Here is a 272,943-nt window from a genome sequence, read left to right on the forward strand (position 1 = left end):
CCCGTATTCTCTGCTTCTCTAACATACCTTATTTGCATGAATTTGGATTGTTAGCGTCAGACGAGAACGATAATTAAGTAGCCTCCGTGTCCTGCAATGACTGGATCAAATGAGTGACCACTAGAAGACAAGCCAAGGCGACCAGCTAAATCTTGAGGTTTGCAGCTGACATCGAAAGCCCAACCACCATACTGACATGGGAGACCGGAGGTGTACACTTCATGCCACCCACCATAACCCCAAGACCCATGATAAATATCATCACTACGCCATCAATGACGTACCTAATAATTATTGTATCCGTCGATAAAACAAGGATCATCGTGAGATATATAGTCATCTCATATCGAGATCTTTTAACTTGTACACGCAATAAGAAACGTCAAGTATGCTAAAAGCGACTTGCTAGCTCGCAAAGACGAAGTCAATGGCAGTCGCACAGCCGACGAGCTCAAACTTCCCAGATCTCCGAGTATCACAGTAGAAGATATCAGTTCGAGAAGTCTTACACGGATGGTACCACATGAGCAGGCAGGACGGGAGGGGTTGACTCGGTGACCTGGCCAGAATCTAATCCAACCTGTCCCCCAGGACATGTATGGTTGGGTTTTCTCCTACCCCCACATGCAGACTTCCAAGGTGGCGCAGAATTGATCGTCCCTCCTCTCTCGCCTCTGCTCCCGACAAAGGCGAAGTCGGAAAGTCCATGCACGGGAGGGTTTCGGTTTTCCACAAGTTATTTTTTCCACGGCTACCGCGGAAGAACCACCATTGGCAATCGTCTTTTGCTACCTTCAATCCCGATCCCAGCTTCGTTTCCAGTTTCCACAAATCACACGGCAAGTGGACTCTGATCTGAAGACTAGTAAGAGGACCAGTCCAGTCTATTTCGTGTCCTTTGGTGTTCTCTTCTCCACACATAGATATTAAACCGTCTCCCTATATATGAAAGAGGGGTGGGTGGCCGCAATCAACATTAGCTGTTGGGGGCTGTGCAATACCAGTAGAATTCTTCCCCTTCTGCTGCTGCAGAGCAGTTGCTTTCCATCCGTGATCTGTCGCGTACGGTGACCAAAACTTGTTCCCTTCTCTTTTTTAATTCTGCCTCTTCTTTCGCTGCATGCTTTCTTCTCGAAATTATATCTGATGAATTCTTTTCTTTTTCTTTTCCTCTCGTTTCTTCTGGCTTCTGCGCGGAACATGCTGCTTTGATTCAATTAGGACCTATTGTTGTTGCGATTTTGGTGAAGTTAGATGCTGGTTTTGCGACCGATCATTGAAGTATTGCATGTGAAGCTGTGGATTTTGCATGGTTGATCCCTGAATAATTTGGTTCGGATTTAACATAAAATTCCTACAGAGAGGGCTCTGTTTTGCCCCCCCAAAAAAATCCGTGATTTATCATATGGAAAGCATGAGTTTCGGAGCAAACCATTTGTTTTTGGGTGCTCTTTGTGTTCTAGACTACCTCTAAACTCTTTCATGAAGGTTGTCAGAGCTAAACCTGCGTGTGATGCTCACTGTTGAAAATTTAAAAGTATAATTGTTCTATAGGCGAGATTTGGAGCGATAGTATGAACTTATTGTTTTCCTTGGTTTTATAGAACCATGGTTTGTCTGACACGAGAAACACAATCCTTTTCGTTTTCTGGCAGAGGCAAAAATCATCATCCCGAAATCGCTCGACATCACAAGGAATAATTCCTGAGCGTGATGGTATCTGGTGTGCCCGGTGGTGCAGTCATGGAGAGGTCATTAAGCTTCAAGAACTGGGAACCTGGCGTCACTGAGCTCGATCGATCTTTCTCCGAACAAGCCACAGATTATGTGGCAGCGCAGCCATCTAGTCTCAAGGTCCCGGTGAACTTCGTGCTGCCTCATGTGAAGCTTCCGGAGCAGCTCCCTGCGTTTTCCTCACCGAGGCCTTTGAGAGAGCTCGACGCTGCGGCAATTACGTTGCAAAAGGTCTACAAGAGCTATCGAACCAGAAGAAATCTTGCAGATTGTGCAGTAGTAGTCGAGGAACTCTGGTGGGCCTCTGACTTCAGCTTGTCACTTCCAGGATTTGTGCTGCTCCTTTACCTCACTCTAAATCCTTCTCCTCCTCCTCTGACTGTAGGTGGAAGGCACTGGATTTTGCATCTCTTAAGAGTAGCTCTGTCTCGTTCTTCCGCGTCGAGAAGCCAGAAACAGCGGTTTCTAAATGGACAAGGGCGAAAAAAAGATTAGCCAAGGTAATTGGGTTGTTTGCTTCTATCTACACAATTCAATCAAATTGATGTACGTGTCCATCTTTCTCAGGTTGGTAAGGGTCTGTCCAAAGACGAAAAAGCTCAGAAACTAGCACTAAGGCACTGGCTCGAAGCTGTAAGCATGGTCTTACGGAACCTAATTAGAACTTTACATGAGTGGTTCAACGGACAATGATTCCTTCCGTGTTGTGCTCTGCAGATTGATCCACGGCATCGCTATGGGCACAATTTGCATTTATATTATGATGTCTGGTTCGCCAGTGAGAGCACCCAACCATTCTTCTACTGGTAAAACCAAGAACCATGCATGCTCATCCCGTTCATTTGGAGATTCATGGTTGTATGATGTGGAGCCTTGGTTTGCTCATCCCGTTTGATGAATATCAAGGTTGGATGTCGGAGATGGAAGAGGAGTAAATATCGACGAGTGCCCAAGAAGCAAGCTTCAAAAGCAGCTCATCACTTATCTTGGTCCGGTAAGCTCCTTTCTCTAGCTCAAGGACACTTGAATTGTCTGGAGTTATCATTCTGTGGCAGCTACGCCAAATTGATTGATTCCAGATGTGTATGCTCTGGAAGCATACCTGATCGCATACTATGTTCATCTCCTCGCAGAAAGAGAGAGAAGCTTATGAGGTCTCCGTCCGGAACGGGAAGCTTGTCTATAAGCAAAGTGAGAGGCTTTTGAACACTCCGCAAGGATCCAAGTGGATATTCGTGCTCAGCACATCAAGATCATTATATGTGGGAAAGGTGAAAAAGATCATGCATATTTTGGCAGAGTAACACGTTTAGACATGGTTTGGACGCGGATATCCAATTAGATGAAACTTCATGACGTATTTATCTTGTGTGGTTCGCTGCCTGTTGAGCTTACCAAGTCCTTTTGGTGTTTTTCTCCATGGCAGAAGAAGAGGGGCACATTCCAACACTCGAGCTTCCTAGCTGGGGGAGCTACAACAGCTGCCGGAAGGCTCGTTGCCGAAGAGGGCGTCCTGGAGGTACGATCACATAGCTGCACACAACCTGAGTAGTCCAGGAAAGCAGCAGCAAAACAGCTTAAACTTTACAGACCTTGATGTTGATTGTGATCCTTGATATATCCTGTTTAAGTTCTTACGAGTTGCTAATTACCTCAGGCTGTATGGCCGTACAGCGGCCACTACCTCCCGACCGAGTATCATTTTGGGGAGTTCATTAGTTTCCTCAGGGACAACCATGTAGATCTGACCAATGTCCAGGTAAATCTGCAGTCTTCCTTTGTGGTGTTCGTTTCGACGAACATTGTAATAGGTAGTCCGGAGAAGAGGTCATCCAATTGGAAGATTTATCACTAAATTAGACAGATGTTTGGCAAGCAAACAAAGATTGCATGATCGACGGCATAGTGTAGTCCGCTTGCATGCATGACCAAAACACACAATTTTTTGCATTTCAGAGACGCTCCGTCGACGATGATAAGATACCTGCCTACAGCAACGATAATAGTGAGGCAGCAGTTGAAGCAGAAGCAGAGGCGGCTGCGGTGGAAGAGATTGCTGAGAGTGAAACTAAAGTTGATAGCAAAGAGGCTGCAAGGGAAGAGAGCGTGGAGAAGGAAGTGGAGTTTGCACTGGGGAGGCGCCTGTCGTGCAAATGGACTACCGGCGCCGGTGCTCGCATCGGGTGCGTCCGGGACTACCCGACCGATCTGCAGTTCAAGGCACTGGAGCAAGTCAACCTCTCACCCAGGCTCATTCCTTCGCCCATTGGGAACAAGACCCCCATCCCTTCACCACGACCCAGCCGCGAGCACAAGCTGTCCCCCAGGCTTCAGTTCATGGGCCATCCTACCCCCGTTTTCTCCCCTACTCTTCCCAAGCCCAACAAGTGACGTGAGAGGCTCGCAGAAGACGCCGGAGAAGTACCCGCGCCGAACAGACCTACAAGACTTGTTTGTTCGTCAACGCTTCGTTGGTAAAGCTGAAGCGGCTTTTGCTTTCTCTGCTCCTTTCTGGAGCGCTCTGATGTTTGTTCAGTTTAAATGTAACGGAGAAAGTTGCTATATTTTGTAGATTAAATACGACCGGCAATGTGGAAATCCCTAACAAAACAACTCAAACATATGAATTCAGCGAGGCAATCGTAAGACCCTGAATCTTTCGATGAACATCTCTAGAACCGACATCAACATCAAACAAAACTCCGTAGGAATCGAACTGCAGTTATCTGTGTTTAGCTGACTACATCTTGGAACAAGAGATTAAAAGAAGGACAAGTGCGTCGCGAAATCAGAAGCTTGAGCCAGCCGAAGAAACGCCACCAAATGCAACGACGACAAGCGTCTAGAAGCGAAACACGATAAGCGCATCACAAAGGAAAATAAGCGAAATAATGATGAAATAGAATCCAAATTACATCGACGTACTACGCGTCTATAAAATCACACCCCATACTCTCCTATGCATCCATTATTTATCAACGAAACCCTCCTGCACATCGAACAATGCAGCACAAATAGCCAACGTAGTGTCGCACGATCACCAGATCGCAAGGAAAGGATCGACTGCGCTCAGCGGCGGAGGGGCCCGAGGAGGAGAGCGGCGGCGGAGGAGGCGAGGAGCGTGACGCCGAGCAGGGGAGAGAGGGTTCCGGCTGCGGATGTGGGGCTAACGGCGGGAGCGTCGGCAGCGGAGGCGACGCCAGCGAGAAGAGCGACGGAGACCACCGAAGCGATGCGGATCGCCACGGCTCTGGCACCGAAGGCCGCCATGGCGTCGACTGCCGTTTCTGCGAGCGACGGTGGGTGGGCGGAGCGAGGGGTGGGCGTTTATAGAGCGGGAGAGGGGGAAGGAGTCGGGCAGCGGGCAGCTGTCCGAGACAGCTGGTGAAGAAAACCGACAGCTCGCGAGCGGTCCCACGTGGGACGCCGCCTCCGCTGATTTAGAGTTCGTTCTTCCCAGGATTCCCTCCCGTGACGAAGACTTCCCATTCTCGGAACTCGATTCTCTCTTAAGCCACGACGTCCGTCGTGGGGAATGACAGGTAATTCGGAGTAAACGTGGCGTCCAACTCACCGCAAATAATTAATATTATTTGGAATGAATAATCGCATCGATAAATTGGTAAAAATTCGGAAGGGAAGGGTATTATAATGATCTATTTACGTGCAGTAGTTGACTATAGGTTCATCATTCGTCTTAATTATTATTTTAGGAAGCGGATGCCAAAAATATAGCTTGCGTGGGACACTCAATCAAAAGATCTTTTGGGATGGAGTAGATCCGATCTGTTTATTTATGTCTGAAAGCCGCACCGAGGAGTTCAAATCAATAAAGATGTGCGTCATCTCATTAGATAATACAGGAGAGAGAGAGAGAGAGAGAGTCCCACCAACTGCACAAATCGATCTCAGGCTTTGAAGAAGGGAAGGAATTCTCAAGCAAGTAATCGTAGCGGCATCTGGCAGCTTCATCACCCGTATGGTCGAATTAGGTATCCCAAGAGCCCTGCACATTGATTGCGGTCGATCGAATGGTCGTCGAGCGTAACACATACCCAGTTTTGTTTCCGCACATTACCTGTGATGAAGGCACACTCAAGCGTGACTTCACCTGTGGCTTTCACTAATTATGACCGGCCGCTTTCTTTTGCTCCGAGAAATATTCATTACAAAAACTGAAACTGGGTAGTCCGAAACCTTTCGCAGGGAAGAAAGGCTCCCGCAGCCAGCATCGAGAAATCCTCTCCTACCTATTTCTTCGCTCGTACCTTCCGTCGGGACATATAACTTGGCTACCATCAACGTAATTTTGTGCACCGTCGTTGAATGAATAAATAGTTATTTAAAGGAATAGATACTTGTCAGATATGCATGAATATATATACTTGTCAGGTAAGTCCTTTTCGGTCAAGAGTTATGATTTCCATGGCATTTGATCTTAAATTAAATAGTGACGATAAGAGAACACGCGTCGCATGTTCCGCCTACCCCACGTCTGATGGAGAAGTCGGCTTCGAGGAGGTTGGTGGAGAGGTAAACGGGTGGCACGCGACCGGAGAATGTGACCGGGCACCCACCTTCATTCTTTTGCATACGATGGCATGAGTAGGTCGGAGGTCCCATCAGTTCCGCCTGCTTCCGAAAGCATACAATGACATGGATGATCGATCCGGTAGCATCCTCACCGCTTGCTTGCCTCTTGATTTGGTCATAGTTTAGTTTTCCCCGTAGCTGCTGCTGCTGCAACCGGCCGGCATGAGTGCACATCTCGAGACACCGAGGGAAGCATGAAGTGCCAAAGATTTACTAGGGTTGTTTGCAAGTGCGAGAAACCACAGCCCAACAACACGATCCATCTCGAATCTCGATGCACCAGTGGTCCTCCGCTAGTATCGAGGAGACCAGATATCACATATTTCTCAAGTAGCTGCATCGGGGACTCACTGGTCACTAGATGATAAAGGGGATCAATCGTCCTGCGAGTTCTCATGACCGTGACATGCTTTACGTATCCGTGACGTTACCCATCACCATCATTATGCACCAATTAGAAAGCCAGCCCACATGAGAGCACCCACAGCACCTACAGTCCCTCCGGCAGGAGATCGACTCTGCATAAACAACTTGGAAAACTATTTGCAGAATGGTATGGTAACGGGGTAACACAACTCTTCTCATACACCAAACAACTTAAAGTCCACATAAATGGGTTCCCTAGTAAGCAATTACATTAAACAAGCAATTCTATGAATAAATAATTATTAAATCTCTAATTTTGATGATGAAATCAATTGATAATGTTATGATGTAATCTGTGTTTTGAATGATATAGGATTAGCTTCGATCAGATGAGAAAATTTGATTAAAGTATGAAGAATAAGAAGTTGGACCGGAATTGAATATATCAGAAGATTTGATATCAGGCCGAATGAATGATCGATGTGTTGGCAGAAAGCTTCATGTCGTGGGTTCGGACATCGGGCCGAAGGATCGAAAATTGCATCAAAGATATTAAAAGTTATGGGAGTCAACATACCGATTGGGTAATACACCGAAAGAGAGGACGATACGTCGAAGGATCGAACGAAAAATCGGAAAAACCAATGATATACTGGACAACAGATGATACATACTTTATAATAATTTATCTAGATCGGGTTAGTTTAGGTCATAATTGAGTTGGTTTCGGGTATAACCATTCCAACTCAATTATGAGCTGATTGTGCCTGAGTTAAAACTATTTTGGACCAAGTAGAAGGCTCATTCGGTCACCCAAGATTAGGTGGAACCATCCATGAGTTGAAAAAGTCAAGAGCACACTTTTCTATACTGTCAGGCAGTGGTACTATCCAGTGCAGGTGATGGTACTGCCCGTATATCGAAAACTCGATGATTTAAATTTTGACTCCAAGTTTTGAAATCATTTGTGATATATAAATACTCCACAAATTTCTGCTTGGAAGACACACAAAAAGAGAGCAAAAACTCCGTGATTCCAATGTTATAAAACTATTTTAAGTATAGAGTCTCTTCTCCAAGATCTTAATGATAGTCCCACGGGAGGTATGTAAGGGAACACTTGTAAAAGAGGGGTGTAAATGTTCCATCCTGGACCTGTGTAAAGGAGAAAGAGTGTAAGGGTAGTTGATTTTCGTCCATTGAAAAGAAGATAGATAGTAGAAGCCGATGGTTTCTGATGACCTCGAGTGAAGAGAAATCTTGAGTTGACATAGGTCACGACAATTGAACCATTATAAATCAGTTTACATTTCTATTTTACTATTTATTTTTATTATAAATTACTTTACTTCCTCGTTACTTTAGCTGCACATTCTTACGAATGTTTTCAAAGTTAAACACTATGAAGATTTTTTACTCGACGTAATTTTTACGTACGCACTAATTCATCCCCTCTTAGTGTATCTTGATCTTAACAACAACAACAACAACAACAACAACAACAATAAACTTGAGCTGATCACCGAACTGCAACATCGATGAGAATCAGCAATTATATATTTGTAATTAACAACAGCAACACGATTCAGAACTACATAACACAATGAGTCGTGAAGAAAAACATATACTGATGAAGCCTGTTTCGAGGTTTCGACATAAATATAATATGTTTAATATTTGAGGAGACAAGGACCAGAAGCTTCGTTAATTGATGTACTGCACAAGCAACCTACTAACGAAATCGTAATGCTATCTATATTTACCTACGAATAATATTACCGGTTGTCGTCTGAGACTTGCCGTGTGTTCCTTTTTTTATAGTTGTTCTGCAGACATCAAGACCGACGGTGACACAAGTCAAGCTTGCGTTATTTTCTTTGGTTGGTCTAAAGTGGTCAGGTGAGAAGAAAAACATAGGGCAAGTTGTCGGGAAAAAAGTTCTCATAGTGGAGAAGCCATGTTACGCACGATGTCTGGTTAGAGTAAAAAATTCTGTCACTGTGCTGAAGAATTTTGAGAGAAGGTACGTATGGACTTTGGTATTGATGGATATGTTTTTGGGTGAATTCTCATATTAGGGTTTTTTAATTTGAGTCACATAATATCTTAAGTTTAAAAAATTTCTATAGTACGTCTTTGATCGTATGAAAAGATCATTTTTACACTTATATCTCTGAAATATTTTTATTACGATCTCAATCTTGATCATATTTTCATTTGCACTTGATCTATCGATCATTCGTGTTGAGGCACCGATAATCAAATATGAGCAGAAGTATGATTAAAAGTAATAATCGATAAAAATAAAATGATCATTTCTAAGAAAAGGTAATGCTCCGTAATAATTTTCAAGCTTGAGACGTTGTACAGAAAAATCTAAAATAGAGAGATTCCGTTTAATATGATTACTAAAGTTTATCTATCGCATATATGCTTCAAAATAAAGGAATCAAAATTCTTTCGAAATCGAAAGTATCAAAGTAATCAAAGCTAGCGGAGAGAGAGGGATTCTAACCCTGAGAAAAGTTTTGTTTAATTCACCCAAAAACATATTCTTTCTTCTTTCTAATGAATCTTAGTTAGGATCAAATAAAAAGGGTCGGAACCGAAAACATAATGCTCGTATTAACAAAATCGTGAAATGATTTGCACGCATGAAGTTTTAAGGTGATCGATACAATAAAAGCTATCACCCAAAGCGTGAAGCTTTTAAAGCCACCTACCTGCCTTACACGGGGACGGGTCTGCTTTCTTAAGCAAAAACTCGCTGGCTTCTCTTTCCCAGAGAACCCACTCATGCTTTGAACACCGGAGAATTCCGACGACGAAAACCATTTCATCTTCTACGTGATGGTCGTGAACGAGAGCAACTTTTTCTTGTTCTAGCGTTCAAAGTTAATCCTCATTTTATCTGTGGCCATGAGCTGATCGAGGGACCGGATTTTCCCAATCTAAAATGTTGGATATCTATCTCTTGAATTAAGAAGGCCACACCGTACGTAATCAAGCAGGCAATACATTCAAGAAGTCAGATAAATTGCAAGGGTCGAGAAGAAGATGAAATAACCACCCACCATTAGATGAGTTGATTGCCAACGCTACTTATCGATCAGCGGGGGGCATGCGGGCGCCGTCATGAGTCAGAGCGGTGATTAGCTTCTCCTTGGTGAGCTGCTCCGTGCCCGGCGACTTCACCACGAACGTGTGCAGCACACTGTCATTACTTGCGGCGACCGTTGAGTCCACCACGTTCACCTGCGATTCCCGGAAAGCTTGGATGACCTTGGAGATAGGGTGCGTCTCCGATGGGCAGCTCACACGAACGATGACCTCGTCCTGTGCTGCCTGGACGTCGATCTCAGGGCAATGCGATTTCGGCTTGCAATCCAACAAGGATGATGAGTCACCACACATCTCCCTCTCCGCCTCCATCTCCTTAAGCCTCTGCTGGAGCTCTGTGATGTAGGATATGGCATCGCCGAGCAGGGAGGCCTTGTCCATCTTCGAGATGTTGGGCACCACGGCCCTCAGGGCGTAGAACCTCTGGTTGAGCTTCTCCCTCCTCTGGCGCTCGGCTTCCACGTGGTTGAGCGGCTCCTCCCTGCCGTTGGCCGGCTTTCGGCCCCTCTTTCGCGGCCTCCGCTCTTCCGTCGCGCACGGTTTCTCTTCTTTGCACGGGACCTCCAAGTCCGAGAGCTCCGAATCCAACCCACCCAAATGACCAACCAAGACGCCAGCGGAAGCAGGATTCGGCCCATCTGTGCTGAAATCAATTTGCCCAGACGGCGGCAGCGATTTCAGCTGCTGGCGCTGCGGCGGCTGCTCCTGAGGCCGGAACCTATTTGCCGGCCTAGGAGGATTTTCCCCGACGACCCCTCTCGCATGTCCAACGTATGCTGCACCGTTAGCAAATTTCTTCTGGTGAGCATTTACGATGTGATTCTGGTTCCATTGAAGCGTCGTCCCACCATCCGCCGGCGGATTCTTCTGGTGGTGATCCCCACGCTTCGCGTTCATCTCCAACCGCTTCTTCTCCGCTTTCACGATGGACGCTGCTCCACCGTTCAGTTGAGCGTGCCCAAGATTCAAATCGCTCCCAAAGATCCTAGGATACTCCGCGATGTAGGCGCCGGCCCCGAAGCGCGAAGCCAAAACGGGGTCATTGTTCTCACCTATCTTATCGACTGCTGCTGCCGCCGCCGCCTTCTTATCGAGACCTCGACCAAAGATGGCCCTAATCCTCTGCACCGCCTCGAAGCTCTCCGGCACGGGATCCACTGAACCCAGTTCGAGCACGCCCGCATCGAACGGCAAGAAGACGATCGTCCGAAAGCCAGCCGACCTCGCAAGGAACGCCCGGACGCAGTAATTGCCACACGCCGGTGATGTCAGCCCCACCTCCGATATCCATATGTGCTTCCCCGAAGCGAGAGCCATCCCCGGGGGGTTCTCCCCTTTAGGGAACGAGAAGTACATGGACGCCAGGAAGTACATCTCCACGTCGGTGATGCGGTCAAGCCGCAGCGCGTAATTCTCGTCGTCAGAGCCGCCGGAGAGCGCGTGGAGCCTCTCGAGCACCCGCTTCCGCATCTTCTGGTGGGCGGCGTCGATCGGGTGGCTCCGGGCGCCGCCGCCGCCTTCCTCCTCCCAGTCCCCGAGATCGCGGCAGTAGCCGTCGCCCCAGCCGAGGACGAAGTCCCCGGACTCGGACCGCGAGATCTGCCAGAATATGGCGTAGGCCCAGGTGGACGTCTGGCCCTCGACGACGTCCTGGAGGTTGTTCTGGAGGTCAGCGTCGCTGCCGCCGACGGCGGTTAGGTGTCCATCGGAGGAGGATTCCTGGTGGGCGTTGAGGTAATCGAAGCCCTGGCGGCCAAGCACCGCCACCGCCATCTGCCGATCCTCATCGGACCAAAACGAAGCCCAACCCATCCCGCTGCAACTCAGGCAGCCCCTGGCTTTGACGGATTCAGAGATCTCGCGAGTCCACTTGCACCATTCCCTCCCGAGATCTCGCCTTCAAGATGAAATTGGAGACCAGAAAGGGACACCGACGCCGAAGAGTTTCACTCCGCAAGTCGATGTTCCCAAATTACCAGAAAGGAAACGAGAGAGAGGGGCAAGGAATTGAATATGGAGCGTAGAGTTTGGAAAAGATGGGGGAGGGAGGGAGGGACGGAAGGAGGTGAAACGCGCAGCGAAGGGACCTCTTGTTGCGAGGGGATAAGAGAGGGCAGGGGCAGAGTCGTTATATTACACGTTCGAAAGCACGGACCCTATTGTAAAACGTGGGGGAGACAGCCGAGCCGAGCCGAGCCGAGCCGAGCTCAAGGCTCAAGGTCGACGGGGAGAGAGTGGTACGCTAATGAATGGGACGACGTGGTTTTCAACGTGGTCGGGGACGTTACGAAATCATTAGCTGTGCGTCGTCCCAAAGGACAAGACACGTGATGTACGGCCCTGGGCGGATCTTCTGCGATCAAACTTGTAATCGGAATCAACCATCACCGGACACCGCATCCGAGCCATCCATTGGCACTGGCTCCCACCGCTTAGGCGACGACAACGAACGACTAGATCGAGATTGGAGGGGTTTGGTGGGGCTTAATCAAGTCAGGTAGGTGCTACGACTCGGCTGGAAGGACCAGACGTACGACCCAAGCATCCTATCAATCATTCTCGGTGGATCCGAATGTAATCGACGACATGATTCCCCCTCTGCGGTCCCTCGCAGAATTCTACTACTATTTGGGTTAATGTGATGGTAAATTAAAAGTCCTTGTTAGTGCTTAGCCTCCGGTTCATTTCCAATCCGAGCCTGTAAAAGAGGAACCGGTCCTACCACCCGGTAGTGGAAAGTCTGGCCATGAGGTACGAATACCATACAGGGAGTTGCAGTTTGAAACGACGAGGCAGTGGTAACCAGTTCGAGCGTCAAAGAAAGGTGAGGTCCGGTGGAGCCAATCTGGAGTGGGGTCGAGCTTTGAATCACCTTCCGAATGGCGTTGACAGGTTGTCCTGTGGTAGCGTGGTGACAGCGTCGACCAACCCAAACGAGAATAAAAACATATCTTCAAGCATCGGTGGGAAGGATGCATATCCGGTCCACCGCCATTTAACAGGTCGGAAGCAGCGAAGACAGACGCGAGGTGGTAGCGTCTCACATCTTCGAACATGAGTCCAACGGCGTCGTTTTTAATGCGTCTTACCTGGTCAAGCTCCGATGCTGCTGCTCATGCATCCTTGGCGTAATCGATTCTTTTAAGATGTTTGTGATAAATGGCGTGGAGGAGGAGATGTCAATGTGCAGAACGCGTGCAAGTTGCGTCTACTCGGTCGTTGCCATTGATTTCCACGAGAACGAAACCAGAACGCAGTCGTTTATTACCGGTCCCCACGCGCTTCGTGGGGCCCGTGGAAGTAGGCCTGTGGGTTTGCGACCGAGTCCGTCTCCGGCTTGCCGTTTGATCCGTTACGCGAATCTGGAGAGCCGACTTGGGGGTTCGGCTGCGCTATTCTGTCACGTGACATCTGCACGCCCGCATTTCTTTTGCTCCTCCTCGCTCCATCTTCCAGCCGAGCCGAAACAACACAGGACACGGAAACAGAAGACAGGAGGAGGGTATGAATCTCCACCGTCCAATTGCTGAGCCTCCACGATGGCATCGACTCAGTGGTGATTGTAGTTGGGGTCAGCTGAGACACGTGAGGAGCGTGAAACACACGTGACGACATCGGAACTGAAGTAATAAAAAAACGTGAGCCGCAATGAAGTGGCGTGCGGCAGATGGCAGGTCACGGACGCCACCCGTCTCTGTATGTCTTGTATTGCTCATCTGGTTTGCTTCGAGAGGGGGGAAGGAAATCCCAGCGCAGGTTCCCACCGTCTCTCACGGGTCCAATCAGCCTGTTCGAGATAGGCAAGGGAATTCCTCTTTCTTTTCTCTCATCCTCCCCCACCCCACAAAAACAAACCGTCCTTTGTTATATGCTCAGAATTTAATTAAAAATTATTTTAGCATTATTGTTCCGACACTTTTATGATTGAAATATAGTATTGAATGTGTTGTCATTCGGAAACAACTAAAATATGCATTTTGGGGGAGGGGGGAGGAGCGTGGAACAGCCATCATCCTCGACGTTCTAGGACTAATGCTAATTAATGCAGATTAAGTACCTGTGATATATCCATCAACACCAACGATTCCTAATCCTAGACGACAACTCTGCCATTTCCTTTGACGACGTGTTGGTTAAAAGATGCGGCCTGGATGCTTTTGGCTTGACCACCAAGGTTTCACCATGGCGACCAGCGAGAAGAGGGGTTGAGAGAGAAGGTCATCAACTATCGGGGAACGAGAAAACCGATCGAGGAGGGATACATATATATAGTTCCACGTCCATCGCCTTTGTGTCCAAATGATGCTTCATGCTTGCCTTCTAAATCCGTGTCAATCTCGAGGTTCTCTACACAATTCCCTTCAACCCATGCATTGTTTCGTCGGCGAGAAGCGAGAAACATAATCGTTCTTCTTCTGTACATATGATTCTTCCACCATCAACAATTACATTGATGCATGCGCGATATGGAGACACACACACACACTTTTATTTTTCCTTTATAGGCAAAGCTGAGGCTTAATGTCGCCAAGATGCGCTTTTTGCATGCACATCAAGATGATGGAGGGTGGAGAAGCACCGACAAGATTTAGTGTCTTCAGCTGCACGTCTTGCTGGAATCATCAATTTAGGGCACCGTCAAGTACTATCTCAGGGGGGCAACATGCATCAAGCCTTTGGAGGTAGCATCTGTCTATGCATGTCTTAATGGTCTGCTAAAGGAGTTTATATCATTTTGGTCGAACATGAGACGATACACCGACGGAAGAACTCGCAACAGCCTCTGCTATACAATATGCACATATATCCAAACGATGGTTTAGCTTTAGCCAGCAGGAATTTGGATGTTAGTATGTCGATTAATTATTATTATATATACAAATAATTCATAAAATCAACACCATGTGGGACCCGATTAGGCTTCGTCCGTTCAGATGGACGACGCGGTTGGTCATTTAGACTCTCGTACCGGGACACGCATTTCACACGTTGTTTGCTAACTCCGCGCATTCACCTCCCGAACGGACAAGACGTCGAAGTCGTCGTCACATAAAACAGAAGAGAGACAAAAAGATGGAGGAGGAGAAACGGCGAGTGGAAAAGGAAGCGTTGCGGAGCATGCAATAGCTGGCTGGCGCGTCAGTTGTCCGAACGAAAGGAGAGAAACGATCGATGGGTCCCGTCGAAGCAGGCAGGCGTTCGAGTCGAGGCGACAGAGTCATCCTTAACGCATGAAGAAGAACAAGAGGACCACTGTGCTTTCGGATGTCAGGCAGCAATGTCACGACGGTGGTCCGTCTAGCTGTTTGTTTCTGGTCGGCTGCTTCTGATCTCGCGTGGTGCGACCCACCCCGGCCATTCAAGTTTGAGGATCAGTTTCACGCATAAGTCGCGAGTAGGTTCAAAAGAGGGAGGAGCAGTGGTTGCCTTTCTTGGTCATCGGTCGCTGATTTGTGCTTCCGTTAAGATGATCGGTATCATCTTCGGATATCATAAGCTTCCCTGCAATCTGAATCTACAGACGGTGCGCGCTATTTGTTTGTTTGCCTCTCGTTTTCTTTTCTTTATTATTGTTGTTATTTACATCGGCGGGAACTTGATCGATCAGGTGACTTGGGGTGGAAGTAAGGGTTGCCCCGATCCATCACCCTGGGATGATAGATAACCTATACGGAGTCACCAACATGGCGGAGTCTCATCGTGTATGTTAATCGTAGAGGTAAAGCAGTAAATCAAAAAGGAAACGCGAAACTATAATTATATTTTGAAAAAGAAAAACTGAGAAATAAGGGGGGAAAAGAAAAGAAGAATGGATCGTTGCTGTTGATGGAATTTAGGCCGGTGAATGATGCGAATGGGCCGTCCCTTCCGAACATTTCGCGTGTGGGCTTTCCAAAACGACGTTCGAACAATCGGTACGAGGTGGCTGGTTGTCTCTGTGTATGTTCGTCTCACACTCTTCTGCTTTATTGTGGCATTAGCTACTGTCAGAATCTCGAAGAACCAACCTCCAGTTCTTGTGGTTTCTCCCTCGAGTTCGACTCGCGAAGCTGTTGAATCTGACAAGTAGATGGAGCCAGCGAATACAGAGAGAGAGCGAGAGAGAGAGAGAGAGAGTGTTGAATCTCAGCTTGAGGCGGATTTGCTTTAGCCTGTGGGGTCCTGCCCCCGAAAACCAATAGGACGCAGAGTCTCGTGGCTTGGCGGCGACCCCATCGGGCCGCCCACTAGATTTCTAGTGGCGGGATGTGGTGTTCATGAAAGATGGACTCGGTTTGAGAGGTAATGGTGCATCGTAAGCATATCAATCATAACGTGGGGGTGAGGCCCCACTTGGAGCGTCGCGTGACCACCGAACCCCTCTCGTGACATGGATGGTTAACTACTTCCCAATCCCTTAATGTTCTTCCATGTATGCGCGAGTGAGTGCTGACACGAGAGAACAAATTCTTCCCCGATTCCTCTCATCCCCTTCAAAGAAGATTCCTCCGCCATGGTCGATCGGAGATCACCTGTCGCGGTCCTGTCAGCCAACACGAACTCACAGAGACCGACCGAATTCCAACCCGTCTAGCGTCCCACCGTGGACCTCCTGGACGTCTCGATGACGGGGCGGGGGGGAGGAAATGGTGTTTCCTGTCTCGTCTGGGTCAGGCGACCTCGACCACAAAAGCCGATGGCAAGAGCCGGTCCCCACAACCCCCGCCCGGGCCCACCGCCGATATGCTATTCGGCTACGCAAACGAGTCACGATTCCACCAACCGTCGTGCTCATGCTCATGCTCATGCATTGGTGAAGCCATCAAACACGGAAAGGAGGTCCTCCCACTGGTCACTAACCACGGACCCCACAAGTCCAAAGGGTCAGGTTTAAAAGGACAAGGACCGAGTTGCCCGTGACAGGTCGTCTTGTTGCTGGGACGACAAGGGGCCCACGTAATCTGACCTGTTATTCCGTCTCCGTTTCCCAGGCCGAAATCGTGTCACCTCAATATGACGTGTCTGCCGGCCGACCCAAACGGTGAGTATCTGAAACGTGGGACACCGCAAACACCTGATTCCATGGCAAATGGTGAGGACTGACAACCCCTTCACATAAACCACCGTTTCCGCCTATGCAATTTCCCGACTCCAAAACCCCATAATTAATCTGCATCGAAAAGAAGAAGAAGAAGGTTTTTCCTCTTTATATTTCTATTTCAATTGTTTTTAAACTTATAATTTAAAATTCTAACTTTTTTCTAACTCAAAAAAACGATCGATCCCTTTTTTTTTTGTTTTCTATAATGTTGGTTGGGTCCCACCAATAAGTAAAATGTAAAGTTGATAAAACAGAAATATTTCGTAATAAAAAGAAATGATGGTCGAAGAAGTTTGGTCGGCGTGGTTTTTACTTGGTGAACTCCTCCGCCCCCACCTCCTTTCCTCCTCCCCCAAGTCTTGATCGGAATTCTCGGTTGTGTTTATGACCGATGCATAGTCCTCCTCCGGTGCCGTGCTGTGGTGTCTGCTTCCTTTGTGGTCTTTGTTTCTGCTGGACTCCGTAGATCCATGTCTCTTATCCCTCGCGAGTTCTTTTTCCTCGCTCCGCTCCTTTTCTCCTTCCCGTTGCCTCTACCCACGAGTAAGAGGTGGTTTGCAGTTTGCTTTCTCGTGGCATTTCTTCTCGGCTTTTGAATCAAACTTCACCCATAAAATTTTGGGGGGTTAAAAGGTTGCGGCGTCGGCTTTCTTTAATCCGCTTTGTCTCTTTCTTTTTGCTTGATTTTCTGCGAGAGGGGCTGATTCTTTTCTTTCTTTTATTTTTTGTTCACTTTATATTATGGAAAAGGATTCAGCCCCAAAGTTCAGATTCGCTGTGAAAGCTGGTTTGGTGTTTAAAAATCCACCTTTGTTTCCGGAACTAAAGGAAAGGTACGCATTCTTTGCCCTTCACAATGGGGACTATAAGTAGCGTCGCCAGGGGAGGTGGAGAGGAAGGGCAGGGAGGGAGCTGTCATTCTCAGGGAGAGGCAGAGGATTTGATGGGGCAGGGCCCTCCCCGGAGTCCCAGTGGCGCGGCCCGCTTACCTCTGCTCTTCACTCCTCAGGTTCGCTTCTTCCCTTTCCAGCGCAATACACATATCACGAAACCAAATGGGCTGATTCAATAGAAATCCTTTTACTTTCCTTGCAAAAAATAATGAGGTGTGGAAGTATCAATCCTTCTCTCAAGTTGCATACATGGGTTTACTTTTTATTTTAACTCAATTATGAGCATGAATTCATGTGTTGGCTTGGTTGGTGCTTCATTAATGTTTCAGACAGGTTCATTTGCACCGATTTGTCGGATATTTGTGTTGTGTGACTGTGCGCAGCAGTGCTACTCATCTAAATTTCGAAACTATCTTCGATTAGTGGGTTCCTCTTTTCTCATTGTTAAGTTCACTAAGCATTGAAGAGGATGATACACAGGTTTATTTAAATTTCTGACTCATTATGAAGCAATAATTGACTAGGTCTTCACTCATGATAGATATTGTTATATTTATTGAAATTGAACATGTGTTACCAATTAGTTTCTCCTGGAATGGTGCTTCCTTGTGAGATCAGAGATGCTGTAATTACGTTTTTTTTTTCTCTTTTTTTGCCTGTGCTGGTTACTGCCACTAAAGTGACAGTTTCCTTGGACTATCAATTAGGTTTTCCACCAGTAGGTGCTATTGATACATGAAGCTAGGGCTTCCTTCTAAGTTGCAATTCCTGGACAGTTATCTCAAAGGGCCTTTGAGGTAGGAATTTTTCTGTTTTTTTTTGGGGGGGGGGTAAACCCCTAGGTTGTGCCTTGAAAAAGCTTGCTAATTTCACATCTGATATGTGCACTTGTCTTCGATAAAATCGTTCAGTTTGTAGGATTTCGCCACCTCTATCCTCAAGGAAATTAGGTTTTTCATAATTAGATGTCAGTCTCATTGCTTGGTGATCATCAGAGTTCTGATATATGTACAAATAATGTTCATCACACAAAACCAAAGTTAGCTATGTGAATAGCTACAAATGCAAGTATTTTTCGCTTGGTAGACTTGCCATTGATAAAACGCAGAATGCATTCTCCTGAGATCAACTATGTTCCTCTATGATTTTAACAGATTTTGTGGTGTAATTCTCACTCTAATCATATGATTAGCGCAATTCTATGTCCTGCAGGTTCTGCTAAACGTTATCTTGTATTTCTTTTCCAGATTCCCGTGCCCCCGTTGCAGGGACGAGAGGAGATGCATTCACCAAGTGACTCACGGATGCCAAACTCCATTACGTATGAGGATGTCCTCGATGACCAAGGGATTCCAACGATGATCACCTGGATCCATGGTGGCATGGAAGTCTTCGTGGAAGGATCCTGGGATAACTGGAAGACAAAGTACTGGCAATTAGATCTTGTATGCCAAAATATATTTTTGTTGATAGTATGTGGTGGTTCAATGAGGCTATGCTTTGTTTGTGTTGTTGCAGGAAATCCTTGCAAAGATCAGGCAAGGATTTTACAGTCATGATGGTGCTTCCTTCAGGTTTCTACCGATACAGATTCATAGTTGATGGAGAATGGCGATATGCCTCTGATGTCCCATGGATGAATGATGATATGGGGAATGGCCACAACATTTTGGACTTGAAGGTATCTATTTTACTTGTTTTTCTTTTAAACCTCCATAAGACTCCGGGAGTCTTTTTTTATGCATAATTCTCAAGCTGGCTAATAAAATGGAGCATATTATTTGTAAGAATAAAATTTACATTGTCATATATGATCTCATGATACCGCCACACTGTGGTCAGTATTTATCATCTAGATTCACAAGGCAGAAACAGGCATGCGTTTAATTCTCATTGTCGTTCCTGCATCTTTTCCAAGAAATTTTTTTGTAGCTCTTTTGATAAATACTACAGAAGTGGCACACAGAGTGACAGGTTCAATATGAGATGTATTTTCATATCCATGAGTTTTATGCCTTCTTAGTGCTTATAGAATTTATTATAAATCCACTCGTATTTTGTTGTCATTATTAAGTAGTTGTCAGATGAGATATAGTCGGTTCCTTATCATTTATATGGACTGTCATGCTCTTGAGGCTTTTATGCGCTGACTTAGGGTCTTGATGAAGAATTGATCGGATGAGAAGAAAGAATTATCTTCTCCGGTTCTTAAGTAGCTCTGCATGAATCCTCTCATTTGCTCAACCATTGTTAGCTAATCTGGTTCGTCCACTGCCACCATCCATATATTTTCTTGTTGGCCTCGTTAGGGATTTCCTGATCAAATGAAATAGTCTTTTTTCTTGTTGGCCTTGTTAAGGATTTCCTTATCAAATGAAATAGTCTTCTTGGCAACGCATCTATTTGTTCTTTGTCATAATTACTTTTAACGGACAACAAATCTTGGCATAGAACACAAAAAAGCTTCTCGAATTGACTTTTCTTGATGCAAGCATCATGATAAGAACTTTACTGTATCATTAGGCCACTTAAAAGAGTATCTCCTTTAGCTGAAAGAATAAAGAAAAGCATGTTGCTCACATGAAACCAAACAAGGATTTGGGTGATGATCGCGGTACCGAAGAAACACTTGCTGAAGCAAAGTAGATGCAACAATTGCTTTGGAATTTGCTGTGCTTATGCCTTCCGTTTTATTTGTCGTCTGTCGTTCTTTTCGCCTTCTGCCTATTCGAAATTAACAGTGAACAGAAAAGTATGTCTTGTTTTCTCTTCAATTTTTTGGTTAACATCTAATGGTTACACATGAATTGGAATTGGTATGGCAAAAACCCAGATCCAGAACTCCCCAAGGTTAAAGAGAACACGTTCTTGTGGTGCAGGCATTTGTTCCCGAGGATTTGAGAGGTGTTGCTGGGTTGGAAATGCCTCGATCCCCGGAGTCGAGCTACAACAACTGGCCGCTTGGTTCAGAGGACTACAGCAAAGAACCACCACTCGTACCTCCACAGTTACACCTCACCCTCCTTAATTCACCGGCCACCGTGGACTGCACCGCCTCTCTCACGAAGCCTCCCCACGTGGCACTAAATCATCTCTACATTCAGAAAGAAAAGAGTGGTCAGCCTGTCGTGGCACTCGGGAAAACTCATAGGTTTAATTCCAAGTTTGTCACCGTGATTCTCTACAGGTCCTTGGCAAGGTAAAATGTACAGAACGTACCTGCTGGTACAGTGTGTGACGGTCAAAACCATGTGCTTGGAGTCGAGGTAACTCGATCTATGATCAGTGAAACTGTGATGTTATGTTGAGGACCTCCAAAACCGATGAAGGGCGTCGTCATCTTCAAGGTCCTGTAATCAAGAAGCGAGCACTTGCTACTTGCTGTAGTGCTTTGTGCTAGAAGAAGGAACAAAAAAAGAGCCGAGGTCTCTTTCCCGTTCTTTTGACAGGTTGACGGCACTCGCTTTTTGGAGGAATAATTACATGGGAGTTTGAGATCTGCTTGGGTTGATAAGAGAGTTTTCAATTCTTGTACTGTTGCATGAAATAAATCTGCTATGCGATCTCTAAACTTCCATGGATTTCGAGAGACCATCTTCTTGTAATCAGAAGATAATTAAGATGGCTGAAGTCGACCTGACCTGTCACACTCGATCGCACCCATGCGTACAACTGCTCTCTTTTACTTGCATAAACTAAAGACGAGACGAATTTTTTACAATTTACTTGCATTATTATGGTTCCTTGTTATTGACATGCACGCATGCATAATCTTATCAGCAGCTATATATAAAGATAGATACGGCCGCACGCACGCACGCATGCATTTCCGCGTTGGTGCGGTGCGGTGCAGCGAGCGAGTCAGCAGCAGGCGACGGAGGATACGGACAGAGGATAGCGGTAGGTATTGGCGTACTGGAAGGAGAGGCTCTCACCGGAGGCGAGGGCTGCGCCATCGTTGACGAGACAGTCGTCGAAGCGGAGGCGGCGGAAGAGGAGGGGGTTTATGAGGCGGGCGGAGCTGAACCAGCCGCACCTCACGTGGATGTCCGCCACCGAGCACCTCGTTGGGCACGCGTTCAGGATCTGCACCGTGTACGTCGGGATCCCATTTGGCAGCGGCGCCGTCGCCCCCTGGTACAGCAGGATGTCGTCCTTGGAGCATTCCTCCTCCCCCATCCTCTCCGCCCTCGTTCCCTCCTCCGATCCCCCTCCTATATGTACAGACACACACATACACACACACACTCACTCAAATCAGACAAACAAGTATAAAATAACACGAGTACGTATGCATATGGAGCCATCACGGCCGTTGGATCTCACCAATTCCGAGAAGCTTCCGCGGTTCGGCCATCCGATAGCTGCCGGGAAAGTGGACGGCTCCTCCTACACGGCAGCGGGCCCCTGCGCACAGCACCGAGCACGTCAGTAAACAGCACCCCCTCGTCGTTGCGCAGTTCATAGGATCGCAGCCTGATCTGATCTGGATTGCGTTTCGGTTTCGATCTGGACCGTCGACTCAGAGACGGATTATCTAGTGCCGATAAAAGGACTTTTGCTCTTGATGAAATGCTACTGTGAGCTAGATGGCGGCTAAGCTTCGGTGAGACGAAGTGGACGAGGTGGGGAAGCGGGAAAGGTGCTTACCGTAATGGAGAAAGGAGGAGAGGGAGAGGGAGAGGGAGACGACGCTTAACAACGCCGCGGTCAACCACCAGGGTACCCGCCGCTTGAACCAGCCCATGGTCGAGCTCAGTCGTCGGATCCGCGATCACCAGCTGCTGTTGGACGCCTCCTGCAGTTGCAAGTGTGGATTCCGGGAAAAGGGAGCAGGAGAGAACTGTGGGAAGTCGACCTCCGTGCTTTCCCGAAATGGCCGGGGGTGGGTGGGAGCGGTTCCTCTCAAAGAGACGGATCCTACTCCCGTTATATAAGGGAGGTCCATTTCTCCCCGCTGCCGGGAAGAATTCGTAATAATCTACGTTTCTGCCGCCGGGTCTCTTCCGTTTGTTGGGGCCCGCGTTCTCGTGAGTGGGCATTTATGGGACGTTGGGTCCTTCCAAACCATTTACCTCTCGATCGGAGACGTGAGATCGTGATCGGAAGGTTGAGGCCAGGCCATGATGGCCCGGACCTGTTTTAAATGAGGGCGTCTTATCGGATGGCGTCCCCGAGGGATGAGGAAAGAATACGCCGCGAGAGCACTCCGACCGTCCATTCCCTGGACCCCGCCGTGGTTCGTCTATTTTGGCATCCGGGCGTAGAGGAGTAGATGCCCCTCGGTTTTCGAGACCAAAGATATCGGGAGTTATGCTGTATCTTTGACCGAGGGTCTCGCTACCGTATGATTTTGATTGGACGCCCCGTGAAGACAGCTAAAAAGATTTGTGGCATGGGATGCAGCGCGTACTGCACTGCACTGCCCAACGAGCCTCAGTTAAGGTGAGCTCGAGTGCTGTGATTAATGGGCTTTACGTGAGCCTCATAAATCGACAGCCAGCTCATCTGAAAATGAATAAAGAGTTTATGTGGGAAATGCATTCTTGTTCCTACAAAACGTATGTATTGATTCCGATGCTGATGTATATCGACTGAAGATAATGCGTGTAATGCCTGCTTGTGGAACGTGGCAGGCCAACCCGTAGGTGGAAGAAACGGAGGCGGAAGCTGAAGCGGTGCCAGACTAATGGAAGAGACATATAACGAGTGAAAGCATATAATATATATAGCCAGAAGCAGAGAAGGGCGGAAACACGAGGAACGAGATAGCCGGAAGCAGCAAGAAGAGGGTACCAGCGGACAAGATGGTGGAAGTAAATGAGGAGGTGGTGGTGGGAGTTAATGAGGGGGGAGCCTTGAGGTGAAAACTGGAGGCACGTTGGAACGTAAGCCGCCATATTGCCAGGGAATAATAGCAAGAATGAGGTCGGAACGGGTCCGAGAATAATGGCAGGTGCTGGTGCAGGTGCAGGTGCTGCCTGCGCTTTGTGTTCTCCCCGTTTGCTCTGCATCGATGGCTGCTACCGGCGTAGGGGGCCGTCCTAGTCGATGATACGGACGAGTAGACACCACGTTTCACAAACATGTTCGCCAAAGGACACTCGTCGTGACTCTTCATGTGCCCGAATGGGAAAACCTTTGTACTCCAACCATTTGTTTCTTTCGTTGATTCCTAGTGATGAAATGTGCACAGAGACGAGGACTGCAAGATTGAATTTTAAGCAAGATGACAAATCTCCGCACCAGGAATTCTGCAATCAATGGGTGGATGGAATCATCATCCTCTGTTTGCTAACACCTCGAGGAACCCAATGCGAAGGATCGACAGGGCTGCACGCTCCTGTTGTTGTGTGAGGGTCCCTCTACACGCATGACTTTGAAGTCGTAAGCCTCTTCAACTAGTTGGTACCCGCAAAACCTAATATTCCTCGGATCTGCCAATAATTTAGGGTCAATATATTTTTATCCATTTATTCAACAGTGACGAAGTTTTATTTTCCGAAGAGACATTGGATTTGCATTATTGTCCGCAAGTCGATAAAGAGATTCGAGAAAAAAAATACATGATTCGTTCAAGGTCAGAATCACGCCTCAAGACGAGTTGTCTTGGGTATTTGCCACATCGTCACAATCAATGTCACACCACGTCATCGTCAAATCAGCAAGAGAAGCATTTTCATGCGTCGAGTCAGAACCGTACCAAGACGTTTTTTGAACATCCCATCTCATAAAACTTGGGACGATGTCGTATGATACCGTTCTCCGCGTCATGAGATGACGACCGTACAAAAATACCATCTCGCTCATTGATGATCGATTATCATGCCAAACTGCGTACGATCGACCCTCGTACAGTAGTATAAAAACCTCTGACCAGATGGGGAGACAAAAATAAACAAAACCAACCAAACACCGACTTACTCGTTGAGGGGCCAAAGTCGGTAATCACCCAGACCTTCTGTGCGAGAGAACGATCACCCCCTAAGCCACGACCATCCCGATTGAGAGCCGCCAATCAACATTTCGACCGAGAGACATCAATCAACATTTCGATACCAACACCTCATCCTGAGGGCATGATCGACCTCGATAATTAACTCAATCGATTGAAGATTCCCAACATCGATACATGGATCAGGCCGTGTTGACTCGTCAACAACGGCGCATCAATTCATCAACACAAGTGGGAATGAGCATTTGTTTCAGCGTCTTAAATGCCCATCTCTATCTCTCCAAATAAATATCTAGCCATCTATTCCCCAAGGACGCCACCCTGGTCGTTCCTATCTATTTATTGCGTTGGACAGAGTTGGATCACGCGGTTGGACTAGCCACGCTCCGTCCACACCACACGGCAAAGCCCAACCAGAATACGTTATGGAAAGAATGATGGGCTAATCTCATATCAATTTGGGTACTGCTGCTGCTCTTCCTTCGGTATCCACTGCCATGAACACGCCTGTTCGCGTTCGGTCATCCTTCACTTTCCCATTGTAGAACTACACGAAGGGCTTCCATGTATGGATCCTCAGCAGTCCCTCCTACGGATCATCGCCTTGGACAAAGTCAAACCCTCCGACGTCTTTCTCCATTTGGGCTTCCAGCAGGCCCACATTTAGCTACGCACGCAGTAAGTCACCCACCCATCTCATGGAGAGGGTTCGGATTTGCAATTGTCACGGATCTTGTGAATAACATGGTCCGAACCCGCAATCGACGACTCGACGGGGAAGACTAGGTCAAATTCGTCGGCTCCTCCTGGTGATAGACTTACTGAACTCACACTCTCGTCAATCCTGAAAGCACAAGTCTCCTCCACATAGTTCCTCTCTTCAGCCGACCCATCCATATCGTACTACCACCTATCATCTCTTCTCCTTTGCAGTACACATACACACCCACCCTCCAACTGGTCGTACTACCGCTGCCAAGAAAAACGAATCACGGATTCACCCCTCGGCCCCACCTCTTTTAGCTCCTTCCATAAGCTAACAAAACATATAATTACCCCAACGGCCCATCTCCTCTGTCCTTGGAACGCCTCCGCTGTCGCCATGGCCAAATCCCCATTCCCCTTCGTCCTCATCCTGCTCCTCCTATCCCTCGCCGTCGCCGTCTCCGCCCACGGTGGCAGTGGCGGCGGCGACGACGATGCGGACGCCGACTCCGATGGCAACAAGCCGGATCTCCGATCTAAGTCGCTGATCCTCACCAAGGTCTGGTGCCTCATCGTGATCTTCTTTGCGACCTTCCTCCCCGGCGTATCCCCCTACTTCTTGAAGTGGAACGAGGCGTTCCTCGCCCTCGGCACCCAGTTCGCCGGCGGCGTCTTCCTGGGGACGGCCATGATGCACTTCCTCAGCGACTCTGACGAGACCTTCGAGGATCTCACCGACAAGGACTACCCCTTCGCCTTCATGCTGGCTTGCGCTGGCTTCGCCATCACCTTGCTCGCCGACTGCATCATATCAGTCGTGGTGGCAAGGGGGCGGAGCGTCCGAGACGTGGAAAACGGGCAAGGTTGTCTTCTTCTTCTTTATATTATATTTACTTCTCTGCTTGATTTATGTTCAGAACCGTAATGTGATGGAACAATCCTTTTCTTTGTCATGATTTTTCCCCGTTTAGAATATTCCGTTTCGTAGATTAATCTATTTTATGTTCTTCCAATCATTTTGATGTTTTCTTATCAACATCATAATCCTCGCTTGCTGAATTTGATCTCTCTTTTCTTTCGTGTAAGTTTTGACGGGACAATTTTTTGAATCATGGCAGAAAGTTCGCATCAGAGTAAACAGGTCACGACAGGCGGAGTCTCCCAATCCCAACAAGAGGTGAGATGGCTTCCTGCTGGTTTTATAAATTAGAATTTACTGCTTTCAAATTTACAAAATGCAATCATGCGATCAACAACCAGTAGCAGTATCTGAAGCCAAAACGTCACTCCTCCGATGATAATCTAATGATTCACAAATTGTACGATCGCGTTAAGTCGATCGTTATCCTATTATAAAAGCCCCGAATGTAACAAATTGGTTCAAGTCACTTGAGCTAAACCTTTGTACGACGCACGCAAAGGTTGTGCGTTTGCTTCTAAGCCTGTTAACTATTTTGATAATATGAATGAACTTTTCGTCCTACATGCTTCTTGCAGGTCGGACAGTGCACCGGTGATCATTCTGTGGCATCTCTACTTCGTGATGCTAATTCACTTGGAGATAGCATATTGTTGATTTTTGCCTTGTGCTTCCACTCGGTTTTCGAAGGAATAGCGATTGGCGTCGCAGGTATATATATTGTGTTTCTGATGCACTATCTGTTTTCCTGTCATGTTTTAGATCTGTGTTTCTTGTAGCGTTAAAAGAGATTGAAATTTACTTAGAAGCGAACAGAATTAAGATTAACATAGAAGCGAAATGCATCTATCGACTTTTTTTTTCTACAAAGATACAAGTGTTCCCACTGAAAAAATAAGAATTGGAGAATGTGATGAGTATATATAGAGGTCATTTTGGAAAAATTGAAATAACATGATGAAGAAAGAAAGGGAGTCATCATTGAAAGAGAAGTTGCCATTAATTATTATTTGGGACCTCTTGGAGAGAAAGCCAACTTGTTTGAAGGAATCTAATGCCCCCCAGTTGATTTTGTCAAAACAGTTTTTGGCCATCACTGCCTGGTAGAAAAGTCTTATGGTGATCGATAAGTCACTCTATTACTAGGTCAGGAAAAGTACGCTGGAATAGGAGACTTTTATTTTCATCATGGCTACAACTCCATTAGATGTCTATTCTTTCTGATAAATACCCCAGCGGAATGGAAATGTAGAAGAAACTTCAACCTTTGGAACCTTGCTATGCTTTCTTCCTCATTATTATGACCTCATAAACATAAAGGTCCCAATATGACAAAGGAATACTGCGTCCTTGTACTTACTTTCCAAGTTGGTTTTTTTAATTTTTAGCAGACTTCGCTTGAACATTTTTATATGTTCTCGTTAGATGTCCTAATTTGTGGCTGCTGAGTACCATCACAGCCATATATCATCATCTAAGTTTGTTTCAAATAAAGATTAAAGGCTGCTTCAGTTCAGCTGAATTTACATCGAGGCGATGCTGATGTATTGTCTTGCTTGCAACGATGCACTTTTCGAAACTAAAATAGCCCGTTCGCTTTGATCTCTTGCTGTTGCCGTTCGCCATCTTCCTGTTTCATTTATTTCTTCCTTTTTCTTCTTTTTGATGTGATGGTTGATGTGCAGATACCAAAGCTGATGCATGGAAAGCTTTGTGGACTATCAGCCTGCACAAGGTGTTTGCAGCCATCGCCATGGGCATAGCTCTTCTGAGGATGATGCCAAACCGTCCGCTTCTCTCCTGCGCCGCCTACTCGTTCGCTTTTGCAATCTCCAGCCCCATCGGGGTGGCGATTGGCATCATAATAGATGCAACCACGCAAGGCCGCGTGGCAGACTGGATTTACGCCATCTCCATGGGACTCGCAACTGGGGTCTTCATATACGTATCCATAAACCACCTGCTCGCTAAAGGCTATAAGCCACAGAAACCGGTTGCTGCAGACACGCCTTTTATAAGATGGTTTGCTGTAGTGTTAGGAATTGGGGTGATAGCTGTTGTGATGATATGGGATACATGAGGCGCTACGATAGGAAGAAAAGTAGGAGGAGGATGTCTACTCTCTCTCTCTCTCTCTCTATCTTATCAGTGGTAGGAGAAAGACGGATTCATTACAGTTGCAGAACAGACGATGGACGGACACTAGGATGAAACGTGGATCTCAAGGCTGCAGCCAGTGTGAAAATTGAAGTGTCATTTGTAACTTGGTAGCTATTACTGTCAAGATCTGGATTAGAACGCCTTGTGCTCAACCGAGTCTTGTCGTAGTCTTCTTATATTATGTGGACTTGAACTAGTTTTGTCTGTTTATCTCTGAATCATACGCGAATACTGCTAATGTGCAAAGAACAAATCGATGGCTCTACTGGATTGCAAGTAGCGGCATGTGGAAGGAGGAGATGGGTTGGTTGGTGGCAAAGCTGAAGCAGGAGCAGGCGGCGGTCTCCAAGCTAAAGGGCGTGTAGATTGGCACTGCCTCGGTTCCCTCCCTGCCAACAAGTAAAACACCCAACGATCAGAATACTGTAACTCCCTTCCTCGTCACACAAAATCAATCTGATTCTAGTACCACACGAAAAATAAAGTCACGATTGAAGGGAACTGGGGGGGAAGAAGCAATGGCGGACCACCACCATCACCAAGAAATCTCATGAATGGTATACTACTTTGCAATAAATAAACATCAAGGCAAATGCATCATGCACAATATAAATCCAGCCAAAACAACTAACCTCACAGGCTTTCTTTCACGCCAAGCCCATACTCATCAACCCGCTCATTATCTGGGCCCAAGCATTTTTGAAAATGATAAGCCCATACCATTTGTTTATGGTTTGGCGTGCAATTAAAATGATAAGAAAATGGTTCTATTTTGATGACAGCTTGATCACCTCGGAATCTGTAATGCTTCTATTAGAATGAATACATGTAATGGCTTTTCGAAAGCAAAAAAAGTCTGCCATGGTGAGTCATAAGGTAAGCATCGTAATGGTTCTGATGCTGCAACTTCTGAAAATTCTTGTGCTTCAGATGCATCGACAAAAACGGTAACCTGAGAAAAATATTTTTTTAAAAAAAAGAATAATAAAATTCACGAATATAAAAGAACCAATGGAGCAGCATTGCCCAAAAGTAGCTACTTTGCCATTTCCAGTAGCTGTTCTTGGATGATGGTGTTTGTGCAGTCGTACTAAGGCCATCATAGATGTGTTTCACTGTATCTATATTGACAATATTCTGTTTCCGCTACGGTCAGCTCCACAGGTGCGGACGACCGAGAAAACATAAATACTAACTGATACGCAAAATGCAACATTAAACGTTATATTAGTAGTAAACAGCAGCAGTCTAGTAACCTTGAAGAGTTTTCCAAAGCTCGCAAACTCAGGAGTAGAAAAAAAAAAGTAATTTTTCATATGCATCGAGGGCTGAGGTGGGAGCACTGGGAAGAGTCCCTAAACCAGTAGGCTTTTTACCAGGAGCCTTTTTCTCAGCAAGAGTTTGTGACTTCACATCCTTTGGAACAGAAGATATATCGAAGGGTATGTCTGAAGCTTCCTGATTAAACATCGGCACGCAGAAAAACGACACATGCATTCGCTAAGCAAATGATGATAGTCTTTAGAAGGACGTGGAGTTATTACCTCATCATCAACATCAGGCAGGCAACGTCTCAACAGAACAAATATACGAGGCTGCAGGAAATGGCCAAATTCCAAGAGCAGTTAGTGTTGGATTATCAGTTTAAGAGACATTGCTTTTAGAAAAACAATATACATTCTCGTACCTTTAATGAGTCAACTATCGCACCAAAGTTTGCTAAGGTACTTACGGCGCAAGCTCGGACAGTAGCATTTTCAAGTCTTACCCGATTGTAAATATGACGAATATATTTACTAGGGTCTAAGGTCTTTGGGCCTTCAATTTCCAAGAAAGTGAAGTATCTAGCAGCAATAGTAAAAAAGCTATTGGTTCTCATTCATCTAAACGAACATGAACAAAGACCCCCGTGACTACAGGTGAAGACACAAGCAAGCATCACACGACTATCGAATCAACAATTGCTTTCTTACAGCCAAAACCCCCTTCTTCTCCGAGAAACGTTGCTTAAGAAATTTACAAGTAAAATATGAAACTTACAAACATGGAACTTATAAGTGACGTTAGCAAATTTACATACAGTGAACGGTATTTGAGAGGGAACTTCACTTCAAGCACAAAGATATTATTGTTTCCACAACAACAATCCTGAACTCATCTGCAACATCAGACATAAAGTTGGTAATTTGTTTCATCAAGCGATGTGCACTTGTTTCATTGCCTGTTTCACAAGTAGTGTGGTTATAGCAAGAGTGGCAATGCTCCTGTTCTGGTCTGAGATTAAGCTTTCCATTTCGATGTTACAACTTGTAACTGCCAAAGGATGTGATCGACGACGATGAGATGGTGAAGCCGATGTTCAAACCAGAGGATCTTTATTTATTATTATTCAGCGAAGCACGTGCTTCGCTTACTGACCCAATTACACACATCTAGTACAAACTGATCGCCACACAAGTTTCAAGTTTGAAGCGTCCGTACGTGACTGCTGCATGCATGCACTAGTTCTTCTTGTCATCACCCCCCGCGGCGACCGGCGCGCGCACGCACAGACACACAGAGATAGAGAGCCAGCAGGGAGTGACAACTTTATTTACGGTAGGCAGGCAGGCAGGGAGCCATAGGATCTTCAGAGCTGGTGGCCATTACTGGATGACTTGCAGTTCCATCCAGGTGTCTCGTACCACTCTCCATCCTCAGACAGTACCATTCCTTTGTTCTTCTCCACCCACCATGCCTCCGGTTTCTGCAACTCATCCTTCAAGTAGGCGCTGATGGGGATAAAAAGAGGAATAACCTTTGTACAGGAACAAATACTAGAAGATCAAAATACGCAGCGGAATAAAATGGAAACACAATCAAACAGAACACCAAGATATACGTGGAAAACCCCTTCAATGTGAAGGGTAAAAACCACGGGGCAAACTAGAGATAATCCACTATGAGAATAATGAATATACAAATCTCAATCTCTTGCCCAAAACCCTAGCAACAACCACAAGAGAATAACTGGGATACAAGGATCACGTCACTGCCCACAATATCTAAAACCTCCCCAAGTAATCACAGCAAGAGTCTACTGTAGATTTGATCTAACCTGAGATGAGAACACTGCTAGATGATTGTGAACAGTCTCTCTGCGTTGTCCTTGTCTTCTTCCCTTTCTTTCTCTTCCTTTTCTGCCTTGATCTCCTTCTTCTCTTTGGAATCCCGTGGCCTCCAAAGATCTGCCTCGTTGCTGCCTTTTTATAGCTTTAATCTGTCTCTAAAACGCAGCCACCACACCCCCCTAATCTTAATTAGGGTTAGTTTAAGAGAGGGTGTGGGCTGTGGGCTGATAAAGCCCACATGGGCTGAATATGGGCCATCAGCCCAACAACCTCCCCCTTCAGCCCATAAGGGAGGCTGTCCCATGACTCCTCAATGTGAAGCCATGCCGACCAACTGTCGACATATCTCCTGTCTTTCTTTTGGTAAGGTCTTCGTCAACATGTCTGCTCCGTTGTCATCTGTATGAATTTTCTGAAGCTGCAACTGCTTCTCTTCAAATACATTTCGAATCCAGTGGTATCTGACATCTATATGCTTTGACTTGGAATGAAACATTGGGTTCTTACACAAATGGATGGCACTCTGGCTGTCACAATGCACCACATAATTTTCCTGTTTCAGCCCCAATTCTTGTAAGAATTCTTTCATCCATAACATTTCTTTGCATACCTCTGTAGCAGCAATATATTCTGCTTCTGTGGTGGAGAGAGCAATACACCTTTGTAACCTGGATTGTCATGACACAGCTCCCCCTGCAAAAGTAAGTACATAACCTGAAGTAGACTTCCTCGTATCTATATCTCTGGCCATATCTGCATCTGTGTAACCTGTCAACACAGGTGGTCCACCTCCAAAGCTTAAACAAACCTTAGAGCTCCCTCTGAGATATCTAAAAATCCACTTCACCGCTGCCCAGTGCTCTTTGCCTGGATTTGCAAGAAATCTGCTAGTAACACCCACTGCATATGCGATGTCTGGCCTCGTACATACCATTGCATACATTAAACTTCCAACTGCTGAAGCATAAGGAACCTTTTGCATTTTCTCCTTCTCCTCATCACTTGACGGACTCTGTTCTGAGCACAACTTGAAGTGACCTGCAAGAGGAGAACCAACTGGCTTAGCATTGCTCATACTGAATCTTTCCAATACCTTCTCGATGTATTTCTCCTGTGACAACCAAATCTTCTTGTTTTTCCTGTCACGAGAAATCTGCATGCCTAGTATTTGCTTTGCTGGCCCCATGTCCTTCATTGCAAAAGACTCACTCATTTCCTTCTTCAACCTGTCAATTTTAGACATATCTTTCCCAAGAATAAGCATGTCATCAACATAAAGTAAGAGAATAATAAAATCCTCACCAAACCATTTGATGTACACACAATGATCTGAAGCCGTTCTTTTGTATCCATTTTCTGTCATAAATGAATCAAACTTTCTGTACCACTGTCTTGGAGCTTGCTTTAGCCCATACAAGCTCTTCTTCAACTTGCAGACAAAATTATCTTTACCTTTGACTTTGAAGCCTTCTGGTTGCTCCATATAAATTTCCTCCTCCAAATCACCATGAAGGAAAGCTGTCTTCACATCTAACTGCTCAACCTCCAAGTCCTGGCTAGCAGCAATACCAAGAGCAACACGAATAGAAGACATTTTAACAACAGGAGAAAATATCTCTTCAAAGTCAATACCTTTCTTTTGACCAAAGCCTTTCACAACCAATCTAGCTTTGTACTTTGGTTGAGAACAATATTCTTGAGTCTTCAACCTAAAAACCCACTTGTTCTTCAAGGCCTTCATTCCATTTGGTAGCAGCACCAAATCATAAGTGTGGTTCTTCTGAAGAGCATCCATCTCTTCCTGCATAGCAGCTAACCACTTCTCTTTCTGCTCACTCTCAACTGCTTCCTGGTAACTCTCTGGTTCACCTGCATCAGTAAGCATCACATACTCATCTGTAGAGTATCTTCTGGAAGGTTGACGTTGTCTAGAAGATCTTCTCAACTGAGGTTCTGCGGGAACTTGCTCTCCTACTTCTTATTGCTCAACATGTCCTACAGGTAGATCAATATCAGGTTCTACACCATCTTCCTGCATATCTCCCCCATCACCCTGATATACTGGAGGAGTAACTGGGTCACAATCTGCTAATCCTTCTGCAGAAGTCTTGGCTAGTGCCTTCTTCTTCAAATCCTCAAAGGTTTGATCCTCAAAGAAGATCACATCTCTGCTCCTGAACACCTTCTGCTTTTCTGGATCCCAAAGCCTGTAACCAAACTGATCATGTGAGTAACCAAGAAAAATACATTCTTTAGACTTACCATCCAGCTTGGACCTCTCATTATCTGGAACATGTGCAAATGCACGACAACCAAACACTTTCAAATGCCTGTAGGAAACATCTTTCCCTGACCATACATGCTCTGCAACATCACCATCTAGGGCTGTACATGGTGATAAGTTGATCACATCAACTGCAGTCCTCAAAGCCTCATCCCAAAACCTTTTGGGTAGCTTGGCCTGTGAAAGCATACATCTGATCTTTTCCATGATGGTGCGGTTCATCCTCTCTGCAATTGCATTATGCTGAGGTGTACCAGGAACTGTCATCTCATGTTGGATTCCATGTGACCTGCAATAGTCATTAAACAATCCTGTATACTCACCACCATTATCTGATCTTATGCATTTCAATTTCCTTTCTGTCTCCCTTTCAACCCTGGCATGAAACTCTTTAAAGACATTAATAACCTGATCTTTGGTCTTCAAAGCATAGGCCCAAACTTTCCTAGAAAAATCATCTATAAAAGTGACAAAATAAAGTGCACCACTTATACCAAGAACATCAACAGATCCACCAGGAGTTTTTGTCCTCAAAGGACCACATACATCTGTATAAACACGGTCTAAGGCATGCATTTTTCTAGACAAAGCAGCACTAGCAAATGAAACTCTATGTTGTTTACCAACTAAACAATCAATACAAGGGTTCAGATGTATACCTCTGAGATCTGGTAATACCTCTCTCTTGGAAAGAGTTTGCAGCCCCTTCTCGCTCATGTGTCCCAATCGCCTATGCCACAACTCCATACTGAAGTCTTTCTCTGTAGCATTTAACTGCTCACCATAAGCTTTAGCCTGCAACCTGTACAAAGTATGACATTTCTTTCCATTAGCTATAACAAGAGAACTCTTACTGAGTTTCCATTGCCCTCTGTGAAATCTGCTTTCATAGTCTTCATCATCTAGTCTTCCAACTGAAATTAAATTCAGCCTCAAGTCAACCACATGTCTCACATCCTTAAGTACCAACTTGCAGCCAAGGTTGGTCTTTAAATGGATATCACCCATGCCAATGATGTCTGCTGTGCCATAGTTGCCCATCTTGACAACAGCAAAGTTTCCAGACCTGTATGTAGCAAAAAACTCCCTCCGAGGTGTAGCATGATAAGAAGCACCTGTGTCAATCACCCACTCAAGATCCTGACACACACAAGAAAAAATATCATCAGAAGGAGACAAAATCAAATAATCACCACCCTGCACTGTAGCTGTAGTATTATCCTTTGATTCTGTAGACTCCACTTCTTTTCCCTTTTTCTTGTTCTTCTTAGGTTGCTTACATTGGTTATTGTAATGTCCTTTCTCACCACAGTTATAGCAAACAATATCTTTTCTTGATCTTGACTTGCTCCTACCCATACGTGAACTGCTTCTGAACTTTGACCTTCCTCTGTTCTCTGAGATAAGTGACTGTGAATCATTCTGAGATGTTGCTGAACTCTTTCTTCTCAACTCCTCATTCAACAAACTGCTTGTTACTTGACTCATAGTGACAATACCATCTAGCGCAGAATTACTGAGGGAAACCACCAGTGTCTCCTAACTTTCTGGTAATGAACTGAGAAGTAACAATGCCTGCAACTCATCATCAAGAGACATTTTCATAGAGGATAACTGGTTAGTAATACTCTGCATTTCATTCAAATTCTCAGCAATAGAAGCACCCTCTCTATATTTTAGGTTCACAAGTTTTCTGATCAAAAAAGCTTTGTTGCCAGCTGTTTTTCTCTCATAGAGACTTTCCAATTTTTTCCAAAGAGAATATGCAGAAATTTCAGTAGAAACATGGTGAAAGACACTATCATCAAGCCACTGTTTAATAAACCCAATTGTCTTTCGATCTAACCTCTTCCACTCATCATTTGTCATAGTTGTAGGTTTTGCACTATCCCCCTGCAAAGGTCCATACAAATCTTTGCAATACAAGAGATCTTCCATTCTTGGTTTCCATATCATCTAATTATTTCCATTTAAACTAATCATGCGAGAAATATTACTGGCCTCCATGTTCAAATACAAAAATTAAATCACCAAAACCCCGCTCTGATACCAGTTGATGGGGATAAAAAGAGGAATAACCTTTGTACAGGAACAAATACTAGAAGACCAAAATACGCAGCGGAATAAAATGGAAACACAATCAAACAGAACACCAAGATATACGTGGAAAACCCCTTCAATGTGAAGGGTAAAAACCACGGGGCAAACTAGAGATAATCCACTATGAGAATAATGAATATACAAATCTCAATCTCTTGCCCAAAATCCTAGCAACAATCACAAGAGAATAACTGGGATACAAGGATCACGTCACTGCCCACAATATCTAAAACCTCCCCAAGTAATCACAGCAAGAGTCTACTGTAGATTTGATCTAACCTGAGATGAGAACACTGCTAGATGATTGTGAACAGTCTCTCTGCATTGTCCTTGTCTTCTTCCCTTTCTTTCTCTTCCTTTTCTGCCTTGATCTCCTTCTTCTCTTTGGAATCCCGTGGCCTCCAAAGATCTGCCTCGTTGCTGCCTTTTTATAGCTTTAATCTGCCTCTAAAACGCAGCCACCACACCCCCCTAATCTTAATTAGGGTTAGGTTAAGAGAGAGTGTGGGCTGTGGGCTGATAAAACCCACATGGGCTGAATATGGGCCATCAGCCCAACAGACGCCCCCCTTGTTCACCAGCGCCAGGCTCCTCTTCACCTCCAAGTCGAACTCGCCGCCCATCCAGGGCCACCAGGCCACCGTGTGGAGGACCACTTGCAGGTCGTGGTAATTCACAGGGATTTTCAAGTAGGGCGACATCAGGGCCACTATGTCCAGAACTGAGCCGGTGTCAACGAAGTCGATTGAAAATGGCCAATATGGAACGATGTCCAAAGAATTCCGGACACGTAGAGCTCGAAGGTTGGGCAGCTTCTCAAACCTATCATTGAAGGCCTTGTTCCCAACTTTGGGGTTCTCAAACACCACGGCACATACTGGGAAGTACTCCTCCTCCTTGCCTTCTATCTTGGACAGTCCTTTGTTCACTATATCGAAAGAACTCAAGATGGCGAGGGCGCCTCCCAAGCTGTGGCCAACGCACACTATGCTAAGGCTCTCGTTCTTGTATAGCTCCACTAGCTCGCTTAACTTACTCAGTAACTGCTCCCTTGCACTGGTTGCGTTGCATGGAAATTGCGAATCGCAGTCTTTCAACGTGTAGATGTCGTTCCAGCCTTGCATGACCTTCACATCTTGGTTGTCGGGGTCCAATGGCACGAGACCGGTCGTGATGTCCTCGAGCCACTCCGACAGCCGTCCTGAGCCGCGCCATACGACGTAGATCTCGCGGCGCCTGGTAAGTTTCGTGTACGAGTCCTTGGAGACGGCGATGTAGCCCATCCAATTGGACTCCTTGGTCTGGAATAACGGAATTTGCGACATGGCGTAGAGGTACTCCTTGACGTCGTAGTTGGCCGCGTAGGGGAAGAACACTTGGTCGAGGAGGGTGCTGGGGCGGTAGCGGCACATGCCACGGTACTTGGAGTGGTCGTCGCCGATGAAGGAATCGGCGGTGACCTGACACATGTCACCGCATTGGAGGAGGAAGACGCGAAGGGATTGGTCGAGAGGGTCGAGAAGGCCGGACCAGTGCTCGGATCCGAGGAGCTCAGGCCAGGATCGTGTATCCGCGCCAATCTTTTGCGCCATTGGAAGAGGAGGAGGAGGAGGATAGGAGTGACTGATACTTTGTGTGGAATACGGTGAGGTGGCCAGTGACATATATATACAAGGAGATGGTAGCACGAACATGAAGGCCTATACAGGGATTCCCAGTAATTGAAGCTGCTTGCCGATGAATGCGGAGCTCACCACGTGTTTAATGGAATCAATGCCTCAGGCAACTTGTTTCTTCGTTTTCTTATTCACGGCCCCACAGTATTAATATGTGATTTCGACCGTCGGAAACATTTTGGAAGTCTGTCCTTTAATGTAACCAAATCAATCTATTATTAATCATCCTATTATGCAATATATCATTCCATGTTTATCTCTATCATAATCTTTTATTAATATTATCTCAATAACTCTATACTTAAACAAATCAATATTAACAAAAAAAGTTATACGAAAGACATGAAAAATACTCTTGTTAGAGGGGTGTTTTTTTTTTTGCAATGAGAAAAAAAAGGTGTGATGTGATTTCAACGGCCCCCATAGTATTAATTAAGCACGGTGTGATTTCTTATTCACGGCCCCTAAAGTATTAATTAAGCATGATGTGATTTCGATGTTGGAAACGTTTTGGAAGTCTAACTTTTTTATTTAATCATATAATTGAAAATAAAACAAAAATTACATAGAAGAATTGAAGAATATGTTGTGAAAGGTATTGATTTCATTCATCGAGATAATATATATTTATATAAGTTTTGAGGGAGAGATTTCTCTTAATCATGCACATAAATTACCCAATCAGATCAATCGCTTATATATATGATTGATCCTCCTATGATAGATTGATTGAGAATGTATGTAACATATCATTCCATATTTATCTCTATCATGATCTTCTATTAATATTATCTCAATAACTCTGTACTTAAACAAATCAAAATTAACAAAAGAAGTTATGTGAAAGATTTGAAAAAAGACTCTTGTTATCAGGGTGTTTTTTTTTTAATGAAAAAAGGTACGATCCCCACAATATTATGCATGATGTGATTTTGACGTTAGAAACATTTTGGAAGTCTATATTTTTCATGTAACCATATAAATGAAAATAAAACATAAATTACACAGAAGAATTGAAGAATATGTTGTGAAAAGTATTGATTTCATTCATCAAGATAATATATATTTATATAAGTTTTGATGGAGAGATTTCTCTCATGCACTTAAATAACCTAATCATATCAATCGCTTAAATATATGATTGATCATCCTATTACAGATTGATTGAGGATGTATGTAATGTTTATCTCTATCATAATTTTCTCTCAATATTTTCTCAATAACTCTGTACTTAAACAAATCAACATTAACAAAAGAAGTTATGCGAAGGACATGAAAAATACTCTTGTTAAAAGAGTGTTTTTCTTACAATGAAAAAAAAGAAAGTGTGATGTGATTTCGATGGGCCCCCACAGTATTAATTAAGCATGGTGTGATTTCTTATTCAGGGCCCCCACAGTATTAATTAAGCATGTGATTTTTTATTCACGACCCCCACAATATTAATTAAGCATAATGTGATTTCCATGTTGAAAACGTTTTGGAAGTATGCCTTTTTCATGTAACCATACAATTGAAAATAAAATAAAAATTACACTGAAGAATTGAAGAATATGTTGTGAAAGGTATTAAATTCATTCGTCGAGATAATATATATTTATATAAGTTTTGAGGGAGAGATTTCTCTCAATCATGCACTTAAATTACCTAATCAGATCAATCCCTTAAATATATGATTGATCCTCCTATTATAGATTAATTGAAAATGTATGCAACATATCGTTTATCTTTGTCATGATCTTTTATTAATATTATCTCAATAACTCTATACTTAAATAAATCAATATTAACAAAAGAAGTTACGCAAAAGACCTAAAAAAAGACTCTTGTTAGAAGGGTGTTTTTTTTTTTTACAATGAAAAAAAGGTGTGATGTGATTTCGACGAGCCCCCATAGTATTAATTAAGGATGATGTGATTTCTTATTCACGCCCCGGACAGTATTAATTAAACATGGTGTGATTTCTTATCCAGGGCCCCCATAGTATTAATTAAGCATGTGATTTTTTATTCACGACCCCTACAATATTAATTAAGCATAATGTGATTTCCATGTTGAAAACGTTTTGGAAGTATGCCTTTTTCATGTAACCATACAATTGAAAATAAAATAAAAATTACACTGAAGAATTGAAGAATATGTTGTGAAAGGTATTAAATTCATTCGTCGAGATAATATATATTTATATAAGTTTTGAGGGAGAGATTTCTCTCGCACTTAAATTACCTAATCAGATCAATCCCTTAAATATATGATTGATCCTCCTATTATAGATTAATTGAAAATGTATGCAACATATCGTTTATCTTTGTCATAATCTTTTATCAATATTATCTCAATAACTCTGTACTTAAACAAATCAATATTAACAAAAGAAGTTACGCAAAAGACCTAAAAAAAACTCTTGTTAGAAGGGTGTTTTTTTTTTTTACAATGAAAAAAAGGTGTGATGTGATTTCGATGGGCCCCCACAGTATTAATTAAGGATAATGTGATTTCTTATTCACGCCCCCGACAGTATTAATTAAACATGATGTGATTTCTTATTCAGGGCCCCCACAGTATTAATTAAGCATTATGTGATTTTTTATTCACGACTCCCACAGTATTAATTAAGCATGATGTGATTTCCACATTGAAAACGTTTTGGAAGTATGCCTTTTTCATGTAACCATACAATTGAAAATAAAATAAAAATTACACAGAAGAATTGAAGAATATGTTGTGAAAGGTATTAAATTCATTCATCGAGATAATATATATTTATATAAGTTTTGAGGGAGAGATTTCTCTCAATCATGCACTTAAATTACCTAATCAGATCAATCCCTTAAATATATGATTGATCCTCCTATTATAGATTGATTGAAAATGCATGCAACATATCGTTTATCTTTGTCATGATCTTTTATTAATATTATCTCAATAACTCTATACTTAAATAAAGCAATATTAACAAAAGAAGTTACGTAAAAGACCTAAAAAAAGACTCTTGTTAGAAGGGTGATTTTTTTTTTTACAATGAAAAAAAGGTGTGATGTGATTTCGACGGGCCCCCATAGTATTAATTAAGGATGATGTGATTTCTTATTCACGCCCCCGACAGTATTAATTAAGCATGATATGATTTTGACGTTGGAAACGTTTTGGAAGTCTATCTTTTTCATGTAACCATACAATTTAAAATAAAACACAAATTACACAGAAGAATTGAAGAATATATTGTAAAAGGTATTGATTTCATTTATCGAGATAATATATATTTATATAAATTTTGAGGGAGAGATTTCTCTCAATCATACACTTAAATTACCTGATCAGATCAATCGCTTAAATATATGATTGATCCTCCTATTATAGATTGATTAAGGATGTATGTAACATTTCATTCCATGTTTATCTCTATCATGATCTTCTATCAATATTGTCTCAATAACTCTGTACTTAAACAAATCAACATTAACAAAAGAAGTTACGTGAAAGACAACCTCGATAGTTATCATCTCCGTAAACGTCAATTTGCTTTGGTTAATTATTTATCGCTCATGGTTGCGGTAAGTCTGTCACTCCTGTAAAATATAGATCTGCAGCTGTTGAATCACTTCCTATCGTTTGATTATTTTGTTGAGTTTATTTGGTTCATTACGTTATATGATCACAGACTGATTGCAATCAGTTTCTAGTCTATGTTCTCGCTCGATTATCTAAAGAGGATTTTGGCGTGCTGAGTAGCTGATCTCCGTTATTATGTTATTCTAGGAAATGCTTCTAGACATTTTTATCATGGCCAAACACTTGTTGGTCAATGCTGCTTCCTACGAAAATTCAGTGTCTTTTTTTTAAGTATTTCATAATTGTTGGTGAACAGATATGTCGAGGCTGATGAGTCAGCATAGTCTGGTTCACGTGTCGATGTCGGGAGTCTTCGACCGATGAGCTAGTTGCTAAAGTCGATCACGCTCTCGGGTCGGGGCGTTGGAAGCCGTGCACTGGAGTCTCTCGGTCGGGATGATGATGGTAGCCCGGTGCCCTCCGTTTTCCTACACAGAAGACCCTCGTTGGTTGGTTACCGACGTTGGCCCCTCCGACGATCAAGTAAGTGCTTGGTGGAGGGTGTTTGTGTTTTTGGTCCCCCTTGGCCAGATGTCGGCCAAGGGTTTTTATTACCACTGCATGAGGGTCGGTAGTACACAAGCTTAGCATGCCAGTCGATCCTCGAGGGGCGAATTGATAACTTTGTGCGACGACAGCTTCGTGACGCGCGAGATGGCATCATGCGACTGTCGTAGGCAAGTGTGGCGTGCCAATCGATTCTCGAGGGGCGTCTTCAGAAACACCTCCGTACGGTCTGACTTGACATGTGAGAAGGGTATGCGTCGATAGTGATGTGGCTGATGATATGACTGGGACCTAAAATATACCTTATCAATAATGATTCAAAGCACTAAGATTGTTTGGTCTTGGAAGTTTTCGGTCATATATTGATTGGGTCACAATGGTACTCTGGTCGGTGCTGTTTTCGTTTGTGGATTTTGACCTTGTTACTATGGTGCATACCATGTTGCTGTATCGTGCTTGTTTCAATCTGCTGCCAAGTTTGTCTTCGCCTTCTGTAAATTTCATGTCAAGACTATTGGATTTGGGTCTGACTGTTTGGTGGCATCTATTTCATCATTTCTTCTATTAAATGATTTGCCTTTTATCAACAATTGAGATCAACTTAATTTGGACTTACATCATGTAGATGCTTGTGGCCTTTTCTATATTTCTTTAAATGTACCATGACTTCGGTTTCTGCTTTCCTTCTCCTGTGATTTGAACCACGGAGATCAACTCTAAGTGTCATTCCATGTCAGTTTGCGTGAAAGTTCGGCTAGTACAATACTACAATTGCTTGTAAATGATAAGCTAGTGGCCCATCATCTGTCAACATATTTCAAATTTGATCACTGCACAGTAGAGAAGAAACAATGTGTTTACTTTTTTCATATCTTGTTTTGGGCTAATGTGTCTTTGCATGAATCGGCCATGCTAGTTAGTTAGCAAAAGTCAACTAAAAAATGTGTTGAACTAACTAATTTAGTTAGCAAAAGTCAACTAAAAATGATATGAATCATCGAATCGAATTTACATTTCTCAAATATGGAACCATTGGCAAGGCGCCTTCTAAATGAAATTTGTGCATGTTAATTGATGTAAATAAAGATAAAACATTAAATTTATTTATGGTTCAAAGTAAATACTCGGTTCTAAGGAATTACAAAGTTCACACATATCATATCTTATTGATACGAAAGCAAAAAATAAACAAATAAAATCAAATTCCATATTATATTTTTCATTTACACGTGGATTTTATTAAAGATAGATTCCACATAAAAAAAAAAGTTATTAAATAATGAATTTCCGGGGGAAAAGCCTCTCACGTACCTAACCAATTCGTTTTTTCGGAGTTGGCACTCCATTTGTAATTTGTTAATGTTAAATTGATCTTCAAATGTAACTAGAAAACTAAGTTCTCAAGAAAAAATATTCATGTACATGTGCATTTGTTTTAGGTAGATTCATGTGCAAAGCAAATATGCATATCATTCGTGAATAGTAGTTTAGTCGGTCATTTTCTAGCAAGTAAATTAAGATAAAACAAAAAACAAAAACTACTGGTTCAGATTGTATAACCCCAAGCAAATCTCAGCAATCGTATATCGGACTAGTGCCGCACACAGATATAAAATAGATTTTGAAAAACGATAAAATAAAAAAAAACAAGACAAAACAAAACTGATGCGTGCAGCATGAACAAATGGCATTACCTACAAACAATGTGTAACAAACGCTCGTGTTTAATTTCATATCCAAAGAAAAACCTATGACCCACAGACCAACATATAGAATGTTAAATAGAACAAATATATTGAGAAATTCAGTAGCAAATGTATATAGAATAATTCTGAAAAGAACATAATAAAAATCAAATGGCGTTGCTCCTTGACCATCGCTTCAAGAACGTAATTACCCTAAACAGCAAAACTGGTACGGCAAATTGGAACCATCAATTGAAAACATACAAGTCCACGCATGCGAAAATGACGACCGAAACAATCAACCTTTAATCTAATTTGTGAGAGCTGACAAACTACACCTCAGTGATATGATATGGTGGAGAAAACTGGACCGCTGGATTATTATGGATAGATCGAGTTCTATATACATCTACACTCGAGATGAAGCGATAGAGAGAATCAGAACACCCGGGAAGTAAATCGACTATCTCGCCCCTCCCCACAAAGCACACAAAGAATGAATGGACTGCCATGCGAACGCACTCAACATAAATAGCAAAAGTATTATTTGTCTCAAGATCCTCCAGTTTAGTTCCCGTGTCGCAACAAATACCCCGTTCCGTATCTTACTAATTTCCCCCAACGAAGAACTTGACCTAAGCTATCCATTGACGACCATGTACTTCTCATGTTGTCACTACTCTTCATGTTCTTGGACCAAGATCACCAATCCAAATTCCACGGATTTAGGGCAACACGAATGAGACAGAAATACTATCTCATTCGTGACTGTTTGGCGCCTTGGATAGAACCTTTGCACCGAAACCTAGCGTAGCAACCCATAAAAAAGATCTACCAGAGATAATTAGTACAAGGCAAGAAATGCTGATCCACTTGCGAATCCACCAAGAAATGCGAGTCCCCGACTCACTGCACTGAATTCGTGAAAAGAAGCAGAACTAACGAATTTCCGCTTGGATAGTGGAAAGTGAACTACAAGAATTCCATCACGAATGTGCAAACTGCTATAACAGATCGGTCCATGAGTAGAGACCAAGCCACCCAAGAGAAAAATAATAAAGAGACGAATCCACCAACAAATCGGCAAAAACTCACCGTGATTCTCACCGAAAAGAGAGGAAAAGGAAAATCAGATCCGGAAATCGGAGTAACAACAATACAATGTTATAAAGATCCAAGAAATGAACGGGAAAAGGAGCCAAGAAAGGGAAAACCTAACCAAGTAGCCAGGAACATCTTGGAATTGAAATCTACCTCAGACAAGTCCGCCGAAATCAGATCGACGAGGAAAACAAGCCTTTCCATGGCAAAACCAAAGAACGACAAACCCCGCGAGCCCCGCCCGAAGAGAGAGAGAGAGAGACGAAACGGCCGTGAGTTCGGTACTTAGTGACTTTGGGGGTGAAGACCAACGGCTGGCTGAAGCGGTGCCACTCGAACGGACGTGATGCTTCCACGCGTGGTTATCCGATTGGTTAGACTAGCGGAGGCGGTTACTAGTTGAGTTGGGCTCATGGGCGCGCCGCACCGACTTCCTGCGACTAATTCTTCTCGTACCGGCCTGGCTAGCAGTTAGAAGGTTACGCGCGTGCGGATCGGAGATGCCAGGAAGCATCGGTGCTCGATGGTCTCTCGATGAAGCTAACATTTTTGGAGATTCATTTGTTTTATTTTAGGTGATCAAAATAAATTACTTTGCACATTTGGTTTTCTATCTTGATGCCTAAAAACATTGTCACTGTCAAAGACTACGAATAAACAAAATGACTTGGAGCGCCAACAACGATTATAGTGATATAATTTCTATTTAAAAAACAAAAAAAACGACATTTAGTGACATGGGGACGAACCGGATGCATTGCCCGGCCCTTTTCGGGTCCAAATCCATCGTGTATTGGGCTTGATTTGATTGGGCCTCGCCAACTGGATCATAACCAGATTAGTCCTTTCGGCGTTCTTACACCTGAAGTGCTTTCCCATACCCGGCGCTTCTCCCTGTCATAGAGAATCCTGTCAGCCGTCGCGAGTGCCTTGCAAACTACTTGGTCTCTTCCGCATTTGTTCTCGAGTTTCATCTTTTAGATTTATTTGTTGGAAATCTCGTCTCTCCTTCGATGACAAGCATGTCACATTGGTTGGGTTCTAAACTTTTCGATGGATTTCTCGTTAGTGAATTACATTTCTTCCTCAACGTATATGTTCGCCAGAAGGCGGGGGATAGGCTAATGATGGACCCCGTAGATAGGCTTCTTGTGAGCATGCAAAACCAAGGGAGTTCATCGTGCCCTTGCGGCTGTGAGTGTTCGTCCAAGGAGGAAGAAGCTTTGTTGGTATCTCATATTCCTGTCATTGATTCTGAGTTCCGTTCATGGCGAGGCCTCGTATGGAAGCTGCGTTTTCGTGCGAATCAAGAGAAGTGGAAGCCGGGGAAATTGGTCATTCATTGCAAAGACAACCATGCATCCTACTACGGTGGAAAGCAAGAACAAGATATTTATGAGAACAAAACAGGAAAAACGAAAGGTTGCATGTTCTAAGGAACCCAGAGCCACCCATCTTGGATCATTCCACTTGTGGTCCGAAGTCAAACGATGAATGAGACCTTGCGGGCCTTGATAGGAAGGCCTTTGGCGAACTCAGGAAAGGCGTAGGCAAGAGGCTCATCGGGCTCCGCTATCTCCCAGTCGTAATTGAGGACGAGGTGATGAAGGAAGACAGCGATCTCCATCTTGGCGAGCTCCAACCCTGCGCAGTTGCGCAGGCCTTGCCCAAATGGCATGTAATTGTCGATCCTCGCAGTGCTACTGGAGATTGTCTGAAATCTCAACAACAACCGAGTTAGATCTCTTTTTTGGCTACCGTAAACGTTCCTTTATGGATACTGCTAGTTAGTGCGAAGTTGAAAGGCAGCAGCATACAAGCTCATGTTTCATTTCAATTTCCAAGGAAACCGAGTGATGTTCTTGGGAAACAGAAAGGGATTGCTTGTGTAGAAAGAATCTGGAAACGGACCTGCCACCTCCAAGGATCAAACTTCCGGGGGTTCTCGTAGACGTCAGGATCCAAATGTGCAGCGGCAAATATGGGAATGATGCTCCATCCACGAGGGATGTCATACCCTGAAGAGTCCAGCAAGTTGAGACTTTGGCGGAAGCAAGTGTCATGCACCAAGAGAATCTACTTCTTCGATCAACCTACTTCTATAGACGAGATAGGAAAAGCTACTTAGCTAATTTCTACCTTTGAACTGGACGTTAGTGTTGGCCTTCCTGTGAACGAATTTGATGATGTTGCCAAGCCGCAGCGTCTCGCTTATGACCTTCAACGAGCAATGTGATGGCATCAGAGGACGGTCGACGTGTACAAGCGACAGCAGGAGAAGACATCTATCTATCTATCTATCTATCAAGAAATGGATGCATGGCTGAGGAACTCACGCATTGGGTAAACTCCATGTGCTTGTAATCCTCCCAGGTCAGGGCCGGAGGTCCTCCTCTTTGTTTCTTGGCTCTAACTATCTCAAGGTGCTCTTCCTGAAACAATGGTTCGCTTCCACATTGAGAACTAACACTAGCAGTGGTGTACCATCTACTAACAAGAAGGCCAGCCGGGTACTCGAGACAAGATAAGGCATACCCTGAGCTGCTCGACTGCTTTTGGACAGTCATGGAGGAAATAGAGAACCAACGTGATGGCCGTGGAAGAGGTCTCGTGGCCGCCAAAGAGCAATCCCAGCAAGAGGTCACCGAATTGCTCGGCATCGAGGTTCGATTGCTCCAGAATGAACCCGAGAAGATCCGCTTCACCGATACTGTCTGTTCCCTCTTTCTTCTTATGAATCCTTTCCTCCATCAATCTCTCGATCACCTTCAAGATTGTGGCTCGCGACTACATCGCACCAAAGAGAAAACGTATTATTCAAACCCCACGGAGACTGGAGGACTAGTGGCTCTCCATCTCCATATTTCTAGAGTAAAGACGTGAAGCAGATCTGGGTAACAGAGGAACAGAGAGTGGGTATGTGTGACCTTAACAGCCTTTCTGTAAGCAGTTCCGGGGATGTTGAGAGGAAGTGCGATCACCCCCTTCATGAATGACATGTACAGCTTCCGAAGCCGCTCCGTCTCCTCCTCACCGGGGTTCATGCTCAGTATGTTCTTCACCATAAGGTTGAAGGTAATCTGTATGAATGGCCGCCGCACCAGCAATGAATCACGATCAAAATCGAAAAAGGAATCAGAACAAAAACACATGCACGACGGAAGCGACGGATGGAAATGGTCCAACCACAGGAGTAGTTTTTCGTGTTAACCTTGCAAGCCTCCTCTTTGGCCGGGAAAGGCGTGTTCTCCGGCCAGGACTCGAGGTTCTGCACGACGTACAGCTCGGAGTCGACGAGGAAGTTGGCTCGGAGCCTCGCGATGCCCATGAAGTTGACGGCGAGCGACTTCATGTAGCGGTGCATCTCCCCCGTGAGCACAAGCATCGACGTCTTGCCGAGGATATCCGCCACGCTCTTGGGGAAGCTTGGCACGAACAGCCTGTCGTCATTCATCAGCACGAACCGGTTGAGCTCGGCGTCGGCCGACACGATGGTGGGCGCGCCGAACAGGTTGGACTTGTATATCCTCCCATATCTGGGGATCACACCAGAAAAAAAGAAGCAGAAGCGATAGATCAAATAGGAGTGAGGGCATTAATCAATTACTTTGCACGATCCAACTCGTGGTGATGGTATATCAGGAGAGTAGTACACCGTTGGCTAGATACTACTCGATGATTACTTGTTAATGCGATCTTCCATGTACTCCCCCAGGGAGTTGCAAGGATGTTGCCTCCGAAAAGCGATGGTCTCGCCAAGAAGAGGCCATCCCATGCTCCCAGGTGGGAGGTTGAGGCCCTTGGTCTTCCGGCTCTCGCTGTTCCTTAGGCCAAGGGTGGCGGCCAGGAGGACTAGGAGGGTGGGGAACAGGAAGAAGAGAATGATCACAGGAGCCATGGCTTCTTCTCTCCCTGGCTCTCACTAGTGCCACCCTCCCTATCCGGTCCCTTTGGCAGCGCAGACGGATGTAATGCTGGTGTTATAATCAGCCAAGCGGCGCGGTACTGATCAAGCGGCGGAGTAAAAAAAGAAGAAGAAAATGTAGAACGAATACTGCAGTGTTGAGTGTGCCGAGCTGAACTCTCCCCCCACGTGAAACTGTTCCTCTGACACGCAAACCTACTCGCTACTGCTTTTTGGAGGATGGTAGAGTCGACGGACGCGATTTGCCCGACCGCTCGGATCTGCAGATATCTGATGGAGCGCCAACCCGACTCAGATCCACAGGAAGCGATCCTGCATTAGATCTGGAAAATTTTAAGGTGTCAACATAGTAGTAATTCTGAGTCCCACCATTTCTTCTCTTCGCTGCTGAAGAATTATTTTCTATATATAATAGTAAAACTACATATTAGTAGTGTAAATTTAATGAGCATCACGTGCTGAGTAATTTAAGTCACATGCCGACGACGCTGAGATAATCATCAAATATTAAATAGAAGAAGATATATCAAATGGAGATGGACATGTTGTGTGTCTAAAGAGGATATGATTTCCAAGATCACAACGTTAGGAAAAGTTTCATCGATATGTGTGTCCCTTTAATCTAATCCTCGGAGCGCAAAGCAAGACGCGCTGTCGATTCACTTTTGGATTTTAACGCTTAAAAGAGAAAACAAGAAATTAGTTTATTATATATACATATATGGAAAAAATCATGACTTCGTGGACATATATAACCTTTTTTATCCGAACTAAGTATTAAATGTAGACTTTTATTGCTGTGAAAAATAATGTTGAGATTCTTTTTTTCATATGAACTGATCTTAACTTTTAACTTGCTGGAAATTTGCGGCGATTAGTTGCACCATTTAGCATATAACCAAGCGAACACCCTTTCGATTCACAGAATCTGCATAGGCAGTGCAGTTTTGTTTGAATTTGAGTAGACGATTGATCCCACGACAATTCATTTTTTGCAGTAGTTCTGAACTTTAAAGATTTTTTGTAGTCCCGTAATTGCATAATCGCGATTCTCTCTAATTATTTTAGAACAGTTAACAAAGCGCGACTGCATGTTTGCAATCGATGATGTTCCCTGCCGCCGGCTCGCTTTCCCTGCGGCTGCTGCACCAGAAAACCACGTCTTTCGCAGCTGCATAGCTCAACTCCGATTGATATGAACATTGCATTACAAAAGATAGAAAGATGGTGGGAGAAACTCGTCGAGCTCATCCCTCCACGAACTAACCACACCCCAACTCAACCGTTCCTCTCCCTCACCCGCACCGGCAGTCCCCCCTTCAACCTCAAGATCATGATGTATTCCAGCTGCCTCTCTCTCTCCTTATCTACCACCTCGATCTCGAACTTCTCCATCACGCTCGCCGCCACCGCCTTCATCTGGATGTAGGCCATGTCCTTCCCCAAGCACATCCTCGGCCCCGCGTGGAACACCGGGAACCGAAACGGATTCATCGGTCGGAACTCCACGTCCTTGTGTAGCCACCGCTCCGGCCTGAACTCCCCACAGTCTGCTCCCCATATCGCCTCCATCCGCCCCATCGCGTACGAGCTGTACATCACCGTCCTCCCCTTGGCCACCCGCGTGCCGTCTGGCCATTCGTCGTCCGCCGCGCACTCCCGCACCTGCAAGGGCACCGGCGGGTACAGCCGCAGAGTTTCCGACAGCGCCGCCTGCAGATAGTCCATCTCCCTCAGTTCATCTAGCGTGAACGCTCCCCCCTCCTCTGGGTTCGGGCGCCCCGAGCGGACCCGTCGGATCTCGCCCATGATCCGCTCCTGCACCGCCGGTCGGGTCGAGATGAGCCAGAAGAACCAGGTCAGCGTCGCCGACGTGGTGTCGCGCCCGGCCAAGACGAAGCTGATGACGATGTCTCGGAGGAACTCGTCCGAGTAGTCCGCCTCCGCGATGAACCGGGACAGGAGGTCGTCGCCCAGAGCCGCCGCGCCGGCCTCCTTCCTCGATCGGACCACCCGCATGGCGAACCGATGGACGGCGGCGATGTTCTTCTTGAGGATTCCCTCCGAGCCGATGCCGAGGAGTCGCTTCAGCTTCCAGGACAAGAGGAACGGGTGGCTGTATCGCTCCACCACGAGGTTGATGGCGTCATCGAAGGCGTGGGCGAATTCGCGGACTTCGTCGTCTTCGTCACCGATGAGGCTGGCGGGGTCCACGTCGAAGGCTACCTTGCAGACGTTGTCGAAGGCGAGGCGGTCAAGGAGCTCCTGGAGGTCGAGTACCTCGCGAGCGGCGGCGGCGCGGGAGAGGCGACGGAGGAGGCGGCCGGCGACGGCGAGGCGGACATTGCTGAGGATGAAGGTGCGGATGGTCTTGGTGTTGAACTCGAGGCTGGCGGTCTTCCGTTGAATGCGCCAGTGGTCGCCGTCGGAGTTGAAGATGCCGCGGCCGAGGAAGTCGGCGAGTATGGTGGTGGAGCGGAGACCCTTGGGATAATTGTCGAAGCGGGTCTTGAGGATGTGCTCGACGTTGGAAGGATTGGCGGTGACGATGCCCATGAATGTGGTGACGGTGTGGATGGGGCTGGCGGCCAGGAGCTCCGTGGTCCAGTCCAGGATCCGGTGGCTGTTCCTGAGAAGCTCCGAGAGGGAGGTGCCGGACCCGGACTTGGGTTTCGCCTTGGACTGCTTGGAGGGACAATAGATGCAGTAAAGCATCACAGGAAAGGCGAGAAGAGGGAGGAGGACGGCGAAGAAGAAGAGCTTCATTCTTGGCTACTGCTGGTGCGTGTGTGCGCCGATGCCTGACTGTTTCTTGGACGCCGGAGACAACTTTAAGCCCATATGATCCTGTCCATGTCGGCACATACTGATCCCCGTCGTACAACCAGGTAAAACTATATTCAGGGTGTTTAAATTATATTTAAATTAAAATATTTAAATTGAAAATATTTAAATTGAAAATATTTAAACTGATCTAAACTACGAATCAAAATATTTAAATTAAAATTATATTTAAATTAAAATTATTTTAATAAATTTATCAGGTCCATATAAATCAATCATAGTCATTCTTCAGTGAAACTAAATGTAATGTTACACTATACTCTCTCTCTTCATATAATGCCCAAAATACTTTGCAAATAGAGCAAATTAGATCAGCTTCGATCAATCGACGTGTGACACCCAAATGAAGTGTTACAGCACCAACCAAGAAAGACAGAAATCGAAGACCACGAATCGACCGATCTGTTATTACTGTCTGACGTGACTAACTAAATCGAACCCCTTCACAAGTGTGACACCCAAACGTTATGGTTTCATGACACGTCACAGTCGTATCAATATTAAAAGCATTCTCTGAGGAGTTAATCGAGCAATCTTTTCCGGCGACCGAACCACAGAGTAGATCGGAGAGACGACGGCTTCCACTGATTTTTGGGTGAGATAGCAGATTATGTCGACTCATCCCTGTTATGTGGGCGTGCTTGCTAATCGAGAGGACGGTACAAATATTCGGACATTATGACTCTTTTAGTCAGTCATTAGGACTACGTGGTCACAACATAAGATGCGAAGCTCAATGCCCAATTGCCGTCCAGTGGAAATCACTCGTTAACTTTCAGTGGATATGGCTTTGCACCGACGGCTTCCGGTCGCATGGAAACGTGATCCGATGAAGCGAAGCCCTTTCTTTAGTTACTCGGGATCTTAATCTTAGATGCTTGACGTTATGCACGGGTTAGATTAGTCCAAAGGGCAGTGTGTAGCAGAATCTGAGCAGGGCAATCTTTAGAGGCCCAGTGTTGTGTTCAGAGCCCAAAACGAAATGAGGCCCGGTCGAGCAATCCTTTAAAGCAGGGCATAACTTTTAATTTTTATTTTTTGGGTCACTGTGATAATGTGGGCGTCTGATGTCAATTAAATTACAAAGAGAGCAGCAATAGGGACATGTATGATAGATGTGACGTTCTGGTGGCTCAAGGCATCGCTTGATGCGACATTACAATGCAAGCACTCAAGAAAGTGCAAGCCTGCCTTCTTATAGTACATGATAACCCAGTCCTAGTCGACGTGAGATTTTGCATGGTGATGATATAAAAAGGGATGGATATCCAGCACACGAAAACCAAAATATTGTAGGACGTGCAGTTAGAACCACATTGGCTTTGTGCATCGACAGATCATCAGGACTCATAAAGATGGTGGGTTAAAGGACGTCGATGGACCCGCCCGCTGGCTGTCCCAATAATACACAAGAGGCCACGAGAGACAGAGAGAGAGAGAGGGTCGGACGTCCAGTTAGAAGGAAAAAACAAGCAGTAGGACTCAGAAATAAAGATGGGAGGATGTGAATGCAGTTAAAACCACATTGGTTTTGTGCATCTACCAGTCAGCAGGATTCAGAAAGATGGTGGGCTAAAGGACATCGATGAACCCGTCCGCTGGCTGTCTCGATAATACACGAGAGGTCACGAGAGAGAGAGAGAGAGGGGGGGGGGGTAGGTACCATGAATGGTCGGGATGCAAGATGGCCAAGGCGAGAGACCACGAGGATTCCATTCCTCGGCACAAATCCATGGGTATCAGCCAGCGTCGCAATCCTCTCTCAGCGTCAAGCGGGCCATGCGAGAGGATTCCATTGTCTCCATCTTCATGCGTCGACTGATGCATGGAGTTAAATATATCGGCACCCACATTCGAAATTGAGTTCATTTCAGGTCATTCGTTCGGCACTGTAGAAACAGTCCAATAATAGGAGGCAATAAGATGTAACTACATACATGATAATTAAGCAAATACAAGGTCAACCAAGACATACCATGTGTTCATCATCGATGATCCCATAAAGGTTATATCATTGTGTGTATATGTATGTGCATGCGGTCCATCCATCCATCCACCCACGAGTCGGAAGTAGGTCGAGTAGGCTTTGGAAACCGTGCCACCCGGTTTGGAATTCGATGAATGAATAGTCTTGGTACATAAAACGTGGACGATCGTGGACGTTCATCCTACCTACCCGCGCTTCCTGCACGGTCGAGATTTGGTGATGGCAACCGACAAAAAACACTCAATTACAACCTTCCCCCTCCCCCTACCAACCACCAGCCACTCCCATCGAGACAGAAGGATTCCAGTCCACGTGGCCGGTTGTACCTGATAGCTGCTCGCCGTCGACGAACACATCGGGGCCCATTAAGATAGCATATTCCGGAGCGAAGTCTATGAGTCCGACACATTTGTGACTACTCCCTGTTGCATTGTCGTGCGTATTATCTACCGCGAATGCGCAGATCCAAAGCAAATAATGACAGTAATAAAAAGGTTACCGATTAAATAAAATGCACCGACGGAAGAGAGAATCTTCTTGTCTTGGAGCACGCACATCATCTGCTGCCACGTTCTCGGTTCACGATGCGACGGCTCGCCACTCGGGTCACACGTGACTCCCAGACGTGCTTCGCGTTTCGCACGGTTCCGCCTCCCCAACACGGAAGGAGGACGAGATACCTTGTATCAAATCCTACTTGGAGGACACCTGGAACACCATGTGACGAGCTGGGCCACCGCTGGGGCACGCAGCAGGCACGGACCCACCTCATGCGCACGTCCGTCATGTGCAAGCCTGCAACATCGGTTTCCGCGCACCCGCGCACACACTGCAACGACCGGATGCTGCCGAAAATAAAAATGGGAGGGATGGATCACATGGTTTCGGCAGGGCAGCTCATTGATTGCCATGTCAATACTTAATGTGGGCCGACAAGCAGGCCACCATCCATGTGGCTGGGCTGCTGCTGTGCAAACACAAACACAAAGGATACGAGAATGGATCCTTCCTGTTTACTTCATGTGTGCGCGCGTAAACCAATCTGACCTTTGCTCTCGTTCCTCGTGAGGTTACTCGCTCGCATCTGAACGATCAAAACTATTAGTAAATTTATATTTATTAGATAGAAAACATGAGATGGGTCGACATTTTTGTTGGAGATTCAACACCAACGTCCTTCGGTTACCCTTGAATCGATGTGATTTCTCGCCAGTATATGGGTTTTGTTCGACTGGAGTGGCCATCGGCATCTCCATATGGGCCAACACGCTGCGGCCCAGAACGAATGACCAGCATTGATGATCCGAGCATGCATACTCTTTCGTGATCTGTTCCACTCCCCCCCGGATGGTGCCGATGCTAAACTCATGCTCTTTCTTCGCTGGATACGGTTTGTGTTGCAATTATGTGTTGTTAATTGGCATAAGCATGTATGTCCAAATGGTAATCCGTCGTTGCATCATTGCGCCTAAATTATCCTTCTGAAGGGCTCGCCAAATCCCGTCCGATCGATCGTTCATAATTTTGTTTATGGTATACAATTCACAGAGCTAAAAACAGAGCCACCGATTTTTATCAGGTCACTCCTAAGCGTCGGAAAAAGAAAATGTTTTAATCAGCTTCGACTTCCAACCTGAATATTTTAGATCGCAACAATGTCCGACTACATTAATTAATTGGGTTCGTTTTTGGTAACTGACTACTTGTTCTCTTTTTGGGAAAGTAATAATAATAATAATAATAATAATAATAATAATAATTTAGTATTAAGAGTAAAAACAAGCGAATATGATCATCTGCACACTATAGAAGGCATAACATGAAATAGGATAATCCGCGCGTTGTTCACGCGGTAAAAAAAGAAAAATAAATAAATAAAGTTGGTGCGAGTGGAAATGTGTTCTCATCACCTTTTACGTGGTATAAAAAAAACGGAGGACGTTATATCCTGCATCGACCGAGGCGGCCGTCTGCGGCATAGAGGAGGGGAGAAGGGAGAGAGAGAGAGAGAGAGAAGAGGGAAGAGAGAATGGCACTCGAGCTCCTCCTCCTGATCTCCACGGCCGTAATAGCCGTCATAATCTTCTTCGCCTTTAGGAGCAACGGGAATGGAGACGGCAAGGCGTACAAACTGCCACCGGGCAAGATGGGTCTGCCTCTCATCGGCCAGACTATTGCTTTCATGCAGCCTCACTCCTCCGCCTCCTTGGGAGACTTCGTGGACCGAAGCATGGACAAGTTTGTTACGTGATTCTACAGATTCGATACAAGCCATGGCCACCATACTCGGTTATTTATGGATTGCCACTTTGGTATTCTTGGTTGCAGGTACGGGAAGATCTTTAGGATGAACTTGCTGGGGAAGCCGACGATCGTGTCGACCGACCCGGACTTCAATCGGCTCATCCTGCAGAGCGAGGGGAAGATGTTCGAGAACAGCTGCCCCACCAGCATTGCCGAGATCATGGGAAGGTGGTCGATGCTGGCGCTGGTGGGGGACATCCACCGGGAGTTGAGATCCATCGCCGTCAACTTCATGAGCAACGTGAAGCTCCGGACATACTTCCTGGGAGACATCGAGCGTCAGGCCGTGAAGATTCTCGACTCGTGGACGGAGAACGCCACCTTCTCCGCCCAAGAGGCGGCGAAGAAGGTTTGGATCCAGATTTAATTTGTTTAGACAGAGTCGAGCGGGTTTTCGTTTTGGTTCTGGCTGCATTTGACACCGATGCGGGGGCGGCGCCTGCAGTTTGCCTTCGGCCTGATGGTGAAGCATCTGATGAGCATGGACGAGAGCATGCCGGAGACGGAGCAGCTGAGGAGAGAGTATCACACCTTCATGAAGGGAATGGCTTCCATCCCTCTCAACTTACCGGGCACCGCCTACAGAAAAGCCTTGCAGGTCTGCTTACATTTTACTTCTTCGTTTCGCCTCTATGTACATTTTCTACTGGCCTTCCAAGGTTGCCTCTCTCGTCTTGGTGTTTATAGAACCAGACAGTACGGCCGTCCCTATACATGGAGTAGTCGCGGGAGGTTTTTATAGTAGGAAAGAAAAGGGAGGTCGAGCAAGCAAATGCCTGAAGGAGGCATCTTTGTTAAAGCATGCCTCTCTTTGGTGGTCGAGTCATTAGCTGTATGCCTCTCAAACTATGCTTTGGCCATCTGTAGGTCCCCATTTTGCATTCGTGTAGGAGTGAAAACCGGAAAGCTCATGTGTTAGCTTCTGTTGGTAGAACCGTTCTACCGTTCTCTTCCCGCAGCTCATCCCACTCTCCCTTGTTAGGTTCTTTTGATATCAATGACTGGTTTCTTTCTTTAAAAAACAAAAGGTGGCCTTGTCCGAAGCAAGAGAAATTTCATCTCATTTAACAGAGGCTTTTCATATTACATGCACATTTCTTCTTTCTAAATGTAAAACCCAAGCGAGCTGTACATTTTGTCCCTCGATGTCCTCAGCATCCATCGATGCAGGGCCTGTGCTTGTGTGTGGTTTCTGAATCGTGGTTTGACCCTCTCTTTTCTTCTCGATAGTCAAGGGCCATCATCCTCACGATCATGGGGCAGAAGCTGGACGAAAGGATCACTAAGATCCGCGAGAAATGTGAGGGGCTTGAAGAGGATGACCTCCTGGCATCGGTGTCGACGCATCCAACTCTCACCAGAGAACAGATCCTTGACCTGATACTCAGCATGCTCTTCGCCGGCCACGAAACATCCTCCGGTGCCATCTCTCTTGCCATTTATTTCCTGCAGGCCTGTCCTAAAGCGGTTCGACAACTGCGGGTGAGCCCAGCGAGACTCTTCTTCTATAATAGCGTATATGTTTCATCTGTTTTCTGCTCCAGTAACAACGACAAGCTTCTCAGGAGGAGCACGCTGAGATCGCGAGGCTGAAGAAGGAACGAGGGGAGACCGCACTGACCTGGGATGACTACAAGAAGATGGAGTTCACGCATGCTGTAAGTTCTCTTTTGTGCCACTACTCCGAGCCGGTAACAAAGTAACAAAGGGAAAAACACGTCTCCCTCAGGTCATCAATGAGACGCTAAGGCTAGGCAACATCGTCCACTTCCTGCACCGGAAAGCCATCAAAGATGTCCAGTACAAAGGTAAGATCCAAATAATTACTGTGATTGTTATCACAGTAAATGAGACAAAGTTGCGCATGAGGAGCTCATTATGTGTGTCACTTTTCACTTGGCAACGATGCAGGTTACGATATTCCATGTGGGTGGGAAGTGGTTCCTATAATCTCAGCAGCACATCTGGATCCGTCGATCTACGATGAACCACAGTGTTACAACCCATGGAGATGGAAGGTCAGCAATTCGATAGATATATATGCGTATGCACACACAGCAGGAACATAGTTTGTCGTGGCAATGCACCAGATAGCTTGATTTCCAACCAGCGTTCAGGGCTTGTGTATTTGTCTCGCATGCAGGCTATCCTTGCGACCGTGACGAAGAACAGCAACGTGATGTCGTTCAGCGGCGGCCCGCGACTCTGCCCTGGAGCAGAGCTTGCAAAGCTAGAGATGGCCGTCTTCCTCCACCACCTTGTCCTCAAGTACGACTGGGAGCTGGCCGAGCGTGACTTCCCCGTCTCCTTTCCTTTCCTCGGCTTCCCCAAGGGCTTGCCCATTAAGGTTAGGCGCTTCGGTGGTAACCAAGTGGCTTAAGATCATTACGGAGACAGATGCGGATCATAGCATTTGTGAATCGATAACGTTTCCAATTGCTGCGCTGGTAATCGGAAGCATGCGTATCTTAATGGTTCTGCTGTGATAAGCCAAAGACTTGCTCCACCGGAAATCTACAATGTATCCTTTAGTTATGAGCATCTCTATGTTTCTTCGGACCAGCTTCTTTTTGATTTTTGTTTGTGGCATCAAAAACGGGATCGACCACTAAAACACAATCTCCGGAAGGGTTCGCACGTCAGGCTTTGATAAAATATTAATGAGATCAAAGGGTTCGCATTGCAGGTCAGGCTTGCTCCTCATGTGAGTGGGTTGGCATGCAGGGCAGGTCATGGATCTGATACCGTCGTTGAAAGGACCTGACACGAGATACACGCGATAGGGTAGGAGCGCGACACTGGCATCGACGACCGAGTCCGGTGAACCTTTTCGCACGTCCCATCCCCTTCGCTCCGGGCACGTATATAGTTAATTGGATTCATCTTTGCTTGCGTAGTAGGTATCTCTATCTTCCCCGTCGGGTCGGAACCTTCCAAGAAATGTGCACATGATTCGAAAGAAGAAGGAAAAAGAAAGAAGATGATCTCTGGTCCAAGATCAGAGTTTTTTTCTTTTCTGTTTGGATTAATTAGAACTGAAGTGTCGATCAAATATGGCATTCAGCCCAAGATTTTGGTTTCCCAGTGGAAGAGCACATAGAAAGTTTATCATAGCGTCGGACAATTATATGAGAAGTCCAAATGGTGATGTTTCTGCGCGCGGTGTAGACGTCTTTTAGAGGGTTTAGTTGTTCATCCATTAATGCGCCTCTCCCTCTCTCACGCAGCGAATGGAGAATAAAGCTTCGGATTGTGTCGGTTGCTTTAGGTGCTCGAGCGAAGAAAAAGATCGGTGTTCCCATGTCCGTGTGTGTGTGTGTCAAAAGGATGATGCACTCGGAGAGAGCATGCGTTTCGTCTGGAACTCCGCTACGGACGAGATCAGTGTGACCAACCAAGTTGCAAAAGAGGCCCAAGGGGGCATCTTCTCTCTCTCTCTCTCTCTTTCTTTCTTTCTTTCTTCCTTTCTTTTCGTACTTCTCCGCCCCTCTGGTTCTCCGCGCGTACCAAGCTTGGAAGGGGAGAAGATAGCAAGTGCGGTCTAGTCCACCTGCCAACCTTCTCCCCGGAGGCCAAAGAACACACTTGTGACCGTCCCGCAGAAGGCTCTCTCTCTCTCTCTCTCGCTCGCTCGCTCGGAGGTATGGATCTCTTCTGTTTATTTTTATGCCTCGTATGGTTGTTACTGGGTAAAGCTGGAGTCAGTCGGACAAATCTCTCTTCTTTGGGGTTCATCTGAAATGGTGGTTCTTTATTGATTGCTCCGCCGTGTTGATCTCGCTCGCCGTTCGTAATCTTGGTTTTACTGCGGGCTGCACTTTGGGGACAAATCTGGGTTCTTGATTTTGTTTGCACTCGTATGATTTCTAGTTAAAAAGAAAAAAAAAAGACGTTTTTGGTATTCATCTTCGATCGAGATTATACCGTATCGGGAATCAGACGGAGTGATTTAATTTGATTTGGACCAAAGAAGAAAGAACAAAAGAGGGAAACTCAGAACCGTTGCTCATCTGCTTCCATCTGGGGATTTCTGGGTGATTAATTCTCTGTGTTTTCCCTTACCACTTTCGATGCTCATAAATCGGTCATCAATCTCTTCCTAAAAGGAATTCTTGATTTGAACCTTTTTTTTTTTTTACAGTTTACCCATCCTCGACCATAGGATTCAAAATGTCTTTGTCGACCCATCTGATTCCAATGAGTTTGTCTTTCAAGATGAGAGCGAGAGTGCCTCCGGTCAGCCCCTTCTGTGGAATCCTTCTGATCGGTGGACCTCTGATTGACTCGTCCAACATATGGTTGACTTTTTGGAGACTTATGAGACGATGGATGATCTGCTAGCATATCGAATCATATGGTTCGAAGCATGTGAAATGCGCGAAATGCTAGCTAGGTATATGGTTCGAAGCATGTGAAATGCGCGAAATGCTAGCTAGGTCTGCTCGTGGCATGGAAGATGTTGATCTTGATAGAGTTATCAAACAGAGAAAGAGTAGGACAAACTTTAATCTTCCTCCATATTTCTCTCAAGAAGAATTCTTTACAGTTTCAGAAACTCTATATTTTTCATGACCCAAGGGGTTTATATAGTCCCCAAAGATACATTACAATAATTGTATTCAAGATGAATCATTCTCTTTCAAGAACCAATAACCAATTTGACTTATCATTCCATAAAATTTTAATCTATTTTTTCTTCTTGATGTAATGAGTCTCCTTCTCGATGCAATGAATCTGTTTTTGATGAAATGAATCTCTTTATGACACTTGAACAAGTTTAATTTCAACATTCTTCCCCCTTAAACTTGTTTCATCTAATATGTCAAGTTTCTTTCGAAATTGTTGAATATATACCTTTTCTTCAAGAACTCCATTAGGAAATACTGATTTGACATTAATTTGTAAAATTTTCATTTTATTTGAGCTGCTAGAGAGATAAGTAATATTATTGTCTCTAGTCGAGCAATTGGTGCAAATACTTCTTCATAGTCAATCTCATATTGTTGTTTGTATCAGGGTCTGCCGTACCGATCCGACAGGTTTTCGGTACGCGGACCGACTGTTACCGTTCCGAGGTACTGTAGCAGTTTACTGTACCGAGTCCAGGTACTCGGTACACCTTGGTTTGTATTCCTGGGTGTACCGCTCGGTATACCGTACCATACCGGTACCGAGTCCAGGTCGAAATACTGGTACGGTACGATATTGCGAACCTTGGTTTGTATTCCTTTGTAACCAATCGGGTCTTGTATTTCTCCATCTCTCATTTTATATTTTTTTTGTTTTGAAGATCCACTTAATACCGATAGCTTGGTGGTCTTCTGCAAGTGTAGTAAGCTACAATGTATTATTTTTGTTGTAAGATTAAATGTTTAAGAATAAATAGGGGTGGTGAATATATATCAAATGAATTTGAAATTTTTTTGTAGAAATAATAAAATTCTGCATCAATTCATCATGTCATACACACCTCAACAAAATGATGTCTCAGAAAGAAAAAATAGGACTATCCTTAATATGGTCCGATGCATGTTAAAGGAAAGAAAAATTCCTAAAGAATTTTGGGAAGATGCTGTTGCTTGTGCAGTTTATTTGTTTAACAGGTTTCCGACAAAACGAATTGGTAATATTACACCAGAAGAAGCATAGAGCTTCTAAAAACCAAGGGTTGACCATTTGAGAATTTTTGGAAGTGTTGCATTTGCCAAGACACAAGAAGAAAAGAGAACAAAATTGGAAGATAAAAGTCAGAAATATATTTTGCTAGGTTATCCAAAGAATTCCAGTGGTTACAAACTCTACAATCTTGTCACAAATAAAGTTGTGATGTCAAGAGATGTTGAGTTTGATGAACAACAGATTTGGAACTGGAAAAGTGGTGAGCAGCATAAGAAAGCTATAGCTTCAGAAGAAGATGATATAATACAAGCAAGCATCAAAGTGGTTTTGCCGGAATCATCACTTAGATCAGCCAGGTCACATGATCCAAGAAGTCCAATTATAAGAAGGACAAGACCGATTCAGGAGCTATATGATGTGACTCGAATGATTGATACTAACAATAATGAACTTTCTTTATTTTATCTTTTTGCAGGATATGATCCATTAACTTTCGAAGAAGCTTATAGAGATGAAAAATGATGACAAGCTATGAACGAAGAGATTCATGCCATTAACAAAAATAATACATGGGAGCTTACTACACTTCCAGAAGACCACCAAGCTATCGGTGTTAAGTGGATCTTCAAAACAAAAGAAATGCAAAAGGAGAGGTGAAGAAATACAAAGCCCGATTGGTTGCAAAGGGATACAAACAACAATATGAGATTGACTATGAAGAAGTAATTACACCAGTTGCTCGACGAGAGACAATAAGATTACTCATCTCTCTAACTGCTCAAATAAAATAAAAAATTTTACAAATTGATGTCAAATTAGTATTTCTTAATAGAGTTCTTGAAGAAGAGGTATATATTCAACAACTTCGAAAGAAACTTGGCATGTTAGATGGAACAAGTTTAAGGGGGGAGAATGTTAGAATTAAACTTGTTCAACTCTCATAAAGAGATTCATTTCATCAAAGAAATGTTCATTGCATCGAGAAGGAGATTCATTACATCAAGAAGAAAAAATAAATTAAAATTCTATGGAAGGATAATTCAAATTGGTTATTGGTTCTTGAAAGAGAATGATTCATCTTGAATATAATTATTGTAATGTATCTTTGGGGACTATATAAACCCCATATGTTGGGTCATTAAAAAATATAGAGTTTCTGAAATTGTAAAGAGTTCTTCTCGAGAGAAATATAGAAGATTAACAGGACTATCCCTTCTTCTTATCAAGATCAACAGGGCACGGTTTCTTCCACCACACCATGAAACCTTTTGGACTCGTCTGGAACTTTTCTTGAGATTAGTGGACTGTCCAATCACCCATAGTAGTTTGCCTAATGTTTGCATGCCTATAGCCCGTTCAAAGGTGTCGTGCTCAAATTATCATTATAATACCAAATGCTCCATCCTGACACCACATCTCAAATATTGTTTGTTGGTTGTGTTTTAGCTTGCTTTGTCTGTTTTGTTCCTGGGTGAAAAATCTAGGTAAAAATATAAATTCTTAAGCCAATCAAAATTATCCAGACTAATTAACTATAATTATCCGGGATTTTTCTTTCTTGCCTCAATATAAATCAAATTACCATAAATAATATATTACTTTATTTGAATATTTATGTAGTATGATTATGGAAATGAACTAAATTGATTTGTTAGGAAATTAGGCGATCAATTAAATAATGTAATAATTTAAAATTAATTAATTTATTTCCTAATAATGATGTGAATTTTAAGAAATAAATATTTTGAATTATATTTTTATGTGAATTATAAAAAAAATAAATATTGTATTTCTATTTTTATGTGTGAAAATAAAATTAAATCATTAATTATCTTTCGAGAACGATATTTTTTTTATATATAAATGGGCTCTCTCTCCCCCGTTGCTTGTCAAAGCTAGCAACAGGAGGATTGATGAGAGGTAGGATCCTCAACTCCTTTTTTTATATTTTTTTTATTTATGTTTTTAAATATTTGATATTAAAATTATTATAATTTTACGATGTATAATAATATTTTAATTTTAAAATTTTTATGATTGGTAAATAATGATCGTTGAATTTTTATGTTAGAATTATTATTTAAGTTCATGATGATGGTGCATGACTTATATTTCAAGCAAAAATCTTAAGTTAGTGAATTATACTTTTAAGATGTGATTTAACTATTAAAATTCTTATTTTTTGATTGAAATAATAGCTGTAATTCTTTTAAATAAATATATGTTTGTTTCAAGAATTAATGTATGAATATTTATGATTTAATTAGTTTTAACTATAGGATCATGAATTTATTAGATTATTTAAGTTATAAAAATGGATTTAGAAGTCTATTTTAATAAATTCATATTGTATTATTAAAAATTCTAATGGTAATTTATTCAAGATTAATTATTATCTTATAATATTTTAAAGTATTTTTTTAAAAATTGAAATCTAATTTAATAAGAGGGATCAAACTCAAGTCTGACTTGAGTCAAGTTGATCGATTAGACCAATCCATGTGATCATGTATAATCTAACTCATATGACCAAACACGACCCAGCCCATGTGGTTAGGCACAACCCAACTCATATGATCAGATTTGATCTAGCTCATGTGATCAAGCATGACCTTGCTCACGAGTCGGTGCAGTCTAGTTCAACGACCAAGCTCGAAGACCAAGTACGACTCAACCCATGACACGTCAACCTAGTCTAATACTTGGGATAGGCATATGTGGCGTCGGTCCAATTTGGATTAGTACTATGTAGCCTAGCTCAATTCCCTCCTCTCTTATTGATTTAAGCTCATTAGTTGATTAAACAATATCAGTTTGGTTAAGATGATTCAAGGTGATTTTGGACCGATTTGATTAGTTCAAACTCATTTGACCACATTAAAACCAATTAGATCCAAATTAGACCACTCTAGAATGATTCTAGACGATTTCAATAAGGATTAGAGGTTGGGCTCAGATAGAATTTAATTTGGTTCAAGTCAATTGGACTATTTCAATTATGGTTCAGGTCGATTGAGGGCTGCTAAGAGATCGATAACTTATGTTCATATGAATTGATGAACTGAAAACTTTATTTGAAGTAGTGATTTGAAATTGATTAGTGATTTTCTATTATCTTGGGATTAACTCGATGATATTAATGTGATTGTTACTTTGTGGTATATGCCAGTGGTTTACATTGGAAGTGCACTCTGTGAAAGGAGCTATGGATCCATCATAATGCAAAGTCACCAATGAACATAATCTAGCATGTCATACACTAAGCATGATCTCTTATGATATTTTTGAATACATGCATGAATCAATGAATGAATATACTCGATCGATATACTATTTGACATACTATTTGTTAAAATAATATGGATTACGTCATGGATACATAATTGAATACCCGATTGACATACTATTTGATATACTATTGCATTCATTCAATTATTTGACATACATAATCGCCTTACCGCAAATCAGGAGTTTGGCATACTATTTTTTTAAAACCAAGGAGTTGCCAGTTTTGCTCTCATCCTCTACCGGATTGCACTTGCACTGGAATGGTGGAAACTCTTTTTCTATTTTACAGTGAGAGCAATAGAGAAAGAAATATCTGTTCTCATCCTCTCCCACCCAGCTTTCTGCTTGAGAAGATCTTATTTATAGTATCAGTTAGCCAATGTGATAGACATGTCACAGGTTGAATCGTTAGGTGCCACAAACCATTGCTTTTGAGTTTAGCTCTCTTTTTTGCGTCTGTATCGTAGCATGAGTTTTCAACTATCTTAACTCTCTATTTTTTGCACCTCTATGATGCATTTGAACCTATTCCGAAGCTGTGGTTTCTATCTTTGTTGTGATACAATTTAGATTGTCTCAGAAACTGGACTTGCTATGTGACTTAGATGTAAACCATCGACACATTTGAACATATTCTGAGGCTATGTTTCCACCCTTATTGTGATACAAATTGTTGTGTGTAATTAGATCATAACCATTGGTAAAAATGCATTATTTATTTACAATTAAGAGGTTTGATGAGTACCTTAGTAGCATGAATGTGCAATTTCTGTTTCGCTATCCTGCTAAAAGCATGTCTCATCAACAGGGAAGGCGGACGCAAACATGTTCGGAAGGAAGCATAACTCTCATGATGACCAGGATCATGCTGCTCTACCACACCAAGAGAAGGTAATTAGACTGAACACATTGTTCTGTATTACACTATGGGAAGTTCTATATCAGGCTCATGAAGTACAATCTCAAGAATACATATATATTTTTCGATTAAATGAGTCAGCTTCGTGGTGGAGTCTCTGAATGTAGGTTGTTTTGGATTGAATATGCTCATCTACCATACTGCATAAGCTTTCAAAAAACTATGTTTTTCTTGATGGTCATATTCGCAATGGTTCATCCGATTGCCATGTGCCACACCTGTTTATCACGAAAATTTCTATCCGACTGATGTAATCTTTCTACATATACAATATACGGGCATTGCAGGACAAATAACAAGAAAACATCATCATTCGTGTTTAATTTTAAACTCTTTTCAGCTTGATCATGCTAATTTGTGAGATTATATGATATATCTTGCATGATAAATTGTGGATATTGTGCAACAAACAGGTGGAAGAGCTGAGAGCTGCTATCGGACCCTTATCCGGACGTAGCTTCATGTTCTGCACCGATGCATGTCTGAGGAGATACTTGGAAGCTTGGAACTGGAACGTTGACAAGTCGAAGAAAATGTTAGAGGAGACACTCGAGTGGCGAGCAACTTACAAGCCAGAGGAAATTCGTTGGGTGAGCTCGATTCAGATGTTTGATTTGACACCGCAGTCGATATATTTACACTGTTTTCCCGATCGTTTCAGCCTGAGGTTGCTACCGAAGGTGAAACCGGCAAGGTCTACAGAGCGGATTTTCATGATCGCGAGGGAAAAAGTGTTCTTGTGCTGAGACCAGGGAGACAGGTTTGCCATTGATGTTTTCATTTTCCTATCCTACAAGGAAACGGAAAAAAAAATCTGAGAATAGAGATACAAGCTACATGCATCTGTTGCAGAACACATGCTCGCACGACAGCCAACTCAGGCATCTGGTGTATCTCCTGGAGAATGCCATCATCAATCTGCCCCAAGGACAAGAGCAGATGGTTTGGCTGATAGACTTCACGGGATGGTCATTGAGGAACTCGGTGCCGATTAAGACTGCTCGAGAGACGGCAAACGTTTTGCAGTCTCACTATCCCGAGAGGCTTGCGGCTGCATTCCTATATAATCCCCCAAGAATTTTTGAATCATTTTGGAAGGTCCGTAGCCCTTAATCGATTATGTCTGATGGTGTATCGGTCTGTAGCGTTTTCTGGTTTTTGTGCGCAGATAGTTAAGTATTTCCTGGACCCGAAGACCTGCGAGAAGGTGAAATTTGTGTACCCGAACAAGGAAGAGAGCATGGAAGTGCTGCGCAAAAGCTTCGATTTCCAGATGCTGCCCGAGGATTTTGGAGGAGAGAGCAATGTGCATTATGATCACGAGGAGTTCGCGAGACTGATGGCAAAGGATGATGCCAAGACCGCGGCGATTTGGGGAGAGGATCATGCTGCCGGAGCATCTGAGGTCGCACATTTGGTGTGTGTGTGTGAGAGAGAGAGTCCTTTACTTTAAAACACAATTCCATGCTTCAAACTAACTGATCCATTCCAATTTATGATAGGTAAGCATGAACGAGAACGGCAACTCGAAAAAGGAGCAAGTCAAAACAACAAGATAAGCGATATGATCATCTGGAATTTGACTACGCTAAAAGAACTACGACACCAATACACGGGCTGTATCATCACTTGTATACAGAACAACTTCAACGATGTCTGGATCTGAACATATTCGATTGCAGCAAAAATATACGCACGAGAGTAAGGCTACAAACTTTCAGCCTGATCGGACAGAAAAGACATTCCGTTTATGAGAAACAAAATGGGTCCATTAAAACCTACATAAATAAATAAATAAATAAAGTATTGGTTACATGTTTGATGCAAAGGAAAAGTATATGAACCAAGTTGACATTTCTTTGGACATCCCTTCCCTTGTTGATATTTAATTATTGACAGAGAATGTTGGAGAGGTTAAAAAACATTACTGAAAGAATCAAGGTTTTATGCCAAACTATATGCATGCTCCGAATTATGTGAACAAACCAATGGAATACATCATATGAAACAGTCAAAAACTTTCCATGCAAGAAACTTCCATAGACAAGTTGGAAACACGGGGAATGCAGGCAACAAAAACAAAAAACAAGTGTGGTATTCTAGATTTCGTTGTAGCTCAAAGCGTTACCAGTTACTAGGACTCAATTCGACAATATCAAAATTGGCCTGAGCCATTGCCAGAGTTTTTCCAAAGTAGGAGGGATGGATGAAGAGCAAGGACGGACACGATGTATCTTAAATAATGAAGAGAAAACAAAAACTCCAAGAAATCAAGAGGAGTTCCAAGGTGATCAAGAACAGATTGGAAAACACTATAGACTAGATCAAAAGAAGGCAATAACAGTATGGGCATTATAATGACAAATAAAGGGATAAAAATTAAACCAAAAGAGATTCTAAGGAACCTAAAGGTTTTAGATAAGAGATTCAGGATGCAGCTATTGCAGGCTTGGTGAAAAGAAAATGTACGGAAGGTCAGAACTTTGGAAGATATAAAGCAGATCAAAATTCCAATGAAGAAAAACTAAGAAAGCAGCAAGAAGATTTACAGACCATAATTGATTTCTTTTTACAAAACATAGCTACCAAAGATGGAAAGCAACATATTTGCTAAGCAAGGTAGAATAGAGACTTATGTTATTCAACGCACGAAAGAGATGAAGATCATAATTGGTAAAGTTCTGGAAAAAGAAAGTGGAGAAGGAACAGTAGCTAGGGTTAAATAATTCAATACAGGTAGCTAAGTTTAGGAACTCTGATATTTAAACAGATCAAATCTGACATCTGATTCTTATGGGTTGTTTTATCTCTATTTCCTCATCAGGTATTCTTCAATTATTTAGCATAATGTTGGTAATTTAACTATTTGGTTACCAAAGGCTTGGAAAGTGAGACGTTCCACTTCTAGATTGAAATAGCATGCCAATGACTACTGCAAAAGGCCAATTACAATAGAATATGAAGAATTTTAATTGCCATCGTAGTATAGCACAAAGTAAAATGATCTACATACAAGAATAATAATTATTGTCATAGTTGCAGTTAGGCAAGTACATAAATCAATTAAGCATAAATGCATCACAAAAATAGAACAATTCTAATGAACTCGTTCAGTTGGTCCTACAGTAGAAGTAATGTTATGGTGTCATCCAAAGCATGATCATGGTGGTGGACATCAAAGAGCATAAGATCAAAACACCATCGTCCAAACAGGGAACACATTCCAATAATATAGCTGCAGTACTTGTAACATCAAATTTTCATCTAAAGGGTACACGGCGAGTAATATGATGTACTCTAGAAAGAACAGCTTATGTTAAAAGGCTAATAAACAAGAAATGCTATCTCAATAAATTTCAAAAATAAAAGGGGCGCTTAGGCTAAAAAGTAAGGTATGCCCAATCACTTGCTGCAGTTCAAGACTTGTAAAAGACAAATTATGGTCTTCAAATTAAATGAGAAGCGGTAAGAATCTAAGATCCCACATAGCATAAAACCAGCACACCTCGGTCACAAAGGTAAAGCGCGTCCTATACGAAAAATAGAGAACTACGTTAGGATAAAATTTGCCAGAATATAAAGCACTATTAGAATATCCGAAAACAGAGCAACGATCACTAAGTTTCTGCATGCTGTTAAAAATAGTTTTAAGGAGAGCGATGAAATTGACCTTTAATTTACACTTGACACCTACTATATTGAATAAGATGTCGAAGAATAAAATGGATATAGTGGCCAATTTCATAGAAGTCATGGTTTAAAATTCCTCACATGAAAAATGTTTCTTCCCTTCTGCGTTGCACTCTCCATAGCCATGATCAGATGCGCTTGTTTAAACCTATCATCAGAATTACCACAAGACAAAGTTCCAATTTTGCTATAAAAATCAATCCAACGAGTATTCTTTGGATGCTATAACACTCCGTGAAACCTAAACCTTTTCAGATTTACATTCTTCTTGCAAGAAATACTGGTGGCAAATGCAAATCCCCAATGCATGACAAAATCAAAGATTTCCCCAGTTATTTGATGACCAATCAAAGATAAAGTCTTTCGTGAATGTTACCTTGGGAGAGCCAACTCCAACATGAGGAATCGACCGCAATGAAAGATCTGAGGCGAGCGGCGGCGATGGCGCTGTGAAGCGGCATCAGCGAATCGACGCTCCCCAATGCCGGTGCGATCGACCTAACATAGGTCGTGCCGAAATTAGTCGAGAGTACGAATCGAAACTAAAAATAAGAAAAAATAACAAGTAGAAGAGTTCGAGGGCAAGAATTTGGAGTTGCAGTAGCCTTCACCTCCGAACGAAAGGGGCGGCCCTTCGGGACGGCGCAGGCTTCGGGAGTATGGATTTGGAGCGGACCGCGACGGACCTCCCGGCGGCCATGGCGGCGGACCTACAGAGCGAGGCCATCACGGATCGATCTTGACGGTCTTCCTCCTGACGGATGTGGGGAATAAAGAAAAGCTCTTAAACCCTAACCGAGTGGGTGAGACAAATCGGTCGAACGAGTCGCGGACTCGCCGCAATGAGCCAAATCAACAATCGGGCTTAGGCGGTGGAAAGAGGGATCGTGGATCCCGCATTCCACGTCAGCTATGGCTCGTCCAATAGGTAAAAGAGAAATAAATATCTGAGATATATTGCCACGAGACGGTGAATTCGACCCTAAAACGTCCCCACCGTTGCCAAAAACATCACCACCGCCGTTCCGTCTCGAAAACCAGGAAACAGAAAACGAAAACAACGTCAGCGTTGCAAGTTCCAACCCGCCCTTTGGCCACCGCTCTCTCGGAACCCTTCTGAGTGCCTCTCTCCGGCGGCCGGCTACAGCCATGATTCGCGCGGTGATCGTGATGAACACCCAGGGCAAGCCCCGCCTCCTCAAGTTTTACGAGTTCCAGGTACCCAATATCTCCTCTGTCTCTCTTATTCGCCCTCGTAATTTGCATTCGGATCCGAATACGAATCCTCTCTTGACTCTGGCTGCTTTTGCTCTTCTGTCGAAGCCCAGCCCCCGGAGAAACAGCAGGAACTCACACGGAGCGTCTTCGCAGGTCAGGGCGCACGTAATTTCAATACATTAGAAAACCCCTCGATTAATCCCCTGTTTTCTCCCCATTTGTTTCACATTTTTCGCTATCGATTTTCTGTTAAATATTCGATCTTTTGCGTCAACCTGTTGCAGTTTTATCTGGAAGACCGGACAACGTCAGCAATTTCGTCGAAGCAGATGCAATCTTCGGCCCAGTAATCTTTTCCTCTTTACTCTTCGTATCTTTTGTTGCAGAAATAACAAAGAAAAAAAAAACAAGAGGAATTCAAAGAGGTCTACACATATGAATGTTTTAGCTTGTTCGCCTTTTATCCGTTTGTGTTACAATAATTGCTCTACTTGCTAACGAGAATTCCTCTCAAACTGGGTTTTGCTGAAGAACATGTTGTTGATTAATAGAGCGAGGAGCCTGCAAAAATTAGGGCTCTGCGCATTAAATATGAATCGTGAACAAAATATACGGTTTCTTATAAATTGAGTAGATACGCAGTCTCTTAATGTTTGCTCGTGAGGAATTTCCTATGTTTTCTGAGGAAATCCTTTCTATAAATCTGGTGATATGCATTATCATGCTTCATCCTTCTTGCAGGGTACCCGGCTGGTATACAAGCACCTCGCTACGCTGTATTTTGTCTTTGTGTTTGACAGTTGTGAGAACGAACTAGCTATGCTTGACCTCATACAAGGTGCAAAACAAGTTTTCAACCTTTTACATGAGATTGTTTTTCTTTATAAAAATTGTTCCTTCTCCACTGGTATGGAATTTCTTTATGTATCATGAGTAGCACTATTAGTATTGGCTGAGCTCATATCTTCCAATCTTTCCCTATGATTCGCAAATATGTCCGAAGGTTTTGTTTCTAATTTAGATGCTGTCATCTGCAGTCCTTGTTGAGACACTGGACAGATGCTTCAAAAATGTCTGTGAGCTTGACATAGTGTTTAACTTCAACAAGGTAATTGTAGTTGTTGTGAAGCTTTCTCAGTATGTCTCTTTTTTTTGCTAGCAATTTTTTGGATTACTTCGACAAGCTAGCCTGACAAAAAAAAAAAGCCAAATATCTGGATGAGTTGAGCATATTCTATCAGCCTGCAACTGAAACGTACTGCACTGCTCTTTCATCTTAAATAAAAGAAGAAGACGGAAAAGCTATGAAAAGTGAGTTTAGGATAATATAATTTTGTTTTGCTAATTATATAGGCATATGGAACAAAAGATTTGAAGTAATTGAACTTCTAGATTTATGGAGAGGATGCTGCAAATAATCAAGAAATTCTACCATGTTTGCTAGAAGGTTCTTATGGAGTGACCAGAACACTTGCAAGATATTCATGTTAGACTTGGCATGACTAGATCATAAATAGAAAGTTTAAACGATTGGCATATTCTATTATAATTTGTTCATTAATGTAAAGTAGAATGGCAATACGGTATGATTTCACACGTTCATGAACTCTTTGGAACAATCTCTTACCTGTCTAACATTACCTCTGTTAGCTACAAGTGAATCTGCCCTCTATTCTTGATGTCCATATCTACTGTGAAACTGATTTAGCAGGGTATCATCTTATTTATCCTTAAGGTCTATACCTACTGTGAAACTGATTTAGCAGTGTATCATCTTATTTATCCTTCAGGTCTATATCTACTGTGAAAGCAGCGTTTCATCCTTTTGTTCAATTTAGAACAGATTTACAACAATCAGATCAATACCACCGTTTTCATGTATGTTGAACTTGGATTTCTTATGTGCAGATGCACACCATCCTAGACGAAATTATATTTGGAGGCCAGGTGCTGGAAACTAGTTCTGAGCGAGTTCTGAAGGCCGTTGAGGAAATCTCAAGGTGCCATCTCTTTTGAACTATTCCAAATAATGTGCAAAAAATGCATGCATGTCCTGTGTAGACATGAAAGTAAATGCACACATAATCCTGTTGATATTTGTATCTCTACTTGTAAACTGTAAAATCTATTTCCCTCTTGCAGGCTAGAGAAGTCTTCAAGTTCAGTCAGCTTTGTGCCAAAGTCTGTATCAGGAAGGTTTGGCCGCTAGCGTCTTGCAAGTTCAAGATATCGTTCCAGGACTAGCGTGTCACCACAATGGAGTTTAATAGCAATACCTGCCACTCATTAACAACTGTAGCATCACATCGTGATTTTGTTTCTTCGACAATTTCCATTTAAGTTCATCAAAGAAAGTGATTTGCGGGCTGATATTGTTTGTTGGTGGAAGTGTGCGTTTTATGGGTAACATTGGACTAAGATTCTCTTCTCTACCATATTAGCTTCATGTAAGCTACTGATTGCGAATCGAGTTTTCTATGGAAGCTTATTCGGTGTTAGTCTTTGTGGGTTATATCATTCTTTTTTCGTTCTGCTTTTATCAGCAAGTTAAGCCGACTTTAAACTGCAGCCTTTGGTATTCATTGTTAATGAGGGTCCAAAATCACAAAGAGCAACCTAAACCCAGTGTCCAAAATCCACCGTCCGGCCACCATCCAAATGGCTGGCTCTCCGATAAGATCACTTGTTGTCGAGTGTTAAAAGAGTGATCGAACAGGTGGAAACAGAAAGCTGGCGATGCGAAACCAAGCAATCCAACATACAATAAATACCCTGAAAAGCCACCGATGAAGGCTAAATTACACCTCCTTGTTTTAAGCTGCCAAATCGATTCAGCATCTTCAGCACCGACTGAAAGCAGTAAGATATGATAGTGACCTCCGGGAGCCTGCTGCCTCGATGTCGAGCTCTTCCATTGGAATACTTGTCGTGTACAAATGCATGAACAGGAGAGGAAGAGAAAGAAATCGACCCGATCACGGATCATCACTCGTCGAACTCACCATCGAGGTCAGATGCCGATAGGCAGGAACTCAAATGGCGAGCCGCCCACCATATGTCGAACCTTCTTCTCGATCCTCCATGTCATGGAAACCAGATGGCTCTGGGAAGATCTCCTTCGACGGTCTCTTCCGAGAGAATGATCGTTCTCCTCCACTTCCCTGAGACCCGGCTGTACCAGATCTTTTCAGCTTCTGGTCCTCCCTTAGTTGCCCTGGCACAGACATGATGCCCGAGGAGCTACGTCGCCAGCTTCCCGTGAAGGCAGCATTCCAAGAGCCCCGTGATGAAGTAGCCCTCAGCCTGGCTGAACCAGAGTTGTCGTCTTCCCTCACCACCTTCACATGGTTTTCCAGTGCCTTCAGGACATAGCTCGCAGGTGGCCGCCTGTTAGGCTTTGGATTCAAGCAAGACTTGGCTATGATTGCCATGGCCCAGACCTCCTCCAAGTGGTCCTCATCCACTACGAGGAACGGGTTGACAATCTTTGTCACGAGTTCCTTCTCATACACATCGATGCAGCGTCATTTGACCCACTGATTCCAAGCTTACCGGTAATTAGCTCGAGCAACACCTTGCCAAGACATTGCAAAGACAATGCACATCATACGTGAAGAAAATAATAGAAGATAATCATAATTATTGAAGAAGTTTTATTGAAAAAGTGAAAAAACTTGATTGTATTTATATGTTCCTCTTCTATTTATAGAGATTATGAGAGAGGATTTTCCTTAATAGATTAAAGGATTTCCTTCAATAGAGTAGAGAGATTTCTCAGGAAATTATGCAAATTCATCAAGCACAAGGAAAATAAGTGATTAGCCGAGAGTTGAACGAAACCATTCAATAAAATATATCGGGGGTCTTCAAAAAGTTTCATATCGGAAACACTTTGTTTTGAGTTCCTACATGTCAAGAAGAGAAGCAGATATTAGAACATGACAAGGTTGAAGCTATATTACAATCAATGAAATTTTCAATGTTATCAGAGAGAATAAAACAAGCAATCTATTAAGGATGTATGAGTCCGGGAAACAAGTGTTATCCTGATCATATGACAATAAATCATGTGATCTAGCCACTTGATTACTTTCTTTTTCTTTCTCTATATGCTGCCTCGAATCTGTTGAGCAACATCAGTTTACTAAGAAACAAACAGTGCAATAGTTCCGAAATAACAACATCAGAGGTCTCATTATCTAATATAGACTTTCCTAATGAGTCAGCGTGTTGTGTTTTACCGTTAATCTTTACGGTTAACATCTTCGTCTTTGTTGAACCGAAGACAAGTCGCAACACTGGATCTGTCGAGACTGGTGTGTTTCATGAGATATAACCAATCCACAATCCGAATATGACAGTGGATATAGATTCAAATTTGATAGCAATTTACAGAATATAAATCGGATGATACGCAAAGGTTACTAAGATCCATGACAGATAGAACAAGATAAGAAAAAGAATAACAAACATGAAATTGACATGATGGAACTTTAGAATTACTCTATTTTAAGGAAATATTATTTTGAGATTAACTAACAAGTAATAAAGACTACTGTGAATTTTGAACTTACTGTGACATCCGCAATAGCTTGGTGATAACACTATGGTGTGCTTCTTCCTGAGGACATACCTCACTCAAACTTCCAAGCCTCGCTTCAAATTTATCATCGAGGAGGATACTGCTCGTTTGGATGTCTCTGCAAATGATAACAGTACATCTGTTAAATAATACTATTACTTGCTAATGGCGAGTTTGACAGTGTCACGATAGCACATACACATCGAGGAAAGTAGCTATCACTAATTAGAAATTTTAACCACAATGCGCACCTGACTCTAACTTTTAACAGTGGTCCTGAATTAATGTAATGGTGCAGAAGTATTAAAAGGCAATCTTACCAAAATATATCCAGTGAAATTGTTGCAAATTGGACCACAAAAACAATTGTGGGGAAAAGAAATCCCAGTTCTGGTTGTTAAAGAAACATGAATTATCATGAAATGTGAATTGCTGGAAATATTATAAACTTGAGGAATTGTTCAAATGTTAAAAAAAGTTATAAAAATGGAGAATCTTGGAGTTGTATGAGGCGTGCTGAATGATAACAATGTGGGAAATTTGGAAACTGCATACAGTCAAGAAGTTCAACAGCATTAGACCTGGTAGATGATGCAAAGAACACTTCAAGCTAGACTTACAATAAAACCAGAAGAAGACCCAAGCACTGGACATTAAATTAGGAAACATAGAACACCTCAAACACTGCAGATTTGCAAATTGAGTAACTAGAGTTCAAGGTATGAACCACCAAGAGGCAAAGAGATTGATTTATCATTAGAAGGACAGGCTATCCATTAAGGAACAAGTATAGCGAGATTATATATGCAAGGCTTAGACTGCCCAAAAAAATGTTGAGAATGGAACTTTGGAAGGTCTCTGAGAAGTATGCAATAACTCTAGTTTTGCCAAACATGGATCATACGAGAGATGATGGATAAAACAATACAATTTGGTTTTCTCCAACAATGTAAGGGCATTACCTATGAACAAGCGGCGGCGAACATTCGTGATGAAGATAGTACAGAGCCTGAGCAATGCCTGTTGCAATCTTCAACCTCTTTATCCAATCCAGCGAGTGCACCCCTCCTCCTGGCTCAGGTTTTCTCTGCAATGCAGTGTAGAGGTCACCATTTGGCACATACTTGTAGACGAGGAATTTCTCCTTCTCTTTTCCCAGGCAGTGGCCCAGAAATGGCACCAATCTCTCATGCAAACCATTGGAGAACAAATCCAATTCTACAACACGAGCATCCTTACTGGCCAGAACATTGATCCTCTTCACAACTATAGGAATACCGTTTTCCAAAGCACCTCGGTAAATACCTCCCGATCGTCCATGCTTGACAAGGTTCATACCGCTGAAGCCTGCGGTAGCCCGAACCAGCTGCTCGTAACCGAAGGCCTTCCCCACAGCAGTCAAATTCACATAAACACCGGGAGCCTGTGTGCCACCTCCGGAAGAGGCTGCAGCTCCACCACTCTCCTGCTGTTCAACTTGCCGAAAACCATGTCTCTTCAAATAACATATCCGTAGAAGAACCAATATGGCAAGCGCCAAAACGCCCCCAAGAGTCCCTGTCAAAATATACTTTTAAGTTCAAATGTTCCTTCTTGGAAGTGTCCGAAGGCAGAGCACTCGGGATCACATTTCCATCATAAGGTAACCCTCTATCCCTATAAAACTTCAAACAGTCGTCTGGGCTCCTCTGGTTCATTGCATTCTTAAGGCAATTCAACCAATAAGATACATCGTTGCCAGTTTTATCTAATGGCCATGCACCTTCCAAGTAATTAATCGATATATTCACCATTACGAAGTTGGTGAACATGCTCCCGAATCGAGTAGAGATGGAACCGTAGTAAAGATTGCTCGAGAGATCGAAGAGAGCACCACTGACATTGCCTTTGACAGCAGCTGGCACGATGTCCGGAAGTACTCCGTTGTGCCTATTACCAGAGACATCAAAGACCCGAAGCTCCGAGAGAGACCACAGTGAATCCGGTAACGCCCCCGATAAGTTGTTGTGACTAAGTACGATGGACTGCAGCAGGGTGAGACCGGCCAAGAGTCTATCGGTTAGAGCTCCCGAGAGTGAGTTGCTCCCCAAGTTCAGATTTTGGAGGCTCCTCAGGTTTCTTAGACTACTCGGGAGTGATCCAGTGAGGGAATTGAAGCTGAGATCGAGAACCGTGAGCCAGGAGAGATCGCCGAGCTGTGACGGGACCGATCCGGAGAGGCTATTGTTTGCCAAGATCAGGGTTTTCAGGTTCCGGAGGCTGCCAAGTGCGAGCGGCACCGGTCCAGAGAGGAAGTTGGACGAGAGGTCGAGGTACAAGAGGCTGGCGAGCGCTCCGAGGGATGTCGGGATCGGCCCGGAGAGCGCGTTGTGCGAGAGGTCCAGGAGCGTGAGGTTATCGAGTTGCCCGAGCGTGGTAGGGATATTTCCAGTGATGGCATTGCCGGCGAGGACAAGCACAGCGAGACTGGCGACGCCACCAAGGGAGTAGGGGATGGAACCCGCGACGGAGGCATCGCGGAGGACGAGGGTGGCGAAAGTCGGGGCGAGGTCAGCACCGAGCCAGTCCGGAATGGAGCCGGGGAGTGCGAAGCCAGTGGCGTTGAAGGACCGGAGCTGGGTGAGGTTCTGCAGCCCGTCGACGGCGAACTGGGGGCTGAGGTGGCCAACCCGGGTTCGACGGAGGCCGGAGATGTCGAATGCGACGACCCGCCCGGCGGCGCTGCACGTGACGCCGGTCCAGGAAGTGCAGGGTCCATAAGTTAGTCAAAATAATCATAGTCAAAATAATCCTTTTCCAACGGGTCTAACTAGCCTTCTTATGTCTAGTGTTAGTCAAAATAATCATAGTTTACGTTAACTATAAGATTCCATAAGTTAACTTTCTTATTAAATAAAATTTTAATTATTTTATTATGAATGACAATTCTAATGATACATATATCCCTAAGGCTTAGTCCATCACCAAATTTTCTCCCGAAAACTATGCTCCAAACAATAAAAATGCATACCACTCGAATGCTAATTTTTTTCTTTAAAAATTTATTTCTAATCTTATTGATATTATTAAGAGTGTCATTAGAAAGTCAATATAAACTCAAACAGTGATTAAAGGCAACAAATAAAACAGAATATATATATATATATATATATATATATATATATATATATATATATATATATATATATATATTGTCATGCCAGCATTCTGCCAGGATTTATGGACTAATAATTATTGTGATCGACTTAGCCCACAGCAGTGTGCCTTTTGCCTCCCCCTGGTGGCACACCACGTGCCAAAGCATGTGTCTGGATTGCTGCGTCGACCGTCGCCGACTCCCAGCGCGAGCACGGCACGCGCCCAGACCACTACAATCTTCCACTCACATCCAATGTGGAAAGTATGTGTATGGATCCGGTCGATCGAGCGTATCCCCACACCGCCACGTTCCGTAGAGCACGCAACCCGAGCGTGGCACACGCCGCCACCGGCCCAGTGTCACGATCCCGGGGTCCATCATCGTCAGAGGGTCACCAACCTCGGTGAAAGACAACAGCCATCCGCCCATGTCCCCTTGTTTTGTGTTTCCGATGGCGCGCACCACCCACGGTTTCTCTCTTCCGGGCTTCCGGCCTTGGGTTCAGGACAAAACAAACGGACCCATCGTTTTCTATACCAAACCTCGCCTATACATAGCAGAGAGCGCAATATTTCTCTTCCAGATTTCCATTCCTCTGCAGTTAAAAAGTTCCCATTCCATGGCTCCCTCGGCGGCGATGCTCTTCCTAAGCTACCACCAGTGGAAACCCAAGCCCTCCCCTCAACCTCTTCCCAGTGCTCCTCCTCCTGCCGCCGCTGATACTTCGTTTCTGGTGAAGTTCTCCAGAAGCCCGGTCTCGCGTCCCTCCTCGCTGCCGGCTGAGCCCGCTGCTCAGGCAGAAGCGAAAGCCTTCCGACGCCAGCACCAAACGACATCCGACCACGGAGGACAAGTTCCAGGAGGCACTTGAGCTCGGCTGTTGGTCCTTGTGAGGGACAATACTCAGCCGTACTGCCATCTTCGTGCAAAATGGAAAGTTCTTGCCAGATCTATGTATCATATGTTGCTCCACGAGGCGTTCCGTGCCCTCTCAAATTATGTGCATCAACGCTCTCCAAAGATGTCGATTAAAGGTGGATTTTGAAGCTGTAGGCCTTTGTGCTCTCAGAATCCTCCAATTCTCTTCTCTCTGGCTTTGATCTGCCATATGGTATCCCAACTTCATACCATTTTTTTTTCTCAAAATGAAATAGAAAATTCTGGCGAAATCAATCCACGAGCAGATGAGGGGTTTTGGCAGGTCACATTGTTTGTCTCTTTCCTTGTTCTTCTCGAAATATTCAAGTTTTTGGAGTCTCCGTGGAGCGATTACAGGAGTGGAAGAATCATATTGGATCGATCTGTGCCAGAACTGAATTATCGGCGTTGCGTTCTTAGATCTCAGAAATAATAAAAGATAATATATTGCCGGAACTGAATTATCTTTACTGGATTCCTAGTTCTCAGAAATAATAAAAGATAACATATTGCCAGATCCGAATCCGAATCCGAATCGTGCCACTGCATCCCGCCTCGCAAAAGCCGAGCCCTCTTCCCCCTATAAATGTTTCTCTTATTCCCAGAGAGAGTCGCATCGATGAAGGAACTGCCCAATTCCACTTTCTTCTTTCTGTCGATCTTTGCCTCTCACTCGTATGTATGTTCGCGTTTTCTCTTGTGTGTCGAATTGTGGTTTCTCGGCGTTGATTTCTCTAGGTTTTAATCTTCTCTCCCCCTGCTTGGAAACAGATCGCAGTTGAGGGCTGCTTGCATGGAGAGCTGGATGAGGTGTACGCCTCGATTCGGCATGTCGAGAAGATTGAGGACATAAAAATCGACCTCCTAATCCGCTGTGGCGACTTCCAGGTCTTGATCATCTTTTTTTCTTATCAGCGTTGCCCTACTCTCTCGATTTTGTGATGGATCAAGGATCTTTGAATTCGGAACAAAATCCTATCATTATCTACTTACACACCTAGCGTGTGAAGAATTCACTTCTTGGAATTGACAAGCCATCAAGTCTGGTGCATCAAACTTGCTAGTTGGATAATGAATTAGTGTCTAATAGCGTTATACATGTCAAATACCTGCATTTTCGAAAAGTTCAAATTTTGCAACAAAAGGAAGGGAGCAAAATTTGAGGTTCTGTCCTAGTAAGACAGCTTCAGGACAACTTGAGGCTTCAGCGATGGAATAAGAGATAGTTTAGAAACAATTTAAGGTTTCTAAATTGATATCTAGCAAAAAAACTGATGTGCAATCAAAGAAAACTTCACTTTCACAATGTTCAATTCTCGGACAATACTAAGATAATCTTCATAGTTTACTCAAACTAACCATCCGAGCCTTGTTTCCTGTTGAATAATGTCTTCTAGACACTTTAGGAATCCTCTTAACAAACCAATCGACCTCTAAAAATTATCCTAAACTATTAGTTTTTGGGCTCAATTCTAAATATTCATATAATGCAATGGATCATCCCTGGTCTGCCATGTAACTGGATGACATTGGCTTGCTTTTGTTGCACTTAATGCCACACTCATGATTTTTTGGTCATAGAATACACCAATGGCATTCTGCTATGTAGAGGATTTGGTGGTTATGACCTTTCCTGCAACTCAACGTCAGACACTTTAATTATTCCCCATAAGGAAATCTATGATGAACATTTCATGCTATATTTGTAGCTATTTTTGCAAGTTGGTCTACTTTGAAATAGATAATAAGAATTTCCTTCTGGGGTTTCTCTTAGTTTCAGTATCTCTTATAGTTTGATGGACAATTTAAGTAGCTTTGAGATGATCTTCATGCAAGAAAGTTATTTTCTTTGATTGTTAGTTCATTTTTCATGTTGATTGGAGGATCCTTAGATGGTTTTTTAACTGTTAAATCTTGGTCCATCACTCCATTGTATATTTCATCTCTGGAAAGCTTTGTTCCACTTTCTTCTCCACATTAGTAAATTGTTTTTTATTTGATGATCCAAAAACTCATACTTCATAGTTTTGTTTATCTTCATCGGGATATTGGAAAATTGCATCACAGCTTGTGTTGATGTCATCTTTGTGGGATGATGGGCTCTGTTTCCGATTTTGTTGCAGCCCTGCTATAACCAAAGGCTACAATACTGGATCAGAACCAAATTCTGATTGACTTAACAGTTTAGCAGTTGTGGTTGAACTGGGACTATGACTAGACTAAGATTGATCCTATTCCTACACCCAAACTACTGTAGGATCCCATCACCTTGTGTAGTCAGTTAAAGGATAGCATTTCTGCACAAGGCTTTGATGTGGATTGCATAGTTTCTATCTACTAAGTAGTTGAAACCAACATTTTGGGGGCCATGAAGAATATATATTTAAACAGTAGGCGGAGCCCGTTCTAGCTCTAGCTGCCCGAAAAGTGGAATTTGTGTTACTTATTATGTTTGAGATAAATATGTATTTTATCAATCTTCTCTAAGCAGTACATTTGTAATGCTAGAGACATTGGCTGTGCTTGTCTTTCCATTGTACTTTTAATTTAAAAATCATTGTGTAACAATTGATAGTTGAACAATTTGAAATATGGATTATTGTTCATTTTCCCACATTATTCTAACATGTGGTAGCAGCTCCTACATAGTTGGGATCTTTTTTAAAAATAATAATAATAGAAATCCTTCAATCATGTCAAGATGCCTGCTTGCATACCCATATGCATATAATATTCTCTTGCTTATAAGCACTTGCATGTGTTTACCTTGATCCAGCTTATATCTTTGACCATTTAATTCTTTGTCGAAGCAGGCAGTCAGGAATGAAAATGATCTTGAGAGCTTGAGTTGCAACCACCAAAATATCGGAGTATGAACTCATTCTGGAAGTATTACTCTGGACAAGAAGTAGCGCCTGTTCTGACTATATATATATTGGTGGGAACCATGACGCATCAAATCATTTATGGGAACTGTGAGTTTCTTATATGATAATTAGCAGCTTTGAAGATAGAGGGGAGATTTCTATATGCATGATTTTGATTAACCTCAGATGTCAATGTGGTTGTAGCTTATAAAAACATGTGGGATATCTAATCCTTGTTTGGGTAATTTTTCAAGATAATTTAGTTTAGGAAGTGAATTTGAGACTTCTATTTGGACTTACATTATCACATCATTTGATGGTTTAAAGACTAACTCATGCTAAAGTCCTCTGACTACAGCATTTGCCTTGTTCTTGTTTTCTGTGTATGCGGATGCATGTATATGTTGGCTTGACTTGATTCCTTTGGTAGGTATTATGGAGGCTGGGCTGGACCTAATATATATTTCTTGGTCTTTTCTGGAGTTATTAAATTTGTCAACATTCGAATTGGTGGGATTTCTGGGATTTATAAACAAGGCCATTATCATCTAGGTGAGTTTATTTTTCAGTCTAGTGTCTGTGATAAATCTATGTTGAGTTATGCTTTTGTTTTGTTATTTTGTGGATTGGTAGAAAAGAACTTATTTCACTTATGTTGTCCATATTATATTACTATATTCAGATTTTTGCCATACTATTTTCCTACATAGTTCATTGTGATTTTATATGCCAAAATAAAAGAGCCTTCTCTGATCACATATGGTCTTGTCTATATATTTTATGCCTTCCTGAATTTATTTTGCTAACCTATATAGTCTCTAAGTTGAACCCAACTAAGATAATTGTTTGATCATACCTTCATTATGCTATCAAATCATAATATTTTCTTTTACCAGGACATTTTGAGAGACCTCCATTTTATGAGAGTGATCTTCGGTCTGTATACCACATACGCGAATATGATGTAATGAAGCTCAAGCACATTAATGAACCAATAGATATTTTCATATCACATGACTGGCCTGTTGTTGTCTATGAATATGGAAATTTAAAGAGGCTTGTTCGGTGTAAATCCCATTTTGAACAAGAGGCACACTAACTTTTCTAATTTCACATCGCTGTGCATATTAGGCTTTTTTAATTTCACATTCTTTTAAAATAAAGAGAGTGAAATAGTTATTATACTTATCATTGGCCCCTGGCCAGTTATATTAGCAGTACTATTTTACATATCTGTCGATAAGGTTATAAAAAAATTTTAAGGAGCCATGATCACCACTAGAAGCTGGATTGGGATTGTTGGACGGGTTAGTTTATTTTACTGGATCAGGTTGGAATTGGCAGATTATATTACCTGATTTGTTTTTGTGATTTAGAGTAGATCAGCTAATTCCGTTGGTTTTCTATTTCTCAGAGTTTTGGAACTAATTAGTGGATCAAACAATTCTTCACTTCATGTTTAAAAAGAGGTAGTCTGGTCAAATTAGAGCCAAAAGTGTTGATTAATCTAGATTACAGTGTATCTTCCTTATCGAAATTAACCTAGGATAATATGAAAAGATATAAAAAGAAATATTTTTTATTTATGAACAATTATGCACAAATTTATTAAAGCATAAAATAAAGAAGAATCGTTTAGGATGATATGAAAATGTTAAGAGACCTATAGATGTTATAGTTAAAAAATGTGAGACAATTAGTAACTAATCATGAAAGGAGAGGTAGAGGAAAATCTAAAAAGACTTTACCAAAAACTACAACTACAAATAAAGATTTAAATATTCTTAATTTCAATGAATATATTGTTTCATAAAACTTGATGATAGAAAAAGATTTATGTAGCCAACCCCAAATAGTTGGGACATTGTTGTTGTGTATCTAAAGTTAAACCTGGAATAAAAGTTCAAAATCTCAGTTTTGTCTCAATAGTTAGAGCTCTGTTTTTTGAACAGTATTGATCTCAACAAGTTCACTTCACAGCATAAAATTTTCGTATAATCCATATCGAATGCCAACATTAGGTCTCTTTATGATTCATGAAGCAGATACCAGTGTCTTATACTGGAATAGAAGTGGTTGCAACTTTTTTTTTTTTACTCCCTCAAATGATATTGATTCCTAAATACAAGATAAATGGTCTCCTAAGGGAATATTTTAGGCGGGTTGCCATTTTACTACAAAGGTTTTCAGGATTGGGCTTGGATTAACATGATGTAGGGCAGGATTTTGTTCAAGTTGGTTGTATTGTGGTTGTGACAATTTTATTAAGGCATGCATGTACTGAGGCCGACAGGCACTAGACACCGTAAGGCTTAGGTTTTTAGCATTGCCTTAAGGGTCATAATCTTTACTGAGGAGTATATCAAGTGTGCCTCACGATCTTTTCAAAAGGCTCAGGGTATAATGATAAGATGATGAGAAGATGCTAGAGATAATTCAGAGCTCATCAAGTTCATATTAAAGATTTTAAAACTTTAATTATCTGCTCACTAGTCATGAAAAATTTGAGGAATAATGGTATTTTTCCTTTTCACTAATTCTTGGAATCTTCTTGCAGTATTGTTATTCTTTCTTTCTGGTACAGTACAACTGCATAAACAGCTAAATTCTTGCTTTCTTATTGTTTTTTTTTATGAGTTTTACATTCTTCAATTTTCTGCTATACAACAACATACTGACTTCTTTGATATGCTAATGCCTAAGGGCTTTGACATTTGTCCTATGATCATTGCATGCTCATTCGTGTTACCTTGAAGTCACATTTTGTTGATCAACTTCATTGTTATAACTTATATGGATGAACTAATTTAAGCTTGATTAATTATCTAGTTGACATATATAATGTGATTATTTTGATGGTTCAGTAATGAAACATTCTAGCAATACAGTCTCCAGAAATTCTAAGATAGAATAACATTGATTCTTGGAGATCTTTTTAGTAGCACTAGTAGAAGTAATTTCTTATGTGTTATAAGAATATGTATTTTTGTAATGGAAAAGCATAGTCATAACTTCGATGTGTATAAACTGAATATAGTGAGCAAGCTATTTACACTCAAAACCAATCATGTAGTCTGCAGACTATTTATGAGTATCCAAAAAATACATCTCTTTGATTATTATCTACAAAATTGGATGTTTCCAAGAAATTTCCTATACTCCCAAGAATTATGTGACAAGTACCATATTTTTCATATATCCAATATGGATATGGCAAGCAACTTGAAGAATCTGCGTTTCATTGCTTGGACAGTTGTAAATTTATTGATATACTGTGATTATTATGCTGAAAATGAATGTTATACACTGTTAGTATTGATGCTATTACTGTCAGTAGGCTAATTATTGTGGTTCTTCTTCAGATCAAGAAGAGGACTCTAGGCAGCTTGCCTGCTGCAGAGCTGCTAAACCAACATAAGCCACACAAATGGTTTTCAGGTCATATTCACTGTAATTTTACAGCTGCTATTCAGCGCAAGAAGGATGAGTCTATCACAAGGTTTGTTGCTCTTGACAAATGTGTTCCAGGTCGGAAATTTTTGCTGGTTGAGATTCCATGTTTGTTGTTACTCTAATGATGCATATTATATGAAATCCAATTGAAAAGCCTAACTCAGTTAAATTTTTAGATTGTTGATATCAACTCAGATCCAGGCCCATATGAAATTCGGCATGATGCGGACTGGCTGGTAATAACAAGGAAGTTCAATAGTATCTTTCCATTGAGCTGAAGAACTGTTCATTTGAGGTTAAAATGACTCTTTTTTTTTTTAATTCATGTTTGATGTTCACATTGAGTTGTACTATAATCAAAGTGTATATGTGATTTCTTTGATTATGCTTTCAGATCCGACAAGCAAGGTTTTCGTGAGTGGGTGAGGAATAAGTTAAATACTAGAGGAGCCAGACTTTTTGATTTTGTGCAGACCGTTTCACCCTTTGATCCTTCTCAGCCACTCACAGAAACTTCAACTTCGGGTAATAATAGGATCCTCCGTATCCAATTTTATAGAATGATCACATTTGCAAACATGAGGCATTTCAACTCTTCTATTTTCTTTTCCTTCTGTTCCGAAAACTATTAGTATTTTGTAGCTATGATTTGTGATGCTTAAGATGCAGTAGTCACTTTTCCAACCAAAGGTTATCATATGTTTCCAAACATATGCTGAATGATTGCTTTCTTATTTTATCTTGCATAGCTTAAGGCGGGAAGTTGCAGAAACAGTTTCTTACCTTAGATATTATTTATTCAACTTCTCATTGAGTATGATACTAGTTTCGATGTCAATTGTAACCTTCTCAAGGTGTTCTGTTTTTTTTTAATAGTGATCTAAGGGAGAGATCGACGACTATGCAGGAGGCATGTGTTTCGTTGTGAAAGACATTTTTCAATATCTAAATTGACCTTTTTGAGTTTACTACCCTGGTTAAGTAATTTGCCACCTCTTTCTCCTTTGCCTCACGGAGCTAATTCCATTCCATGTATCCATTATACGGGCATGCAAACAAGACTCGAGACACTAGTCTCAGGGCAATAGAACAAATAGAATAATTGATTTGTGCAAGAGAACAATCCATTTATGGGGTGCCTCATTCATCTTTAAGAGCAATACAACAATCCAATAATTTCTTTTCTATGATTTGATGTAATGGACTTTTAGCTTTTAGTCGTCATAAGGTTACATGTATCAATGCTTCTTTTTCCTAGTGTTTATGGTCCATGAATGTGGTACCGGTGTATCATCTTCACAGTTTAATGCTTAACCTGTTCCAAAAGCTACATGACATTGTCGGAACCCTTAACGTTGCTGGACCTCCCATATCTTCTTATACTATTGCATAGGCTAGCATGTCAACACAAAATATCAAATTTTTTAGAGTTAAGATTCATTTTATTGATGTAGTTATGGATCACCTAAGTTCTATGGTTTATTTATGTTTAAAATAATCTTTATATTTTTAAAAGCATAATAGATAAGTCTTTTCGTCTAAGTTAACAGATGTTAAAGTCTATTTACATGACATGTTGACTTGTAATAAATTATTAATATAATGATATAAAAAAATTTATTGTAGCCCATATGGTTTTGATCATAAGTCACTTAAGCTTTTATGGTTTTACTCGGATTTAAAATAATCTTTATATTTTCAAAAGCATATTATATAAGTTTCTCTTATTAAGTCTGAGTTAATAGATATTAGAGTATATTTACGTGGTATGCTGATTCATAATAAATCGTTAATATAATAATATATAATTTAAATTAAAAAATTAAAACTACCATCAATAGCAGTGGCCTCTTCCGTGCCAATGACAAGCTCTAGAGTTTTCAATCCTACCTCAGGTGGATATGCGTTCTATCTTATATACGTCAATCTTATCGACACGATGGAAATTAATAAGAGTCATAATTGATTGTTGGACTAAGACTACTGAGTTGTTATTTTGTTATTATTCATTTGATATGAAGTCTCCATTTTGTCCTATGACAGACACTTGTGTCGGCAGATAAACAGAATCATCTGTATTTTATGTTTATGTCCACCACTTGCTCATGCATCTTTGGAATTACACGAGGGCATTCCTCCATCCTTGCATTTGACTGAGAAATATATGTGTTGCTTGGCAGATGCTTGGAATCAAGTACTGTTGTATCATTTTACTAAAATGGTACTTGGTATGTATCTGTCCGGGTATATATATATATATATATATATATATATATATAGAGAGAGAGAGAGAGAGAGAGAGAGAGAGAGAGAGAGAGAGAGAGAGAGAGAGAGAGAGAGAGCTCGTGAACACGACCCCTCTTCCCGCCGTTCTGCTGCTTTGCGGATCTTGCTGCCTTGCGCCCCGATGTTCCTTTTGTGGTCCGATCGCACTAGAATTAATCAGATTGTCTTTTTTCTTTTGTTCCTCTACTGCCTGTCATGTTTATTCATCTCTTTGTGCTGTTCAAAATCTTCTCCGAATTGCTGCGGCTCAATTAGTATGCTTGCATGTAGTGTGCGCATCAGTGAATGCGTTCTTGTTCTATTTTTGACTGCAAATGTTTCAGAGTTGAATACGCAACTTACTGGCGGTGACCGACTCGGGTGAAAGAAAAAATAAAATGTTGGATGCTTCGATCTAATTCTCACCGGCCTTATTCGTTGTTCAGAGATTCCGCCGTTCTTTTCTTTCCTGCTCGAAGATCTACGAGTGCATCATGATTGGATCACGGCTTACCTTGAGCATACGTTGATCCAAATATGACGTATCATTTAGAGAGACAGGGGTGAGGTTTACCTATGTTAGGGTGCCATTAATATGGCACATCACACCATGGCTGACGCCGGCCCGACGCTGACACCTCCTCGTTTGCCACTCTTGACTGGTTGTCTTTATTCCGTGGTTTCTCTCCGTGGATCGGTCTAATCTTATCCATGGACATGACAATACGAAACCAAGAAGCGAGTTTGAACAGCGCCCTCATGCGTTTCCATCAGTTCCATCCAGTGCTCTTCCACTTCCATGGCTCGTGGGGGTTGCTTTAGTCGTCACCCTATGAATTCAACCTTCTTCTTCTTCTTCTTTTTTCCCTTCTACTTGCTTCTCTCTCTCCTACTTCCACCTCACGTTACTTGCTTGGATTCTAATGTTTGGAGCCCGATACCGAAGCCAAGCCGATCTTTCTTTGTTGTTCAAGGCATTCCGGGTCAAACGCTTCCCACACCACTCCACTCCACTCTCTCTTGCTTCCAAGGAAGAGATGCCGGATCTCCTTTGCCATAAATTTCATCCTTCCTCGACCAACTCGGCTTCAAACATGGTATCTTATAAAGGATATATGTTGAATCGGAGCAGAGTGGGCGGACGTCCGTGGTTGGTGGAACCTCACTAGAGAACCAGAAGGCCGCTTTCTTTTGAGCAATCGAGTGCCCTTCTTTAGATGGGATGGGATGGAATCGAAAGATACGTGTGGGAGCGTGGATCGGCTTCTTGTGTCAACACCAGATCTCCCCAAAATAGGAAGGTGGGATGCGTCGCACTCTCCCCCACTCAAAACATGAGATCAGTGCTACCCCCCGCCGTTGTGGCCCCCACAACGAGGAGCATGCCTTGCGTTGTAGCACGCGACCCCTGTTCAAAGCGTTGAATTCTGATCGCGTTCGCCCACGGTCAAAGTTGGAAGAGTGCTCTTCGCTTTTACCGATGGGAATAGCCAACAACATCTCTTTCCATACGCCTCAGATGCTTGTCCCGGTGGAAGCCTCTCTGCGGTTGCTGTTCCTCTCTACCCTTCCTTCACCTCATCCAGAAGACCTGAACGGGTCAAAGGAGCTTCTCAATTCTTGGTCCTTCCTTTACAGAGCCACGTGACAAGCCGATATATGAACAGGAGCCACATAGCCTGGTTCACTTTGACCCTGTCCCGCGTGGCAGGAAGAACCCGTCAGAGCAGGGAAAGAAAGCGAAGCCACTGCCCTCATGTCGCTCCAAGCTCCCGCCCCACACCTCCTCCTCTTTTCAGCACGTGGTTGGTGATCGAGCTTGTGCGCGATAAGGAGCACCGTGATGTTTTCTTTGTCTTGCCCGTGGTCCATCAGCAACAATTCTACATAAACGACACCGGGGACGTCGTGAGCTCCGGACCCCATGCATGTCCCGCCGCCCAACTCACCATCGCCTTCGTTGCAATCCCAGTGCCATAATATGTGTCATCGCACACCCTTTTTTCAGCATTATTATTTTTTACAAAAAGAAACTAAAAAAAAAAAGGGAAAGAAGGACATTTAAGACGGTGCCTTAGCGTTATCCCTTCGTATTGGACACCTGCGGTTTTCGACTCCGACCATTCCTACCTACGAGAGGGCCGATTCGGAAAGCAACACAGGTTCATCATTTGGTGGACGCTGCGCTGAGGTGCAACGGATACACCCTCGAAGCTTACTTAGGGTTGTCGTGTGTGTGCGCGTGGAAAAAGACGATCTCGGAGTTGCGGCCGTCAAAGCGTCAACCGTTGTTGGGGCCGTCAAAAAATATTACTTGTTGAACTACATAGATTGACGCATGTGTGGAGTCGAAGACTCGGTCGGCTTCGAGAAACCAGTCAAAATGCGGTGGTTCGATTGGTCCGTAATGGCGCCGCAATCGCACCCACAACTGTTTGCGCCGGTCGGTATTGGAGGAGGAGGGTGCTGTATGAATAATGCATCACTTTGTCCATCTGGTCGTTACGTTGCCATCGCCGTTTTCACTAAATTGCGGCTGAGATTTCACACACAAAAAATACTAATTAATTTGGATAAGATAATGTTTTAAAAAATGATGTCGATTTTGTAGTAAATGATACATAAAATGTATTGTTTTTTATTTCGAACTTACTAAACATATGAATTTTTTTTTACTCGCAATCAATGAATCTTATTTCATTACGTTTATTGTTAAAACAATCATTCTCAGATGACATCCCTTAAGAGATATAAATAATTATTTTACCTCTAAAAAGATATTTTTAGTTATTCGAGTCGAGTCGCGACACTTAGATGACATCCCTTAAGAGGAATTTCTACCCTTGATGATTTTTTTTACCCTTTAAAATAGTCGTGGTGTATAGAAAATCTAAGAATTTCTTATTATTATTTTTTCTTGAAGTTCCTTAGTTGCTTATACATTAGATATAATAAATTTATTTATCTTCTTTTTACACGATAAATAGTCGAGATCAAGTGGTCATCATGAATGTATCAACTAATCTAGTTGATAGAAACATTGATAATAATAATAATAGTAATAATAATAATAAGAATAATAAATAATAAGAAGTAGCCGTTTGCATAGTAGACAAACCCATATACGCTTACGTCCCAGGTGACGTAAGCTTGGTGGCACATATTGGGTACGTGACCACTAAATGAAGCAGGCGATGCGGTGAAGGGAAAAGGAGGCGATGCAGCCGAATTGATTGGTTGGAAGGTGACAAGTGCAGAATGGAAACGCGTTTTTAGATAAACTAGTGCAAGAGAATGTTAAGAGCTTGCTTTCGAGGCCACTCTTTATGATATGGTGGTGTTTGGAAGTCAAGACGTGACTCTACCGAGAGGAGTCGAGTGCAGCAACACGACAGGACATACAGAAGGAAAAAAGGCAAAAGCGAGTAATGCAGCATTACTAATCGGCTTTAAGCTGCAGAAAGTCCCACTGAAGCAAGATTAGTGGCGGCGTATTATTATAAAGGGAATGAATGCTCCCAACCGGTAAGTGTCCGGTGGCCAAAGTGCGATCCTCCCATCCACTGTCTAAAGTGGCATTTTTAGTGTCCATCTCTCGAGCTTGCAAGCAGAGAAGAAGAAGAAGAAGAAGAAAGAGGAGGAAATCAACCCGAGCGCTGACTGATATCCGTGAACTCATATTGCCCTTTCGGACGGACACAGATGCAAAACTTAATGTCATGTATATCCTCCATTCATTCATCAGATTACAAAAAACAACAAAAGGAAAAGTTTTGAGGGCAAGAATATAAGATTACAAAGCCTCGTCTCGAAAGAACTGATGAACCCCACTCATCCGGCACAGTCAATGAGATGATCTGTTTCTGAACTAGTAGTACTTGCTCCCTCCACGTCATGTTTCATGCACGGTTTCCCTGCCCTCTCTCGGTCTTCTACGAGAGAAGGTGATCGTCCACTGCCATCGCCGCTGGTGTCTGCAGTAATAGGAATGAGTTGAGGAGGAGGAGGAGGAGGAGGAGCGCTCGAAGCTTTTGTCAATTCCGTAGCTCTCTCCATCTCCGTCATCCAATCCGTTCTGGCCAGTGCGTATGCCATGAGGGCCGCGCATGATGTCTGCGCCGCCAGCAACCCCAACCATAGGCCCGGGAGCCCCATTTTCCCGACGAAACCCAGCAGTACGGCCACGGGCATTCCGACCAAGTAGAAGGAGCTCAGATTGATGTTAGCCCCGGTGCTCGGCCTCGCGCTCCCCCTTAGCACGCCGCACCCGGTGGTCTGCGGGCAATTCCCCAGCTCGCACAGCCCCGCAATCGGCAGAGCCACGGACGTGAGCTTCAGAATCTCCGCGTCGGTGGTGAATAGCCTTCCCCACCGATGCCTCATCAAGGTCGTGAATGCCATCGCTGCGAGTCCCAGCCCCACGGCGCACGCCAACGATACCAGGGTCGCCGTCCGGGCCTTGGCGGGACGATTCGCGCCCAACACGTTGCCGACGCGGGTCGACACCCCAAGGCTCAACGCCGACGGGAAGACGTACACCAACGACGTCGTCTGGATCAGTATCCCCATGGAAGCGACAGCTGCCCTGGGGTTGGCGAGCAGGCCACTGAAGAGTATCATGAACTCGTACCACCACCATTCGAGGCACACGGACACGCACGACGGCACGGCGAGCTTCAGCAGCTTCGACCACCCCCGAAGGCAGTCCATGCTCGGGCTCACCCACGAGTCCTTGCACACGCCGGAGCAGAGGACGAAGAGAAGCAAGCAAATCAGGAGATTCAAGTTGGTCCAGACCATCGCCACGGCCACGCCCGCGATGCCCATTTTGAGATGCACCACCAGGATATAATTCAGCGGCACGTGGAGGACGACGGAGACTAGCGAGCAGTACGTGATCGGAAAAGTGATGTTCTGAGATCTCAGATAGATGCGAAGAGGGTGCAGAAATGACAAGAAGAACAGGTCAGGAATGGCGAATGTGATGAAGACGTGGGCGGCGGAGGAAATCTGCTCGTCCTGACCGCACCACAGGAGGACTCTCTTCATGTTGAGCCACAGGAAGGAGATTGGGAGGGAGGCGGATAGGAGAAGCAGGATGGCCCGTTGCAGAGTGAGAGCAAGGAGCTTGCGTTGCTTCGCGCCGAATGCCTGGCCGCATATGGGCTCCATGCCCATGGCGAGGCCGGAGAGGACGGAGTAGCCCGTGATATTAGCAACCCCGATCGACAGAGAGCCGCCTGCAAGCTCGAGCTCCCCGAGAAAGCCAAGGAAAAGCATCGACACCATGGCGCGCGAGTAAAGAACGAGGCCAGTGAGAGCCGTGGGGATAGATATCTTCCCTATGGCTCTCATTTCCTCCACCACCTGAATCCAATTCAATCAAGCGACGCATATTAATCTCCAGCACCCATATAAAAAAAGCCAAGTAAAGAACAGAGACCTAGCGGCCAAAAGCTTTGGTGTCGCACATAGGGGACACACCACTAGTCTATGCATATATCAGCAGGAGCTTGCTTCCGGTGTGTTTACCTCTGAAAGAGCAGGGCATCTATGGAGATCTAAATCAGGGGGTTGAAGAGGGAGATGCTCCATGAACTTGTCGTGAGACTTCTTCTGGGAGGGGAGGACGGTGTGGTGTTGCAGACGGCGCTGCGGCTTCCTTGCTGTGGCTTCTCTACGTTTCCTCCTCCTCTGGTTCTTTGCTGTGTTTGCTGCCCTCGAACGAACGGGGGAGGGAACGCGGATCTCCTTAAATAATGGGATACGACACGACCAGCCAACACGTGTCGATTGTTTATTCTCATGGTGGGACTCGGGAACACACTGCGGCCCTCTTCCACCGGCTCCATTTCATCGGGACATCATACGATTGGGCGAAGGGGCACCGACTCATGTACGTGCTCACCCTCTCTCTACGGATGGACGGTTGACGGGGACTTGGACTTCGTATGACTCGCCTCGTTTGCGTGTCATGCTTGCAGAACCTCCGCAGCCACCGAAGACGCAATCGCTGACACTTAATTCTGGAGATATATGTGAAATCTGATCTTTTGATCCACGCTCGTCTGCGTGCAAAGGCTGCGGCTGATTCCAAGCCATTTTACCTTGCTTTGCGCATCATCTCAGCTTTCACCACAACGTAAAGCAACAAACAAAGAAGAAGATACAACTTTCTCTGTTTTTAGTCCTGCCACCTCCCCCATCTTTTTCTTATTCCATCAGCAGCATTGTTGTTCTTTCCCCGTGCTTCCAAAGGTTTCACTTTGTTCGACCTCCAGAAAAGTGCAAGGATGCCGGGGTTGGTGCTCTGTTACCCGAGTTTTGTTGGAATCCTTGGCACCCCTTCACCCACCCTTTATTCCTTGGGCCTCGAGTGCTTCCTTTGCCGCGGGGGCCCCTTCCACTCCCTCCTGCGTTTTGTTCCTTCTCCAACTTATCTCCACGTTCCCGTTTTCTCTGACGTCGCTTTAGTTCTCGAAGGGTCTCGTGACTCGGATCACAGGCGCTCACCGAGCTTCGTCTCCCCGAGCGTCAATCTTCCTCCGCTGGTGTGGTGCTATGAAACACGTAAAGGTACAATTGAGTCCTTTGTTTTGTTTATGGTGACACGGAATGAACTTTTCGAAGGAGACACAAAGAACACGAGGACAGATGAAATTAAACAAAAAAAAGATAATATCAAACCTAACAATGTTCTTCTTGCGTTAGCTTTTCATCAATAGAAAACTAGTATGTTACGTCCGATGAGATAACATAATATAGCAGATCATTGATATAGATCGTAGAATCTGATGCCTCCTCCTGAAATGTATGTGCCGACATATAAATAGTCCAACCCACTTTGGAGAGAGACTTACATGTGCCCAAGTTGATCATAAATTTATCCCCTCCGCAGAGGGAATAAACGAGTGAGAGAGCGAGCAGAGTGGTTGTCAAGTACGCCATGATCGATGGCTTCCGTTGGCTCCTTCCTTGCAAGCCTGCCCACCACCATTCTGATGCTTCTCCGTGGCCTACTCCGGTCTCATCTTGTTCTCTTCTTCTGCAGCTACTTCGGCCGGCTCCAACGCGTGTAGGTTTTGCTCGGCCACCGATCTTGAAGCTTTTGAGTTTGGGATCGACAGGCTCTGCCACCATTGCTGTTCTTAATGCGTATTAACCGGATCTTCCCAGTTAAGGTGAGTTCTCGCTGTAGTTCGTGTATCTTGCTTTCTCTCTTTAAATATAAGCCAAGTAAACAAAGAAGAATCAAATCCTGGAATTGGCTCAAAGTCCTGCAAATGATTGATGAACTCTTATCGATGATCACGGTGAATAATTCTGGAATTAACTTCCTTCAAGCTGGTCTCTGGCGGTCGGCTCTTCTTCGATTGCCAACCAAGCGCTGCATACGTTATACGATGCGGTGGCTAACCATGGAGTAGCTTGTGGAGACTCGGAACACTAACTTAGCCCATGAGCCAAGTCCAACGCCCTGTATACATTGTTGGGCTGTGGCGTATCGTAAGACGACAGACTTGTGGACACTGGAGATGAGCAATCAATCTATCGACTACGGAGATTGAAGCTAAAGGAGACGGCAGTCCATAACAAATTATGGCGCAATTTCCAGGACTTAAATTCCCTGTCTACCTACCATCAAATCAAATCTCAATCAACAACTTCTCCATCCATGGATCGTAGAAGAACCACTATAGATTGTCTTTTACCGCCATGATCTCTTCCACCGAACATGTTTCTTTGTTGCGCCTTCCAACACGTGGAAAACTATGGAAGATGTCCGTCCCATATGAACCGGGAGAAGCCCAGACAATAAAATGTACAGTAAATACAGAATCAACTGGAGCCCGATATTGCCGTCTCCTGTTGCCACTTGACATTATTATCGTCCTCGCATTGTCAACACGACGTCCATCTTTTCTTGCTCCCACGACTGTATCTATGATGTTGACAAAGAGATGCCCACACTCTCAACGTTGGCATGGCGACGGCCCACCGTAGACTGCAGCAACTCCACTCTTTGCCAGCCAAATAACAAGGATAACTTTATATTTACTTTTTACGACATTAACTGTGCTCGGTTGATCTTTTTTAACTTCTCTTACGAGGGAGGATTCATCAGAATCTGCTCGTGCTATGACTCTTATTCTGATCGAATCTGTCATGTCCCTACTTGGAGTCTGCCAAGTAGAAAGCGTTTGCGGGGCAATGGCGATCTAGCCAGTAGACAATTCATCGAACATAATTAACGCATGGCCAAAAAGAGATCCACGTGAACTAGTTGAGCCCATCGATTTTACTGTCTGGCTAATCGACATCCGGGTCTCGCATTATTAGATTTAATGTCTCAAGGGAATCTTAATCGGGTTGCTGTCACGGAGCACCCATGCTCCAGTTCAATAATCTAAATGCTACCATTGGTTGGAGAAGTAACTACGACTGAGATGATCTTGCGCTTGATTTCTGCTGAGTTTGATTTAATTAGTCCTGCTAACGACTGTTCCATTCCTCTGAAATCTAACGCAGTTCATCCAAAGCGGCAGGGCAATATTTTAGACAGCAGTGATAGATAGCACTGAGAAGCCTTTGGAGTTAGAAGATTACAGAGGATCTCCGTTGTTGAAGGTAGGTAGCTAAATGTTTGGAAGATGCTGGCCATCTTTGACGGCTACCTCCGGCCTCGGTACCATCCCACATGATCGACGCCCCCAAGCGGGTGCTCGAAGAGGACACATGAGTCGGTACGAAGTGGTAAGGGTCAAGTGGGATTTGGAGCATTCCTTGTCTTCGTTCCTCCGATGCTGAGAACAATAGATATGGGAAGATGCTGGTGCTCGATCATGCGGCCACATCATGACATGTTTGGGGGATTATCGAGCTAGGCTGTTTCCAAGGAGGGAAGGACGGTGAGATCCAGACATGACAAGACAACTGCATTCGTTTTTGGGTAAAGCTGCATGCTCACCAAAGAGTCGATTGATTCCAGCACGTGATTCTTTATATCCTCTTGCTAGAGTGGACCATCCATCCACGTGAATGATTGACAGAATACTCCACTGGTTGAGCAAAAAAATAACATCTTCAGCAGGAGGTGAATGATTGACAGTATACTTCACTGATCGAGAAAAATAGCATCTTTAAGATCCTACAATTCATTTGATTTAGACCTGAATCTTATTATATAGAGGAGGAAGAGAGTGTCAGATTTGTTTTTTAATTAAAAAATTATTATATGAAATGATGTTCATGATGTTCATATACTTTAGCTTATGTCATTTTCTAGATATATTTTTACAGCCTGAGTAACTCTAAACTTGAGGACTGAGAGATGGATATGACCAACAAGATCTATATATACATATATATATATGGTTTCAGAAAGGATTATTCCAAGAAGATTGAGCACGGTTGGATCCAATATTGCTGGGATATGTAGTAGTGGGTGAGGTAGCAAGTGCACTAATTATTTATATCTTCGCTTTCCATAGATTATTGAGAAATAGGAATCTCGTGCTCAATAATTGGCGATATAGTATTCACTGGAGGCGTCGAAACGTACAAACGGATGCAACAAGGTCGTAGCTTGCGAGCGATTCGAGCTGTTCCAGCAATTCAGCGAATCGTGAACGTGCGGAAACTGGATTGGGTGATACACTATGGGATTCCGAAAGATTTGATGGAACTCAGTTAGATTATTGTGCGGTCGGTACAGATCTTCTCATCATAATTAAGATTTTTCTTGTTTTCCTGAAAGATTTGTGTTTTTTTTACATTCTCCTCTGAACCTAAAATGATTCGAATGCGTTTCCTCATGAAATGCCCACATCACAAGTGATACTGTACTTCAAGCATACGAATTCTGGTTCTTCAGTTTTCACCCTTTGATTCTGTTCTCGACATTATCAAGAACTTGTACATCATTAAGATAGATATGTCGGAGTCACTATGCAGAGTTACATGCACCTGAATCGCTAGTAATCTTCTTACGCATGCCACGCACGGTCGGTACTGCCAACGGAAAAGGTTATACAATCACAGACGGATCGACTGAAACACCAATTATCTATTGGCCATGAATATTTCAGCTATCGATGAAAACTATTCGTAGCTGTATATGACGTCGGTGGCAGAATAGAGCAGAGCAGGCAACAGGAGGAGGTGGTGGATGGCAGCAACGATCTCTTGTTTGCTGTCTTTATTAGCTGTTGCTGATGACTCACAAACAAACGACGATTTGCTGAGTTTTTAGTTTGTAATACAGAGCTAAAAGAAGTTTTTGAGGATGTTGGCATCCACTAGAATCGAGCTTCAGTGTGATTTGTTTGGGGGGGAATAACAATGTTGCTATATCGTCTTCCATCTCGGTAACTCGATCCGTGTCTGTAGAAATATATGGAGTTATCCTTCTTTAGATCTTCGTTTCAGAAAATAATAATTTTTGTTGGCCTGTGGCTGCCTGCTGGGTCAGCAATGTCGGAGTAATTAAAAGGAGGAGACAGAGCAGAAATAATAGAGATGGAGACGGAAAGATGTAGCTTTGAAGTCCTATATATAGAGCCAAAATCCTCCATAAAAACAGTGATAGAGGGAAGCACGAAGGTTCAACCCGCAGAAGCGTGTAGATCAGATAAAAAATTCGAAAGGAGAATACTGCTCTTTTCTCCGTCGACTTGCTGCTGCAGGTTGGCTTTCATCCTCTCTTTGAAAACTATTGGAGCATTCTTTGGTTTCCTCCTTTCTGGTTCTTGGTTTTCTTCGGTATCAAGTAGCTTTGACACAAAAGAGGCTTTTTTTTATTTTTCGTCCATGGATCTTTATTATTATTATTATTATTTTTGATGATTCCATCTTGATTCTCGCAAGCATCGAACTAAACTCGTACGCTTTGATGAAAACTGCTCCAGAATTTGATCCTGAAGAACGATCATCTGCCTGGGTACTACTGCATATTCCTCTGTAGGGGAAGAACCTGTGGCCATGGAAGCATTGGCATCTCCATGCTATTCTGACATGGTAAGGAGGTCGGGCTGAGGTCTTTTTGGTTGCAAATCCAACTTTTAGACCAAAAAGAAGCATTCTAAGTTCCTACGATTGACAGGGAATGGAACAGAGTTTCTTGAATCAGTGGGAGTTGACCAATTTAGATCAGTTCGGCACACAACAACTAGAACTAGCCCTCGGGCAAGATCTAGAACGATCTCCCTCCTCTGAAAGCTACACGTCATACTCTTCCTTCCATCCACCAGCGAGCACCGAGAGGGCCAAGAAACTCATCAAGACCAGCAGCTGGAGTTCTTGCACCACCGACAAGAACTCGGCGGCGCTCTCGGATGCCTCGTGTCCAAGAATCCTGTCATTTGGCAACCCGGAATCACCACTTTGTCACTCCAACCTGAGTCACGCTGTAACGATGAAGAAGAAAGAAGAGACGGACGTCTCGATTCCCTCAAAGAGGAACTACGGTGCCATGTCCGGAGATGGAACCAAGAGGGCGAACGCGGGGGCCAGGCCGGCCTCTCATAACCAGGAACACATCATGGCCGAGAGAAAGCGAAGAGAGAAGCTCAGCCAGAGATTCATAGAGCTATCCGCGGTGGTTCCTGACCTAAAGAAGGTGTGTTCTCGATCCATTTTTGGTTTTCGATGTGCTTCATCCTGTAGGTTTTAGTAGATCACGTTTTGTTGCAGAGATAGATGCATATTTCTTTCTTTGAGGCAATGTAAAGAAACCTTAGATGTTGTCGTACAATAGTTTCAAGAATCAGCAGTCGGATCTCATAGTAGATAATGCGATCGGTAGATCTGGTTTACTTAAATTTCTCTCCAAGTAATCTACGAATGACGGAATGAAACAATGGAGCGAGGAGCAAATTAAGTTGCAAACTGAAATTGGTCACATTTCGATTTCATCAAGCAACATAAATGCTTGCATTCCTTCTCTGTAGTCTCCGACTATCGATGTTCCTCATCTCTGATATACTTGGAACTTGCAAAGTAGCTGACAGAATGTATCTCCAAATTTTTGTTCTTTGGAAGATGGACAAAGCTTCTGTTCTCGGAGATGCTATCAAGTACCTGAAGCAACTTCAGGAGAAGGTTACGAGCCTCCAAGATCAAGTTACACAGAGGAACGTTGAATCGGCAGTGCTTGTCAAGAAATCTCAGCTCTGTGCAAATGACGATAGCTCCTCCTCCGACGAGAACTTCGACGAGAGCCTCCCGGAGATCGAGGCCAGGGTGTGCGACAAGACTATCCTCATCAAGATTCACTGCGAGAACCGGAAAGGGATATTGGTGAAAGCGCTCTCTGAGATCGAGAAGCTCCACCTTTCTGTAACGAACACAAGCGTCATGCCTTTCACCAGCTCTTCTCTCGACATCACCGTGATGACTCAGGCAAGATTCTTTAAACCTCTGGTGCCTACGATTCTGCACTCACTAGCAATTCATATCTAGTTTGAACACTCGATGAGCTTGTCATCTTCTTTTACAGACCGAAGAGGAGTTCTCCATGTCAGCCAAAGACCTGGTGAAGAAGCTGAATTCTGTTTTCAGAGAATTCATGTGATGAAGCCAATCGAGCTCTATGTAGAAAAGAAAGGTTTATGGCGGTCTGCCTCTTTTTCGTGTTTTTCCCCCTTTTGTTTTAAGCTAGTTTCGGTTCCCAGTCTTTTCCAGTATCATCATCATCATCTTCTTCTTGTTCTTCTTTCTTCTTCTTCTTCTGGACCCGTTAATCATCCTCCGAAGGTCACCATTTCCCCCCTGTTTTGCTGCATGAGTTTCGTCCTCAGGCTCTTTTTGCTCCTCTTTTTCTCGAGCTTTTTTACATGTTGAGCTGATCGTTCATGTTTTCACAAGAGAAGAGCGAGACACTCACTCGGGTTCTGTTGAGCTTTTGTTTTTTGAGGACTTTGTGGGGGAAGTTGACTTTTGAATTCGTTTCTTATCTTCCCTTCCCTTGTAGCCCTTTCCTCTGATGAGTTCGACGATCGAAACTTGCTTCCTCGGTCCCCGATCAATGTTCGTTTGATCCTGGAAGCCCGAGTAGGTGCTCTACTTAGTTCCGGAGGACGACCGACTCTTGTTTCAGATGTTTGAGGTGATCCTTCATGATGGCCATACGAATAATTCCTAGCTGTTCTTTCTTGCTTGTGTAGTCTTGTGGAGATCTGTAAGGAAAAAAGCAGACATGTAGCATGGCAGATAATTACTAATAAATGGTTTCCAAGGCTCCTCGTCGCATGTTATGAGCTGTGAGCCCTTTTTCTTATTCTTTTATCTGGTCTCCTCGAACAAGAGGATCTAATTCGAGGCAAACCAGATTGCATCGTAGAGGAAGACAGGTGGCAAATCGTTGGCTGGGGCGTTTAATAATGCTGGAGAATCTCATGCAAAAGTACTCCAATGAAATGAAATATGTATTTCTTCATGAAAATATTACTTTATGGTCACAGTCTCATTCAATCCCCATCACCGATTGTGAAGCCTTTGTCCGGACTACAACGAGCAAACAAGCAGTACAGTCTTCATAGAAGCACCGAGAAAGAAGTTGCAATCACAAATGCAGACCACTGAGCTTCTACTGTGATTACGATGTGCAATTATCTTTGTCGAAAGGAATCATCACTGAGCTGCTTCTACTGTGAGTATGATGTGCAAATATCTGTCTTGTTCTTGACATGGTAATTTTTCGCCTGTATTGATCATCTAAGGGAAACGATTGAATCAACTTTACCAACCTTCAAAGGAAAACTTTAGGAAATATGATGCTAATTTCTACAGTCCTGTCACGATCACCTCGCTGCATAATAATGCAATACTTTAAAGCCGCTGTTCTGCTCGAGTCAAATAAAAAGGGCCGCATGGTGTGTGCAGGCTCTGACGTGAAAGGCTGAGAAGAAGGATAACGCGAATACTTGGCTCCAGAGAGTGATAGCACAATCATGCAGCCATGGAGATGGATAGATGGTGGTCCAAACCAAACAGTTGGGTCGGTGTTTCAACCACCGCCATGATAGGCGTCCAGCAAAGGATTCAGAGATAATGCACGCAGTAGATTGCCATGCTTCCGCATATATCCGCGACAGAGCAGCTAGGCTGGCTGTGGCCACATGGCCAATTCTTTCCCACGCTCCCAAAAGCTTGTCAAGGCAATGTGATAGCTGCTGCTTCCCTCCCTCCTTGGAAGCTAGAGATGGGATCGAAGATGACTCATGCTTATAAATCAATCATGTGCTAGCTTTTCTGGCCACTTTCACTTTGTCACCGAGATGACGATCAGATGGATAAAGATGCTTCCTGTTGGCAATGTATGGTTATTGCCACGCTCCGATCATTTCACCCTGCTTGCCTTCGTCTTCTTCCCCACTTTTTCCTTGCCGTCTGAGACTACTTTTAACTTCGGATGCCTTCTTTTTTACTCGAGAAGAAGCACAAAGGAAAGGGAGGAAGTTGAAAGTTTGTACACTCATCCAAGCAAGGAAGAGAGAGAGAGAGAGAGAGAGAGAGAGAGAGAGGGGAAGAAATAGCTGAGGCCAGCATTGGGCATGAAAGAAGACTCGGACCTAACTCAATTAGAATGAGTGATATGTGGCGGACCAAAAGGCCCGGAAATGAAATATATCAACAAGTATTTGGTCGAATAGGTTTCTCTCATCAACAAGTAGTGGTTTTTTCGTCGAATTTTTGAAGACCATAAAGATATAAATTTCTGACGGATACTAAATTCGATAGCTCTATCTGTATCAGAAGCAGTCGGGCAGATGTAAATTGGGTGGGATGTGTAGGACTAAACATGATAGGAACGAATCGAGGATGATGAAGGGATGGAAGAATATAGATGACGAAGAGTTACTTTCCGGTCTGCTAAATTCACCCGAATGGAATTGGGTGCAAGTTAAATGGAGGGAAGGGAACCAAGTCGAATGTTCCTGTCATCCAAATGCAATCGATCGTCGGTCGATCGGATGAAGAAGCTTCCGTCCAACAACATCTGATTCGCTACGTATCGCAGAGCTGCTGGGTGGGAAGGTAGCACGGAGGGATGGGCACCGTCCCTACCGCTGCGCCGATTAACCTGCATTCACATTCCCCTCCTCTCGCTCGATTGGTGTTCCATGGCGAGCTAATCTAAACTAGAGGTGTACCTATTTCTTTAACGCTTCGATGATATGCCAACATCACAGTAAGAGAATACTTGTACATTTCCGCTGCAGCGGGACAAACATGCACGCTCTGTGCACGTGGCCGGGTTCATGCATGCAACACCTCTGCCATCTTTGTACTTGTGGCATGAATACTTGGCAGACGTGGAACACCTCACCATCAGATCCAGTAATCTGACATCATCCCACTCACTTCTCTCCGTCGAATCGAATGCCATCCATCGCGTTCTCTTTCGGCCGACGCTCGCTAGCTTCATACGATCAACATGTCATGTCTGTCAAATGGCTTGCCCTACCGTGGCTGGCATTCGTTCGAGTGTTGCACCACCATACGTGTAACCAAGGTGATTACCGAGGAGGAACGCAGTGGGGGACTGCTTAAAAAGGCTCATCAGCTGCAGCAGGGAAGGTTGGTGCTACTTAGCCATCACTCATTGACCATTCCAAGTACGACGGGACTGCCGTCGTCCTTCCTCTCCCGAGTACGGGGCTAGGTTCTACCCGCCTTGTTTTGTTCTCCTTGCATGCAACGTGGCACTCGTCCTCTCCACGTTAACCGAGTCACATCGAAGACCTCAGTGCCGATGGATCCTACCGAGGAACAAAAAGGAAGCCTTTAGGATCGTCTTTCGAGGGCATGCATATCGCGCAACTCGATTGACAGTCAACAAAAAGCTGAATGGTCACGTACAGGCCAATGGTTCCGACGTCATTGCGTACTGTCGAAACCTCGTGATACTATTTCTCCAATCATGAAGGCTTTCGATTGGAAGATACGAGCAATATTGATTGAAGGTGGGCATGCCTTTTTTTTTCCCCTCTCTCTGAGAAACTAGAAGAGCCGCCATTAACAGCGACCGGAGCGAGCTAGCTTAGATTAGAAACTCCAACCTTTCCCGTGGGGATGGTTGTTGAAGGGTCCTAATCTTCCTACTTTGTGTTCCTTGGACACTTATATAGAGGCAAACATAGGTTGTTTGCACATAGCACTATGGTGCACGGCATACTAATCTCTCGACGCTACGTGTGCGTGGTGAACCAGCAATTTCACGTGAACCCTCCTCGCCTTGTGTTTGCAACTTTTAATGACTTCGTCAAAGAATTCTTTCGTCCATCAATTTTCTACCTTCCTTTTCTTAATAGCATCCTCCTATTCTTCCATCTTCTGAAATCATGCTTTTAAATCTGTAGATCCAATGCCCAAGTTTCGGCACATCAAATTATCTCAATTAGCTCAGCCCAGGGTTGATCGATCTTAGAGGTGATATATACTCTCGCGGATATACAGAACTATAGTTCTTCTATCTCCTGAAATTGTTTTTCAATACATCGATCATGAATATTCATATACAGTCCACAATAGTAATCGATAAATAGTTTCTTACAGAAAGAAACAGAACCAATAAAGCTTTCCTCTCGAGTTCCCACACAAACCTGATGAGGCAAGATATAAATTCAACCAGAATTTTCTTTTATTATGTTTTACTGTCAATCTGTATCTATAAACTACAAGAAAAATCATATTACATGTCGAGTAAATTTTCTTATGGAAGTCCACGTTAGGTTGGCTGGTGGAGGTCACGAGCAGAAGTATCACGAACAAATAAAAATGAACATTGTTGCCCAAAACTTCACCTGATTCAAGAACAAACACCATTAATCTCAGAGACGAAAAGAGCCTGTCATGGCCCCACGCCCCCCAGTTAAGCACCGCTGTGATTTCCCATCCGCCGTGCGCCATGGACCATTAATGTGTCGCCACGTCACCCCCGCAAGAAAACAACAGCGATCGGAAAACGTCGGCAGAGGGTCCCCTGATTGGACGTGTCGCAGAATTATTGGGAGTGCAAGGTGAAAATGGAATGGATCAGGCAAACCTTTTTGTCATTGCACCGCCCGCTATCCTGCTGACATGGAACGCCACGTGAACTACTGTCCCACCCCACCATCCATCGGCGGACCTCCTCCTATCGGATGGCAGCCGCGGAGCCCGCGGGTGGTGAGGCCCCTCCTCCCCGTGGCTCACCGCGGCGCCCGAGCCACCGGGTCCGGCATGCCCATTACCATCGGAAGAGAGTAAATTTTGAGGGGCCGGGACGGCTTGCTCTTAGCTGGAAGCCAAGGCTGTCGTGGGGTCGTTCCATTTCTATGAAGCAATCCGGGTCTCGTTCTTCTTCCCTTCTCCTCTATAAAACCCCCTCCTTCGCCTCTCTCTTTCCGCAACAAGCTCACTTCTCAGTCTTCCCATCATTGCTTCTGCTACCACTGATAGCAGTGGAAGACGATGGTTCACACCGCTGTCCTATCGGTTATCTTCTCCTTCCTCGCGCTCGTCGCATTAGTCGGCGCACGCCCGGCTACTTTCCTCCAGGATTTCCGCATCACCTGGGCTGACACTCACATCAAGCAGCTGCAAGGAGGCACCGCAATTCAACTGAAGCTGGACCCGTCCTCAGGTGATCCCCGATCGATTTCTGATGGCTAATTAGTTCTTATCACGGCATGGCATTTATTGACCGTGAACATTCATTACCTGCTGCCTCGTTTAGTGGAGGAGGGTTGTAATGCTTCGCATGGCATGCAGGTTGTGGGTTTGCCTCCAACAAGCAGTACCACTACGGGCGCGTTAGCATGAAGATTAAGCTCATCCCTGGCGACTCCGCCGGAACTGTTACCGCCTTCTATGTTCGTAGCTCCTACTAGATCCCCATAGGTTCGCTCGCTCATGCTACCGCCGGTATAAGTTTTGGTTATGTGATTGTTGGTGCTTGCAGCTGAACTCGGACACCGACACCGTCCGCGACGAGTTGGACTTCGAGTTCCTGGGGAACAGGAGCGGGCAGCCATACACGGTGCAGACCAACGTGTATGCTCATGGCAAGGGTGATCGTGAGCAGAGAGTTAACCTTTGGTTCGACCCTGCTGCAGACTATCACACTTATACCATCCTCTGGAACCATTACCATGTCGTGTAAGCTACCTCTACTCTTCCCGCTCCCCAAACATTGTGTCATTATTTTCAGTATCCGAACAAAGGGACCCAACAGAAGATATAGAGTAGCCTTCTCAAAGATTTCATGTCCTCGCTCCAGTAATCGAATCAAAACACCCGGTAATAGAAATCAAGAAGGCTCCTATTCCGCTCCAAAGGGAACCGATTCGGTCGATCACTCTGCAGCCGTGAGCATATTCTCCGACGTTACTAAGATAAGACCGAACCATTAAATTTCCCAACACCAGACAGCTTACATGTATGTGCAAACTATGCCAAAGCTTATTACTGAAGAACATGCTGTATCACAGCGTGTGGACGATCTGACCTGAGTCTTCTATTCTACTGCATCCCGACTTAAATTAATGGTTACAGTCGATAGTGCTAGCTCGTGAGTAATAAATAAAATGCAGGATCCCCATTCGCCAGTGTAAAGTCACATCTTTCTTAACATCATCAGTTGCTTTTCGTGATATCAATCATTGATAATGGCTGGGTTGTACAGCTTCTCCGTGGATAACGTGCCGGTCAGGGTGTTCAAGAACAACGAGCGTAGAGGTATCCCCTACCCCACGCTGCAACCCATGGGGGTGTACTCCACTCTGTGGGAGGCCGACGACTGGGCGACGCGAGGTGGACTGGAGAAGATCGACTGGGGCAAGGCCCCCTTCTACGCCTACTACAAGGACTTCGACATCGAGGGATGCGCCGTCCCCGGCCCGGCCAACTGCGCCTCCAACCCCAACAACTGGTGGGAGGGGCCGGCGTACCGGCAGCTCAGCCCGGAGCAGGCGAGGCTGTACCGGTGGGTGCGGACCAACCACATGATCTACGACTACTGCACCGACAAGTCCCGGTACCCGGTCCCCCCGCCGGAGTGCTGGGCCGGGATCTGAGCCACTGCATGCATGCATGAATCCATGGGATAGGAGCGTGCACGCGTACTTCAGCCGAGGAAGGCGTCCATGATACAATAAGTTCGAGTTGCTTGTTCCGTTTTGTGGTCACAGTGCAAGGTGTAATGCTCGTCTCCGCCTGTTTACGTACTTGTTTCTGTCTTCATGTAATTTCAACCTACGCAGTAATGAACAAAGCCATCGGCCTGTTTCACATCATATATGATTCCAACCCACAGTGCCGTGGCCTGCGGTGTTAAAGGTTACCCATGACTTCGTTATCAGATGAAGTGAAAAGCTTTCATGGGTGACCACTCTATCCTTGGTTATTAATGCACGCCAAGTCTGCGCTCCAAGCATGAATAAGCTCCAGAAACCAAGGGAACCTGGAACTCAACTTTTTTATCTTCGTACTGTTTGACCATGGGGAAACAGTGGGTGTATTGCCGGAGAAGGAAAGAAGCTAGTGGGGCTTTGAGCATTAACCTATAGAGACTCATATTTAACTCGTAAGAAACAATAATAGAACAGGGAATTAATACATTGGACATGCATGCCGATCAAAGCCCCTTTCCCTCTGCACTGTGAATTTGGTACGCAGTTTAACTTATGTTAATTCGATTCACTAATCTCAACATAAATGTCTTGTGAGAATTAACTTTTTACAGATTATATGTTACATTACCGACTTAACTCTCTTTAATCCCCAGCAAGTCTTGGACCACAAATAATTATATATTCTGATGCTACCCGTCAACTTTCATTCCACTGTAGACTGCAAGAGTCCTCAGGACACCTATAGTTCATTTCGCTATCCATCACTTTGTCACTTTATACATAGGATTCATCATCGTGCGCAAGAACATGGCCCGTTCATTGTAGCAAAAGATCACAGACAGGGAGTCGATCAGATCCAAAGAATAGCCGAGTGGACAATAGGTGGTGTTGATCAGCGAACCAGAACTAGTCCGACCATCACCGACGCCCATAACGCAACTAATCGCTCAGCCCGTATCATTTTGGATGTGGATCGTTCCTATCTCCCACTCATCACCTATTATTCGACCAGGCTCGATCTAATTCGATAGCATAGCAGATCGTCGAGAAGACCTCGCCTCGGGCTTATTTTACTACAGGCATCGCATTGCCGAGTTCTGCTGCTTTGGTTGAATTATCTTCTTGAGTTATGATGCTCTTTCATCAATGTCGAACGTCGATAGAACACGATAAAGCCTTCGCCTTTATTGGTTAAGGACCAATATGGAGTTGATGCATCTCCCCGATTAGTCACTCGCCTTCGTCTATCTTCCTCCCTCACGTCTCCTCTTTCTTTCTCCCCTATAAAACACGCCAATCGGAATGTCAAATCACCATCTTTCTCACACAGCTCTCACATCTTTAATACCGTACACCCAATTGGGATCATCCAGCTCCTTCGGCCCTCCTTCAAGAATGCCCAATGATATAGACGACAAGCATCCTGATTCCCAAACTCTTGTCCCCTCGTAGTTCCTCAAACGGTTCATGAACCAGGCTGTCCGAGCTCTAATAATGGAAGCTGCACCAAGGCATATTCACTGTAAACAGAAACAAAGATGACGCATTCGTGCAACCTGTTGCGACAAACGACGAAGAATAACAACGTTACTTTGCGATAGCGTGAGCGAGAGAGAGACTCAAGCGAAGTAAGTCTCGCACCACCACCACCACCACCTGTTTGGGTGTCCTTGCACCGCTGCTCCTCGTCTACAAATATATATATTTCCTCTACAAATTATTGCTACCTTCGTCCTCTACTCTTGGGAAATATTTCGATGCTAGTTTTGCAGATTGGGTATCCCTTCCATTAAGCCTCGATGAAAGGGAGTAAGTCGTGTCTCAAATGTCACATACTCTGATCAGTGTCATATGTATTATAACCAGAAGATTTCCTCGCGTTGCTTGTGTGTATATATATACAATTATTTATTTATTCTGCCCACAGATGTACTTGTAATCTTCAAAGAAAGCTTCTATATTGTTACATTAGCCAAAAGCTGACCCTAATGTCACAAGTTGACGTGACTATCCTCTTCCAATCAAGTAGGGATTTGTCACCGCCATAGAAAAAGGCAAAGCATCGGATAAGATAATTGTGATCACGCGACGCCTTCGACGAAGAGACAAAAATAAATGACTCCGTCTCCTGAATTCCAAATTCGTATCGAGACCGGATCGTGTTTCGTGAGGCCTACCGGAGATGGGTGGGGCCGAGCTTCACGTGGATGTGACCCACCAACTAGTTCTCCGTTCATAGGTCCGCGAGGCCGCCTACGTGTAATGGATGGGTGATCTTTCCATCTATCGATCAATCATTCCTTCCTTTCCCCACACGCTTTCCTCTCCTTCCTTTGCCTTCACATCTTTCCTACCATTCAACAGCCACAATCACGTGCACCATCTCGATCGGGTCCCTTCCACATTGTCCCACACAAAGCCAGGAGATCGATCGCACCGTGTGCCTCCACGAAAAGTCCGTGTCTTCCTGTGTCTTCCCCTAACCAGGCAACATGACCTGCGATAATAGCATTAAGGCTGCTCCTTCCGTGAGCATAAGAGGGAAGGTAGATGGAGTCACACGGTTGTTCGCTAATTCCAACATGTATGACACGAGTAAACAAACAACACCATATATAGTTGAGCCACGATTGGATCATTGAAAGCAAATGAGAATCATGTCTTCTATACACAATGATTAAGACCGAGGAACATATGACGATCAAGGGACATGGGTTAACTAGTCTACCTATAGTGCTTTACAGTAGAAGGAAATTACGAGGGAGTTTTTCTTTGTTTCTTTCTTATTTAGAAAGCGCAATTGCTTGCTCAACCAAAACCAGGTAACCGGCGAGAATTGCCAAGACGTGAAGCACGTATCAAGTGTAACTCCCAAGGTCTAGAGAGAGAGAGAGAGAGAGAGAGAGGGGTCATAGTCACTGGTGGCTAACATTTTGCTGAGTGGATGAAAGGATTAAAGAAGTGAGGCTTCGGTGGCGCCACCGCAAAGGACTCGGCTCTGCCGCCTTTAGGGGCGACGTCGGCGGCGGCTCCGATCGTCTTGCAGGAAGGGCACATGGTGAGGCCGGCCGCCGGAAACTGCATGTAGACGGACGGCGCAAATTTGAGGGCCTTCAGCTCCTGCAGCTCCTTCTGCAGCCTCCGGTTCTCGTCGGTCAGCGACTCGCAGCACCTCTTCAGAAACTCGCAGTCAACTTCGGTCTGCTTGAGCTTGGTCCTGCCATCACACCATCGGCAGACACCATGAATCAACACTATTACGTGCGCTCATAACTACCATAAACCAAGATTTTTCACGGAACAAAAGAACAATTTCCATCTCGCTACATATGTATGCGTGTGTCTTTAGACATGCATGATTGGAACTTCATGGAGAGTTGGAGAAGAAATTAGGGACCAACCTTGCTCTCCTATTTTGGAACCAGACTTCCACTTGCCGTGGCCGGAGATTCAATTGTTTAGCCAATGCATGCTTTTGTTTCTGATCATCAAAATAAGACTGAGTAAATAATCAGGGGAGAGAGACAGAGAGATTATTAATTGACCAAACGTATATGGTAAATACTAACAGGATTGAGGGTACTGTGCTCCTTGAACCGGTCTTCCAACAGGGCCGACTGCTCCTTCGTGAGCCTAAGCTTCTTCCTTGCACTGCCATCGTTATCGTCGTCGCAGGTACCGCCGCGAGAATGGACTCTCTCCACCTCTGCTTCCTCGTCGGCTTCCGTGACGTCTTTCTCCTTCTTAATCGTCGGACCGTAGGCAGCGGAAAAGGATGAGACCGTGCTGTGGGGAGACGACGGCCGCGCCTGACGGCCCTCCTCCGACGGCTTGTTCGCTTCAGCCCTGAGCAAGGTTGCGCTCCCGTCGACGTCATCGGAGAGGCTTAACGTGAGCGATGGCTGCTTCTGTGGCATGGAGCTCCTGAGAGGTGAGCAGGCTTCCTGCAGGCGACGGGAATTGGCCGACGACGGGGTGCTCCTTCGGCCGATGCCCAACCCAAGAGCAAGACCGGTGTCGCACGCATCGATCTCCGGGCTCATGTCCATGCTTCGCTTACTTTCTTGACTCTCCAACTCGCTACTCTATATATATTTGCCTTGGAGAAAGAGAGAGGCTAGGGCGATGGATGGATGTCGAGGAACTAGGATTTGTGAGGGAAATGAATTGGCGATGGGGAAGGCAAACGAGAGGGGCCTATGGGATATGGAAAAATAGCTCTCTCCCACAAAGATGTATACACAAACTACAAAGGTTGACGAAGGAGGCAACCTACCTCCCTAGTACTAGAGAATAAAGGAGGAGCAAAGACCAGCTAGCTCTTTAGGACGGGAAGGTGTGGGGGAGATGACTGCGTGGATTCACATGGGAAAAGGGTGCATCGAGGTACACCAAATTATTATAACAAAGCATCAAGTGTGTGATGTTGCCACCCCACTCTCTCTCTCTACTTGGGATCTCATTAACTACGTGTGGTACCTCCTCCTCCTCCCTCCTTTTTCTTTTCCTACTTTCCTCATCCGGAACCCAACCCCTTCCTTTCTTTTTCCTCTGCTTTTACCTCCCTCTTGTGCAGCTCGGATTTTATACTGAAATCCATGCTCGACGCGTCATGCCATTATATACGCCTCTCTACCATCTGGAACTTCGTGCCATGATACCGACTGGATTCACTATCGGTTCATCTTAACTCCGACTCATGCACTCGTTTTTTTCCTTTTACTCGCATCGAAGCATATGGATACCGGGAAAACATGATTCCATGCATTGTACGTCACCCTTAATTCCTATCTACAACGTATAATGTGTTACGTAATCTTAGTCGTTGAGCGAATCATAGAACTACAAAAGAGCGTGGATTCCGTGATTGGAACACCTCGTCTTGGGGGTCCGGCCTCCTTGAAGACCACACATGAGATGTTGGCTCCCAACATGGAGTGGTTGCCTTGTTACACTCTGGTAGATATGGGGCTCATGTAGCTTCCGCCCTCCGTCTGTCTGCTCCTCCTTCGGCCTGTGACGGTGGCGGTGAGATGGACAGCTGAGCTAATGATCAAAGCGTTAATTGCACCATCCCCTCCTTGTCTTGCTCACAAGAAGAAAAGAAGCAGGTGTGGGCTAGCTATGTCCGAGATCTGAAACACCGAATGGGAGGCCATGGGGTTTCCCAAAGATGAAGACAGAGAATGGACAGTTTCCCTAATCTAGGAGGCTGATGTTGAGCCTGGCCTTTTCACTTAAATGGTCGTCACAAATGACCATCAATAATTGCTACCTACCAACCACTTGTGATCCATAAATATATGCTTCTTTTGTTGGAGGTGCTCGTTATCCATCGTATTGCAGCGATATGCGCAGGGATCTGTGAATAATAAGCATGGAATATATACATAGAGAGAGAGAGAGAGAGAGAGTATGATAAGACATATAAATAATTAGTGTCATGTGTATATCCATATATGATAGTACTCTTTGATCACTGTTGATGTTGATCACTTCAAGTGGGCACGGTAGCTCAGATGAGCATTGACTCGAAGGTGAGCATATACAGTGACATGTCAGAGAATAATGGTTTAATCAACCACAAGGAAAGCGAAGGTGCTCCTCAATCAAAACAAATCGCATAATAATATGCCGGTGGAGGGCTTGGGAACATCGGGCGCATGCATCCCCACTCTCTCACACCCCAACTTGCGTTCTGATGGATAAAGCTGCTGTCACCGACGTGCATGGGACGTGTCCAGCATGCACCACCGATGACCCTTCATGGAGAGGCTGTGCCCCTCCTGCCACTGGATTGATCTCATGTGGGCCAAACGGGGATCGGCAATATTGTACGCTACGCAGTCAGAGCCAATCCCAATCCTTGGCTGACGACGAGCTTTACGATGCTAATACATCCTTTGGTTGCATCACCGAGCCACCGACGAAGGAGATGACGCAGGCCCACCTGATCTGGCGGTGGCCAACTCCTCGTGGGGCGGCGGCTTCTCCGTGACATCAATGCGTCCATTAGCATCTCTGGATCCGATTGATTCGACCGTCAGCTGGATTAAATCGAGGCTTCCATCCATTATAATCTCATGAACAACACTTTCTGGGATACATAATTCAAATTATTATTATTGGACTCGGATTTGACCCCTCCAATCACATCCGTTTTCTATTGGCTTACTTGTACGTGGGTTGCAAGGAAATCCTCACCCCTCACCCTCTTCTTTGTTCTAGAGAGTCTACATGCGTGTAGACCGAGTTAACTCCCTTGTCTCGGAAGGGTTGAACCGGTCATTCCATTCCTATCTGTCTGGAACGAGCTCTCCAATGATTGCACCCCTAATCTTTTGCCTCTCCCAATTTACTTGCACAACAGGTAATGACTCAACTTCCGAGGTGTTTGAATGTAGAATGCCTTCTGCTTACGCACTGCCCGAGATGGATAAGTCTGATTGGAAATATCTGATGTTTCTCCGATCACTGTACTCACCCACCCGTCCATTAATCAGAATCCAACAATGACGTCCGATCTCTATCTCATATCATCCATCAACTACGACATCATCAGTATGCCGCTGTTATTGGTCAATCCCCAACCAATCTGTCACGATTCTCACTGCCCATTGTTAATTAACACCACACACACACACACACACATTCCAATCTAATTCCTGTGACGGGATCCGAATCCACTGCGATCGCCATCACCAAATAATCCCCATATCTTTGGTGGCCCCTCTTTACCTCACCCGGTTCTCCTGTGCACCTCTCAAAACACCCAACTTGCCCAACCTAGTCAACATATTTATCATCAACTCGAATCGCATCCATTATTCCCAAGGAACTAAATTGCAATTTGGTGTTGTTTTCCACGTTTCAAAATATGGTTTCAGGCAAACTATATGGTTTATACATCAATTTATTGCGTCCTCCACTTCTATTTTCTTAAAGAAAAAGAAAAATATGGATTTCGATCAATCCAGCCAAAACTATAATAGAAGAATCAACAAACAAACAAGAGAAGAGTGTAACAAAGAGTCTGAAGGAAAGTGCAAAGAGAGCCGTCGGCATAAAAGCATTTATCCCGCGAGGAGAATGAGAATATGGTATCGACAATAATTTTGTGGCGAGATATGGTCTTCACATCAAGTACACATCCTGCATGACGATGATGATATCAGCTTCCTGCACTCGATAAAGCTGGAGATTTCCGGTTCATCCCAATATTCCCTTAGATCATAGTCCTTAAAAGGGATCATAACTCGAAACCATTTGGAGAGGTTTTGAAGCTTATCCATTATCTGTCTAATGCTCCTTAATTTCTTTGGCATATTCTAACTGATAGTGGGTGATCGGTATCAACTTCCTTTCTTTATGCTTCTTATTTTTATCTCTTTTCATGATTTGTTTTTTCGATCTTCAATTTTGTGAAGTCTAGCTCTTGATGATTCTTATTTTCCCTTAGGTTTAGCTTGTGCTATCGCAATATACATGCATAACAACGTATACATGGTTGATTCAAGATATGTCAAGTGTTATGCAAAGGTAAATCAAGGAAAAAGGGACACAGTGTTTGCATATACCAACCAACTAAGTTTAATTTATCCCAAATCGAGGACTAGTATGCATGAGGAGCAGTTGGCAATAACTTGTAGACTGGGTTTGGGCAACAGTGACAACTCGTTGGCTTGTTCTTGAAGGATGTCTCTCTATGCCAAGCAACGCAAACCCACCACCAATCCTTTGCTTTCTCAAGTGGCTCAGTCAGTCACAATGGAAATGGAACCATCCAACGTGCCACTCGGTCAATACCTTATCATGTCACTGTTTGTCTGATCAATGTAGTTTCCGGCTACGTTCCACCTTACCTCATCTCGCTGTGCCGATATGTTTTCACTGTCAAGATTGCCACTACTCATTCATGCTAGCTTTAGGGACGCAACAACGAGAACTGAGAAGACTAGATCGGGGACAAATTCGCAGTTCGATGCAACAATTTTCCCAAGACTCCCTAACATGATCAATCCTTGACAAAGTCTATCTCCTCAAAAGATATGCTAATCATGTAGGTATGATACATCTAATGATCGCGAGAAACAATAAGAAATGAATTTATATCGAAAAAAATTATGGGTATAAAATCTATATAATAGTAATAAGAAGATGGTTTTCAATATAAAAAGATTGGACCGATCAGTCTGAACGAAAGCAGACCGGATGATTCCAATGTACAAGAAAAACAATGATATTTCTGTTTTATAAATCAATGTCAGGAAAGAAAGCTCATAAACAATAATTGAGTCTTTATTATTATTGTTGTTGTTGAATCCATCAAATCGGAGAAAGATATAGTATGAGTAGGACAGGTGTTCAAATGTGCAATGCATGTAGAAATATTTGAATTAAATAAGTCTCGTTGCACCACTGGATAAGCCAATTATAATATCACGAAAACAATACTACATCGAAGAAGATAACAATAACAATCAGAGGTCCATGTACTTAATGCACGACTGTGGGATTTGAAGGTCACCGGTGGACATTAGTAGAAGAAGAAGAAGAAGAAGAGGAAGTAAAGATAAGGAATCGAGGAGGTGATTACGTTGACGAGTCGACTTTTAGATTGTGCCAACCAACAACCACTGTGTTTGGTGGAAACCACACTTGCTCTTGAATAAGAATCCAACCTATCACATAGGAGGGACACATCACGGCGTCTGTTGCATTCGACAGCATTAGTCGCGATCATATTAGAATTTTGGGGCCTTTGATTGCATGCAAACGGAAAATAATGCCCCAAAATAATTCTTAATAGTCAAAAGAAAAAAGAGAGAACAACTTGCCGTAAAATGATTTGTAGCCCACTCGCGAACAACCAGTCACCGTCGTCGCCTCTTCTTCCGAAATCATGGCCAAGATTGCTCGACACAGTATGCCAAGCCTTTCTTTGACCGAAGCCGAGTCAACATTTTGACTAATCAACGCGATCGATGACTCGAGAACTTGCACTTACTTTCCTTTGATCATTACTCATCGATCACTACTCATCCATATCACCAAAGCTTAACTACAATTTAATACTACGCACTGCCTCGCACCCACTAATCCGACACTCACAAATTAGACATAAAACTGTGTAATGATGTGATGGGCCCATAGATTTTTATGTGGGCCATAGTGTTGTAATGGGTCCGAAGCCCACGTTTCAACTGAGGCGCCTCTTCTCAAACACAAGAGGCGCCTTTCCATTGGTTGGCCGTGGGGCCACTAGTTAATGTCATCCACTGGTACGACAGCTTTCTTTGTTTGGTGACTCGGCCAATGCACAGGAGCTGCAACCGCAGGGTTTCAAGCACGAACGCCGTCTGCAGGGGGCTGGTCGAGATGACGACGCAGGAGACGCGCTGGAGAAGCTCAAGGCGATACTCTGCTTGTCAACGGAGGCCAGGTACCCGTCTATGATCCCCGCGTCCATGCCCCGTTCCTGCGTTTTGCTTTCGCGTGTATCGCCAAAGATCGCAGCGTTTCTTGCTCGGTTGATTTCCATCCGTATGAGGGTTTGGAATTGGTGTCTCTTGATTGCGCTCGCTACGTACATTCAAGAACCCGTCCCAAAAGGGGGGGAAACAAAAAAACTTTCCTTTTCGTTTTATTGTGGTTAGTAACTAAAGTTTGATTAGGGAAAGAGTACCTCCAAGAGATTGTTGCTAATTGACTAGTGAATGAAAGGTACAGATTTTTATCATTGCAACCGATGAAAAGTAATATTCTTTGTGCTTTTCAACTGTTTGTGTAAATGCCAACTTAGTCACATTATCAAAAGTCTATCATTAACTTGGAATAACCATTAATAGTTATTAGGTTAATGAATAAGGTGTTTCATCCAACTGAATTGTGTCAATGGTGTTGAAACCTTTCTAATTTTCTCTTAATAAAGTTGGAAATAGGAGCTTAGACTTGTGCATTTTTAGTAGAAGCACTTTGGTGCCGAACAGCATAGGTTTGGAATCCATGCCGACGAAGTGCTGTTCGGGATGACTACACAAATGGAGATTGTCAAGCACAACTAGATCGGTCTCTATATGAACCAGAGAGCATTTCTGAAGAATGCACCAAAATGTTTTCTATAAATCGGTTGCAAGAAGAACTCGAAGCAGCAGTGGTTCTTGAGATGAGTTAAAATTGGTCAAGTCTTTCGTTACATGTGAGCATTCAGGACATATTTGGCCTGTTTCAGTTCCAGTGGGATGCTACTCGTCTTTAATTACTGAAGAAGGCACCTGAATTTTTTGTTCATCAACAGTATCGAGTTATTATTTATTTTATCATGGATTTGCAGCTTTAATATAGTTAGCTTCTGGATTAAGATCTCCGAGATATGTCTGTGAATCTGATGGGATTGGTCAAGTAATTGCTTTAGTCAATGAGAAAGGATGCATGCATACAGATAAATGTCTTGTCTTCTGTCTTTTGCTTTTCAGTGATGATAATCGAGGCTGGATATTGAACATTATAGCTTGTCCTTTTGCGGCTGCGGTCGAAGCATGTTGGAGAAACATCAAACTCAATGGTTCTGTTGAATGCTCGAAAGCATAAGCTCATCTTGTCAAGATGAACATGCCCACCCATCAGGTCAATTTGTTGCGTTAAATCAATACATTCATGTTGCAGCTCAAAGTCGTCTCTTTTAGGACACTTGCTGCTGCTACTAGTCAGAGATACAACAGTTGAGGATGTGAACTCGAAGCAGTCAGTATTGACTCGTGGATCGAGTCGAGCAATAGGATGGCAAACTTGATCTTATAATCCGTGGCTTCTCTCCCATACAGATTTAGCGGTGATGACTGTGCTGGCTGCTCGAGCAGATCTCACCTCCCCATCTTCCGTTATTGTCTGCCCATTCTTTCCGTTTGATCATCTCAGTTTTGTTCGGCCAAATCATGGGAACCGTCTCGGCGGGCGTCCAAGACAGGAATGTCTCTGTTTCAAGGTAAAAATGTCTTACATCATTTTTGGGATATGTGAATGAACAGAAAGGCTTCATGAACCTCGTGGAGCACAACTCGGTTGTCTTGTAGACGGATGTGTAACTAGATGACGCAAGGAGGGCCACGGAACGGGCTCCGCAGCTCTCAGCACGGAGGACAAGATCTGGATTGCAGATAAAAAGCGTGCCAAGAACTCGGGGACGACACGGAAACTAGCAAGGATGAAACAGGGAGTTACTGTCGACTGTCCTTACCTGCTTCACAATGCCTTCTATTTGACTGATTTGGATGCGTAGCCCTACAACAAGACTCGGGCACTTTGATTACCGCTGAAGTCCACAACGCAAACTGTGGCCCTGCAACAAGGTACGATTTTCCATTTCTCCCCCGCCTTTTTTTTTTTTTTGACCTTTCTTTGCCTTGCCAAGGCTTTGATTTTTCCGTCAGGAGAGAGGCTTCGTCGACACCGACAAAAATATTTATCGCCACCCGCCTTGCACCCTCACCTACCTCCAGTTCTCTGAGAGGAGTCGAGTTGGTAAGCTCCTGCGAGTCCATTCAAAGGATAAGCATGAGACGAGACGCTCCAACGTGCATATCAACTACACAGGACCTTCGTCCCCACTGCAGCTGTACTCCGATGACGGTGTCGATGGACAGAAGTGATGCGCGTGACTTTGGGCCCAACTATTGGGATACCGATTATGTGAATCTTCGAGGAATACAAAGAACAAAAAAACAAACTCTTTTGATGGTCACCGATGGAAATCGATTGATGATGGTGAAAGTGCTTCGACAACCAGACGGGGTTGAACAGGAAACCGGGGAACGCCAGAGGGCCGCTGTCAAAGCAGAGGTTGGTTTGTCACCAACCACTCCTTTCCTTCTCTCTCTCTCTCTCTCTCTCTCTCTAGCATCCATCCACCTATTTCTGACGTGTACTATTTCCATCTCTCCGGCTTTGTCTCTCCTGGTCTCTAATTATAGAGTTCTATACTTGTAACGTATCCATGCAGGTGATGTATTCACCTCCTGCTTGCATGTTCATTTCCTGGACATGTTTCTCCACAACATTTGTAAGGTAGGTTGTGACTCAGCTCTCCTTATCGTTGTTTGGCCGTTCGCCTCCGGATACATGCTCCCTGGCCTCCTCAAATACACTCAACTTTCCTCCCTGCTCTTTCTTAAATCTTAGGCAGGCCAAGATTGCGGTGGTGTGTTGTCTCAGATTCAGGAGAAGCTATGTCAGCGAGGCGCGTTCTCGTTCCGGCTTCGACGAACATACTTTACAGGGTCAGTTTGCCTTCAGCCTACGGGATTCTTTTTCGTCATTTTGATGACTTCGTAATTTAGTTTTGCCCGTGTGATATACTCTTTTATGGTGTTGTTGTTGCAGCTTACGAGCTGGCGCCGCATTGCGTCGCGGTCTGCTTCTTCTTTCCACCAGCCCTGCGTCGGCACAGCTAGGTATACTTATCCGAACTTAATCTCATTCAGGTCCCTCCTATTTGAATTATTCTCATCATGCTTGCAGTTGCTCCGATCTAATTGGAGCAGCATGTTCGCTTGTTTAGAGGTTTCTAACTTCTCTTGGCATGTAGATCTCCTTCTTTCAATTTTTCATTTCCTTTTTGTCGTGCATCAGAGGCCTCCTTGGCCATAAGAGAAAAAGGAACTACTTGTCTATTCTAAAGCGTTGGTGGGCCGCAGCAGCCTTTGAACTGTTCATTATACCACAAGTCCTAATCACAGAGAATCCTGTTTATCATCAGATTCTGATTATCGTTAGTCCAAATAAAAAAGAAAATGGATTCCTTCGATTCTCAACTCCTATATATGGTGCGCTTTGTCCTTAATGATGATTCTTGTTCCTATGTGCTCTTCTCAGATGCTTCGATGTAGTTTAACACGTATAGACGTTTTTGCCTTATGGTATGTTAATAAAAATCTATTTTGAAGAGAAAAGTCAGCGACTTAAATATCCTCCATTTCTAAGTCCGATTAAATCCCCCCACATCCAGATACAGTAAAGAGTCTCTCTAATGGTTTCTGTCACACAAAGAAAGAGAAACATACTCCGTAATTTCTATCCCTTGGTACTGATGGAGACTTTGCAAGAAAGACATTTGGGGGTGGGGAGAGCGGGAGATTTCTGGACCTTCCCGCATTATGAACTGAAGGGACATTTTACTTTGCTGATTTTTGTAATTTTTCTTGATGTAGGATATTGTATTTATAAGTTGTTCATTTACTTGAAATTTCAGCAGCACATTGAATTATAGATTGATGTGACCTCTTTGACTTGTGGGATTCTCAGGAGCAATGAAGAAAATGCTGATATTAACTGGGATGACCTTGGGTTTGGTCATGTACCAACTGACTATATGTATGTAATGAGATGTTCTCGAGATGACAAATTCTCATCCGGAGTCCTCAACCGGTATGGAAATATTGAATTGAGCCCGTCGGCAGGGGTCCTCAACTATGGGCAGGTTAGAAGGTCAACTTGGTCTTCTGCATGAATTTGGCAGATATCTGCCTTAAATTTTATTGTTTTTCTTGCAATTTTGCTTAAGTCTTAGATCTGTAATTCTCCTCCTTAATTGTGTAGCTTATAAGGATCTTCAGGCTATTTCACCAATCTAAATTTAAAGCCTTCTAAACTTCCTAAGTTTTACCAATATATTCAACAGGCAATGCTTGCATATAAAAACCTATTCAAACATTTATCAGCAAATTGTGAAATCATTTGTCTTGTTAAGGGTCTATTTGAAGGTCTGAAAGCATATCAGAAACAAGACGGTAGTGGTTTCTTGCTCTTTCGGCCTGAAGAGAATGCACGCCGAATGCAAAGGGGTGCAGAGAGGATGTGCATGCCATCTCTGTCAGTTGTGCAATTCATTCATGCTGTCAAAGAGACGGTATTGGCCAATAAACGATGGGTATGCACTTAGTTGGAGATTCAGCTATCATGAGAACAGGGCTCATTGAACTCTGAATAATTCACGAGACTTAGCCTGTGTGTTCTGAAAACAGGTGCCTCCTCAGGGAAAAGGTTCTCTCTACATCAGACCACTACTAATAGGGATTGGACCTGTGCTTGGTTTGGCTCCAGCACCAGATTACATGTTTCTTATCTATGCTGCACCAGTGGGAACATATTTTAAGGTAAGTGATGCTTAATGACTGTCCTTTCTTATATTGGTCACTTAACTATACCTGCTTTTACTTCTGAGGAATATTTTATTTAAAGTATACCTTGCATCGCTCTTCTGTGGGTGTTATACATCTGATCCTTCACTTGCAGGAGGGTTTAGCTCCAATCAATCTAGTTATAGATGACAAGATTCATCGTGCCACTCCTGGTGGAACTGGTGATGTGAAGACAATTTCCAATTATGCACCGGTACATTTTATAGCTTCTCACCTTATTTTAGCTTCTCGCCAATTATGAGGTTGCAATCCCGATTAGTAAGAATTATTATTCTGAGAAGCAAAAGCTCTTATAGTATAGTTGATTGCTTACCGAAGTTGAATTATTATGTATCTGCTCCGATGCTAAAAGAGTTGCCTTGGTACAATTTTCAGTACCAAGTAAGTGTGTTAGTGCCTACCATCATGTAAACTTGTCTTAGATTGGCAAAAAAAAAATCAAAAATCTAGAATTTTCCTCGGTAGATATTTAATTGTTAAATGAGTAAGATGCTCCACTTACTTCCCCATGTTTTCAGTAGTATGATCCTCCAGTACCCTAAAAGTTTGAAGGATGTTTAACTGTGCTCAACAATGTCATTCTTCTAAGTAATAAGCCACTCTAGAAGTGTCAAATTTATATGATTGCATTTAGTTTGGAACCATAGAAGTACTGTGTATAAATTTGCATGTCAATAAGACTTGGAGTAACTTGTCTACGAATCAAATATTGATTCTAATAAAAATGAGAATTGGTACCTTGAGATAGTCTTCCCAAAGAAGTTATTAAAAGTTTCAGCTTTTTTACAGAAGTAATCAGTTTGAAACAAGAGACATGATTATAACAATAAACAATGCTTTAAGTTTGCAATCTAGAGCTATGTACGCTTAATAAGTGCTCTATAGTACAAGTTGACAATTGACATGACAAAGACCATCCACATACAATTGATCAAGCTTTTGAAGTTATTTCTCTATGAGATTAGTCTATCTAGAGAAGCCACAAAATGTTTACCATAGTTAATTGTCCTTCAATTCTTTAAGGCAGGTCCTTTGATTTTGTAATTCCTGTAGACATAAAGAACATAGTTGTTATCTCATCCTCTTAAGGGAACAGTTTTGGCCTGAAGAATTATTGTTTCTGCTGGAAAGATGTGAACAATATCTTCCATCAGTTCCAAGATTTGAACTCCTGTCTTTGATGTTTATAATGCGAGATGACAACATTAATGTTTTTTATCCTTGCTTCATTTTTCAGGCTTTGAAGGCACAGACAGAAGCTAAGACTAAAGGATTTACGGATGTTATATATCTTGATTCTATTAATAAAAAATATCTGGAGGAAGCTTCTTCATGCAATTTATTCATTGTGAAGGTGTGCCTGTGCCTCAGAATTTTTTGACTCGAGGTTGCTGCTTTATTGTGATAACTCATCTTGTGATCAACAAATCTATGTCCTCAGTAACATTTGTTTTGTCTTGATAATATGCAAGTTCAATCGGAGATAAAGTAAGGAGTTCTAGTAGTTGATAAACCTAAAAGAAATAATTCATTGAATCAAGAACGTATGCTTGAACCTTCATTTATTAATTTATTAATTGGTACATATTCAATGGATCTTATATGCAAAACACCTTGATATTATATTCTGATTACATTAATCTCCTTTGTGATCTTTCCTTATCTGTTTATGAGACCAACTCTCGAATTCAGCAATTGTTAGCTTTGAAGTGCATCTATAGCCAGCTTGGGCAAGTAATATTGCATTTTCCACCTGCACTTGTTTAAACTGATCTCAAATACACTAATTTGAAGAAAACAAACTTACATCATGATCCTGCAAAACAATTTTTTCTATGGCCTTGTGATTGTGCAAACTTGTGATCGACTTTTCACCGTAACTTTGTACCAATTTTAATTGGCACAATGTAGTCAGTTCTAGCCAATTTACCAGGATTCTGAAGGTGAACTAAAGATGTTTTACCTGTACAACCTGATGCATCAGTTGCTTCTGAATTTAACCTACTTTTGCAGACTGTTTCTTTCTTTTCTATTTAGTATGTAACATGCTTGAAATCATCTCTTTTTTTTAACTTAATAGCCAATAAATTACTTGGTAATATGTTGCAACAACAGGGTAACTTTTTTCTATAAATGGTTCATTTTTTTAGAATTTCTTTCACTGATAAGCAAGTAATTTTCTTTTTACTCATAAAGAAAACATCTCTTTTCTCAATTGTTCATACTGGAAAATAAAGAAAGGGCAAAATGTTATTCACTTAACATATGAGTATTTACAATAACATCTCATGCAGGGTGATGTCATCTCAACACCAGCAACAATGGGAACCATTTTACCGGGGGTTACACGTAAAAGCATCATCGAAATTGCTATTGACTATGGCTACCGGGTCAGAATTTCCTATTCATAAAACTTGTGATATCATCTGTTTTCTTTAAAGATGGCTAAATGTAAGAAGATATACCAAAAGGTGTACTTTTAGATGCCAGAATGAGACAAAGACATGGACAACACAACATTTCATTAGAGTACATGGAAAATATGAATAAACTGAGTAAGCTACATGCATCATCTACATCTACTAAATGGTCTAGTTACACATCCATAAGGAGTTAAATCCCCTTAATTCGACAACTAAATGTTGACAAAATTGTATCTTTTTTTCTACTCTTACTCTGTCGTGTCACGGACTTAGCTAGTTTTGCCTAAGTCGTGCGACACCCTTGCGTGTCCGTCCGCAAAGGTCAGCCTCTCCGAAGCCTCCCATTGTCCTTTAGGACCAACAAAAGAGAGAATGGGTTAGAGAGAACGTCTCACTCAGGATCTACAAGTAAACATTTCCGAAAACACTTCATAGACAATATAAATTACAAACAGACTTTACAAGCTCTGAACAGTTGCACAACAAACGGTCAAAATGATCCATTACAGATCGAAAATCTCTCACAAGTGTCCACATGACACAACATTTATTTGTAAGTCTAAAACTGCCACCAAACCCAACTAAATTGGGACTATTAAGCCTTCGGCCATCCCTCTATATGCTGTGCAAAGCATGAACATACCAAAAGATACGAACATACATAAGCATTACATCAAACATCTTGTTTCGAAGTTTGTTCGTGACATTCTCCCCCACTTATTCCTTCGACGTCCTCGTCAAAGTCGTTGTGAACACTACAACTCCTCGCCTTTGTTGAGTCTTCAATCTTCTGCTCCAACTGCAATGCGCCTCTTGGCTCCCAACTGCTCTCCGCTACTATTTTTGAGTAGTCGAACCTTTGATCTACCATGTTGCTTCAACTCACCAATGACTCTGACTCTAGTGTGGGGTTGGCTGAGTTATGTTAATCCTTGTTGATTCCTACGGATCCTCCAAATGAAGGAAAAGACCATCCTTACTATGTGCCAGTCTCTCAAATGCCTTATACTGCTTGAACTGGGTGGATGCACTTCCAAGTAGATTCGTATCACTTCTGCTTTCGATTGACATTCTATTGGGAAATGAGGCAGATACTCTACTCTCAGTAGCACTGATCACCAATGGTGAGGATTTGACAATTATTGTCTTCTAATATCTTTGAAGGGTCTTTGAACCTGTGTAGAGCTCCTCTGCTGGATAGATAAGAGAATTAGGGTACTCGGTTTCGCCTATTCTCTTAAGGGTTGAGAAGACAAATGTTACTTGACTTCGCCTGCCTCCTCGAGGTTGTACTCCATGCATCGAGCTGGTTACTAGCCTTCGCCTGCTCTTTGCTCACACTTCTGAAGCACTTGAAGTGTTTGCACTCCTTGCGTTGAGTTAGTTACTGTGATTCACCTTCTCAATGCCATCAAACTTCTAGAAGTTTTCACCCTAACTTGGAGTAATTCTATAATAGATTTGGTCGCCTCTGGGATTGTATCGTCTTCTCCATCAATCCTGCCGCCTACTCCACTGAGTAGCAATGGTACAACATCGCGTACTACCTGCTTCGTTCCTTGGTCGTGCACTCTTGCATGACCCGAAGTCATTCACTTTCGACTATCTTGATGAGAAGCTCGTTGACACCGGTCTTACGAAGTTCCTTGGCCTCTGCCCCTCAGCCTTGTCTCGGTACTTGGAGTTTGCCTCTGCATGCTCCACCTCCTCGGCCCCTTTCACGACCAAGCGCTCTCCCTCCATGAGAGAAAGGGATCGATGACTTTCACGGAAATCCTGCCTCTACGATACCATGGCGTTGTCATGCCCATGGCCCTACTATCTGTCGCCTCGCATTTGCATCCCTTTTCTTCACGATCAGTAGATATGTCTCTGTGGCACTCCTTAGAGTCCACCTTCATTCTAACTGATGCTTGATTTTGGGTAGCTAAGTCCCTCTGGACTCGTCGTCGCTTCCTCGCCCCTTTCGACCCCCTGCTTCAACATCTCTGTGTTCTCTAAGCAACTCCCTTTGGTCAATGGAAAGACAGACTGCAACTCTTATGCATGGCCTCTGCCATCACGTTGTAGGATTTGCACCGATTATGTTCTCCTTAGCTTCCTTGGTAGCAACGTTCGCTTACTCAACCTTGTCCTCTGACTTGCCAGGCTCCCTTAAGCGAATATGGGCTTTGGAGCAGTCAAACTCTCCAATAGCTCCCGATCATACCTTCGTATGATCTAGTCCCTCACGGGACTCATTCATGTGTATCGCATTGCCACGAACTGTTCCACCACGATCCGCTACACCATGTCGCCTCCTGGTGACATCTCCATTCCATTCTGATTCTTGTGGGATGAACTCGAATTGTGATCCCTCCATGTATGGCCTCTGTCAATACATCGTAGGGTCTTTTCCACCTTCGATTTTGTTCGCTCCTTTGACAATCGACCTTCATCCACCCACTCTTGGGTCACACCTAGATGAAGCACCGCTCTAGCACAGTCCGTCGCCTAGTAGCTCCCGAAGTCCTCCGACTTCGTTGCAATTAGTGCACCATTGTCTGGATCCTGGGCCTCTGCCCCTACCAGCACAATCTTCGCTGCGCACCGCTTCCTTCATGGCAACTTGAATGGCAACATTATGGTATATTCTTCAAGAGTACCCGCCTCCGCGTCCTCTTGCCCCGTGTCAAAGCCTTCTGAACCCAACTTCGCCTCCGCAAGTTGAGTCGCCTTGGTTCCTCCATCAAATGCTTCTCCGAGATAATGTGCATGTGCCCAGAAGCTCCCTTCGTCTTTGGCACCATGCAAGATGAGTCTGCTTCGTCAGAATGAAGGACCCATGGAACAACATGATCCTGCTCTTGCCTTTGCAAGAGTTCATGTCCTTGACCTCTGTCCAAGGAAAGCACTGTGCCTCCGCTCTATGTTTCATCTTCTATGATGGCTCCCTTCATGCGGCTTGGATACTTCGCCAAGTTACACCTAAGTTGCTCCGCTCCTCGTTTTTGCATTGAGTTGATGGTGGCCCTCGCGCCCACCATTCCACGGGTCAACCCTCCCTTGAGTCCGATCTCCATATCGACTCTAAGTGTGCCTTCATTTGTGTTGCTTTGGGTCGCTCCCCCACTTGATCTCGCAATGCATCCACCAATGCATTCTCTCAAGCGAAATCATGTGATGACTCCTCGTTGCTTGCTCAGTCCATTGAGCTTTATGGAGTTGTTGTTTGTTGAGGTACTCCTCCTCAACATGCGAGGTCCATCCCACATGATTCTCCCTCTGGAGAGCCGGGACTTATCCCTCCTGGATAATTGTCCCGTTAGAGCAACATCTCTCTTCGTTTCGGAGACTACCATCCCCTTGGACTACTCTGATTTGCTGAACAAACTGTGCATTATTCTGCCTCTTGCAAACGCACTTGCTAGATTGCGACTCCACGTCAATACAGCCCTCGCTGCACCACTCAAGGCCTAGCAACATGCTGAACTCGTTGTACACTTCAGCCTCCTACGGACGTATCCTTCATATGCTGAAGAGAAAGTTTCAATGCTCCACGGCGCCGAGTTTCGGTCGCCTTGGGATGGCCACGAACATTTCATCATTCGCATACAAGCCCATGTATGAGCATCGAATTCTTTGAGTTAGCAATTCCCCTCACCTCCGTGAGTTTTGCATAACTCTTTCGGTCGCTGAGCAACTCATTCCACCCTGTATGGTCTCATCTTTTACCAAGTGCCTCGCTTGCCTTGAGCACCATCAAGTATAGTTGTCAACGTTGAGTCGTAGCTCAAACTCAGCCATCCTAACCTTTGTGCGCTCCGCATTCTTCCAAGCTTGTCTGTTCTCGTGGTGCCTCTTACGCGAAGGGTTGGCCATTCCTCTGAATGTCAATCTCAGATGGTCGCTCCTCTGAGCGACTCCTTTTCCCTACATCTCCATGCCCGTTTTCCCCCAAACAGTCGCGCGTGTGTTGACTACCCTCAACGCAGCCCAGCTAGGTCCCCCACGTTTGCATGCTAAGTGTTTTTATGAGTGCTTGTCCCACTCTGATACCATCTGTCACGGACTTAGCTAGTTTTGCCTAAGTCATGCGGCACCCTTGCGTGTCCGTCCGCAAAGATCAGCCTCCCCGAAGCCTCCCATTGTCCCTTAGGACTAACAAAAGAAAGAATGGGTTAGAGAGAACGCCTTACTCGGGATCCACAAGCAAACATCTCCGAAAACACTTCATAGACAATACAAATTACAAACAGATTTTATAAGCTCTGAACAGTTGCACAACAAAGGGTCAAAATGGTCCATTACAGATCGAAAATCTCTCACAAGTGTCCACATAACATAACCTTTATTTACAAGCCTAAAACTGCCACCAAACCCAATTAAATTGGGACTATTAAGCTTTCGGTCGTCCCTCTACATGCTGTGCAAAGCATGAACATTTGAAAAGACACGGATATACATAAGCATTACATCAAACATCCTATTTGTCTGTGACCGTCATGGTCTTTTTTTTTTTTTTTCTAATCAGGTTGAGGAACGGCTTGTCTCTCTCGAGGATTTGCTCGATGCTGATGAAGTATTTTGTACAGGAACCGCTGTGGTTGTTGCTCCAGTAAGCAGCATTACTTATCAAGACCAAAGGTACTAATAAATATATGCTATGGATTTTTGTGCAGATTATTCAGACGATCTTGTTTCAAAATATATGTGCCAACCTATCTAACATCAGAGCAGGTGTATGAATAAGCTGATCAAAATCTGGTTCTTCTTAATGACCTCCATTTCTCTGTGTATGGCCAACTTTTATGGTTTGTGCTGGGAATCAACATGTCCAACTATTATGGTTGGTGTAGGTTAACAATTCTCTACTAAAATTAAATTGACTCAAGTGGCCATGTCAGATTGAAACAGCAACAGCTGCTGTGTAAAAAAAAAAAAAGTTGTTTTTCCTATCTTCATCTTTGTGCTTTTGGTAACAAATTTCTTTGCCTATGCAGATATGAATACAAAACAGGAACTGAGACTGTCACTCAAAAACTATACAACATCCTCACAGCAATTCAGATGGGCCTGGTAGAAGACAGGAAAAATTGGACAGTTGAAATCAAATGAGGCCCAAACCTTTTGCTACATTAGCAGAAACACACTAGACATGTATGTGCATGTGCTGTTATATTGGACTATATTCAGTGTTGGAATCTTGTTCTCAAGACACTGTTTGTTTGTTAATTATTATGCTTGGTAGATTATCTTGGCATTTGAGCATTAGTGAGTAAATTTGAAACCTGGATGTAGTTATCCAAGTGATGTTGAGAATTTGAAATGCATGTTATGGCCTAGATATGAGTTTGTGATGCAGCTTTCAAAGGCACTTCAAAGAACTTGTTGACTGTTTGATGTCTGAAGCAAAGTTGTAACTGGGAAAAAAAAATTATCAGCCAAGGTGTCAAAAGACATTGGGTGCTTTCGAATATAAATTTTTTAAAAAATATATATTCTGATTGATAGATATGATAAAAGATTTAAATTTTATTTTTTTAATAAATTTCATAGGCTTTAGTAACAACTATAGTAATATATATATATATATATATATATATATATATATATAGGAGGATTGAGAGAAAAGTATCCCGAGGAGAAAATATATGAGGAGGAGGAGAAACTAGGGCTATCGAGGTATGGGACATGAGTTGATATCAATTGGGAGAGGAGTAAGAAAGAGAAGGCGAAGGAGGGAGAGGGGATTATTGTCGATTAGGAGGGGAGCCAAGAGTAATCTAAGAAGGGTGTGATGTGATATTTTTGAAAGAAAAATACAATGTGATGTGATATTTTTGAAAGAAAAATACGATGATTTTGATCTTTCCTACGATAGATTTAATGTTTTATGGAGACTCGATAAAGGCACTAGGAAAAAAAAAATATAGATATCTACTTAAAAAAGAGATATAAACTGGATTTATGAAAGGACTTCATGAGCCAAAAAAAAAGATGAGACTTCTCGCGCATAAGCAATGACATCTTAAGACAATAGTTTACTACTATCTCTAGCTTTCTTTCCTATTCTAGGGTTGGCTATTCCCTTCTCTAGGCTATGACTCATATTGATTGAGGGTTGTCACTTGTTATTTTTATTTTTGTGGTGTTGTTGGTTTCTAATGATATGTAGCATAGACTCCTAATTAGATTTGGAAGACTCCTAATAAGACTATTAATTACAGTAGGACTCTCAATCAGAGTTCAACTCTTCTTATAATTTAAGTCTAAATGAGATTGAATTCTCGAAGTCTTTAGGTCAGTCAAACTTAGTTTTGAGTCAATCATATGTAACTTGAATCAAAGTATAACTCAAATTTAGGTGAGTCGAATCGGAGTAGACTTGAACTAGGTTTGATCGTCCGTCCCTTGTCATAGCTTTCACTCACAGTTTGACGATTCAACTCCTATTGAATCTAAAATTAAAGATATGGAAACTCTATTTTACCAACTTCTTTAGTGAATCACCTTATTGAACTTGGCTTTTGCTCTTTTTGTCTTTGATGAGGGAAATAATGGCAACAAGACTGGAGCTAACGTCACCTGTCCCAGATGACGCATCACGCCTCAGCACTTGGTCAAACGGATCGGAACGTCGACCGAGGCACATTAAACATTCTGCCCAGGCTCGGTCTCCCACGCCACGCCAACGCCAGTGTCAGACGCTACCTGCCCCTGCAAGGGGGCACATCAGGCACAGTAAGCTTCCTTATAAATACCCTCGCATGCTAAAGGGGAGAGGGGGGGACGAACTCACACACAACACTTGTATGAAGGCATCTCTTCCTCCAAAACCCTCTCCACATCGCTAACTTGGCCGTCGGAGGGGTCGGGTCGAGCGCCTCGGCCCGACCTTTGTGCAGGTGCCAGAGGGGGTCGACTCTTCGAGGCGCTGCGGCGGAGCTTCCTGCCAACCCGACCCGACCTGCCGCCGACCCGACCTCCCGACCCGAACCACTCTTCCCGGCGCTGCGGCGGAGCTTTCTGCCGACCCGACCTGCCGACCCGACCTCCCGACCCGAACCACCGTGCTCGGCCTTCGGGAGACCCCAAGGGACGGAGCCCGAGATCCCCAACATCCGGACACCCGAACCGAGTCGCGACGGCCCCGAGGCCACGGCTTAAACAGATGCCCCCGTCGCATCAGTCTTATAGTAGTAATCTTCTTTTCGATGATAGTATATTCGTCCATAATCTTTCCTTAATCTCTCACTATACTTGGCTTTTTGGCTAACTTTGATAGTTCAAATCCCTTTGGGTTTTTCATATTCACAACCGAGTACATCTCCATCTCAATATACAAAGATTGTTGATGTTGATAGGAAGAGTAGGAAAAGCTTCAATCTTCTATATTTCTCTCAAAAAATACTTTTACAATTTCAGAAACTCTATTTGACTCATGACCTAACATATGGGGTTTATATAGTCCCCAAAGATACATTATATTAATTATATTCAAGATGAATCATTCTCTTTCAAAAAACCCTTTCAAGAACCAATAACTAATTTGACTTATTCTTCTATAGACTTTTAATCTATTTTTTCTTCTTGATGTAATGAATCTCCCTCTTGATGCAATGAATCTTTTTATGACATTTGAACAAGTTTAATTCCAACATTCTCCCCCCTTAAACTTGTTCTATCTAGCATGCCAAGTTTCTTTCGAAGTTGTTGAAATATTTCAAATTTGAGAGGTTTTGTAAGTATATCAGCCACTTGTTCACTTGTCTTGACATGATGTATCTCCACTTCTTTATTTTTGATATGAACTCTTATGAAATGAAATCTTGTATCGATATGCTTCAATCTTTCATGATAGACTGGATTCTTGGCTAAGGCAATAGCTGATTTGTTATCAACATAAATCTTGGTTGACTTCTCCTGTGGCATATAAAGTTCTTGGAGTAATCTTCTTAGCCAGATTGCATGACAAACACTAGAAGAAGCTGCTATATATTCTGCTTCACAACTTGATAGAGCAACGATTCGTTGCTTTTTTGAAGACCAAGTGAATGTAGCTTCACCAAAATAAAATACAAATCCAGTTGTACTCTTCCGATCATCGTAGCTCCCGGCCCAATCACTGTCACTATATCCAATGAGCTCCAACTTTTTAGATGATGAATAGAACATTCCATACTCAATTGTTCCTTTAATATATCGTATAATTCTTTTAGCGATATTTAAATGAGATGTCTTTGGAACTTCCATAAATCTACTTATTAAACCAACTCCAAATAGTATATCAGGTCGAGTGCATGTCAAATACCTTAAACATCCAACTAGACTTTTATAATAAGTTGGATTAATGTATTTACCTTCACCTTCCTTGGTCAACTTGGTGCCATATTCAACAGGTGTATATGTAGGATGACAATCTTCCATGAAAAACTTCTTTAAAACCTCCTTTGCATAATTTTCTTGTGAGATAAAAATTCCTCCATTATCTTGGATAACTTCGATACCAAGGAAATAAGTCATTAAGCCCAAGTCGGTCATCTCAAACTCCTTTTTCATAGAGTTCTTAAAATCTTTAATCATGGAGCTACTATTGCCTATAAATATTAAATCATCTACGTATAGGCATACAAACAAGATATCTCCATTAGAGTTAGATTTCGTATAGAGAGCATGTTCATGTGGACATTTAGAAAAATTATTTTGAATAAAATAAGCATCTATTCGAGAATTCCATGCTCGTGGGGCTTGTTTAAGCCCATAAAGAGCTCTCTTTAACTTGTATACTTTGTCTTCTTGTTCCTGAATAATAAAACCAAGGGGTTGTTGAATATATACCTCTTCTTCAAGAACTCCATTAAGAAATGCTGATTTGACATCCATTTGTAAAATCTTCTATTTCATTGGAGCTGCTAGAGAGATAAGTAATCTTACTGTCTCCAATCGAGCAACTAGCGCAAATACTTCTTCATAATCAATCCCATATTGTTGTTTATATTCCTTCGCAACCAATCTGGCCTTGTATTTCTCCACCTCTCCTTTTGCATTTCTTTTTGTTTTGAAGATCCACTTAACACCGATAGCTTGGTAGTCTTCTGGAAGTGTAGTAAGCTCCCATGTATTATTTTTGTTAATGGCATGAATCTCTTCATTCATAGCTTGTCGCCAATTTTCATCTCTATAAGTTTCTTCGAAGGTTAATGGATCATATCCTGCAAAAAGATAAAATAAAGAAAGTTCATCATTGTTAGTATCAATCCTTCGAGTCATATCATATAGGTCATGAATCGGTCTTGTCCTTCTTATAATTGGACTTCTTGAATCATGTGACCTAGCTGATCTAGGTGATGATTCTGACAAAGCCACTTCGGTGCTTGCTTGTATTGTATCATCTCTTCTGAAACTATAGCTTTCTTATGCTGCTCATCACTTTTCCAATTCCAAATATGTTGTTCATCAAACTCAACATCTCTTGACATCACAACTTTATTTGTGATAGGATTGTAGAGTTTGTAACCACTAGAATTCTCTGGATAACCTAACAAAATACATTTTTGGCTTTTATCCTCCAATTTCGTTCTCTTTTCTTCTGGTATCTTGGCAAAGGCAACACTTCCAAAAATCCTTAAGTGATCAACTCTTGGTTTTTGTAAGCTCCATGCTTCTTCTGGTGTAACATTACCAATTCGCTTTGTCGGAAACCTGTTAAGCAAATAAACTGCACAAGCAACAGCATCACCCCAAAATTCTTTCGGAATTTTTCTTTCCTTTAACATGCATCGGACCATATTAAGGATAGTCCTATTTTTTTCTTTCCGAGACTCCATTTTGTTGAGGTGTGTATGGCATGGTGAATTGATGTAGAATTCCATTATTTCTACAAAAACTTTCAAATTCATTTGATATATATTCACCACCTCTATCTTTTCTTAAATATTTAATCTTACAACAACTTTGTCTTTCAACCAAATCCTTAAATTCTTTGAATTTACTTAAAACTTCTTTCTTTTCTTTTAACATGTAAACCCAAGTTTTGCCACTATGATCATCAATAAATGTAAGAAAATACCTGCTTCCTCCAAGTGTTACTGGATTGATAGGGCCACAAACATCCGAGTGCACCAGATCGAGTCGATGCCATGCTCTTTTTGTTCTTCTCACTTTGAAAGACTTTCTTTCTTGTTTACCAATGACACATACTTCACATAGTTTTGCTGGGCGATCAATTTTTGGCATTCCTGTCACCATATTATACTTTTCTAGAAGTTTCAAAACCTCAAAATTTAAATGAGCATATCTAAAGAAATATCCTCAATATCAGCTTTAAAATAATTTGATTGATCAAAAATACTCAAATGTAGAGGAAACATTCTATTCCTTGCCATTTTCACATGTGATATCAATGTTTTATTCTTGTCACGAATTGAGAGAGCCATATCTTTCATCTCAATATCATAACCTTTTTCAAGTAATTGTCCCAAGCTTAGAATATTATTTTTCATATCAGGAACATAATAAACATCTGAAATGCATAATTCCTTGCCATTATTAAGTTCAAGGAGAATTTTACCTTTGCCTCTTACTGGTCTTTGAGACAAATCACCAAATGTAATATTCCCGGAATAACTTGCATCCATTTCTGAAAATAGCTCTTTGATGCCACACATGTGATTTGAGGCTCCTGTATCTAAATACCATGTCATAGACTGATCATTTTTCAAATTTTCATAACTCATTAGCAAAACTTGATTTTCCTTCTTTTCTTCCTCAACAAAATTTGCCTTATCACCTTGATTGTTAGGATTATAATAACATTCATAAGAGTAATGTCCATACCTTTTGCAAACATAGCATTGTATTTCAGACCTTTTAGAGTTTTTGTCACATCCACGGCCTCGGCCACGTCCTCGACCATAACCTCGACCTCTTTGGCTATAATTTTCTCCAACATCTTCACTGTTTGGAGATTCTTAATTGGTCTGATTTCTGCCTCCTCTTCCTCTTTGTCCTCGTCCTCTTCCTCTTTGAGAATTTGATTCTCTTTTATTTTCAAGAGCAAACTTAGCTTGTAGTGCTTGCTCCATAGTTTTTTCTTCTCCTCTTTTTGTAATCCTTTGTTCATGAACTTGAAGGGAACCCATAAGTTCTTCTAAAGACATTTTTTCCAAATCTTTAGATTCTTCAATCGCAATAACAATAAAATCAAATTTCGGATCTAGAGATCTCAATATTTTTTCTATTACTCTCTGATCATTTACTTGTTCACCATTTCGTCTCATTTGATGAACAATAAAAATGATTTTTAAGAAGTAATCAGAAATAGTTTCATAAGTACCTTGTTATAGTTTTTCAAACTCGGCTCGTAAAACTTGTAGACGAAGTTTCTTTACCTTATCAACACCACCGAATGCTTTTTGAAGTATTTCCCAAGCCTCCTTTGAAGTATTTGCTGGAGCGATGATCTCGAACATTGTATCATCAAGGCCTTGGTAGATTGTGAACAAAGCCTTTTTCTCCTGCTTCCTTCTTTCTTTGAGTTGTTTTCTTCCTTCTGCATTCATTGCTCCTTCTTCTGCTGGACTTGGTTCAGTAAATCCATCTTCTACAAACTCTCATACATCTTGGGAGCCTAGAAGAACCTTCATCTGGATACACCATATGTCATAATTTTCTTTTGTCAATCTGGGGATCTGGAGTTGGATGGCACTTGAGGAAGAAGTCATAGCTTAACCTATGATCTGATACCAAATGTTGATGTTGATAGGAAGAGGGGATAGAGATATCAAACAGAGGAAGAGTATGACAAGCTTTCAATCTTCTATATTTCTTTTAAGAAAAACACTTTTACAATTTCAGAAACTCTATTTGACTCATGACCCAACATATGGGGTTTATATAGTCCCAAAGATACATTATATTAATTATATTCAAGATGAATCATTCTCTTTCAAGAAACCCTTTCAAGAACCAATAACCAATTTGACTTATTCTTTTATAGACTTTTAATTCATTTTTTCTTCTTGATGCAATGAATCTCCCTCTTGATGCAATGAACCTTTTTATGACATTTGAACAAGTTTAATTCCAACAAAGATAACTCTTGTCGATAAGCTTTTATCTCCAATCCACTTTTAAAACTTTGAACAGTCCATATCAGATAGGTTTAAGTTTCTTTCCTTCTCCTTTCAACCATTCCTTCTTAGGTGCAGCTAGATGAGGCAACCTTGGAATCAATCGACCCTCAATGCAGTGTCAGTTATATTGCTATTTGTATTTTTGTTTAGCTCGTTGAAGTTGTTATTCAGCTTTTTCATGCAACCCTCAATTGAACGATGATTTCATTGTGAAGCTATACATCACTCGATCGAAAGAGAAACATGAAAAAGGTAGGCTTTCATTGTTTTCTTATCCAAGATCTGCCATGCGCCACATGAAATCCTATAGCAGTCTGTTCTCAGTCAAATGCATGGAGGAATGCCGTCATGTAATTCCAAAGATGCATGTGGACAAATGATAATGATGTCATTGGAGAAAATGGAGACTTCATATCAGTGCGGAAGGGCAAGGGCTAAGAGCGACAGAAGGCGGAGAGGAGGAGGAGGAGGTACTGCCGGAAGAAAAAGAGAGGCGGAGAGGGTCGCCGATCGACTTGCACGCAACAGTGAGGAGTAAAGACGGGGATGCCTACGTTTCCTGCGCATGACGGAGAGACGAAGCGCGGGAGGGAAGGAGAATCGAGGAGTTTGGGGGTCGTTTGGTATTAACGAACTTAGGTGTGCAGAAGTAGCAGTTCAAACAAGCGGAAAAAAACTCCTTGTCAGCTCCGCTCGCCTTCTTGGGTCTTCGGGAATCCTCAAGAAGAGAAAGGGGAGGAGCAACTAACGCGCGAGGCGAGGAGGACGTGGTCCGCAGGATGGTGATGCTGCGGGTGACCTGAACAACGCTGCCAGTGGCGGCGGCGGCAGAAGCAGCAGCGAGGAGGAGGAGGAGGAGGAGTTGCACTTGCGGACCTTTCCGGGGGGCGGATGCCCAGCGACAAAAGGTGTCGTCCCACAGCTGGTCGAGATGACCCATCTGGTCCTTGGAAGGAAGATACAGAGAGCTCCAAGGACTAGGAGAGGCCTTTTCTGTTGCTATCACTATTATTATGTTTCCGGATGACATGAGAGTAGTTTGGTTTCTTCTTGGCAGGTTATTACTCACCTGAGCAGGAGAACTTTCGACCGTCTTATCTTCTTTCTGTCACTTCAGGCAGCAAGCAACCTATTAGACATTCAATAACAAAATCGCAAGCTGCTGGAAGCCTTGCTGAAATGAACAATCAAGTATATATGTGTATGAATTATGATGGTAAAGAAATATGCCCGGGAAAGTGGTAAAAGAGAACATATCTGTATGAATTACGTTGGTTTTCCTCGATAATAGTTCACCGAGTTCTCACAATCATCAATGTGGGACGATCAATGTATCGAAAGCAGAACACACAGATGAAGGTTTTAGCACAGGGAGCAGTGAGAGGAGAGAGGGTCAGCGATGGTGGTCAAAAAGTTGGCACTGCACCGCCGTAAGAAATCCAACTTTTCTTTCTTGTTGACTAACTAAACATCATTTCATACAATGACATCATTCTCTCTAACCCTGAAGCCCCACTGTGTTTGGCAGTGTTCTCCTCCAAAATGGCCCCAGAGTTAGAAAGAGAAAGACCTAACCTACTGACATGTTAAAAGCCTGTTCTAACCATCTCGTCACCCACTACCAGTCTCTTCGTTTTCTGCATCTGCCACGTCTCTCTGTTTCTCTCTCTATCGAGGTTCTCCTTCATCAGCTTCCAATGCTACACCATCGCAACAGTAAGATTAAGCATCACCCCATGCAGCAAAAACTGGCATCTGAGACATGGATATCGTTGGCCTGAGCTGAGCAGGTGGAACCCAAGAACTTATGGTGGTAGAACCAGTGAACTTTGGTGATGCCTTGCCATACATCAATGAGAAACCAGTCCCATCATGATGACCCTCTTCCGGGGAGCAGCCCACGGTGGCCATCGTTGATGCTGGGTTTGCTGCGTGGCAGTTCCCTATCTTCTCCAAATCACGCAGCCCTTGCGCTGGACTCAAGCTTTCCACAACCAGACCATGAAGAACAGGTGAGAACTCCATGGGGCTCCTGTAGTCGCCACCGCCTCCCAGGGACTTGGGATCATGCGATTCTGATGAAGGCGGAGCTTGCTGAGCCGAACGGAAGTCCATCTTCCAACCCGAACCACTGCTACTGTTTTCTTCCACAAGATCTTTGCAGCCACTTTGTTCTGGGGTTGGTTCTTTTCCTGCGTCATTAACCTTGGTTCTCCTCGCCAGCTCTCCCGATAACAGTGTGCTGCTAGCCATTATCTTGTCGACGTCGTATCTGGTTATGTCAAAGTTGGTGACTGCATTTACCCCACGAAATTTGATTGCAGCGATGTCATAGGCTTCGGCAGCTTCTTCTTGTGTACCTGAAAGTTCCATCTCACTGCTGAGAACCAGGGCTGCATGCTTATGTGAGAACAGGGATCTTATTAATCCATGTACATAGCTAAACAAATCTTCGAAGGCCAAACTATATATGGTTCTTACTTTTGCTCTGTAGACTAAATCAATCAAACAAAGTCTTATTAACAGCATTCCTCAAGGCTTCTTGATATGCTAATAACTTTCTTGTACAACAGAGGCCTGCAATTACGTGATCTACTCTTTTAAGTTTTAACTTGTACAACAGCTCACAGAAGCTTTGGCAACTCTTATAAGGCAGAGCATGACAGGAGGCCAGCATAAACAAAACCAAGTATTTATGTGAAAGCTATAGGCTTTTACTTCAAACTGTAAACTTGGCAGCAAACTTACTGAAGGTTCCGAGGTACAGATCTTTGTTCCCGGCAACCCTACCAATTCGAGCTTGCCACCTTCCGTGTTGGTGGTGCCTGAAGAGAAATGTTAGTTACAAAGATAGCAAGGGTTGATGCTTGATCTCTAAGAGCTGAAGTAACCTTGTGACTCCTCGGTACATGGAAGCCCCTCGTGAGAACCCAGTGCTGTTCCTGTAGTCCGATCGATGCAAAGAAATGAAGCCCTTGACGAACACCACTCGGAATCGGTGTATGAAATGGAAGAAAGGAGATTCGCACCTTCTCAAGTGGGCAACGTACTCTTGCCTGGTCATGTTCTTCATTTCTTCGAGCTCTTCTTGGTAGCTCTCCAACTACACGAAAACCAATCCATTGCCAGTACTCAATGTCACAGTATTGCAAGTCTCAAGAAGATTTGAACTCATGAATCATACCGGGAAGTTGATATGTGTTGATGGCCCCCAATACTTTAATGCAGCCAAGTCATACGCTCGAGCAGCTTTCTCCTCCATGTCATACCCCCCTGAGAGTTTGAGGTGCGAGATGATAAACTTGAGCTAAATCATGTACAAGTTCGAAGTAGAAAGGAGGGAATAGAAACAGAGAATATGAGTTCAAGGAAAGCGTACCAAGATAAACTGCAGGAAAGCATAATGGTTATGACATTCTCCCAGACCAAGAACATGACCAACAATAATTCATCGTTTTGTAGTTAGTTTAGCTTAGTTGAATCTTCAGCATTAAGAGAAATAAGCAGATTTTATTGACTCAGCTCACCTTGCTTTCCTTTCCTTGTCTGACCTTCTTGCTTGCAAGTGTTGTCCCAAAGATGTGCTTCGTATCTACCAGTCCACCGATGCCTGATGCATGAATCACATGTAAAGGAATCATCATAAACTTTTGCTAGAAAAAGATGATCATGAGGAACACACTTACTCGATTCATGTCAACAAGCATGTAAAGTTTGCAGAAACACATCAGAAAAATCAAACAAAAAATAGTAAGGAGGACGGTGGCGGAAGGTTTTCACGACTATAGGCCTACTGACCTTGTAACACCTCTATACTGAGATGTTCTCTGCCCAAATGTGTCGATGGATTTCCTGTGAACCGGTTGCTTCTGGCCCCCTTTGCCGTTCCCTCTCTTTTTTGGCGCATCTAAATCCATGCACTCAGTTGGAGCGGCAGTGGCGATGTGCAGTGGAGCTGTGATGCAGCTGGACTGAGATCCAGGGCTCATGGACAAGCTCAGAGACTGCAGCTCCCCATAACCCATTGCACCGACAGGGCCGGTTCCGAGGCCTCCTTCCTCGCACAACGCGTTTCCGCAACCATTGTAGTGCCTGTCCACCCAACTTTTCAGGCTGGGAATCCCTTCGTATGCCGTTGATCCTTCCCCCATCGTGGCCTCATACATTTCATGGCTCGTCAGCCCGGAGCACATTCCTTCTTGCAATGGCTGGAAGTAGAATTGCTGTTGCTGTTGCGCTTGAATCTGTTGTCTGCGGAGATGGTCCAGAGAGTGGTTTCTGTTGCCCTCGGTCTCGGATTCTTTGCTGTAGTGTGTGTTGTCTAAGCTTAACGCCATTGCTGCCCTGCCATTGTTCCCAAACTGGTGATGGATCCCCATGTGTGGTCCGCCGCCAAGAAAGTCCTCCAGCTTTGGTGATGGAGATGGCACCAATGCTTCATCGCATTGAGATACGAATAAGAACCATGACAAGCGTTTTTGGAATGTTTTCTTGAAGAAACTATATATATGCGAAGAGCGTTGGGCAAACCTTGCTGCTGGGATCTGCTGAGAGCTTCCATGATGCACAGAGACCCATCAGACTTCAGTGGCATGACAGATAGCTGAGAGTAAAGTCCTCCGTTCGGGCCTTCCATCCCGTAGCATATCCTAGAGTTGTTTACCTGCGGCGATAGGAAGATGCTGCATGGTACTGCAGACGAAGCGGCGGCGGCAGCGGGTTGTGTTTGGCGATGATGGCTGGCATGGTCTTGGTGATGATGTGGCTCCGCAGGCACCTCCATATTCATGTGTGTGAAGAGAGAGAAACCCAACCAGTTGTTGCTGTTGTTGTTGCTGCCGCTCATGGGTTTCATTGTCTCCTACCACCGCAAGGGATTCCGAACGAAGCTCAATCGCAAGAGAGCATGGCTAGACGGTTGGATTTCCTAGCTGCTCAGAACCCTCATGGAGGACACAAACCAATCGCCCAGCACAAGAGGAGAACAAACAAGATCATTTAAACCAAGCAAAAAGGAATGAGCTCCCACTGGCAGATGCTTCACAATATCAGACCTACGCCACCCAGTGGTGATGTGTTCCGAGAAGGGACATGGTTGTGGCTTTTTCTTTCCTTTCCCATCTCCCTGTGTTGAGTTCCCAGGCAATCTACTGAGAACCCTTACCAGAAATTAAGAAGACTTTGCACTAATCACTCGCAAGGAGAACTCTTCCAAAAAGCACAAGATCAATGCAAAGATCGTCAATGGGAAGAAGCCCCTTCTCTCTCTCTCTCTCTCTCTCTCTCTCTCTCTATATCTTATGCTAGCTTTCGAGCTAGATGGTGGTCAGATGGCTAAGCAAGGCTGCTGCCTTTACAGTCTAATGGCCATGAGATAGAGCTGCAGGAAGGACGACTGTCCAACTAGTCACTTCACTACAGTACTTCATGTACTATGACACAGTGAAATCCAAGTATCCCTGATTAAATCTATTTGTCCTCCACATAAATATTAAGCGACCGAAAAGAGGACGACACATTCACGGAGAGTGTTAGTAAGAGATGATACTGATATTAAGGAAAGAAAACTGGGAGAAAATAGGTGTCCTTTGTGAATAGGGGATGAGAAGATGGTTTTGCCATAACTTTACATGTCCATATGAACCTCCTTATGCCCTTTTATGGACCACATATAGACGACAACTGCTTCAGGAGAGCATGTCGATCTATGCTTCCAATTAGGTAAGCCTATTATATTCCAGGAATTATGAGGAGAAGGCCCGAATTCATGGAAGTAAACAGAGGATTATCATATTTCTGAGCAGTTTCAGACTCCAAGCTAATCATTTTTTTCAAGTCAAACAGTTGAAGCGAGGGATTTAAGCGTGCAATTGAAGGAAGACCTTCAAAGCTTCTTATGTTGTTATTATTAGTCTTAAAATACAAGTTAAAGTGTCTTATTAGATCTTAAAAACTGATGCCTTGCTGGTAAGAATTTACATTCAAGCTAATTAAATCTTTGCTGACAACAATTTTTACTGGGATTAACATGCAATCTGCTTATTTTATCTGTGGTAATATCCTGGACCATTCTATGGTGGTAAAATCGTCGAGGTTGAAAGATCTCCACAGAATTTCTACCGAGGCTTTTCTGTGATGCACGCATTGGTGGATGGCCTTCCCAGGGGGCAGATTCTCATGTGGGAATGATTTGGTACCAAAAAGGTTTAAAGGGAATGAAGTGAGGTCGAAGGGAAGATGAGAGAGAGAGAGAGGGGTTTCAAGGTACAAAGATCAACAGCAACGTATCCTTATACCCATCTCCATTCTGATTACTCCAATGATGGGTGTATCCACCGACTACGTACCACAAAAGCACTTTATGGTGAGAATGATGCCGCTCTCTCTCTCGGAGTAATCGCCTCGTCACACACTGTTCCCCGCTAACCCTCCTTTATCTAGAAGATAAAACGTGAAGAACAATAATGAATAAAGTGCAAGTTGTGTCTTCTCCCCCTTCCAACTCATTTTGCCTTTGCTCCATTATTCTTTACCTGATTGTTAAAGACAAAATAGATAGAAGCAAATTACAAGAAAAATAGACAAGTTGCAGCTTGATGGATGCCCCCAACATGGACGACTGAGAGATGTAGAGCTCGAACACAAGGATGGATACAGCTCTGTGGCCTGTAGCAGTATCTAAAGGGACTTATCGGGTGCAACTCTGGGAAGTGCATCCTCCGATGGGTCCCTTTAGATGCTGCCACTTATAACTGCTATAATTCTGTTCATCCTCGATAATGGAGCCCCGTCAATAAATAAAATACCACTTCCATTGCCCTTCAGGTCATTGTGAAGACATGAAAATAGAATACCAAGTAGTTCGATGCATTGCATGAAACCGATATCGATCATACAAAAGATAAAGAGTCACATCTTTTGCGTGATCAGAATTCTCGACTCGGATCGAAATCGAACCAAGCCAGACGAGTTAATTCATTCGAAGGCCACCACCGACGTCAAATGATAACACCAACTTAGCACTCTACGCAAGTATAAGATCAAAAAGCGTGCTGAAGGATGGTAAAAAGGCACCTTGTTTCTATGTGCCAAGGGTAGATAAGAAACAAAATTTGACGCGCCAACGAGATTGTAAGAGGAAGAAAGAGAAAATTGTGGAGATGTAAGAAAACAACGATGAGGTATATCTGTGAAAACGATGACCGGTAGTTCCTGTATCGATCATAAAATCTTGCTTGAAATATGAAGTACAGATCAATATAATATTTGCCAGCTTGACATTTGGATATTGATTGATATATCATTGTTCCCGTGCTTGAGAAGACGCACACGACCACCTAATCAGATAGGAAAATAATCGAATTGACCTATTCGATAATCAGTATCGCGCAGCACCAAATTGTTCCATGTTAACATTCCGTCGATGAAGTCTTGGATTTCTGCAACCGAGATGACATCCTTTTTCAACATGACATATATGGTTCCAAGATGACCTCACTTTGCCAAAGCATTTAGGTGTACGTTCACTTTTGACACTACTGTTCCTGTGCATGCGCAAGCCTCTGATGCTAAAGCAGTCTTTAGCTTTCTCTCTGCAACAAAATTGACCCTCGTCATCCTTTCTCTTTTTGATTTTTCATTCTGAAATAGAATGATAACGATCAGGAGAGTCTCTGAGGTCGACGAGAACACACTCATTTGCGACATTTGAGTTAGCAAAGAGAACAACGAAAAAGACGAGTGGGTAGGCATGCAGCTTGGGAGAAAAGGAAACGAGGAGAGTTCTAGGCATCATCGGGTGGGTGGGGTGATAAAAGACGAGCCCATCCGCCCCCACCATGAAGGGTTTCAGCGGAATAAATCTACTGCTGGATAGGTTTGGGGTATACCGCGCAGCTTCGCTCGCGGCCCGACTTAAGTCACAACGACTCGAGTCGAGACAAGAAAGCATTTCTCGTTGGGTGCACATGACACGGAGGACGCAGTACAAACAAATGATTTGACAAGTCATGTTGCACCTTGTGGTACTTGATCGGAAGGTGTCTCAGACTGAGGAGGAACCAATGACCCCATCCATCCCCAAATATTAAGCTCTCGCACAAGATGTTAATCCTTAAAACAAGTATCGAGCAGGGTTTCGGAATGTTTGTATATGTAAACTCGAGCGACGAGATAGGGGCAGTCAACTGTTTGATTAAAGCCCTGGTTATCCAAAAGTAAGTAGACGGGAAACAAAAGGTAGACGAGGGAGAGGCAAAGCTGAAATCACGTAGGCTTCAGCTGCTGCACAATAATAATGCAATTAAGGGCGGGTGGGGATCGTCTTTCACGTGGGAAGCACAAAACCCAAACAAAATCCAAGTAAGATCCCCTACAAAAGCGCAGATAGCCTAAAGGCAAAGGAGCAAGGTTCCCTATTTGGCAGCGTGAGAGCGACAAGAGCTGTGCGCTATAGAGTAGCGTCAGCTGATGCGAGAGAGAGAGAGAGAGAGAGGGTTCGCTACAATCTCACAAGGAGAATTCCACTTTCCTCTGAGGCTCCAACTCCCGATTAAAGATCTCATTAAAGCCTCTTACTTCCCTGGCCCGTACCAGCCTGCCATGCCCCAAGTTTTCACGCGCTTTTCTTTACCTTTAACCTCCTCTCCATCCCTCTCTATCTTTCTCTGGATGAATGAGGGGTCAACATCCAGCCCTCAAAGCCGTCCTAAGCTTCTTCCATCTCTCTCGTCTTGTGACCAGGATCGTCTATGGTCAGTTCATTATCCTCGAGTCCTTGTTCCCTTGTTTGCACTCCTGCTTCCACTTGCAGATATATGATGGAAAAGAGGAGACAGTGGGGACCTGCATCAGACCGCATTGATGACACCACCATCATGGAAAGTGGCTGGAATTGAAGGAGAAAGAACAGCTAAGCACAATAAAGCCAAGCCTCCCCCCCTCAGGGGGGAGGGAAGGAGCATTAGGACAAATCGCACGAATAACCACGCCTACAAGTCTACAAACACAGCGAGAGGACGACTCACTCCATGGTAGGGTCCTTGTGAAAGCGAACCAAATGGATGATGAAGGGCATGTTGCAACATTCCCATCTGTTGGCATGTGATTAAAGAAGGCGGGGACGGAGGCCAGAGCCTCCAATGCTAAAGTTGTCTTTAAAGGTCAATGCTGGCTGCTAAGGCTGAAAAGGAGCTCGTTTTGCCTCTTTCCTTTCGCTTTTCTTTAAGCATTGAAGCAGTGTGATTCAGGGAATGTTAGTGCTAAGTAGGACACTCATGAATCTAAGTTGGGATTGAGTTCACTGTGGGTGGCGTGGGCTTAGCTGAGCTCTTGCTGGTTACCATCTCATTGGATGCACGGAGGAGCTGCAATCATGGAAAGGGTGGATGGGAATCTATGTTGCTCTGCATCTGAAACGTATTATTATGTCAGTCGCGACATCACATGATCAGGGTGCCTCACCTGATCATTCTGAACAGAAACGCATCAAGGGACTGGGAAAAGCTCATTACACCAGAAGCGAGCGAGGAGCCTTTGACCGCGCATGATGAGGACCCCCACCCTCCCCTCTCAAGATTCGCACAACCAAGCATCGATGGCTAGGATCTCAAGAGGATCGAATCCCTATCTCGATGCCGTACGACAGGAATCCTTTGGATGATCCCAGCTTAACACTGATCCTACTTCATCTGTGTGCGACAAGTACTTGGTGCCTGGTGGCGTTGCAGAGGGTTGGAAGATCTTCCATGGATGTATGCATGTATTTATGCAAGAGAACGCTGAGACGTAGTTCAGTGAAGCTGGAACCACCAGCAGCAGCGGCAGCAGCAGCAGCAGCGGCAGCTAGTAAAGATGCCCCTGGCACGATTTGATGGAACCGAGACACCAAACGAGCCCCATTTATCTGGTCCAACAGGGAAGATGCTCTTTTGGGAGGACAATTGAAATGCTTTGCTGGTGTTTGGGGTTTTGCAAGGCGGTGGAGAATCTAAGACTTATGAAGCTAACATGAAATTATGGACGAAGGTCTTCGGTCTTTAAGAATGACCAATCCAATATCTTCGCCCTCGCAGGAAACTTGAATGCTCGTGAGGGATTCCTCCCGGAGACTGCCTCTATCACAGTCCTGATGTGACCTGTGTGACCTCACCCATCGTTAGGTAACCTCACCCATCGTTCGGGACACGGAACGCTGTTTCTGCCAGAGGGAGGTAGAACACTGCTGTTTCCGGAGGTCATTGGTGTTCGATGTTTCCAAGGTCTTCGTCCTTCCATTCCCAAGCAGGATGAGGAGAGGAGCATCGTCCAAGAGGCACGGTGAGAACCAGAAGAACGCTTCGAGGCAACCCACCCCCTCGAGACTACACGACGCACATATGCAACGCGCTTCAACCCGAGTGCGAGAGGGACGTCATTTCATGCAATCCGGTCGGCGACAGCGAATAGCGCCGCTCCTCCGCCACCCGGCTCAGGCCATAAATCAGGTCCCGAGAAGATAACGTGACGCACATTAACGGGGGAATTTGCGGCGACGTCCAAACTGCTTGGGCACCAGCCCAACACCGATCATCTATTTATGGGCCGACGGCAAAAAGGATCGATCTATTCGGCCCGAGGCTCGCCTATGAGCCTTCCCACATCTCTTTCTACTGTGACCATCTTTTCTCGCAAGCAACAATTGGCGAACAAGCAACTCTACAATTTCATTTCCAATAGTTTACTCCTAAGAGATCTAGATCTATAACTCATTTTAAAATCATGTGATCCTTTTAATCCTGCAAAAAGGTGCTTGTGCACATCACTAGTTAATAACATATCATACTACCTTTACATATAAAATACATGTAGATCGGTAAATCAACTCCCAAATAGATTGTTTATGTCACGAAACCCAACTCTAAGAACGTGTGACGATGCTTTTTCTACCGCATATTGTATTGTTTATTGCCGTATCATTGAACTAATCAACGCCTCCACCATTCGCATGTGAGCCAAGGCACGCATATGCGCTTGGTTCGAGAACGAGAGAGACGGCTTGCCACGGAAGAGGATAAGATATATACACATTGGATATGGCATGTTATTCTCTGTGTCTTCTCTAGGCATGAAGGGCGGTAGCATCTTCATGTCTTCCTAGGAATGTGTAAATATAATATCCAAAGGCAAGACTTCTCTTTTGTTTTCTTCCTACCATGGCCAAGACACATGATGACATATTTCTTGGTTCTGATCGAATAATTCCGATATGTTTATTGTTTCTTGGGTTCCCAGCGTCAAGGGAGAGCGCGGAGGTTGATGACCGACTCTACAGAGCTAGTGGTGATCAATAGCCACCATCCATGATAACGATGGAGTAAGAAATGCCTATTTGGATCCATGGCGTGGGCTGAATCCAGGTATTAAAATATGAATCATGTGCTTGTTTGATGCAAAGAGAATATTGATTGACGTTGAGGCACTCTGACTGGATCATCTCTAGCATTGCACCATTTTAAAGAGCATGCTGATTACCCACACTTCATTTTTGAGAATGTTTCTGCTATCTGATTAGCTCCAGGAATGAGACAGTAAGCAGAAGAAACAGATGCAGCTGTTGTGTATGATTCCATTCTGATCATTTCTGAAATATGCCAAAAACATGGCAGTCCTACCTGGGATGCTTTCAACAATCCGTCGATTATAATTCAACCATTGGAAATGCATCGATGCCAAAAGCAAGTGCAATTGGCGCAGTAGAAGGTTGCTTCCATCAAAATGATTTAGGGAAAGACATTGCTGGAACTAAAAAGAGCGAAACAACCATCTTGCGTTTGTAGCACTGATTAAACTGACGTCGGACGATGGTAGGGCTCGCATGCAACGAAGGAGGATATCGATGATCTGGTTAACGACGACTTGGATGTTTGTTCCACTAGATATGAGGGGGTCACACTCACCAAGAAGATGGACCCGACACCACAATGCAAGTGCTGTATCTATCCCCCATGCAGTCCAGCTATAAATATCGTACCTTGTCCATTGTAACTACAGATCTTGAGGTAGGATATCAAATTTGATTGCACTCGAACAAGACAGAGACGGACAACGATGTTGATGCCAACGATGCCACCACCTTGGAACCGGCACTGTCGGTATTGAAGTGGCTGCTGCACAACACAAGCAAAACGAAGCACCGCTGCGGTTTGGATTGCTTGGTATGTGTGCGTGCACTCATCGAACACTTGCAAAACGTTGCGTTTCCTCCGCTCATCTCCCCCACAATTCGGAAAGTAAGCAAGTAGGCAGGGGCGTGAACGGTGAACAGCCCTAACAAAACCGAGGGATTTGTTTATGGAGCGTCTGCCGAGGCTTGCACTTCCCGAGGCCACCGATGTGGTCGTCTACGGCAACTCAGCGCATCTGTTCTTGTCTCCTGTCCCACAGAGCTTATTAGTTTTGGTGACTCCAAGCAGTAACGAGAAGGTCCCGAGTTAGGGTAAGGAGCTTGTCATCCTGGGCTCACCATTCCGGGGTCTCTCATGTCGTCCACGGACCAAACAGGGCATCAGGTTTCCTCGTCCTTGATTCGGGTAAATATGAACCAAACGCGAATTAATGATGACATGATATAAGAGAAAGATTTAGTTCGATCTAGTCTCTCTCCGTCGAAGGTCATCGATAGGTGGATTGATACGTCCCGTCCCTATCATGCGTTGCTGTTGGATTCCCCTGTTGGATGAGAGATGACACGGATAGCCGCATGACTGATGGAGATGGACCATGGAGGGATTAGGTTGGGTCCATGGGGAGCACAGCTCGAAAACAACGTACCGTCTCCCTCCTCCTCCTCCTCCTCCTCCATCGGTGTCGAGGACACCCTAAGTCCACCTTAAAGCTCCCTCTGATTTGATGGCACCAAAGGATAGGTCCATCATTTGTTGTGGCTGTAGAAAGGAGTGGGGTGAACAGAAGAAGCTCACTGCTCGTGGAATCTTCCACCACCTTTGCGAGCAAAAAGAGAAGGCTCCTCTGCTGGGCATGTGGTGTGGCGACCGAGAGAGGACAGTGCTCATTGTAACTTCTCATCCATCCTCTTCTTTTTCTGGCTTGTCCACGCAATGCTTGCTTGCTCTCTTAATTATCTCCTTCTTTCTCTCTGTCAACACGTAAAACGCCTGCGTTGGTCTCTCCATGTGGATATACGCTTGCCGTGCTACAATACCATCAAATGTCGTCTCCAACATTCGCCGACGAATTACCATTACGATCGGAGGATTTCAATTGCTGCCCCCCAAACTCTCTCATCCGCTCCCGCATTAAATACATTTTGTATTTGTCTCTTCAATCCCAACCCAACCGCGTTGGCCACATTAATTACCAACACCTACTAACGCGCTCGTGTTAATTATTACCTGATGTCGGTGATTCGAGGAATTGGATGTTGGCAGCGCGAGAAATGTCTGTTTGCAACTCGTGAATCTACCAAACCAATCGCAATAAAAAAGAAATCAAAGAAACGTGGATAAAAATGATGCATCATCAGCTACATCTACGTCTACATCATAAACCGTGAATCAACCTATGCTTCCATCCTAGGCGTTGCTCAGCCATACCTTTACCGCTCCAAGCTACTGCATGGACTGTGTGACTCATGAGCTACATCATCTTAGCTTTCGGTTGTCGCTTCAATCTATCCTTCTTCGAATGAGGATCGTGAAAGATTCCCAAATCGCCATTAGAAAGAAAAAAAAAATCGTCAATCGTACTCTACGTTGAACAAAAAGTAAAATATAGGTTCAGAAATTATCCTATTCCAAAGCAAGCAAAAAGGGTAAGGAAGCAGCGCCAAAGGCATGACCTCCTCCTCCAAAAAACAATCTCCATGCATGCACATGAGGAGGAGAGACCTGGCTATTTGTTTACGAACAAGTGGGAGGGGGACAGAAAGTCCACAAGGCTTCCATGGATGTCAAAGATGGGAGACGGGTTGTGGTGTGTGTGTGAGTAGGGAGGGAGGGCTTTCGCCTTCCCAACGCATGCACCATATTAGTTTGACCGAGAGACCTGCCAAAGGAGGAGCTCGGAGACAAAACCCAAGTAGGCTTCCAGCACAAACAAAAGAACACCCATTGAGGTGCAGGGATCACGTGAGCGGAGGGCTGGACGACGCGCTGGTTATAATACAGATGTCACCGTGAGTTTGACGAATCATTTGTAGAGGAGGGCTCGACCTCAAGTCCTTGTTGTGCATAGTAATGCAGCATAATAAGAATAAAAGTCTTCCCAGAGACCATATTGATACCATGTTTACGGGAGATGAGAGGCCTGATGACATACTCATCTGTATACATAACACTCGGAAAAGTTGCAAGAATAATGCAACGAACGGCGCTGAGATGAGCAGTTCAAGAAGCAGCAGTACACCGTCCTCTTTCCACCCCCCCCCCCCCCCCCCAGTAAAAGGGCCACTTTTCGGCCGACTAAAACGCCTACTGCGTTCCTCCTCACTTCGCAGTGTTCGCTTGGCTGAGATTGCCCCGAAAGAAGGACAGTCTCTGAAGACACACACTCCCGTAGCCCTTTTCTTGTAGCCTGTAGCATAAATGATTTCGTATCATTCCAATCAACCAGAAAATGAATGTGTTCATCATTTTACTAACGCATATAAGCACACCATCTTCCGTATGTGTAATATCACAGTTTTTCTAAATGTCCTTTTGTAAATATGACCAAAAGGGAGTGCATTCTCTCTCTCTCTTTCTCTCTCTCTCTCTCTCTCCCCACCAATAATTTACTTTCACCACACCCCCTCCACTCCAGAAAAGAAAACCAGCCTGGTTTTCTGAGCTCTATTCCAACCCATAAGAACTTCACTCTTACCTTCCTTTTTCACTACCCATCTTAGAAATGCTTCCTTTCCTGATCCCACTCTTCTGCTCTCTCTCCCTCAGCCTCCCATCCCATGAACCCAGCTTCCCACTCATTGCTTCCTTGGTCATATAGTGGGCTCAGGCGGTGGTGGAGGAGATGGACTTGGGTGGGGTGCTGGGCATGGATGCATTTGTGGGAGCCTCATCTGAAAGTGGCAACCTCTTCTCTTCTTCCCTGCTCTCCCAAGAGACCGAGGTCGGCAGGCAAAGAGGAGTGTTTCTGTCTGCTTTTCACAAGCATGATAGGCCTGCTGAACCTGCGGACTACGATTTGAGATCCTTCAAGATGGCCAGGAGTGAGGCATTGGTTTCGGCGTCGACAAAGGCAGCTCATTTCCTCCACAGATCTAACTCCCTTCCTCTCCTTCCTGACGGAGAGCAAATGCTCAGCTTCTCATCGACATCCAAGCAGAGTGACATGGCTATCGCCAGCGATGGGACCTTGCCTTACTACAACCACCCATCGGCGCCTTCCTCAACACAATGTTATCTCAGGAATGCAGGTAACCAGCACCCCGCACATGCTATTGATGTTTGGCTCAAGAAGGCCTTCTTTTGGGGGTTTGGTACTGGTCTCTCATTCACCATCGGAGGGCAGCGAAGTGGGTGGACTCTTTGATTCCAGTGTTTGATTGGAGGACGGTCTTTTCGTAGAATTTTTTGATCCTTTTGTTTTCAGTCTTATCAAGAAAAAAAGCTGACATCTTTCTCTCCTCCTCCCCCCCTTTCTTTTTTCTTTGGCCTCCCCTGCTATTTGGTTCCTGTCGTCCGAGGGGTGGTTTTGGGACTACCGGCTCTGTCTTTCTTCTCGTCAGGGAAAGTAGCAAGGGACAAAAAGATCAACAAGAAGAAGAAAGGGCAAATGAACCATCCCCTCTTATTCTCTCTGATTCTTGTTGGTGCCCTCACCACCCCTCTGTTACCTCCCTCGAGGAAGCCGATGCCAAGACATGGGGGTGAAAATATGACATCTTTGATGTTTATGTAGCTTGATGTGCTTCCTTAAATGCTGCAGGCAAAGGCATGGAAGCTGTGAATCTTCTGCCAGGACCCTTGAGGGCTCTGCAGATGTCGTTATTTTCAAGAATACGTTCATGTTCTTCTCCTCATCTTTCTCCTGCATTCTGTTGCATCTGCTCGTCTTATCTGATATGGTGCTGTAGTTCCGGCTTGCCCTCTCACATTTGTTCCTCACGTTTTCCTTTCTTCTGTTCCAGCTTTGTATTCCGGAAGCTCTAATGCGAACATGCAAGGGGTTCTGGCGAGGGTCAGGGGACCCTTCACTCCGTCTCAGTGGCTGGAGTTAGAACACCAAGCCTTGATCTACAAGTACCTCGTTGCAAATGTGCCCATACCGGCCACTCTGCTCATTCCCATCAAGAGAAGCCTCGGTGCTTCTGGGTTCCCTCCCCTGTCAGCTGGATCTTTTGCTTCAGGTACTCGTAGGTCGTCATTTGTTGCTGTCGCCGCATTAGCTTGATGCATGTATGCTTGCTTCTGAATGCGGTGGTTATTATTTGCAGATTCTCAAGAAAAAATGTGATTTTTTGCACTGAAGAGATCTTAACTCTCTGACATCTTTATTAGGCAGAAAATAAGTTGAAGTTGCTTGTTTTCTGTAGATATGCACAATCTTTTTGACAGCTCCTTTAATCGCTCATTGTGATACATTTTATATCTAAAAGTCTGCATATGTAATTACATTTTGATAAGGATTTTACAACAAGTTACCCCCTCGTTTCCTTACTGCTTAACCTTTTGGGAATAGTGGTAGTGCAGCTAACACTTCATCCGTGTCTGCCTTTTCCCTTGTAAATCCGATAATCTCGATGAATGTTTGTTTATGGATAAAGGGATGATCAAACATCTTAAATGTTGTATACATTTTGGGACATTTTGGATGCTGAAAGCTCTTATTTCACAAACATTCGATGGCTATATTGCTGTTAACTACTTTGATTGTTGCAGTTGGATGGGGACCATTCCATCTGGGGTATTCTGGAAATGCTGATCCGGAGCCTGGTAGATGCCGTCGGACTGATGGGAAGAAATGGCGGTGCTCAAGAGACGCAGTTGCTGACCAGAAGTACTGTGAGCGACATATCAACCGGGGCCGCCATCGTTCAAGAAAGCATGTGGAAGGTCAAACTGGCCATGCCGCGAAAGCAGTGTCCGTCGTCACATCGTCGCAGTCAGCTTCAGCTGTTCCTGATGCCATTTCATCTGGTAGCCTCACCAATTCACAGCGGCAGAGTAAAAGCTTGCAGTCAAACAACGCTGATCCTTTCCATGCACAGTCCAACGGGTAGGAAATTACTGATGATTCTATTGTCTTTCACTTTCGATGAATAAATAATTAGATGGCTTCGACACTTTAAATCGCCTTTCTCTTTTGATGAGTAAAATAGATGCCCTTTAACACTTAGGCCCTGTTTTGCTTTCGCGATGAAGATACCTGTATGGTTAGTGGGTCGATCGGTATAACAAGGAAACAAGAAAAGCTGCTCCATGTATTTATTCCTGAAATTATATTCCATGGATATTTACGTTCTAGCTATTGTTATAAAGAATACTTAAATGTTTGATTAGTTCAAATTATATGATATGTTTGAGTTTTTAGGTCATAAACTTCTTTTTTAATAGATGAGATTGCTATGTTCTATATTTGACTTTTATCTAAAAAATAGTGAACATGTCAGCATCTGGATTGCCCTTTTATTACGTAGTCAAAAAAACTAAAAACTCAGATAACTTTGGTGGGCAAATTCCAACATGCTAAATATAATGGTGCAAGAGACTATTGGGTAAAGGCAATTTTCTTATCACTTTATTGATTCTCAATTTTTATAATACCCATGAAAAACTCGTTCTTAGACTTACATTCTTACCAATAAGATGCTATTAGGGCTTAGGCACATGTTAAATCCATGCATTGAAACATTGGAAGGTGTGATCTTCAAGAATATTGCCTAATGGTAAATAAAACCAAGTTATATATGGTTTATGATGTAAGAAAGTCAAAAGGGTTGCTGGAAGCAACGTAAATTATGTGTTAAGGGAAACTATTCAGGTGAAAACATAAAATAAGTAATTTTAGGCAAAGTTTCAAATGTTTGAGAGCAAACTTCAAAATGTACAGTATAAGAACTATGGAAAAGACAGAACATTGATAAAAGTGAATTGTCTTTGTGCATTTCATGAGAACAACTAAATCTTACTTTTAATAATGGTATTCAGTTACATCTTCATGAACTATTATTGCATGGTGCTTTATATGCATTTCGAATAAACTGATAACGATGTAATAAGACATCTAATCAAAGATAAGTAGTTGGAAAAGCTATAATTTGAAGTGGTGAAGTTTAAATCAGTTAGAATTCTAGTAATAAAAACTTAAAATGTACAGCAAGCTATCACAACTTGATTATTGACCTTTCATCTTATAACAGAACAAAACAGATTTTGTTCCTCTGTTGTCATTCAATTTCTTCTGTGTCACTTTATTTTGTCTTTGGGACTATATCAGGGTTGATTTTAACATGAGGGGCCACATTTAATATCTGCAGCATCACAATATTTTAGGGGACTAATTTTTCATCTTGCATGGCGGTATGTGGCAAGGTGTACCATTAAGTGATTTGTAACAGGAAAACCTCATCTTGCATACACTTAACCTTCTCATCATTAGGAGATGCAATGTCGGTGATAATTTTCTGTGTTTGTAAAATGCAAAACAACGCTGGATTCACTACCTTCTGCTAAATAGCTATCATAGGTTAACCAGAAATGCACCTGCAAGTGTCTTGTAAAGTATAGATCAATTTAGAATAAATATGTGGTGTTGTTTCATAAGTTTGCATTTATGCTGATTCAAAGTCTCTCTCTCATTATATGAAAGGTAACATCATGTGGTATATCACCAGTCCCTGTGACTTTCTTATTAAAACATGAATCAACAAGCATTTATGGTTATACTTTTAGATTTTGACATTGTATGTTTTGTTATACTGGAGAATGATTGGTTCTCAGGTCACTTGGTAAATATGTGCCTTTCGATGTGATCCTCATGTAATCTTGATCTATGTTCTTCCGCAGGGTGCTGATTAACAAAGAAGATCAAAATGATCCTTCGCAGAATTCAAAGGGCCTGTCCGTGCTAAGTCCTATGAACCAGAATTCCATGAACAACTTATTTCCCGTCTCAAAGCAACACAATCCCTTTGAGGAGACCTCATCGGGAAGGGACTTTGGGTTCATTTCCACTGATTCACTTTTAAATCCTCCCAGCAGTTCATTCTCTGATAACATCAGTTTTATCCCAAACTCAAAGCCTGAGGTACATTCCCATCCCCTTCGACACTTCATTGATGTCTGCCCCAAAACCCAGTCTGATCGTTCAACCGTCACCTGGCCTGATGTAGAAGACACACAACTTAATAAAACCCAGCTGGCTATCTCAATCCCCATGGCTTGCTCTGACTTTTCATCTTCGTCCTCATCCAACTATGACAAACTGCCACTTTCACCTCTCAAGTTATCAAGGGAATATGATCTAGTTAACACAGGTCTAGGAGTAGGTTTGCTGAATGAAGTGTGTCATCAACAGGTTTGTTGGAAACCGGTCTCCTGGGAGGCTTCCATGGCTGGACCTCTGGGGGAGGTTCTGACCAGCACTAATCCCACTCCCAAGAACCAAAGCAAGAACTGCTCATCATCATCATCGCTAAACTTGTTGAGCGATGGTTGGGACTCGGGCTGTCAGTTAGAATCTTCACCGACTGGTGTCCTACAGAAGGCTTCATTTGGTTCACTGTCCAGCAGCACTGGAAGCAGCCCCAGGGCAGAGAACCTGAAGATTCATGAGAGCACTGGCAGCCTGTGTGACGACCTCCTCGGTTCAACAATTGTAAATGCTCCTACTGTTCCCTCGTTGTGACCTTCTGACAGGACCACCATGAGAAGATGCATCATCATCAGAACGAAAGAAAATGAGATGATGGCTGTTGGTAACTAGTGGCGACTTTGCTAATCAAGAACTTGGATACATTGGGTTCTAATTTTATAGCTGTGTTGTTTACTTGTTCTTTTGTCTCTGTACCATGTCCTATGTTCAGAAACAGCTCTGGATGACTCAGAATTGTTGCCTTCAGAAACAAATGCTAAGCTTATATTGCCCTGTGTTTGTATGCAGCTATCTGTTATAGGACTTCCAATTCGGCTCGACAACGTCTGATGATTTCAATATGAAATTTTCCCTTCAGGCATTAGGTTTTCTGACTGCTCTACATAACTTATCAAGTGCTTGGAGGAACCATGTTTGCAATTTCTCAGTACTTGCTATCATGTTTCTTGATATAACCTCTGTTGATAAGAAGGAAATGCTAATTATTTTGGCGCCTTCCTACCTTGTTATCGACATTTTATTGAGTAAAAAATCTCGATTTTGTTCTTGTTCAAATACTATCCTCCAGTCCATGGTTGCTTTCGAGTGAACTACTCCACATAGATCATCTTGGTTTCCTGCAGGAGCAGCAACATGAAAGTAGTCGAGGGCAGAATGCTTTGCAAAGATGCTGCACAAAGGACAAGAGTGTCTATGCCTGTATCTACCCAAGGCTTGAAGGCAACGTAAATCCAGCCGCCAGCTGCTACAACTCCGTCTGTTTCAGTTCAATCTTTCAAGAATCTTGTTCATGACAGCTAACATCTTAACATGCTGTCATCAGATCTTACCACACAGCGTCGCTCCTTAGATCAAAAGAGACAGGACATATATAATCTATTCACGGACAAAATCGAAAGACGGTAAGATCCCCGTCCAATCCTGCAAGTTCGTCATTACATCTAGACCAGTTGCATCTCCCAATAGATTAATCGGATCGATCCAAAGGCTGCAGACCCACACCGGAGGTTGCCTTTCCTTTACCTCTTCCATCTTAGTAAAACCCCACGAAACACCTCTTCTTTCCCTCCACGCTTTGTTGCCACCTCTCTAAGAAATATTACTTGCGCTAGGGAGGCCATGAGCTTATTTATGCACCTCGCCATTTCTTTCCCCGACCACCTCACCAGCCAGCATACAGATGAGTAATTGCCACAGGTCCCGCTCCTTGGGGAGCATTCCTTTCTCCTCCGTGGAGGACAAGTCCGTCATGTCAATTGACAGCAACAGGGACCTACCAAGGCTGCAGGAAACCTTGAAGGTGCAACCCCCTCCGTGCCGGTCTCGGAGCCCGAAGACTACGCTGCATGGCTTCTACGTCCCCCTTCCTCCGATGCACGGTCCGGTCTCCTGTCAGGAGCTCTCCCCTTGTACGTCTCAATTGACCGCTGCTTTGCTGCCTACTTGGAATGCATCAAGAGCTCAAGTTGGCAACAAGGAAAGACACCAAAGGAGAGCAAGATACAAGAGAGGAGAGGCATTAACTCTCTTGCAAGGATGCGTGCGGGGTGAGAGAGAACAGCGTGGTGGCGGCCGTGCCGAAGCTTCCTGCTCTTCCTGCTTCGGAAAGATACCTGGAGTTCTCCTGTCACGGGTCCTTCAATTGCCATAAACATACTACTAAGCAAATACATGCGAGGAAGACGACCCAACATACACCAGTCCAGTGTGCCATAAGATGACCGCACATACACAGTATCTATTTTGTTCGAACCTGTTCTCATGTGCTTTCGGAAATTAAACGCGATGTGCCTCAGCATTGGTTTTCTTCATGCAAGCTGATCTTAGCGTGTAAATTCTACAGTGGATGCCTTCCTAATGGAACCTTTCGAGTATCGCCTGTGCCTAATATGGAAAGTTGGGGAGACCATCCCTGCAGATCCAATATCTCTTGATAGAACACACGGATTAGAACTTCATATATATATTTCTGTACTCGTTAATCATCGTACGTACATGATATCATGTATAACGGCATAGAAGGAATTTACGAGACTAAAGAGAAGATTATAACAAATTAGATGTCACTCGATGGTTTAGTCCCACATCGCCGATCTTTGAATTACAGGTAGCGGAGCCCTCGTTAAAAGAACATCGGCTGCATCATTTCAATTCATACCTTTCTCGGCCTTTTGGCTAAGATCAAGTGTAGTATCTGTTCTTATCAGTTTAATATCTGATACGAGGGCCATAGGTCCATCATGATATTAAATTAATTTTTTGTGGGGGAGGGTCTGCCTACGGCAGCTTGCTGCTGGGACCCTCGAGCGTCGCCCGTGCGTTGCACTGCTTCTCGGGCTTGGCGCACCCCGATTAAATCTATGCCATCAAATTTTCTCTAATGTAATTGGACTAACCAATTTGATCACTCTTGGTAAATCGGATAGATGTGTCGGTACCTGTTTCTTAGAGCAATATAATTCTTCTCTTCGTGGTGTTGCCAGATTCGGGTCCAACATGGTCCAGAGAGAAAGCCATCGTCTCGTTTGGATACCAGAAACAGATGCTGCTCTGCCCTCCCAATAGAGGCACTAACGTCGGATTTAATGGTGTCAGCGACTGGAGCTGCAGTTTGAAATCTAGCTGAGTCACAGCTTTACAGGGTTTGATCATTATTGCGTACTGAAAGTTTTGATCCATTCAAAGGATTATAGAATGTTAAACTAACAAGTATGTCTGGGTGGTGTAGTCGGTTATCACGCTAGTCTCACACACTAGAGGTCCCCGGTTCGAACCCGGGCTCAGACATGGTTTTGTAGATGATTTTTTTTATTTAAAGTATCTGATCTCAAATTCCCTGGTCGCCGGTTCGAACCGACATGATAAATTTAGGAAATTTTTAATATTGTATCAAATGTTTTTAATATTTTTAATATTGATGAACAAAATTTGAAACAAAATAAAAGTAGGGTTTAGATTTGTGTATCAAATGTTTTTTGATAAAATGAGATTCAAATTAACCTTTTTTTTGTATTTTATAATCTAAGTTTATGGTTTAGATTCATGCCTCGATTGTATTTGAGATAGTGAATCTTAAAAAGTAAACTTAAAAAAAAAAAATACATACAACATAGATTTTAGATTCATATATCAACATGATGAAATTAAAATTAATTTTTTTTATTTTAGTGATATAAGTGATCGATGAGCTTGAAGGATTAATCTTTTATCAAGTATTTCTTAGATACATGATATAAGGGATACTTCAACTAAAAATGCAAGTGGCTAGATGATTAAATGTTAAGTTGGGAGGATCAACATTAAATCGAAAAATATGATATTGAGCTAAAAAATCGAACATCAAAATAAATAAATTGGTCAATATACCAAAAGATCGATCGGCATGTTAGATGATCGATTGACATACCAAAGATTGATCGAGGCTTCGATCAAAATTAACTAGGTTATAATTAAATTATAAATAAATTAAAAATATGACTTAATTAGACACTGTTAAATAAGGATCATATTGAGCTAAGCTAGTATATAGGTTGAATTGAGCTTTAATCATTGGTCATATATCTTGACATGGGATACTTCTATTTTTAATGGAGGTGCTTGGGACCTCTTTCTATAAACACCTGGTAACATTGTTAAGTGCAAACTTTTCATATGAGATTCTAAGTGATACGGTATATTTTGGCAGTCTGAACACGTCACAACCGACACAACACGCCAAGTCAGAGTCCTGCGCCACACGTCCCATCCCGGGAGCTTAGGGCGATGCCGTCTGATGCACCATTAGCCTTCGCGCAATAGTATAAAATCCTTGGCTGGCCTCCGGCCAGGGAAGGGGGAGAGGAGGGGAGAAAGAAAAAAATAATCCCTCTCATTACTAACTTGCTCGTTGAAGGGGCTACGGTCGGATACCACCCGACGGTGACCATTTTACAGGAGGGCTACCACTCATCGACGGTGAGGGACTCGGCACGGGAGCACGACTCGCTCGACACCAAGGAGTCGCCAATCAGCCCCGATCCCGACCAACGCCAACCAACACTCCTTTCCGAGAGCTCGGGTACCTTATCATCCGAATCACCCTACTAACTTCCCAGCGACACATTTGTTCACCACACTAAGGTTCTAAAATTTTGGTATCGTCGACAACCTAACAGGTTTTCTGTTAATTAATATCCCCCCACACATATTGAAGACTTCAGATCAGGCATTCTATTTTGCTCACCTACAACACAAATTCCCCACTACGATAGAAGGACATCTCTCGCTCCCAATGCATGAGGTTCACGTGAATGGAAATAACGCGTCTCTTTAATACAGCCTCCTCGCACAAGGTGGATGCGCACTTATGACGCACGCTTCGGACCGCTCCCTCGGTGGATCTTACACCGCCCACTTTGAACTAGCACAAGAGCACCAACGAGATGATATTTCGCATGCACACTCTGATCCCCCGGTAAATGTTCTTCCCATCAAATCCTATCATATGGAGCAAAATTCATGGAGCTGCTTGGATAATATATGTACATGTCCATTTGCTTTGAGCCTATTTGTCAAGGGGATCCTTGCAAAAGCAGCAGCGTCATGCAGTGCCTGCCATCAATGCATCCCCAGTCCATGGGAATTTGAACTCCCAGTGAACTCTTGGACGTCTTCGCAGTACTAGAAGAAGTCATTCTTCTTTTGGATTCCTTCTTACTCCACCCGGTTGTTGAGTTGCCCCAAAATCATGGAAGGACGAAAGCAGCAGCGCAGTGGGGTCTGCCTTCGGTGTCAAGCAAATGCCATGGTCTCCATCTGCTTCTTCCCGCATTAAGAAACCTTTTGGTCCACGGCGATGATGTACAGTGATCCAAAGAAATCCCACCTTGTTTATCCTCCGCACTCGCTCCTCTTTTACTGTAGCACCCACTCACATGTGGACTTCATCAGCGAGTAATACACGAGTAGGTCAGAACGGTGCTTATAGAACATATATTCAATCTGCTAAGGGACAAACCAACCTTACTTTATCCCATTTGATTTGGTTCCTCATCAAGCGACTTTTAGCGAGATACTATTGATTCTCTTCTCCTTTTGTTAACATCTCGAAGACTCGTGTTTCATCTTCCCGAAAGATAGCTGTGATCCAACGAGTCCACTGGCCCACACTTGTCTTGGACACCTTTTGCTGCTCCACTGCTGATCTCTGGATAAGAATATACAATAGAAACATATTTCTTAGACGCCCTCCCTCTTCAGCCCCGGACATGTCTAAAGGAAACCATAGAGGAAGCATGACCTGCACTCCGCCTGAGCTTGGATTATTCAGACAATACACGTCGAGATATCACGCCAGTTAGGAAGCACGAGGAAGAGGAGAAAGAATAAGCATGATGACTGCATCAAGGCATGTAAACGACAAAACCGACGGTTTTCCTTTGAAGGTTGGGATTGGAGCAAATAACCCATCATGTCAAGGTTTGCCCCCCTCCATTGTCCCACTCAAACAGCAATTCTTGCAAGTTCTTGAAATCGACATATTTTGTTTCGGCCAGAAGCTCCACTCGGGAGAAAACCAATCGAGTGTAACTATGCCTATCGACTTCCGCGTATTCACAAGAGGGTCTTAACTATGGTTTTGTATCTTTATGCCGTCTTGAGTACGTAATATCATCCGTACGGTCTTTGAGCTGAAACGTTTTAACATGAGGTCTGATTGAGGGGGCGTGGGTCTCGTTCTCCTATGTGTTTAGCTGTCCGTCGAGTACCTGCACACAGTTTAAAATCCAAAGAGGGATTTTTGAATGTTTAAGTTAGCATGAGTTAGAGACGAGAGAGTTGGAGTGTGTGTCTCCGGTCCGACCCCTAACGCCTATTCATTGGAGTAGTTTTTATATATGTTGCTATATGTTGATGTATGTAGTTGTTAATGATAATCGACGTATTTGTACGCAGGTGTTTAAAGGTGTCATCGCCATGGATGGTCAGCTCATATGCTGAGACGCAGGCGCATTATGATTTGTCCAACCCTGCTTCATTTGATGTTGCTCTGTGTCTCTGAAGTAGCTCAAGACAGGGTTACACCTCTGTATACCCTCGAGTGATGTTGGTGCAATGTGCTGATGACGTGGATGGTAGACGACTACCTTGTTCAGATCCTGAGTGTCGAGATGACTCGGTGTGACACGTTAGTCTTGAAACATCGTGTCAGATTCTATATGACAATCGATATATCCGTGAAGTAGATACTAGAATATGCTATATCAACTACGATAGCTTATGAATATTTGGAGAGCTTGCACAGTATTTATGGGCGATATCGAGCATCGAGCTACGCTATCTATTTTTCCTACCATCTTTCTATCTCCTAAGCTAAAAGCGACTGTATTGTTTGGAAGTGAACGCAACTCGAAACTACAATGTCTGCAAACCGATGTGTTCTTGAGAAATTATTATTGTTAGGATTTTACGAATATTATTATTGTATTAAATAGACCTTCGCCCATGCTACGTAAATTCAATGCATCAAGCTTTTTTTTTTTCCCTCTAAAAGTTTATGTCCTTAATGGCACGAAAAATGCATGAAGAGCCGGCCTCATGTCTTCTTTCTCTCTCTCTCTCTCTTATTATTTATTATCCATTTATGAGAAGTCCCACAAAGAAATTTATATGTAATACAATAAATGATTCTTCAATGAGCCTCCCACCAAGCATCATCATTAAAGGATTCTTAGTAACATCCTCCTTGGGTTTACAAGTTCATGAATCAAATTCTCATTGTATCTCCATATTCAATAAAATATTCATCTGATTTAACGATGTACATAATTATATCATGATACAACGTACATGTATGAATTTAAATTTAACAGTTTGGTCATGACGCCGCACATACATTTAATGTTCATAAAATGCATTTAATAGGTTCATAATTTTGGTCATGATAATTCATTCAAACATAAGAGATGTACATGATCATGATGAAGGCTCTAAGCCTTTCTTGCATCTTCAGCAAATCTAGTGTCCCCGAACCTGTTAATTTGCTCCTGTTAGATAGATAAATAGCTTAGCGGACTGCATGTTCTAACATACACCAAACCTATCTCAGCAGCAGAACTATTTAATCCCTGCAATTAATTGCAATAACCAGGCTTGAAGTCTTATGGAATAGAAAACATATAAGACCTGTTCGTATGCCCATCACTCGATCGATTCATAAGCAGCAGCTGTCCATTTAATGTGGACAACACCTAATCCAGCGACAGAAACAGGCTGCTGAGAAGGCAAGAATAATGCAGCAGTCGATGACCAAATACCATCGAAGTTTGTGTGGGTAATAAACAATCCAGCCGACGAGCATTCATGACATTCTCAACGAGAAATTATAAAGCTTATCCACCCTTGTACAGCACTTAATTTGTCAGCACTGATATCATCTATCTCTATCTGCATGCATCATTCGATGTTGTGCCGTCCGGCGAGCTGTGATCTAAGAATCCGAGGAACAACCTCTCGGTGGATTTTAATATGTAATGTACTCGTCACATCGACTCTACGGTGCCAAACTTTGACGACATTCTTATGAGGAGCGGACTTCTTCGCTAGCAAAAGGAAACAACTACAAGAGAATGCGTATGATTCTATGAAACTTAATGAACACATGATTTCCATTGAAGTAATGAGATTATTTCCTTGTTGTTTTGTTGACAACACCAACTGGCGAACCATTTTTTTTTCCTGATAATGTTAGAACATCATTGATTCAAAGATATAAGAACGAATGCATTCTTGTTTTAGTCAAAGAAAAAAGAGATGAAAATTATCAAAGCCTCGTGGATGATCGAAATTTTGATTCGAGGAGAACCCAAGGATCCAAGTCTGATTAGATTATTAATCCCAGGTTTTAAGGTTAATCATCCAATTAGAATCTAAGCCATGTAAAGGGCTTATGTTAAGTTCATGCCACATGGATTATGCAGCATGATGACATGATGTACAGTGGACGACGAGTTCGATGGCATTATCGTTATAAAGGAGAGGGGATGGTGGCATTTTGATAAGTTAAATTCATCCAATGGCTTTTTTCCCTTCTGTATCTAAAGAAAAAGATTAAACAAAACAGAAAAGTCGTTCACTTATAGAAAGATGAGGAGGGCGGTGACCGTATCGCTCCCCCTCTTCTTCCCATGGTAGTGTAGACTGCTCCAGACCTCTCTTTCGCCTGCTACCGGCTCCCAACTAATCCTCCGTCTCCTCTCGGAGATTGTCGCCGCTCACAAGGGTGCTCTGATCTGTCCCCGGAAGGCCGCTCGACGAGTGTTCACGACTCGGGTGGCGTGCGGGCGTAGCCAGAAGGCGGCGGGCCGAGAAAGCTAGCTCCCTTCGCTGAGGACCGGGAGGCGGAGCCAGTCGTGCTCGGTGATGCGGATGGGTGGCCGCCTGGTGCTTTGATGGAAGCGGCTTTTGGGATTCTTGGTGTCGATATATGGAGGTGAAGCCCTCGGTTCCCCGTGGGGTGTCGTCGGGGCCAGCATTTCCCTTGTCGGTCCTCCTTGCGGTCGTCTCTCTTGAGGTAGAGCCGTCTGATCCGTTGATCTCTGAGGTCTTGCAGTTTTGTGCCTTTTTGTGTTTCCGATGCGAGAGATCTGGGTGAAAGCGGTGAACATCGACGGCTTTGAGTTTGGTCGTTGGAATTTTTCCTTGCATTACCGCGTCTTCTGTGATCTGGGGCCATTTTGGTGGATTGCTCTCCTTTGGTTGTGGTTTAGGGTTTACTGTTCTTGTTCCGGCTTTCGTGGAAAAACATCTTCTTTGGGTAGTTCTAAGTTGTCTCTGATGATTATATCGTGGGTGATCTTTCTTTCCTCGTATTCTGGAGTTGATCGAACTTTTTGTGGTGGCGGAAGCCTTGATTCACTTTAAGTTGCTTGCGATGTTCATGAGTTTCTGATGAAAGCTTTGCAGTCGTCGTCATTTGTGGAGAACCAGGTTTCTACTTTTTCTGTGGGTTCCTCAGAATCGTGAAAAACCTGCAAAGTAATGTTCTTTTTGTTGATCTGGTGCAATTAGCGTGACTATTACTAAGTCTATTCAGGCTGGCAATCCCTTTGGCATGTTGATACCCTTGTTGATATCCATTTAACGCATGATGGTCATCTATTTTTTTTTCCCAATATCGTGAATTTTCAACTGTAGTTTGCCAGATTTAGGATTTTTACAATGTTGATTTGCTATACTTTTTTTGTAGATTGTTTTGCTTCTCGTGATCTTTGGAGGAACTGGTGCCAAACCTCAAGACAGTAAGCCGCCGTTTTGGCAAGATACTGAGGCTGGGGAAAATGTGGTTCATCTCACGCACTCTTGCATCCATGATGAGATACTCCATCGAAGGCGGCGCCCTGGTCGGAAAGAATACTCGGTCACTCCACAAGTTTATCACGAGTCTAGTTTGTCAAGATCACATCACCATGGTGGAAGAGCTTTGCTTGAGGTGTCTTCTGTATCTCCATTGCAAAAGGATACAAAACAGCCTATCCGTATATACTTAAACTATGATGCTGTTGGACATTCTTCTGATAGAGATTGCCGAAATGTTGGAGATCTTGTGAAGGTACTGTGTTTCAAGTATATTCCTCCGAACTTTGAATTTTTCGATCTTGTATTCTATTACGTGAACTGGTCTCTGATCATGGTAAGTATTTCAGCTTGGTGAACCACCCGCGACATCTATTTCGAGAACCCCTGTGTGCAACCCGCATGGAGATCGGCCAGTATTTGCAGATTGTTGGTACAACTGCACGGTGGAGGATATTTCTGGGGAGGATAAAAAGCAACGCCTTCGGAAGGTATCAGTTTTATGCTCATCTTCCATTGTGTTGGCATTTACTTCGTTTGGTTATTATCTATTTATACTCATCTCATATTTTGATGGCACCAATTTTGGGAATTGGATATTGTCAAGTCTTGATGTCTTTCATTCTGTTCAATCTGGAACCTTTAATTCAATGCTGGCTGTTTGGTGAGGCTTATGAAAACCTAACTGAAAATGGCTCTTTTTTTTTATTTCCTGAAACTTAGATCCAAAACTTAGCTTTTTATTCATCACTCTTGTATTTGGGATCTCTGTTTAATTATTTTCATTCATTACAAAAAAAACTTGAGCAGGCACTAGGGCAAACAGCAGAGTGGTTTAGAAGAGCTTTAGCTGTTGAACCTGTTAAGGGAAACCTGCGGTTAAGTGGATATTCTGCATGTGGACAGGATGGTGGAGTGCAACTCCCCCATGAATACATTGAAGGTACTTTCACTACAAGTTCTGCATGTGGTATTGCTTTACTGAAGTACCATGGCTTCAGTGTTTCTCCCCTTTTCTTTGTTATCACATAATGTGCGGATACCATGCAGATGGTGTTGCTGATTCGGACCTGGTTCTCTTAGTAACTACTAGACCCACAACCGGGAACACTCTTGCATGGGCAGTGGCATGTGAGCGAGATCAATGGGGTCGTGCAATTGCAGGTGTTTTTTATGTCAGGATTTTGTTAGCATTTACTGACAGACTATCTAGAGTCCTTTGACTATGATGTCTAATCTGATTAAATTTAACCTTACACAATTGGTAGGTCATGTAAATGTCGCACCTCGTCATTTAACGGCAGAAGCAGAAACATTGCTTTCAGCAACTTTGATACATGAGGTTGTCAAATGATCTACAAAAAAAGGCTTTCAGTTATGCTTGGAAGCTGACGAGGATTTCTCTTTGTAGGTCATGCATGTTTTAGGTTTTGATCCTCATGCCTTTGCACACTTCCGTGATGAGAGAAAAAGAAGGCGAAGCCAGGTATCTGTTTGCACTGTAGTCTTTATATTTTGAAGAACTTTAATATCTTTTAGCTCATATGGCGAGTCATCATTTGTTTTGCCTGTGATCTTTCACAAACCATCCATTGTTTAGGTCACTGTACAAGTTATGGACGAGAAGCTTGGACGTATGGTAACACGCATCGTCCTGCCTCGAGTTGTTATGCGTGCTAGATACCATTATGGGGTAAGTTGGAGCAACAACCTAATGGAAAAAAGAATCTTTCTTCATTCTCTGATGGGTGTATTCAGATCGGTTCAGTTCTGAAATTTGAGATTATGACTTCATTTAGGCTTCATGATTTTGCTTTTCTGTCAGGCATTTTCTGAAAATTTTACTGGCTTAGAGTTGGAAGATGGAGGAGGTCGTGGTACGTCAGGTAACTTTTTTTGCATAAGTAGCATTAAGTTAAAATGCCTCATCAAATGCACCATTAAGTTTCTCATTGTCGTCTCTAACTGTTGCATGATCTATGGCAGGTTCTCATTGGGAGAAAAGACTTCTAATGAATGAAATTATGACAGGATCTGTGGATACAAGATCTGTAGTTTCAAAAATGACTTTGGCTTTATTAGAGGATAGTGGATGGTACCAGGCTAATTATAGCATGGCGGATCGACTAGATTGGGGTCGGAATCAAGGAACTGAATTTGTTACATCTCCTTGCAATCATTGGAAAGGGGCATACCATTGCAACACCACTCAGTTGTCGGGCTGCACGTACAACAGGGAGGCAGAAGGGTATTGTCCTATAGTAAGCTATAATGGGGACTTGCCAAAATGGGCTCAATATTTCCCACAGGCAAATAAAGGTATAGTTGGATTCTTCTTATGATGTGAACTGTAAAGTTCAACTTTCCTTGTATGTTTTCGTTTCAAGATGAAAATCATGCCATCACATATCTTTGGTGTTCTTTAGTTTATAATGTTTTATAAAAATGTGTATTTGAGTTTAGTTGGTATTGCTATGCTTGTTGTCCCATAAATGCTGTTTTTGTTTCTTTTTTTATTTTTACCTTAACAAAATTGTTTAATAGTGACCTTGGTGTTGAAATTTAAGCATTATGCACTATACAGAGGAAAACCCCCTTGTAACAGTTTGACGGCAATAGAAAGTTGTAGCGAAACCTGAGGCTACTTGTAAAAAAGAAAAAAAAAAGTGTGATCCCCTTTAGTAAATGGTCTAAAAAACATTCTATCGCAAGGATCTTTCTCATTCATTGATAAAACTTGTCAAGATTGATTGCTTCAACAAATTGACATGCTACAGGGAGAATTGGCACGCTAATCATCTCCATTTGATCAACTAAAATTGCATCTCACAGGGGGCCTTTTAGGGATGTTGCCTATATTGGTGCTATGGGCTGGCTTTAAGCCTCTCAGCAGCTTCCAGTTATTCCCAGTTTTCTGTCTTGATCCAAAATAGCTTGGTATCCTTTTTCTTGCTGGTTCTTTGTTTTTCTTTTTGAGTATCTCAAAAGTGAATTTCCAAGCCTAGAGAGGCATAAAGAACTAAAGCTTAGGAGATATCATAGGTGGCGAAATGAGCAAGATTAAGCTGTGCTGGGCTAGAGATTGGCTAAGAGGTTGTATGTATATGCATGGTTCGTCTTACTGGTCTATATCGATGTACCGATCAGCTGTCAATATGGTATGTACCAAGCCATACTGAGCCGTATTGAGCATACCAACACATGATACATGGAGACGTGCCGATGTACCACCCGTATCGGTCTCTCATCGGACTGGTTCATACCGCCCATACCGAACGGTATGTTACGGTAAGGTGAACTTTGTGTATATGCGATTGGTACCAGTTGAAAGGCATCAAAGGCAAGGAAAGGTGCGCTATTTAACTATGTGATCAACCTCATGAGTTTGAAGTGAAATGATTAGCCTGCTTTTTTGGTGATAAAGCAGTTCAGATTGACAAGAAAGGCTCTGTGTTCCGTCCTTTGATTATAATTACGAAAAAAAATAGTTGCAAGGTTGTGTATGCATGATCCTGGAATGCAATGATAAGATTCTCATGTGACAATTTTTCTTATTAATGTCCTTTTTTTCTTGTTTGTTTGTTTTTTAAAGACGAGTCACTTTGGTCCAAAATAGTATCTCATCATTTGATAAAATTTCCTTTTCTTTGTAAATGTAGGAAATGGTTAATTCACTAGCCTTTGGCATATTTTCATGCAATTGACCTGTCTCGACTGCAAATTTTATCTCTACTTCTAGGTCCAATTTGATGCATGGTGTGCCCAAAGTTGCCCTATTTGGATATTATAGTTCAATATCTGATTGTAACTTGAATGGTACTTTTGATAGCGTATGTAGTTTTCTCAATGATGCCTCTAATTCTTATATGTTTTAAAAATTCATTGTTATTACAGGGGGGCAATCATCATTGGCTGACTATTGCACATATTTTGTTGCTTATTCTGATGGTTCATGCACAGACACAAATAGTGCACGTGCACCTGATAGAGCATTAGGTGAGGTCCGAGGAAGTAATTCCAGGTGAGAATCAAATTCAGAATTTTGTTTAGTTGCTTAACTTATTTTCGTTATGAGAAAGAGCTGAGTTTACAAGACAAAGAGGAAAACCCATCTGTGCCTGAAGGAGTGCTAAAATAAATTTAGACTAAAAACTGAGTTGTTACTTAATCACCTTTTGATGTGCTACATGCTTGTTAGGTGCATGGCCTCATCATTGGTGCGAACAGGTTTTGTTAGGGGATCCATGACTCAGGGAAATGGTTGTTATCAACATAGGTGTATGAACAATACACTAGAGGTGAAGAACTTTTTGTCTTGCATATTCTTTCTGTTGTCTTCATGCCAGTTAATAATACAGGTTTTTTGCTACTCTCCATAAACTTGATTCGTCGGATGATTAATATGAGACTTGTCAGTCTACCATCTGACAATTGGGATTATTATCTAGCCTTTGTATTTAGTAAGATGTTTTTTGCCTTGGTCAGTGACAGTAACTTTTGGATTTAAGATGCCTTCTGTTCTGAACAGAAATATTTGGAATGGATTGGCTGAATTTGGTTTGGCATGTCTTCAACCTTTTTTTTTCTCTATGCTAGAACCATGGTGAAATTTGCTGAAGAAACTCCTGTCTAACACAAACTTGTAATCATTGTTTGGCTTTGAAGATATCTAGCATGTGTCTGTAGATTTATGCTCATTTTTAACTAAGAAAGATCTTATAAGTTTATCTTATCTAGATTGCTGTGGATGGTATCTGGAGGATGTGTCCTGAAGCTGGTGGTCCTGTTCAATTCCCAGGATTCAACGGTTTGTCATTGTGCTAAAGCACCACATATTGGATTTTGAAGACTCACTTACATTCTTTACCTTGATACTGCAGGTGAGCTGATCTGCCCAGCATATCATGAATTGTGCAGCAGTACACCAGTGCCCATAAATGGCCGCTGTCCTGGCTCCTGTAGTTTCAATGGTGATTGCATTAATGGGGAGTGTCACTGCTTTCTTGGGTTTCATGGCAATGACTGCAGCAGAAGTGAGTTTACATGATTAAACCTTTTTATAATTATCTTGTTTTCATGGGATTTATCAAAATTCCTGATTTCTAAACCTTCGGAGTTATAGTTGCCAATTTTAATCAGATGGTATTCTTCATGTTATACATGTCCTTTGTGAGTTCCATGCTTCAAAATGCTCAGTTGAACTGGAGCTAGAAAGAGTGATAACTTTGAAGTCTGTATTTCCTGTGCCTCGCAGTATAGCTGGTCATTCCTCTAAAATTTGGAGAACTCTCAAGATACTGTAAATATATATGTTATATGGTGGGTCAGTGGGATGCGGCATCATATCTATTGTAAAATGTATATCAAGAAGCATATGATGCGGTATCAAGCATTAGTTTGATCCTTGGCATGATTCGTTATGAAGGATATATTCTTGGTCTTCTCATCCAATTACAAAGAAATTGGTTCTAATTTGTACCAGCTGCCTAATAATGGACCTGCCTGCTGATCTTTTACCTTATTCAGTATAGTGATGGCAATACACACACACACACACACACACACACATATATATATATATATATATATATATATATATATATAATCTGATTTTTTTCTTCACTCTGCATTATTTACAAGTTATCCATTGTTTTTATAGTACATATTTTTCACTTAATGACCTATGTTTCTTCATTTGCAGGATCATGTCCAGGAAATTGTAGTGGACATGGTACGTGCCATCCAAATGGTATCTGTGAATGCGAAAGTGGCCGTACCGGCATTGACTGCTCCACTGGTATTTCTCGTCCATTTTGCTCAGAACCTACATTGCTTAGCCTGTGTTCTTCTAATTCATTTTTGTTTTTCTCTGTACATCAACTGTTAGATGCTCATGCTCTTTAGGCAAAAAAAAGCATACAAGTTGAATAATTAATGCATATTTTACAGCTATATGTGATGAGCAGTGCAGTTTGCATGGAGGAGTATGTGACAATGGTGTCTGCGAGTTCCGTTGTTCTGATTATGCAGGCTATACTTGCCAGAACAGCTCATCATTGCTGCCTAGCCTTTCAATTTGTAGTGATGTGCTAGCCCGAGATGTATTTGGACAACACTGTGCACCAAGTGAACCCAGCATACTGCAGCAGCTTGAAGCAGCTGTAGTAATGCCTAACTACAACCGGTTGCTGCCAGGTGGGCGGACACTGTTTAACATCCTTGATAATGGCTATTGTGCTGCTGCAGCGAAGCGGCTCGCATGCTGGGTATGTTATCTATTGCCTATTGACCTTCGCAATTTCATCAAATGTTCTTTCCACTGGTTCTATATATCACTTTCATACAAGGATATTATCAATTTCTTTGAATTGATTTTCCATAATTTTTATAAACATTTTACGTCAACCTTTTAATTTAGATATGGGCAGTGTCTATCAGCAAGGACTTAGACTTGTTCCTACAGATTGTTATGCTGAATAATACAAACAATTAGCGTGAGTTTCCTTGAGGCCCATGTTTTTCGGAGGCCATCTTGGTCCTATTTGCTGGTGCTTGTCATCACCGGCAGTGCTCTTTTCTTTTTATCACTAATTTAACCAAGTTGGTGTTGCTAAAGACATGCATCTGCACCACCATTTTGGAATGAGGATTAACCAGTTCTTATTTTTTGCTCCCGTCTTAGATTTCAATCCAACGTTGCGACGAGGACGGAGACAATAGACTTCGGGTGTGCCACTCTGCGTGCCGGTCGTATAATGCGGCATGCGGGGCAGGTCTTGACTGCTCGGACCAAACTCTTTTCAGCAGCGAGGAGGAAAAGGATGGGCAGTGCACAGGCTACGGTGAGATAAGACCGTGGTGGATAAGACGCTTTGGGAATCTGTATTTGCAAAGCCAGCGGAAATTGTAAAGCTTTAGTTTTGATGATTGTATCTCTTTTGTCCGTCATTTTTCACTCAACCTTTCTATTTTAGGACCAGTGGCACCTGTAATTTGCGTGCCAAAGCTTAGGGCCTGATTTCACCCAGGCAGAGGGAATCCTTGAAGAAGGGGATTCATGGGTGTTTTGTCTTTATGATATAGAGTTGGGTTTGTTCTAAGAATTAGCCCAACCAACAGTTAAAATGTGGCGAGGATGGAGTAAAATTGGGAGGAGAGGGTGGAAACGATTTGTTGTATTTGTTATTACCCTGTTCCTATCCTTTGGAAATGATGTGCCATTTTCTCCTCATTTGTGTAGGTGTCGTTAAGATATTGTGGCTCTGCGTGCTCTCTCAAGTAATACCAGCACTGGTTGATCTGCATCATGGCAAATCTAAAGTGGTGTGGATTAGCCTGAGAAAAATATAATTCTTTCTATAAGGTAGAAAAAGAATGTCATCTTGTCTCCATGTTATCAGCTGTTTCTAAATGCATGGAAAGCTAATGAATTCTTCACAGAAAAATATTCTCTCTATTTACTCTGCTTAAACATGGTATTTCTATGAACTTCTGCTTAAGAACATTATCAAGGCAACACATTAGTGATCAATTTGGCACTGAGATATCGTAATGTAAGTAGTATTTTCGAGCTTAAAATACATTAAAAAGCTAGAGAAATAGGGAAAGAAGGCCATAAACTACCACGAGTTTATGTTCATATTTATCCCATATCAATAGACCTTAATCTCATTTCCTTAATCGATCGCGGTCTTATTACAGGGGTATTGGAGCGAGCTACCTCTTCTTGCTCTGGGCGTCTGCCGCGGAGGGGCAGAAGGTGATGAGGTAGTCGGCGGTGCCGGCGGCGCATGTGAACGTGCTCGTCGCGTCGTCATAGGCGTAGCTGTACGCCGCCGGGCACGCTGCCTTGAACAGCTGGGAGTACCGCGTCGGCCCGCACGTCGCCGGCGAGCCGTGGGCCCCGGTGCAGCAGTATTCCGGTGCCCCGAAGGCCTCGCACGCGCTTCGGCACGCCACCGTTTCCCCGGACTCTGCCGGCACCCGCAGCTCCGCCGGGCACCGAGCGTTCACGTCCGCCACGCACCCGGCGTACCGGCAGCTGCCCCTCGAGGGGCGCACCCCGATGCCGACGTTGTAACCGTCGACCAAGCTCACGTCGTAGAAGTCCTGGGTGCCGTCGCCACTGCCGAGGGTGAACTCCGCGAGGCTGGCCGGTGGTGCGCCGCCGACTACGCAGCGTAGGACGCCCCCGCAATCGCCAGTGGCGCAGGTCCCGTTAGAAGAGGAGGAGCCGAGGAGGCATCGTGTGCGGGCCCAGAAGCGGCCGGACCAGCCGGGTGGAGCGGAGAAGGAGGCGGTATCATTCAGGGAAAGCTCGAATCCGCCGCCGCCGAGGAGGGCAACCCCGTTGCCGGACAATGTGCCCGGCCAGATGGTGTAAGGGCAGTTGTTCTTGAGGGTGAAGGTGGCGCCGGCGCCCGCCGCTTTCGTGGTCCAAAATGCCCCTGTCTCATATTAAAGTTAAGGGCATGCGAAGCCGTGACGGATTGCTTGAACTTTCGTGTGAAGCAGATGCCTACCTGAGACGAGCAGCAACAGCAGGAGGAAGAAGAACTTCGGCAGGAAAGCCTCCATATGTTAGAGAGAGAGAGAGAGAGAGAGAGAGGTTGATAGCGCAGGTCTATTTAGCAGATAAGAGGGCAAAATGTTCTCCACAAATTAATTCTATTAATTCACTTTCAAAGAAAAAAAACATAAAATTAATAGTTCAATCAGTTGCAAACATCATTTCCAAATAGTTTGAGAACATATAAATTCATTTTAGTACAAAATAATCCTCGTAAAAGAACTCACGCATGATGGATGATCAGAACTGGTTTTTCACCTACTTGACAAATTAATAGTTTTTGCTGGGCAGTCAACATTCGTTTCCTCCTGCGTACGCCGCCTGATCTTGATGTTTCCTGACACGATCTATGAGACTGGAATTGGGCAAGCAACCCTGCATCGACCGATCCTGTGATCGTCAACCATCTCTCCAGAAGCAAATGATTGTGGATGCGTCACAGTGACTGCCACCTCCTCGCATAATGGCTAGGGTTAGCATCATCCATTTCGTCTCTTCTGCTCTCAGATCATGTGAGTAAATAGGACGACGATGATCGAGCAAGCACACGACACATCCCCGAGCTCCTCAGTCCATCTCACTTTTTCCGTTTCTTCCATCTTCCACCAAGGACAAAATCCTGTGTCTCACGGATCCCCATCGTTTGCGTGTGACCTTCGGAGCCATTGCGTGGTCTCCGTTCTCTCCGTATCTCCACTCCACTACATACATGCTTGAATTCAAGATCTTGTTCTTCATCCTCTTCCAGTAACATAGGATTACTGTGACTAACAGCCGGGAGCGCATCTATCATGACGACAATATCCCTGCAGTGCAACCTGCATGGAAAATTCCGCCACCCACCTCGAACTCCACAAACTTCGTCGTCCGTTAATTTCTTGATCCACCTTATCATCAACCTTATCCAACGGCTGTCTCGGTTCCTTCGTGTCCCGTGTCTTGTTTTCTCTCAACAATGCTCTCACCATAAGAACACGACAAGAAGGTGAAACGAGAATAGGGTGTGACACATTCCCTCCATAAGTCTCTTATCACATGCAACGCATGAGGGTGTGATGCTGTCATTTCTACGGCGATATATGTTTGGTTGCAACACTACTTTGATCTTTTGATCTTATTATTCTCATCATTGCTGGTTATCATAGCCATTGGTAATAGTAACTGCATGCGTAAGTCTCTTCATTATTACGGGTCAAAAACAATAATAAAAGGGAACATTTGTTGTCGTTGTTATAACATTATATAAATCTCTTAGGACGGGGTTATTGCAGCTGATCATATGAGATTGTTTGACATGAGAGACACACACACACTGAAGAGGTTAGGCATATGTCATTTCATATTGCCATGGAAGTCTCAATCTTCGACCTCATACCTAACTCTCATCATTTGTATTATCATCTCGACTTTTCCTTTCCCCGGGCGGGGCAATCTTTGGTTTGACTTGATACCGAAGAAACATGAACGCAGTCGCCATCATCTCTATGGATGAGCGCTGAGTTCAACCACATTTTCTCGTGGTTTCATATGAAAACGTGACGATCAAACAACATATAAATATGCGTATAGCTCAGTGCTCACATAATCCAACCTTGCATGTGGCTCAAATCATTCCACTGAACTGACGTGAAATCTTCAGAGCTAAACGTTCCAAAGAGATTCCTACTCCCACATGTCCTTTGGATGATTGATTGAATATTTACTTTCGTTTCTGCTTTGTGTTGTGACAAGGAGGCCTCGTGCACTTGTATCTCCTTTGGCATACTAACTGTGATACAAGACCAAGGTGAAAACTCACATCGAAGGATGAAAACGAAGAGGAGAGAGAGAGAGAGAGAAAGATGTGTTCGGATGCTCAGGTAGCAACCATGGCGAGCTTTGTGAAGCTCAGCAAACACCAAGAACCAGTAATCTTTGTTAGAGGCGACGCCGCCTCTTCGAGGCCCTCGAAGGCCGCGAGAGGTGTCTCGGGTCGTGCTGTAGATGTATCGCATGAAGTCATGTCACAACAAACTGGCATGGCCCGACCCGGTGGACGCGGTGACCCGGGCCGGAAGGAGTTCACTGAGAAGCTGGAGGCACTTGTGCTGAAATCATGGAACGTGATGAAGAAGGACGCCGCCGACGTGGGACTAAAGTTCTTCTTGAGGTACTAAACTAATCCATTCTGGCCAATCCGATCCCTGCTCGAAGTTAGCATACAGTGCCTGCTGCAGATTCACCGTGTCAACGATTGGAGTTGCTGATTACTGATGCACGCATCCGTTGGTCTCAGGATCTTCGAGATCGCACCATCGACAAGTCGTCTCTTCCCCTTCCTCCGCGACACCGACGTGTCGTTGGACAAGAACGCAAAGCTCAAGTCCCACGCCACGTCTGTCTTCGTCATGGAACCTACCAACGCAAAAGTATCCATCTCATAACGTAGCTCAATGGATGTTTTGGGAAATCGATCATAATGGGATGGACATCACCCGTTGTCATCTTTCCTGCAGACCTGTGAATCGGCTGCGCAGCTGCGGAAGGCTGGAAAAGTCACGGTAAGGGAGACGACTCTGAAAAGGCTCGCCGGCGTGCTGAATGAACACTGAGGTAATGGTTCCGCTGAGCTATTTACTTTGGCAGCAATTTACATGTGATATAATTTGATTTAATATACGCTCAACTTTGACTAGATTACTGGGGCATGAATTAAGAGAGCCGAAGATCATGATCAACATCTCTTCTTGTGGTAAGGTCTGCAAGCTGGCATGCACGAAGGTCTCTGACAAAATGACGGGCCTGTGTGTCCATCCTTTCGACGCATGGAACGAGTGACAAAGTTTGCGCTGTTGGACACGATCAAGGAGGCAGTCGCCGATACGTGGTGCCCTGAGATGAAGGCGGCATGGGGATAGAGGCTTACGACCAGCTGGTTGTAGCTATCAAAGAAGAAATGAAGACTGTCCCTTCCGCATACTGTTTTACCCTCGCATTCAATCAATAGACAAGAAAGAAGAGGCGTCATGCATGTGTGCTGTCTCCTGCAGCTTTAACTACACTATGTTATGTGTGCACTTTCCGCTACGTACAGTTCCCAGAGACGTACATGGTTTTTGCGACGACTTACCAGCATACATCGGGTTCTGTCGAAGAGCGTGGAGTCGACCAAGATAAGGAACTGGAACTCCACGTGTAATTGACCTTATCACACTATTATGCAGTCGAGACGATTCCAGTCGTCGTAGAATTTATTACGTGGTCAATGATCCTGGAAACAAAATGAAGTACGCTATGGAAACTGAATCGGAATACAAATGATAGCTATTTCTTCTTCATGTTCATTCCAAGAACATCGAATGCAAAGCCAGCGCCTTTATTTTCTGGTGATCTCTCAAGTACTCTGCTTCTCTCCGACCAAAGATCGAACACAACGTGAAGAGATCCGATCGACCTAGTAAGGCTTCTGCCCCTGTATGTTCCCAGGGGGATTGTAAAGGCAGAGCGTGAGGGTTGCCCCTTGCCCGACGCAGTTGGCCTGCGCGCACCCCACCTCCGCCGTATTCCTCCACACCACCTGCGTGTACGTCCCGCACTCGTGCCCCGCCGCGCACGAGTTGTTGGCGTAGCTGTAGTACTTCCCCTCCTCCACCCATGACCGCACAGCCTCCGCCGGCTTGACCGGGTAGCTCGTCCATAACTGGTTGGCCCCGTAGGGGCTCGACGCCAGGTCCGCGAAGCCGCACCCCTTCTCCTTCTGCTGCGCCACCACCCGGCTGGCTTCCGAGCCCAGCTTCGCGCTCCACCGGAGCTGGCCCACCCCGACCGCAGCGCGGGCCTGGTCGTGGCCAGTCAGGAACTGGTCCTCCGCGCTGGTTTGGGGCTTCCGCTGAGCGGCCGGGGCCGCAGCGGACGCCAGGAGTACGTGCGCCCGTCTGGCTTCCACGGAGCCGGTGCACGTCAACATGGCCACGGCCAAGAGACAAGGAAGGACGAGTCGGTGGAAGCTCGAAGCCATCATCATCACCCTCGCTCAAAAAGTCTCAAACAGACAAGTTCATTTGGTACTTGTGCAATGGGTATATAAAGATGATGATGCATTAATTTTTGTCTTTTGAGGTAGATGGCATGCATTAGTTTGGGTGTCCATGCACTGGCTTCTCGGCAATCGGAAACTTGATCCGGCGCACTCCAAGGTCAACTTCGGGAACCTCCATAAACGCTGCCATTAGTGCAGACCAGGGTGGTCCAAGCTCTAAGATGGTGTCTCTGTCGCCCATTTGGCAGAAGGCATTGATGGCTACTAAACTTGTTGTGCTCGTCTTTTCGTAAAGAGGAGGAGTTTGGGGTGCAGATAAATGTTTTCACGTGTGCACTTGATTCCTCCGCAGTGAGGAAGATGAACCTGTCCACGTGAAATTGATGGAAGACAGAGCCCACGTGAAATTGTATAAATGAAGTGACCATTGCCATCCGTTCAATCCAACTCTGTCTCTCTGTCTCTCATGCTATCAATCGTAGACGGAGAATTATATTTGTCTACAAAGATAGATCAAGTTGTTATCATCAGCTTTAAATATTTGATTATAGATCTTTATATTATTGTAGCAATAAGTAGATCTAACAAACCAAGGTTGAACTGATAGGAGGAGCTGAGAGTTGCTGCTCTTTCTTCTCCAACTCATTTGTATGATTTTGTGTTACATTTGAAGGGAAAGTTTCTTAAGTACAAGAAGAAGGAACAGCAGGACAGATCAATGGATCACATTGCCCAACAAGCTGTTTGCGGAAGGAGAGCTCTGCTCACTGAACCATGGGTCCTGCACAGAAACAGGGGACTCCACTTCCGCTTCCTCTCTCATGCTGTTCACCAACACCAACCTCTTGCTCTTCGATGCCGCGCGCGGCTTCTCGTTGCAACTCGAAGGGGACGAGCAGAAGGACGACGTCGTCGACAAGAACATGCCGTCATCCGTCGGCGCCCACCCGCTGAGCTTGATCTGTTCGAGCTCGTCTGCTACCTCTGTCATGGAGGGCCTCATGTCCCTGTGGAAGGCAAGGCATCTGAATGCCAGTTCGGCCACCTTGCGAATGGAAGCCAGCGTCCAAGCATCTCTGTGCGGCTCGAGGTACGGGTCTATGATCTCTTCGACGCGCCCTCCGCCGATCTTATCGATCGCTAGCGCCGCCAAGTTCACCTCGCTCTGCGCCCTGCTGAAGTCCACGGCCTTCAGCGCGGTGATGATCTCCACCAGCACGACGCCGAAGCTGTAGACGTCGCTCTTGTCCGAGAGATGGAAGTTCTGGTGGTACTGGGGATCCACGTAGCCCGGGGTCCCCTGCGGCGCCGTCGAGATGTGCGACGTCTCCGTCATGCCCATCCTCGAGAGGCCAAAGTCTGCAACCTTGGAGTTGTAGTTGAAATCTAGCAGTATGTTGCTGGACTTGATATCTCGGTGGTATATCGGAGGATGAACCGCCGAATGAAGGTACGCGATGGCCTTGGCGGTCTCGGTGGCAATGGCGAGGCGGACGGTCCAAGGCAGCGCAGGCCCTCGCTCCCTCTGCAGGTGCTGAGCCAGCGTGCCATGGGGCATGTACTCGTACACGAGGATCTGCTCTCCTTGCTCTACGCAGCACCCGAGGAGACGGACCAGGTTGGGGTGGCTCACCGAGGAGAGGAGCCTGATCTCGTTGATGACCTGTTCGATGCTGTCGTGGTCGCGGTTCTTGATCTTCTTGACGGCCACCAGCCGGTGGTTGCTGAACTTGCCGGCGTATACTGTTCCGTAAGCGCCGGTGCCCAGTATCTGGTCCTCCGAGAAGCCATTGGTGGCCTTCTCGATGTCTTTGTAGGAATAGAGGGGAACGGTGCACGATGCTTCGCATAGCAGCCGTCTCATGCTCTTCCGCTTTCTCGTCGAAGAAGAGTGGCGTTTGATGAAGCAACAAACGAGAACCAAGGCCGCCATTGCAGAAGCTCCGGCGATGATGCCTGAAACAAGATGTATAGCTCCTTTTTATTGCTGATGCAGTCATGGAACATCAAAGAATTTGGCAAGAGTAATGCAAACGCCTTCACGGCTTCAAAGATCACATCTTTAATTTCAGTCAATGCTAATAATTACAATGAACTCTTTCCCATCTACACATTGTTTGGATGCTAGGATGAACTATCTACCAGTGTTTCTGAAAGATCATGTGAACCTAACCAGCAAATGAAACATCACTTCAATTAACCAAAAATGTACCATCGACAACATACGAAACCATCAAAGTCAGAAGAAACAAATTGACCTGCACATCTAAGCGTTCTTCTTGCCTCCTAAATTAATTATATACAGTGCAGCAGCAACCTTACATCTCTCTGATGCGCACACATTAGACAAAACTTAATGTGACGATGACAACTTAATTATACTCGATGGTCTTATCTACCAAGAATTCGTTTGGTAGTCATATTTTCTAAGGGAAGGTTCCAATGGTTTGCAGTCAAAACAGATGATCTCATTTCTGCAGATTTAATCCTTTGACCAGCATTTGGTTTTCACAATTACAATGCAAGATAGCTACTTGTCGGATGTCTCTAACCTAAAAATTCTGTGTAAGAGATGGAAACACCAAAAGATCGCCTTGCATTCCTCAACTGTTCCAGTAGATTTCTCAGAATAGATTAGTTTCATGGTGTTGTCCTCTCTGTTTCTAAGCGATTTTAATGCTTTCACCAAACCGATTGATATATATATATATATGGCCGAAAATAAATGCTCTAATCAACTACGATAATAGATCTAAAAAATATTGCCTTTTCATAACATTTGACATGTCAATGGGAAATTAGCATAACTGAAAGAAGAAAAAAAATACCTCCAACAAGAACACCATATCTGCTGGTAGATCCACCGCAGTCCCCTGTCATGTACCTCGTAGGATTGCATCTTTGATTGAATTTGGACACTGACCAAGATGAACCCAAAAAAAGAAGAAATCAAAATCAAAATCCAAATCCAAATCCAAATCCAGAAGGTACCAGTTCAAACGAAAAAAAAAGGAAAGAAAAGATTCAATCTCGCCAATCTTCGAAGCTGTTTGACGCAGCAGAAACGAGTATTAAATTCACATATTTCTTCTATTAGACCATGGGGATGCAGGAGGAATGGCCACCAAACATCACTGGCGGAGAAAACCAAGGGTGAAACTTAGTAATCGCTGAACCAGTCAGTGAATGCTACTGTCATCCAAAGGCGCCATAGGTGAGTGAGCTTTTTCTTTGAGGGCGTTGACTGCATAATTTCTCGACCAGATAAAGACATGTCCTCCACAGCAGTCTACGGAGGAGCTGCATTTAGTATGCATGAATACAAAGCAGTTGGGCAGGTAGCAGTTGAGCTGAGAGAAGACCGGATGAGTTGTTTACCCAAACCTCAAGGTATCAGGTAATCGCAAGACAGGTCTAGTTAGTAGAATCAGACAAGTGGTGTTCATGGCGTTTTGGTTGGTGTGAAGATTGATGCTTCAGAAATCTACTGTTTGATTTTTTCCTTCTAAAACTGGCGCTAAACAAGGAGAAAATTAGGCAGATCCTGTGAAATATACTATGGGACAGATCAGATGATCATGACTACTCGTTACATTTTCTTCGATGTTTCATGGAGTCATCTTGTTCATCTTGGAAGTCTCTTGTTCAGCCTAGTGTTTGATGTGAGCTTAATTTGAACTTGTACACCATATCTAACTCAGGATTTCCGGAGACGAGCATAGTCATCAAACAGAGTAGGCCTAAACAGAGCATCATTCAATCGAAGAGCAGTAAACAGATCAGCAATCGACAACAAGGACTAACCTTTTCGACAGCCTTGGCCGCCGATGAATCCGTCGCCTTGGAATCCCTCCGAGCAGCGGCACCGGAAGCCCGGCATATGCGTCACCGGAGCCATAACCGCCGTGCAACTCGCGTTGGCGGAGCACCGGCACGTTCCGTTGAGCCACCACGCCAGCTCCGCGGTGCGGAGGTTCAGCGACGGCACCGACGCACCGCCCACGTCGTCGTACCCGATGGACGTGAAGAAGAAGCTGCAGCCAGAGGCAGCGACGCTGTCCTCGTCGAAGAAACCTTCCCTGGTGGCGTTGTAGAAGCAGGTAGCGTTGTCATATCGAGGCCCGCAGCTGCCGTCGAACAGGATGGTGTTGACGGCGCACCTCTCCGACAAGCTCTTGTTAGCCACGGGCGTACAGTTGCTGAGAAACAGGCCGTTCCTCTCGGTCAAGGCGTAGTTGTGGCCGAACAGGCTCTTGACTGCGTCGATGGAGCGGTTGCACGCCGGGGGGACGTCGACCAGGAGGCTGTCGTCCGTGATGTTCCGCACTGTGAATTCTCCGATTCGGACGGAGGATTTCGAGGGGTTGAAACACTCGAGACGGATTGGACATCCGACGGAGAATCCGAAGGGATACGGGGCCGTGTAGGAGCCGCAGGTTCTCTTGCAGTCCTCGGGGGCTCGTGCCGAGACTACCGCGAGGGCAGCGACCACCAAATCCGCGAGGAAGAGGAAGAAGAAGAGTAGACGATGGCGGCTGTGTCGCAGAAGAAGCATCTCTTTCTCTCCTCCTCGTTTCAGCTACGCTCCACTCCGATCACATACTTGCAGCACTAAGCGCATCCGATCCACCAGACGCTTGCAGTCTTCAGCTCATGCTACTTGCCGCACTAAAACCAATCCACGACCAAACAACTGCGCACGCAGGGGGCAAAGCCAAAGAGCAGAAGGGGAAGCACTGAAAGCTTCGTAGAATTCGTACAAATCGGTTTCCGGTCTTCTCGAGGCCCCTCGGCCGTTAAAGGGACTTGCAGGGTGAGACGAAGTGTGGAATTGGGTTTCTTTGATTCTGTGGAAGCCTCTTCAATCTATTCATTGGCCAGCGAGTGGTCTATCTGCAAGCCACCAAACCAACCTCTGACGCAGTAGAGACGAAGCAGCGAACGGGGAATTGGCTTTCATAGGACAAAGTTATGGAGGTTGAATGAGCACAATTCATCCGAATGTGGATACTGTCCCGGTGGACTTACCGCTGTAGTCCAATCCCGGTGGCTCAAGTGCTTGCACAATTCTTGTGATTTTTCTTTGAATTATCTAATAATCAAATACAAAGAATATATATATATATATATAATAGAAAAAAGATTTGGTGTATATCACATATCTAACAGAAATTAGAAACTAAAAATACATTAGAAAAATGTAAAAAAATAATATTATATCGAATTTATTACTTTAGATCCTAAAATCTTGGAAGAAGGTAAGGTTAGCAGATTGGGTGGATGATGCATTGGGTGAATTCAACCCCACCACTAATCAAGGGGAGAGGACAAATAAGAGAAACCATGTTTGACTGTTTTCCTATGGAGAAGCTGCTGCATGTGACACAGGCTGGTGCTTTTGACTTGTAGCTCTCGATCAACAACAAGCTGAATCCAAGCAGGAATGGAGGACCAATTCACTTTGTTCCTTCTCAACCTAATATCGTCTTCCAGGATCTAAACTGTGGCATTTTACAGAAGACACAAACCCGAAATCTCACCACTAGTTTACTTTACGCCAAGTGATTTCCTAAATCATTTCTTTAGTCGATTGATTCCTTTGGTGCTCGAAAGTGCTGCTCCAATCGACAAAGATATCCGAATCCGACCAAAGGAGGAGGTAAAAGGTTAGGTAAAACATCACTACACGAATTCCGCGTGAGCTCAGTCACGGAAGCTCAAATGAATGGAGTGATTCTTCATGGAACATGGTTTATGACTCCTGTGCTCCTCCCTTTCCTGGACTGGAATAATCACCGTGGAACACGAACAACTTGAATGAGCATCTAGTTTTGATGCATGGATTTGACATCGTCAGTGGTCTGGGAATCTGCCATTTATGCTTCTTCCATTACGCTACTTTTGCGCTCGATCTAGTCAACTGCCACTCGTAATCTTCCTTTCCTTTGTTTCTGTTCTAAAAATAAAAGAGTAATGAGGAAAGGAAGAGTGTGAATCTTCTTTTGTTTCGGAGAACAGAGAACGGATGGTTCTTCGACTGCAACATGACCAGTTTCCAATGCTGGAGCGCAGCATTAGATCATCTCATTTGGCCGCAGGACTGTTGCAGTTTCACCACAAGAAGACAATCAAAAGCCGAAGTTTAGGTGAAGGCAGACTTCCACGTCAAGATCGGCAAGCGCGAGTCGCGGCCAAACCTGGAATCACGTCATGGAATTGTCTTTCGATGATGACCCCTGTGATGGATGGTAAAGCTCAGTCTGAGATGTCGCGGTTAATTATTAATATTAATAATATTATTATTTTCCCTCAATAGTAGATTACAATTATTTCTTTTTGTCTCTTTAGAGAAGTGTACATCGGGGGTTGGGCAAGTCCGGTGATCACCTTCTTCTTCCTCGTGCCTATAGGTGTGTTGTCCTTGTCTTCCTCCATCGTTTTTACTTTCGGTGTTTTAGGATCGTATTAGAAGACAAGTCACTTTGGATCCACGACATCAAATCAAACTCCATGGTACAGGCACCCGTTATGAGAATTAAATTTAATTAAAAAATTAAAATCTTTTACATAATTATATCATAAAAATAATTATAATATTTAAAATTTAGTAAGAATAAGAGATTATATATCATGATAAATATTACCATGAAAAAAAAATAAATTAGATAAATTATATATAATAAAAATATATTAATGTAACATTAACGATTGAGTTTTGTAACTCTTATCTATCCCGCTATGAGTAGGTGAGCTTTGTCATTAAAAAAAAATAGAGACTTATATACAAGAAATAAAAATTTTAGTTTCTTTCTTATTTCATTCTTCTGAATTCTTTCTTCTAACTCTCTCTGACTTATCTTTTTCTTTTCCCATCCAAGTGATATTAGAGTAAGTCAAAATGACTAATAGCATATAACTTGAACGGCATCACCTTACAAAAGACAACTACAAAAATTAAAACATCTTGATAAAGTTATTGTTTGGATTATGAGACATATGAGAGGTGATAGAGAAAGGCTACGAGGAATTTTAAGATGATATAAAGGAGTCAAAGAGCTTAAAGGATATAGGAGAGAAAGACAAGAAAACACTGTTCCTTATCTATCATAGGATAGAAAAGATAATTTTAAGAAAGTTGCGACAATCAATACCTCCAAATGCTTGAAAGATTCTTCTAAACTCTTTCAAAGGAGTTAAAGATAATAAGAAAATTTGACTTTAATCACTTAGAACTGAATTTAAAACATTACAAATGAATAAGTTTGAGACTATTTTAGATTATTTTATAAGAGTGTTTGCTATTGTCAATCATGAGCATGAGTTTTTTTACAAGCACATGAACATTTCATCGATAAAAAGAAACTAGATGCAGTGTAATATATTCTCCCAACAAAACTTATTTTGAACCAAAGAAATGAAGGCTAAAGTGATCATGGTCATAGTAAAGGACATTGCCAAAGAGGAAAAGGTAAAAATAATAAAAAAAAGATCAAACAAGAAAAGGTGATACAAGAGGCCAAAGATATAATAATAAGTTCAATACTATTATTGCACAAAAAAAATCATTATGCTTCCAAATGTTATTACAATAAAAATAATAAGTTGAAAAGATACTAAAAAGAAGGAAGAAAATTTTGAAGATATCATCATTCAAGACAAATGGTACTTGGACAATGGAACTAGCATTCATATGTGTGATTACAAAATCTATTTATAAAGATAGATGAAACAGTAAATGAATAAGTCTACTTTGGAGACTCATCAAAAGTATCGGTAAGAGGCAAAGATAATATCTTGATTCGTATTAAAGATGGAAGCCATCAATTTCTTTCAAATTTTTATTGTGTTAGATATGGAGAACAATATTCTTGAACAACTATTAGAAAATAATTATGACATTCATATAAAAATAAATAACTCTTTATTAGAAACAACATAAATCACTTAATTTCTTGAGTGGAGATGCCAAAGAATGATTATTTATCTTAATAATTAATCATGATATGATATAATATTTAAAACCTTATGTGAAAGACTCGAGGCACACTTGAACTTATGAGATCTCAACATGCCATCAATAAAGAAGATGACAAATAGTCTTTCCTATACATAATACCTAAATCAAATATGTGAAGGGTGTGTTTTGGCAATAACCAAGAAGAAGTTTTTCATATAAAAAAAAATTTAGGGCAAAGAAGCCACTTCAACTTATTCATACCGATTTTTATGGTCTATTGCTTTAACATCTTTTGGAAGTATCACTATATTTTAACTTTTATTGATGATCCAAGAAAAACTTAGGTTTATTTCTTTAAAAAAAAGGGAAGTCTTTAGCTTGTTTAAGAAGCTCAAAACTTTTGTGGAGAATGCAAATAGCTTCTACATCAAAACCATGTGATCCGATTAAGGTGGTAAATTCACCTCCAAAGTATTTGAAGATTTTTGTGATAAAAATGACATTCGACATTAGTTCACATCATCACATTCTCCAAAACAAAATAGTCTGATAGAGAGAAAGAGCCAAACGATTCTTAACATGATGAGAAGCATGATTAAGATAAAAAAAATATATCCAAATAATGTTGGGTAAAACTGGTGATTTGTGTCGTCACAATTCTAAATCAATGTCCAACATTGAGCCTAAAAAATAAGACTCAACAAGAAGCATGAATCGAAAAAAACGAGTGTTTCATATTTCAAGGTATTTGGGTGTATTTGGTTATGAACAAGTAATTGATCAAAGAAGAACCATTCACTACATGCAGAAGCCACTGGAAGCAAACTCAAAACCAAACTGATAAGCATCGCATATTTGTCTGCAGGTGAAACATGGAAAAAGATGGATCCCTGCACACCTGAGCTGGAGGACTTGTTTTCTTGTTCCTAACCACGATCAAAAGAGAGATGCGCATGGTAAACTTTTACGGTCACACGGCTTGAAGATTATTGATCACGATCTCTATTTTCTTGATTCCAGATAGGTAACTATGGGTAGGAAGGAAAGGGGCCTCGATGATGATGATTAGAATACTGAGACGAGGACTTGACGGCTTCTCCCAGCATACAGGACATTGAAGACGGCCCCTCGAAGAAATCTGTAGGACAGGCTGCCTAATATTCCCTTGTCTCGATGCAAAACCAGAGGAATCATGCGGCCACTGCTGCTGCCCTCGGAGATGACATCCACAGCTTGATCCACCATGCTGTCTGTGTTGATTCCATACGACAACAGTAGGAAGTGCTTCAGAAATAATTAATTAATTATCTTTAATATTTTAATTATTATATTTTCAAAAATTATATTCAGATTTTTATATTTATAAAAAAATATATTTAATCTTATTTTTCTTCGTATCGTCTATTCTGCTGCTGACGAAAATATTCTACATGCTCAATAATAAACGAAAATATTTTTATCAGTACAATAGACGATGCGAGAAAAAATAAGATTAAATGTTTCACTGTTGCGTCCAAGACACAAGCAAGCAAGCAAGCTTCTTCATGGTATCTGAAATACCCTACTACTATCATTGATCCAAAATGCAGGAGCTTAAGTTAGTAACAGTAGCCTTATCTGATCCATATAAATCTATTCAAATCTACTCAAGAAATAAGAGATTTAGAGTCCCGTTGTAAGCCTCTAAGACACATATAATCTAACATTTGGATAAACAAATACAATTTTAAAGAGAAATGACACATCTTTCTGGAGGCAACACAAGTCAATAAAAAAAAAAAACAGAGAATGCAGCTGAAGAAGAAAATTCAACACAACTTTTTAATGCTGATGGAATGGAAACCTCTCAAAGGAGAGGTGTCTACAGTGCTTGCTCAATGACATTACCATTTTTCTGTAACCCCTGCCGGGCTTCTTGCAGTAATGCCTTGACAACCGCCTCAAATCGCCGCCTGAAGGTTGGCATCCTCGAAATGGTCAAACTGAAACCCTGCAACCTGTGGACGACAGCTTTTAGAAAAATATAGGGGATGAACACACAATCACCACCATTTACAAACCGAATATGCACATGAACCTACACAAACATTTGCATGGACACCTGCATGCGCGCGCGCACACAATATCCAGAATTAGACCAATCCAGAAAACTGAAAATTACACTTCTCTTGCTAATACATTTATATGCTGATAATTTTCTTCTATGACAGTTTATGTGAGACTTTACGATTTTGTTGTTATTGCACAGCTTGTGCGACCATTATGCGGATTCTTGACCACAGTACTCATAACAGTAAGAAAGATGTGTGAGGAATAACTAGTTATGATTTTTTTTTACTTTAATAAATTATTTTTATTTGCTAAGCTACTAGTTCACCAAATCAAGAACGTGCCAGAATTACTTGGGCCATTAGTTTGGTGGGCTATTCTAACAGCTAGGAAGCAGTTAAGTTATCGATACAGGACAGCTCTTGCCATAAAATGGTACATCCTAAACTGACAGTCAATCATAAAAACCCATTATGCTTGTCCATGAAACCTTATGTTGACTTTGTACTTTCATCTGGAACCCACTTACAATATAAAGTGGCTTACATTATTCACATGAATGAGCTATTTGTCAAAATGAACATATATATCAATTTAACAATCAGTTAAAACCTAGACTTCAAAGTTTTACTACCAATAAAAGATGGTTAAATTAATTGTTTCAATAGCGAAGGTTTTTTTATTGAATAATGAAAATTTCATATCTAAAATAATAGTAAACATGAAATATACAGGTCAATGCCTGTGAATTATACAATGAAAAGCACTTTGAATCTAGACAGGATAATATACAGTTAATATTTAGGAACTGTGACAACCTACAAAGAAAATACATCAGAAGAGTCTGATGATGCTGATTAAAGTGTTCCATATCGAGAGACCACCCATTTAAAACTTGATATAGAAGAACTCTATTTAAGGAATGTGACCTTCACAAAAAGTCTCATGCTGCATGGAATTCTTAATTATACTCCTCCATTTTGCTCTACAAATAAATAAACCATATTAAACATCCTTGTTCTGGAACTTGGAGATTTCTTGTTTTCAAGATTAGTCAGAAAAATGATTAGAAGTCCAATTTTTACAGGAACAACTCGGTCTATCTAAAATGGAGCAGAAAAAACCATTTAATCGTCAGCATTATGTCATCATAGTCTAGTGTAACTTAATACAAGATATGTTTAAGTATTCATCAACTATTGGATTTTTTTTCCCATTTATAGGAATGTTTAGTTTAAAAAGTATGTTTCCACCATAGACGCAATAGATGCACATAGGATGATATCTTGCAAGGAAAAATCCCAAACATATCACCCTAATAAACACGGGAGTCCAAAATCCACGCATCTGAGGATACTAAATGAGGACTCCTTATATGCACACTGAAGTTGAAGTTGCAGCAGATCTTGTGAGAGAAATTAAGTCAGAAAACGGACCAACATTCGATAAAATATGTTGTGGCAATCCACCAACTCAGCTATATCAAGGAGAAATCTAAAGCAAGCTAAATACCTGCATTTTTTTTTTCAGCTAAATGCCTACTTAAAATAATCCCTTTGTCAACTGAATTTCAGAAATATGCTGAACACTTAAGTTCAAGAAATGCTGCTCGCACAACTTAGTCAATCATTTGATCAAACACCCACAAACCTAACAAAGTTTTGGGTGATAATATCATGCATTTTTTAAGACAGTTGGTGGAGTGGTGTCAAAAGAGAATTTCACCAAATCAAAAGGGTCAGAATTGCAAAGAGAATATGACCACATCAAACAGGTGGGTGATTGGCAGGGTGTTTGGCTAAGCAGACATAAAGAGTGATTAAGATCACATAGAGGCAATAGAGCACTGTTGTACCTTCTACTTAAACCCTCCAACTGAGCTCTTTTGACCACATCAGCTGGTGCCACTCCACCATTTTGGCAAGAAGTCATCATTCGAGCATCACCACAATAAAGAGCCAGCTTGTAAAGATATTCCTCTTCAGTTGATTCTAGATTTGCAGCTTTGATTTGCTCTTTTAGAAGAGTCATGGGCTCGAAAAGCCAGTCAAAAACTCTTCCCTCAGGCCTATTAATATATGTGAGTTCAACATTGTCTCCTGTAGATAAAAGTAATTGAAAGAACCATTTTAGTGTAATGAAAAATATCCTGAAAAGGAAAACCACGTTTTGGGAGATGTAGGGAAGCATTCATACGCATGACAAAACCAACAGAACCACTCTTTATGGAACGAACAAAACACTGCAGAAAGACGTATGAAGGTATCCCAATGTTAATGGTTTTGTTCTTTGAATTTTGCCATTCTTCCAGATCTGATATACGTATAGCACCAGCTCGAATAAGCTCTTTCCCAACACTCTCACATGCCATGAAAAAGTTATCCCATATCTAAGAGAATAATAATATGTCAGCAGAAAAAGAAGGAATCAGTGAAATCAAAGGTAATGTATAGCATCTTACCACTATGGCTTTCAGTTCCTGCATCTTCATTGAAGCTGTCTTAATCAACGGACGTTTTAAAGGAAAAGACTCATCTCGTGTTGGTGCACGCTTTATTGGAAGTGATGCAGAGCGGGAAATAGCTGCCTTGCGATATTTAGGTCTGGCTGCCCACAAAAGAATATGATTTAAAAAATACACTAAATATTCTGTAATCATCCACAGAATAGTTAAGCAGCAGCGAAATCAACAAAAACTTCATCATAGTGCTGAAAAATCCAATTTAGCTTGACCCAATATTGCAATCAGTACTCGGAAGTCCTATGGATGATTTCATCAACTCATTTCCCCCTTGACCTCCCAGTCCCCTTTATGCACAAGCCCAACAATCATTCAAACGCCTTGTTCTTTCTTCCTAACTCCATAGCTGCAACATAGTCTTTGACCTTATATAATTCAATGTTGTTCTTCGTGCTTATGCCATTGCGTTTCTTCCCCATGTTCATGATGCCTAATGCCTCCCAGTAAAATTCCCATCACTAGCATAAACCAGAAACAGTTTCCAACTCCAGTATCTTTGCAAACACCAAGCCCCATCGATCCAAGTAATCATGACTGGTTCCATCGGTCTGATTGTGAAAACAGCCAAGGAATACAGAGTAGAGACAAGGAAGAAGAAGATTGATGAACAGGATGAATGAGTTAAGGATAAATTTGGTACTTCAACATGCATGAAGATTCATATGCCATCCGGATCTAATGGTTAATGAATATGATCATGCACGATCGACATTCAATGTGATTTATTTCTAAGATATCGGATCAGATCAGATTATTATTTAAGTCATTGGGTCAAACATGCTATTCATATCCAATTTAAACCCCACCAGATTGAACCTGACAGTTGACAGCCCTACTGCTAGATGTATCAAAACCACATGATATGTAGTTATATTAGCAGAGGATGTAGGTTTTGCAGAAGCAATATATACACAAATGTGATAAAAAAAGATACCTTGGGAAGCATGAGCCTTCACGAAGGTAGAGGAAGTCGTTAGTGAACTCATCAAACATAGATATTACAGCTATAACATAGAGAATTCCACTCGTTGTAGAATTTTCCTAAAAGAAAAAAAAATAATGTTAATAGGAGTCAGAAAAAAAAATCAGTGATATCTAAAGTAACTTAAAGATTCATGAGGAGATGCAAGCTCAATGGTGATATTGACTTGTACAAAGACTACAAATGCAGTACTCAGATTAGACTTGCCTGATATGCAACAGCAGCAGCATAGCATCCAAGGCTCAAGCTTGAAAGAATTCCCGCTATAGATGTCAACCCAACAGCCACAGGCCACAGTAGAATCAAAAGTCCAGCGAAAGGAACACAAACACTTTCCAAGAATGGACCTGACCGTCCGATAAGATCTTGAATCAACTGCCTCCATCCTTTGAACAGCATGATGGGTACTTTATACAGTACTATAAGGCTAATCATGGGCACGTCGATAAGCATACCTAAGATTCCTGCCAATATGTATCCGGGTACTTGTGATATCCTACATAATAAAAGTAAAATAAATTTATTACTAAGATGAGGAAGAAATCCCTTGGTTGAACGTTATCACTGAACTTCATGAAGGTAAAGAAAACAGCAATATTCATCCTACAGAATCAGAGTAAAATAAATTTATTACTAAGATGAGGCGGAATTCCCTTGGATGAACATTATCGCTGAACTTCATGAAGGCAAAGAAAACAGCAATATTCAAACAAATGATAAAGACAATAAGAATATGGAAGACCTATATAATATTAAAACAGGTGTAGCTTACAATGGGAAAATTTGGCAACTCGGAACCAACTACAAATAGCTGTTACAAGGCTTGACTTTTCCAGCTATCCTAATTTAATAAGACCTCAATAAACAAACAAAAGTACTTATCCTTGGAGAACTGTAGTACTTAGAAAAGCTAAAAATGTAATACACATATATACATATGCGACATCAGTCTTTGAGAAAGGTACCTTAAGACCATTATTGTTTCACCACCAGCCTCAAGCAATCCATCCATAACCGAAAAGTAGGAATGGAAACAGATATCCTTAAAGTCACGCACAATAGTAAACCCTCCTTTGATTGAGCTCCAAGTACCAGCCTACAAAGGAAACTATCCAAATAAAACCTCGGTCTAACATGTGCTGGCAATTAGTTTCAAAATGCAAAACCATTAAGGGAAGGGAAAAAAGTGCAGAATAACTACAAGATTCACACCGTGAAGCATTCAGATAACTTATCTGGAACGCCCTCCCTAACAGCCTCAAACGTTGCCATTAGTGGCAACGCAATTGCAAAACCTAATCCTGCTAAAATGGTACCAATCAATGCGGAAAGAGGCCATAGTAGGATAGGAACCGGCATCAGCAACAGTATAAGAACCTTCAGCAATGAACCAAATCTCTTTGTCCTGCCACCCAAAATTCCAACGAGAAAGCTAATTATATCTCCACGAGTCAAATTTTAACAGGGAAGAAAAAAAAATGAATTTCTCACAATAACAAAAAGATTAGATTAAAAACAATGACATTAGAGGTAAGGGACAATAGATAAATGCAATCATGATAATTTTGAAACAATAGGAGTTGAAAGACTATAACTTTGCTACGATGGGTAAGTTGTGGTGGAAAGTCATGAAATCTAGCAATGGAGCATGGACTGATATCATCAGCGCCAGACAAGATGAAAGGTGAAAGCTTGTCAGATGCAATGACGAGATCTCCAAAGAGACCGTAAAAGACTTGATTCCCAGTGTGTGAGAACAATGGCTTTAACGGAGGTTGAAATCACAACAGAAAGGGATGGAAAGAAGAAGAAGAAGAAAGACGATTAAAGGGATCAAGTCACGGACCTCGCGATACAGTAACAGGTCCAGACGGCATGCAACGGGTACAGCCCGAGGATCAAGGCGGTGTTCCCGACCAGGACAGTGACGAACACGATCGGCGCGATGAAAGCCGCTGAAGAAAATGGAGAACACAAGTAAACGACAAGATAAAGAAAAGGAAAAGAAGGAAGAGGGCTAAAGATCCCAACCTTTGACGACCGCGAGGAGGAGAAGCAGCAGGAAAAATGGCAAGAAGGCGAGGAGATGGCATAATCGGGAGATGAGTCCTTCGGGGACATCCATCGCAGGCCACCCCTCTCTCTCTCTCTCTCTCTCTCTGTGGGATTAAATCGAACCAACGCACTGCTGCTGCTCCGATCGATTCCCAGGCTTTGGTTTATATAGTGAGGCGGCAGAGAAGCTTGGGGAAAACGATAGCTCGTAGTAGTAGTCGTGGCCGTAACAGAGTACTTTAAGCGGCGTCGCGGTGTTGACAGGCTCAGTCTAACCCCGAATTCGTGCCATTTTGCTGGTTATTTTCACGCCTTTTTTATAGTATAAAATAGGATGATTTTTCGAAAAAAAAAACTTCTTTTTTTTTTGTAAAATGTGTTTTTTTTTTTCATATAATACTTATTTTTTAATCTCATAAACATCTAAATATCCCTCCATTCTTTTTCTCGTTGGTTGTCTCTGCTCTTATCTCGTGATCTCATTCTTTTTCATCCATCAAGTTCGTCGCATGTATCTTTATGTGTTATTTTTTGTCCTATCATCTTTACCCCTCAGAGTAGTGAGATGATAAAAATGATAAGTCTATAAGATGAACGAGACACGATAAGTGAGGGAGGTGAGAAAGGGTATTACATAAATATGACGAGACCTCATGATAGGAGCAAAGGTATAAGCAATGAGTATAACTAATGGGAAAAAGTATTATATAGGTTATATAAAATATGATACTATATGAAAAAAATGAAAATAAGAATACTGAGTAAAAAAAAGAAAAAAGAAACCTCTTCAAAAAATAATCATCCTAAAAAGATCACTAGGCGGATTCATTGAACCACTTATTTAAATTAATTGAATCAGCATATTTTTACAAAATTAGATTTAAAATTCTTAAAATAATAAAAAATAATAATTATTTATATCACATTTCTCATCTATTATGAAAATTTGAGAAGAAATGGATAGAGGTACACTAGCAAATAAAATGTGTTATACTCAATTGCAAAATTAAATTTAACGTAATTTATTTTTATTTACGAGTGTAATAATATAAAATTTATCGAAATAATCTATTTATTCAAATCCTGTGAACGATATAATAACTCTTAAGGGAAAAGAACATATTCTTATCTTTTCGTCATCTTATGATGCCTCCAACAAATATTGAAATGTTTACTAACCATAAAGCTAAACCATTATGGTTAAATTACCCACCAAAAAAAAAGGAAATCGTGACTAATAAATTAAGAAAAAACATCATCATCATCATCTAAAGCTCAACATATTTATTATAGGAAAACATCATAATGACATAGAATTAGAGCATCACTCCACCTCCGCTATCCGAAGTGAGGACCAATGGATTAGCACGGCAAAAGATGCTTCACCAAGGGAAACTTTACGTAGAGAGAGCCGTGTCATCATCCCAAGTTAGAGAATCGTCTTAATCTCACTACCTTACTGCGCATTATTATGATGAATATAATGCATGCTCAAGTTGGTGGGGGAATGACAGCCGCATGATTCCCTGCCTTGTTTTCTTGGCCATCTTTCTTTGGCTGCAGGTGGGGAGGAGATCAGAGCTGTCGTTGTTTGATTCCAAGAGGCCTTCTTCTGTGCTCAGAAAGAACATGTAAGAGCATGTTCATGAATCATAATAAATCACAAAAGTCAAAAAGAGAGGGTAAAGTGCTTCCCCGCGAATCTGTTCCTTCTCTTATCGAATAAGTCTCACCCACATTGCATGTGATTGTTGTGAGAGTGATCGAGTCGATCCAGATGAGTTGAGATAATTTTAAGATTTGTATGTTTGTATGAGTCACACTATCTATTCTCTCAAGTGAGCATATACCAGTAATGATGGAAGTTCTAACGTGATAGAAAGTCCACATGTATGATTCCACCTATAATATATTCCTTTTAGGTCTAAGTGCCAATCATGCGAGTTGTTTAGATGAGATCTTTGCTCCATCAAAATTGTCGCCATGTGAAATCATAATGAAGTTCCTAAGGTTTGTTTTTTCCCCATTTTATTAGACATTAATTGACACCATTTCTCGATTTAGTCATGGCCATGATTATTCGACTTATAATCTAATTGATCAAATGATTTGTCAGTTTTAAATTGAATCAGAACTTATGAGGGAAAACTAAAATGGTGGATTTTGAAACTAGCGATTCGAACCATTGATTTAACATTTGTTATAAAAAAAACATAATCAAATAGGTTGTTGATCGAATGTTAGCCTCAAATGTTCAGGCTTAATTGTTACGAATAAAATTATAAATAAGATGCTCGATGTAATGCTTGTATACGTTAGGATCTTCTAGTTTTATTTATGCTTTACACAACAACAATTAGAGAACTTATAATAAGTTTGACGGCTCCATTTTGATTGACTTTTGTGATCGTTTTAGGGATATGAATATAAGTTGTGTATAGTTATCGTGCAGAGGTAATACTATCCAAATACATATTATCCAAACAGTAATTTTAGAGATTTTCTAATTTTGTAAGGTGGTGGAAAGCATCAACTAACGCAGCACTTAAGAGCTACATGAGTAACAACACATGGTTGGGTGGGCCTTTAGGATAGTGTATAATATAGTTTAATTTCTTGTTCTATAGTAGTATCACATTGACACTTGGGAGACTTTTGACTATAACATATCACCTTAGACGTGATCGTTCATAGCTTGCGAAGCCTATGTTTATAATTTACATTGCTTATCAAGTATTTGTTAAAATGACTATTTTATAAAATCTCGAGTTAAATATTTTCTTTGACTTGGTCTTCACTTTGGTAAGTCCTTAAGGGACCATAAAAAGGTTTTTGAGGAGGTTGACCTTGTGTGGATGGATACAAAGGTTAAGAATTACCTATCAAGTATTTACTAAAATGATTATTTATAAGATCTCGAGTTAAATATTTCCTTTGGCTTATCTTCACATCCTTAAGAGACCATTAGAGATTTTAAAGAGGTTGATCTTATGCGAATGAACACAAAGGTTTAACAAAATCAGTTAAATCCGTGACATAACGATTCAGAAAGAGGTAAATGACTAGTTTATCTCGTCCAACAATCATATAAATAACTTTATTTAGGGGTATTTTGATCATTTTATAATTTAAAAATATAAAAATTAAGAGAAGAGAGGTTTGCTCTTTAACAACCAAATTATAGCTGGTTTTGGGATATTTTAGGAATAAAAAGTTCTAAAAGCCCTATAAATATCTCTCAAATATCTTGTTCTTTCCCACGCTATTGATTAAACACTTATTGAAGTTTGAATACTATTAATCTCTCTTCGTGATCCACTAAAAAGTGAAAGCCACTACAGCACCCAAGAAGCTTTCAAAAATATGTAGTAACTCAAAAACGCTAACAAATCAACGTTGATGTCGATTTGGAGGAAATCAATATGATGACCAAACTCAATTCCTTCAAGCTGTACTTTAACAAGGTTCATAATGTCGATGGATCTTTCTACGTCATATATAATTGCTGTGGTCAAAATTTTAAATTCAAAGAGAAAGGAGGATATGAAATATTTTTAAAGCATATTAAGAAGAAATATCCAACACAAACTAGTATGGAGAAGAGTCAAACATAAATTTTTGGATACCCTACTTCTCCCATTTTTTATTTTTTTTTGTTAAAAAAATTATGAAGCATTAACTAGATTAATTTTTATTAAATATTTATGATTTAGTTTCGATGAAGAAGTTGGATTATATTGAACATATATTAATTATAGTAGCTAATAAAGACTTTGACAAGTATATGATAATGTATTAGGCTCGAATTTCTTATCTATTACTTCTCCTTTATAACAAAAAAAAGTTAGATTTATTGATTGTTGTCAAGAGGCTTTAAATCTAGTTGCACAATATTTTTTTTATCATATTTTACATACTCTTTATAAAAAAAAAAGTTTACAAAATGTTTTTCAAACTTTTTATGATCATATTTTTATATGTGCTGACATTTGGAGTAATAACTAGCAAATGCACTCTTCTTACAGAGTCACTTATCATTGGATAAATAATAATTGAACCATGCAAAAATAAATTATTACTTTTAGAGTTTTCGATTAATGAGATAATACTTATTGAATAACAACAATAACCTTTTTTTTAAAAATAATTTTTAATTTTTTTTTCTTTAGGTTTTGATACTACAATGATAAATACTGTTTCTATTTCGAAATTATAAGAAGTTTGTCAATATACTTTTGGTAGTATCATTTTCGTGCTTGTCATGTTTTGAATTTACAAGACTTAGATCTTTTAAAAAAAAAATTTCTCCTATTAAGCAAGCTATTTCATTCTTATGAGATTATTCGTATTCAAAAATAACGAAAGAATGGACCAGATTTTATAAATTAAATTCCAAAATCCTAAAAATTTTTTTTAGGGATATTCCTATCCGATGGATTATACATACGAATTGCTTAATGAATCTTTTGAATATAAAGAATTATTATACACTTTCATTGTAACTAATGTTAGGCAAGTTACTTTGTATCCACTGCATTGAAATATATGTGAAATAATTTAAAATTTTTAATAATAATATTATACATATTTTTGTTTATTGTTTATGATCCTACTATATATTTTTTAGTTATTTATATTAATATTGTTTGTGCATCGGAAGAATATCAAAATGATAATGATGTAAATATGACGACTATGAAATCAAAATGGATAAATTATTTCTTTAAAAAATTATCAGTTTGTTTAGTTGGATGCATTTTTTATCCTTATATTAGATTAGATGACTTATGAAAGTTTAAGAGTATATATTAATATTGGTGAAAAAAATTAAAATATTAAAAAATTAGACATTAACTTTTATGATAAGTATAGCACTAATTATAGTAGAGAATATGATTCCTTAAAATTTTCTTTATATACGGATCACACTAGTGGGGTAGTAAAATCTTTAGGGTGCAAAACACTATTAGTATAAAGACCAAAAAAACAATTAAGAGGATCCTTAGGGCTCGAATTTCAATGTATCTAACAATTTATATTAAGTTTGTTGGCATCATTAGAGGTATAGAATTTCTTATTCTAGATTGAGGGGTGCGATACATAGCAAACCTTTAGTGCTTAAGAGCATATCATGAATGAAACTAGAGTGAGCACTTAAGGACAGATTGGACAGATCATGGATGAAATTAGAGTGATCCCAAATTAGTTGAAACTTAAGCATGCATAGACGAGATGATTGGACAAAGGTGATGAAATGAAACTAACGAAAACAACGACGATCTCATATTCGACATATCAACCAAAGAGACCGTCGAAACTTCCGACATCGATAACAATTAAATATTTATAATTTTACTCAATTTTATATTAAATTTTTTGATTATATCATTACATACGTTTTGGGCAATGGGAATCGAACCCACATGATTTTGCCCTTTCGAAGCTTGTAAACTTCAAAATGCACCTTTGAGGGTAAGAAAGATCCGACGGACTTAAGAACCTTTAATTCCCATACTCCTCAATCAATATGGGACTAAATGATCTTATCACATAGTAAATAAATAAATATAATAAATTACATATAAATCTCATCATATTGGCATGGGCCTTATGCACCGGTTGCAGCAGTATATATGTTAGACCAAACTTAAAATTAATGTCTATTTTATTAAATTTGGATTCTCTTCGACGGGAAATGATCTCACTTAGTTATGAGATCGAAATTTCAACGTATTGTCCAATGGACTGGCCATATAGTTTAATGCGACATCCTCCTACAATTTGATCTGAAACTACAGATTTCCCCACACTGCCAAATATGAATGCACCAGTGTTTCAAGACATGTCGGAGTTCAAAACTGAAATATACCAAAAGGGGCCACAATCTAGCCAAGACTGTCATCACTGAGAACAAAAGATAGGTTTCGTTCAGTCACTTGAACAATACGTTCCACAAAACTTGCAGTCGGTCAATTTCGGAAACCAAACATCATCAGGTTCCAACATAAACTGGCCCATATATATTTTGAAAGGTCAAGCAAAATCTTTCGAATTCTGAAATTGTGGCTGTAAAAAGCTGAATTATCGACTTCTATAACCAAGCATCATTCTTTCCGACATTTTTTGGCGCATGTACCGGTTGACAGCTTGAGCAAAAGTATAGTTCTGCAATGGCCTCGGCAAAATCTGAAAGAGGCCAAGGTATTCATGTCTTGTGCCTCTTCCTTAATCTGCTAGCAACACTATCATGGATTGGTTTAATATCATCACAGGATTCATTTTTCTTCTTGATCTTGCTTCTAAGCTTTGTGGGACTCTTTACTGCAGTATCTTCCGCACTATAGTCATCTGAACTTCGTACCCCATTTTCAGGGAGAGACTCGTTTTCCTTATCGGAGAGAGATTCATTTTCCTTCTCAGGGAAAGATTCATTTTTCTTCTTAATATTGCTTCCAAGATTTATGTTACTTGGCATCTTGCTGTTTTCTCCATAAAAGTCTGCATTTATGTTGGATGAATCTTCTGCAGAGACTGATTCAGAAGAATTCAGATCCCCAGAACTTGTCTGCTGCCGTCGTGACTGAATAAGATAGTGCGCCACAGACTTGTATCCCATACTGGCAATCTGGATAGAAACAGATGAGTGTTACCATGCATCAAACCCCAAGTCAGATCAACAAACAGCTGCATATTTGAATGCTCAAAATAAGACAGATAAAATAAATAATAGCTTCTATTATCTAGAAGCTATTTGATACTATTAATGGAAAAGATTGAAACAGAACAAGTATTTACTTTTCTGTACAGGGGGCCAGTGGGGCCCCATCCTTTCTTGATTCGACAGAAACTGCAATTGCAGATGCCCCGACAAACTGGACAGATCCAATTGGGATTCTTCATGGCTTCCAAAACATTCTCACCATACCTACAGAATGATTAGTATACCAATAACTAATTAGAAACTACCAAGACCGAAACGAGTTAAGCGAGCTTAAATTATGGAAAGTGGATTTATTTTTCCATAGATTGCACGCAACTGCTGAAATATTAAATATGCCAAAGTTTAAGGTAAGTTTTAGGCCTCTCAGCATGAGTTTTCTATACAACCAACTTTATTATTTCTTGGAAAACAAGCAACATTGTCTTGGAAAAATCTTTTTGGGGATTCAATCAGTCACTATTTCATTGTACAAATGGACAAAAAAAATGCTGCATGGTATTTACATTTACTCGTTATTAGAAAAAGAAAAAGCGATATGTTTGCTATCATAAGAATTATCATGAAAACAAAGAAAGTGAAAGAGCCAGTACTGCCAAAATCAACGAATTTCTGATTTTGGTGGCTATATGATTAGAAATGACTGTTATACCTCATCTCGTTGAACCTCATACACAACTAGCAGCTTTTAAGTTAGAATTTCATAGTCTTAGTAACTTGCAACCAATCTGGTGCAAAACATCTGGTGAATCTCAAGATGCTACAAGATTGCCAGTTATAAAAACTTTCCTTGAGAAGAAAATTACTTTTCTCGAGCAATGCAAAACCTGTTTGTGTCCTTAGTTGTTATACAAGTACAAAAACCACAAAAAAAAAGTGCAACCATCACCACCTAAAACATGCAGTTATGTATGTTAATAAGCATAATACTGCAATACTCAGAAAGAGCAATAGAAAACTTCATTATGAAGCATCCCTCCCTCCCACCCAAATAATCTCTCTTGTTGATCACTTCTTCCAGGTCTTGTTGATCACCCAAAGAAAAGATGATGATCCAAACCCTTGACCTTGAAGACTGAAGAGGTAGTTGCACCATGGAAAGGAAATACTTGATGGTGGCAAGTTTGGGGTGGTGACCCAGAGCAACTTCAAGTACATACTACCTCAAACATCACCATTTCTGGTACACAAGAACTAAATAGTTTAGGTTATTGCAAACCTTTTTCTGTTGCCACCAAATGACAGTCATCTCATTGGTGTTGCATAGAAGGGATGAAAGGGAGCTGTGAGCATGTTGCTTGTAAAATGCTACCAACTTGACCCCAGCTCTGTTGGGGCTCAGATCAATGACACGGGCAGCAATCAGATTGGTTTCTGGGCTATGAATTTGAAAATTGTATTGGTATATGTTCTACTTCGCCCGAGTTGAATCCTCAGGAATGGATCACTTTTGATGTCAAAGAAATGGATAACAAAAATAACCAAATTTTATTTTCTAAAAACTTTATTACTAAATATCCTCCAACACAAACGAATGAAATTGGAAGATGAAGAAAAATATGCTCAAATTATATAACTCTTCCTTTCATGTGTACGCAAAAGCCAAAGGTAGATAAAGAAATATACCTCATGAACAAACAATCTCCACAAAATTGGCCCTGGACAATCTTACACTTGCTGCAGTGTGTTCGGTGACCAAGAGTTTTTTGCCTGAAAAATGTGGTGTATATTTAAAACCAAACAACCTTCATATGCTTAAACAAAAAGCTGAAATGAGTTGACTAGTAGTTCAGAAGTATTGAAGCAACTTATCAACCACACAACACTGCTGACTATATGGCACTGACATATTAGTCTTTTGTGGAAAATAAAGGATATTGTGTAACCAATAAAATCATGCACAATGCACGCCTAACTCCTCTCTAATGCTAATACTTCAATCACCAATTTTACTTTGAAAATCATCTAAATGAGCATAAGGGCTAAATATGATTGGAGAGGTTTATTGAAGTGCAAAGTTATTAAAGAGTGGCTTCATTATATAACTGTATAAATCAAATGCTGTCTGAGATCATGCAGACTTCCTCAGATGGATCATCTAGGCTGACAGCTATGGCAAAGGATATAGAAAGTGAGGAAGAATACATATCCATACGAAAGTAAGAGCTAGAAATTTCCCCAACATATACAAAATCCATCTGATAAAAAAATGAAGACCAGAAAAGCTAAAGAAAAAAGAGACCTGATAGATCACCAGAAAGTGTATGCATTACCACAAATTCTGCATGCAGCAACATAATCAGAAAAAACGGAAGTTGCAGAAATCATTGGTTACCTGCACTGGTGACATGTCTTTCCTCTTATCTGATCATATATTCGCCTTCCATCATTACCATACCCATCCACAAACAGAGTCCAAGTTGCCTCACATTTACCTAGTAGCTTCTCATGCTCATCCGTATAAATCTCTTCCTTTGCACCTTCCTCAATCGAAATTGAGCCATTCATCTCAGAGCCCACATCTTTCTTTATAGGAATTTCTGCATAGCTAACTGGGGTTATATGTTGCAACCTAAGATGAACAATAAATGAACAAGGGACTTCATCAATACCCAAGGAATAAATATTAATTATTAGAAAAAAGAGTTAAGAATATCTGCTTCGATGAAATATATCAATTAAAAGGGAGGCAAAAAAGAATAGTGCAGCATATATGACAAAAATGAAACAAAGAAAAAAAACATTAATATTGAATTGTGAATGCCCTTGACTCCTAATTAAAGCCTTATCTTTCTTTGAAAACATGAATAAACCTGGCAGCCTCAAAACCCTAGAAATTTGATGCTGCCGCGAAAACGAGAGAAATCAAACCCCAGAAAGAGACGGGCAGCAAGCCGGAGTCAAATGATCGGAATCACAATTAACTCTACCAGCAAATTGGCGATCAAAGCTACAGAAGAACACCATGAATCCCTCACCGAAGGTCTGCTTATTAGTCCATGAACGGAACACAAGAATACCAAATTGAGAAAAGGCTAAAACCCTTGAGAAGCCCCAAACGGCGAACGAATGCCACGGAAACGCGATCCCACGGGATGAAACCAAGTCTAGAAAAGGAAAAGAAACAAGACGCACCTAGAAGAGCGCCTCGGTGGTTGCATCGGCGGCTTCTGGCCGCTCGTGGTGCCGGTGGTGGTGTCCCTCTTCCTCCGGTGATGGTAGGAAGGAGCGGAGGATGAGGCGTGTTGGAGGTGGGACTTGAGCCGGAGGGAAAGGTCAAGAATGCCGAGCTTCTGCAGCCTCTCCATGTTCTCCCGAATCCTCTCGTCCCGGACCTTCTCGTAGGCGTCCGGGGTGGAGGCGCCAGACGAGATCGGTGGCGGAGGGGGAGACGATGGACTGCTCCCCCGCTCCCTCCTCTTCTCACTCCGCGGCTCCAGCGTCGTCGGAGTCTCTCGCGTTGAGGTGCCAGATGAGATCGGTGGCGGAGGGGGGGAGGATGGACTGCGTCCCCGCTCCCTCCTCGTCTCACTCGGCGGCTCCTGCGTCGTCGGAGTCTCTCGGGTGGAGGCGCCAGATGAGATCGGTAGCGGAAGGGGAGAGGATGGAGTGCACCCCCGCTCCCTCTTCTTCTCCCTCCGAGGATCCTGCGTCACCGGAGTCCCTCGCTCCACCGCGAGAGACGCCATGCCTCTTGTGGTCACCATCGTCGTCGCTCCTCTCCCTAGGCTGGCTCAAACAAAAGGGGAGGGAAAGGAGGGGGAAGAGACAGAAAGAAGAGGAAGAGCGCTCAAAAGCCTAGGACAAAGGAAGGGTTCAAAAGCCGCACGTTTCACCTCCGGTGAGCGGACAGCAAAACCCTGCATTCGTCGAGGGGCCGAAGGAGCATCGGGGATGGTAAAGCGTCGCGAATTTAGCATGGGTAACGTGGCCAAAGCACAGCCGTCCATCATAGAGATCTCAAAGATGTTGGTACGTTTCCGGACACAGTGATATCAACGCTGAGATAATTTTACATAAATATCCCACAGAAGTCTTTTTTCAATGGCCATTTTCTCCCATTTAAAATATGTTGAAAATTTTGTCCAAAAATTGTAAAAAATCTCAATCAATTACAATAATAAGTGAGAAACCTGTCTATCAAACTTATGATCAAAATATATCAAACCATCCATTTCAAAAGTTATGGTGATGTCATAACACATATTAATCATTAGCATAGCACACCACTGCTCATAATACATAATAATAATAATACTTCAGAAAGTTCAAAATATATGGTTGCACCCCTAGTATGAAATAAGCTTTCTCATATACATGCACAAAAACACAAGCCCATAAGTTTAAGAGCATTACATACAATTGGAAACACTAAAAAGGTGGCTCCATGTGAAGCAAAAAACTCCTTGCTTCTCTCCCTTGGTCTCTACTCATCATAATATTAACACATTTGAACAAAAATCTCTAACTACAACATTAACAAGTTATCCTAACCTTAGTATTTAAGGCCGACTACATGAATCCTTTTTCGTAGCTCACCATCATTCAGATCTTGGGTTAAGTCGAGTGCAAAGACAAATTGTCGATTGAAACAGCAAGGATGAGGCCTAAACAACCTCCACCTCCAAATTTACAGACGTGGTTAGGAAAAATGCCACTGCTGATTCCACTGGCCATGAAGACTCAGCAGCTGATTCTACTGGCAATGAGAGATCAGCAGTTGCCTCTCTTGTCCATGAAGCCTCGATAACCGACTCCACTGGACATAAGAACTCAGAATCCGATACTGCCAAGTGTAGTTCTGATGCTGGTTGGAAAAGCTTTGCCATTACCTCTTTGGAAAGCTCCGTGTAATGAAATTCTATCTGAAGACGGTGGTGAATTAGTGTTGAAGTTGTCAGTCCTTTTCTTAGATCAACTTGGAGCTCCCTGACCGGGATGGCAGCGAGAAAGCTCTTGATGTACTCCTTGCAGGATTCCTGCCCTCGGCATATGAGTTCATCCTCCATATTAGCATCCCCGATGTCCTGCTCCCCAGAAAATTCCCCCTGCTTTATACCATCATTATGTTGGACTTGAGTTTCAGCATCTGGCACATTGCCACAGGCAGGTCTGCTTTCATTCTTATGTTTGTGAATTGTTGTGGTGTCATCGAACTTTAAAATGTAAGCCTGGTTGCACCCTTCATGAAGTCTCTCCCCAAGCGTGTCAATAATGTAGTAAGCATCATGCTCGACCTTGAGGATGAAGAAGTGATCATTCCAGCTAACGATGTAAATGTGAGGACCACAATCAGAAAAATACTCTGGTTTAGTTCGGTTGATTTCATCCCAGATGTTGTCAAAGGACATTGCCCCATGCAGGAAGTTGAAGCTGTCACTATCATCAGTTCCTTCAGGATGGAAGAACCCCACAAAGGATTTTGCAGGGACAATAGAAAGCGGTCGAATTTTTGCCTCCAGAACAGTCTCGAGGTCAAAGTGTTTGTCAGGAAAATGCTCCCTGTATGTCTGGTTCTTACAAAGTGTCCTCCAATCTAGAGAACCTTCTCGTATGAGATTGTCAAATTGAGATTTGATGGGCATCATATGGGGATTAGCCTGAAACCAATCAGCAATAACAGCAACAAGCACAGTGCAAGCACTCTCACCAGATGCTTGTTCACTCCTCTGATCAATTGATGCAAGGAATGCTTGGGTGCAGAGCTTCAAGCGACCATCACGGCTTATTACCTCCTTCAGCTCCCAGCTTCCTACCACAAAATTATCGTCACCAAAGTTGGATACTGCTGGATAGTTTGCCACCGAATTGTCATACCAATTCTGCAATAACATTAAAAGTACTTTCAAACAACCTGTGACGTTGTAAATGATCCTCGTAGACAAAGCAGATTACGCATGTATAGCCACCCATGACACATTAAAAATAATTTTATCCTTTGTGTATAAACATAAAATCTTTAATCTTATAAATCAAAGAGAAAAACATAAGCAACACAAAAAGAACAAACACAATAAGATAAAATTTGAAAAAAACACAAAAATTGCATCATCTTTGAATGTTTATTAAATGCCTTAAGAGCACTTTGACACAATCGTTTAATCACTACAAGTATATGTACCTAATGTGAGCTCATATACATCTTTCATGGTAAATATAGATAATATTAAATATCACATGAGGTATGAGAGTTACCACGAAAAAGATAAAATTGAAAAATGATAACATACCACAGCACAAGTTAATCCTCCAACAGAGCAAAGCTGACGACGATCAAAATCTATGTCATCCCCACCCTCTTCTCCATATGATTTCTTTAGCAGAGGCTCCCCTTTAGCCTTTGGAGATCTGAAGTTGAGCCTGGTCTTTTTCCACGGAATGATACTTCTCTTTGAAACAAAGTAAACAGGGTGCTCAGGTATAGATATTGATGGCGCATCCTCAACATCTGAATAACTGACATCTGATTTTTGGTGACTGTAGTAAACCAAATCATCATAATCTGTATTTGTCATCATATCAGAGTAAAATGATCCTTCGATGTAGTTTGCAGATGCCAAGGTTCCATAACTAAAAGATTTTCTTTCACTAAAATCATCCTTGTTTTCTTCTACATTTTCAACATCATCGAGGGAGTCTGTGTTACAGGGGTATGCATGTTCAGCATCATCATTTCTAGGAGAGCATTTCTCTTCATTGCCGTAATCCTCTTGGTATGCTTTTTTTGCCTTTCGACTTAAAGCTAAAGCTTTAAGTATATTTACTTTTCTCAATCCAGATTTAAGAGTATGTGGCTCATCCTTCTCACAAGGGAATGCATCACCAAGGGGAGGTGACGAGGGGACAGGAACTATAGAACTCTGCACTGCCTCTGTCTGTTCTTGTATGGTCCCCAACTCCAGTAAGTTAAGTGCTATCTGTGACAGGAAGCTACCATCATGTCAGTAAATATGAATGTCAATGATGATAGAAGGTAGAAGTGGCAGATTCCAATTTAGAATATAATATTGCCACTTTTGTTGCAAAAGACACAAATCCATGTGTTGATTAACCACAGTTGAACACTAAGCAAAATAACAATGAATCTTTGCAATCACTTTGATTAGATTGTTTTAATTAACGAGTGGCTTTATTTGGGCAGTTGATTTGTTGTTTTACAATAATTTTTTTGCACACAAAACATCACAGCAAAATCAACAGAGAGTAACGTACATATAATGTTGGCTGGGATTCATTAGGGATGCCCATTGGCAACAAAGGAACATCGATCTCCATCTCTTTTTGTTCTGCAGTGGGAGCAAATTCTGCCAGGTTCACAGAAGCCATGCCAATCATACAGGCCTTGATCTTAGGACCTTCACTTAGACCCTAATGAGAAGATAAAATAGAAAATACGTGATCAGATAGTTGTGTTCAGCTCAAGGGGAAACTAAACCTTCCTCAGAGCATACACATGTAAACATAGAAATTACATGACCAGAAGGAAGAATACTGTAAACAGCTTCAAAATAAGAATGGAAACTGACATAAAGTTCAGAATCTTTGGAAACTAAACCTTCCATGGAGAATTTGTAGAGTTACAGTCAAAAAATTCAAAGGAAGGGCATTGTGTTAAAGGTCTAGTCAACTGATTACGGATTTAAGACTTCAGTTAACGTGTTAAAGGTAAAAATTAGGCACCCAGAGGAGGTTTATTCAACTCAACAACAATGACAAGGAATTCTTGATTCACGAACTACTCAGACTGTGTAAACTATTGAGGAATTTTCTTGAAAGGTCGCTCAAAATCAGCCATTTCAACCCAGAAAAAGAAACAGATTGCAGTTTTGACATGACAATTAATGGATATGAAATTAACAAAACACCAACAAAATTGATAAAGCATGTCTATGTAGCTCAATAACAATCTTATGTATGCATTGAGACATTTGAGAACTTACGAAAGGAGTTGTTTTGATCCCAATCAAAACCCTAACAAAAAGATAAAAGGAAACACCAAATCGTACTTGGACAATCTGTAACAAAAGCATAGCAACTTGTTGGGAACAATCAGAAGCAAGAACATAAGAGAAAATTAGGACTTACCATGAAAACGGCGAAGGCGATCTCCCAGGGTAGGAAGGCACCGTTCTCCTTGTGAGCGGAGAGGGTGCAGGCGGTGAGGAACTCCTCGTCCCACTCTACGACGCCCCCTTCCCGGACCTCCTGCTCCCTCGTCCGGTTCCGCCGCACCCCGCCACGCCGCAGCGAGCTGAGCGGCGTCTTCGAACCCTTCCACCTCACCTCAGCCACGGCAGCAGCTCTGGCCCCCAACCCCGACCCCGTCTCCGGCAGGCCCTCGATTCTTCGCACCACCAGCCGCATCTCGTACCTCTTGGACTGCAGCAGGGACCACGGCCGCCACCTCATCATCCTCGCCACCATTTGCCGTGCGACCACCGCCGAAGACCCAAGCAAACGGGTGGATACCGAGATGGATCCTCTGCCTTCGCGTCGGCCTTATACAGCTTTACCTCCGATGCCAACTGCAGCACTACATGTATGTTTACCTATATACCCTCGTCGTCACGGATAATGACCAACAGTTGTGAGATAAAAAAGTTCGAAATGGAAGAGTATTTTGGGTATATAGAAAAAAATTTAGATTGCGCATTAGATATGGTTAAAAAAATTTACCATCTGGCAAACGACAGCTACATAATTCATTTACATATTTATGGGTGAATTTTGACTTCTTTTCTGGATTAATCTGTTAACATCTCCCAATTACAATTCATATGATGCAAATAAAATAAGAAAAATGTGGATTTCATGGCATTTAGAAACCGGCCTCCCTCATTTCTTGAGTTCTTACCATCAGTTCATCACAGTAAAGAAGATGATAGCAAACGAAAGCGTCTGTTCCCAACTCATGCAGCCTATTCAATGGCATTTGTCCCATCCAAAGTCTTCCCCCAAGTCAACCGAGGCGAGGGAGAGGTCCCTCGCATTGTTTTTCCAAAGGCAATAACGTTCGATTCATGGTTTCACACGCAAACAGCGGCCCATTCATGTTGATGTGACACCGAGGTCAGAATCGTGGTCTCATCCTCGTCCTTCTCCTCTCCTTCATCCACTAGTTTGCTTTCGATCTCCGCAACAGCAGTATCTATCATCCCCGAAACCTCCAAGTCCTTGCAGCACGACAGGATGGCGAGTCAGCGGTGACTTCGGGACAGAGATCACTGTCCATTATCATTATTATTATTAGTCATCATCCACTGTCGGTCACATCGTTGAAAGATCGAAATTGTGCGTGTCATCTTCCGAATACAAAGTGGGAGAGAGATCAAAGTCAACGCGTGTTCTGTGGATTGCCGGTTGCTGTTCATGCAGCAAAAGAAATGTCTGACCTCAATTCACTGAGTTCAGGCTTGATGGTCTTAAGCTACTCTCCACGACGACGAAGCAATTACAAATGGTTAGTTAGACTGTCACTCGCGTACCTGATCTCCCTTCCTGTTCTTGGTGGCTTATTGCATGTGCAGAAAGCGGCGGTCATCGACCACATCGCAGAAGGGAAGAAGATGACTCTGATACATAGATTATAGACACGCATGGAGAAAATAAATGTTGAGAAAGAGACGGCTCACTGAGAAGTTTGGTGACCACCTGTAACATATCGAGTCTGCGAATGGTTTGGGTTTGCAGCCCCAGAAACCTGTTCCTCGCTTTGTAGTATCGAGATTCTAATAATCGAGTCATTTGGAGATGACGTTTCTTCTTCCATTTGGCAATGATGTGACAAACTGAGCTAAGGCGAGCTGCAATAGGCTCTTTGGACTTTGACATTCCATGTGGTTCTCAAGTCCACGTTTCGATTTTGTCAACTCAATTCATTCCTGCAACATTAAGGCTCTTTGGACTTGACATTCCATGTGGGCCAGATGTCGTCTCCAAGCCCAAAATAAGGAGTAATATCAAAGCCCGAATGTTGCAACACCTGCTGCTGCCCTTCTCATAACTATGCTATTTCACTTGTATTATATATATATCTATCTATATATATATATATATATATATATATATATATATATATATATATATATATATATATATATATATATATATATATACTGTGTTATATTTATGTCAGAACATAATTGGGCTTTTCATAATAATTTTGCTGATACCAACCAAATTGCCACCGTATCATATCATGATTTTGATGACCGGCATGGTCTTCCCATGTCGGAAGACATGGGAAACCGTGTCCCTCGGACTCGGAGAATAATCTCAGGCTCGACTCCATCAACATTCACATGGCATTTCTGCGAGGAGACTTCTCTCTACTCCAATTTGTCTTCGTCACCTTCCCTGTCTCTTTAATCGCAGAGAGTGATGGCTCGACGGCCATGTACAACCCATCGATTTCTGCAGCGCACATCGCCCTTGCTTCTCGGGTGAAAAGAAAGTGAAAACACGCAGCTGATTCCTTGAAATCGTCTGGTGATCTACTGAGTTTTCTCTATCTTGGGAGGTAGTCGTGACATCTGAATCAAGCTATAAGCTATAGAGACGAAGATCAAACTCCAAAGATTCTGCCTGTCCTCACTGTTCTTGTACGAAAGAACTCTTGCTGGTGTGCTCACCGAGTTGCACAGTAAAATCTCCCAACATGGACAAGAGTGAAGTTGATGCATGAACAAACAGTGCTACTTACTAGTAGAAAACCAAATTAATCGGACGATCTTATCTTGGATAAAAAGAAGTTCTAAAAACAAGATGAAAATGAGTCCCTATCTATTTCTCAACCACTGCAACAGCTTTGTGGAGTCAAACTATCCAATCTGATGGGTGGAAGCATATGCTTGCGAACACACCATATGGTTGAGGGCAATTCCTCCATTTGCCATTCAGAAGTACTTGATGTAAATTTCACGAGCCTCGTAATATAGTAAATCAAGATTTATGTCCTGAAATTACAGCTTCTCTCTCTCTCTCTCTCTCTCTCTCTCTCTCGTCCCAGCTATATCCCCTGCCCTCCCCACATGCAGGTAATCAGAGCTACAAGGAGAGAGAGAGAGAGAGAGAGAAAGTAACAAGCTCTCACCCACTGATCATTCCCTCAATCATAACCCTTCTACCTCGTTCACTATTATTCTCTCCTTTCCTTTACCCGTGACTTCCATTTTGGATAATGATGTGGCTATTAATAAGTCCCTACATTCCGTTTCAGATCCTCAACTTCTTTCTTTCGCTCTTAACAGATCTCCGAAGACCTCGTCGAAGCCTTGGTGATCGGATATGTCGAACCATGTCTTGCCTGAGCAAGTTTGCTACGTCAATTGCAGCTTCTGCAACACCGTTCTTGTGGTATAAGCTGCAGCCTCTCTCTCTCTCTCTCTCTTTCTCTCTCTCTCTCTCTCTCTCTCTCGGTACCTTGTCAGCCCTCGTGTTGGCTACTGAAAGCAATTGGAGTTTGGAACTGATTAAGAAGTATAAGGTATATAGTAATTGATCTTTGTTTCTCTTTTTAGAATCATTGTATATGGTGCCTATCATGATCTTAGGGTTAGCCGTCTCACTAAGAGAACATGTGAATCGAGAAAAGCTTGATAGTCTGCCTCTGAACAACAAATTGAGATCTTCATGCTGAAATGATGTCCTACTCAACCAAGATCTGACATGCGGGAGGTGGTTCGGCATGAATATGGGGGTTTAAGTGCAGCCAATGAAGCTTTTTTAAGCCTGAATCTTGTGAGATATCTGAGCAACAGTTTCTCAGATCAGACAGTGCAGGACCGCAGGTGGCTCTATGCGTGCCATATTACATATTTCGCTTGTGGATATTGCAACAAGCACCAGTTTATCCATATTTCACATTTATCTGAGTTATGTGCAGAATATAAGAGGGGTAAATTAAATTGTGGTAGACACACTCGGCTGCTTGTTTTGTTTTGTTAATGCTGATTACTATTGATTACTTCTGCAGCATCAAGAATCACGGAAGTGATCCAAGATCGATCAAAATCATGTGAAACCCTAATTTGCTGCAAACCTTGCAAACCTGTAGAAAAATACTATCTCTTTTCTTCTTTCTCATCCCGTTTCTTTTGCTAAGAGATGTAATCTCTCGGCATTTTTCCTGCGAGTTCGAGTTCCTTAATTTCATTGTGAACTCTGTTGTCTCACGAAAATAACTATGTTGATATATCTTGAACATGGAGTCCAAAAATGATTAACCTATTTTTGGTGCCTCTTAAACCAAGAAACAGAAATAGGAATATGTAGAACAATTATACAGCTCCTTCCAAGTTAATGGACACAACAATTCGAGTATGTTATGGAATACTGACTTCTTTTCTCCATAACAAAGTTATGAAAGTAAGCAAGATCTAGAAGAAATTAATGCCTTTTGACTTGTTTTACATCCAACTTATTCTTGTTCTTCCTACTTCAGGTCAATATTCCCGGCAACAATTCGTTCAGCATTGTCACAGTAAGATGTGGACTTTGTGCTAATATTCTGTACGTAAATCTCGAAGGTTTGCATGGAGTTCTCCCACTTCAGAATTTTCAGGTTCAAATGCTCCCATTGATCTGTGCAATATTTTTTGTTGCTAATTTCCAATGGAAAAATTACTGTTTTCTTGTTTGAAGATATATAGACATGCATATTTGATGACTCTACGGAAAAGGAATATGTGAGATTATTATGCCAACGACATAATCTATGATCTCTTCTTCTCCGAGTAGCTTTCTTTCGGTGCTACCAATTCATTTAAAAGCTTAAGTTGGCTATTTCAAGCTTCATACATGGAGATTGAACCAAGTGTAATGGAAAACTAAAGAGACCTGCCTATGTTCATCATATATATTAGTTGATTAGATATGCATATTAGATTTTAACAAAGATCGATTCATTTAAAAGCTTGAGGTGATAACTGTTCTCAGCTTTAGCTATCTAATTTCATCTGTCATGACACTTATGATTTGTTACAATATCCTAATCCAACAAAAGAAAATGAATTTTTCTCTTCTTGTTAGACATACTTAAGAACTACTGACTCAGAGAGGAAACTCTATCACTTGATCTCAATTGTCAGACAGGCTGGATAATAATGTACAAGCACAAAGATAAGCCCCTGCAATTGTTCTTCCTTTTTTTCTTCTTATTGTTTGAAGAATAAAGTGCAGAATCATAACCTTGGGTCTCAACACCTTCACATGGATTTTGGATCTTCTTCAAGTTGCACCAGGCTATCAGTCATGAACCCAGTGGATTATGTTCAACAGCAAATGCAACTGATCCATCGTAAGCTTTTCTGTGCTATCTTCATCATTTTATATATACATATATGTAAAAATGTACGTATAAGAATGTATGCATACAACAAAATACTGCAGTTTGCTTCTCTTGTTTCTTTCTTTATCTTATGGAGAGCAAAATTAGAAAGCAAATCGATTACTTTTGATGCTTGCAAAAAATTGTGCAAGCGAGAGACTTTTGTGTCTTACTTCTTGCATCTTCCTGTAAGCAGCAACGGAGAAGCGGCGCGCTCCTTCGGCCTATAACAGATTTATCAAGTAATTTCCTCGAAATAAAATTCAATTGTTGTAGTCGTTCTAAATTTTCTTGAGCCATTGGCGTCGTACAAATCTTAATAGATTCGTTTGTGTATTGCTGCTGCTAACGATGTCTAGATTTTCTTTTACACAGGGAGGAGATTCGACGGCTGAAGGCAAAGAATCCCAACATTAGCCACAAGGAAGCTTTCAGCAGAGCAGCAAAAAATGTAAGAAGTAGTAGCATCGCTTAGAACCTCAACTTACTCAACATCCATCTGCACCAAAAATAATAGTTGCAAAACAAACATTAGACATGAGATGAATATTCATGAATCATTGAAATATCATATGAATGGAGTTATAGACATGGAAAGAAAAAAGGGATATAGATATGTATGTCATGCATACACTGCAACATTCTTTCCCTATTAGATATGATTACATAGATAGGAATAATTTATTCATGAAAAGTGGATACATATGTCATGCTTCAAAATTAGCTCTTCGGCTTAAACCAGTCTTTCTTACTAAAACTGAGGGCTAATCCCTTAAAGTAAATGTTAGGCCTCCTCATGAAAACAGGTATAAACATGGGCTCTAAATTCTTTACTTGGAAAAATATGCATGAAATATCAATGTTATGAAAAAAGCACAATCTTCTCATTACAAACATCCATGACAAGTTAAATGATATCTCCACTACTGTGTGTGTTCTACATTCTACTTGGGATCAGCTTCAACCACTGAATCCATGCTGCTTCCTAATTTCCTTCAACTTGCAGTGGGCACACTTCCCTGAAATCCATATGGGGCTAACGATCAAGGGGAACAAGCAAGTCTGATGTCGAGGTCAATGCTGCTCAACTGAGAGGAACTTCTCATGTTTGTTCTTGAATGGTGTTTGTTCTTGTAGCCAATGGTAAAATGTTATTCTACTGTGTGCCAAAGTATCAAGGGATGTAATAAGTTCATCGTTTTCCAATAAACATGTTTTGCCTTCATGGTTTTATATACAAAACAATGTTGGCAGTACTCGATTGAATTAATCCTTTACCTAATTGTCGAGCAGAACTTAAATATAAACAGATAAAGTTATTGACTTCTCGGCTACTCTATGGTGATCTCTGCAATGGCTGAAGCATACATACAGGTCGAGATGCAAATCCAACATTTTACTGAAGAGAAGGTGAAGACGTCGACCTCATCATCATCAAACAGCACTGCTGGCTGCAATTAACACAAGTATACACCGCACCATCAATACATTACAGCAAAGAAAGCACGTCATGTACGTGTACGATGACAAGAATGGAAAAGAGAAGGTAAAGATGTACTAAAGTTACACTGCCTGAGGCATAAACAGAGAAAAGAGTCACCAGCTGGGAGGGAGGGCGGGAGGGAGACAGAGTTAATTATTACGAGGAACATTGCGAGTCCGGCCAAGACAGGAACTGCCGTCCTTGCACTGTCAGGTGCCTGATCAAGGACTGAAGCAAGCCGCGAGGGGGGTGGAGGAAAAGGAGGCATCGATGTATCAAGCACACATGCCAAAAAAGAAGAATCTGATGAGAGAGAGAGGAATGTGTTGTTGTCAGTCCAATGAGGTGTCAATTCAGACAGCGATCTAAATGAACAGGGAATCCGGCGAGGATCCAAGGCGGCACAGAATGACACGGCCTCGGATTCGAGCACCCCTAGATCGCATGAGAATCCATCTCCACATGCCAAAATAGTTACACGAGCTCACGAACCATATAGTTGAACGAGTTCACGGTCATGAAGCTTTGAAATCTTATATGTTTGATTCATTGTTGGGCCAATGACAGAACTATTCTTCACTCATGGACTGTCAATTGCTTCCTCTCATCGCATGAGAATCCCTCGCTGTTTCTCGTTCTTCTTCCTCGGGTCTCCTCCGTCTCCTTAATTTGCCACTACCTGAAAGACATGTTTTTTGCAGATATGATGAAGTGAAATACATGTTCTTTTACTCGAAATCGAACTGGATTGTAAGTTCTTTGTTTTTATGGTGATAGGTAGACAATAATTAGATAAATATAAAGATTTTTTTGTGCAAATTATTGTCAGGTTAAATAGTATATTTACCCTCTGCTGTATATATTTTAGGGCAGCAATAGCTCCTGTGAATCAAAATATCAAACACTTGAGTTCTCACACAGAACAACGGACATGCACGTACTTCTGTTGATATATATGATAGAAGATAAGATTTCCCCAACTATACGAGGAAATTTAAGCTTTTTCACTTCTTCAATAAAGCTTCTTCAATAATTATTCTTATCTTCTATTATTTTCATCATGGTATCAAAGCAGTGAGAAAAGCAAAGTTTCGCTCTTACCTTCGGCCAGCGACCAACATCGCTGAGAAAAGCAAAGATTTGTCCTTGCCTTCGGCCAGTGACCAACGCCGCTGCAACCAAATTCCTAAGAGGCTCCGCGGCCAATCCTCATCTTCCTCACTATGATAGTCTTCGTTGATCTACCAATAGTCGACGGACTTAAGGAGAACGAAGGGCGGACTTAAGGGGAACGAAAGGAACGCCTGTGCCCTCACAGCAACAACAATCACAGCAGCAACAACAATTTGCTCTTGCTCTACTCACGAAGCCTCTCACTTGTAAACCATTATTTACATCGATCCAAGATTGGTATCCTTGACAGGAACACCATCGAGCATGATAGAAGATAAGATTTCGTTCTGCTCATATGCAAGCCGAGGGATGCGCTTGATTATTGTTTGACGATTTCTTCTTCTCTTGGTTTTAATCCTGGGCTAATATTGTATTTGAGCAACTGTTGTATTTGTATGTGATCCTATGCCCCAAAGATCAGGAAACCACACGATGATTTGTGACCGCCATGGTGGACCGCCTTGCCGTCCGCTTATCCGTCGGCAACCAGCCTTTGTCAGAGCAAAGCTTTCCGCTCGCAGGTGTTCATCAGCAGCTTCATCTTTGAAGGTTCCTGACCAGGGCAAGCAAATCTATACGCCTATAAACCTTCTGTTCCATAAGAATTGCCTCATGCAAATCAAATTGCCTACCTTTCCAGTTATCCATTTGGACGTCGTCTTGGCTGCTGCTGCTGCTACTCCATGGAAGAAGACGGACAAGGCGAGTGCATTAATCCAGTAACGGCTCACCTTATTATGGAGAAGGCAGCAGCGATCGTTTCCTACTCTCCATAACCACACGGGACGACGAAACATCGAACCTTCCTCGCGCGCGTCTCGGATTTGTCCTCATTCGATGCTTCACGCACTTGCGGTCTTAGGAAGGCGGCGAGCGTCCAGCTCAGCGCCTCACAAAATCCGGTCAAATCGAAGGTTCCCTCTCGCCGCCAGCACCTGGCCTTCCGACTTGCCCTAACCCAGTCGTCGTCCCTGGGTCCCATCAGCTAACGTGGCCTGGTATGTTTCTGGGTTCCCTTCTTCATTCCCCGCACCCGCGGCACCGTAGCAACTCGCCTCGTTTCGAAGCCCACGTGGCGACACGGAATCCTTGTACTGAACGCTTCTCATTCTGGTCCGCAGAAGCATCGTAACATTAAGTTCTGGTTCACCACGCCTCTTTTTTAGCTTCAGATATTGGCCTCTGAGGTGCCGACACCGGGAAAGAGCATATGGCACGGAAGCCGCCACCCGAGCCTGCCTCGGTTCCCCGCAGGCTCCGGCCGCTGATCGTCGTGGAGAATCCGAAGCCGAAGCCAGGATCCCGTTGCGCCGAGGCGTCCGGAGAAACGGCGGCGGAGTGCGCAGCCATCTTCTGCTGCTGCCCCTGCGGCCTGGCGAAACTCCTAGTTTTCGCGGTAATCAAGCTGCCGGAGGGGCTCGTACGGAAGGCCCTGCGACGGAGGAGGAAGCGGAAGAAGAAAGCCACCGGGATCTGGCGGCCCAAATACGGCGCCTTGGACGATGACGACGACTTCAGCGTTCACGGAGGGTTCCTTTTGGCGGCGGCAGGGACCGAGGAGGCGTGGCCCGCGAAGACGCCGTCTCAGGAGCTGCTGGAGTTGGAGAAGGAGATGCGGGCGAAGTTTTACGGCGCCGGATTTTGGCGAAGCGGTTCGCAGAAGGAGTAGAGGCAGCCCTCTCGGCATTCCGGTGAGAAGGGAAATGGCTTTTCTCGTGGTAGAAGAGAAGAGAACTGGTCCAAGGTGGGATCTTTTCCACTGCTCTGCTGCTGCTTCGGATTGCTCTGTTGCATTCCGACGAGCGATTTCGTCGAGGACTAATGTGTTGCCGTGGTGGACGAGTTGACTCATCAACACATAAGTAATCTGCGTCTCAAATCGTCGATGGTTGGATGCCAATTATACTTTACAATCCTTGGTTTTGGTTTAGATGTTTTCTTCTGGAGGAATTATGCAATGGTGAGAGGTGGTCTATTCAGATTCTTGTAGTATGAAAATAATTTCGAATACACATTTCCATAAAGTTCGATAAATGTTTGGTATGGAATGTTCTTTGAAGTTCTCGAATGAATATAGAATCGATTTGGCAAAAAATATGATACACTGTAATTAATTTTATATTATTATCATTTTGGAATCGACGGGAGATTCTATCCGATTCATCTTATCATAACCGATTCATCTTATCTAAAGACAAACTAGCGTGCATAGTGTTGGTGTGGAAAGTAAGGTTTAAACTATAGATCCCATCCTTTCTCGATTATTTGCAGTAGAAACAGAAATGGGGAGGAAAGACGGGAAGGGACAACTGACACACTGTCTCCAATCCCTCTCTCTCTCTCTCTCTCTGGCTCCCTTGTCGACGCCCAACGCATCGCATCGTCGATTCCCATTTCCTTTGGCGGTGACTGGGTCGTATCGTGGCGCCTCGATCTTCTCAGCACCAATGTGGAGGTGATTCGTGTAAGGCGTTGCTTTGATCGCTTGTTTGTTTCGACTTGCGGTCGATCGATCTATTGTTTGCCCTAATTGTACTTGTTTCTTTTGGGTTCTCGATGATATTGGAGCTTCTGTTCTTCGGTGCCTGCCGTATAAGGGAATTCTTCGTATAATTTTCGTAATTTGTGGCGTAATTGTTGATTTGAGTTTGTCGTCTGCATTGATTTAAGTTCAGGGGTGATACTATCCTGGTTCGATTTGGTGAGGCACTGGTTTTATCTGTATTTTTTAGGAAGAATGCGTTCGGAGAATGCTGCGACAGTTTGTCCTATCTCTAGCTTCTCTTGATTGATCTTTTGCCCTGTCTGTTCTAGTTGATACGAGGTTCTTACATAGGGTTTGGTGATGGACGGGACTGCAAAGAGGGAGAGCCATTTGCCATTTGCTCGGACTCCTGTGGAAGGGGGAGTTCAGGATGCTTGTGGTGATGCATGCAGCATCCGTCTTGAACCCCTCTGCGAAATTGATCCTTCAACGGTACGGTGTCTTTTGTATTTTTGTTTTTCTTTCTATTCGTGTAAGTGATGGTTAACCTTTTTCCTGCCTCTACTCAGTAGGTGTCCTCTTGTCATTTCCTTGATTGTTGTTCTTCAGATTACTTGTTGCAAGTATGAGTTCCAATCTACAATGCATATACTCTCGGTTAATGCCCTTCTGTCTGGTTCATCGTACATGTATTTTGAGCATGCGGACTATAGTCTTGTAAAAGTTTTTAATCGAAAGATACGGCCATCATATGTTTGTTGTTGTGATTGGACTACTTGTTTTGAGGTGCCTACTATGATAGTAGTTGAACAAGCTTGGCTTTTCTCTTTGGACTCTCTTTGCTTGATGATTTATGTTAGCTATTATCCATGCCATATGCTAGGTTTTTTTGTACAATATGCTTGAAATATCTATGATCTCAGTGTTCTTGAGAAAGCTATGATTCCTATTCCTGTTGGATGTATTTGTTGAATGTATTTGCTGTTTCAAACTCCTTCATTTTTAAGTTCAAGTTCTCTTCAATTATTTCACTACTAGGTGCCAGAGAAAATCTCGGTGTCCCATGTGTTGGCGGTCCATCGGTTTGAAGGATCCCACCTGGTTCATATGAATTGGGTAATCTTGCAATGTGTGCTCTAACTGTTGCTATGGCTAAGAGGTTTTGATTTCTTTCTGATGATTTGTCAGCCAGGAACTACTAGAGGCCATAGAAAGGGAAAGCAGCATTAGACTTGATCGTGCAAGGACCACCACAATTTTTCATCGTCCAGTGCATGGAGATTTCAATTTGCAACATGTGGGTAGTTCTTCAAATCTTCTTTGATCTTCTCTTGTTATTCGTTAGAGTTAAGTATGGAAATCGTTCTTCTCAAGCATGTACAGATTCTTTCTTTCTCGCCTATTCATGGCAATTGCCAGTAGCTGGAAGTGATGAAGAATTTGAAGAGCATATTATCCAGCACTTTGTTGCTGCTGCTGCCATGGGAAGAGCACGCCACATTGCTTGAAGAGGTCGGCTTAGATCAGGATCTCATGATCACCTGCAGTATCTGGTTTTCTCCACAAATTCAATTGCATCGTCTGTGGGCTTAACATCTTCCTCAGCTCCAAAAGGGGAAAATGAAATAGCTCCTGCAACAGTTGTTGCTAACCCGTCATCTCCAATAAGTAATCCAGGAGGGGATTCTGCCGAAGTAACAAATATTATGCTGGCTCATGCCAGTAACAAATATTCTTACTTCAAGTCCAAGGTTCGACTGTATACTCGTAAATGTTTATATTATAATTTCTCACATAAGTATGTCACAGCATTGTTCTGCTTCCTTTTCTTGTACAGCAAACCTGCTGGCCAGTCAAATCTTCGGCTAACCAAGATGGACCAGAACCATCAGACTTCCAATTGTTCTCAGAATCTCTGAAATCTCGTCTGAATGCAGTTTCACCGAGCTAATTCAGAGCTTATGTGCTGTTTTCAGTATCCTGGTAATGCGGATGCGGGTTGTGCCCTTCACATTTTGTTGCAATAGGTACAAAGAGCACTAAAGGAAGGAGGGAGAGGCTATTTTCACGTAGGAACTCTGTGGCGGGTATTGGTTGTGAAGTTGGGAGACAAGTTGGTGTTGGAATTGGTACCATGTCAAGAATAATGGAGCTCCTGGTACTTTTATCTCACATAGTGCTGCAGTGCACTCAGATATGGAACCAGGTAATAATGGTGTCATTGCCAATCGTGCCGAAACTTCTCCAAATAATGGCACTACCTTTGCAACTTCAGGCCCCGGTGAAAGTGATCTACTCCTTTTCTAAAGATTTGAGCTTGGTTTAGTGCTCAATATCGAAGGTACCTACATTTCTGCTAGCACGAGATTCCCTTGCGTTGGTGAATTTACTTGTCATAGAAATCAGATGAATGATACCAGAATACACAACTGTTATGATTTCACTACACCATTGTGCCTTTGATTTTGTTCAAGGGTCTCTTTCAATGCAGTGAAAGGTGTTTGGTGTCAGGCGCTACAAGGCGTCAATCTGCCAAAGCTCAAAGGCTCTCTTTTAATATTGTTTCAAATATGAGTGATAGATCCAGCTCATCGACTCCATGGTGCATGCCACCATGAATGACACCCACTCTAATCCCGATGAGTAATCATACTTTCTAAGTCACACCTTAGCACGACATCATGAAGATGAAGAGCAGGCAAATGAAATGATTGAGTCGGTCCATGTAGCCCTCTCGCACCCGCTCGTTCTCCCCGACCAGCTTATCAAGGAAAAGGAATCAAGGAAAAGGAAGTGACGAAGGTTATAACAACATATGAAGGTGGAGAGGTCGAAGACAAAAGTAAGAGAACGCTGGACCACCACATCATAGACACGATAAATGAAAGCATATGAGAAGACAAAGTGAGAGATGATCTTGAGCTATTATAATAACTTGAGCTCAAGTTGTGTGTACGATCTCCTGCTAGAACATAATACCTCGATGCTATTATAGATGGTCATTTTTACGATGACACCTCCCATCATCGATAAATATAAATTAACATATCACATAATTAAATTCTAATATTTATTAATTCAGACTTGATAAAAAAAATTTATATATTATATTTTTAAACATATAAAATTATTTGACATAAATAAATCATAAAAACTTTACAAGAACCAAAATGGATCATAACTATCCATAACTCAAATGTGTATTCAACTTTACTTTAAAACGTTTCTAGTCAAAAATCTAACAAGAACGCATTCACTGATGTGCACATTAAACGCAGGCATACTTATTAGCCCCAGCAATATTGAGAAGCTTTTGAGCAGCACAGGCGATGAATAAACATGACACGCAGTGGGAAAAAGAAATGACATGCTGATAAAATCAATTACAACTCGTTCCATCATAAATTCTGAATGCTAAGTAGGGATTTTACAAAAAGATCAGTGTTGGAACAACAACAGGTTCGTTGCTTGTTGATTGACCAAGAGATCAGTCCTCTGTTGTGGCAAATATCAAGCATCTCCATCCTCATCTTCCGCAAGTTCTTCGAGCTCATCCACATCACCCACTTCTGCAGAGTTTCCATCATCAGACAGTTGATTCCAAGCGTCTGCCATGCACCACATGAAATCCATAGCAGTCAATTCTCAGTCAAAAGCATGGAGGAACACGCCATGATATTCCAAAGATGCACGTGCATAAATGATAATGTTGACAATAAAAGCTCGAAGTATGTAGTGGAATTAAACATATAGGAGGCATGATTCTGTTTACTGCCCATAGGAATGCATGTCATACGAGAACATGGAGACTTCATATGAGTGCAGAACATATATTCTGAATGATTAATAACAAAATAACAACTCGGTAGTCCAAGTCCAATTTTTTTGTCATCATCCATGACATTCATTTCCATATTGTGATATATTTCAAATGATTAAAAACAAAATAACAACTTGGTAGTCATAGTCCAACAATTTCTGTTATCGTCTATGACTTATTCATTTCAATTGTATGACATATTTAATGACAATTCTTTACTTGCAATTATATCCAAGTTTACCTTTTACACATTTTGTCAATCTTAAAATTTGGTGGTTGTACACATCATTATATAGCATGTCTTCAAATTTTCACCTTCTTTTTGTATGCATCAAGGCACCACACAGGATGCACACATTAAAAAGAAACACAGATGGAGAAGAGCTGAGATTTCCATAAGATAGGGCAAAGGAACAAGTCAAATACCTTTAGTATTAAAAAAATTGGGATTCTGTGATGGCATGCCAGCCTCTGCAACATTGTCAAGAAGATATGGGAGTTCTAGCAACTGCAACAATGACTCTGTCTGAGGGTTCCGACAATGTCCTGCGGTATGTGGAACAGGTTAGACATTAAATTGTGAACACACACCATATTCATGGACCATAAACAATAGGAAAGCAAAGTACTGATACATGTAGCCTTACGACTAGAAGCAACAAGGCCATATCCACAAACCATAGAAAGAAAACAAAGTTATATCTAAACAGGAAATGGCCAAACATAATTTCAATCAGATGCTGAACACAATATTCTATCATCTCTTGCACAAAGAAATTACTGGATTGTTCTATTGCTGCTAAAGATGAATGAGGCACCCCATCATATAACTAGTGTCTCAGGTCTTGTTTGCATGCCCGAAAAATGGACACATGGAATGGAATTGGCTCCGTGAGCCGGGAGAATAATGTGGCAAATTACTCAACCAGGGTAGAAAGAAAATAAAAGGGTCAATTTAGATATTGAAAAAAAGTATCCGTAAGCAATAAATATTTGAAGCTCCATAACAAGTGGAAAGATAATTAATTAATGAAGGGACTACAGATTCACAGATAAAACCAAAACAAACATGCTTTATGTACATATATACAAGAGAAGAAAAAAAAAACAATGATAAATTCAGTCTTTAACATAAAATGAAAAAACAGGAAAGGAAGATTTAGCACATCACCTATATGTGAAATTTAAAATGGAAGTATTACGAATCTTAGCTACAAAAACACTAACAGTTTTTGCAACAAAAAGAAAAGAAAATAGAAGAGTTCAATTGCCTCATGTTTGCACATTTGATCATGGATCCTATTATTACCAGATGTTGAACTTCTGGTGATTGGCCGAGAAGGATCAAAGGGTGAAACAGTCTGCACAAAATCAAAAGGTCTGGCTCCTCTAGTGATTAACTTATTTCTCACCCACTCACGATAATCTTGCTTGTCGAGCTGTTCAGGCCTGCATGCAAAATCAAAGAAATCATACACTTTGATTATGCTACAAGTCAATGTGTATCAAATATGAATTAAAAAATAGAAATTTCAACCTCAAATGAACAGTTTTTCGGCTCAACGGAAAGATACTATTGAACTTCCTCGTTATTGCAAGCCACTCCTCGTCATACTGAATTTCATACGGGCCTGGATCTGAGTTGACATCAACAATCTAAGAATTTAACTGAGTTTAGTTTTCAATGGAGTTCATACAATATGCATCATTGTAGTAACAACAAACATGGAATCTCTACCTGCAAAAATTTTCGACCTGGAAGACATTTGTCAAGAGCAAGAAACTTTGTGACAGACCCATCCTCTCTGTGCTGAACAACAGCTGCAAAATTACAGTGAAGATGACCAGAAAACCAATAATGTGGTTTAAGTTGGTTTAGCAGCTCTGCAGCAGGCAAGCTGCCTAGAGTCCTCTTCCTGATCTGAAGAAGCACAGTAATTAGACAACAGACATTAATAGCATCAATGTTAACAGTGCATAAAATTCATTTTCAGCATAATACTCTCAGTATATCAATATATATACAATTGTCCAACCAATGAATCGCAGATTCATCAAGTTGCTTGCCATATCCATATTGGATACATGAAAAATATGGTACTTGTCACATAATTATTGGGTTATGTATCGGATATTTACTGGAAACATCCAATTTCGTAGATAATAATTAAAGAGACATATTTTTTGGATACTCATAAATAGTTTGCAAAGACCATTTGGTAGGACCTTGTTAGATTTTCCTCTACCTATCCTTACATGATTAATTACTAATTGTCTCACATCATTTAACTAGAACATCTATAGGTCTCTTACAACATTTTTTCATATCATCCTAAATGAGCTTTTTCAATTTATCCTTTATCGAATTTATGCATAATTGTTCATAAATAAAAATATTTTCTTTTATCTTTCCAGATTATTCTATGTTAATTTAGATAAGAAAGATACACTGTAATCGTGATTCAACCAGCGCTTTTGGCTCTAATTTGACCAGATTACCTCCTTTTAAGCATGATTTGAAGAATTATTGGATCCACTATTTAGTTCCAAAACCCTGAGAAACCAAGAACTAACGGAATCTCCACTCGAAAATCACAAAACCAAATTCAAAAACTAATATAATCAGCCAATTCCAACCTGATTCAGTAATATACTAACCCAACCAACAATCCCAATCCCAGCTTCTAATGCTAATCATGATTCCTTGAAACATGATTATAAACATATCATCAGATATGCATAAACGTACTGCTAATACAACTGATCAGGAGGCAATGGTAAGTTCAATAACTATTTCACTCTATTTTAAATCAATGTGAAATTATAACAGCTTAATATGCACAGTGAAGTGAAATTATGAACTGGGTGTACCTCTTCTTCAAAATGGGGTTTACGTTGAACAAGCCTCTTCGAATTTCCATATTCATAGATACCAACAGGCCAGTCATGTGATATGAAAATATCTATAGGTTCCTTAATGTCCTTGAGCTTCATTACATCATATTCCCGTACGTGGTATACAGACCGAAGATCACTCTCATTATATGGTGGTCTCTCAAAATGTCCTGCTAAAAGAATACATTATGATTTGATAGCACAATGAAGGTGTGATCAAACAATTATCTTGGTTGGATTCAACTTAGAGATTATATAGGTTCGCAAAGTAAATCCAGGAAGGCAAAAAATATATAGACAAGACCATATGTGATCAGAGAAGGCTTTTTTATTTTGGCATATAAAATCACAATGAACTATATAGGAAAATGGTATGGCAAAAATCTGCATATAGTAATATAATATGGACAACAAAAAGCGAAATAAGCTCTTCTGTAACAATCCGCAAAATAACAAAATAAAAGCATAACTCAGCATAGATTTATCAAGGACACAAGATTGGAGAGTAAACTTGCCTAGATGATAATGGCCTTGCTTATAAATCCCAGAAACCCCACCAATTCGAATATTGCCAAACTTAATAACTCCAGAAAAGCCCAAAAAATATACATTAGGGGCAGCCCAGCCTCCATAATACCTACCAAAGGCATTGAGTCAGGCCAATATGCATGCAGCCACATACATACAAAACAAAAACAAAATAAATGCTGTAGTCTGATTAGTTTAGCATGACAAATCATTGCATACATGAGATAGTCTTTAAACTGATAATGCAAGATCAAATAAAAGCCTCAATATGCTTGAATATACTAAATTATCTTGAAAAATTACCCAAATTAGGATTAGATATCCAACACTTTTTTAATGCTACAACCACATGAACATCTGATGTTAATCTTAGTAATGTATATAAAATATGCCTTCTATCTTCAAAGCTACTAATTATCTTATAAAGAAACTCACAGTTCCCATAAATAATTTGATGCTTCATGGTTCCCGCCAATAAATATAGTTGGAACAGGTGCTACTTCTTGTCCAGAGTAGTACTTCCAGAAAGAGTTCATACTCCGATATTTTGGTGGGCAACTCAAGCTCTCGAGATCATTTTCGTTCCTGACTGCCTGCTTGGACAAAGAATTAAATGGTTAAAGACATGAGTTGAATCAAGGTAAATACATATGCAGGGTTCTACAAGCAAGAAAAAATGATATGCATATGAGTGTGCATTGTGCAAGCAGGCATCTTGACATGCTTGAAAGATTTCAATTATTTAAAAAAATCCCAACTATAAAGGAGAGCGCTACCACATGTTAGAATAATGTGGGAAATGAAAGATATCCATATTTCAAAATGTTAAACTATCAATTGTTAAAAATGATTTATAAATTAAAAGTATAATGGAAAGACAAGCATGGTCAATGTCTCTGGCATTACAAATGTAATGCCTAGTGTAGATAGATAAAATGCATCTTTATCACAATCATAAGAAGTAACTCAAATTTCACTTTTCAGGGAAGCAGAGCTACAACAGGTTCTGCCTACTCGTTAAATACATATTCTTCATGGCCCCCAAAATGTTGGCTTCCACTTAGGAGATAGAAACTATGCAATCCACATCAAAGCCTTGGGCAGAAATAATAGCCTTTTACTGACTACATGAGGTGATGGACTCCTACAGTAGTTTGGGTGTTGAAGTAGGATCAGTCTTAGTCTAGTCATAGTCCAAGTTCAACCACAACTGATAAACCATTAAGTCAATCACAACTTGGTTCTGATCCATTATTGTAGCTTTTGGTTATAGTGGAACTACAACAAAATTGACAACAGAGCCCATAATCCCACAAAGATGATGTCAACATAGGATGTGATGCAATTTTCCAATGCCATGAAGAAGATAAACGAAACCACGAAGTATGAGTTTTTGGGTCATCAAATAAAAACAATTTGCTATGCGGAGAAGAAAGTGGAAAAAACCTTTCCAGAGATGAAACAACTTTTCACAGTCAAGAAACCATCTAAGGATCCTCCAATCAACATCAAAAAGTCAACTACCAATCAAAGAAAATAACTTGGTTTCATGAAAATCATTCCAAAGCTACTTAAATTGTCCATCAAACTGTAGGTGATACAGAAACTAAGAGAAGCCCTAGAAAGAATTTCTTATTATCTATTGCAACGGACACTGACTTGCAAAAATTGCTACAAATATAGCAAGCAATGTTGACAACAAATCTCCTTATGGGGAATAATTAAATTGCCTACCATTGCAGTAAAGGTCGTAACCACCAAATCCTCTACATAGCACAATGTCATCGCTGTATTACAGGACCCAATAATCATAAGTATGGAATCAACTGCAACAGCAAGCTAATGCCATCCAATTATATGGCAGACCTGGGATCATAGATTAAATTCTACACATATTTAGAATTTAGGCATAAATCTAATAGTTTAATATAATTTTGGATGTCAATTGGTTTAGTTAAGAGGAATCCTAAAATCTCCAGAAGACATTATTTAATAGGAAACAAGACTCCAATGGTTAGTTTGTGTAAACAATAAAGATTGTTTTAGTTTTCTTTCAATCTGAGAATTTTACCGTGTAAGTCAAGTTTTCTTTCAATGCAAAAAAGCTTATTTTAGCTAGATATCAATCTACACATGATAAATTTGGTCTAAACTTTCTCTTATTCCATCGCTGCGGCCTCAAGTTGTCCTGAGGCTCTAGTATGCTTACTAGGATAGAACCTCAAATTTGCTCCCTTTTTTTTTTTTTTTTGCAGGTTCTAACGGCCATTATTTTTGAAAATTATGTATTTAACATGTATAACGCTATTATACATTAATCCATTATCCGACTAGCAACTATCATACACCAAACTTACTGGTTGAGAACGTGAAAACTAATGCTATGATTTGTCAATTTCAAGAAACGAATTCATCACATTCTATGTATGTAAGAAGATAATGATAAGATTTTGTTCCAAATTCAAATATTCTTGCAATGCTAATAAAACAAGTTGATAATTGCAAGACCTGGAAGTCACCACAGCAGATTAGGAGGTCGATCTTTATGTTCTCAACCTTCTCCATATGCCGAATCGTGTCATACACCTTATCCATCTCTCCATGCAAGCAGCCCTCGACTGCAATCTGTTTCCACGTAGGGGGGGAAAAGATTAAGACATAAAGAAAGCAACGCTAAGAAACCGAAATCGATTGGGAAAGAAAACACAAACAGACACAAGTGAGAGAAAAAGATAGAAAGAAACAAAAAGTGAAATTGGGCAATACCTTCATCGTCTCTTTGATGTGACACTCTTCTTCCTCACTACAGCACAAATCAAATCTTCCGCCTTCCCTAATCCAATGCAAGGAAAAAGAGGGAAATCACTGAAAGAAAAAAGAAAGCATGTTGTTAGAATCTCCAGCTGAAAAACACTGATCTCTTTCTTCTTTCCCAATCTAGTTGACTGATGTTTTTGCTCTGGTCTAAGTAGTGTTGTCAGGAGAAGGGTCGTCGAAAGAAATTAAGAGGCAGACACGGGACGCCATCCGAAAGAGAGAGGCATAGAGTATGCCGACGCATAGGTGCCAGCGAGGGCTACCCCGACGCGCGGACGCAAGCGGGGGCCGCCTCCCGGTGTGGGCGGGGCTGCTGCGGTAGAGAAGAAGGGGGGAGAGAGAAAGCGAGCGAGTAGAGAGGGAGAGGGGAGGTACCGAGCGAAGCCACAGTTGGAAGAATACTGGTCGCTGGTTGCTAGGGTCGCCGATCGACCTGCACGCAACAGGGAGTAGAGTCGGCTATGCTTAGGGTTTCAGGCGCGCGCGCGAGAGAGAGAAGAGAGAGAGAGAGATGAAGCGTGGAAGGGAAGAAGAGTCGTGTGGGGGCGGAGGGCTGCTACTCCTTTGGTATCGAATAACTTATCTGGTTGAACCCAACCGGGGTTCAACTCAGGTCTCAAAGACTAAGCGTCCAACAATATTGCAATTGTCCCATCTCGACTCTTCGATTTTTCTTTCAGATGAACTCGTTTGGTCCTACCAATGCATGCTTTGAAGATCTGATCTGAAATTTCTCATGAACTGAGCATAAGACTCATAAAAAATAAACCTTTCATGTGTTCCTTAGTTTTCCCTGCTGTTAGCTAGAAACTTGATCGATGGATCCAAACTTGAGCAGTCTGGTGCTCGAGACTGTGTTTTGAGACGTTTGCTAACTTCTGTTTCTATAAGACCATCTGGCCGTGCACATTACAACAGCGTGTGAGATGCTTGTGTAGGAGTTAGACCGGCCTAATAACATGTTCGCTTTTGAACCTTGTGAAGCTGCTCTCTCTCTCTCTCTCTCTCTCTCTCTCTCTGTTCACGGAGGAACTCGCGATCGACAATAACAATGGAATTTGGCTGTCAAGCTTAATGTAAACCCCTCCACATCGTTCAAGGCATGTACAAGATCGAAAAGATGAACTGAGCGGACAACGTTTCACACATTGGGAGCCCCTACGCGAATAGTCGATCCGTCGTCGCCTCCTCTTCCCGCTACATACCTTTACATCTGATTCATGGATTGAGACAGACCTATTTATGTCTGTGGCATCTGTTTCTATCGGCTGTAGGTTGCCACGGAGTCTGTAGATGGCGGTTTTCCAAGGCATCCGAATTCTATTATGCGCGTATTACTCACCTCTGGTTTACCGTATCCCAAAGTATACCGATTTACGAAAGCATGAACGTGTTGATTTGGGTGGTGTACCGTGTTTGACATGTGTCGAGCACAGATTCGTCGCCGACGTGATTGGACATGTGTTCAGTCATGTTTTTTCTTTATTATTATTATTATTATTTTAATTTTATTGATTACATCATTGCTCGGGATTTACTCGGCACGTGGCGCTACCCCTTCATCCTCACCGGTGAATCTTTCTTCACGGCGTTCCGACCCTCGAGCAAACCCTTCTTCCTCGGCGAAGCCTCTGCCCTCACCCCGAGTGCCCCCTTTCCACGACGTCTCGTCGGCATTTTCACTGATGTCCAGTGAAGTTTGTGCCCACCGGTGTCCCGTCAATATCCTCTCTCCCCCGCTCCTTAGTGCCCCACCAGCGTCCATCACTACCCGACGACCGTCGCACGCCCTCGCCATTCGCACCAAGCAACCCACATATGTCCAGTACTACCTGGCCACTGTCGTGCACCCTAAGACCTCGCGACGCTTCTTCCACTTCAGACAAGCCTTCCTGCCATGTTGTGTCGCAAGGAAAATTCCCTTAGGTAATATGCTGACTTGTCAACTTGTTCAGTTTTTTTACTGCTAAAAAAAAATATAGTTTCATTATTAACCTATTATTCATCTATTTTATTTTTTAACCTGAGTTTTTTTTACTGCTTCTTCCTTGTTTATTCTAATTAACTTGTTAAAACTTATTTTGATATATATATATATATATATATATATATATATATATATATATATATATATATATATATATACATATATTCGACATGCCTATATCTCGATTATTAAAAAAAAAAGATGTCACTGTGTTCGTTTCGGCATTTATCGGTGCTGATAAGAGATAATTTGATCGGTCGATCATTGGTGCATGTTTACGAGAAATTATTCACTTTGAGCGATGCGTGTACTCGTATAGTTTTATCCTTTCATAGCATGTCAACTTCAAAAAATAGCTCATGAGAGCTAAGAGCCTCAGAGAGGTTTTTTGGAGCTCACATGCTCCGAAAGGATAAAATCATACGAGTACGCCTATCGTCCAAATTGAACAATTCCTTACGAGCGTTGTACCAATGATCGATCGACCAAATTATCTTTTATCAAGTACCAAGCATATATGCTCGGAGAAAAAAAAAAAAAAAAGATAAGTAGAAAAGGAAGACGTCATCCAACTACAATACAATACAAGGAAAAAGAAAGCACCCAAAACAATGCATTTTCCATCGACTCAGCTGCAAGTATTACCAACCATAAATCAAACGGTAAAACAGTTGAGCAATCAATATACATGGACCAAAATGAAGTCTTATAAAAACAGCATCTACTTGGGAACAGCGAAATGCACAACACAGAACGGCACCATACCTTTCAAGCAAAACACTTTCTCTCTATTCACAGATGGGCGTAAAACTACTGAGGACACTATTTAACCTTGTACTGGAACTTGCTGAGGTGCGATATTGGCTTCAGGAAAGGTAGCAACAATTGTTTGATCTTCCTTGACTACGTCCTCAGGAGAAGTTGGCACCGTTTCAACACCTGTTTCTGCAGAGACTTCCGTTGTTGTGTCATCACCGTTCTCTGTCTTGACTTCATCAACTTTAGGATCCATAGATTTTGCGTCCGACTTCGTAGTTTTTGATTTCTGCGATGGAAGCTTGGAAAGTGACTTCTGCTTTGGGTTCTTTGAAGCTATTGCATTCCTCTTGCTGCTTGCGGCACCCTCATTCATTTTGGTGGAGCTGGCAGTTACACATGGGCTCTGACATGAGTCACCAGCTTCTGAAGGATTACTTGCTGCAGCAACAGATTGCTTGCGACGTCCAAGCTTTGGTGACCTAGCACGCGTCGGAGGGATCTGTAAAATGGCAGAAGATTAGCAGCAGTAAGATAATATCAAATATGTTCTCTTACGAAAGACAAACTGCCTGCAAGTGTATACATCGATCTACAGCGAAGCATACTGTACCAATAAATTATACACGATCAAGAAGTGGAATATGATTATGCCAATGTTCTGGGGATAAGGTAAGACAAATCAAGGTGTTACAAGTTTCACAAGACTAGGTTCTAACCTTTTTACCTAGTAGATTGTACCATTTACCTTAATGAAAAATGTAAATCATAACCTCTTAGGAGCTGTGAGAGTATGACACAACAATTGTCAAGTGTGTGTTATGGAGACAATTTTTGCAGTGAAACAAGTTACATATCAATTGATGATATTATGTTCCATGAATTGTGTGCCATGGTACTATCCATGACAGATATTGTGCCAAAGAAGTGCTGACACTAAGGCAATGCTTATCTAGCACCAGCATATCAGGGATGGAAGTTTGGTACCATGCATATCATGATATACATGAGGCATGTCATGCCTGATATGCATATCATGCATGCCCAAGGGTATCATGTGGGTTGTTGGGTATGATTCTTATAAATTGGTAAATGTATGAGAAATGATAGGTTAAGGATGTAAACTCCTTAGCAAGCTAGCAAGCTGTGCTGTAGGTTTTATGCGGCCTTAAGGTTCATGCCAAAGGATATTGGATATGATTTTTATAAATTGGTAAATGTATGAGAAATGATAGGTTACGGATGCAAACTCCTTAGACAGCAAGCTGTGCTGTAGGTTTTATGTGGCCTGAAGGTTGATGTCCAGGTGAAAAATTATAGATAAAGGAGAAGAGAATTTGCAAAATGGATGGTCACCCTAGTCTCACTTTAAATCCTTAAAAATCATTTAAAGAGAAGAACATGCCCACATATCTCAAACCTATTGTGAGACATGTTTTCATCCTTCAGTCGTCTCACACTATTCACACATTTCATTCTCACTTTCGAAATAAAATTTCTTCTGTCCAAGATTTTTATTAAATTAATTTTCTTTAATGAATAGTATTTTCAATCAAGTGTAGCTTTCTAATCATTTTTTTATTTTTGGTTTAGATTCTTTATTTGCTTGAACATAAGGTAATATAGAGAATCATTAGCTTTGTGAAAATATAGAGACCTATTACATTTACAACAGGAAGCCTTGTGTAAAGACTATCACAAATGTAAAAAGAAAACCAGATTAATAAAGTTTCCGGAGACAAAATAACAAAATGAACTACAACCTGATAAAGAGCATCAGCAGCCCAAATCAGAGAATATCAAACTCTCTAGAAAGAAACAAATCATGATATGATGAAGAAATCATTCAGAAAAGGATAAACTGGAGACATTTCCCAAATTACAACCGCACTAAGCAATTACTCTCAAAAGGAAACTGACGTACAAAAGCTTGAAAAGAGTCAAATGCCAAAAAACACAGAATCTAATGACCATGCTGTGGCAAGCCGGGCCAAACCATCAGTTTAAAAGCAAATTTAGTGCATATATGTTTGAATATATCCTTGTAGATAGAGGACAAAATTCAGTTAGGCTATTTATTTGTATTGGCACAATAATATCACTGAAATTGTTCAAATCAGCTTATGAATTAATGAGATATTAAAACTTGTGGATGCACTTAACAAGAATGCATAATAAAGAATGAAATAAGAAAGATTGTACCTTCTTCAATTCGGCTTTTGGAGGACCAGGTTCCTGATAAAAGTTTGGCATTGGAGTAGCTTTAAAGGTCAAGCTCTTCCTCAGCCTTCTGATCTCAGCCTCTTGATTCTCCTATAAGATATTGTTTTCCAGAGAAATTAGTCCATGTTGTCTGCAAAAGCTTTACTGGACAAGGAAAGCCCAAGTTTGAATAGAACAATCACCTTTGATTTTGCCTGCAAGTTAGTCTTTTCCAGTTCTTTGGCATGATTCTTCTCTTCAAGCTTCATGAAAAACTGAGAAGACAATACAAATTCGTTCAAGAAGTGTCTTGAACAGAGATATTTGAAAAGATTAGAACTGAATGTGTTAACCTCTTTGCGTTTCTCAGCACGCTCGTCCAACTTAAAATTAAATCCAATACCAGTGTTCTTTCTTGCACGTGGTGTTGAACTTCTAGAAAAAGCATAACATAAACATCAAACATATTTTATTGCATACAAGAAAAGCTCAATAACGGGAAGTATAATGGATAAGCATGAAACATTACGAGGCAGCAGAGTGGGCATCATCATCCTCTTTTGCTGGCAATGTGCATCTCAAGGACTTTGTTTTGCCATCATTTGAACTGTTGTGTCATGTCAATTGCATCAAAAATAAAAAAGATCATGTTACATGGTGAAGTCAGTTTGATCAAATATGGTGTCAAGCAATTATTGGTCAGACATCATAGGCAAGACAAAAAATAAACTTAGACAAGCATGGTCTGCACTACGCAACATTATTAACAGGTGCAGAAATATGGTAAATAAGGCAATGCCTTTCATGCCTGATTCCCTGTGCATACAAAAATTATGCCTTTGATGTGGAAAGGCATTGGATTTACTCAAGTTCCATTCACTTCCTAAAATGTATGCAAAGATGCATGTCCCTAAACTAAAGTTTTTCTCAACATTTTAAAATTCATATAACCATCATTAAACATGTAATAGAAAGTATTGTAAGCGTTTGGGTTATATAAAGGAGAAGGAAAAAATCTTTCTGCTTATAAAATAAGAACTTACTGTGCATCTTCAGCAGGAGAGCCATTTGTAGTTGCCTCCACTGCGCCAGTATTAACAGACTAGGGATGAACAAGTAGTTACAAATGTCAGCAAAATTAGCCCACAGCTCATCTTGAAGAAAGCAATAATCCACCTCACTTTTGACTCACCCTTGTTTTCCGAGCACTTGATGTCGTGGTGAAAACAGAATGATTAGCAGCAGGATCACCTGAATGTGAGGCTGTAAGAATTAGCACATGGAAGAGGTAATTATTTGAAACAACTGGATGCAAAAAGGAGAGATCAAACCATTTGTAATTGACGATGCGACTTTAGACTGCTTCAAAGAAGTGGTGCTCTTATGCAAATTGTTAGCAAGAGATCCTTTGGAAGAAAATGAGAAACTTTGTGATAGAACATTCCTTTTCTTCGGAGGTTCAATTAAAGAACCATTCAGACGACCAGAATTTTTCTGTATCTTCTTGAATCGATCAGATCCACCTCTCTGCACGAAATAGAGTCGCACTTCACCCTCCATTCAATATTATTCTTCAAGCTTTGAGGAAAAGACCAGAGAAAAATCACGAAATACCTTAGAAGAATCGGTCACTTTGTTCTCGGTAGCAAATGTTGGCCCTTCATCCCTGTCTACTGAAGAATCAAGAACAACCTTTGACGTATCTTCGGAGCCACTATCTGCATGAACAGCATGAGTGCCATTCTCGGTAACTGCATTCTCCTTGTTTACGAGTGAAGTAGATCCATTGGCCTCTGCAGCCTCCTCCACTGTTCCTTTATTAAGCTCCACTTCAACTCCATCACCAGATTCCATCTTCAGAATAGAAATCTACCACCAACTAGAAATTGAACTCTGAAACAATAACAATTGCAGCAACACTAAAAATCTGTTTCAATTCTTTGATACACGCATCACCCGTGACACTACAATCGACAATCTGGCATTTCAAGCAAATACTACTGAATTAGACACAACGGATCATCCACACTCGATGTTTCCCTTAAGATCGAGATCCAGACCCAAAAACACTAAAGCTACAAGAAATCAAACACGTTCCTCGAGTTCCACGTTGTCAATTCGCCAAATCTCGTAGCACACGGAAGATCACGAACAATTATAAGATTGCTCAGTACCTGCAGAGTTCGATCGCTTGCGCGGAAGGGAGCGAAAGGGGCGCGACCGATCCGCGTGTCGAGCGAGGAGCGGCGGTGATCCGCACTCGCGGGGCGAGATCAAACCCCTCGAGTTCAGATCAAAGGGCTCCGAGACCCACTTCGCTTCAAGATCGATTAGTTCCGGCGTCGGAGTCCCAATCTCGCGCCCCTCACGGAAACCCTAGTGTCCCCGTCGGCAGACTCCGTTTCGCCCACCGCTGCACAACGACCACTTCGCTCTCTCTGTGCTTGATGAGAAGGTCGGCCGATTTTTTTTTCAAACTACGTATGTAGACGAAACGTTATCTACCAAAATGCCACTACCACATTACAAATATACCCCTAAACTTTTCCTAAAATACATTAACGACTTGCGTGATGGAGCCGAGCTCTGAGGGATATTAGAGTCATTATGGTACACAGGATGGCACAACGTGCTTGGTCGATGACGTGGCGTTCGCTGGAGCAGTATAGCTGGAGTATGAATCTCATCGTATGAATTTACGTATAGGAATATCTATGCGTGAGACTGTTTTCACGGACTGGATAAGTTTTTGGATCAATCGTACGGTTATAATGTGAGTCGCACGAGTTACGCCAGTGGGGATAGTTTCGGATAGGGAGACGTGAGCTGGCAGGAACGTGAAGGGTGACGGCAACATAGAGGGGATCGGACGGCGGAGACATGAGGAGTGAAGAAATCGGAGCCGTTGGAGGGACCCAATCATTGCGCCGCTCCAACAGGCGGGTGATGCGTTGCCGTCTACGCTGGCGACAGGTGTGGTGGATCCCGACAGCTAATACAGTGTTTTCTCCTACTCTTCGAACCGCTTACCGGTCTTTTGATTGGGAGGATCCACGGGGTCCACTTGGAGGGACACTTGTGGCGTCGAGCCAAAGGTAGACCGGCTAGGAGTGCAGTGGCCGTACCACGTGGTGTATGATGGTTCGGTGTTCTTCGGCGAACACGCGCGTGACAACCCTCGTTGAACCTACCTCGTTACCAGCTGCAATCGTGACCGTTCATCCGCAGAGAAATCAACACTTGGTCGACCCTACAAATCCCGGACGTCCTCCACGACCTGCGTTCCACTTGTTCCGAGATGCGTGCGGCAGCCGCTTGGCCCCGCCGGTCGCGTTCTAAATTCAAGCAATATATTCATGAAAAATTCGGGGATAATAAAGCAATAATTCCTAAGCGAAACCCAATAAGAACTGGTTCGACAGCACATGTAAGCCCAATTAAAAATCTATAGCCCAGCCCAGCCCAACAATTACAACCGTTTCGGTTTGGAGTTTGGAATTGTACAGCCAACGGCCCCAATGACGGGGACAACCTTATAAATTATTTTTATATATAATTGAATATAAATTATGCATAAATGATATATGTCGCTTGCCGCTTTTCCTCGGCACTACCGAGTTCGCTGGCCACCCACGCCCATAGTTTGAGCCGTATCGTGCTCTCTATTATCCGCCCACGTTGATTTGTCTCATCTCCTCCACAAAATCCCGGCGATGGCCTCCAAAGATTCTCTTCCAACCCTAATTCATCTTTGAGCTCGGCCCTCTCTTCCAAATCCGATAGCCAGCGCCATGCTTCGGATGGGGCCTCAGCTCCTCACACCCTCTCCAGCCCCTGACGCTGATGGATTCATCCGCCGGTGTCTAGGCTCACCTCCTCCCGCGTTATGGCGGTGCTGCTTCGGGAGGAGGCGTGCCGTGAGACCGGCGTTTAGGAGGGCAGGAAGGTCCCCCACGGCGGTCCTGACCCCGGAGAGAGCGGCGGAGAGGGAAATGAGTGGAGGTGGAATGGAGAGGGAGTACGACGCGATCGTGATTGGTTCCGGGATTGGAGGGCTCGTAGCGGCGACGCAGCTGGCGGCCAAGGGGGCTAAGGTTCTGGTTCTGGAGAAATATGTGATTCCTGGGGGCAGTTCTGGGTACTACGAGAGGGATGGGTTTACTTTTGATGTTGGTTCATCGGTGATGTTTGGATTTAGCGACAAGGTGAGCTCTTTATCCACATTTGATATTGAATTTGGTTGTTTGTTGAACCAGAAGCTTTGTTTATAATTCTTCTTTTGGGAACTTTAGCCGTCGTCGCTGTTTGTACTGGTTGCAACTGAAACTGACAACGAAGAACTCATGTTACCATCACGTAGCTAGCAGAAGGATGGCCACTGAGCTGGTGTTGTCGTGACTTTCGTGGTTTATTTTGATCATGTCAATAGATGATGTATAGATTGATGAAATTAACTATGGAGACCGATAAACTCACTAATTTGTCACCGATATCTGTCTTTACTTGCCTTTAGATTCAAAGTATGACAAATCCTTTTTCTTATGCTTTGTGGATTTTGGTGTCGTATGCATGCCATGCAAGCACGTAGAAAGGCTTATTGACATTCAACCTGTTGACAGCATTATCTGACTTTTTTCGTACTAGGTTGCACTAAATAAAACAAGATTATCATGCCAAATGAATTTATGTCTAGAACTTTTGAAGATTTCCTTTTACTTTTGAGGGAAGATTCTAATATCATACCAACATATTCCAGGTTGCATACCTATTTCCTTTGGCAAGCAAATGGGATAAGTTTTTGGCCCTTGGTGATTTTGTGGAAATTGCTAGCCACACTTGATAGCATGTTGGATGCAGAGAAACAAAAACAAAAACGAAAAAAACATCTATAAGAAGGGATTCTTAAGCTAATAAATTTGCATGCCAAATTTCAGCAGAAAATTCTTTTCCATGCTGACCCCCTGTTGGGCCAGTTAGTGCATCTCTAACTGCTAGACTTAGTTCAATATAGAAGTTTTCAGCTTTCCAACATTTTGAGTATGTTCCAAGTCCAGTTCAGATGCATAAATTGGGTACTACTTTATATTTACCTTTAACTGTTTCTGTTTGCTGACCATTGCTGTAACGTCACTGGCAGGGCAATCTAAACTTAATTACACAAGCATTAGAGGCAGTTGGGCATAAGATGCAGGTCATACCTGACCCTACAACTGTTCACTTTCATCTTCCAGGTGAACTATCTGTTCGTGTGCATAGAGGGTATAATGAGTTCATTGCAGAGCTAATCAATAAATTCCCTCATGAGAAGGAGGGTATCCATCAATTCTATAATGAGTGTTGGAAGGTATGTCATTCTTTTTCTAATTCTTTTTCTAGAGGCTTCTATTTCAAGCCAGATATGTTTAGTGGCTCCCATAATCATTCTTTAGTTCCTGCATCAATAGATCTTCAATGCACTGAATTCATTGGAATTGAAATCATTGGAGGAGCCTCTATATCTTTTTGGACAGTTTTTCAAGAAGCCATTGGAATGCTTGACTCTTGGTAATGGTTGAATTTTAAAATGAAAGTTATGATGTTATGTTTATAAATAAAAAAGATGTATCTTTTTACTGAAAGATTTCTATATCTCTTTGATATTTTATTGGCTAATCTATTTGAATTTGTTCTTAGCATGAAAGCCAAAGTTCATGCATTTATGCTAATTATGGGATTTTTTTTAAGCTTATTATCTACCACAAAATGCTGGGGATGTTGCTCGGAAGTTTATCAAGGACCCTCAGTTGTTATCCTTCATTGATGCTGAGGTGTGGAATTAATTTATTGAAAAGTCTATTTATACGTCTTGGTGTTCAGAGCAACTTCTTGTCTACATAGAGCTTTTGAATTAGCACTTCTTGAAGAGTCAAAATAATTTGTGATGTATCTGTAGTGTTTCATTGTGAGCACAGTTAATGCTTTGCAGACACCGATGATCAATGCAAGCATGGTAACATGTCTCCCTTTGCAAAATAATGAATTTATTTCTCACAATTTTTCTATTAACTATCAATTTTTCTTTCTTTTGTCACAAAAGGTTCTGTGTGACAGACATTTTGGAGGGATCAATTATCCAATTGGTGGTGTTGGTGGTATTGCAAAGGCTTTGGCAAATGGCTTGGTTGATAAGGGCAGTAACATACTTTACAAATCAAATGTGACCAGTATACTACTTAATAATGGAAAGGCTGTGAGTGATTACTTATGAGGTTCAGTAGTTCATTACTTTTTCTGTCTTCAGTAGTTAGGCTGACCAGAGTCAGAAGGGTGTTCTACAAATTCCATTGTTTTCTGTTGGTTTCTGTCTTTGATAGGTGGGAGTGAGGCTCTCAGATGGAAGGGAATTTTTTGCTACAACTGTAATCTCAAATGCAACAAGATGGGATACCTTTGGTAAATTCCCTCTATCTCATAATAGTTGAGCTTGAGTCTTGGTTTCACTTCAATCTAGATCTTCTTGTGTGCTTGTGTATTAACACCATTCTTGATCTTCAAAATTTTCTTTTATCTCGATGAGCTTAGAATGTCTAGCAGCATAAGGTGTCAAATGGTCGGAAGGCTGGTTAACAAAGACACCTGAATGACAATAACATTGCAGAATTGAAAGGTCATAATGAGAAGTAATATGTGAATAGTGAAAGGCAATTGTTTATCAGTGGAATGATTTTTTTTTTTAGCTTCCCCTAGATGGTGCCAATGCCAAAATATGAGTCTAGTTTGTATTGTTTTCTTACTGTAATAGCCTTTATCAGTGCTTCACATAGATTAAATGTCTACTTTTTTGTTGATCCTTGTAGTTTTATTAAAAAGAAGATAACAGAGGTGCGTAAGGTGTCAAAGCATCTAAGACTCTGTTTACAAAAAATACTTGAAGGTTGAGTGAGATAAGTAATATGGTAAACAGTAGAGAGCAATTGCTGATTACTGAAAATCATCTTTAGCTCTCCTTAGATGGTGCTAATAACAAATATGAGTCTTGTTAGAATTTTTTCTACTGCAATTGCCTTTGTCATAGCATCCAGTAGAATACATAACTACTGAGTACTATCTGCTTCATTGTTTCATCCAGCTTTTGTTCAAAAAGAATAAAACATACAGATTGATTCTTTGCATATAATTGGAACTTTCCGTTTTTTAGCTATTTCATTTGACTGATTTCTTTTGTCAGATTGTACTCTTGCATGAATAGTTATGAATTTTTTATGGGTTTTGCTTCATTGATAAACTAACTTTAGTTCTGCCTGGGATCTGATTGAGATATCTTTGTCCACTTCTAGATTCGAACTTTTTTAACTTTACTCACTTGATATCAACTTACAATTTTTTCTGATGACAGGTAAACTTGTGAAAATGGATGATCTTCCAGAGGAAGAGAAAAACTTCCAGAGAATCTATGTAAAGGCACCATCTTTTCTTTCCATTCACATGGGAGTCAAAGCAACAGTTTTGCCTCCTGATACAGACTGCCACCATTTCATTCTCGAGGTATCCGTTGCTTTCTAGCTCCTTGATTCAGTTCTGATAGAGAGATAACTATAATTAAGTAGGATAGTTGTGTGCTCATCTTTTGGCTATCATTATGAATACAGGATGATTGGGCAAATTTGGAGAAGCCCTATGGAAGTATATTTTTGAGTATTCCAACTGTTCTTGATTCATCCTTGGCTCCAGAGGGACATCACATTCTTCACATATTTACCACATCATGCATAGAAGATTGGAAGGTCACTCTTCTATTGTAGTTTTGTTTTTCTTCGCCTCTTGCTCTATAGTGATACTTTGGAATGAAATTACATAATTCATGCTGGTTCTAGTTTCAAATCTTACTTTGATGATGGCATAAATCTCTATTTACTATGGTTCCAGGGTCTTGGTTCAAAGGACTATGAAAAGAAAAAAGAGCTTGTGGCTGATAAAATTATATCCCGGCTTGAGACTGAACTTTTTCCGGGTCTCAAAAGCTCCATAGTGCTTAAAGAGGTACTACAGCATGCTTCCCGTTAAAATTGGTGACATTGTTAGTTGTACCCATGGTACTTACTGCCTTTTGTTTTGAAGTTTGTATAAACTTTGTGCAGATTGCAGTCTCAACCAGATCATGCGCCATTACCCCCTCACCCCAACAACCCCACATACCATGCCACTGAATACACCACACACATGCACATGCCCTCCTAGCTAAAAATAGATGGATGATTCAGAGAAGTTAGGAGTTAAAAATTGGAGCTGCCATTGATTCATGCAACTTAAAACTCATATTTTTAACAAGACTCGGTGGTCATGTTTTAGGTTGGTTGGCTGTAGCCTCATTTTTTAAACTGCATATTGGCATTTAACTGTTGATGTTGTCACAAATCTATTTTAGAGACTAAATGTATCAAATTAGTCATGGATAAGTCTATATCATTCTTTTATTAAATATTTCTGACTAATAATGAGCTTTAAATGAAATATTTGAGTCATTGATAGCTTACTAATATATATGCTTTTGCATGCATACAAAATTTTAAATGATTTAGATCTTGTATGACTTTCTTGTATGGTCATGACAGGTGGGTACACCAAAGACCCATAGAAGATTTCTTGCTCGGGATAATGGTACATATGGACCGATGCCACGCAAGGTGCCAAAAGGATTGCTGGGGATGCCTTTTAATACAACTGTATGTGCGCTACTGCCGAATGATAGCTGATGTGATTATTAAGTATTTAAGTAATTGTCAGTTGATGAGTAATTTGCTAATAAATCATAGTGGGACATGCAGGCTATAGATGGTCTATACTGTGTTGGTGATAGCTGTTTTCCTGGACAAGGAGTTATAGCTGTTGCATTTTCAGGCATCATGTGTGCTCACAGAGTTGCTGCTGATATAGGTAAGCAGACTTTAGTTTAACAGTTCCAATGATTAGGAATGTTGAAAACAAAAAGATGTAGGGTAGGACCAAAAGAAATCATGGTATCCTAAGACATTCATATGAAAAGCCACTTTGTTTCATTTAAAAACTGTCGTGGTAACTTGTCAAATGAGTTTTTTTTATTTTCAATAAAAATAATGCATATTCCTTTGTTCCACTCAATTGAATCTTTGATTTTGGTACATTCAAATCCTTTGTTCCAGATTTACTATCACTTGCAATGGCCACAAAGAGACAGGTATTTTACTGTCAGGGCCCTGCCACCATGATCAAGCATGGTGCGCATGTGCAGTAGTTCATATGGCAAGGGGTGTTCGACAATACCTTTCACTATACTGGTATTGTGCAGGCATACTACGTGCCAGCATGGAACAGCACATTAACTTGTGCAGTGATTGTAGGAGAATGATTTTTGGTTTGGTTTTTATCTAGTCTAATCAGAATTTCATATGATCCCTCTTATTTCTTCTTGCAGGTCTTGAAAAAAGATCTCCAATATTGGATGCTGCTCTTCTTCGATTTCTTGGGTGGCTGAGGACAATCGCCTAATTAAAAGTTTAGCAGACTTGTGAAGCAGGTTTATATAAGAAACAAGATAACGAACGAATCAACTGATACATATTGAACATGTACATGCCGCCAAGTTCTTCTGGTGATGTACCGGTTTATCCAGTGATGCAAGAAAGGTGGTGATAAAAGAAGATGCACTGGTTGTTTCTAAATTGTAAGCTAAGATAGCATCAAGAATTAGGCTTTAAATTCAGTCAGATGTTGAGCGGATGATAATCACCGGGCTGAACTTTGCATGTGGAGATGGTGAGCTCAGTAGCTTTTCTTACCTCCTCATCTTTAAAGGTGAAAGAGGTATGTTGCGGTTTTGGTTGTGAATTATTTGTAGCTGTTGGAAATTGTGTAAATTAGACACGGCAATTGCTGTACTCGCCAATTTAGCTTCATACAACTAGTAGTTTGCAAGAGGAAATCTTCAGACCGTGTACTATAGCTGTGCTTCTTAATGCAAAGAATTATGTCCACCCTCTTGCCTGTTTGCTGCATACGGAAAAGTGTCCACTTTATAAGCATTTTTAACTTGAATGATATTGATTTTAGGGAAAACATCACAGCATGTAGGTTTCTAGTGGCAATAACTGATCCTTACGAATTGTACATGAAGGCCTATTAGAACGGGAGAGATATGTGGGTGAATATATATATATATATATATATATATATATATATATATATATATATATATATATATATATATATATATATATATATATATATATATTGGAAAAACCTCTCTTTTTTTGTGTTTCTCTTATAAATGCCTGTTTTTCCTCATCATTGTTTGTCTCTCGTCGTGGCTCTCATCCCTCGGGGGAGGATAATAGCATCTCCTTGTTGGTGATGGAGAATGGAGTCTATGTTGGCGACATTGACTATAACAAGATCCTAGGGTTGAAGATATCAAGTAGGGCTAGGGCCTCATGACCAAACATTAATGATGCATCGATAGCAATGAATGAAGGTATTAATGACAATAATGAAAGACAAAAGCACACTAAGAGGTGATGAATAAAGACAAGAATGAAGATGACGAATGAGGACATAATAATAACAATGGATAAGGGCCTTAACAACGACAATAACGAATGAGGACAAGAGAGGAGACATTACTATTACACAAAATAAAGGCATCATTTAGTGAAATTGAAAAAGGAGCATCTTCGAAGAAAAACTCAAAAAGAAAAATTATATACATACAAACATACATATATAAAGAAAGATTGTGCATGCACATAAAGCGGGCATATTTAAATAAACTCAAGGAAATAGGTTATATGCATAATGCACATGAGAGTACATACAGTAAGATGAATGGTCATCAAATGTCAAATTATGTCACCTAACAATGCAATATAGTCTCAATATAAGAGCAACATTTGGAAAAAGAAAAAAAAGAAAAAAGAATCAGATGATACAATGTGATTTCAAAGAATTATATGAAAGAATACATAAAGAGAGCTGAGATCCAGATCCATAAAGGATGTACACATTTGGTTCATGTTGCTTCTGGGAAACTGATATCAACCATGAGTTCTGGTGAGGAACCTCCGATGCCTTGTACGAGGAGACTTGTCCAAAAGTAGCAGGAGTCCAACATTGCTAGCCGATAGCCCAAACGTATACCTGGTGGAGCCATAAGCAAACCCTTAATCATGTTTACTTCAACCAAAAGGAACTACTCCAATATAAATGTAGAAACTTACCTCACTCGTGATGATCTTCTTCTCCAGAAAACAAGTGAGATGACACCCTGCAGAAAAACATAATTTAGAAAGCGCACACCAAAAGAAACATCAAAGAGAATTACCAATGAGTTCATGTTAAGAATTATGCGAATTGGAATAAGTAAACATTTAAAATATGATGATCCACTCATAAACACAATATGTTCAACTACAAGAGACTTAGCTCATAGAAGTATATACACAAAAGAATGACATAATCTTAGTAGATTGTCCAATAGCATGCCCATTGCAAAAGAACAGTGAGAGGAGGGAGCACTGTTCAGAGTGTAAACTTGATACTTGTTCTTATAGGACAACTATGTAGATAGTTGTCGATATTGAGAACAACCATAGCGATATTATTGGTACTTAATCTTCTAATTCATGGCGCAGCACCAAAAATGTTAAACCTGATCGTGCTTGTTCACCAAAATAAGCTTTCAGATATGCATCATGAAAGAGGTTAATGTGCAAAAATATGATCAGCAAGCAATCATGCAACTAGAAACCATAATTCAAACTCAGGCCCAAGACTACAGCACAGGACTCTCACACCAGATTCATGGCCTTGCATGACTCCATCATACAGTCCAAAAAATCCCACAAATCTGCAGAATAGCCCAGATCATTTTGTGGAAGCCAATTACCATCAAGATAAAAGTCTGACACGAATTGCACCACCACCAACACCAATTACAGTAGTGATAGAAACTGTTCCGGTTATGAAAAGATAGTTCTTGTCCAAGAAATGCATATGAGTCATGTCTTCATGTCTCAAATTTTACCATACCATTAAAAGTTCATTTAGGGATGTTCTCATCTATGTGATAAAACAATTCTAATATATGCAAAAACCTCAGTGAAAAAATCACACAATTCTATCAGGTGAGTACTCATGAGTATCAACTAGGGAAAACTACAATGCTACTACTAGCGTGTGAGCATTTCAAGCCATTACAACTATTAGGCAACTTTGTTGACTCTTATGACTCTTTATCAGTCACAACATTCTAAGAGTAAGCTCAGATATGTTCTGATTCTTAATATATAGAAGCTAATTTGAAATTCATAGGAGTAGAATGTCCTGAATGTATCTATAATTAAGAAAGCCTCCCTATAACAATTAGATGTTGTATTTAGACACAGATTCTATCATTTCTGTTTTCTCTATTATATGAAAAATCTCTATCTCCTGTTCCGATATAATGTAACATTCTCACTTCTTTCTCAGGTAACTGACAACTGACAAATCCTTAGATTAGTAATATAACGTGGAATTTCATTTCATAAACATACTTTGTTCTGATTTTATACAATCCTTCTAATGCATAAATATTTTTTCTTTTCCTACTAATTGAGAAATTACCTGAAAGAATCAAGATAAGGTTGACAACCAAAAGAAGCATTTTTAAAGCTAATTCATTCTGCACAGCCAAACCTATAATAATGTGTCAAAATATGCATGATGAGATGCAAGATTTCACATACAAGAACTTTTCAAGCAATATACATCATTTATCATGTTGCATATATACCCCATTTTTGACTTGAACTTATTCAGGTGAAAATGCTCATGAAGACAGAGAAGATGAATAAGTTATTACCTTGATCATTGACATGATAGAAATTCTCTTGTTGGAAGGTGATGTCTTGACTATCTTCTTCTCTGTCGATGCTTCCTTACACATCTGTTGAGCAATCTCTTTCAACAACACCATCTGAGCCTTGTCCGTGCCCATGGAAATCAATGTCTGCCGCATGGACTCCCTGTCCGCCTCGAGCGCCTGCAACCTCATACAAAGCTTCCTCATCTCTGCTTCCTGCACCCCGCCCACAACATTCCTCCTGCTCTGAAGCTCCCTCGGCGTGCTCACGTAATCCTCGCTAGCCCCATGCACCGCATCCACCGTATACACTCTGTCGCTCATATCATCTCGCCCACCACAGTCCGACGCGCCGTCCATCGCTGACGGGAACTCCTCCCCCTTATTGAATTCCAGGCTTGAACCATAGCTACAGAAGGAGAAACTCCTGAGATTCCTGCGCCTCCAGCGCGGCGACTGCCCGACCACGACGCTCTTATCCATGACATTGCAAAGCCTGCTGCTTGGCAACCGCTCGAGCTGGAAGATGCGCTGCTCGAGCGTCTGGAAGCGCTCACGAGGGGTCTCCTCGGAGGGATACTTATCGAGGTCGACGGCGGTATCACTAGTGCACCTCAATGGGGGGTAGTCGCGAGGGAAGGGGTCGAACTGGGGCACAGCGAAGGCGGAGGTGGCCGTATCAGGGGTCTGTGGTTCGGAGGGAGGTGCATCACCGTCTTCCATGCCGATGCCGTAGCTGAGGAGACGATGGCGATACGCCTGGACCTCACAGGTGACGGCTTGCACGGCCTGGTCTTTCTTGAAGAGGAGGTCCTCGAGGGCGGCGATCTCCTGCTGGTCGTGCGCCATCTTCTCCTCGGCTAGGCGCTTGAACTGACGGGCCTCCATCTGGGCCTCGGCCTTCTCGCGCTGGAGACGGAGGATCATCGACATAGCCTCCGTGGCGGCGGACGCCGCGGCGCTCCGCTCCTCCTCCAGCTCCGTGAGGAGCTTCTGGACCGACTGCTGGTGACTGACGAGGGCCTCGCGGAGGGCCGCCGCCTCGTTCCCGATGTCCACCCGGGCGAAGCCAGCGACAGAGGATGGGGAGCGGGCTTCGAAGTCCGTCTCGTCCAGCTTCCGCTTCAGGTTACGATACCAGGAGGAGGCGCACGTGCCAAACATGACCGCCGCCCCAGGCGTTGCCACGGGTTCCTCACGAACCATGGATTCCGAGATGACACCGGAACGAGCATACAATCCAAATCTGCCACGCCTCCCCATGGCCTCACGGCGGCATACCAAAATCCTCCTCCTTCTCCACCTCCTCCGACGCCAGCGGTCGCAATCGAGGAGATGGGGGGGGAGGAAGAGGAACAATGCCAACAATGGAAGCGGAGTCGAAGCCCTAGGGTTTGGGATTGAATTGGGCGCGCAAGGCGAGAAGACGAGGGTGGAGAGGAAAGGGTCGGGAGCGGGGAGCGGGAAGCGGGGAACGGTGAACGGTGGGGGGTCGTTCAGCACTTACATTTACCAATGTCCTCCGCACCCAATCCGCACCTCGGCACAATGGAGGAACGAAACCGCGGGACCCGTTGGCCGAAGGAGAGGAAATGGATACTTTATTTGGCGGGCGAACGCGTGTGTGGCTGAGTGCGTAACGGAAAGGTGGGCTAAATTTAAGCGTCCGTTCTCTCCCTTCTGTAATGGAATGCCCGGTCAAAATCCCCGCGGATTTGCTCGAATTAATGATCTAATTAAGCAACTACCGAATCCGATTAAGAAAGCTGACACGTGGCCTCCATCTTCACCTCTCATTTATATTACATTTACCCTTTAATTTATTCTAAAAAACTAAAAGTGATAAAAAAAAAACATCGTCGACGGATCAATGATCGACGTGTGACCACTACAAATGTCTAATGTCCAGGTGGAAGAAAAAGATAAAAGCTACTCCGATTATTGAATGTCCTTGTCACTCTATTTATAAATCTCACTTATGTGCATAAAAGGTTAATATTTTATAACCATATATTAAAAAAAAATTTCAACATAATAAAAGGAGGGGATCACTTTCGACCACTCACGTCTACACTCATCTACCTTGGATTACTAACTTAGAACATCAAAGGGATCGGATCGAAAAACTTCTCATGACCTCGGTCTTCGTGTATATGGCATATCGAGAGCGTAGCATTTTCACTTCAGAAGCACCCTAGATAATCTTACGCATATGAGTCCGGACCAAGTCAGGTTGACTAGGACGTCAATGACTTCTTCCCGTAATATTTTTGACTCTAGAAGTAGAGCCCGATGTCGTAGGAACAATCGTCTGTCGACCCTTATAATAAATGCTTGAGCGAAGAGGTTTTACCCCTAACCCATAATAATTTCACCTAAAGGGGACAACAAACATCCTTTTTCGTATATGGATGCATCCACCTCAAAGTAGATGTTAGTGTGATACGAGCGTTTATTCAACGACCTGGGTCTCTCATGCATAGGGATGACCCCAAGCCATCGGCTCATCCTTGTCAAGGTGATCCTAAATCTCATTCAATAAGTGTAAATGCTAACAATCATTTACAGGTCATCACTCTGCTATTGCCCCAACTAGCCCAATAATAGATGCCAATAACTCAACAACGGTCTCCGACTCAACTGCTATTAGCATCGGCACCCATCAAGGTTCCCCAACCCAACGTGACTCTAACATCCCAAGAGCGCTAAAGACTTATTTAATTGTTGGCCAAGGGATCACTTTAGTTCATAACCTTGAAATTTAACAAACTGTACCACTACTCTACCCTACATGAATCCAAGGCCTAGTCATTAAATTCAACGGAAGATTTCCTATAAATCCACTCTACCTTACAAATGAATCGATGTTTGGAGGAGATGTAACTAGAGTTCCAATAATCAAAAGGGGACGCGTTGATCGACCCCATGTCGGGTTGGTCATTATTTACACATAAAATTTAGGAGAAATATGTTTCAGCGAACTATCGTCTCCCATCCTTAGAGACCTTCGATGATAATACCGATCCGATAGAGCACATTATAGCTTTTCATGTCTAAATATCATTATATAACACTTCAGATGCCCTGATACATGGTACCTTTCTAATCATATTAAGAGACTCAACATAAGAATTATACGCTCACCTAGAGCCACTTTCCATCGATTCTTTTGTCCAGAAATTCAAACTTTACTTCCTAAAAACCTATGCTCATGGTATTTAATGGAAACACTCCTCGGACTCACGTAGGAGGAGGAAAACATGCTAGTAAACTTCGTCACGGGTTCGTAACATCCCCGCTGTGCTCGTCACGCGAAATTCCCGGTGCTCGTCGTGAAACCACCAAACGCAAATCGGTAACCACGAAACCGAGATGTAGATATTAATTCGGATCTAAATGGTCGATTCCGAGTCTTTATTTTGATTCGTAGACTGCGAACGTCCTTTTGTTTCGTTATGCTACATGTGTCTTAGAGTTACATGCTTCGAGTTCTTCTAAGATCGATGAGAGCTTCAGAATTAGAATTGACATGGTGCCATCATTTTTTTGGGTGTTGCTACCATTCTATGCAAACCAATTTTTGTGTTAACTTGGATCCTCTGTACATCCAAGTAGGTCGTAAGAATTACATTGTTGATGATGCTGTTCCATCCCATGGGAACCTTTCAACTTTATTCCTCTCAAAATCTCCTCAACCTCAAAAAAAATGTAGATTTCATCTGAGCAGCTCACCTGCACTGCCTTCTCCTGAAGTTTCTTGGGGAGAGCATCTTTGTTAGCAGAGCTCTTAGTCTCCTTGAGCCTGCCCCAGGCCTGAGAACACCCAAGTTTCCTCTCGCATTGCCTCCCGAGGAACCACCTCTCTTGCCATTCCAGCACCAGCCGCCATGAGCAAACTGCCCGTTCCGGCGTCGGAGTAGCTCTCGATCGATCTTGTCGAGGACCGGATCGTTCTTCTTGAACTTCCTCGCAAAGGGGACACTGCTCAGGATCATTCTTCTGTAGTCCTTGAGTCCTAGAGTCAAGGGATGTTGCTTGGGTGGATTGTCCCACGTGATGTAGTGGAGATCATGGTTCACCGTGGTGTTCTGGTGATCCTTGGAGTTGCATATCACGGTCTGGAAATAGCCCTCCGGTGAGGAGATGAAGTTGGTGTAGTAGAGGAGGAGGGTTCTTGGTAGGTTGTCCCAGCCAAGAATACAGTACTCTGCAAAAGATCTGGAGAGTATAGTCCAAGCTGAGCCTGAGAAAACAACGGTGCCGATGTAAGTTAGTCTCTTCATCCATCAAGACAAACACTGGTGCAAAGAGAACACTGATCCTATCTAGCGTTACATTGTCAAAGATCATGGACTAACGTGGAGTTGTGCTAATAATACAAATGCCTTTGATGGGTGTCTTCAAAGTTGAACTGCAGTTGATATATCAAACGAGTAACTATTTTTAATCTCAATAGTATAATTAATCGTAAAGGTAACATAATTTAGACGTTGTCTTTTTGGTTTGGTAGACATCAGCAGCAGACATGACTGCGAACACACAAGTAAAATATTCCAGACATATTGGAAGGTGTAGTCGACCGATTCTTCTATGTAGATTTAGTACATGGATCTTGAATGTAATGTTGGCAAACACTGGCTGCGCATGATCGTGTCAGCTAATGTGAAAAGATGGAGTTTTGTTTGGGGAAGAACCTGTGTAAAGCTTGAAAGCAGTGGGAAGGCCCCTCTCGTTCGCAGACCAGATCACCTCTGACTTGTTGCGGCTGTAAAGCGCAGGGTCTATGATTATAGGCTTCGCCCTCTTCTTTCTACAGGAAGAAAAGAGAGAGAGACTGATAATTACATGCATCATTGCTTCAATCATACACGGGAAAGATGAAGTCGACATCTTACATCTTCCAACCCAAGTGGCTGGTGTACTGTACGAAGTTGAGATCTCTAGGCAAGGTAGAGAAGGCCACGATTAGATCTGTAGCAATGGTTAGTTACAGCATCATTGCAGAAGACACCGACTGCGGAAATCTTGTCTGATACCTTCCTGAAACTTACCATCTTGCGTGATCAATGGGTAGTCGGAGGCACTGAGATTGATGAACCAATCCCACTGGCGGATCCTGAGCAGGACGGCCATGGCGTGGAGGGTGGTGGACAGCATCGTGGGTCCTCTGTAGGTGACCAAGTTCGACTTGCCGACGAGCCAGACATTGCGGAATCGCGCGAAGGTCTTGTGCTTGGAGACGAAGTCGGACAGCCGGGCGTGCTCTGATGGCGAGGCCTCGAGGTCGAGGTGGAGAAGGTAGCAGTTGCCGGGGTGGTAGATCGCGGTGAGGAGGCGCTTTAGCCGGTCGACGTCACCGGTAGAGGCGGAGATGAGGTAGGCGAAGGTGACGGGATACGGTTTCGGCTGGGGAGGCCGCCGCAGGTGGTCGGATAGGTGGAAGGGAGAGATGGATTTGCCGAGGAACGCTGGGAGAAGCAGGAGAGAGAGGAGGAATGAGGTGGTGATGAAGGAGATCATGAACGCTTTGATGCCCATATCCGAGATCATCTGCAGTGCAGCTAAAACATGTAGTGAGACGAAGACAGAGAGTCACAGAGTGGAGAGAGAGAGGAAGAGAGGAATCACGACATGAAGAAGACTGAATTCATCAAAATCCATAAAAGTACCTACCTGTGGATTATCCTGGAAGGAGAGGAAATCATGGGAAGGGTACAGAACAGTGTGAAGCTAATAGGTATGGAGTACAGAACCAGCTTTCCCGAAGCAAGAGAAGGGGCGATTAGAGGGGATGGTGGTAGGACAAAGGTAGTTGTCGATGTTGGTAGTTATGCTTTGATTGATGATTGCACTCTTCCATGATGCAGAGAGCAAAAAAAGCAGAGGGGGTGGAAAGATCAGATCTAGTTCCTTCCTTGGGGGTGAGGGCTCCTCCGCACCGCAGGGTCACAAGTCCACATGCCTTTGGAAAAGGATAAAGACATTTTTGCAGGCCTCTTCTAATGACCAAATTGGCCTCAGTAACACTCGACACACTCGCGGGTGGTAGATGAGCTCATTAAGAACTCTCCATGGCAGCCATACCGGCAGCCTCCGCCGTATCGAATGGCATGGCTTGGATGCTTGTGGGTGGCATCGGTGGCTTTCAGTGGGAGGATGTGTAGGTCTCACCAGCAATCGAAAGGTGCAGTTAACCAGCCAAAGTGTAATGGCCTACCAAAAGAAGGTGTTGGCACAATCAAATGGTTGTGAAGAGTTGCCATAGCTGGCAAAGACCAACAAAACAAGCAGTGTGTTTAGAGTCTGAAGCAAAGAATTAAGTTTAGAGAAAAAGGAGACGGGAACAGTCGATCTAGCTCGGCAACTATAATTCCAATTTCCAAAATTTGATATGTGTTTATTGCAATCAATCATCAATGTCATACATGGTTGAGTTTTGTAGTTTGGAATTCTTGAAGTACAGAGATTCCTGTTTTGGTATCTAAAAGGGATGTTTTATTTCTATTTTCTTTTGTTTTTTCTTTTATAACCAGAAGAGTGCAGGGTAAGGTTGATCTGTTTCTTTGCACAAAACTCTGAAGCTCCAAAAGTTCTATGAGTAATCTGTCACAGGTACATTGCAGAAGATATTAGACAACAAGACTAGTATTACTGACCTGAGCCACTAAAACCTTTTGAAAGAGGACAGAATCTTTTTGGCTACTTTTTCCAACCAAAAAAATCTATTTTGGCAGTTACCTTCTGTAGCTTTTCCTTTAATAGGTCTATAAAAGATATACAGTATATCGAAGTTGGCTCATTGAATATCCTTCAACATGTTAGGAAGGATAATTCCATCGAACAACCCAGCCATCACTCGGAACCCAAAGTTCAAAGTCCTAAAGAGACAAAAACATGTCCAACAAATACATTTCTAAATAAAATTCAACAGTTGATTCTTACAGGGAAAAAATGTTCGAGACAATATGAAAAATAAAATACGAGATGCGATATATCCTCTTAAGCAACTTTCCCAACCATGGCCATCAAATATAACACCTTGAGCTGTCCATTTTGCACTCATCTGAAACACACCTCACACTGGGAGGGGTAACAATATTGTTATCAAATACATGGATGCGTCAAAATCCTGACCTTGCTCAAGTCTGAAAAATGGCTCAGGCTCACTACCTTGAAGCCATAACATTTGCATTGGTTGGTTTACTATTAGGTCGATGGTCTTTTACTGATTTTGAAGATTCATCAATTGCAATATTCCCCAGTCCTACCGCCATTGCTTCCCTTTCATCTTTCTCCTTTCTTTGCTTCTCTGAAGCACCATCCATCGACGATTGGGTTTGATTTGATTGAGGCAAACTTGGTTCACGTATTCGAGGCCCTGCATCAATCCATGGGTGTTGAAGCAATTGGGCAGCTGTGGGACGTTTCTCAGGAACAAAATCTAGTATGGGAATAAGAAAATCAGCCATGTCATTGGCATCTTGCTCGCTGAATTCATACTTCTCCATGAGCACTTTGTTGAGGGACCAAAACTTCAAGCGGCGGATGTGCCTCAAATCACCATGCCTGTTGAAAATTTCACGAGAGTATCGACCACCCAAGGCAATCTGACAAAGGAAGTTATTTCTGTGAAGATAGTTAATCAATCAGATGTTTCAAGACATGGCCTTTCAAAAGGGTACAAATGGCTTACCTTGCGGGGCATCATCCCAAGAAGCTCCATCATCAACGCCAAGTGGTCCTGCAACATCAAGATGATAATAACTATGTTAATGCAATAGTTAGAAACTTGTTTCTATTAAGGTCAATTTCCATTAGCAAACTATTCTTCTCAATATCCTATACTGGCATGGGCCTCATCCGCTAGGCTGCCCTTTTTATTCTACCAATGTAGTTTGAAGCAAGAAAGAGATGGAATGATGATAATTAGTCTGCCAGGCACAAAAAAGATCAGGTACCAATCTACTCAACCGACAAATAGCTCAAGGCTGCAAGCTTACACATACCCACTTAGTGAAAAACCTTTGAGAAGTATGATAACCCCACCCTGGTTTGTAAGCCAGATACTATTTCGTTTCCTGATTTTCCGCTATTTCCAACCCTCTCCAAAGTAGCTCCTTCATCATGAGAACAAGGGACAGCCAAGAAACACTGGTGACTCCAAAGAAACCACTTCATTTACTGATATTTAATGTTTTTCTGACCTCCACATAGTCATATCAGTTTTCATCCAATCCACATTCTAAATCCATACCCCATCATAGCAGACAATTTTTAGGACCAACTTATATATGCTAAGTTTGGATGCATTCAAGTGGAAAAGAGTAACATATTATAAGATGATCCACAATGCCAAATTGTCCAAGCAGCTGTAACTTTACCCTTATTTGTCGGTTAAATTTCCTACCTATCATCATTCAAAACAATGAACCAGATAACAACCACAATTGATCTTCAATGTACTTAGAGGGACCAATAAGATAGCCATAATATGCAGTCAAGACTCCTATCACAACCAGAAGAATGATCTTCCATGCGAAACATCTAGGTGCAGCAAACACAATAATGCAAGATAATGATGGTCCTAGCCCTAATAAAAAAACGATTATGCAATGATGCAAACATAATTTGATGGTAAAGAATATTGTAGCTTCCATAGAAAATAAAATCTTCAAATCAGTCTTAAAAGAGATAACCGCATAAGCAAAACAGAAGAAATTAAAAAGGAAGTCATGGTTGTTCAAGATATCATGTTTTCTTAGGGTGATTGTGTTCTCTTAGAGACTGTTGTTATATTAACTTTTTTGTTTTAAAATTTAAATGCTATCCGGGCCAATAGTGGTGGTCTGTTTTATATTTTTCCCAAGGAACTAAAACTAATATTCTTCAAATTATCTGGAACAGGTGATCCAACAAATATCCATAATTAACAAGTTCTCATTCCAGTAAAAATTGCTCCGGGTCAGTTAGCAAGAGAAGGATGCCTCATCTTATTCTAGTTCATATTATAAAACAATATGATCAGCTCATGTGAACAATTGATTGTATGCTAATTGGAAAATATGAAACATCTAGATTAATTGAGGAAGCCTCTGAAAGAAACACCAAAGAGGCAATTTGGTCAGTAGGTTACTCCTCTTTTAGTGAGGAAGGGGTTGGATAAGGACGATGAGTACTAAGAAAATCATCGACTTCACAATCTAACGTTTATCATTCTCTCTTGACAAAGTGTATACAACACAACCTAATGCACAAACAAGATTTAGGAAGGACGGATGTTAGCTGTTGGGAACTTTAGGAACGGTTATCACAACCTAAGCTATCTCCAAGTACTTTAAGACGAATAGAATTCACTCATGGATATCACCAAGAACGAACAATAAACAAGACAATGGTTTCACATAATGCTAAATTGGGACCAATCATAAAAGAAATCAATAAAGGGAAAAGAAGATGAAAGTTTGACCTACAAGATGTTTTTTTATGCAAAATAACATCAAAAGAAAATTGTCAAGAACATTTGTTTGCAACTTCACATTCAAAGGGATTCATCAGAAAATGAAAAAAAAAAAGGATATTAATCTAATATTTGGAGCTCTTATTTGGTCTGGACAGAATGACCTGGATCATGCACATGTAACAAATAACTAGTCAATATTCTTCTTTGGTAATGGCTCAGATTATGATCAGACACTCACAATTTTTGCACAAGTACCAATAACAGTAGCAAATTTGTCATTCAAGGCATATATGCAAAGGCATCTAGTTTAGTACAACAGATAGCCTATAAGAATCACAAACCTTCAAAGTAACAGTTCCATGGTGCTTACCTCATCACGATCAAAATTATCACCACTATGCGGATCAAATAGCACATCTCCTGTGGCAAGCTCAAAGCAAATACAGGCAAATGACCACATATCGGCAGACGTAGAATATTTAGACCCAATAATCACCTCCGGACACCGGTACTGCCTTGTCTGGATATCACTTGTGAACTGCTTATATGTCCAACATGCATTTCCAAAGTCGACAATCTTGCACCTAAGGTCCGCCTCCATTGCTAGTCGCTTCCTTGTCGCCTTGCTCCCTCTTTTATGGCCCTGTGCTGCTCCATTTTGTGTTTCACCACCACCACCACCCCCATCATTGACCCCTCTAGAATCCCCCTTATCCTCTAAGTCATCAGGATCCCCGGTGGTGGCTTCTGCAGTTCCAGATGCAGCAGCTGCTGCACGTTTTGCCTTCCTCCGGATCTTTTTCTTCTGGTTTCGTGTGAGATCCCCATTGGACCGAGCTGGAGACATGGGTGCCAACTCTTGGGACTTGATGGTGGGGAGGATGAGAGGCAAACCAGAGAGACATGGATTTTTGGCCGGGTCAATGCTAGACATGAGGAGGATATTTTCTGGCTTGAGATCAGTGTGGATGATAGAAAGATCTCGGTGGAGGTAGTCAAGTCCAATGAGGACACAACGGCAGATCTCCTTGACCTTGGAGAGCGGTATCCCTCGATAGTCAGTGTACTTGATAAGGGTGAGCAGGTTATCTCCAAGGAACTCAAAGACCATACAAACATGGTGCCCATTGGGTCCTGAATGCTTGAAATGATCAAGTAATTTTACCACACACCGGGTGTCATCAGGGTCCCCTTCTGCAATCTGCTTCAAGATCTTTATCTCATCCATTGCAGCCTCTGTATAGTGCTGCGCACTCTTCTGCACCTTCAACGCCACATACCGCTGCGATGCAGACAGAAAGATTATGTTTTGCAATCGCTTCCTCCATATTTAAGAGATAAAAAAAAATCTGCCTTTGTTTCTAAGGTGACAAATAAAACGAAGTCATCAATTTCCGCCATATTTCAACCAGAAATCAAGTTTTTATGCAGCCTATAGCATCCTCGAGCGGTAGTACTGATGATTTCGGGTTGTTTAGGGATTTAAGAAAACTAGAGTAACCATTTTCAGTTATTGTGGGAGAAGGATGCGTGGAGGATGCGTGGGGTTCGAAACGAAGGGAAGAATAAAGAACGCATGAGGCTTCAGGGGATCTTACGGAGTGGACGGTATCCCATGCGAGCCATACGGTGGAGAAGTGACCCCAGCCAAGCTTGGCCTGGACGACGTAGGCGCCCTGCTTGAAGGAATCCCCGACGCGGACCGCGTGGTACCCGCCGCGCCGGTAATCCTCGGTGCCCTCATCCTCCGACGTGTAGTTGCTGCTCTCGCTCCGCCCGTCCTCCTCTGCCATTCGATCGCCGCCCGATCCCCGACCCTCCGCCGCAATCCAACCCGAACCCCTCTCGGACTCTTCGCCCTCTCCTCTCCCTCGCCGAGCTAGGGTTTGGCGCACCCGCGGTCGCTCGTCGCTCCCTCGCTCCCTCGCACGGCGTGAGTCGAAAAATTAAAATCAATTAAAGGTAATAATGTACACGGCGGAGGAATATTAAGCTGCGCCGCAGGCATCACGTAACCACCGATCCTCGTGGGCTATCATCTGGCGGATAAAGTGACATGCTCCGTGGCCTACTCAGCGGTGCATGTTAAGTTAAACTACAAAACGGGTACATATAACACCGGAACAAAGAGTACACTTCACCACCAGCTGCAGAGGGACAGGGGGAGAGGAGAACAGTAGCTTCCTTTGAATAAAAGAGTGGTGATGATGCCAATGAAGTCTCGAATGGTTGGTCGGGTAGAGGAGGGATTGTGTTTGGTGATTAGCTACCAGAAGTTAGCACAGGTGAAACATTCCACACACAGCAGAATAGGAGCATGAAGCAGACATTACAATGCATTCCTTCTCTTTTGTATGGATAAGATTTCAGGGTTCTCTTTTTCTCTTCTGCTTGTTTGAGGATTCGAGAGTAAGAGCGCCAGCCAGTACATGTTTGGTTGCCAGGTTCATTGGGTATCAGCATATAGCACAGGTGAGGCAATCCACACATGCACAACAAGAGAATGAGGCAATCTTGCATGCACTTGGAAGGATCAGTGATACTGTGTCTGGATAAGATAGATGAATTCTCTTCTCTTCCTCTGCTCTGCTCTGTCGTAGGTGTGGTGTTGGGAGTTGTAGGAGAATTTGGCTGGACTTCATTGGACGGACCCATTTTGCTTGTTTTCTTTTTCTTCAGGCAACTTGTTGGAGAAGCATCTTTGTGGTTCCATTCGGGCTCAAAGTATCTTGTAAATGTACTTGTGGAACTTCTTTCTTGTGGTTTTCCAAGTTCTGTGCATGAATCTTTTCTTTGACCAACAAATGGATGAACTTCCTGTGTACTTTGTGATTGCTCTTGCAATAAGGATGACCATGATTCATAGGAAGATAGGATGCGTTTAGGAACACATTTTAAATTTCTATTCAGAGTTTGATGCACATTTTAAATGTAAATTAATGCTTGATAATTTTTTTTCAAATTTCAAAATCCTCAAATGCTGATACTACTTTAGGGTAGCATTAACATTTTAGTATTTACAGAATGCTAACATAAATTTTTAAAATTTGAAAGTATCATGTGAGAAATCAATAATGATTTATATTTTTTTATAAAATAAAATTTTATTTATTTATTTTTATAAATTAATCATATATGCTTATATTTTTATTTATTATATATTTGGGCCATATAATTTTTTTATAAGATTATATTTATTTATTTATTTATTAAAATAAAATATGTACTCACTTTTGAATAAACGCTTAAAATATTAGACTGATAAATTTGTCATAAAATATTTAGTGAACTTTTGAAATACAATTTTGCCAAACATTATTTACATTAACGCATATTTAAAATAAAAATTTTATCTATTATTTATCAAACACTTAAAGCATTCCATATTTACTCAAACCTTTTTCTCCAATTACACAATAAAACTATAAATATATTTTCAAATACAACTATATAAACCAATTGACATATTGTGCGCTTTGATGCCTATGTACACAAAGAGATGCTTTGTTGGCCTAAATTCACTTAACCAAGGTGGATAGACTGATTTAAAGTAGTCAACCTAAAGAGCATTGAGCCCGTGAGTTGACTCGTCTGAGGGTGAAATTTGTTTGTGTCCAAGAAAAATTGGATTATCCATTATTTTTTATAAAACTTGGAGTATAATAATATCTATTTGATACTAAGCCAGTGCTTGCTTATAACGAGCAAAAGATTATATTTGGAGATACTCCTAATTATATTATTAATTTTACAATTACCGTTACTTATAAAAAATTTAGTGCATAAATGAAAGAATATTAGAGTGATTAGTAAAATACAGATAATTGTCATCCTCGATCAAAATCAAATATATATATATTTCACGGTATAATAAGTTATAATAAGTCATTTGATAGGGAACATCACAATGACTAATCACCGTCTAACATCTGTCACAATATAAAGATTAGTATGGAAGAAAGGGTTCCCATCACCTTTCAGTCTACCCTCATGGACAATAGTTTAAGAGAGATTATTCGGACAATCATGAAAGTTTGAGTGGTTGTAGGCTTATCTCCTCTCTTAACCAAGTACAAAAGCTAACTCACAATGTTATGGTAGAGGATCTCTTTTCCAACAAAAAAAAAAAATCCCATAAAAACCTCGAACTAACTTGAACGTAGAAGAGACTAAATCAGAAAGCATATTTAGACATCGATCATAATATAGATCAACGCTTCGAAAACTCATGCCCTACCTTAGAGTCACTCAAGAATTACATCAGAATCACATTGAAGATTCCTTAATTTTTTAGGCTCGGACTCGAATGTTGATGATGAATTCCCCTAGCACCACTGAGAACTGATTTGATTTTTTTTTTTTTTTTTTGTCATTGGGAAACTTGACAATCTAACTCAACTTCAATTAGATTATCAATTCCTTAATGTTGATAAAGTGCATAAATTGGAAGTTAAATGATTCAAAGGAGCCACGTGTTTTCTTCGCAACAACGACTCGATGAACCGGTTCGGGTTTGGCCTTCGGTTCAATTCGATTTGATGTGATTCGATTTGGTCCATGGGAGACGGTTCCAGATGCTTCTTCGAACATCTCATGCGGTAGTAATATTTAATTTTGTGGCGCGCAAATCGATCGAACAGCAATTGAGAGGGCGAGAGAGACCGACTCGGTCCCATTCTAGGGTTTTGCTCGGGGTTTTGCAGCTCCTCTCTCGTCGCATTCTTCTGGGATTCGAATCCGGGCCCGTTCTGACCTCGACGACGTCTCCGGGTTCGCTTTCCCTCTCGGCCGATGCTTCTAGGGAGAGGGCAAGATGGCGTACGGGTCGCCGGTGTACGAGATACATGCGATGCTTAAGGAAGGGTATCAAGTGTCTTATCGGGCTAGACGAGGCTGTTCTCAAGAACATCGAAGGATGCAGGCAGCTCTCCGTCATCACCCGCACATCTCTCGGCCCTAATGGTGATCTTTCCGCACTTTAATTCTCGTAAAATGAAATCCTTAGTTCTTCCTCTTCACACTGGTCTGATGTCGCATTTAGCAATTCATCGATTCTGCTAAGTTGCTTACGATGCTATCGTGACAATTCACCCTGGAAGAATAGTGGAGGGGAGAAAGAGGAGGAGGTGCCAGCGATGCCAAGGGGAGGAGGCGACGAGAGAGACTGACAGAAAAAAGATAAAAGAGGGAAGAAGAAAAACAAGACAGCTGTAGTAATTGTAGAAAATAAAAGAAATAGTTAAGATCGATACCATCAATTCACCGTATGGTGTAGTCCATATGAAGACTGAACCAAGTGAAATAATCTGATCCGCGTCCTAACTGACTGTAAGAATGGCAAATACCAAACAGTATCGACTGATACGGGCGGTATTTAAAGTTTAAACTATGGTTGAACAATTTTGGCTTTAGCCTCGGTCCAACATTATAGGTTGTCAAAATCAAATTTGAACTATTTGACATCAAAGTTTTTCCTTTACCACAATGAATGCTATAATCATGTGTTCAATTTTAGTATGTTGCATTGATGTTCTGCATGAACATAAGGTTCATCATGCAACTTTGTTTTGGTAATAATCTGATCTCATGGATGGAGTGCGTCCAGATCAGATTTCGCTTCACAAAGAAAATATCTGTTTGCTCATTAATATAGAAGATACTCTGCCCTCTCCTTAGAGAAATTATCTACTTTCCTTTAACCAACAGTTTTTTTAATAATCAAACTGTTAGCAATTTCTTGGTATGGTTTTGCTTGCTTGTGTGGCAGTTTTGATGATGCTTTCTTTAGGTGGATTGCTGTTATCCACTGGTGTCATTCATACATCAGCTACAGAAACTAAGGGAGCCATTCTAATTCAAAATTCAAAACCAGGTATTTTGTTTATCTGCAGTTTGCAAACATGGACCATGGTTCATTTTCTATGGCACCTCTAACTGCAAAAGTTCAAGTACTGTTTGCTGATGACACTAACCATCTTCAATTTAGTGAATGGAAAATAAGCAATAAGCTGGGTATGTCTCTCGTAGATCACAAATTTGTGATCATTCTTATTTATAGTTGCTATGGGTATGCAGGATTATTCCCATAGAGAAGAATCTTCTCAAATTTATCCAAAATGGAAAAATCCAGTAAAATAAATAAAAGAGATTGACATGTGATTACCATTTTCCTTGGATTTCTAATTTGAGCAGGGAAAAGTTCCATCGATCTGTTTACATGGGCCAATTACTCGAAAGAAAGGAAGGCCTTCTCTGTATAGGTTTGTTCTTTTTTTTTTTTCTGTTTTAAGATGAAACATGGAGTTTCTTAGATAAGCATTCTTTGGCTCTGTTTCCTCCAATACATAATCAGCATAATTCCCACTACCTTCTCCAACAAATGTGATTTGCAAATAAGGTTTTGGATGTATTTTGTCTCTTATTTAAATGTGTACAATTTTTGCAAAAATATATTTTGTTAAATACATAATTATTAATGGTAATGAGGAAGCTATGACCTGATCTTGACTGACAAATGTGTCTTATACATTCTGAAGTTAGAGAACTATGCAAAAACTGAAGAAGCCAAAGTTGAGGAGCTCACTAAAGCTCTTGCTGACTCTGGTGCCAACGTTTTTATGAGTGGGGCTGCGGTTGGAGACTTAGCATTGCATATCTGCAAGCACTGCAAGGATGCGTTCTTCATCTACCAAAGTAATGGTATTCATTTTGTAGCATTTATCTTTTGGTATGATCCCTTGCTTTATGGTTTGCACATGCTTGGTTCGGCAGATCATGATGGTGAAAGCAACAGGTGGCCCAAGGAGAGATCCACCAGCCCCTATGGTCGAAAGATACACTTCTCTTAATGACTGAAAAAGATTTGAGCTTGATTCCTGCACGCATATATTTTTTGGTGGGAGGACATTGTAAAAGATCATGACCTAGAGAAAGTGGACCTGATGTTGAATTCGGTAGTCCAACTCTTACTTTGGTGCACTAAGTTCGAGTTCTGGGTCGGAACATTTTTACTCTCATACAAAATATGAATGGTCTTTTATGTATTTTCTATCCTATTCATGATTTTATGGTTTCCATTACACGGCAGGCCCCAGTACCCAACAGTTGAATGTTCCTTCCTTGAGAGGACTTCCTGATCATCATTTCAGGTACACTCTATCCGTTGATCAATTGGCCCGGTTTGCATTTTGTTATTGTATGTGTGAAGTGTATCTCTTTGTCACCATTTCTATTTTGTTCTTCGATATCTCTATCTGACTATCTCAGATGGTGCTGTCTTGGATGGAAGATAAACTTTTTTACTTTTTTTTAATAAAAAAAGACTTAACTTTTGTTTTTCATAATAAAATAATTTGACGATGACTAGCACTCTTGCTAACATGTTAAAGTTAATATTAGTTTTGATGGCCCTGTTTGCATTTAGATACCAGTTTTTTTCTCTATGTTTAGACTTCTTTACTCCTCAATAATAGATAGGGATTATGTCTCCTGGCTTAGGCCTGTTATTATATGTGCGAAGCATATCTCTTTGTTACCATTTCTATTTTCTCTGTCATGGCTATCTCAGATTTTGCTGTCTCGGATTGATGGTCAACTTTTTCACCTCTTTTTAATGAAAGAAAGGCTAACTTTTTTTTTTCCACATTAAAAAATGATTGATGACGACGAGCATTCTTGCTGACATATTGAAGGTAATATTAGGTTTCTTCGATGATGCCATCGCTTCTAGATTTTGTTTAGTTAGCCTTTTGACTGTTTGTCGATACTTTGACATCTACTTTAACAATATGTACTTCTTTCTTGCAGATATCGGAAAGAGTTACCCACACCCCACGGTTACACTGCATCCAGTCGCACAGAAGAAGGATTTGAACTCCGCGTGCCCGATGTCGCTTGCGATGACCAGAACCTGTGTCTACGTACACGCCGATGGTCTTACTGGACACCATCCGGATGATAAAGTTACTACGCCCAAACTCCGTTTTCTAATCGTCACTTGTCGGTAGCAGAATCCGACCACGGTTACAAAAGACCAAGAATGCTGGTGAACGTACCGATTGCACCAGCATCGGCTTGATAAAAGCCCCCCTCACTTGCTCGTGTTATTTGCCCCGGCGGTGCGCAGAACCGAGACAACTTATGATGGGCAATGCCCGAGCTTTCTGCATTCAGTGAAATATCCAGTTTGCCTTCTGAAACACCCACGTGTCTTGTGTTGACTCCGAAATTTGCTTCTTGAAGAATCGAGGAGTAGGAGGTCACTTCAGCCTCTGCAGGAACAGTAAGCTGATCTGACCATTAACCATGTGTGTGCAGTCTTCTACTCCAAGACCCAGTGGAGCAATAGAGGACAACTTATTCCCGGGACCATACCAAAACTAGACCTTTTCGGTTCATCTTCAACCCATCGGGAGCGAATACAGAGGCTGACTGATGAAGCGCCAAATTTGTCTTCAGATGAGAATTAGAGAGGATTATTTTTGTTGTTGTTATTATTATTTCTTTGTTGTACTCCCCCTCGTTTTGGGTCATGTTCGACGCTTGGGAGGATTCAGGGTGTTTTCTGGTGGGGTGGATGACAAGATTCTCACCAACCCAGAAAGCAAAAAAGTCATGTTGATACACACCATTCCACACTGAAGACTGCCAAGCTCTGACGCCATTTTTGCTGGTTCAAACTCCACCACGGCCACCACCACCGACTGTAGGAGTGCCACGGATGGCAGTACCCGGGCCACCACATCCCACTCTTGCACTCGCTCCGCGACTCCCATCATTAGTGCAGTGGACCAAGGAGAAAAAGGGCCAACCCACTCAGCTCCACTTCCCTGCAAGATAGACATGGCTGAAATAAAGCTGAATCAAGCAAGACCAGCAGAGTACATTAATGACCGGTAGTCCCGACTCCTTTTCTTGGATTATACTCTTCGCCCATCCTACTCCCTCCCTCGGCCAAGCCACAAGGAAGGCCTCGGTTCCGTTCAAGATATCAGACTTTTTTTATCCTCTAACTCTTCATATACAAAAGAGAAAACTCGATTTACACACTTATTTCTTCATCCATCTTTACCTTTTGGAGTAGAAGTTTGTATTTGCTTTCTTTGTCCTTCCTATCTTAAACCCAATCGTGGGCCCTGTTCTAAGCAAAAACCTCAATCTCTCCCTCTCTATGTGTCAGTGGTAATGTTATCTTGGTGAGTTGTGTTGATAGTATCTGAACTAGAGGTATTAATGGGTAATTGCTGGTTCAGAGATCAAATTTCCATCTACAGAGTATCATCCAATGCAAAATCAGGTTAGTCACTTTTTCTGGAACTATGAAGATATGTCTCTGGATATTAGTTTCCCTTTTCATGATTTATTGGGCTGATATGAGAAGAATTATTGATTCTTTATTGCTTCTCTGCCTTTCTATGAATGTCTGATATAGGCACCTTATTTTGAGATCAGGAACTAATTCATTCTCTGATGCATAAAATTTGAGTTTCTTAATTGCTTAAGGTTTACTAGTTTCTTGGGAAGGTCTTCTTTACGTTTGATTCAGAGGAACCTTCTACTTGTTCCCTGTCCTTTTGCAATAAAAAACAAGCACAGGTTCCCTTTTCACATTTTGCACTTCTGGTTCTTCATATTTTTGGCTTGCAAATGATATTTTATATCAGATTTTCTATTTTTACAAGATCACAAATGAAGCTGCTATCTCTTCTTTCCACTTCCCTGTATTGAATCCAGTATCTGGATGTAGCATAAAACTGTTTTTTTGACATGTTTTGCTTGTGTATTTGTGCATCTTAGACAAGGCCAGGTCTGTTTCATTATCTACACTTCAGTTCTTGCAGTTCTAGATATGAGGTCAACCACCTGTATTTATTAAATATGTACATATCCTTGTCATCTGCTTTTGTACATAATGCATTTTAGACACAACTATCAGAGGCTTAGATTACAAAGCTAGTTTCTATGAATATATAATAATAATTTTATCTGAGCAAGTTCATCTGTCAGCAGAATCTCCAAAAGACCAGAGTCCTGTGGTGAAAGAAGAGGCAAAGGAGGATAGCAAATTGCCTTCAAACCCAGAGGAAGTCGAGGACTTGCGACGGGATACAGCAACAAACCCCCTTGTAGCATTCACTTTCAGTGAACTCAAGAAAATCACAGGAAATTTTAGGCAGGATAATGTTTTAGGTGTTGGGGGATTTGGCAGAGTTTATAAAGGTTTCATTACTGAAGATCTCAGGGAGGGGCTCCAAGTTCTTCAAGTAGCTGTGAAGGTCCATGATGGTGATAACAGCCACCAAGGTCACAGAGAATGGCTGGTACCAAATCTTTATCAGTTTGACATGAAGAATTCTCAGTTTCCAATGGTCTCTTTGACTTGATTCCTCTTATACTGTTCTTAGAGAAGTTCATCTATGTCTTTAGGCTGAAGTCATATTCCTTGGGCAACTTTCTCATCCAAATTTGGTCAAACTGATTGGTTACTGCTGTGAAGACGAGCATCGAGTTCTAGTGTACGAGTTCATGGCTCGGGGCAGCGTGGAATCCAATCTCTTCTCAAGTATCTATTCAGGCGATCCTCACAATTTAATTCTTGTGCTATTCACAATCAAGCCGAAATGTTTTCAAACCATGAACCATGAACTAACTTCATCAACAGACATCTATTTTTTCTTTGATAGAATCCTATCCTTTGCCTTTGACTGATTTAATTAATGTAATCAATTTGTCTTCCTATATGCCTATTTGAGCATTGTTGACTTATACATTTTGTTTTACCTTCGCCGTATATGCATTACAAGTTTCTCCCTATTATAATTGTTGCATATCAAGGTGGCAAATAATGATGGTTTATGATGGTCGGACATGGATCTTCAGTCAATAAATTAGTCAATGAATTTTGATGAGAACCATGTAGCAATTAATAAGTAAAAGTTAACAAAATTTATGTAGGATATTTGACCATCGCCTTTTGTTTATGAATAACGAGAGAAATCTTTATATATCAGAGTTTCTACTGATACATATGTTTTTGTAATGCAGGAGTACTGCTCCCCCTTCCTTGGTCTATCAGAATGAGAATTGCATTAGGTGCGGCGAAAGGGCTTGCATTTCTCCATGAAGCTGAAAAGCCAGTTATATACCGTGATTTTAAGACGTCTAACATTTTGCTAGACCAGGTTGGTGTGCTGATAATTCTGAACTATGTGTCTTTACTTTGTTAAGCAACACAAGGTTTGTTGTACCTACCGAGTCGGTATGGTATAATAGGCGGAATGCATCAGTTCAACTCGTCATCGAGACACAGCTCGCTTGAGTCCCCATCAGCATGTCCCGACGTACCATGTGTTAGTACACCGGTACAGACCGGTATGTACTGTATCAACAAATCTTGAGATGCGTCTAGCACCTAAAATAATGAACCCTGAAGCAACATATTTCCTCAAATAAAAAAAAACGATATGGCAACATATAAATATCAAATGGTAAATCATGCACTCCCCTATTTGCACTTTACATAAAATAATTACTCCCTAAAACATTGCACTGTCAGGAATTTCTTTACATAGAATATTAAATGTTTAGACATAAGCATTAGTATCTTGTTTCTTGAAAAGAAAAAAATAATGCAGTTGGTTTATTCTTCTAATACTCTTTATCTTCCTGCATATGAAATTTCAGAAGAGCATGCATATAGAAAAAGAAAAACACCTGTGTTGTCTGCTTTTATATCTATAGATTGCATACGTAAAAAAACCTATGGGTACTACGAAGATAGATTGTACCTGAACATGCTTAATGCACTCCAGTCATGTTCATACTGATGTTAAGGTACATGCTGCTCGCCTAGCAGCATTCTGGAACAATGAAACTTAAATTGAACTCAATGACTACTCTTTCTTTCTACTCTTGTCAAAGATTTCAACAATATTTCTTGGATCAAACATTTGTTTGTTCTTATGCAGTCAGTTAAATCTGCCTTCGATATCACGTTTGCTGTCAACATTGATTGAGAAAAGATGCTGCCTTTATAGTTTATTACCTCTTTCTTGAGCATATACTTGACTTCTAAACCTATTACTGCATCCCCTGTGTTTGCTGTTCATAGGAATATAATACAAAACTTTCTGATTTCGGACTTGCGAAAGATGGGCCGGTAGGTGATAAATCTCATGTTACAACTCGAATAATGGGGACCCATGGATATGCAGCACCAGAGTATATCATGACAGGTGACACAAAACTAGAATCATCAAAGTTGCACTCTTTTACATACGTCTTTGTGGGTTATATATGAATTTGCTTTAGCTACTTGATGGTCTAAGCTTGTTGAATTCTTGATGCATGTAGGGCATTTGACAGCCATGAGTGATGTTTACAGCTTCGGCATCGTCCTCCTTGAGCTCCTCACCGGAAGGAAGTCACTGGACAAGTCACGACCGGTGCGAGAGCAGATGCTTGCCGACTGGGCTGCACCATTGCTCACTCAGAAGAGGAAGGTGATGGGTATGATAGACCCCAGGTTAGGCGGAGACTACCCAGACAAAGCCGTGCAAAAGATAGCAATGCTGGCTCACCACTGCCTTAACCGGAACCCAAAGGCAAGGCCTCTTATGAGAGACATCGTCTGCTCCCTGGAGCCTCTTCAGGTAGCTGTGGACGTCCCAGTCATGGAGGCGATTAACCCTTAGCTCCTGCTGTTACTTCCTCAAAGCCATGGTGCGTGTGTCAACCATTTGCACGGTGTTGTTTGACTGAGTAGAGGACGAAGCAGTGAACCAAATTCTAGCTAGATTTCCAAGAGGTCTCATTTCTTCTGGAGGTTGGATAAAAGAATAGTATTAGCCCTTGTCAAGGTCAAATTTTGCATTAGGTACCGGGGAAAGAGCCCTATAATTTTGGGGTCAAGCTTCTTCTCCATGGCACGAGGTTGATGGAAGCTATTTGGTGCCTGTGCTGAAGGCTTACGAGTCTCTTCACCAAGAATGGGAGTTAGATCAGTGTCATGTCTGTTCGTCATGCAGTTAAAGATCTTTGTAACTGCAATTTGATGCTTAGATATTTTTAATTCAGAATCATGTTCTAAATAGTGATATCTTCTGTACATGTCGCATAGACTGCAATGTCTTTTTACTGGAGGAAACGTTGATTGCAGCAGATATAAGTTTACCCGTAAAGGATCAGTAATAATTGTTCCTCAACAAAAGTTCATTGTCTTCACTCCACATCATATGGAGTAGAATAGCACCAGAAATTTAAGGAACAAATCCATGGGTTAAGAAGTACAGTATCTCCAATTTATTGTCTTCACTCCACCAAAACCATATCTTTCAGGCTCCCATCGAGAAATCGATGAGACAAAAGTTCATTGTAATGTTGCCACTTTCCCATGTAAAAGAGAAAAGAAAAATTAGCCTAAACACCAATTCGTACTGTACCATCCAAAGAGCTTCTATAACTAATAAAACAAAAGGAGATGAGAATCCTATTGCCATCACAAATTGCTGATATGAAAACAGATGCGAGTATTTGGAAATGAGAATCTAAACATCGGTCAAAATTAATGATGATACAATCATAACATAGGCAAGGAAGAACAAGAGAGCGATCTGCATGAAAAACTTTGGGTTGTCCCTCAAGCTTGGAGCTGCAACTGCCCTGCGAACAAGGAAACCAGCTGCTTTAGAAAGTGACTCAGTGATGCCGAGTGAAAATAATCTGAAAAGGAGACAGGCAGCAACCTTGCAATACGTTGAGAAAGTCGAGGGAGAGGTAAACTCTGAATAAACACAACTCCAGGACCTGATAGTGTGGCCATCAATTGGTTGTCACCCTGCAAACACACAAGCAAAAACTCAATGCCAAACCACAAAGATCAGAGAAAGATTAAGCTAATGACAATAATGGTAAATTGTGTGTAGTAGGAAGTAGGCGCTTTAGCAGCAAACACACACAAGTTAAATGTTGCAACAATGTCTTTAAAAACGCTAGGCACCAAGGTCCTAAAACATCCGAGACGCTAGGTGCTCATCTAGGTGGCCGTCCAAGCAAAGCAAGACACTCTAAAAGATATAATATAATTTTAAAATATAAAATATAAATATAATAATATAAAATATGATAATAGTAGTTAATAGTAGTTTTAATTATCAGTTCTAAGGATTAACAATTCACTGCTAACAGTAGTTATAAACTTACAATAATGTGCAATTAGGAGGGGTGGGGGGGGGGGGGGGAGGCAAGGGAAAAGGAGTCACTTAGGATGGAAGGTGGGGAAAGAGAGAGGAACCTTTGGAGGATGACAACAGTGGCGAAGGAAGTTGTAGATGACGACAGCAGCAACATGGAAAGCTGCGGACCTGTCCCTTGACGGTGGAGGGAGCCGTACACGAAAGATTAGGCAATAGAGGAAGTTGCGCATGAAAAAGTAGCAGCAAAGGGAGCGTCGGCGCCAGCAGTAGAGGTAGGGAGCACAGGTGTCGACGACGACTGACCAAAGGTGAGTCGTGATGACAAAGTAGGGTTTTAGGGGTCTCGCTTGGGGGAGGTGGGGGGTTTGTGTTTAGGTGCTACCGTAATGTTTAGTGGTTCAATCGAACCAACTAGGTACTACTCAATTGAACCAGAGGTTGATCATTTGGTTTGATTGCTAACCTTTAACCGGGCGCTCGCCCAAGGCGCCTAGTGCCTAGGTTCCTAGGTTCATGCGAGCACCCAAGTGGCACTTCACTGAAGCACGTCGCCCGGCTTCTGTGCGAGGCGCACAAGCTTTGCCTCACCTCGCTCGAGTGCCCAGGCGACGCTTCACTGAAGTGCATCGCCCAGCTTCTGTGCAAGGCACTCAGGCCTCGCCTCACTCGAGCGCCTTGGCGCCTTTTTAAATCACTGTGTTGCATTGCAAAAAACAACATAGTAAATAGATAAGCTGCACGTCAGCAGATATTTCATTGCTTGTCCGATTGATTAGTGGATAATTAGACTTAAGCATTGCAAGAAAGTATAATGTAGATCAGGAAAGTACATCAACTCACCCCAAAGACTTTTTAAATCACTGTGTTGCATTGCAAAAAACAACATAGTAAATAGATAAGCTGCACGTCAGCAGATATTTCATTGCTTGTCCGATTGATTAGTGGATAATTAGAACTAAGCATTGCAAGAAAATATAATGTAGATCAGGAAGGAAAGTACATCAACTCACCCCAAAGACCACCCTTCTCATTGGATGGGAGTGCTTCAGCTGAAAATTGATCGTGCATGTCATAGCAACAATACACACAGCATCGACTATTAATACTTCTCCAGGAGCAAGAATTTTCTGCACGACTAGCGAAGAAAGAAAGAAAACCAAAGAGCTTAAAAAATTAATAGGCAGTCATCAAAATGATAGTTCTGTTATAATTTTAGGCATGGTTGACATGGCTGCTCAAGTAATAATAAAATTGAATATAGATAGTTATTGTGCAACAACAAGAATCTGCATGATGCTACAATTACTCTCTCTATCACACCACTCTTATGTCAATGGCAGAACTTTCGCAATACCTCATGATACATTCCTATATGTAAATGACAAATTGACAATGATCATTATGATTAACTGATCACGTCTTGCATATTTTTGGTCATAAAACAATCATCTCCAATGTGCTTCTAGTGATAATTCCCTTCATTACTTTGGCATTTTATGGAACATATTCTGTTAAAGAAGATGGACTAATAAAGTTGTGAATGTAGGCTTACAACAAACCAGTGATCATTGTTGTGTTATTTTGATGCTATTATGAAATAAAAAGTCAGTAGAAGAAAAAAGATAAGGGAATCCCAGAGAACATGACTTTTTAATGAAGACAATAAACCACAAGAAAGATAAACTGCAAAAGGCACACATACCAGATCCACATCCCACAAGAAATGCAAGACCCTGGCCTACTAGCTTATGTTTCAGGATCACCTGCAACAGATTGAAAAAAAAAAAAAGACAATTACTGAGATATAAAATCAAAGTGGTTACTGCCTAAAATATAATGCCAATCCAGAGTTCAGGTACCAGAGACAGCTCCTAAAAGGAGACTTTACCTCTGCACCAACCTCAAAGTTGCGGGGTCTTTGATCAACATTACTGATAGTTCTAACATCATTGACAGAGCAAAGAAATGCATCTGGCTACAAAAGGCAATTGTGAAAACCATCAGATACTTCATGGTTATACAGGTGCAAGCAAAAGCAAGTGGTTTTTTTTTCCCGTGTTAAGTAATACTTGAATTGGCTCAGATTTTGGACCAGTAAACTCATCAATCTTGACCAATATAACATCTGCAATTGTCTCGGGGTTCAACTCTGAACCTTGCATTAACATGTCCAGTTAATGTATTCCTATTTCCTACTTTAGTTTTTAGTAGCCATACTTACTGACCTCATCCAGCATGTTTCCATGCTCAAATATGTAATGCAAAATAAACCATCTCTTACTAGTGACAAAAAATTAAATACTGAAAAAATACATTACATTAATATGGTTGAAAAAAAATCTGGCATAATTGCAGTAATTCAGAGATTGACTAGCTGATATATTCCAACCTGATTTTTACAAGTTCCAACCAACCATAAAATGTTGCTTCTTCTAGAATCAAACACACAGGAACCAAATAAAAAAAAACTATTCTCTACAAAGTAAAAAAAGGGAGACAATAAACAAGAAATTTGTGGTTGACTATAAATTTGTTTAACAAAGGATGAATACATATGATGATTGGTCATGCAAAATGTATTATGGATGTATGGCCGTACAGTCCACTGGAACCCATAGCATGTGATACACCAAAATGGAAGCTTCGTAATGCATGAAGAATTTTGTATGAAAATATATAGAAACAGTAGAAGTAGAAGAAGGGCAGAGCAAGGGAAAAACAAAAACAGCAGAAGGGAAGATAAGCACCATGCAGAAAAATGCAGCAGGAGAACAAACTCTTGATCAACTTATAAGAAAATGAGCAAACATAAGAAACCTATTTATAAAGTTAACATAGGTTACAGAAATATGATTCTGTTCAAGAATAGAAGAAATATGTCAAGATACATAGTTGATTTATATGCAATAATAAACTGGTATCATTTCTTGCCAAAACAATGAATTGACAGAGAGGTCAATTTATCAGTAATTACGAAAACAGCACCAAGGACATGAATGAACAAAAACCAAGTTCTCAAAGCAACTGAGATTGTGAATAAGTGCTACCTGACAAAGAATCTCACCACCAAAATTTGCCAAGTCAATCTGTTAGGAAAACTGAAGCAGTTAGAAGAGAAAATTGCTAGAAGTAGAATCAAGACTAGAATGCAGAAAATGAATAAGCCTACTAGTAATTTAGATTACAAAAATTGAACTAATGATCTATAGGAACAAACAATTGCTAGTGCTGAAAGAATCCAACATATATTGCACGAGGTTAAAAATAATTAAGTGGATTAAGCAATCCTAATTTAGAAAAAAAAAAACATGGCCAATGCACCTATTAAATTGATTAATAACCTAGTTAACTACTTGGGTTAACAAGAAAAGTGTGCGATAGCAATTTTGAAATACAAGATTATCATGGTTAAAACGTGCAATGGCAAAGATGTAGGCTTTGTGTTCACATGTCAGCATGAACAACACAAGATGCTAATCAGCA

At 42.2% G+C, this 272,943-nt stretch overlaps 36 protein-coding genes, 2 long non-coding RNA genes, 2 other non-coding genes and 2 pseudogenes across 58 annotated transcripts in view; 20 read left to right on the plus strand and 22 right to left on the minus strand.

Annotated features, from left to right (window-relative positions):
- Positions 1-670: 670 nt before the first annotated feature.
- On the plus strand, positions 671-4,298 carry LOC135646144 (IQ domain-containing protein IQM1-like). 2 transcript variants are annotated; one of them, XM_065165350.1, is made up of 10 exons: positions 671-1,067; positions 1,656-2,030; positions 2,120-2,234; positions 2,302-2,367; positions 2,452-2,540; positions 2,641-2,728; positions 2,868-3,005; positions 3,161-3,253; positions 3,392-3,493; positions 3,691-4,298. In XM_065165350.1, the coding sequence occupies exons 2-10, from the start codon at positions 1,714-1,716 to the stop codon at positions 4,123-4,125; spliced, it is 1,443 nt and encodes a 480-aa protein (XP_065021422.1). In that variant the 5' UTR covers positions 671-1,067; positions 1,656-1,713; the 3' UTR covers positions 4,126-4,298. The 2 variants fall into 2 exon arrangements, with proteins under 2 accessions (XP_065021422.1, XP_065021421.1); XM_065165349.1 differs by having other exon boundaries at positions 671-1,062.
- Positions 4,299-9,634: 5,336 nt separating this feature from the next.
- LOC103996200 (transcription factor MTB1-like) lies at positions 9,635-11,923 on the minus strand. Its single transcript, XM_009417059.3, has one exon. It carries the CDS (start codon positions 11,623-11,625, stop codon positions 9,796-9,798), a length of 1,830 nt encoding a protein of 609 aa, XP_009415334.2. The 5' UTR covers positions 11,626-11,923; the 3' UTR covers positions 9,635-9,795.
- Positions 11,924-17,164: 5,241 nt separating this feature from the next.
- LOC103996199 (SNF1-related protein kinase regulatory subunit beta-2) lies at positions 17,165-21,301 on the plus strand. Its single transcript, XM_009417058.3, has 5 exons — positions 17,165-17,527; positions 17,645-17,903; positions 19,035-19,213; positions 19,306-19,468; positions 20,667-21,301. Exons 2-5 carry the CDS (start codon positions 17,751-17,753, stop codon positions 20,988-20,990), a joined length of 819 nt encoding a protein of 272 aa, XP_009415333.1. The 5' UTR covers positions 17,165-17,527; positions 17,645-17,750; the 3' UTR covers positions 20,991-21,301.
- Positions 21,302-21,436: 135 nt separating this feature from the next.
- Positions 21,437-22,677, minus strand: LOC135644768 (TPD1 protein homolog 1-like). Its single transcript, XM_065162659.1, has 3 exons — positions 22,438-22,677; positions 22,114-22,194; positions 21,437-22,001 (listed from the first exon to the last, which is right to left on the minus strand). The coding sequence occupies exons 1-3, from the start codon at positions 22,532-22,534 to the stop codon at positions 21,649-21,651; spliced, it is 531 nt and encodes a 176-aa protein (XP_065018731.1). The 5' UTR covers positions 22,535-22,677; the 3' UTR covers positions 21,437-21,648.
- A 3,118-nt stretch (positions 22,678-25,795) lies between these two features.
- On the plus strand, positions 25,796-28,736 carry LOC135646070 (zinc transporter 2-like). Its single transcript, XM_065165198.1, has 4 exons — positions 25,796-26,310; positions 26,566-26,624; positions 26,945-27,077; positions 28,052-28,736. The coding sequence occupies exons 1-4, from the start codon at positions 25,845-25,847 to the stop codon at positions 28,444-28,446; spliced, it is 1,053 nt and encodes a 350-aa protein (XP_065021270.1). The 5' UTR covers positions 25,796-25,844; the 3' UTR covers positions 28,447-28,736.
- Positions 28,737-35,952: 7,216 nt separating this feature from the next.
- LOC135644434 (phospholipase A1-II 5-like) lies at positions 35,953-37,638 on the minus strand. Its single transcript, XM_065161986.1, has one exon. The coding sequence runs from the start codon at positions 37,610-37,612 to the stop codon at positions 36,449-36,451; it is 1,164 nt and encodes a 387-aa protein (XP_065018058.1). The 5' UTR covers positions 37,613-37,638; the 3' UTR covers positions 35,953-36,448.
- An 8,275-nt stretch (positions 37,639-45,913) lies between these two features.
- On the minus strand, positions 45,914-48,592 carry LOC135645185 (cholesterol 16,22-dihydroxylase CYP90G4-like). The gene is made up of 8 exons (XM_065163337.1): positions 48,285-48,592; positions 47,813-48,137; positions 47,529-47,681; positions 47,137-47,388; positions 46,938-47,033; positions 46,741-46,819; positions 46,513-46,619; positions 45,914-46,315 (listed from the first exon to the last, which is right to left on the minus strand). Exons 1-8 carry the CDS (start codon positions 48,497-48,499, stop codon positions 46,085-46,087), a joined length of 1,458 nt encoding a protein of 485 aa, XP_065019409.1. The 5' UTR covers positions 48,500-48,592; the 3' UTR covers positions 45,914-46,084.
- Positions 48,593-49,585: 993 nt separating this feature from the next.
- LOC135645094 (cytochrome P450 CYP94D108-like) lies at positions 49,586-51,366 on the minus strand. Its single transcript, XM_065163166.1, has one exon. The coding sequence runs from the start codon at positions 51,290-51,292 to the stop codon at positions 49,805-49,807; it is 1,488 nt and encodes a 495-aa protein (XP_065019238.1). The 5' UTR covers positions 51,293-51,366; the 3' UTR covers positions 49,586-49,804.
- Positions 51,367-55,305: 3,939 nt separating this feature from the next.
- LOC103996193 (cholesterol 22-hydroxylase CYP90B27) lies at positions 55,306-58,223 on the plus strand. Its single transcript, XM_009417053.3, has 8 exons — positions 55,306-55,595; positions 55,686-56,010; positions 56,107-56,259; positions 56,892-57,143; positions 57,227-57,319; positions 57,391-57,469; positions 57,573-57,679; positions 57,805-58,223. The coding sequence occupies exons 1-8, from the start codon at positions 55,387-55,389 to the stop codon at positions 58,039-58,041; spliced, it is 1,455 nt and encodes a 484-aa protein (XP_009415328.1). The 5' UTR covers positions 55,306-55,386; the 3' UTR covers positions 58,042-58,223.
- A 924-nt stretch (positions 58,224-59,147) lies between these two features.
- LOC103996192 (CRAL-TRIO domain-containing protein C23B6.04c) lies at positions 59,148-67,300 on the plus strand. 2 transcript variants are annotated; one of them, XM_009417052.3, is made up of 7 exons: positions 59,148-59,302; positions 65,377-65,459; positions 65,901-66,077; positions 66,149-66,247; positions 66,340-66,585; positions 66,656-66,904; positions 66,990-67,300. In XM_009417052.3, exons 2-7 carry the CDS (start codon positions 65,394-65,396, stop codon positions 67,044-67,046), a joined length of 894 nt encoding a protein of 297 aa, XP_009415327.2. In that variant the 5' UTR covers positions 59,148-59,302; positions 65,377-65,393; the 3' UTR covers positions 67,047-67,300. The 2 variants fall into 2 exon arrangements, with proteins under 2 accessions (XP_009415327.2, XP_065021378.1); XM_065165306.1 differs by having other exon boundaries at positions 59,167-59,302; positions 66,656-66,892; positions 66,990-67,186.
- Positions 67,301-68,815: 1,515 nt separating this feature from the next.
- LOC135646125 (protein NONRESPONDING TO OXYLIPINS 2, mitochondrial-like) lies at positions 68,816-70,010 on the minus strand. 2 transcript variants are annotated; one of them, XM_065165308.1, is made up of 4 exons: positions 69,789-70,010; positions 69,554-69,675; positions 69,259-69,325; positions 68,816-69,017 (listed from the first exon to the last, which is right to left on the minus strand). In XM_065165308.1, exons 1-3 carry the CDS (start codon positions 69,902-69,904, stop codon positions 69,306-69,308), a joined length of 258 nt encoding a protein of 85 aa, XP_065021380.1. In that variant the 5' UTR covers positions 69,905-70,010; the 3' UTR covers positions 68,816-69,017; positions 69,259-69,305. The 2 variants fall into 2 exon arrangements, with proteins under 2 accessions (XP_065021380.1, XP_065021379.1); XM_065165307.1 differs by lacking the exon at positions 69,259-69,325 and having other exon boundaries at positions 69,789-70,008.
- Positions 70,011-70,165: 155 nt separating this feature from the next.
- Positions 70,166-72,765, plus strand: LOC103996190 (AP-3 complex subunit sigma). Its single transcript, XM_009417047.2, has 7 exons — positions 70,166-70,395; positions 70,506-70,548; positions 70,680-70,741; positions 71,137-71,233; positions 71,433-71,503; positions 72,304-72,395; positions 72,538-72,765. Exons 1-7 carry the CDS (start codon positions 70,327-70,329, stop codon positions 72,602-72,604), a joined length of 501 nt encoding a protein of 166 aa, XP_009415322.2. The 5' UTR covers positions 70,166-70,326; the 3' UTR covers positions 72,605-72,765.
- Positions 72,766-73,038: 273 nt separating this feature from the next.
- Positions 73,039-77,736, minus strand: LOC135644239 (probable LRR receptor-like serine/threonine-protein kinase At2g16250; annotated as a pseudogene).
- An 812-nt stretch (positions 77,737-78,548) lies between these two features.
- Positions 78,549-86,541, plus strand: LOC103996499 (uncharacterized). 4 transcript variants are annotated; one of them, XR_010498724.1, is made up of 8 exons: positions 78,549-79,713; positions 79,806-79,922; positions 81,848-82,009; positions 82,332-82,453; positions 85,264-85,429; positions 85,531-85,649; positions 85,749-85,879; positions 86,231-86,541. It is a non-coding gene; the product is annotated as an uncharacterized LOC103996499 (long non-coding RNA). The 4 variants fall into 4 exon arrangements; XR_010498721.1 differs by having other exon boundaries at positions 85,264-85,400; XR_010498720.1 differs by having other exon boundaries at positions 85,264-85,649.
- A 4,785-nt stretch (positions 86,542-91,326) lies between these two features.
- On the minus strand, positions 91,327-93,350 carry LOC103996189 (protein DETOXIFICATION 48). Its single transcript, XM_009417046.3, has 2 exons — positions 93,152-93,350; positions 91,327-92,986 (listed from the first exon to the last, which is right to left on the minus strand). The coding sequence occupies exons 1-2, from the start codon at positions 93,212-93,214 to the stop codon at positions 91,451-91,453; spliced, it is 1,599 nt and encodes a 532-aa protein (XP_009415321.2). The 5' UTR covers positions 93,215-93,350; the 3' UTR covers positions 91,327-91,450.
- A 4,798-nt stretch (positions 93,351-98,148) lies between these two features.
- Positions 98,149-100,872, plus strand: LOC135644085 (transcription factor bHLH18-like). Its single transcript, XM_065161518.1, has 5 exons — positions 98,149-98,304; positions 98,527-98,635; positions 98,721-99,236; positions 99,659-100,018; positions 100,116-100,872. Exons 2-5 carry the CDS (start codon positions 98,600-98,602, stop codon positions 100,188-100,190), a joined length of 987 nt encoding a protein of 328 aa, XP_065017590.1. The 5' UTR covers positions 98,149-98,304; positions 98,527-98,599; the 3' UTR covers positions 100,191-100,872.
- Positions 100,873-104,992: 4,120 nt separating this feature from the next.
- On the plus strand, positions 104,993-106,896 carry LOC103996187 (probable xyloglucan endotransglucosylase/hydrolase protein 7). The gene is made up of 4 exons (XM_009417044.3): positions 104,993-105,245; positions 105,374-105,474; positions 105,564-105,760; positions 106,287-106,896. Exons 1-4 carry the CDS (start codon positions 105,074-105,076, stop codon positions 106,675-106,677), a joined length of 861 nt encoding a protein of 286 aa, XP_009415319.2. The 5' UTR covers positions 104,993-105,073; the 3' UTR covers positions 106,678-106,896.
- A 2,452-nt stretch (positions 106,897-109,348) lies between these two features.
- On the minus strand, positions 109,349-111,278 carry LOC135644713 (homeobox-leucine zipper protein HOX19-like). Its single transcript, XM_065162569.1, has 3 exons — positions 110,304-111,278; positions 110,136-110,215; positions 109,349-109,951 (listed from the first exon to the last, which is right to left on the minus strand). Exons 1-3 carry the CDS (start codon positions 110,781-110,783, stop codon positions 109,660-109,662), a joined length of 852 nt encoding a protein of 283 aa, XP_065018641.1. The 5' UTR covers positions 110,784-111,278; the 3' UTR covers positions 109,349-109,659.
- A 4,754-nt stretch (positions 111,279-116,032) lies between these two features.
- LOC135580834 (branched-chain amino acid aminotransferase 2, chloroplastic-like) lies at positions 116,033-128,605 on the plus strand. 6 transcript variants are annotated; one of them, XM_065162686.1, is made up of 17 exons: positions 116,033-116,176; positions 117,210-117,360; positions 117,558-117,718; positions 117,807-118,082; positions 118,145-118,254; positions 118,327-118,572; positions 118,733-118,797; positions 118,916-119,009; positions 119,113-119,183; positions 120,034-120,208; positions 120,479-120,658; positions 120,753-120,884; positions 121,024-121,122; positions 122,167-122,283; positions 123,224-123,319; positions 127,866-127,978; positions 128,335-128,605. In XM_065162686.1, exons 6-17 carry the CDS (start codon positions 118,357-118,359, stop codon positions 128,447-128,449), a joined length of 1,473 nt encoding a protein of 490 aa, XP_065018758.1. In that variant the 5' UTR covers positions 116,033-116,176; positions 117,210-117,360; positions 117,558-117,718; positions 117,807-118,082; positions 118,145-118,254; positions 118,327-118,356; the 3' UTR covers positions 128,450-128,605. The 6 variants fall into 6 exon arrangements, with proteins under 6 accessions (XP_065018758.1, XP_065018759.1, XP_065018757.1 ...); XM_065162687.1 differs by having other exon boundaries at positions 118,164-118,254; XM_065162685.1 differs by having other exon boundaries at positions 118,145-118,572.
- Positions 128,606-137,051: 8,446 nt separating this feature from the next.
- Positions 137,052-140,451, minus strand: LOC135645531 (AP2-like ethylene-responsive transcription factor ANT). The gene is made up of 9 exons (XM_065164010.1): positions 139,999-140,451; positions 139,267-139,903; positions 138,996-139,078; positions 138,848-138,856; positions 138,653-138,741; positions 138,498-138,571; positions 138,360-138,410; positions 138,217-138,293; positions 137,052-137,828 (listed from the first exon to the last, which is right to left on the minus strand). Exons 1-9 carry the CDS (start codon positions 140,321-140,323, stop codon positions 137,191-137,193), a joined length of 1,983 nt encoding a protein of 660 aa, XP_065020082.1. The 5' UTR covers positions 140,324-140,451; the 3' UTR covers positions 137,052-137,190.
- A 9,864-nt stretch (positions 140,452-150,315) lies between these two features.
- LOC135645169 (growth-regulating factor 6-like) lies at positions 150,316-155,563 on the plus strand. Of its 2 annotated transcripts, none has more exons than XM_065163284.1 (4): positions 150,316-150,880; positions 151,595-151,813; positions 152,346-152,682; positions 154,473-155,563. In XM_065163284.1, exons 1-4 carry the CDS (start codon positions 150,475-150,477, stop codon positions 155,311-155,313), a joined length of 1,803 nt encoding a protein of 600 aa, XP_065019356.1. In that variant the 5' UTR covers positions 150,316-150,474; the 3' UTR covers positions 155,314-155,563. The 2 variants fall into 2 exon arrangements, with proteins under 2 accessions (XP_065019356.1, XP_065019357.1); XM_065163285.1 differs by lacking the exon at positions 150,316-150,880 and adding an exon at positions 150,912-151,473.
- Positions 155,564-157,434: 1,871 nt separating this feature from the next.
- Positions 157,435-157,632, plus strand: LOC135647794 (U2 spliceosomal RNA). Its single transcript, XR_010500493.1, has one exon. It is a non-coding gene; the product is annotated as a U2 spliceosomal RNA (small nuclear RNA).
- Positions 157,633-157,993: 361 nt separating this feature from the next.
- Positions 157,994-158,067, plus strand: TRNAV-CAC (transfer RNA valine (anticodon CAC)). The gene has a single exon. It is a non-coding gene; the product is annotated as a tRNA-Val (tRNA).
- A 5,327-nt stretch (positions 158,068-163,394) lies between these two features.
- Positions 163,395-171,844, plus strand: LOC135645866 (uncharacterized). Its single transcript, XM_065164709.1, has 17 exons — positions 163,395-163,831; positions 164,507-164,869; positions 164,964-165,104; positions 165,424-165,556; positions 165,664-165,777; positions 165,882-165,955; positions 166,025-166,099; positions 166,214-166,306; positions 166,439-166,499; positions 166,600-166,932; positions 168,508-168,634; positions 168,812-168,911; positions 169,351-169,420; positions 169,494-169,646; positions 170,315-170,410; positions 170,563-170,879; positions 171,296-171,844. The coding sequence occupies exons 1-17, from the start codon at positions 163,745-163,747 to the stop codon at positions 171,521-171,523; spliced, it is 2,565 nt and encodes an 854-aa protein (XP_065020781.1). The 5' UTR covers positions 163,395-163,744; the 3' UTR covers positions 171,524-171,844.
- A 313-nt stretch (positions 171,845-172,157) lies between these two features.
- LOC135645356 (pathogenesis-related thaumatin-like protein 3.5) lies at positions 172,158-173,867 on the minus strand. 2 transcript variants are annotated; one of them, XM_065163669.1, is made up of 3 exons: positions 173,410-173,867; positions 173,136-173,291; positions 172,158-173,060 (listed from the first exon to the last, which is right to left on the minus strand). In XM_065163669.1, the coding sequence occupies exons 2-3, from the start codon at positions 173,188-173,190 to the stop codon at positions 172,330-172,332; spliced, it is 786 nt and encodes a 261-aa protein (XP_065019741.1). In that variant the 5' UTR covers positions 173,191-173,291; positions 173,410-173,867; the 3' UTR covers positions 172,158-172,329. The 2 variants fall into 2 exon arrangements, with proteins under 2 accessions (XP_065019741.1, XP_065019740.1); XM_065163668.1 differs by having other exon boundaries at positions 173,136-173,867.
- Positions 173,868-175,050: 1,183 nt separating this feature from the next.
- Positions 175,051-176,168, plus strand: LOC135644240 (non-symbiotic hemoglobin-like; annotated as a pseudogene).
- A 209-nt stretch (positions 176,169-176,377) lies between these two features.
- LOC103996179 (STS14 protein-like) lies at positions 176,378-177,231 on the minus strand. The gene has a single exon (XM_009417035.3). It carries the CDS (start codon positions 177,183-177,185, stop codon positions 176,616-176,618), a length of 570 nt encoding a protein of 189 aa, XP_009415310.2. The 5' UTR covers positions 177,186-177,231; the 3' UTR covers positions 176,378-176,615.
- A 564-nt stretch (positions 177,232-177,795) lies between these two features.
- LOC103996178 (wall-associated receptor kinase-like 14) lies at positions 177,796-182,142 on the minus strand. Its single transcript, XM_009417034.3, has 3 exons — positions 181,005-182,142; positions 180,029-180,118; positions 177,796-179,156 (listed from the first exon to the last, which is right to left on the minus strand). The coding sequence occupies exons 1-3, from the start codon at positions 181,753-181,755 to the stop codon at positions 177,916-177,918; spliced, it is 2,082 nt and encodes a 693-aa protein (XP_009415309.2). The 5' UTR covers positions 181,756-182,142; the 3' UTR covers positions 177,796-177,915.
- Positions 182,143-185,873: 3,731 nt separating this feature from the next.
- On the minus strand, positions 185,874-192,909 carry LOC135645064 (uncharacterized membrane protein At3g27390-like). Of its 2 annotated transcripts, XM_065163123.1 has the most exons (11): positions 192,741-192,909; positions 192,556-192,664; positions 191,922-192,114; positions 191,675-191,805; positions 190,917-191,205; positions 190,662-190,768; positions 189,668-189,809; positions 189,403-189,595; positions 189,062-189,305; positions 187,045-187,154; positions 185,874-186,407 (listed from the first exon to the last, which is right to left on the minus strand). In XM_065163123.1, the coding sequence occupies exons 1-11, from the start codon at positions 192,832-192,834 to the stop codon at positions 186,223-186,225; spliced, it is 1,797 nt and encodes a 598-aa protein (XP_065019195.1). In that variant the 5' UTR covers positions 192,835-192,909; the 3' UTR covers positions 185,874-186,222. The 2 variants fall into 2 exon arrangements, with proteins under 2 accessions (XP_065019195.1, XP_065019196.1); XM_065163124.1 differs by lacking the exon at positions 192,556-192,664.
- A 5,760-nt stretch (positions 192,910-198,669) lies between these two features.
- LOC135645308 (uncharacterized) lies at positions 198,670-203,348 on the minus strand. Its single transcript, XM_065163577.1, has 5 exons — positions 202,618-203,348; positions 201,818-202,054; positions 201,109-201,192; positions 199,560-199,689; positions 198,670-199,389 (listed from the first exon to the last, which is right to left on the minus strand). The coding sequence occupies exons 1-5, from the start codon at positions 203,187-203,189 to the stop codon at positions 198,970-198,972; spliced, it is 1,443 nt and encodes a 480-aa protein (XP_065019649.1). The 5' UTR covers positions 203,190-203,348; the 3' UTR covers positions 198,670-198,969.
- Positions 203,349-203,777: 429 nt separating this feature from the next.
- On the minus strand, positions 203,778-207,959 carry LOC135644934 (uncharacterized). The gene is made up of 4 exons (XM_065162918.1): positions 207,568-207,959; positions 206,695-206,850; positions 205,713-206,399; positions 203,778-205,304 (listed from the first exon to the last, which is right to left on the minus strand). Exons 1-4 carry the CDS (start codon positions 207,904-207,906, stop codon positions 204,090-204,092), a joined length of 2,397 nt encoding a protein of 798 aa, XP_065018990.1. The 5' UTR covers positions 207,907-207,959; the 3' UTR covers positions 203,778-204,089.
- Positions 207,960-210,768: 2,809 nt separating this feature from the next.
- LOC135644241 (protein YABBY 2-like) lies at positions 210,769-213,875 on the plus strand. The gene is made up of 6 exons (XM_065161713.1): positions 210,769-210,837; positions 211,925-212,044; positions 212,650-212,779; positions 213,006-213,051; positions 213,185-213,260; positions 213,816-213,875. Exons 1-6 carry the CDS (start codon positions 210,769-210,771, stop codon positions 213,873-213,875), a joined length of 501 nt encoding a protein of 166 aa, XP_065017785.1.
- A 2,800-nt stretch (positions 213,876-216,675) lies between these two features.
- On the plus strand, positions 216,676-217,134 carry LOC103996494 (uncharacterized). Its single transcript, XM_065161715.1, has one exon. The coding sequence runs from the start codon at positions 216,676-216,678 to the stop codon at positions 217,132-217,134; it is 459 nt and encodes a 152-aa protein (XP_065017787.1).
- Positions 217,135-217,697: 563 nt separating this feature from the next.
- LOC135644711 (uncharacterized) lies at positions 217,698-220,423 on the plus strand. Its single transcript, XR_010498569.1, has 5 exons — positions 217,698-218,442; positions 218,989-219,066; positions 219,139-219,247; positions 219,334-219,701; positions 219,788-220,423. It is a non-coding gene; the product is annotated as an uncharacterized LOC135644711 (long non-coding RNA).
- An 877-nt stretch (positions 220,424-221,300) lies between these two features.
- LOC135580849 (lariat debranching enzyme-like) lies at positions 221,301-228,565 on the minus strand. 2 transcript variants are annotated; one of them, XM_065162548.1, is made up of 11 exons: positions 228,386-228,565; positions 227,960-228,058; positions 227,702-227,818; positions 225,629-225,786; positions 225,181-225,302; positions 224,642-224,838; positions 223,509-223,691; positions 223,308-223,426; positions 223,080-223,219; positions 222,197-222,316; positions 221,301-221,558 (listed from the first exon to the last, which is right to left on the minus strand). In XM_065162548.1, the coding sequence occupies exons 2-11, from the start codon at positions 227,963-227,965 to the stop codon at positions 221,461-221,463; spliced, it is 1,260 nt and encodes a 419-aa protein (XP_065018620.1). In that variant the 5' UTR covers positions 227,966-228,058; positions 228,386-228,565; the 3' UTR covers positions 221,301-221,460. The 2 variants fall into 2 exon arrangements, with proteins under 2 accessions (XP_065018620.1, XP_065018621.1); XM_065162549.1 differs by having other exon boundaries at positions 224,642-224,835; positions 228,386-228,564.
- Positions 228,566-230,625: 2,060 nt separating this feature from the next.
- LOC135580853 (protein WVD2-like 4) lies at positions 230,626-235,420 on the minus strand. 2 transcript variants are annotated; one of them, XM_065161343.1, is made up of 10 exons: positions 235,130-235,420; positions 234,570-234,848; positions 234,287-234,482; positions 234,148-234,206; positions 233,999-234,057; positions 233,485-233,562; positions 233,309-233,387; positions 233,159-233,230; positions 232,956-233,066; positions 230,626-231,255 (listed from the first exon to the last, which is right to left on the minus strand). In XM_065161343.1, the coding sequence occupies exons 2-10, from the start codon at positions 234,807-234,809 to the stop codon at positions 230,824-230,826; spliced, it is 1,326 nt and encodes a 441-aa protein (XP_065017415.1). In that variant the 5' UTR covers positions 234,810-234,848; positions 235,130-235,420; the 3' UTR covers positions 230,626-230,823. The 2 variants fall into 2 exon arrangements, with proteins under 2 accessions (XP_065017415.1, XP_065017414.1); XM_065161342.1 differs by having other exon boundaries at positions 233,309-233,390.
- Positions 235,421-236,573: 1,153 nt separating this feature from the next.
- Positions 236,574-242,944, plus strand: LOC135645937 (prolycopene isomerase 1, chloroplastic-like). Of its 2 annotated transcripts, XM_065164862.1 has the most exons (13): positions 236,574-237,160; positions 238,093-238,299; positions 238,400-238,499; positions 238,680-238,762; positions 238,888-238,944; positions 239,032-239,184; positions 239,309-239,387; positions 240,331-240,479; positions 240,584-240,718; positions 240,861-240,974; positions 241,547-241,657; positions 241,760-241,868; positions 242,386-242,944. In XM_065164862.1, exons 1-13 carry the CDS (start codon positions 236,747-236,749, stop codon positions 242,457-242,459), a joined length of 1,785 nt encoding a protein of 594 aa, XP_065020934.1. In that variant the 5' UTR covers positions 236,574-236,746; the 3' UTR covers positions 242,460-242,944. The 2 variants fall into 2 exon arrangements, with proteins under 2 accessions (XP_065020934.1, XP_065020935.1); XM_065164863.1 differs by lacking the exon at positions 238,888-238,944 and having other exon boundaries at positions 242,386-242,696.
- An 848-nt stretch (positions 242,945-243,792) lies between these two features.
- LOC135643984 (myosin-binding protein 7-like) lies at positions 243,793-247,222 on the minus strand. Its single transcript, XM_065161318.1, has 3 exons — positions 245,809-247,222; positions 244,184-244,230; positions 243,793-244,103 (listed from the first exon to the last, which is right to left on the minus strand). Exons 1-3 carry the CDS (start codon positions 247,069-247,071, stop codon positions 244,001-244,003), a joined length of 1,413 nt encoding a protein of 470 aa, XP_065017390.1. The 5' UTR covers positions 247,072-247,222; the 3' UTR covers positions 243,793-244,000.
- Positions 247,223-249,323: 2,101 nt separating this feature from the next.
- LOC135644524 (beta-glucuronosyltransferase GlcAT14B-like) lies at positions 249,324-251,802 on the minus strand. 2 transcript variants are annotated; one of them, XM_065162171.1, is made up of 5 exons: positions 251,482-251,802; positions 250,860-251,369; positions 250,704-250,779; positions 250,503-250,618; positions 249,324-250,051 (listed from the first exon to the last, which is right to left on the minus strand). In XM_065162171.1, the coding sequence occupies exons 2-5, from the start codon at positions 251,356-251,358 to the stop codon at positions 249,537-249,539; spliced, it is 1,206 nt and encodes a 401-aa protein (XP_065018243.1). In that variant the 5' UTR covers positions 251,359-251,369; positions 251,482-251,802; the 3' UTR covers positions 249,324-249,536. The 2 variants fall into 2 exon arrangements, with proteins under 2 accessions (XP_065018243.1, XP_065018242.1); XM_065162170.1 differs by having other exon boundaries at positions 250,860-251,358; positions 251,482-251,797.
- Positions 251,803-252,703: 901 nt separating this feature from the next.
- Positions 252,704-257,198, minus strand: LOC103996168 (uncharacterized). Its single transcript, XM_009417023.3, has 4 exons — positions 256,867-257,198; positions 255,639-256,550; positions 253,502-253,549; positions 252,704-253,415 (listed from the first exon to the last, which is right to left on the minus strand). The coding sequence occupies exons 1-4, from the start codon at positions 257,059-257,061 to the stop codon at positions 252,975-252,977; spliced, it is 1,596 nt and encodes a 531-aa protein (XP_009415298.2). The 5' UTR covers positions 257,062-257,198; the 3' UTR covers positions 252,704-252,974.
- A 6,597-nt stretch (positions 257,199-263,795) lies between these two features.
- Positions 263,796-268,356, plus strand: LOC135645872 (probable serine/threonine-protein kinase PBL16). The gene is made up of 6 exons (XM_065164718.1): positions 263,796-264,563; positions 265,277-265,587; positions 265,694-265,829; positions 266,312-266,448; positions 267,378-267,501; positions 267,620-268,356. The coding sequence occupies exons 1-6, from the start codon at positions 264,500-264,502 to the stop codon at positions 267,958-267,960; spliced, it is 1,113 nt and encodes a 370-aa protein (XP_065020790.1). The 5' UTR covers positions 263,796-264,499; the 3' UTR covers positions 267,961-268,356.
- Positions 268,357-268,731: 375 nt separating this feature from the next.
- Positions 268,732-272,943, minus strand: part of LOC135645873 (uncharacterized) — a 7,185-nt gene continuing 2,973 nt past the window's right edge. The window contains exons 5-10 of the mRNA XM_065164719.1: positions 272,508-272,546; positions 271,349-271,435; positions 271,163-271,223; positions 270,471-270,595; positions 269,011-269,102; positions 268,732-268,927 (exon numbers count right to left, since the gene is read on the minus strand). Of these exons, the coding sequence (XP_065020791.1) occupies positions 268,813-268,927; positions 269,011-269,102; positions 270,471-270,595; positions 271,163-271,223; positions 271,349-271,435; positions 272,508-272,546 (519 nt within the window). The 3' untranslated portion in view covers positions 268,732-268,812. The remainder of the gene's footprint in view (positions 268,928-269,010; positions 269,103-270,470; positions 270,596-271,162; positions 271,224-271,348; positions 271,436-272,507; positions 272,547-272,943) is intronic.

The sequence above is a fragment of the Musa acuminata genome, chromosome BXJ3-8, assembly GCF_036884655.1.
Source record: "Musa acuminata AAA Group cultivar baxijiao chromosome BXJ3-8, Cavendish_Baxijiao_AAA, whole genome shotgun sequence".
NCBI lineage: Eukaryota > Viridiplantae > Streptophyta > Magnoliopsida > Zingiberales > Musaceae > Musa > Musa acuminata.

What these genes read in the sequence shown, in the direction of transcription:
- LOC103996168 (XM_009417023.3), bottom strand. Translation starts at nt 257,061, where the DNA reads ATGGCAGAGGAGGACGGGCGGAGCGAGAGCAGCAACTACACGTCGGAG. An exon ending in CATGGGATACCGTCCACTCC is followed by an intron (nt 256,551 to 256,866) that starts GTAAGATCCCCT and finishes TCTGCATCGCAG; the next exon opens with CGGTATGTGGCGTTGAAGGT. An exon ending in ATAATTTTGATCGTGATGAG is followed by an intron (nt 253,550 to 255,638) that starts GTAAGCACCATG and finishes TTGATGTTGCAG; the next exon opens with GACCACTTGGCGTTGATGAT.
- LOC103996178 (XM_009417034.3), bottom strand. Translation starts at nt 181,755, where the DNA reads ATGCTTCTTCTGCGACACAGCCGCCATCGTCTACTCTTCTTCTTCCTC. An exon ending in CGGCCAAGGCTGTCGAAAAG is followed by an intron (nt 180,119 to 181,004) that starts GTTAGTCCTTGT and finishes CATCTTGGTCAG; the next exon opens with TGTCCAAATTCAATCAAAGA. An exon ending in ATATGGTGTTCTTGTTGGAG is followed by an intron (nt 179,157 to 180,028) that starts GTATTTTTTTTC and finishes ATCTTGTTTCAG; the next exon opens with GCATCATCGCCGGAGCTTCT.
- LOC103996200 (XM_009417059.3), bottom strand. Translation starts at nt 11,625, where the DNA reads ATGGGTTGGGCTTCGTTTTGGTCCGATGAGGATCGGCAGATGGCGGTG.
- LOC135644434 (XM_065161986.1), bottom strand. Translation starts at nt 37,612, where the DNA reads ATGGCGCAAAAGATTGGCGCGGATACACGATCCTGGCCTGAGCTCCTC.
- LOC135645531 (XM_065164010.1), bottom strand. Translation starts at nt 140,323, where the DNA reads ATGAAACCCATGAGCGGCAGCAACAACAACAGCAACAACTGGTTGGGT. An exon ending in TACGTTGCCCACTTGAGAAG is followed by an intron (nt 138,411 to 138,497) that starts GTGCGAATCTCC and finishes ATCGGACTACAG; the next exon opens with GAACAGCACTGGGTTCTCAC. An exon ending in TCTGTACCTCGGAACCTTCA is followed by an intron (nt 137,829 to 138,216) that starts GTAAGTTTGCTG and finishes TGGAACTTTCAG; the next exon opens with GTACACAAGAAGAAGCTGCC.
- LOC135646070 (XM_065165198.1), top strand. Translation starts at nt 25,845, where the DNA reads ATGGCCAAATCCCCATTCCCCTTCGTCCTCATCCTGCTCCTCCTATCC. An exon ending in AGACGTGGAAAACGGGCAAG is followed by an intron (nt 26,311 to 26,565) that starts GTTGTCTTCTTC and finishes GAATCATGGCAG; the next exon opens with AAAGTTCGCATCAGAGTAAA. An exon ending in TCTCCCAATCCCAACAAGAG is followed by an intron (nt 26,625 to 26,944) that starts GTGAGATGGCTT and finishes TGCTTCTTGCAG; the next exon opens with GTCGGACAGTGCACCGGTGA.
- LOC103996189 (XM_009417046.3), bottom strand. Translation starts at nt 93,214, where the DNA reads ATGGAGCATCTCCCTCTTCAACCCCCTGATTTAGATCTCCATAGATGC. An exon ending in GATGCCCTGCTCTTTCAGAG is followed by an intron (nt 92,987 to 93,151) that starts GTAAACACACCG and finishes AATTGGATTCAG; the next exon opens with GTGGTGGAGGAAATGAGAGC.
- LOC135580853 (XM_065161342.1), bottom strand. Translation starts at nt 234,809, where the DNA reads ATGGAATCTGGTGATGGAGTTGAAGTGGAGCTTAATAAAGGAACAGTG. An exon ending in TCTCCTGCTGAAGATGCACA is followed by an intron (nt 233,563 to 233,998) that starts GTAAGTTCTTAT and finishes ATGACACAACAG; the next exon opens with TTCAAATGATGGCAAAACAA. An exon ending in GATGCCCACTCTGCTGCCTC is followed by an intron (nt 233,391 to 233,484) that starts GTAATGTTTCAT and finishes TGCTTTTTCTAG; the next exon opens with AAGTTCAACACCACGTGCAA.
- LOC103996199 (XM_009417058.3), top strand. Translation starts at nt 17,751, where the DNA reads ATGGGGACTATAAGTAGCGTCGCCAGGGGAGGTGGAGAGGAAGGGCAG. An exon ending in CTCTGCTCTTCACTCCTCAG is followed by an intron (nt 17,904 to 19,034) that starts GTTCGCTTCTTC and finishes TTTCTTTTCCAG; the next exon opens with ATTCCCGTGCCCCCGTTGCA. An exon ending in TGGGATAACTGGAAGACAAA is followed by an intron (nt 19,214 to 19,305) that starts GTACTGGCAATT and finishes GTGTTGTTGCAG; the next exon opens with GAAATCCTTGCAAAGATCAG.
- LOC135645169 (XM_065163284.1), top strand. Translation starts at nt 150,475, where the DNA reads ATGGACTTGGGTGGGGTGCTGGGCATGGATGCATTTGTGGGAGCCTCA. An exon ending in ATGTTATCTCAGGAATGCAG is followed by an intron (nt 150,881 to 151,594) that starts GTAACCAGCACC and finishes CTTCTGTTCCAG; the next exon opens with CTTTGTATTCCGGAAGCTCT. An exon ending in TTCCATGCACAGTCCAACGG is followed by an intron (nt 152,683 to 154,472) that starts GTAGGAAATTAC and finishes GTTCTTCCGCAG; the next exon opens with GGTGCTGATTAACAAAGAAG.
- LOC135644713 (XM_065162569.1), bottom strand. Translation starts at nt 110,783, where the DNA reads ATGGACATGAGCCCGGAGATCGATGCGTGCGACACCGGTCTTGCTCTT. An exon ending in AGCACAGTACCCTCAATCCT is followed by an intron (nt 110,216 to 110,303) that starts GTTAGTATTTAC and finishes TTTGATGATCAG; the next exon opens with AAACAAAAGCATGCATTGGC. An exon ending in TTCCAAAATAGGAGAGCAAG is followed by an intron (nt 109,952 to 110,135) that starts GTTGGTCCCTAA and finishes GTGTGATGGCAG; the next exon opens with GACCAAGCTCAAGCAGACCG.
- LOC135580834 (XM_065162685.1), top strand. Translation starts at nt 118,288, where the DNA reads ATGAGACGAGACGCTCCAACGTGCATATCAACTACACAGGACCTTCGT. An exon ending in TTCTCCACAACATTTGTAAG is followed by an intron (nt 118,798 to 118,915) that starts GTAGGTTGTGAC and finishes AATCTTAGGCAG; the next exon opens with GCCAAGATTGCGGTGGTGTG. An exon ending in GGGTCCTCAACTATGGGCAG is followed by an intron (nt 120,209 to 120,478) that starts GTTAGAAGGTCA and finishes TGTCTTGTTAAG; the next exon opens with GGTCTATTTGAAGGTCTGAA.
- LOC135646144 (XM_065165350.1), top strand. Translation starts at nt 1,714, where the DNA reads ATGGTATCTGGTGTGCCCGGTGGTGCAGTCATGGAGAGGTCATTAAGC. An exon ending in GTAGTAGTCGAGGAACTCTG is followed by an intron (nt 2,031 to 2,119) that starts GTGGGCCTCTGA and finishes CTCTGACTGTAG; the next exon opens with GTGGAAGGCACTGGATTTTG. An exon ending in CGAAAAAAAGATTAGCCAAG is followed by an intron (nt 2,235 to 2,301) that starts GTAATTGGGTTG and finishes CATCTTTCTCAG; the next exon opens with GTTGGTAAGGGTCTGTCCAA.
- LOC135644768 (XM_065162659.1), bottom strand. Translation starts at nt 22,534, where the DNA reads ATGGGCTGGTTCAAGCGGCGGGTACCCTGGTGGTTGACCGCGGCGTTG. An exon ending in CTCCTCCTTTCTCCATTACG is followed by an intron (nt 22,195 to 22,437) that starts GTAAGCACCTTT and finishes TGCTGTGCGCAG; the next exon opens with GGGCCCGCTGCCGTGTAGGA. An exon ending in GCGGAAGCTTCTCGGAATTG is followed by an intron (nt 22,002 to 22,113) that starts GTGAGATCCAAC and finishes CTGTACATATAG; the next exon opens with GAGGGGGATCGGAGGAGGGA.
- LOC103996179 (XM_009417035.3), bottom strand. Translation starts at nt 177,185, where the DNA reads ATGATGATGGCTTCGAGCTTCCACCGACTCGTCCTTCCTTGTCTCTTG.
- LOC135644085 (XM_065161518.1), top strand. Translation starts at nt 98,600, where the DNA reads ATGGAAGCATTGGCATCTCCATGCTATTCTGACATG. An exon ending in TGGTTCCTGACCTAAAGAAG is followed by an intron (nt 99,237 to 99,658) that starts GTGTGTTCTCGA and finishes GTTCTTTGGAAG; the next exon opens with ATGGACAAAGCTTCTGTTCT. An exon ending in ACATCACCGTGATGACTCAG is followed by an intron (nt 100,019 to 100,115) that starts GCAAGATTCTTT and finishes CTTCTTTTACAG; the next exon opens with ACCGAAGAGGAGTTCTCCAT.
- LOC135644524 (XM_065162171.1), bottom strand. Translation starts at nt 251,358, where the DNA reads ATGATCTCGGATATGGGCATCAAAGCGTTCATGATCTCCTTCATCACC. An exon ending in CCCATTGATCACGCAAGATG is followed by an intron (nt 250,780 to 250,859) that starts GTAAGTTTCAGG and finishes CCATTGCTACAG; the next exon opens with ATCTAATCGTGGCCTTCTCT. An exon ending in TGCTTTCAAGCTTTACACAG is followed by an intron (nt 250,052 to 250,502) that starts GTTCTTCCCCAA and finishes TTGTTTTCTCAG; the next exon opens with GCTCAGCTTGGACTATACTC.
- LOC135580849 (XM_065162548.1), bottom strand. An exon ending in TCTGCTGTGGTGACTTCCAG is followed by an intron (nt 225,787 to 227,701) that starts GTCTTGCAATTA and finishes TTGTCCAAGCAG; the next exon opens with GCAGTCAGGAACGAAAATGA. An exon ending in TCAAATTATTTATGGGAACT is followed by an intron (nt 225,303 to 225,628) that starts GTGAGTTTCTTT and finishes TGCCTTTGGTAG; the next exon opens with GTATTATGGAGGCTGGGCTG.
- LOC135645308 (XM_065163577.1), bottom strand. Translation starts at nt 203,189, where the DNA reads ATGGTGACCACAAGAGGCATGGCGTCTCTCGCGGTGGAGCGAGGGACT. An exon ending in CCACCGAGGCGCTCTTCTAG is followed by an intron (nt 202,055 to 202,617) that starts GTGCGTCTTGTT and finishes TGTTCATCTTAG; the next exon opens with GTTGCAACATATAACCCCAG. An exon ending in CTGGCCCCCTGTACAGAAAA is followed by an intron (nt 199,390 to 199,559) that starts GTAAATACTTGT and finishes GTTTCTATCCAG; the next exon opens with ATTGCCAGTATGGGATACAA.
- LOC135645872 (XM_065164718.1), top strand. Translation starts at nt 264,500, where the DNA reads ATGGGTAATTGCTGGTTCAGAGATCAAATTTCCATCTACAGAGTATCA. An exon ending in CTAACATTTTGCTAGACCAG is followed by an intron (nt 266,449 to 267,377) that starts GTTGGTGTGCTG and finishes TGCTGTTCATAG; the next exon opens with GAATATAATACAAAACTTTC. An exon ending in ACCAGAGTATATCATGACAG is followed by an intron (nt 267,502 to 267,619) that starts GTGACACAAAAC and finishes TGATGCATGTAG; the next exon opens with GGCATTTGACAGCCATGAGT.
- LOC135646125 (XM_065165308.1), bottom strand. Translation starts at nt 69,904, where the DNA reads ATGGCCTCGCTCTGTAGGTCCGCCGCCATGGCCGCCGGGAGGTCCGTC. An exon ending in GCCGCCCCTTTCGTTCGGAG is followed by an intron (nt 69,676 to 69,788) that starts GTGAAGGCTACT and finishes GACCTATGTTAG; the next exon opens with GTCGATCGCACCGGCATTGG. An exon ending in TTGGAGTTGGCTCTCCCAAG is followed by an intron (nt 69,326 to 69,553) that starts GTAACATTCACG and finishes TTCTGATGATAG; the next exon opens with GTTTAAACAAGCGCATCTGA.
- LOC135644241 (XM_065161713.1), top strand. Translation starts at nt 210,769, where the DNA reads ATGTCGAACCATGTCTTGCCTGAGCAAGTTTGCTACGTCAATTGCAGC. An exon ending in TCCCACTTCAGAATTTTCAG is followed by an intron (nt 212,045 to 212,649) that starts GTTCAAATGCTC and finishes TATTGTTTGAAG; the next exon opens with AATAAAGTGCAGAATCATAA. An exon ending in GCCTATAACAGATTTATCAA is followed by an intron (nt 213,052 to 213,184) that starts GTAATTTCCTCG and finishes TCTTTTACACAG; the next exon opens with GGAGGAGATTCGACGGCTGA.
- LOC135645064 (XM_065163123.1), bottom strand. Translation starts at nt 192,834, where the DNA reads ATGGATGTCCCCGAAGGACTCATCTCCCGATTATGCCATCTCCTCGCC. An exon ending in ACCTGTTACTGTATCGCGAG is followed by an intron (nt 192,115 to 192,555) that starts GTCCGTGACTTG and finishes TTTGGGTGGCAG; the next exon opens with GACAAAGAGATTTGGTTCAT. An exon ending in AGGAACTGAAAGCCATAGTG is followed by an intron (nt 189,596 to 189,667) that starts GTAAGATGCTAT and finishes TTATTCTCTTAG; the next exon opens with ATATGGGATAACTTTTTCAT.
- LOC135645356 (XM_065163669.1), bottom strand. Translation starts at nt 173,190, where the DNA reads ATGGAGGCTTTCCTGCCGAAGTTCTTCTTCCTCCTGCTGTTGCTGCTC. An exon ending in GCTGTTGCTGCTCGTCTCAG is followed by an intron (nt 173,061 to 173,135) that starts GTAGGCATCTGC and finishes AATATGAGACAG; the next exon opens with GGGCATTTTGGACCACGAAA.
- LOC135645185 (XM_065163337.1), bottom strand. Translation starts at nt 48,499, where the DNA reads ATGGCTCCTGTGATCATTCTCTTCTTCCTGTTCCCCACCCTCCTAGTC. An exon ending in ACATGGAGTTTACCCAATGC is followed by an intron (nt 46,820 to 46,937) that starts GTGAGTTCCTCA and finishes TGCTCGTTGAAG; the next exon opens with GTCATAAGCGAGACGCTGCG. An exon ending in CACTAACGTCCAGTTCAAAG is followed by an intron (nt 46,620 to 46,740) that starts GTAGAAATTAGC and finishes TGGACTCTTCAG; the next exon opens with GGTATGACATCCCTCGTGGA.
- LOC135645094 (XM_065163166.1), bottom strand. Translation starts at nt 51,292, where the DNA reads ATGAAGCTCTTCTTCTTCGCCGTCCTCCTCCCTCTTCTCGCCTTTCCT.
- LOC103996193 (XM_009417053.3), top strand. Translation starts at nt 55,387, where the DNA reads ATGGCACTCGAGCTCCTCCTCCTGATCTCCACGGCCGTAATAGCCGTC. An exon ending in CAAAGATGTCCAGTACAAAG is followed by an intron (nt 57,470 to 57,572) that starts GTAAGATCCAAA and finishes GCAACGATGCAG; the next exon opens with GTTACGATATTCCATGTGGG. An exon ending in ACAACCCATGGAGATGGAAG is followed by an intron (nt 57,680 to 57,804) that starts GTCAGCAATTCG and finishes TCTCGCATGCAG; the next exon opens with GCTATCCTTGCGACCGTGAC.
- LOC103996192 (XM_009417052.3), top strand. Translation starts at nt 65,394, where the DNA reads ATGTTCGGAAGGAAGCATAACTCTCATGATGACCAGGATCATGCTGCT. An exon ending in AGCCAGAGGAAATTCGTTGG is followed by an intron (nt 66,078 to 66,148) that starts GTGAGCTCGATT and finishes CGATCGTTTCAG; the next exon opens with CCTGAGGTTGCTACCGAAGG. An exon ending in TTTTTGAATCATTTTGGAAG is followed by an intron (nt 66,586 to 66,655) that starts GTCCGTAGCCCT and finishes TTTTGTGCGCAG; the next exon opens with ATAGTTAAGTATTTCCTGGA.
- LOC135645866 (XM_065164709.1), top strand. Translation starts at nt 163,745, where the DNA reads ATGGAGGTGAAGCCCTCGGTTCCCCGTGGGGTGTCGTCGGGGCCAGCA. An exon ending in CAGCAACTTTGATACATGAG is followed by an intron (nt 165,956 to 166,024) that starts GTTGTCAAATGA and finishes TTCTCTTTGTAG; the next exon opens with GTCATGCATGTTTTAGGTTT. An exon ending in GTGCTAGATACCATTATGGG is followed by an intron (nt 166,307 to 166,438) that starts GTAAGTTGGAGC and finishes CTTTTCTGTCAG; the next exon opens with GCATTTTCTGAAAATTTTAC.
- LOC103996187 (XM_009417044.3), top strand. Translation starts at nt 105,074, where the DNA reads ATGGTTCACACCGCTGTCCTATCGGTTATCTTCTCCTTCCTCGCGCTC. An exon ending in GAACTGTTACCGCCTTCTAT is followed by an intron (nt 105,475 to 105,563) that starts GTTCGTAGCTCC and finishes TGGTGCTTGCAG; the next exon opens with CTGAACTCGGACACCGACAC. An exon ending in TGGAACCATTACCATGTCGT is followed by an intron (nt 105,761 to 106,286) that starts GTAAGCTACCTC and finishes TGGGTTGTACAG; the next exon opens with CTTCTCCGTGGATAACGTGC.
- LOC103996494 (XM_065161715.1), top strand. Translation starts at nt 216,676, where the DNA reads ATGGCACGGAAGCCGCCACCCGAGCCTGCCTCGGTTCCCCGCAGGCTC.
- LOC135644934 (XM_065162918.1), bottom strand. Translation starts at nt 207,906, where the DNA reads ATGGTGGCGAGGATGATGAGGTGGCGGCCGTGGTCCCTGCTGCAGTCC. An exon ending in TCGCCTTCGCCGTTTTCATG is followed by an intron (nt 206,851 to 207,567) that starts GTAAGTCCTAAT and finishes TCTTCTCATTAG; the next exon opens with GGTCTAAGTGAAGGTCCTAA. An exon ending in AATCCCAGCCAACATTATAT is followed by an intron (nt 206,400 to 206,694) that starts GTACGTTACTCT and finishes TTCCTGTCACAG; the next exon opens with ATAGCACTTAACTTACTGGA.
- LOC103996190 (XM_009417047.2), top strand. Translation starts at nt 70,327, where the DNA reads ATGATTCGCGCGGTGATCGTGATGAACACCCAGGGCAAGCCCCGCCTC. An exon ending in TATGCTTGACCTCATACAAG is followed by an intron (nt 71,234 to 71,432) that starts GTGCAAAACAAG and finishes TGTCATCTGCAG; the next exon opens with TCCTTGTTGAGACACTGGAC. An exon ending in TAGTGTTTAACTTCAACAAG is followed by an intron (nt 71,504 to 72,303) that starts GTAATTGTAGTT and finishes TCTTATGTGCAG; the next exon opens with ATGCACACCATCCTAGACGA.
- LOC135645937 (XM_065164862.1), top strand. Translation starts at nt 236,747, where the DNA reads ATGCTTCGGATGGGGCCTCAGCTCCTCACACCCTCTCCAGCCCCTGAC. An exon ending in TGTTTGGATTTAGCGACAAG is followed by an intron (nt 237,161 to 238,092) that starts GTGAGCTCTTTA and finishes CGTCACTGGCAG; the next exon opens with GGCAATCTAAACTTAATTAC. An exon ending in ATTGGAATGCTTGACTCTTG is followed by an intron (nt 238,500 to 238,679) that starts GTAATGGTTGAA and finishes ATTTTTTTTAAG; the next exon opens with CTTATTATCTACCACAAAAT.
- LOC135643984 (XM_065161318.1), bottom strand. Translation starts at nt 247,071, where the DNA reads ATGGGGAGGCGTGGCAGATTTGGATTGTATGCTCGTTCCGGTGTCATC. An exon ending in CTATCATGTCAATGATCAAG is followed by an intron (nt 244,231 to 245,808) that starts GTAATAACTTAT and finishes GTTTTTCTGCAG; the next exon opens with GGTGTCATCTCACTTGTTTT. An exon ending in AGAAGATCATCACGAGTGAG is followed by an intron (nt 244,104 to 244,183) that starts GTAAGTTTCTAC and finishes TGGCTCCACCAG; the next exon opens with GTATACGTTTGGGCTATCGG.